Below are 288358 nucleotides of genomic sequence, written 5' to 3' on the forward strand. Positions count from 1 at the left end.
ATATCACTAGTACTGCAGCCGGACAGGTAGATAATATATTTATTAGGTAATGATGACTGATGACGGACCTGCTGGACACTGTCAGCTCAGCAGCACCGCAGACTGCTACAGTAAGCTACTATACTATAGTAGTATGTACAAAGAAGAAAGAAAAAAAAAAACCACGGGTAGGTGGTATACAATTATGGATGGACTGCAGAGTGCCGACACAGAGGTAGCTACAGCCGTGGACTAACGTACTGTGTCTGCTGCTAATATAGACTGGATGATTGATAATGAGATGAAATCAATATATATATGTATGTATATATAATATCACTAGTACTGCAGCCGGACAGGTAGATAATATATTTATTAGGTAATGATGACTGATGACGGACCTGCTGGACACTGTCAGCTCAGCAGCACCGCAGACTGCTACAGTAAGCTACTATACTCTATAGTAGTATGTACAAAGAAGAAAGAAAAGAAAAAAACTAGAGATGAGCGCCGGAAATTTTTCGGGTTTTGTGTTTTGGTTTTGGGTTTGGTTCCGCGGCCGTGTTTTGGGTTCGACCGCGTTTTGGCAAAACCTCACCGAATTTTTTTTGTCGGATTCGGGTGTGTTTTGGATTCGGGTGTTTTTTTCAAAAAACACTAAAAAACAGCTTAAATCATAGAATTTGGGGGTCATTTTGATCCCAAAGTATTATTAACCTCAAAAACCATAATTTACACTCATTTTCAGTCTATTCTGAATACCTCACACCTCACAATATTATTTTTAGTCCTAAAATTTGCACCTAGGTCGCTGGATGACTAAGCTAAGCGACCCTAGTGGCCGACACAAACACCGGGCCCATCTAGGAGTGTCACTGCAGTGTCACGCAGGATGTCCCTTCCAAAAAACCCTCCCCAAACAGCACATGACGCAAAGAAAAAAAGAGGCGCAATGAGGTAGCTGTGTGAGTAAGATAAGCGACCCTAGTGGCCGACACAAACACCGGGCCCATCTAGGAGTGTCACTGCAGTGTCACGCAGGATGTCCCTTCCAAAAAACCCTCCCCAAACAGCACATGACGCAAAGAAAAAAAGAGGCGCAATGAGGTAGCTGTGTGAGTAAGATAAGCGACCCTAGTGGCCGACACAAGCACCGGGCCCATCGAGGAGTGTCACTGCAGTGTCACGCAGGATGTCCCTTCCAAAAAACCCTCCCCAAACAGCACATGACGCAAAGAAAAAAAGAGGCGCAATGAGGTAGCTGTGTGAGTAAGATAAGCGACCCTAGTGGCCGACACAAACACCGGGCCCATCTAGGAGTGGCACTGCAGTGTCACGCAGGATGGCCCTTCCAAAAAACCCTCCCCAAACAGCACATGACGCAAAGAAAAATGAAAGAAAAAAGAGGTGCAAGATGGAATTGTCCTTGGGCCCTCCCACCCACCCTTATGTTGTATAAACAGGACATGCACACTTTAACCAACCCATCATTTCAGTGACAGGGTCTGCCACACGACTGTGACTGAAATGACGGGTTGGTTTGGACCCCCACCAAAAAAGAAGCAATTAATCTCTCCTTGCACAAACTGGCTCTACAGAGGCAAGATGTCCACCTCATCATCATCCTCCGATATATCACCGTGTACATCCCCTCCTCACAGATTATCAATTCGTCCCCACTGGAATCCACCATCTCAGCTCCCTGTGTACTTTGTGGAGGCGATTGCTGCTGGTCAATGTCTCCACGGAGGAATTGATTATAATTCATTTTAATGAACATCATCTTCTCCACATTTTCTGGATGTAACCTCGTACGCCGATTGCTGACAAGGTGAGCGGCGGCACTAAACACTCTTTCGGAGTACACACTTGTGGGAGGGCAACTTAGGTAGAATAAAGCCAGTTTGTGCAAGGGCCTCCAAATTGCCTCTTTTTCCTGCCAGTATAAGTACGGACTGTGTGACGTGCCTACTTGGATGCGGTCACTCATATAATCCTCCACCATTCTTTCAATGGTGAGAGAATCATATGCAGTGACAGTAGACGACATGTCCGTAACCGTTGTCAGGTCCTTCAGTCCGGACCAGATGTCAGCATCAGCAGTCGCTCCAGACTGCCCTGCATCACCGCCAGCGGGTGGGCTCGGAATTCTGAGCCTTTTCCTCGCACCCCCAGTTGCGGGAGAATGTGAAGGAGGAGATGTTGACAGGTCGCGTTCCGCTTGACTTGACAATTTTCTCACCAGCAGGTCTTTCAACCCCAGCAGACTTGTGTCTGCCGGAAAGAGAGATCCAAGGTAGGCTTTAAATCTAGGATCGAGCAAGGTGGCCAAAATGTAGTGCTCTGATTTCAACAGATTGACCACCCGTGAATCCTTGTTAAGCGAATTAAGGGCTCCATCCACAAGTCCCACATGCCTAGCGGAATCGCTCCGTGTTAGCTCCTCCTTCAATGTCTCCAGCTTCTTCTGCAAAAGCCTGATGAGGGGAATGACCTGACTCAGGCTGGCAGTGTCTGAACTGACTTCACGTGTGGCAAGTTCAAAGGGCATCAGAACCTTGCACAACGTTGAAATCATTCTCCACTGCGCTTGAGACAGGTGCATTCCACCTCCTATATCGTGCTCAATTGTATAGGCTTGAATGGCCTTTTGCTGCTCCTCCAACCTCTGAAGCATATAGAGGGTTGAATTCCACCTCGTTACCACTTCTTGCTTCAGATGATGGCAGGGCAGGTTCAGTAGTTTTTGGTGGTGCTCCAGTCTTCTGTACGTGGTGCCTGTACGCCGAAAGTGTCCCGCAATTCTTCTGGCCACCGACAGCATCTCTTGCACGCCCCTGTCGTTTTTTAAAAAATTCTGCACCACCAAATTCAAGGTATGTGCAAAACATGGGACGTGCTGGAATTTGCCCATATTTAATGCACACACAATATTGCTGGCGTTGTCCGATGCCACAAATCCACAGGAGAGTCCAATTGGGGTAAGCCATTCCGCGATGATCTTCCTCAGTTGCCGTAAGAGGTTTTCAGCTGTGTGCGTATTCTGGAAAGCGGTGATACAAAGCGTAGCCTGCCTAGGAAAGAGTTGGCGTTTGCGAGATGCTGCTACTGGTGCCGCCGCTGCTGTTCTTGCGGCGGGAGTCCATACATCTACCCAGTGGGCTGTCACAGTCATATAGTCCTGACCCTGCCCTGCTCCACTTGTCCACATGTCCGTGGTTAAGTGGACATTGGGTACAGCTGCATTTTTTAGGACACTGGTGAGTCTTTTTCTGAGGTCTGTGTACATTTTCGGTATCGCCTGCCTAGAGAAGTGGAACCTAGATGGTATTTGGTAACGGGGGCACACTACCTCAAGAAATTGTGTAGTTCCCTGTGAACTAACGGCGGATACCGGACGCACGTCTAACACCAACATAGTTGTCAAGGCCTCAGTTATCCGCTTTGCAGCAGGATGACTGCTGTGATATTTCATCTTCCTCGCAAAGGACTGTTGGACAGTCAATTGCTTACTGGAAGTAGTACAAGTGGTCTTCCGACTTCCCCTCTGGGATGACCATCGACTCCCAGCAGCAACAACAGCAGCGCCAGCAGCAGTAGGCGTTACACGCAAGGATGCATCGGAGGAATCCCAGGCAGGAGAGGAATCGTCAGAATTGCCAGTGACATGGCCTGCAGGACTATTGGCATTTCTGGGGAAGGAGGAAATTGACACTGAGGGAGTTGGTGGGGTGGTTTGCGTGAGCTTGGTTACAAGAGGAAGGGATTTACTGGTCAGTGGACTGCTTCCGCTGTCACCCAAAGTTTTTGAACTTGTCACTGACTTATTATGAATGCGCTGCAGGTGACGTATAAGGGAGGATGTTCCGAGGTGGTTAACGTCCTTACCCCTACTTATTACAGCTTGACAAAGGCAACACACGGCTTGACACCTGTTGTCCGCTTTTCTGTTGAAATACCTCCACACTGAAGAGCTTATTTTTTTGGTATTTTCACCAGGCATGTCAACGGCCATATTCCTCCCACGGACAACAGGTGTCTCCCCGGGTGCCTGACTTAAACAAACCACCTCACCATCAGAATCCTCCTGGTCAATTTCCTCCCCAGCGCCAGCAACACCCATATCCTCCTCATCCTGGTGTACTTCAACACTGACATCTTCAATCTGACTATCAGGAACTGGACTGCGGGTGCTCCTTCCAGCACTTGCAGGGGGCGTGCAAATGGTGGAAGGCGCATGCTCTTCACGTCCAGTGTTGGGAAGGTCAGGCATCGCAACCGACACAATTGGACTCTCCTTGTGGATTTGGGATTTCGAAGAACGCACAGTTCTTTGCGGTGCTTTTGCCAGCTTGAGTCTTTTCAGTTTTCTAGCGAGAGGCTGAGTGCTTCCATCCTCATGTGAAGCTGAACCACTAGCCATGAACATAGGCCAGGGCCTCAGCCGTTCCTTGCCACTCCGTGTGGTAAATGGCATATTGGCAAGTTTACGCTTCTCCTCCGACAATTTTATTTTAGGTTTTGGAGTCCTTTTTTTACTGATATTTGGTGTTTTGGATTTGACATGCTCTGTACTATGACATTGGGCATCGGCCTTGGCAGACGACATTGCTGGCATTTCATCGTCTCGGCCATGACTAGTGGCAGCAGCTTCAGCACGAGGTGGAAGTGGATCTTGATCTTTCCCTAATTTTGGAACCTCAACATTTTTGTTCTCCATATTTTAATAGGCACAACTAAAAGGCACCTCAGGTAAACAATGGAGATGGATGGATACTAGTATACTTATGGATGGACTGCCGAGTGCCGACACAGAGGTAGCTACAGCCGTGGACTACCGTACTGTGTCTGCTGCTAATATAGACTGGATGATAATGAGATGAAATCAATATATATATATGTATGTATATATAATATCACTAGTACTGCAGCCGGACAGGTAGATAATATATTTATTAGGTAATGATGACTGATGACGGACCTGCTGGACACTGTCAGCTCAGCAGCACCGCAGACTGCTACAGTAAGCTACTATACTATAGTAGTATGTACAAAGAAGAAAGAAAAAAAAAAACACGGGTAGGTGGTATACAATTATGGATGGACTGCCGAGTGCCGACACAGAGGTAGCTACAGCTGTGGACTAACGTACTGTGTCTGCTGCTAATATAGACTGGATGATTGATAATGAGATGAAATCAATATATATATGTATGTATATATAATATCACTAGTACTGCAGCCGGACAGGTAGATAATATATTTATTAGGTAATGATGACTGATGACGGACCTGCTGGACACTGTCAGCTCAGCAGCACCGCAGACTGCTACAGTAAGCTACTATACTATAGTAGTATGTACAAAGAAGAAAAAAAAAAACCACGGGTAGGTGGTATACAATTATGGATGGACTGCCGAGTGCCGACACAGAGGTAGCTACAGCCGTGGACTAACGTACTGTGTCTGCTGCTAATATAGACTGGATGATTGATAATGAGATGAAATCAATATATATATGTATGTATATATAATATCACTAGTACTGCAGCCGGACAGGTAGATAATATATTTATTAGGTAATGATGACTGATGACGGACCTGCTGGACACTGTCAGCTCAGCAGCACCGCAGACTGCTACAGTAAGCTACTATACTCTATAGTAGTATGTACAAAGAAGAAAGAAAAAAAAAAAACACGGGTAGGTGGTATACAATTATGGATGGACTGCCGAGTGCCGACACAGAGGTAGCTACAGCCGTGGACTAACGTACTGTGTCTGCTGCTAATATAGACTGGATGATTGATAATGAGATGAAATCAATATATATATGTATGTATATATAATATCACTAGTACTGCAGCCGGACAGGTAGATAATATATTTATTAGGTAATGATGACTGATGACGGACCTGCTGGACACTGTCAGCTCAGCAGCACCGCAGACTGCTACAGTAAGCTACTATACTATAGTAGTATGTACAAAGAAGAAAGAAAAAAAAAAAACACGGGTAGGTGGTATACAATTATGGATGGACTGCTGAGTGCCGACACAGAGGTAGCTACAGCCGTGGACTAACGTACTGTGTCTGCTGCTAATATAGACTGGATGATTGATAATGAGATGAAATCAATATATATATGTATGTATATATAATATCACTAGTACTGCAGCCGGACAGGTAGATAATATATTTATTAGGTAATGATGACTGATGACGGACCTGCTGGACACTGTCAGCTCAGCAGCACCGCAGACTGCTACAGTAAGCTACTATACTCTATAGTAGTATGTACAAAGAAGAAAGAAAAAAAAAAACCACGGGTAGGTGGTATACAATTATGGATGGACTGCCGAGTGCCGACACAGAGGTAGCTACAGCCGTGGACTAACGTACTGTGTCTGCTGCTAATATAGAGTCTAGACTGGATGATAAATTATTGATAATGAGATGAAATCAATATAATATCACTAGTACTGCAGCCGGACAGGTACTATATATATTTATTATGTAATGACTGATGACGGACCTGCTGGACACTGTCAGGTCAGCACAGCACCGCAGACTGCTACAGTAAGCTACTATAGTAGTATGTATAAAGAAGAATGAAAAAAAAAAAACCACGGGTAGGTGGTATACAATATTATATATATATATATATATATATATATTATATACAATTATATATATATATATATATATATTAAACTGGTGGTGATTGATTATTAAACTGGTGGTCACTTCAGGTCACGTTGCAACTTGCAACTAGTACTCCGAGGCCTAAGCAGACAATCACAAAATATATTATTATACTGGTGGTCAGTGTGGTCACAACAATGGCAGTGTGGCACTGACTCTGGCAGCAAAAGTGTGCACTGTACGTTATATGTACTCCTGAGTCCTGCTCTCAGACTCTAACTGCTCCCCACTGTCAGTGTCTCCCCCACAAGTCAGATAATACACTTACAGTCACACTATCTAATCTATAAATATCACTTCAGCAAGTAGTATAGTAGTATACAGTATAGTAGTACTCCTCCTAATAATGCTCCCCAAAATACTGTGTCTCTCTCTTCTCTAAACGGAGAGGACGCCAGCCACGTCCTCTCCCTATGACTCTCAATGCACGTGTGAAAATGGCGGCGACGCGCGGCTCCTTATATAGAATCCGAGTCTCGCGATAGAATCCGAGCCTCGCGAGAATCCGACAGCGTGATGATGATGTTCGGGCGCGCTCGGGTTAGCCGAGCAAGGCGGGAAGATCCGAGCCTGCTCGGACCCGTGTAAAAAACCTGAAGTTCGGGCGGGTTCGGATTCAGAGGAACCGAACCCGCTCATCTCTAAAAAAAAACACGGGTAGGTGGTATACAATTATGGATGGACTGCCGAGTGCCGACACAGAGGTAGCTACAGCCGTGGACTAACGTACTGTGTCTGCTGCTAATATAGAGTCTAGACTGGATGATAAATTATTGATAATGAGATGAAATCAATATAATATCACTAGTACTGCCGCCGGACAGGTACTATATATATTTATTATGTAATGACTGATGACGGACCTGCTGGACACTGTCAGGTCAGCACAGCACCGCAGGCTGCTACAGTAAGCTACTATAGTAGTATGTATAAAGAAGAATGAAAAAAAAAAAACCACGGGTAGGTGGTATACAATATTATATATATATTATATACAATTATATATATATATATATATATATATATATATATATATTAAACTGGTGGTGATTGATTATTAAACTGGTGGTCACTTCAGGTCACGTTGCAACTTGCAACTAGTACTCCGAGGCCTAAGCAGACAATCACAAAATATATTATTATACTGGTGGTCAGTGTGGTCACAACAATGGCAGTGTGGCACTGACTCTGGCAGCAAAAGTGTGCACTGTACGTTATATGTACTCCTGAGTCCTGCTCTCAGACTCTAACTGCTCCCCACTGTCAGTGTCTCCCCCACAAGTCAGATAATACACTTACAGTCACACTATCTAATCTATAAATATCACTTCAGCAAGTAGTATAGTAGTATACAGTATAGTAGTACTCCTCCTAATAATGCTCCCCAAAATACTGTGTCTCTCTCTTCTCTAAACGGAGAGGACGCCAGCCACGTCCTCTCCCTATGACTCTCAATGCACGTGTGAAAATGGCGGCGACGCGCGGCTCCTTATATAGAATCCGAGTCTCGCGATAGAATCCGAGCCTCGCGAGAATCCGACAGCGTGATGATGACGTTCGGGCGCGCTCGGGTTAGCCGAGCAAGGCGGGAAGATCCGAGCCTGCTCGGACCCGTGTAAAAAACCTGAAGTTCGGGCGGGTTCGGATTCAGAGGAACCGAACCCGCTCATCTCTAAAAAAAAAACACGGGTAGGTGGTATACAATTATGGATGGACTGCCGAGTGCCGACACAGAGGTAGCTACAGCCGTGGACTAACGTACTGTGTCTGCTGCTAATATAGAGTCTAGACTGGATGATAAATTATTGATAATGAGATGAAATCAATATAATATCACTAGTACTGCAGCCGGACAGGTACTATATATATTTATTATGTAATGACTGATGACGGACCTGCTGGACACTGTCAGGTCAGCACAGCACCGCAGACTGCTACAGTAAGCTACTATAGTAGTATGTATAAAGAAGAATGAAAAAAAAAAAACCACGGGTAGGTGGTATACAATATTATATATATATTATATACAATTATATATATATATATATATATATATATATTAAACTGGTGGTGATTGATTATTAAACTGGTGGTCACTTCAGGTCACGTTGCAACTTGCAACTAGTACTCCGAGGCCTAAGCAGACAATCACAAAATATATTATTATACTGGTGGTCAGTGTGGTCACAACAATGGCAGTGTGGCACTGACTCTGGCAGCAAAAGTGTGCACTGTACGTTATATGTACTCCTGAGTCCTGCTCTCAGACTCTAACTGCTCCCCACTGTCAGTGTCTCCCCCACAAGTCAGATAATACACTTACAGTCACACTATCTAATCTATAAATATCACTTCAGCAAGTAGTATAGTAGTATACAGTATAGTAGTACTCCTCCTAATAATGCTCCCCAAAATACTGTGTCTCTCTCTTCTCTAAACGGAGAGGACGCCAGCCACGTCCTCTCCCTATGACTCTCAATGCACGTGTGAAAATGGCGGCGACGCGCGGCTCCTTATATAGAATCCAAGTCTCGCGATAGAATCCGAGCCTCGCGAGAATCTGACAGCGTGATGATGACGTTCGGGCGCGCTCGGGTTAACCGAGCAAGGCGGGAAGATCCGAGTCGCTCGGACCCGTGTAAAAAAACATGAAGTTCGGGCGGGTTCGGTTTCCGAGGAACCGAACCCGCTCATCTCTAGTATAAATCGCAGCATGCTGTGGTTAGAAATCGCAGCAAGTTTGTAGTATAAATCGCAGCATGTTGTGATATAAATCGCAGCATGTTGTGGTATAAATCACAGCATGTTGTGGTATAAATCGGAGCATGCTGTGGTTAGAAATCGCAGCATGTTGTGGTATAAATCGCAGCATGCTGTACAATGAATTCTATCATTCATCTTGTAAGACCTTAAACATCCTAGTGATATTTGGTGGACCCCCTTCTTTAAAGTAAACCTTCATTACCTTCACAACCAGAAATAAAGACACGGAGACTTGAATTTTGGCAGAAAAATTGCTAGCTATTTATTTGTCCCTAACCAATAGCAAACCTGTAAATAGAAATTTTTATTAAGATGCCGATCCAGCCGGCATATGGTGGCAGCAAAAAGAACGGCTCTATTAACCTAAATTAACCTTAAATTACTAAAACTTCGAAACGATCCTAATTTTAATACAACCATCACACACCGGTAATAGGTGACAACTCAACCCCCACAGTGACTACCCACCGCTCCTGGGTGCCCTGCCGCTGCCTTCCCGGACGGGTGGTCAAGCGGCCAATAAGTCGATGGAGGTGAGTGCACCTAAACCATACTAAACTGTAAAACACTACAGTTTACCATACAAATAGAAAACTGCCGTTCTTTTCCACCAATAAATAGCCAACGATAAAACCAGCCAACAACTTAACGCCAAGGCACCACGTGCCAGAATCTCTGACCACAAGGGCGGGAGGGTGGGAAGGCAAAATCTCCACAAGAGAGATCTAAAATGGCCTCACCTTTCTTATATATCACAAACCCTCCCCTTCAAAAAGGGCTGTACTTTCTTCACAGCTAGGTCCACCCCTCACCAGATGTTTAACTCTTTCCTTTCCTATGCAGTCAATTCTCTCTCCTAAACATCCTAGTGATATTTGGTGGACCCCCTTCTTTAAAGTAAACCTTCATTACCTTCACAACCAGAAATAAAGACACGGAGACTTGCATTTTGGCAGAAAAATTGCTAGCTATTTATTTGTCCCTAACCAATAGCAAACCTGTAAATAGAAATTTTTATTAAGATGCCGATCCAGCCGGCATATAGTGGCAGCAAAAAGAATGGCTCTATTAACCTAAATTAACCTTAAATTACTAAAACTTCGAAACGATCCTAATTTTAATACAACCATCACACACCGGTAATAGGTGACAACTCAACCCCCACAGTGACTACCCACCGCTCCTGGGTGCCCTGCCGCTGCCTTCCCGGACGGGTGGTCAAGCGGCCAATAAGTCGATGGAGGTGAGTGCACCTAAACCATACTAAACTGTAAAACACTACAGTTTACCATACAAATAGAAAACTGCCGTTCTTTTCCGCCAACAGCGAAAGACTCATCCCCAAAGTCTTCGCACCGCCACCATAACCTACCCTAACTCCTGCAAAACGAAACCAAGATCCTCCAGGAACAACATCATCCCCTCATTGGATAGATGTACCCCATCAGGCCGGAAAAGGTGGCTGTCTCTGAACCGAATCCTAGGGTGGCGAACCACCCTCCCTCCGTGGGACAGCACCCACTTCGCCACCGCCCCGTTCACCTTTTTCCGGGCCTCATCAATCTGGCGACCATCCGCCACACCCCTCCAACTCAACCTTGGCACCATCAATGAAAAAACCAACACACAATTGGTCCATGCCGCGGCCACACTTGCCAGATCTTGTATCATGGCCCACCGCAGATCCAGGGATGTCCTCTTCCCCAGGTCGTTGCCACCTAGATGGACAACCAAGACCCTAGGGACTCCATGCTTGCTGGCCTGGCTAACTAGCCTACTCTTCAGCTCGCTCCACATCATCCCTCGCCAGCCAAGCCATCTAACACCCTGTGCTCCAGGCAACGCCTGAGCCCCCTCCGATGCCACAAACTTGGCCGCCCAGTACACATAGGAGTGGCCGACCACCCAAATAGCCAAATTGTCTTCAACCCAACCTGAAGGGGAAAAGAGGGGTAAAATTGATTACTAAATCTTCATTAATTGCTTTCACCTGAAGGATCTGCCAAAAGAAAAAACTTATAGATCTCGCTATTGCAGCAGTCACGGCCTAGCCGATCTGCACCATGCTTCCTTGCCAATCTGAAGCAAACATAGACACACAAAGGGGAAGTTCAAAATAAATTCAAACGAAATTAAAAGGGGGGGGGGAGGGGGGGTATAAAATGGGAAACACATGTAATAACTCAGCTGGAGGTGAAAGCGTAAAGACCTGCTGAGGGACTCTGATTAGAACAGATTAGCCGAATTGTATATTAGAATTCAGTCCGTCAAGTCAGGCAAAAAATCGCAAAATAACTCCAGACCCCCGCTGCCGACTCATGCCAGCAACGACGAGTAGCTAATCCCTGAGTAGGATAAAAAGGGGGAAACCAACAGACGCACAATGCCATAACTTACAGAACTGTAACAACATAATACAAACGCAAATAAACAGAGCGCCATGCGCAATCCGCCTTCTCATGCCACGGGGCGAATATATCGTCTGTAACTTGACGACTTCCATCGCCCCACCGCCTGGATTTCAGTTCTGGACAAACCCGCTGCCGCAGCCGACGTCGCAGCGCCTATTCGAAAGGAATGGGTACCGAACGCAGCGGGTGGGAGGCCCAAGCCTGTCAAACAACGCCTCAGCATCCAACGAAACTGGTATTTCGTCACCGGCAGCCCGTCATAATGCAATAGCCATGACCCCCTCCTAGCAGGCCGCACCGCCACATATTGCACAGCCAGACCTACTGGGCAAACGCTCTCCTCCTGTGCCGGAACCAAAGTGACCCAGCGACCTCTCCCCACTTGGTCCGTCTTAGAGCGCCGCAATCTACACAGCAAGGACCTCTCACCCACTACCACGTCTCCGACCAGCATGCGCGAATCTGCTCTCTTGGAAGGCGCTACCAACTCCGATACCCTAAAGGCCTTGTGGTAAGCCATTGAGAACGCCAAACTGAACAAAAGCGTCTCAAACCTGGACGACGCGACTCGCCCCACCGCCGCGATGACGGCCGGCAACAAAGCCGCATCGATGGGCCGCCTCCCATCTGGAGGCGTCGGCGCTACTCGCGCCCACCCTTTCATAGCCTTCCGCAGAACATCGCTTTTTGTCACATCGGGGACGCCCCGCAGCTTGCAGAAAAACGAGACTCCAGCCAAGTACCGGGATACCACCGCACGGGACCTACCGGAAACATACAGCTGCCAAATAAAAGAAAGCATCAGCCGATGCCTGCTCTTACCTTTCTGCTGACGACCTTGGACAAACTCCTCCCATTCGTTCCAAGCTTGTCCGTAAGCCTTGAGCGTGGCTGGCGCGACTGACCGCAACGCTAGACCCTCCAGTCCGGCCCGATCACCTGCCAAACATAACCGGGACAATGAAAACCTTGCTCGTCGGCCTCGGGTGCCAACAACCAAAACCTCTCCCACTGTCCTCGCGACAAAGCGTCGGCAATTCCATTCTCCAAACCGGGCACATGTTGCGCGCGGAACCACAGGTTCCTGCGCAAGCATGTCAAAAGCTATTGCCCTAGCACCCGCAGAACCACCAACGACTTTGCCCTCTGGTTATTAATGGCATGCACCACGCCCAGATTATCGCATCTAAACATTATGCTGCGATTAGCCAGCCGATCGCCCCAGACCTCCAACGCTACCATAATGGGAAAAAGCTCCAGAAGCACCAGATCTTTTGTTAGACCTTCGCTATGCCATTTTGCCGGCCAGGATGCCGCGCACCAAGATCCCTCCAGAAAACAACCGAATCCAGAGGCACCCGCTGCGTCGGTGAACAGCTGCAACCGCTCGCTGTCCACCGCTGGCGCTTGCCATATGCACACCCCGTTGAACTCCTCCAGGAACGAGGCCCATATGGCCAAATCCCTTTTTATTTCGGAGGACAAACGCACAAAGTGATGTGGCCTGGCACACCCCGCCGTCGCCCTTTCCAGCTTCCGGCAGAAAACCCTGCCCATCGGTATTACCCGACAAGCAAAGTTCAACATGCCCAGCAAGGACTGCGCCTGCCGCAGCGTGACTTTACGCGACCCTTCGAACCGGCAAATGGAGTCGCGGAGCTTCGAAACCTTGTCCCGGGGCAGCCGACACTCTCCCGCCACCGTGTCAATCTCAATCCCCAAAAATGACAAGCATGAGGCCGGCCCCTCTGTTTTTTCCACGGCCACGGGCACACCGCAGTGGTAAAATAGAGCTCGGATGCTAAAAAGCAAGTCCCCGCACCGCGTAGCATTAGCCGGACCCGCACACAGAAAGGCATCGAGGTAATGTGCAACCCGGTGACCCCCTGACGAAGACTCCACGCACCAATGAAGAAACGTGCTAAAACGTTCGAAAAATGAGCATGAAACGGAACATCCAATCGGCAAACATTTGTCGATGAAATACTCCGCTCCAATCCGGAAACCCATAAAACGGAATGAGTCCGGATGCAACGGCAATAACCTAAAAGCTGACTCAACATCAATCTTAGCCATAAGGGCCCCGGTCCCGTAGCTGTGGACCATCTCTAGCGCCTCGTCGAATGACTGATACACCACCGAGCAATGAGCCGGCGGTATTGCGTCATTGACCGACGCCCCTAACGGGTAAGAAAGATGCTGGATGAGCCGGAAAGCGCCTGGAGTCTTCTTAGGAACCACCCCGACTGGAGAGATGACCAAATCATCCACCGGGGGTGACATAAACGGTCCCTCCATCCTGCCCAACCTGACCTCCTTATCCACTTTCTCCCGAAGCACTCCCGGCAAGGCTCGGGCAGATTGGAGGTTCCTTTGTGCCCGCACGGACACCTCACTCGCAACAGGCAAGCGAAAACCAAACTTAAAACCGTCAAACAAAAATTTTGCATCCTCTCTATTCGGATACAATTCCAACCACCAGCCCATAGTCCCCAACTTAATTGGTGTTGGAGCTCTGCGGAGCGGACCCGCTCGCGGCCTGCTTGGGGTACGCTTGCTTACCCCGCGCTCCCTGTCTACCGCCTTTGAAACAAGAGGAGGCTGGGTGGGATCCACCACACTGCAAGCAGGAGTGACGAAAACGACACTGCTTGCCAAAGGAAGGAACATGTTCCGCTGTTAAAAGCGAAACACTTTCCTCTCGTGGCGGAACGCCCTCCTGCCCGGCCGGCCGATCCACCTGCCTTGGCAAATCCGCCGTCCACGCCGGACGCCTGGGCTGATGGCCCCGCGCGTCGCCCATCCGTCCCCTGTTTCCGGGGTTCCTCCTCCTGTTGCGAGGCCCGGGTTACTTTGAGCCAGACCTCCACATCCTTAAATCCGAAGTCCATGACCCGCAAGCCATCCTGCTTCTCCCGAAACTCCTGATCATACCGACGCCACTCCGAGCCCGAGGATGTGCGCTGCATGTCGTGTACGAGATGCAGATACCGGATTACATTCATGTGCTCCTCCGGCCTATCCTCCAAGTAGCATGCCGCAAATACGCAGAATCCGGCCAGCCAATTATCGAAGGACCGGAAAGCCTCAGCCCCCATGCCCTTCTTTGCGGCCGCTGCCTTATAATCCTTCTTCATGGCCCTTGTTAAAACGAAAACGTCCACGAAGTCACCCCTACGAATCTTCTTGCGGCAGCTATCCCGCAGCCCCCGCATTACTGCGGTGTAGTCGCAGCGAATGACCCCGGGCAAATCGCGGCGCTTCTTGGCCCTACGAGCTTCCTCGCTATCCCGCTTGCGCCGCTTACGCCTCTTCTGCTGCTTTGCCGCCCGCTTGGCGAATTTCATCGCCCTCTTCCTCGCCCTAGTAGTGCTACTTACTTCGGACGCCTGCGACGACAAGGAAGATGAAGAGGAGGAAGAAGAAGAGCTGCGCGAACTAGAGCTTGCGGAGGACCCCGATACTGACGGCACCACCTCACCTGATGCTGTCGACTGTTCCGACATGGAATCCTCCGGCGCGTCAACCTCGACGTCTTCATCCATGAAGCCTGCCATCCCTTCGTCCTCGTGTTCTACAAAAGACAAAGAAGAGGGGGACCCGGCTCGCACTCGCGGCGCATGCCGAGCCCCACGAGCGGGGGGCCCTGCGCCCACGCGCCCCTGCCCATCCCGTCCTTGCCCTAGCTCCAATTCCGCAGCGGCTGCTCCAAGCTCCCGGCAGGCGCGGGCCACCCGCTGCGCTGCTGAGGCTCCCCGCCTGCCGAACCCGCCTGCCTCCGCAGACGCGTCGGAACTTGCTGCCGCCCTCGGGGAGGCCACCGCGGCAAGCGGCCCCAACGCCTCCACCACTGTGGCCAGGGCCGACGCCAGTGCCCCGGGAGGGTTCCGACCGCCGCGAAAACCGGTAACGGACCCCGAAGGACCCCGAAGGACCCCCGGCCAGCGCCCGGGCGCGATCCCGCGCCCGCCGCCCTACGGTCGTGCTCCCGGCACCCGACGTCCGCCGCCCAGGCGGGAAAGCGGGGGCACCCCTGTCGGAACCCCCACTCTCCCCATCAGAAAACGCCTCCTCCCCATGGAACTCAGAGTTATCCCCCGAACCTGGGGAGGAGCCGCCATCCTGCCACGCAGCGCGTGCTGCGGCCCTCCGGCCGCTGACCCATTCCCTGTCGCCCCTCCTCCCCCGGAAGCCACTGTATTCTGGCTCCGGTGAAGTATTTTGGGTAGACAGGGAGGGCCGCGGTGCTGCTGCGCGCGGTCCCGCGCGTACAGCACCGCCCGCGGTGGGCACGCGCGCACGCCGTGTACGCGCCCCAGCACCGCTCACTGAAAGGACCTCTTGCCCCTGCCTTGGTCTCTCCTGCCCAGCGCTGCCTTCAACTGACATGCGCTGCACCCCCCTGTCCGTCCCCCTCCCCCGGCCCCTGCCAGCCCCCGGCTGCCGGGGAGCTATGAGAGGGGACAGAAGCGCTGGTGATGTCCCTGCGCGCCCCCGTGCACGGTTGCGGCCACTTGCGGTGAGCGCGGGCGCACCTCGTGCGCGCGTCCCACTGCCGCCCGCCGTGAATGTCCCAGCCGCCGCATCCACTGCTGCCGCCGCGCGAGGCTCAGATACAGGCCCTGCGCGGTGGACAGGCGACCTCTGTCCGGCCCTCTCCCCCTGCCCGGCACTTCCACTCGGCCGCGGCAAGGGGGGGGAGATAGAGGCCGGGTCTGCCCGCATCACCTGGCGCCCGCGGGCGCCCGACGCCGACACTGCCTCCGCTGCACCCGGAGGCGAAGGCCGAAGCCCGTCAACCCCCGGGCGGCCTGGACGGACCTCCGGCGCCCCCCGCCGCCCGTAACTAGCCGGCAACGCCTGCCCGGCCCCAAGCGGCGAGGCCGATCCGGCCCGCCGAGTCGCTCTCCTGCCCGCGCCCGTGGAGGCTCTGGGGGACGGAGCCCCGTCCCCCAGGCCAACCACCCCTTCCCCTGGCTCAGCTCCACCGCTAGAACCGCGGTATCGAGCTGGAGGCCCAGCGGAACGGTGAGGGCGGGCAGACATGCTGACACTGAAGGATGGCACTGGCAGGGGGGGGGGGGACACAGCAGAATTGCACCCAAAATTACCACAAAATATGTGTGGACAATATTAATGTCTGCACAGCAGTATGCTGACACTGAAGGATGGCACTGGCAGGGGGGAACACAGCAGAATTGCACCCAAAATTACCACAAAATATGTGTGGACAATATTAATGTCTGCACAGCAGTACTCACCAAGGCAAAATCTCCACAAGAGAGATCTAAAATGGCCTCACCTTTCTTATATATCACAAACCCTCCCCTTCAAAAAGGGCTGTACTTTCTTCACAGCTAGGTCCACCCCTCACCAGATGTTTAACTCTTTCCTTTCCTATGCAGTCAATTCTCTCTCCTTAGCTGGTCAACACTGCAGATAACTTGCAGCAGCTGTATTCTGTATAATAGGTGGTACTGTACACTCATACAAAATATAAAAAAATTCACACTCTTGGCTACAGTACAGTTTGTATTGTCCCTGAATTTTGACCATCAGCATTTTGTAAGCATGAGTGATTAACAATGATCACAGTAACCAGATGTCCGTTACAAAATCAAACAAGTATTTCCTGATGTTACTCCATGGGAGACATAGCGTAAGCCATAGGATGTTATTGAGTGAAATATCTTAATAACTGTATTACTTAAATAAGCAATAAATAAATAATCTTTCATGTGTTCATATGCTATTATCCAGATATTCCGGATGTCTGGAGACATGCTGATGGTGTCTGTGGATAACAAAGGTCATGTGCTGAGGAATGATTAAGGATATTTAAGAAGGGAAATAGCATCAAATGGATCCACCCTACTATTTTGTTCTCATTACTCACCTTTGATCTTAGGGGGTTATTCAGACTCTTCACAATGCGTTTTCATCTCGGCATGATGTGATCACACTGTGATTGACTGGCTTTGGGGGAATACGACGTGGCATTTGTGAGGAGTGGTACAGGAAATGCAGTGCACATGCATACGCAGCCTAGCTGTGCATACAGGGGTCCTACCGCTATTTCCCAATTCCTGCAATGTGATTGTATATGAAATGCAATAGCAACGCAGGGCAGCGCTACACCTGCTGGGAGGCCTTGCCCAGTGCTGTGTGGTCCCCAGCATGACATTTTAAACAGTAGCAGTTTTGCATTTTTAGCAAACCTGCTACTGAGTCTGAATAACGTCCTTAGGGGGTTATTCAGACCTGATCAATCGCCAGCTGTGCGAATTCGCAAACTGGATGATTATCGATTGACTGTGCATGCGTATGGATCGTAGTACGCATGCACGAGGCCAAACAGTGAAAAGATCCAGCGTCTTTTTGATGGCTAGCCATACGCAAGGTGATTGACAGGAAGCCAACATTTGGGGATGGTAACTGGCCGTATTTTGGGAGTGTCAGGAAAAACATAGGCGTGGCCAAGTGTTTTCAGGGAGGGTGTGTGACGTCAGCTCCGGCCCCGATCAGCCTGATTCTATCGCACTGTAGGAGTAGGTTCTGGGCTACGCACACACTGCATAGACTGGAAAATTCATTACATGGTGAGTGAGTTGTGAATGAATTTGTAGCTGACCGGCGATCAGCGAGAATATCGCAAGCCATACGCAGACTTGCACGGGACGGGTTTTCACTCTGTCTGGGCGGCGGCTATCTGATCACGGACCTCTGCAAATTCACAGAGAAGCGATCAGGTCTGAATAACCTCCTTAATCCATAATCGGAAGCTAAGAAACATAAATTACTATGACTAGAATGCGTTTAAGATGCCGGAAGTCGCAATACCGACACCAGAATCCCGACACCTATCAAAATGGCAACGGCGGAATCCGACACCCATCAAAATGACAACGGCGGAATCCCGACAGGGTCGGGAGACCTACGCTGGAACCCTGGGTGCCTACATAGTAAGTATAAAAGGAGGGCTAGGGTTGGGGGGCGTGGGGGGGGGGGGTAGGTTTAGGCTCCACCATGGGTAGGTTAGGGTTAGGCTGCGGGAAGACGGGGTACCTCGTGCCAGTCGGGATTTCTGAGGACGGTATTGTTATCATACTGATCCCCTATGACTGACTTAAAGTTACAGAAAGAGTTCATTGAAAATAATGGTATGGTAAGTTACTTTTGGTCTGGTTCATTAAATATAAATGTTATACTGTAGAAAAGTGGCGTCAGAAGGGCGCATGAATGCCAGTGCTTTTGTAGTTGAATGCAGCATCTTCACATTGCTCCCAACTGATAGTGATGATTTCTCCCTATTCCCTTGCGTGTGTCAGCACAGAGCGAGTTGTGTGCTATGAATACCAGTGCTTTTCTAGCTAGAACAACACTATTGGTTAAGTACCTAACAGCTTACTGAAGCTGCCTGATGCAGCAAAACACATCCGACATACTGCGTGGCTTTACACCTTGTTTATATTGATTTCAACTATTTATTATTCTCAGTTAGTTATACAGTACAGTATCATTTACCAGTCGTAGAAATGGAATTGTTCTGTCACACCTGCATCCTGTTACATGCTGTCATGCAATGTTCCCTTTTATTTCTTAATGTGTGAGCAGGATATAGTTGTCAGCACATCGCGGGAGGTCGGTGTGGAGGTGTGATGCAACACACCTGATGCTGAGATTACAGGTATTGTACAGCGAGGAATTGCTCCATAGCCCGCTGGGGTCCGCTCACTTCACCTGGCTGCGGGAAACTTTCCCACTTTTCCGGGTGGCCGTGAGCACAATCCAATCTTCAGGAGCTACCCGGCAGTTTCGGGAGAATAAGCAAGTATGGAGCAGGAACGCAAAGAGTAACAATAGGAGTAAAATACTGTGTTGTGGGCCTGATTCTGAGTCCCACACGGGTCAATGTTGGAGGCAATTAAGCAATTGTTTTGCTATTATGTGTCTAATTGGCACAGCGCTTGTGTCCCAGTTGTGTCTGTACAGAGTCACAGTTGCGTTTTCAGATGCACACGCGCAGTGTATTGAAAGTGTCCTGTGCGGTGAGAGGGAGGTGGCCTAGCACACACACAGAGTTGGTTCGTCTTGCAGTAGGGGTGTGTCAGTGAAAGTGGCTTAGTTTGTACACACACAGCCAGTCAGTCACACAGGAGGCCAAAGTGCATCTGAAATAGGGCTGATGCAAGTTTTCCTGGTGCGACCTTGCCTTGTCTTAGTTTACCACTGTATTGCCTTCATTCACCACCAAAGTCTAGAAGTACTCCAATGTCTGGTATGCGCAGCTGTTTCTCTGATTGTCTCCAAGAGTCAAAGGGGGAGATGCTCTAAGTCTTGGAGAGTGCTAAAATAGAGCAATATAAAGTACAAGCCAATCAGTTCCTAACTTCCATGTTACAGGCTGTACAGTATTTGAAAAATGACAGAAGCTGATTGGTTGATAGATTATCTCTCTCCACTTTATCATTCTCCAAGGCTTAATACATCTCCCACAAATCTGTCCACTACACACAGGTCCAAACACAGAAGTGGATTTAGAAATCCTAGTATGGTGAAGTCTATATATAAGGTATCGCAGCAGTCACCACTAAAATGTATATTCTGATAAATATTAACATCATGGCTGTATACAGTATATGCACATGGGACACTTTAAAAGCAAAATCAACACAAAATATATATAAATATTAATATAATCAAAATTTACCTGAGGTGACTAAACCTGAAACAGCAGTACACAGGGCTGCAATCAGGAATCGTGGGGCCCAGTAGAAGTGGGCTTCCTACACTATGCTTGCCACTTACATGTGTTCTGGCTATACCGCCTTAAGGGACCCCTAGCAGTAGTAAAACAAATATATAGTTGTTGAATTGGTTCCTCTGGAAATCACTGGGTAGTCCCTATTGATTTATTCAGGGTTGCCATCAGAAATTGTGGGGCCCGGGACTGACAAAATAGACAGGGCCCCTCCCTCCCCCAAAAAAATTCCGCCGCACTGCTCCACCCCTATGTGATGTCATACACTGTGACTTTACATATAGGTGGAGTGTTGCGGACCTACAGGAATGGTTCTCAGAGATCTGATGCACAGGGAAGGCTTGTTTTAAGAAGTCCTCCCTGCGCATCAGGCTGATGTTGATTCACAGACTGGTACAGCTCTACAGGTATTGGCGGTAGGAGCCAGGGGTAGGCCCCCCTCTCTGCAAGGGCCCGGGACACCAGTCCCCACAGTCCCCCCCTGAGGGCTGCCCTGGTTTTATTGGTGGTAATTGCAGTACAGCCATACTTACATTTATACAGTCAGGTGAGCTGACAGCTTTGCGGTGTCCTGGTACAGGGAGGGGTCGTCATCAATGGGGAGGGGTGTGGCCAGATCCAGTCCTTCCAAAAAAAGAAATGTAAGTACATCGGTGGGAGGAGGAATTGCTTTCCCACCCAGGGAGGAAGCTGCCTGTTTCCTCAGCCCAGCACACAGCTGCGTGTGCTGGGGAGAGAGGAAGCTGCAGCAGTCCGTTCTCTCTCTACCGTTCACGGGGTGCGGCACTCTGCAGTGGCGCGGGGGGGGTAGCGGTATTTGGGCCCCTCCGACAGGGCCAGGTAAAGAGTACCCGCCCCACCGCCACCCCCTCTCGGTGCCACTGTATACAGTATGCATTGGTCATGGAGCGGAGATTGTGCAGAGCTGGATGGTATACAGCTCACCACCTGGTGATTGTGTTTGGAATCTGGTAGCGGTAGTGGGTAGCGGTCTTTAGCGATAACCAGTAGCTAGTGGGTAACAGCAGGTAATCACAGTGTCTGCACGCAGCTAAGTAGAAGACATCTGTCATACAGTGTGGCGCTCTAACACAGTGACAAGATGGCGCTGCACATGTACAGTAGTAGGTTGGGCGCACTCTCTCTCTCTCTCTGTAGGAATAAATATGGAGTATGCATAGTAGAGCACTTCTACTCCAATAATTCTTAAATTAATTATAGTCTATTCTTGTGAAATTCAGTAAAACAATGGATTACTTTTATCAACTGACCAGACATTCAGTAATTTAAAAATGGCATTACAGTAATTAGTCTTGGCGAATTTCACATTTTTGGCCCATGAAACTCCACTGACGACTGTTATTCAAGATGCAGTTACTGCTTCAGACTGTCATTAGAACAAAATATATTTAAACACACAAAGCATTATCTCAATTAAACACTAATTTCAATATTTCATGCTTTCCTATTGTCTCTCTTTCTACATGCAAGAACAGATGTCGATTTCCAAATTCCTTATTACGCCTGAACTATACAACATACTTGTAGAATTCATTAGCAATGCACATGGGTAATTCCAGAAACCATTTGTAATGCAGATTGTTCTGAATTTCCCGTGAGGTGTCTGCCTCGCAAAGTCCATTATTTCCAAAGAGAGCTGTTAACGTCATTTGCTGCTTACCAATATTGCCGGCCTGCTGTGCTGAGTAAGGAAAGGGATCAGGAAATCTCATCTATGTGTTCAGGGTGATTCAGTCACTAAATATTCATGCATAGATTTTTATACAAATGCGTTTGTTCTTTATTTATGCAGTTATTATGACCTGACATTTCATTCAGAAATTACCTTTATGTGCTTCGATGTCACACATTTCCTGGCACTTCTCTTTCACTAGCACAATGGGGGTCATTCTGACCTGATAGCACGCTAGCTTATTGTGCAGCGCTGCGATGAGGTCAGAAATCCTGCCACCGGAATGCCAGCGCCACAGGCTTTTCTCCCTCTGTGGGTGTCCACGACCCCCATAGAGGTAGAATATAACCTGTGGTGAGCACAGCAAGAAAACGTGCCCGCAGCGTGCTGAGCACAGCAAACCTGCAAGGGGCTTTCTACCGCTTGCCCCACTGCCTGCATACTGGCGGCTGGGATGCTGCTGTCGGTATTTTGACAGCCGGCATCCCGGCCGCCAGTAAATAGTATGTATTCCCAATATACAGCTGAAATGGTACACCCAGACCATATCCTATTCAGTAACATGAGAAGAAAGTTTCTGCTTAGGGTGTAAGGGTAACGTGATCCATGTGGCCCAGGCCTAACAACCTGCATACAATAATGGATAAGCTAAAGGTCCGGGGGTGTGACATTGTTTATTGCGCTGTACTGTGGCGCACTGTAACTATAAGTCCACATACCTGCAGTGCAATCAGCATTATACCCTACATTACAGCATTACCTCACAGCCACCATATTACAGCTCTGCCACCCCCCATCCCCAATGTCAGCAATACCGTGTTACCACCCACACAAGGCAGAATAGCCACCACCATATGGCAGTAATACAGGGATCGGGTGGCGAGCGCAATGCAGGGGGGCGAGCGCAACAAAGCCCTTTGCGGGCTCAGTGACTCGCTGCGCTCACCACAGGTTCTATTCCCACTTTATAGGTGTTGTGGACACCCTCAAGTGGTAATAGTCCTGGGCCCCCTTCCGGCATTCTGGTGGCTGGGATCCAGGCGTCGGTATGCTGACCGCCAGGATCATAACTACATCCCATACAGCTGTAATAAACTGGTACCCGTGCGGTACTGGGACTTTCACATGTCTAGAATGGGTTGCATAAGCGAATTGTACTCCTCTCAGAGAGGCGAGTCTTTCACTTGTTTGTAAAAGATGAATTAGGTCAAAGCTAATTAGTTACAATTCAGGTAATATATTCAGTATAACCCAGCCACAGGTAGCAAATACAACTTTCTGTAAACAACGAAACCTTTATTTTTGCAGGAACCAACAGTAATCACCGGTGGTAGCTGCTGCCCCTAGGCTGCAGCTCCACCTACACATTGGAAAGGGGAGCCAGTCAGCACATAAAAACATACATATTATGTTGTATGTAATATACAGTATGTGCTTGCTTGCCTTACCCAGGGATCAGCAGCCGCCGCTGTGTGTATCACGACCTGCCACTGCTTGTCTATCATCTTCTATAAGCTTGCCACCCAACTCCCACTGGCTCATAGGAGTCGGGGGACAGGTTTTTAGAACATGATTGACAAGCAGAGTGAGGCTTTCCCTGTTAATCAGCCAATACTCCACCTCCTTTCAGTTGCAGGAGGGACGCCCACCTTTCCTCTCAGCCATTACCGCTTGGATAGTGCTGCTTCTGGTTACCAGGAACAGGACCGTAACTAGGGTGGTGTGGACTGTGCATGGCACTGTATCCACTTTGTATGTGCACGCCACCGCCAGCTGCTGTTCCTCTATCTGTCTGCTCCCTTTTCCCTATTGATAATAAGAATTGCACTCATAAAATACAATATCACCACTTTATCCTTTGGCACTGTAGGACCAATTACAGCCAATTTCAAGATTCCACCTCCTCTGGTACTCTTCCAGCAGCAAATCTCTTAAAGCTTCTTAATGCGCTCAAAAATAAAAAGAGAGGTGTCATAGTGTATCACACCTTCAGTATATTTCACATACAAAGTCGATTGTTTAGTCCCTTACCGGAAATGGTGGTCTACTTTATATGTAGACAATAACACATTCACTGGAGCGGCTAGAGCCTATGATCACACGCCCTCCTTCAATTCGCTTTCAATATTATTCCGTTGTATATGTGGGATAAAGGAAAACTTCCAATAGTGTAATACAATCTTTTTATAAACTTCGTAAAAATAGAACAATGTTTAAAATGGACTCTAACCCGGTCATATGGTCTGCCCAATAAAACAGTAAACCATTGTACATAGGTTTTTTACAGAGTCACAGGCGTCCCCGGAAATCCACTGCACCACCCGACCATGGGGTATATTTACTAAGGTCCCGATTTTGACCGAGATGCCGTTTTTTCATCAAAGTGTCATCTCAGTAATTTACTAAGCAATAATCACGGCAGTGATGAGGGCATTCGTAATTTTTTGGAAGTCCAACAAAAAAAATACGAATGAATACACCATCGGTCAAAACGCGGCTGTTTAAGTATGAATCTCGGTAATTTACTAAGAAGTGCAAAGCAAAAAAAAAAAAAAAACACTGCCGTGAAAAATTACAACTCGTAAAAAAGTGCTAAAAAAAAAACAGACCTGCTTTTTTAATCCGTGATTGTATAGGCATGCAGGGATCCATGAGATCCGTGCATGTATATCAGTGGGAAGGGGTGGGAAAGTGGTTATTTTCTTTAAAAAAATTGCGTGGGGTCCCCCCTCCTAAGCATAACCAGCCTCGGGCTCTTTGAGCCGATCCTGGTTGCAGAAATATGGTGAAAAAATTGACAGGGGTTCCCCCATATTTAAGCAACCAGCATCGGGCTCTGCGCCTGGTCCTGGTTCCAAAAATACGGGGGACAAAAAGAGTAGGGGTCCCCCGTATTTTTAAAACCAGCACCGGGCTCCACTAGCTGGACAGATAATGCCACAGCCGGGGGTCACTTTTATATAGTGCCCTGCGGCCGTGGCATCAAAAATCCAACTAGTCACCCCTGGCCGGGGTACCCTGGGGGAGTGGGGACCCCTTCAATCAAGGGGTCCCCCCCCCGCAGCCACCCAAGGGACAGGGGTGAAGCCCGAGGCTGTCCCCCCCATCCAATTGGCTGCGGATGGGGGGCTGATAGCCTTTTGTGAAAATGAAAAGATATTGTTTTTAGTAGCAGTACTACAAGGCCCAGCAAGCCTCCCCCGCATGCTGGTACTTGGAGAACCACAAGTACCAGCATGCGGCGGAAAAACGGGCACGCTGGTACCTGTAGTACTACTACTAAAATAATACCCAAAAAAAGACAAGACACACACACCTTGAAAGTAAAGATTTATTACATACATCCACACAAACATACATACATACTTACCTTATGTTCACACGAGGATCGGTCCTCTTCTCCAGTAGAATCCAAGGGGTACCTGTTGAATAAATTATACTCACCAGCTCCAGGGTCCCAGGCTCCTCGTAGCATCCATTTGTAATCCACGTACTTGATTAAAAAAAAAAAACGGAGAGCCGAGCCACGCACTGAAAGGGGACCCATGTTTTCACATGGGTCCCCTTTCCCGAATGCCAGAAACCCACTCTGACTGATGTCTAAGTGGGTTTCTTCAGCCAATCAGGGAGCGCCACGTTGTAGCACCCTCCTGATCGGCTGTGTGCTCCTGTACTGTCTGACAGGCGGCACACGGCAGTGTTACAATGTAGCGCCTATGCGCTCCATTGTAACCAATGGTGGGAACTTTGTGGTCAGCGGTGAGGTCACTTTCGGTCAACCGCTGACTACAAAATTCCCACCATTGGTTACAATGGAGCGCATAGGCGCTACATTGTAACACTGCCGTGTGCCGCCTGTCAGACAGTACAGGAGCACACAGCCGATCAGGAGGGTGCTACAACGTGGCGCTCCCTGATTGGCTGAAGAAACCCACTTAGACATCAGTCAGAGTGGGTTTCTGGCATTCGGGGAAAGGGGGCCCATGTGAAAACATGGGTCCCCTTTCAGTGCATGGCTCGGCTCTCCGTTTTTTTTTTTTAATCAAGTACGTGGATTACAAAAGGATTATCCGAGGAGCCTGGTACCCTGGATCTGGTGAGTAGAATTTATTCAACAGGTACCCCATGGATTCTACTGGAGAAGAGGACCGACCCTCGTGTGAACATAAGGTAAGTATGTATGTATGTTTGTGTGGATGCATGTAATAAAACTTTACTTTCAAGGTGTGTGGTGTATTGTCTTTTTTTTGGGTATTTTTTTAGTAGTAGTACTACAGGTACCAGCGGGCCCGTTTTTCCGCCGCATGCTGGTACTTGTGGTTCTCCAAGTACCAGCATGCGGGGGAGGCTTGCTGGGCCTTGTAGTACTGCTACTAAAAACAATATCTTTTCATTTTCACAAAAGGCTATCAGCCCCCCATCCGCAGCCAATTGGATGGGGGGGACAGCCTCGGGCTTCACCCCTGGCCCTTGGGTGGCTGGGGGGGGGGGACCCCTTGATTGAAGGGGTCCCCACTCCCCCAGGGTACCCCGGCCAGGGGTGACTAGTTGGATTTTTGATGCCACGGCCGCAGGGCACTATATAAAAGTGACCCCCGGCTGTGGCATTATCTGTCCAGCTAGTGGAGCCCGGTGCTGGTTTTAGAAATACGGGGGACCCCTACTCTTTTTGTCCCCCGTATTTTTGGAACCAGGACCAGGCGCAGAGCCCGATGCTGGTTGCTTAAATATGGGGGAACCCCTGTCATTTTTTTCCCCATATTTCTGCAACCAGGGTCGGCTCAAAGAGCCCGAGGCTGGTTATGCTTAGGAGGGGGGACCCCACGCATTTTTTTTCTCCGTTTTACAGTGTTTATTTAAAAAAAAAAAAAAAATGAACCCCAGCACGGATCACACAGATCCGGCCGAGATTCATTGTGATAAAGTCGGCAGTGTTTTGCTAATCACTGCCGTAAAAAACGGGGAAAAAACACGAATGACATCGACATCGGAACAAATGAAAAATCCGAATACGACAGCTTAGTAAATTAGGCGTAATAAATTCAAAAAGTTGCAGTTTTACACTTTCGATGTCATTCGTGATTGAACTTTGACCTTTTTCCGAAAATTACGAATGTTAGTAAATATACCCCCATGAGAGAGCTTCTCCAAACAGTCCTCTTCCAACACGTTTCGATACCCAAGTATCTTCCTCAAGGCATAGGGAGAAAATGCCGTAGACTGCTTTTTATACCCAGTCATTTCAGTTAAAAGTAAATCCTATTTCGCTTAAGTCCTAGAGGATGCTGGGGACTCCGTAAGGACCATGGGGAATAGACGGGCTCCACAGGAGACATGGGCACTAAAAAGAACTTTAGGTATGGGTGTGCACTGGCTCCTCCCTCTATGCCCCTCCTCCAGACCTTAGTTTAATACTGTGCCCAGAGGAGACTGGGTGCACTACAGGGAGCTCTCCTGAGCTTCCTGAAAAGAAAGTATTTTGTTAGGTTTTTTATTTTCAGGGAGACCTGCTGGCAACAGGCTCCCTGCATCGTGGGACTGAGGAGAGAGAAGCAGACCTACTTAAATGCTAGGCTCTGCTTCTTAGGCTACTGGACACCATTAGCTCCAGAGGGAGTCAGAACGCAGGTCTTCCCTAGCGGTTCGTCCCGGAGCCGCGCCGCCATCCTCCTCGCAGAGCCGGAAGATAGAAGCCGGGTGAGTATAGGAAGACAGAAGACTTCACAGGCGGCAGAAGACTTCAGAGCTTCAGAGAGGTAACGCCATTGCTCCAACAACACACACACACAGCGCACACTGTGGGGTGCAGGGCGCGGGGTGGGGGGCCCTGGGCTGGAATGTAGACCTCAGCACTGGCTTTTAGGAATATAATTACTCAGTTTGATATTATTTCAGAGCCCCCGCCAGTTTAAAGAAAGAACGGGACCGAAGCCCGCCACTGAGGGGGCAGGGCTTCTCCCTCACCAGCGCCATTTTCTCCTCAAGCACACGCTGAGAAGCTGGCTCCCCGGACTCTCCCCTGCTGATCACCGGTGACAGAGGGTTTTAAAGAAGGGGGGGCACATAATTGGGCGCAGTGAATAGCGCTGTATCTGGGTAATATTTTTTCTTTTTCCCAAGATTATTGGCGCTGGGTGTGTGTTGGCATACTCTCTCTCTGTCTCTCCAAAGGGCCTTGTGGGGGAACTGTCTCCAGATAGAGCTTTCCCTGAGTGTGTGGTGTGTCAGTACGTGCGTGTCGGCATGTCTGAAGCGGAAGGCTCTCCTAGGGAGGAGGTGGAGCGCATGAGTGTGGTGTCGCCGTCGGCAACGCCGACACATGACTGGATGGATATGTGGAATATTTTAAATGCAAATGTGAATTTATTGCACAAACGTTTGGACAAAGCAGAGTCCAGGGACAACACAGAGGGTCATACCCTGCCTTTCCCTATGTCACAGGGACCTTCTGGGTCTCAAAAACGGCCGCTTTCTCAGTTAGTTGACACAGATACCGACACAGAGTCTGACTCTAGTGTCGATTATGATGATGCGAGGTTGCAGCCAAAATTGGCAAAGAGTATTCATTATATGATTATTGCTATAAAGGATGTGCTGCATATTTTAGATGACCCCGCGGTGCCTAATCCTAAGATCCACATGTTTAAAGAAAAGAAGCCTGAGGTTACTTTTCCACCTTCTTTTGAATTAAATTAGTTATTTGAAAGTGCTTGGGAAACTCCAGATAAGAAGCTGCAGATTCCCAAAAGGATTCTTATGGCGTATCCTTTCCCTATCAAGGACAGGATATGGTGGGAATCCTCCCTAAGGGTGGACAAGGCGTTGACGCGCCTTTCCAAAAAGGTGGCGCTGCCGTCTCAGGATACAGCGGCCCTCAGGGATCCTGCTGACCGCAAGCAGGAAACTACCTTGAGGTCAATTTACACACATACCGGTACATTACTCAGACCGGCAATAGCGTCGGCTTGGGTTTGTAGCGCTGTACTAGCGTGGACCGATACCTTATCTGCTGATATGGATACGATGGGTAAGGAAACTATTTTATTGACCCTGGGACATATTAAGGATGCGGTCCTTTATATGAGAGAGGCTCAAAGGGATATAGGCATACTGTGGTCCAGAGCAAACGCTATGGCGATTTCTGCCAGGCGGGCACTGTGAACCCGACAGTGGTCGGGTGATGCCGACTCAAAACGGCATATGGAGGTTTTGCCGTACAAGGGTGAGGAGTTGTTTGGGGAAGGTCTCGCGGACCTAGTTTCCACAGCTACTGCTGGTAAATCAACTTTTTTACCTTATGTTTCCTCACAGCCTAAGAAAGCGCCACATTATCAGATGCAGTCCTTTCGGCCGCATAAATCCAAGAGAGCTCGGGGATCTTCCTTTCTTGCCAGAGGTAAGGGCAAGGGGAAAAAGCTGCCAGCTACAGCTAGTTCCCAGGAACAGAAGTCCTCCCCGGCTTCTACTAAATCCACCGCATGATGCTGGGGCTCCGCTGGGGGAGTCCGCTCCAGTGGGGGCACGTCTTCGTCTTTTCAGCCAAGTCTGGGTTCACTCTCAGGTGGATCCCTGGGCAATAGACATTGTTTTCCAGGGGTACAAGCTGGAATTCGAAGAGGTGCCTCCTCGCCGGTTTTTCAAAATCGGCACTGCCGACTTCTTCCCCAGAGAGGGAGGTAGTTTTGGCAGCAATTCAAAAATTGTGTCTCCAACAAGTGGTGGTCAAGGTTCCCCTGCTGCAGCAGGGGATGAGCTATTACTCAACCCTGTTTGTGGTCCCGAAACCGGACGGTTCGGTCAGACCCATTCTAAATTTAAAATCCTTGAAACCTATACTTAAAGAGGTTCAAGTTCAAGATGGAGTCGCTCAGGGCGGTCATTGCAAGTCTGGAAGAGGGAGATTAGATGGTGTCTCTAGACATAAAGGATGCATACCTTCATGTCCCCATTTATCAACCTCATCAGGCGTTCCTGAGATTTGTGGTGGAGGATTGTCACTACCAATTTCAGACGTTGCCGTTTGGGCTGTCCACGGCCCCGAGAATTTTTACCAAATTAATGGCGGAGATGATGGTGCTCCTGCGCAAGCAGAGGGTCACAATTATCCCATACTTGGACGATCTCCTGATAAAAGCGAGATCGAGAGAACAGTTGCTGGTCAAAGTATAACTCTCCCTGAGGGTGTTACAACAACACGGTTGGATTCTAAACCTGCCAAAGTCACAGTTAGTTCCAACAACCAGATTGCCTTTCTTAGGCATGATTCTGGACACGGAACAAAAGAGGGTCTTTCTCCCGATGGAAAAGGCCCAGGAACTGCGGGACTTGGTCAGGGACCTGTTGAAGCCAGACAGGGTGTCGGTACATTACTGCACGCGAATGCTGGAGAAAATGGTGGCGTCTTACGAGGCCATTCCATTCGGCAGTTTGCATGCCAGAACCTTTCAGTGGGACCTTCTAAACAAGTGGTCCGGGTTCACATCTACAGATTCATCAGATGGTCCGCCTGTCCCCCAAGGCCAGGGTATCTCTCCTGTGGTGGCTGCAGAGTGCTCACCTTCTAGAGGGTCGCAGGTTCGGAATCCAGGACTGGGTTCTGGTGACCACGGACGCGAGTCTCCGAGGATGGGGAACAGTCACACAGGGCAGAAACTTCCAGGGTCTGTGGTCAAGCCAGGAGGCTTGTCTACACATCAACATTCTGGAATTAAGGGCCATATACAACGGCCTTCGTCAGGCGCAGACCTTACTTCAAGGTCTATCGGTTCTGATTCAGTCAGACAACATCACAGCAGTGGCTCATGTAAACCGCCAAGGCGGCACAAGGAGCAGAGTGGCAATGGCAGAAGCCTCAAAGATTCTTCGATGGGCGGTGAGTCATGTAAGCGCTCTGACAGCAGTCTTCATTCCGGGTGTAAACAACTGGGAAGCAGACTTCCTCAGCAGACACGATCTGCATCCAGGAGAGTGGGGACTTCATCAAGAAGTCTTCACAGAGATTGCAAGTCAGTGGGGTCTGCCTCAAATAGACATGATGGCTTCACGCCTCAACAAGAAACTTCCGAGATATTGCACCAGGTCAAGGGACCCTCAGGCGATTGCAGTGGACGCACTGGTGACACCGTGGGTGTTTCAGTCGGTCTATGTGTTCCCTCCTCTTCCTCTCATCTCAAAGATACTGAGAATCATAAGACGAAGAGGGGTTCAGGCGATTCTCATCATTCCAGATTGGCCTCGAAGGGCCTAGTATCCGGATCTACAGGAAATGCTCTCAGAAGATCCGTGGCCTCTTCCTCTCAGGGAAGACCTGTTACAACAAGGGCCCTGTCTGTTCCAGGACTTACCGCGACTGCGTTTGACGGCATGGTGGTTGAACGCAGGATCCTAGCGGAGAAGGGCATTCCGGAGGAGGTCATTCCTACTCTGATAAAGGCTAGGAAGGAGGTGACATCGAAACATTATCACTGTATCTGGAGGAAGTATGTGTCTTGGTGCGAAGCCAAGACTGCTCCTCCGGATGAGTTCCATCTGGGCCGTTTTCTCCACTTCCTGCAAACAGGAGTGAATTTGGGCCTAAAGTTAGGCTCCATTAAGGTTCAGATTTCGGCCTTATGCATTTTCTTTCAAAAGGAATTGGCTTCTCTTCCAGAAGTCCAGACTTTCATGAAAGGGGTGCTGCATATCCAGCCTCCTTTTGTGCCTCCAGTGGCACCATGGGACCTTAACGTGGTGTTACGGTTCCTTAAGTCTCACTGGTTTGAACCGCTTCAAACTGTTGAATTGAAGTATCTTACCTGGAAGGTGGTCATGTTATTGGCCTTGGCTTCGGCACGGCGAGTGTCAGAGTTGGCGGCTTTGTCTCACAAAAGCCCTTATCTGATTTTCCATGTGGATAGAGCTGAGCTGCGGACTCGTCCCCAATTTTTGCCTAAGGTGGTTTCTTCTTTTCATATGAACCAACCTATTGTGGTGCCTGTGGCTACAAGGGACGTGGAGGATTCCGAGTCCCTAGATGTGGTCAGGGCATTAAAAATGTATGTGGCCAGAACGGCTCGGGTTAGGAAAACAGAGGCTCTGTTTATCCTGTATGCAGCCAACAAGGTTGGTGCTCCTGCGTCTAAACAGACTATTGCTCGCTGGATCTGTAACACGATTCAGCAGGCTCATTCTACGGCTGGATTGCCGTTACCGAATTCTGTTAAGGCCCATTCCACTAGGAAGGTGGGCTCTTCTTGGGCGGCTGCCCGGGGCGTCTCGGCATTACAACTTTGCTGAGCCGCGACTTGGTCGGGTTCAAACACTTTTGCTAAATTCTACAAGTTTGATACCCTGGCCGATGAGGACCTAATGTTTGCTCATTCGGTGCTGCAGAGTCGTCCGCACTCTCCCGCCCATTTTGGAGCTTTGGTATAATCCCCATGGTCCTTACGGAGTCCCCAGCATCCTCTAGGACAGGGATGGGGAACCTTCGGCCCTCCAGCTGTTGTTGAACTACACATCCCAGCATGCCCTGCAACAGTTTTAGCATGGCCAAATAGCAAAACTGTAGCAAGGCATGCTGGTATGTGTAGTTCAGCAACAGCTGGAGGGCCAAAGGTTCCCCATCCCTGCTCTAGGACGTAAGAGAAAATAAGATTTTAAACCTACCGGTAAATCTTTTTCTCGTAGTCCGTAGAGGATGCTGGGCGCCCGTCCCTGTGCGGACAACATCCTGCAGGACTTGTATATAGTTGTTGCTTACATAAGGGTTATGTTTCAGTTGGATCAGTTTTGGGCTGATACTGGTTTTGTTTCATACTGTTGACTGGTTCGTATATCCCATGTTATACGGTGTGAATGGTGTGGCTGGTATGAGTCTTGCCCTTGGATTTACAAAATCCTTTCCTCGTACTGTCCGTCTCCTCTGGGCACAGTTTCTCTAACTGAGGTCTGGAGGAGGGGCATAGAGGGAGGAGCCAGTGCACACCCATACCTAAAGTTCTTTTTAGTGCCCATGTCTCCTGTGGAGCCCGTCTATTCCCCATGGTCCTTACGGAGTCCCCAGCATCCTCTACGGACTACGAGAAAAATCTTATTTTCCAGACACACAATAACTATTCATTCTAATTCTATCCTTTTCCCACATAAAATCCATTCCATGTAGTCCACTCCTTCCAATTCCTATTACTCCCTCCAAATGTCACTTCTCCCGCCATTTTTTTTCACGGGCTTGCGCCATTTCCGGTACCATGTCAGTTCCGGAAACCGGAAGTCCACTCATCTTAATGCGCCTCATTCTGTGTTCTGGACAGTGTGCTGGAAGTCAGATAGTAGTATGGCATGTTTCTGCTTCCAGCATACTACTACTGTCCGGCTTCCAGCATACTGTCCAGAACACAAAATGAGGAGCGCTAAGACACGCGGACTTCCGGTTTCCGGTCCGGACGTTACGCAGGAACTAGAAATGGCACAGGCCCGTGAAAAAAACGGTGGGAAAATTGGCATTTGGAGGGAGTAATAGGAAGGAGGAGTGGACTACATGGAATGGATTTTATGTGGGAAAAGGATAGAATTAGAATGGATAGTTATTCCATGTCTGGAAATAGGACTTAGTTTTAATTGAAATTACTGGGTATAAAAAGCAGTCTAAGGCATTTTTTCCTCATGCCCTGAGGAAGATACTTGGGTATCGAAACACGTTGGTGAGGACTGTTTGGAGAAGCTCTCTCATGGTCGGGCGGTGCAGTGTATATCCGGAGATGCCTGTGACACTGCAAAAAACCTATGTGCAATTGTCTACTGTTTTATTGGGTAGACCATATGACCGGGTGAGAGTCCATTTTAAACATTGTTCTATTTTTATGAAGTTTATTAAAAGATTGTTTTACACTATTGGAAGTTTTCCTTTATCCCACATATACAACGGAATAATATTGAAAGCGAATTGAAGGAGGGAGTGTGATCATAACAGGCTCTAGCCGCTCCAGTGAATGTGTTATTGTCTACATATAAAGTAGACCACCATTTCCGGTAGGGAGCTAAACAATCGACTCTGTTTGTGAAATATACTGAAGGTGTGATACACTATGAGACCTCTGTTTTTTTTTATTTTTGAGCGCATTAAGATGCTTTAAGAGATTTGCTGCTGGAAGAGTACCAGAGGAGGTGGAATCTTGAAATTGGCTGTAATTTGTCCTACAGTGCCAAAGGATAAAGTGGTGATATTGTATTTTATGAGTGCAATTCTTATTATCAATAGGGAAAAGGGAGCAGACAGATAGAGGAACAGCAGCTGGCGGTGGCGTGCACACACAAAGGGGATACAGAGCTGTGTACAGTCCACACCACCCTAGTTATGGCCTTGTTCCTGGTAACCAGAAGCAGCACTAACCAATTGGTAATGGCTGAGAGGAAAGGTGGGCATCCCTCCTGCAACTGAAAGGAGGTGGAGTCTTGGCTGATTAACAGGGAAAGCCTCACTCTGCTTGTCTATCATCTTCTATAAACCCACCCCCCGACAACTGCGAGCCAGTGGGAGTTGGGTGACGGGCTTATAGAAGATGATAGACAAGCAACGGCAGGTCGTGATACGCACAGCGGCGACTGCTGATCCCTGGGCAAGCAAGCACATACTGTATATTACATACAACATAATATGTATGTTTTTATGTGCTGACTGGCTCCCCTTTGCAATGTGTAGGTGGAGCTGCAGCCTAGGGGCAGCAGCCGCCACCGGTGATTACTGTTGGTTCCTGCAAATATAAAGTTATTTACAGAAAGTTGTATTTGCGACCTGTAGCTGGGTTATACTGAAAATACCAGAGTACCAGAGGAGGTGGAATCTTGAAATTGGCTGTAATTTGTCCTACAGCGCCAAAGGCTAAAGTGGTGATATTGTATTTTATGTCTGTTTTTAGTAGTTTGGGTTTGACGCTACTTCACTTACTTGTCCAACAGGATGCTTACATGCACATTTGATCTAGTTACACACTATTCGTCTGCAAGAATTGCACTCAGCAGTGCACAGTGACAGGCTCAGCACACTAAGCACCGAGCAGGAGTCACTGTCAGGAGAAGAGGCAGCAAGGCGGCCAAGTGAGGAGGCAAAGGAATAAAGTTAGTAGCACCACAGCTCCCTGGGTGGGGTGGAAGGGGCGGGGGAGCAATAAGGAAGAAGAGAAGGAGGAATGATGATGAGGAGGAATAGTGATGATGAGGAATGTGGAGGAGGAGGAATGATGATGATGATGATGATAAGGAATGTGGAGGAGGAATGAGCATGAAGAGAAGGAGGAATGATGACGAGTGATGATGAGGAATGTGGAGGAGGAATGATGATGGGGAATGTGGAGGAGAAATGATGATGGTGATGATGAGGAATGATGATAATGATGAGAAGAGTTATTAGGAAGAGAGGTGTTCTTTGGCATAATGTTTATAAGGGACTCTACTGTTGCACGATGTGTATAAGGGGCTCTCTGCTGTCTGGCCTAATGTGTATAAGGGGACTACTGTGTGGTGTAATGTGAATATTGGACACTACCGTGTGGTCAGGTTTAACGTGTATAAAGTGTACTACTGTCTGGTGTAATGTGAATAATGGACACTACTGTGCAGTGTAATGTGAACTGGTACTATTTTATGGCTATGCCCCTTCCCCAATAAGTCACACCCCTTTATTTTTGTCATGAGCGCTATCCCTGTTTTGAATATGGAGGGGATCCAATTCTCTTTACAGCACAGGGCACCAAAATGTCTAGTTATGGCACTGACTGGGGATGAGCGTCAGCGGGTCTGTCAGCTCTGTCAGCAGTACAATCTGCACCAACGCCAGTCCAGTAAGAGCCATTTAACTGCTGCTGGCTACCACCAGCTGCCAGTATGCCGGCAGTAGCAGTCCCTCCTGTCCAACTGCCTTGTTCACATACAGTATGCCGTGCATGTCTCTCTGCTCCATTAAGGAGCTGTGTGATTATCCCTAATGGGTATTTATAGTGATACCTTGTGCTGTCCGGGTATCACACAACAACTACATGGCAGCAGTACCACGGCAGCAATGCCACCACAACTCTACAGCAATACCACTGTCAACCACACAATACAGAAATACCAGTCACCCTCACACAACAGCAATACCACCGTCACGCACACAAACACCTCCACAATGCAGCAATTCCACCAGTATCCTCAAATTACAGCAATACCACGTTTATTATCCAGAATACAATAGTTTTCTATTGTAGGTCAAAGGTAAAAATAACTTGCTAAAAGGGTTATGTCCTCCATATTTATAAACATAAGTAAGGTAAGCTTATTGCTGTTTGTCACTGTACTGCTGACTTCTGTGACACCTTTCAGGTTTTGCTGTGTCCCCGCTGGATTGAAGAAAAATGAGCATCAGCAGACGGCTGATGTTATTTTATAGGGGGTCATTCCGAGTTGATCGTAGCCCTGCAGCGTCCATAGACATGCGGGGGGACGCCCAGCATAGGGCTATCCCACCCCGCATGTCAGTGCCGCAAGACACCCCCCCACCCGCAGAAGTGTACCCCGGCCAGTGGTGACTAGTTGGGGGGTAATGCCATGGCTGCACGGACCTATATAAAAGTGTCCCCCGGTTGTGGCATTTTTGAACCAGGACCAGATGCAGAGCCCGGTGCTGGTTGTATAAATATGGGGGGACCCTACGCAATTTTTCCCCTGTATTTTTACAACCAGGTCCGGCACAAAGAGCCCGATGCTGGTTATGCTTAGGAGGGGGGACCCCACGCAATATTTTTTTTTTTTTTAATTTTTAAGGCAAACAGACCCTTTCCCACAGATAAGCATGCACGGATCTCACTGATCCGGCATGACTATCCAAACACGCCAGGAAAAAACAGGTCTATTTTTTTTGCTGCTTTTTTTTACGATTTGCAAAAAAAAAAACGACCGCAATTGATCATTAACTGACAAACACCAAAATACGAATGAATAGTAAATCACCGTGTTGTATGAACAAACAGCCGAGTTTGACCGATGGTCTATTCAGTCGTATTTGTGCCCTCTGAAATAAAAAAATCATTACAAATTGCCCCAACACTGCCGAGATTTGTGCTTAGTAAATTCCCGAGATGACACTTAGTAAAAAAAAAAAAACTCGGACAAAATCGGAACCTAGTAAATATACCCCTCTGTGTGTGTGCCTCTGAACTGAGCACACTCTGGCCCTCATTCAGAGTTGATCGCTCGCTAGCTGCTTTTAGCAGCATTGCACACGCTAGGCCGCCGCCCTCTGGGAGTGTATCTTAGCTTAGCAGAATTGCGAACAAAAGATTAGCAGTTCTGCTATTAAATATTTCCCTGCAGTTTCTGAGTAGCTCCAGACCTACTCCTAGATTGCGATCACCTCAGTCCGTTTAGTTCCTGGTTTGACGTCACAAACACGCCCTGCGTTCGTCCAGCCACTTCCCCGTTTCTCCAGCCACTCCTGCATTTTTACCTGACAGGCCTGCGTTTTTTAGCACACTCCCGGAAAACGCTCAGTTACCTCCCAGAAACACCCACTTCCTGTCAATCACACACCGATCAGCAGAGCGACTGAAAAGCGTCGCTCTGACCTGTGTAAAATTGCTTTGCTTGTTGTGAAATTACTTTGCACATGTGCACTGCGGCCCATGCGCATGCGCAGAAATGCCGATTTTAGCCTTAACGCTGTGCTGCGAAAAAACGACAGCGAGCGATCATCTCGGAATGACCACCTCTGTGTGTATGACTCTGCACTGAGCACACTCTGGGGGTCATTCCAAGTTGATCGCTAGCTGAAAATGTTTGCTGCGCTGCGATGAGGCAAAAAAGGCACTTCTGCGTATGCGGTGCAATGCGCACGCGCGACGTACTTTCACAACAGCCGAAGTAGTTTTACACAAGGTCTAGTGAAGCTTTTCAGTCGCACTGCTGGCCGCAGGGTTATTGACATGGGCCCTCATTCCGAGTTGTTCGCTCGCAAGCTGCTTTTAGCAGCTTTGCGCACGCTAAGCCGCCGCCTACTGGGAGTGAATCTTAGCATAGTAAAATTGCGAACGAAAGATTAGCAGAATTGCGAATAGACACTTCTTAGCAGTTTCTGAGTAGCTCCACACTTACTCGGCATCTGCGATCAGTTCACTCAGTTTCGTTCCTGGTTTGACATCACAAACACACCCAGCGTTCGCCCAGACACTCCCCCGTTTCTTCAGACACTCCCGCGTTTTTCCCAGAAACGGTAGCGTTTTTTCACACACTCCCATAAAACGGCCTGTTTCCGCCCAGAAACACCGACTTCCTGTCAATCACATTACGATCACTAGAATGAAGAAAAAACCTCGTAATGCCGTGAGTAAAATACCTAACTGCATAGCAAATTTACTTGGCGCAGTCGCACTGCGGACATTGCGCATGCGCATTAGCGACTAATCGCTCCGTTGCGGAAAAAAAATAACGAGCGAACAACTCGGAATGACCACCATGAAGTGGGCGTTTCTGGGTGTCAACTGACCGTTTTCAGGGAGTGATCGAAAAAACGCAGGCGTTCCCAGAAAAACGCAGGCATGGCTGGCCGAACGCAGGGCGTGTTTGTGACGTTAAATCCGGAACTGAATGGTCTGAAGTGATTGCAAGCTAGGAGTATATATGAAGCTACTCTGACACTGCAGAAAATTATTTTGCTGCTACTCTGCGATCCTTTCGGTCGCACTTCTGCTAAGCTAAGATACACTCCCAGAGGGCGGCGGCTTAGCAGTTGCACGGCTTCTAAAAACAGCTAGCGATCTACTCGGAATAACCCCCTCTGTGTGTACGCCTCTGCTCTGAGCACACTCTGTGTGTACGCCTCTGCTCTGAGCACACTCTGTGTGTACGCCTCTGCTCTGAGCACACTCTGTGTGTACGCCTCTGCTCTGAGCACACTCTGTGTGTACGCCTCTGCTCTGAGCACACTCTGTGTGTACGCCTCTGCTCTGAGCACACTCTGTGTGTACGCCTCTGCTCTGAGCACACTCTGTGTGTACGCCTCTGCTCTGAGCACTCTCTGTGTGTACACCTCTGCACTGAGCACACTCTGTGTGTACGCCTCTGCTCTGAGCACACTGTGTGTACACCTCTGCACTGAGCACACTCTGTGTGTACACCTCTGCACTGAGCACACTGTGTGTACGCCTCTGCTCTGAGCACACTCTGTGTGTACGCCTCTGCTCTGAGCACACTCTGTGTGTACGCCTCTTCTCTGAGCACACTCTGTGTGTACGCCTCTGCTCTGAGCACACTCTGTGTGTACGCCTCTTCTCTGAGCACACTCTGGGGGTCATTCCAAGTTGATCGCTAGCTGAAAATGTTCGCTGCGCTGCGATGATGCAAAAAAAAGGCACTTCTGCGTATGCGTATGCAGTGCAATGCGCACACGCGACGTACTTTCACAACAGCCGAATTCGTTTTACACAAGGTCTAGTGAAGCTTTTCAGTCGCACTGCTGGCCGCAGGGTTATTGACATGAAGTGGGCGTTTCTGGGTGTCAACTGACCGTTTTCAGGGTGTGATTGAAAAAACGCAGGCGTTCCAAGAAAAACGCAGGCATGGCTGGCCGAACGCAGGGCGTGTTTGTGACGTCAAATCCGGAACTGAATGGTCTGAAGTGATTGCAAGCTAGGAGTATATATGAAGCTACTCTGAAACTGCAGAAAAAAATTTTGCTGCTACTCTGCGATCCTTTCGGACGCACTTCTGCTAAGCTAAGATACACTCCTAGAGGGTGGCGGCTTAGCAGTTGCACGGCTTCTAAAAACAGCTAGCGATCAATTCGGAATGACCCCCTCTGTGTGTACGCCTTTGCACTGAGCACACTCTGTGTGTACGCCTCTGCTCTGAGCACACTCTGTGTGTACGCCTCTGCTCTGAGCACACTCTGTGTGTACGCCTCTGCTCTGAGCACACTCTGTGTGTACGCCTCTGCTCTGAGCACACTCTGTGTGTACGCCTCTGCTCTGAGCACACTCTGTGTGTACGCCTCTGCTCTGAGCACACTCTGTGTGTACGCCTCTGCTCTGAGCACACTCTGTGTGTACGCCTCTGCTCTGAGCACACTCTGTGTGTACGCCTCTGCTCTGAGCACAATCTGTGTGTACGCCTCTGCCCTGAGCACACTCTGTGTGTACGCCTCTGCCCTGAGCACACTCTGTGTGTGCGCCTCTGCCCTGAGCACACTCTGTGTGTGCGCCTCTGCTCTGAGCACACTCTGTGTGTACGCCTCTGCTCTGAGCACACTCTGTGTGTACGCCTCTGCACTGAGCACACTCTGTGTGTGCGCCTCTGCCCTGAGCACACTCTGTGTGTGCGCCTCTGCCCTGAGCACACTCTGTGTGTGCGCCTCTGCTCTGAGCACACTCTGTGTGTACGCCTCTGCACTGAGCACACTGTGCGTACGCCTCTGCTCTGAGCACACTCTGTGTGTACGCCTTTGCACTGAGCATACTCTGTGTGTACGCCTCTGCACTGAGCACACTCTGTGTGTACGCCTCTGCACTGAGCACACTCTGTGTGTGCGCCTCTGCCCTGAGCACACTCTGTGTGTGCGCCTCTGCCCTGAGCACACTCTGTGTGTGCGCCTCTGCTCTGAGCACACTCTGTGTGTACGCCTCTGCACTGAGCACACTCTGTGTGTACGCCTCTGCCCTGAGCACACTCTGTGTGTGCGCCTCTGCCCTGAGCACACTCTGTGTGTGCGCCTCTGCTCTGAGCACACTCTGTGTGTACGCCTCTGCACTGAGCACACTGTGTGTACGCCTCTGCTCTGAGCACACTCTGTGTGTACGCCTTTGCACTGAGCATACTCTGTGTGTACGCCTCTGCACTGAGCACACTCTGTGTGTACGCCTCTGCACTGAGCACACTGTGTGTACGCCTCTGCACTGAGCACACTCTGTGTGTACGCCTCTGCACTGAGCACACTCTGTGTGTACGCCTTTGCACTGAGCACACTCTGTGTGTACGCCTCTGCTCTGAGCACACTCTGTGTGTACGCCTCTGCTCTGAGCACACTCTGTGTGTACGCCTCTGCTCTGAGCACACTCTGTGTGTACGCCTCTGCTCTGAGCACACTCTGTGTGTACGCCTCTGCTCTGAGCACACTCTGTGTGTACGCCTCTGCTCTGAGCACACTCTGTGTGTACGCCTCTGCTCTGAGCACACTCTGTGTGTACGCCTCTGCTCTGAGCACACTCTGTGTGTACGCCTCTGCTCTGAGCACACTCTGTGTGTACGCCTCTGCTCTGAGCACACTCTGTGTGTACGTCTCTGCTCTAATCACACTCTGTGTGTACGCGTCTGCTCTGAGCACACTCTGTGTGTACGCCTCTGCTCTGAGCACACTCTGTGTGTACGCCTCTGCACTGAGCACACTGTGTGTACGCCTCTGCTCTGAGCACACTCTGTGTGTACGCCTTTGCACTGAGCATACTCTGTGTGTACGCCTCTGCACTGAGCACACTCTGTGTGTACGCCTCTGCACTGAGCACACTCTGTGTGTACGCCTCTGCACTGAGCACACTCTGTGTACGCCTCTGCACTGAGCACACTCTGTGTGTACGCCTTTGCACTGAGCACACTCTGTGTGTACGCCTCTGCTCTGAGCACACTCTGTGTGTACGCCTCTGCACTGAGCACACTCTGTGTGTACGCCTCTGCTCTGAGCACACTCTGTGTGTACGCCTCTGCTCTGAGCACACTCTGTGTGTACGCCTCTGCTCTGAGCACACTCTGTGTGTACGCCTCTGCTCTGAGCACACTCTGTGTGTACGCCTCTGCTCTGAGCACACTCTGTGTGTACGCCTCTGCTCTGAGCACACTCTGTGTGTACGCCTCTGCTCTGAGCACACTCTGTGTGTACGCCTCTGCTCTGAGCACACTCTGTGTGTACGCCTCTGCTCTGAGCACACTCTGTGTGTACGCCTCTGCACTGAGCACACTGTGTGTACGCCTCTGCTCTGAGCACACTCTGTGTGTACGCCTTTGCACTGAGCATACTCTGTGTGTACGCCTCTGCTCTGAGCACACTCTGTGTGTACGCCTCTGCACTGAGCACACTCTGTGTGTACGCCTCTGCACTGAGCACACTGTGTGTACGCCTCTGCTCTGAGCACACTCTGTGTGTACGCCTCTGCTCTGAGCACACTCTGTGTGTACGCCTCTGCTCTGAGCACACTCTGTGTGTACGCCTCTGCTCTGAGCACACTCTGTGTGTACGCCTCTGCTCTGAGCACACTCTGTGTGTACGCCTCTGCTCTGAGCACACTCTGTGTGTACGCCTCTGCTCTGAGCACACTCTGTGTGTACGCCTCTGCTCTGAGCACACTCTGTGTGTACGTCTCTGCTCTGATCACACTCTGTGTGTACGCCTCTGCTCTGAGCACACTCTGTGTGTACGCCTCTGCTCTGAGCACACTCTGTGTGTACGCCTTTGCTCTGAACACACTCTGTGTGTACGCTAGAGATGTGCACTTGAAATTTTTCGGGTTTTGTGTTTTGGTTTTGGGTTCGGTTCCGCGGCCGTGTTTTGGGTTCGACCGCGTTTTGGCAAAACCTCACCGAATTTTTTTTGTCGGATTCGGGTGTGTTTTGGATTCGGGTGTTTTATTCAAAAAACACTAAAAAACTGCTTAAATCACAGAATTTGGGGGTCATTTTGATCCCAAAGTATTATTAACCTCAAAAACCATAATTTCCACTCATTTTCAGTCTATTCTGAACACCTCACACCTCACAATATTATTTTTAGTCCTAAAATTTGCACCGAGGTCGCTGGATGACTAAGCTAAGCGACCCTAGTGGCCGACACAAACACCTGGCCCATCTAGGAGTGGCACTGCAGTGTCACGCAGGATGGCCCTTCCAAAAAACACTCCCCAAACAGCACATGACGCAAAGAAAAAAAGAGGCGCAATGAGGTAGCTGTGTGAGTTAGCTAAGCGACCCTAGTGGCCGACACAAACACCTGGCCCATCTAGGAGTGGCACTGCAGTGTCACGCAGGATGGCCCTTCCAAAAAACACTCCCCAAACAGCACATGACGCAAAGAAAAAAAGAGGCGCAATGAGGTAGCTGTGTGAGTAAGATAAGCGACCCTAGTGGCCGACACAAACACCTGGCCCATCTAGGAGTGGCACTGCAGTGTCACGCAGGATGGCCCTTCCAAAAAACACTCCCCAAACAGCACATGACGCAAAGAAAAAAAGAGGCGCAATGAGGTAGCTGTGTGAGTAAGCTAAGCGACCCTAGTGGCCGACACAAACACCTGGCCCATCTAGGAGTGGCACTGCAGTGTCACGCAGGATGGCCCTTCCAAAAAACACTCCCCAAACAGCACATGACGCAAAGAAAAAAAGAGGCGCAATGAGGTAGCTGTGTGAGGAAGATAAGCGACCCTAGTGGCCGACACAAACACCTGGCCCATCTAGGAGTGGCACTGCAGTTTTCTAGTGAGAGGATGAGTGCTTCCATCCTCATGTGAATCTGAACCACTAGCCATGAACATAGGCCAGGGCCTCAGCCTTTCCTTGCCACTCCGTGTGGTAAATGGCATATTGGCAAGTTTACGCTTCTCCTCCGACAATTTTATTTTAGATTTTTGAGTCCTTTTTTTACTGATATTTGGTGTTTTGGATTTTACATGCTCTGTACTATGACATTGGGCATCGGCCTTGGCAGACGACGTTGCTGGCATTTCATCGTCTGGGCCATGACTAGTGGCAGCAGCTTCAGCACGAGGTGGAAGTCGATCTTGATCTTTCCCTATTTTTGGAACCTCAACATTTTTGTTCTCCATATTTTAATAGGCACAACTAAAAGGCACCTCAGGTAAACAATGGAGATGGATGGATACTAGTATACTTATGGATGACGAGCGACTGCCGACACAGAGGTAGCTACAGCCGTGGACTACCGTACTGTGTCTGCTGCTAATATAGACTGGATGATAATGAGATAAAATTAAAATATATATATATATATTGTGACAAGAACACTGGGATAGTGTTTGAGGGCAGGTATATTTGTCCCAGGTTCTTGTCTTACATGTTTTAGAAAATGTTAACTTCTAGGAAAAATGCTTTTTGTTTTGTCTGAACCTTTTCAGTTTGCTGTAAAAGCTGGGTAAAGGCTCTGAGAGAGAGATAAGGCGAGTTCTAGACATTGGGCCCAGTTCGGGTCTTTGGCCTCACAGAGGGCTAATCAGGGTTTCAGCTGTGTAAGTGTGTTATAGTGCTGCTAACCTGATTAGTATGGGCAGACTGCCTGGGAAGGCTGAGGGATCTGTGTGTGAGAGACACGCTTTCTGATGCAAGTGAGCTATACAGTATGTACTGAAGAACTCTGTGTTTTGTTTAGTGACAGTTAGGAATATCTTATGTTTAGTTAGTGCCGGACAGGCAAGGTATTTTTATTTTGGGGTTTGTTTTATTTTCTGTTTCAATAAAACTGGCCGGGGTCAGTTGTACCAGAAACTGGACTTGTGTTGTTCCTCAGCTGCTGCGTGCTACCATATTCCCCAGGAAAAGGCGCCTTGCACCCCTACAGTGTTACAACTTGGTGGAGAATGCGAGCACCCCGTTCTGCGCATAAGTGAAAGCAGCAGCTTTGTGAGGCCTGCAGAAAACGGTGGTTTATGCAGATACAGCCCAGTGTGAAGTTACTGAGACTCACCCCTGAGGGTTTGATATATGTCTTGGGTGAAAGCAGCTACAAAGCCGCCTGAAAAATCTGTCGACATGGAGGATCTGCTTAAAGCCTTGCTGCAAGCTACAGCGGCTCAGCAGGAGGCCAACCGACAGCAGCAGGTGGCAATGGAGGAAAATAGGAGACAGCAGCAGGTGGCTATTGACGAACTTTACCGGCAACAGCGTCAGGATAGAGAGGCCTTAACAGAAGTGGTGCAGAGCCTTGCAGCCCGGATTGGAGATGTGGCCGTCAGTGCTCCGACCAGCTCTAGTTCTATACGGGCCAGTCACTTCTTGCAGAAAATGACAGAGGCTGACGATGTGGAGGCCTACTTGACCACGTTTGAAAGGACTGCAGAGCGTGAGAACTGGCCAAAAGCACAGTGGGCCAGTCTGCTGGCACCTTTTCTGTCAGGTGAGCCCCAAAAAGCGTACTTTGATTTAAGCCCTGCTGAGGCTCGGGACTATGATAAACTAAAGACTGAGATCCTGACCCGCCTGGGAGTCACGCTGTCAGTACGAGCACAACGGGTGCACCGTTGGGTGTACGCCATGGAGAAGCCTCCGCGCTCTCAGATGCACGACCTTATTCAGCTAACAAAAAAATGGCTACAGCCAGAGACATTAACTGGTCCCCAGATTGTTGAAAGAGTCGTCATGGACCGCTACTTGAGATCTTTGCCCATGGTCCTGCGCAAGTGGGTGAGCCATGGAAACCCGGGTACTGCTGACCAATTAGTAGACATGGTAGAGCGGTATTTGGCAGCAGAGGAACTACTGATGACCACCCAGCAACCCATAGATCCTCGACAGCGCCCTTCAGTAAAGACTGGTAAGACTGTTCCGTGGGAAAACGTTGCTGGGCGGTTAAGAGAACGCAAGGCTGGAGAGACTGTAAACACTGGCCCTGGAGACAGGCCAATGGGGCTAGAACGGTCTATGTTGCCCAAACGGGTTGATAATCGTGTGGTTAAATGTTTTAGATGTGGTATGCCAGGTCATGTTGTTGCCAATTGCCCAGTCATGCAAGAACCCATGCAATGTGATGCTGCCTTTGAATGTCGCAGAATGTCTTTCTTTGCTAGGTTAGCCTGTACTGTGGTACCTTCACCTGAGCTGGAAAAACAAATGTGTGATGTGTTCTTAGAGGGTAACCGGGTAGAGGCCTTGCTAGATTCAGGAAGTTTAGTTACCCTCGTGAAAGCTGGGTTAGTGAACCCCTTAAAGGTCCAGCAAATACCTATTGGGGTAACTTGCATACATGGGGATACCCAACATTATGCCACTGCTGAGGTGAATATAGAAACTTGTTGTGGGTCAGCAATGGTTAAAGTGGGACTGGTCCCTACCTTGGTGCATGAGGCCATAATAGGGAGGGATTTTCCTCATTTTTGGAAACTGTGGGAATCACGGTTATCAACAGATGTGAGAAGTAAAAAGCCAGTTGATAATACCGGTGATTTTATGGATGTACGTGGGTCTTCGGAACTTTCTGGCCCTTTGCCTTTTGCTAGTTTGGCTGGGGAAGTGACAGATGGGGAGTCCAGTGAGGACCCTCTTGCCGGGAACAGAGACATAGTAGTTAGAACTGAAAGCGTGCCTGACCTGGAGGTAAAGAAGGATCTGTTTGCGTCTGAACAGTTAAAGGATCCTACCTTAATAAAGGCTAGAGAGAATGTTAAGATTGTTAATGGGGAACCTGTGGTACCAGGTGACAGGGTTACGTATCCCCACATGGCCATCTGTAATGAGCTCTTGTACCACATTGTCAAAAGGGGTGAGGATGTGGTAGAACAGCTGGTAGTTCCCCAGCCTTATCGGAGAACGGTACTAGATTTAGCTCATAGTCACGTTACCGCAGGACATTTAGGGGCAGAAAAAACCACTGAAAGAGTTTTACAAAGGTTCTTTTGGCCAGGGGTTTATAAAGAAGTGTCTGAATATTGTTCTTCCTGTCCTGAATGCCAGTATCATGCCCCTAGACCCCATTTCAGGAGCCCACTAGTTCCCATGCCTATTATAGAGGTCCCGTTTGACAGAATAGCCATGGATCTCGTGGGGCCCTTGTTAAAGTCTGCTCGGGGCCATCAGTATATCCTGGTAATTATGGACTATGCCACTCGATATCCTGAGGCTGTCCCTTTACGCACTATCACAACCAAGGCGATAGCTAAGGAGCTGGTGCAGGTATTTAGTAGAGTGGGAATACCAAAAGAAATTTTGACTGACCAAGGTACTCCATTTATGTCAAGGATCATGAAAGAATTGTGCAAGTTATTTAAGGTCACTCACCTCAGGACGTCCATCTACCATCCCCAAACTGACGGGTTGGTGGAAAGGTTTAATAAAACATTAAAAAGTATGTTAAAAAAGGTTGTTGAGAGAGATGGGAAAAACTGGGATTGTTTGTTGCCCTACTTGTTAATGGCCATCAGAGAAGTTCCTCAGTCCTCTACGGGGTTTTCTCCATTTGATTTGTTGTATGGTAGACACCCCAGAGGGCTGTTGGATATTGCCAAAGAGACGTGGGAAGGACAGCCCACTCCTTATAGAAGCGTTATTGAGCATGTAACACAAATGCAGGATAGGATTGCAGCCGTGGTACCTGTTGTCAGAGAGCACATGGAACAGGCCCAAAGTGCTCAACAGAGGGTCTATAACCGGAGTGCCAAGATACGGGAATTTGCTCCTGGAGATAGAGTTCTTGTTTTGGTACCCACTGTGGAAAGCAAATTCCTAGCTAAATGGCAGGGTCCATTTGAGATTAGGGAAAAAGTGAATGAGGTTAATTACAAAGTATACCAGCCGGGAAAGAGAAAACCCGAACAGATTTACCATGTTAACTTAATCAAACCCTGGAAAGATAGGTTGTCTCTGTCAGCGGAGCCTTGCCCTTCGGTGTCTTCACCCCGGTTGCTTCCCGCAGTGAAGGTGTCAGAGACATTATCAGCTGATCAGAACAATCAGGTTAAAGAATTTCTCATCCAAAATAGGGAGGTATTTTCAGAGCTGCCTGGCCGAACGACCATAATAAAACATGACATTGTCACAGAACCAGGGGTCAGGGTTCATTTAAAGCCATATAGGATTCCTGAAGCTCAGCGAGAAGCTATTTCTAAGGAAGTTAAAACCATGTTAGAACTTGGAGTCATAGAGGAGTCTAACAGTGAGTGGTCCAGTCCCATAGTGCTCATCCCGAAGCCCGACGGTAGCATACGCTTCTGTAATGACTTTCGTAAGTTAAATGAGGTGTCCAAGTTTGACGCATACCCCATGCCCCGTGTGGATGAGCTTGTAGAAAGGCTGGGAACAGCCAGGTTTCTCACCACATTGGACCTGACCAAAGGTTACTGGCAAATACCTTTATCTGATAGCGCCAAAGAAAAAACAGCCTTTTCGGTTCCGGAGGGGCTGTACCAGTATAAGATGTTACCCTTTGGGTTGCATGGGGCTCCAGCAACCTTTCAACGGGCGATGGATAAAATTTTGAGGCCCCATAGAAAATATGCAGCTGCCTATTTGGATGATGTGGTAATTCACAGTACAGACTGGAGGTCCCATTTGGTTAAAGTACAAGCAGTACTGGACTCAATCAGAGAGGCAGGGTTAACTGCTAACCCAAAGAAGTGCTGCCTCGCAATGGAGGAGGTCAAATACTTGGGCTTCACCATAGGCAGAGGTCTGATTAGGCCCCAATTGAATAAAGTTGATGCTATTCAAAACTGGCCTCGTCCAGTGAATAAAAAACAGGTAAGGGCTTTTTTGGGAATTACTGGGTACTATAGACGGTTTATTCCTAATTTTGCGACCACAGCGGTGCCGTTGTCAGACCTTACCAAAGGGAAGCAGTCAAATGTGGTGAAATGGAACCCTGATGCAGAAAAGGCGTTCCAAGCGTTAAAAGTGGCTTTGTGTTCACAACCGGTGTTGATAACACCAGATTTTTCAAAAGAATTTGTGGTACAGACAGATGCCTCAGAGGTAGGGATAGGTGCTGTGCTGTCCCAAACCAGAGATGGGGACGAACACCCTATCATTTATTTGAGTAGGAAACTCAATGAGCATGAAAAAAGGTATGCCATTGTGGAAAAGGAGGCTTTGGCCATTAAGTGGGCACTAGATACCTTGAGATATTACCTCTTGGGTAGACAATTCAGACTAGTGACAGACCATGCCCCTTTAAAATGGATGTATGTAAATAGAGGCAAGAATGCTCGTGTAACTAGATGGTTTCTAGCGTTGCAGGACTTTAAGTTTACTGTCGAACATAGACCGGGAACACAATTGGCCAACGCAGATGCATTGTCTCGCATCTTCTGTTTGGGGGCTACAAGTGTTCCGGCCCCTAGGTCGAAACAGGGGAGGGGGATATGTGACAAGAACACTGGGATAGTGTTTGAGGGCAGGTATATTTGTCCCAGGTTCTTGTCTTACATGTTTTAGAAAATGTTAACTTCTAGGAAAAATGCTTTTTGTTTTGTCTGAACCTTTTCAGTTTGCTGTAAAAGCTGGGTAAAGGCTCTGAGAGAGAGATAAGGCGAGTTCTAGACATTGGGCCCAGTTCGGGTCTTTGGCCTCACAGAGAGCTAATCAGGGTTTCAGCTGTGTAAGTGTGTTATAGTGCTGCTAACCTGATTAGTATGGGCAGACTGCCTGGGAAGGCTGAGGGATCTGTGTGTGAGAGACACGCTTTCTGATGGAAGTGAGCTATACAGTATGTACTGAAGAACTCTGTGTTTTGTTTAGTGACAGTTAGGAATATCTTATGTTTAGTTAGTGCCGGACAGGCAAGGTATTTTTATTTTGGGGTTTGTTTTATTTTCTGTTTCAATAAAACTGGCCGGGGTCAGTTGTACCAGAAACTGGACTTGTGTTGTTCCTCAGCTGCTGCGTGCTACCATATTCCCCAGGAAAAGGCGCCTTGCACCCCTACAGTGTTACAATATATATCACACTAGTACTGCAGCCGGACAGGTATATATTATGTAATGACGGACCTGCTGGACACTGTCTGTCAGCACTGCAGACTCCTAAAGTAAGCTACTAGTATCAAGAAGATAGAAAAAAAAAAACCACGGGTAGGTGGTATACAATTATGGATGGACGAGCGACTGCCGACACAGAGGTAGCTACAGCCGTGGACTACCGTACTGTGTCTGCTGCTAATATAGACTGGATGATAATGAGATAAAATTAAAATATATATATATATCACACTAGTACTGCAGCCGGACAGGTATATATTATGTAATGACGGACCTGCTGGACACTGTCTGCAGAATGCGTTTATAAAAACACCACACGACGAGTGTTTAACTTTTTCAGGCAGACAATCACAATTATACTGGTGGTCAGCAGACAATCACAATACTGTGACAGTCACACTGGCAGTGGCACTCTGGCAGCAAAAGTGTGCACTGTACTTAAAATATGTACTCCTGCTATAACTGCTCCCCAGTCTCCCCCACAATTAAGCTGTGTGAGCAGTGAGCACTCAGCACAGTCAGATAATGATATACAGTATTACATATGATGCAGCACACTGGGCTGAGCACAGATATGGTATGTGACTGTGTCACACTGTGTATCGTTTTTTATCAGGCAGAGAACGGATTAATTAAACTGGTGGTCACTGGTCTCACTATCAGCAGCAAGTAGTACTCCTCCTAATAATATGCTCCCCAAAATTTGTGTCTCTCTCTAGTACTCTAGTCTAAACGGAGAGGACGCCAGCTACGTCCTCTCCCTATCAATCTCAATGCACGTGTGAAAATGGCGGCGACGCGCGGCTCCTTATATAGAATTCGAGTCTCGCGATAGAATCCGAGCCTCGCGAGAATCCGACAGCGGGATGATGACGTTCGGGCGCGCTCGGGTTAACCGAGCAAGGCGGGAAGATCCGAGTCGCTCGGCCCCGTGTAAAAAAACCTGAAGTTCGGGCGGGTTCGGATTCCGAGGAACCGAACCCGCTCATCTCTAGTGTACGCCTCTGCTCTGAGCACACTCTGTGTGTACGTCTCTGCTCTGATCACACTCTGTGTGTACGCCTCTGCTCTGAGCACACTCTGTATGTACGCCTCTGCTCTGAGCACACTCTGTGTGTACGCCTCTGCTCTGAGCACACTCTGTGTGTACGCCTCTGCTCTGAGCACACTCTGTGTGTACGCCTCTGCTCTGATCACACTCTGTGTGTACGCCTCTGCTCTGATCACACTCTGTGGGTACGCCTCTGCTCTGATCACACTCTGTGTACACATCTGCTAATATGAATACTTAAACATACAGTTAGGGGTCAACCCAAAGCAAATATTCAGGAAATCTCTTCTTTCGGCATTCTATGCTGGTTGGGAGGCACCCAGGGCAAGCATCCTGTTATGCATTGTACATTTATTACATTTTATATACAAAAATATATAAATGCAATAAGATTTCAGGCTGATTAAGTCAATTATCTTTAAATATAGTTTTATGCGGGGTTTTGTCACATTTAATCGCTCTCGAATGAGGTTAAATTCTGGTATTAAGTATTAAAGAGCTGTCATAAATTGAATTATATGTTAGATGTACAGCATAAAACAGCTGGAAATAGCAATTTATTCTCACACTTATGATTGTTAGACGCACAGAGAAAGTATGGTTCATGCGCAGTTTGGGATAATGTATTTGGCTGCATTGTTTTCCTTCTGTGTTCTGCTCATGGTAATCTTTATTTATGGACACAGAACGCGCTTCCTGCATTCAAAGTGTCTCATTTTGCAATTTATGTTAGAAAATTGGAAGCCAGGAAGATTTGAGTAACGTAGACACATTATCATTCTGCACATATTTACATACAAATGTCTGTATCAATTAGTTAAAAATAAAAACTATTGCAAAGAATCCAATTAGAGTCATAAGACTGTAAACAAGGAGAAAATTATAAAAGACATTTACATTTTAAATTGTGATATTTGTTGTAATTCTGTTGCTTGTGGCTAAATGCATACCTCACAACAAGGGGGTGGGGCTTCTGGTGGAGGGGCAGAGCATCAGGTGGAGGAGTGAGGCACAAACACAATTGGTTGGTGTCAGTGTAGCTGTTCCAGAGCAAGTGCCAGCAGATTGAACAGGTCCTGCTATAGTCCAATGCTGCTGGAACTGTACTGAAATCCCGCTGTAGACAACATCAATGTTTTCCGGCTATTTATGAAATAACTGTGCTCAAAATGTATAATTAGGCTTACCATAGGGACAGATGTACTAATCCTTCGAGAGTGATAACATGTAGAGAGAAAGTACCAACCAATCAGCTCCATTTTTTAAACTGAGCCTTTACCATGGCAGTTAGGAGCTGATAGGTTGATACTTCAGCTCTCTCCACTTTATCACTCTCGAAGGCTTAGTACATTCACCACCTATATATTTAAATCAGGACACTAACGAATTAGATAGATTCTAAGCTGGCTGACTTCAAGCCTGTACTGCATTTCACCTGGCTGTAATCAGCCACAGGGCCGGCAACAGAAATTTTGGGGCCCAGTACCAGGGGTTAAAGTGAGCCGGAACGGGGCGGAACTGCGTTCCATCAGTTCCACTTGGAGACAGAACGCAGTTCCGCCTCCCCCGGCTCACATAACCCGATGTCCCGGCGCTGCAGGGAGATGCCGGGCGCCCGCTGAGATTGCGTTACCAGTGGGCGCCCGTCTCCCTCTCCACAGCGGCAGCCGGAGGCAGGAGCTAAGTACTGAGCTCCTGCTTCCGGCTCTGTCAGTGCGCGCTATGGGAGAGACGTCATGTGTACGGCGCTTCTACTGGGGGATAGTTACTGGGGGGCTTTACTACTGGGGGCAAACTACAGAGGGGCAAACTACTGGGGGGCTTCACTACTGGGGCAAACTACAGAGGGGCAAACTACTGGGGGGCTTTACTACTGGGGGGCAAACTACTGGGGGGCTTTACTACTGGGGCAAACTACAGAGGGGAAAATTACTGGGGGGCTTTACTACTGGGGCAAACTACTGGGGGCTTTAGTACTGGAGGCAAACTACTGGGGGGCTTTACTGCTGGGGCAAACTACAAGGGGGCAAGCTACAAAGGGGCAAACTACTGGGGGCATTACTACAAGGGGGCAAACTACAGGGGGGCTAAACTACTGGCAGCATTACTACTGGGGCTAAACTACAAGGGGCATAATTACAGGAGCTAAACTACTGGGGGAATAACTACAAGGGGGCAAACTACTGGGGGAATTACTAACGGGGCAAACTACATGGGGGCTAAACTACAGGGGCTAAACAACTGAGGGCACAACTGCAGGGGGCATTACCACTGGGGGATAAACTACATGGGGCAAACTACATGAGGGCAAAACTACTGGGGGTATTACCACTGGGAGGCTAAACTAAAGGGGGGGGGGGGTAAATTACTGGGGTCATAACTGCAGGGGCATAACCAGTGGGGGCATGACTACTGGGGCTAAACTACAGGGGGCTAAACAACTGGGGGCATTACTACAGGCAACATTACTACTGGGGGCAATACTACACAGGGGCATTACCATTAAGGGCATTACTGAAGGGGTGCACTGCTAGTGAGGGCATTGTAAAGGGGGCACTTCATAAGGGGCATCACTCCTGGGGACATAAGGGGCACTACTATTGAGGGCATTGCATAAGGGGCACTACTACTGTGGGCATTACTGTATGGGCCGACAAAGAAGCTGAGCTCCCGGTCCGCCCTCCGTCTCCGCCGCACTGGAAGCCCTGGTTCCAGACTCCCAGCTGCAGCGGATCTGGGACCAGGCCAGCTTTATTATCCCTGCTGCTGCATCGAGTTCCTGTGACCGCGGCGCTACTAGTTCAAATCTGTTGCTGATTGGCTGCCGGTACACCGCAGTTTTGAAATATTAGCACCGTGGTCACAGGAGCTCGATGCGGCGGCAGGGATAATAAAGCAAGTCGGGTTCCAGATCCACTGCAGCCACCCTCAGCCTCCTCTGCCGCCCCACCCTCAGACCTCTGCACGCCCACAGCCTCCTCCTCCGCACTATCTCCTATCTCCAAAGCCCTCAGCCTCCTCCACGTCATGCCTACCACAGCCTACTGATCCACAGCACCACAGACCACCGCCACTGCTAAACAGGTAATCTTGCCCTGCTGTCTTTCTCTCTCCCTAGTCCCTACTGTATGCCCTTACTGTCACTCTCCATGTCCCTGCTGTCATTTTCCATGTCCCTGCTGTCACTCTCCCTGTCACTCTGTCACTCTATAATGGGAATTTCGGCTCATACCGTGTGCTATAATGTGAATTTCGGCTCATACCGTATGCTATAATGTGAATTTCGGCTCATATTGTGTGGTATAATGTGAATTTCGGCTCATACTGTGTGGCATAATGTGAATTTCGGATCATTCTGTGTGCTATAATGTGAATTTCGGCTCATACTGTGTGCTATAATGGGAATTTCGGCTCATTCTGTGTGCTATAGTGTGAATTTCGTCTCTAACCGTGTGCTATAATGTGAATTTCGGCTCATACCGTGTGCTATAATGTGAATTTCGGCTTATACCGTGTGCTATAATGTGAATTTCGGCTCATACTGTGTGGTGTAATGTGAATTTGGCTCATACTGTGTGGTATAATATGAATGTGGTTCATACTGTGTGGTATAATGTGAATTTCGGCTCATACTGTGTGGTATAATGTGAATTTCGGCTCATACTGTGAGGTATAATGTGAAAGGGGTCCTACTATTGCGGTGCATAATGTGTATAAGGGGTATATGGTGTGGTAAACTACACTGAAGGGCATGCCCCCTTTTGTGTGGCCACGCCCCTTTTCAGGAGCGCGCGCACCTTCGGCGCGCACATAATTACAACCTTCACTTTTCCATACCCCCACTTCAAAATTTCCACTTGGGTGCTACTACTGTGGGCATTATTATTATTGTGTGACCACGCCCCTTTCTTTTTGAGACCACACCCCCTTTTGCGGCAATACCTTTATTACATGGGCACCGTGGGGAGGGGGGTGAGTTCCACCACCTCTCTAGGACCACTTTAAGCACTGCCCAGTACAATCATATCTGTAGGGCCCCCTTCTCTAACATACATATATAGATCATGTCCCGGAGAACAGTAGGGGAAGGGATTGTGCAAAAGTTTTATTGCAAATAGAATCCAAGTGGATTCATGAATTAAATACGATGCAACCTCTGGGTTTCAAGGAATTATTACCTTTAGCCTGCTTTTTATGAACATTGAGCTTTGTGCATTAAGAACATATATACTTTTTTAGTAATGCAGTGGGACATAGCTTTCCGCTGTATAATATCAAAAGTTATTTTTATCTCTTAGCTCTGTGCTATTTAAAAACATTGTCATTGCACCATCGATATAAGTAGCATCATGCTGTATTCTCTGGGTGGTTGTGCAGTTTGGATACATTTAGTATGGATACAGTCAAAGTGATACTAGTGTTTTACACTTTTTTGGCTGCAATCTCTATGCTTATATGTACAGACGTGGATTTTTTATCTTCATTGTTTATCATGTCGCTATAGTAATCTGGCCAGAGGGAACTGGTGTCACAATTGCGATGACCTTATACGCCAATCGGACAGGCAGCTGCATTGGCATCCTGTGGTATTCATTTTTACATTTTGACTGTATAAAGGTAAGCTAATGTACTACAGGTTGAGTATCCCATATCCAAATATTCCAAAATACAGAATATTCCGAAATACAGATTTTTTTGAGTGAGATAGTGAAATCTTTGTTTTCTGATGGCACAATGTAAACAAACTTTGTTTAATACACAAAGTTATTAAAAATATTGTATTAAATTACTTTCAGGCTGTGTGTATAAGGTGTATATGAAACATAAATGAATTGTGTGAATGTGCACACACTTTGTTTAATGCACAAAGTTATTAAAAATATTGGCTAAAATTACCTTCAGACTGTGTGTATAAGGTGTATATGAAACATAAATGTTTTCTGTGCTTATACTTGGGTACTATAGCCATGATACTGTATCTCATTATGGTATGCAATTATTCCAAATTATGGACATATCCGATATCCAAAATACCTCTGGTCCCAAGCATTTTGGATAAGGGATACTCAACCTGTATTTACTTTTATGCTCTTGGCAAAAGTGGAAACACTGAAACGTTGATAAGTATGTACTGTAGGTATCACGACCCGTTATTTAATTATATTATATGTGAGTGCCGCTGCTGCCTCTTGACTTGTATATTTCTTTGGAGAGCACCCGTCCTGCTGTTGAATTTTGGTGAGTGCCAAGACAGTGGATGTGTGTGTGTGTGGATAGATAGATAGATAGATAGATAGATAGATAGATAGATAGATAGACACATATATATATATATATATATATATATATTTATATATATATATATATATATATATATATATATTCGACATACGGCTGTGAACTAGACACTGACTATCACAGTTGGGAGTGTGCCGGGACTCCAGGAGGGACTCACCACAGCCAGGGTGTTTCTGGTGTCTAGAGGGACAGCAGTGGGGCTGCGGGCGGCTGCTGCTGCTGCTTGTAAAGGCCCCATCAGACCAAGTCTGTAACAGACTTGAGATAAGTGATGGAGGGAGGCTATGAGCACACCTGCTGGGCTGGTTCAGGTCTGCTGCTCCTTGGCATGGAAGGGGCCAGCGTGCAGCGCAACATCAGCATCTTGACCGGCACCACCTTATGTCAGGACTCAGGTCCAACAAACCTCCATTTAGGCACCAGAAATGTGCAAGCATGCATAAAATATCAGGAGCTCTACATATTACATGTTACATACCATTCATCACGCAGGACTGGTAGCACAGCAAATCATGGTCAAGGTATGCAAAGTTATAGCATGAAAAAGGCCCATGTATTATAGCAGCCTTGTGACCCCAGCAGTTGCAGTGCTCATATTGCTCACACTCATCCTCTGCAGGCAGATCTGCCACATCTACAATCATGGAATTTGGAAAGCATCATGTTGACTGTACTGAGAGCTGTCACAACAAGGCAGACAAGCCAAGGTACAGTGGGGGTAATTCACTGTAGTGCGCATGTGCATGCCAGAGATACGATCAGAATCTCAGCCCAGCGATCGCCTCTGCCTGATTGACAGGCAGAGCCGTTTGCTGGGCGGGAGAGGGTGGGCTGGCGTTGTTCATCCGCCATTTTGGGGGCATGGTCCGGGAAATGCAGGCGTGCCCAGACCGTGCTGGGGCGGGTTGTGGCGGCTACGCTATGTCCCACGCAGCCACTGCGACCTGGGACGCGGTGAAAAGTTGCCTTGCGGCGGGGGGAGGGCCAGACATGCAAAGCGGACAAGCCCTGTATTGGGCGTCCCTTCGCATGTCAGGGTGGCCGCTACGATCAGGTCTGAATTAGGCCCAGTGTCAGAGTAATGTTACTAGAAGGAGTGAGGAGACTGATGATAAAAGGAGCATGACAGGGCTCTCAGTCTAATAGCATGTAAAGTGGCAAAGGCATGTAGAGAAGAGGTTATGACGTGTTGGGTATGCTTTACCGGTGGCCGCAATCCCAGCGGTCAGCATACCGATGCCAGGATTCCGATCTCCAGAATGCTGGCAGGGGGGTGAGCGCAACAAAGCCCCTTGTGGGCTCGCTGTGCTTGCCACGCTGAGGGCTTGGTCGTGGACACCCAAGAGTGGGACTACCCCTCAGCCTCCTGTCGCCATTCTGGTGGGCAGGATCCCTGCATTGGTATGCTGACCGCCTGGATCCCGAGCGCCGGTCTCATAACTACATCTAGTTATGACATATATAGGGCATGAAGGGGCTGTGGTATATAAAGGGGAATATGGAGCAGATGGCATATATAGGGACTCTATGATGTCATATAAAGTGGCATGTGGAGGAAGTGTCTAATGGCATTTAAAGGGGCAGTTAGATGACATATAAGGGGTAACCATGTATTTGATATGGATAAGCAGGAATTACAGCTATGAATCTGATGTCAAAAATTAATTCATTAGAGCCGTGAGAAAATAGCCTGAAATCGGAGAAATAAAATGATTGTAACCCCACTGCTGTTATGGCCTCTGTCCAGGAATCTGATAATAAAGAGGTGATAACCCAGGACAGGACAATGTAAAATATCTGCTATGGGAGGAGTCAAATCACTATGTAACCATGGAACATAAGTGGTAGGAGTCAAAGTGTAAACTATGGAACATAAGTTATTTTCTGCAGTCGCTTAGTGCATTCTAGCATTGGTTACATTACAGTATGTGGATGCAAATTTAAATGAGATATATGTTTGTTATATTAATCATTCCTTTTGCAATTGCATACTCATTTTAGTGCACATACATTCATGAGGCCGAGCTGTGGCACCCCCTGCCCAAACACACATAATACTGTAGGTAGAACTGAAAATGGGTTAAAATATTATAGCAAGTTCCAAGTACAGTATATCATAGTAAATATGCCTCAACAGGGGCACAACTACCACAGGTACAAGGAGGCCCACAGCCAAGGGGACCCATCTTCCCTGTTAAAGCTCCATGTGTTATATAGATTTTTCAACACTGGGTGGTACATAACGGACCTGACGAATATTAGTTACACCCTTGTCTCCGGTGATACAGCTAATGAGAATTTAAAAAAATAAAAAAAATGAAAACCTGGACAATGTGTGTACTGTACTAAACTGGGCCAACTCCATTTATCAAAGTTAATCCTAGTAAAAGTCTACTGTACTGTGTTTTGCTGTTGCTGCTTTGTTATTACTACACAGAAAGGTTGTGTTAGTAAAATAATATTACAGGTTGAGTCTCCCTTATCCAAAATGCTTGGGACCAGAGGTGTATTGGATATCGGATTTTTCCGTATTTTGGAATAATTACATACCATAATGAGATATCATGGTGATGGGACCTAAATCTAAGCACAGAATGCATTTATGTTTCATATACACCTTATACACACAGCCTGAAGGTCATTTTAGCCAATATTTTTTATAACTTTGTGCATTAAACAAAATGTGTGTACATTCACACAATTCATTTATGTTTCATATACACCTTATACACACAGCCTGCAGGTCATTTAATACAATATTTTTAACAACTTTGTGTATTAAACAAAGTTTGTGTTCATTGAGCCATCAAAAAACAAAGGTTTCACTATCTCACTCTCACTCAAATAATTCCGTATTTCGGAATATTCCGTATTTCGGAATATTTGGATATGGGATACTCAACCTGTATATTGAAATGAAATACTGTGTTCTAGTGAGCTGGGCTCTAGCATCTTGGTCACTGCTCCATATGGTGAAGGGTCTTCAGTTTCCGATAATTGCTTTTATACTGCTCTACCTTTATCTTATTTTTCCACAGTACAGAGAGATTCAGACAACAGATTAAGTGAATTATTTGTAAAATGTACCGGCTATCAGTGGCTGGTATAAATCTCCTGTGGCTGCGTTCTGTTTGGCTAATCCCCATGCCCAAGCAGGGGAATAAATAGACTGGCTTGGCAGCAATGTGATTCTGTTAAATGCTCACTAATATGTTATCTTGTTTTTGCTGACACTAGAGCAGAGTGTTCTCGGTTATCAATTGTTTGGAAGTTGCTGCAGCCAGTGCAATTAACTGTAAACATAGCGGATTGCTGTATACAGTCACAAGACACATCAGACCTCACCCCTGCATCCTCTATGCTCAGTTGATTTGCGTCCAGACTCCCAATGATATTCTCAGAACAGAAGCTATTGTGTTTAACATTTAATACAAATAATAGTAGACTAACTGTATAGGGCTTCTTTATCAGTGACTGCCACATTGCTGTAAAAAGATTGTTTATTGCTACTACAAACCACCCACCCTAAAGTACCAAAAACTGATGGCTGAGATGGCTGTTCATTTCTCAGCTACAGCCCCCCCCCCCCCCACAAGAGTGATGAGTTATTTTAAATTCTAAAAATCTAAGAACTGAAAAATTTTAGAATACTTTGATTCCTGTGCTCTTACATGAACTGTGGAAGAACATTGATTATAGCAGAAGATCAAACAGAAAAATACAATAAAGACTTAGAATTGATCTATATTAGCTCCAGGCTATCATGGTACTAATGAATGATTTTTTTTTTCTTACTGTATATGATTTATGGTCTTCATGGACACAACAGGCAAAAGTAGTGAAATGAAAATAAGGAAGAGCCTAATTGCCTTACTCTGTTGGGTAATTCATAATAAAGCTCCATTCTTTCTGCGGTTTCATACTTTAGATTATGATATGAATGTGTTCTGTGCGGATGTAGCATTGTTCCATGGGTGAGGGCAACAGGAAAGAGATATGTACTTTATGGGTAATGCATTGTGTTAAGAATACTTAATGTTTGTGTAACATATATTGTAGAAAGGGATTAAGAAAAAATAGCCATAATTGCCTACTCTTAGTACAGGAAAAGGGAGCAAGGATAAATAGACACTTCTTAAGAAGTCCGTAACCTATGGTGCGCATATTGATGTGAGATAAGGCTAGGGCTTCTTTTGGTCTAAGGTTCGGTACACATGGTAAGATTTTGGCTATTTTAAGATATCCTACACTATTTCCCTTGAAATTCCCTGAGCTCCTGAACAAACAAAATAGTGCATACACACGGTAAGATATAGCATAAGATTTAGCGCAATAGATTTAACATAAAATATAGCATAAGATTTAGCGCAATAGATTTAACATAGGATATGGCTTCTCACTTTATTTACATAATGGGCAGGGATTAAGGGGGTGGGCAGGACTTTAGGGTGAACTGAGTGACTGTGATGACGCAAATCGGATACAATATAGTACGTTACGTACACACAGTACAATGGGGGTAATTCAGACCTGATAATAGCAGCAAATTTGTTAGCAGTTGGGCATAACCATGTGCACTGCAGGGGAGGCAGATATAACATGTGCAGAGAGAGTTAGATTTGGGTGGGGTGTTTTCAAACTGAAATCTAAATTGCAGTATAAAAATAAAGCAGCCAGTATTTACCCTGCACAGAAACAAAATAACCCCCCCAAATCTAACTCTCTCTGCAAATGTTATATATGCCCCCCTCCCCTGCAGTGCACATGGTTTTGCCCAACTGCTAACAAGTTTGCTGCTACAATCAGGTCTGAATTACCCCCTATATGCACTAGATAGTGTACTATTTAGCCAAAATTGAGCTGCATGTTCATCCGACATAGAACATTGGATACGACCCATGGGAGTGCGCACTACAATATAGTGCATACACATGGCATGATATAGTGCACTGTATCACACCCTACCAGATAGTGTGCGATATAGTCAAAATATCGCACCGTGGGTATGCAGTTTACAACAATTCTTGTTCTCTTATTTTTGTGTATGTTATTTAATGTACAGTATCATTGCCTACTTGTGTTTGTCTCTTAACAAACTCCCTATACTCCAGATTATTTATTGTGAGTGGACCAGTGGTTAGCATTGCTCCATCACAGCACTGGGCCCTGGATTTCATTCTGACCAGAGCACTTTCTGTACAGCGTTTGCATGTTCTTGCCATATAATCTATAGATGCTTTAGTATCCATAAGCTGTCTAAAAACGTAGATGTGTGTGCAAATTTACTAATCCCTTGAATAACAAGTTATGTCGCTTATCAAGACAGTGAAGAAGTGCTATACACTCACCCTCTTTCTGTGCTCTCCATCCGTGCAAGGTCACACAGAAATGAACTCACTATGGACTTTTAACTTTCACAAAGCAGAGGAGGAGTCTCCAATAAGAATTTCAAATATTGGACAATTCTGGTAAAGGTAGTAAGGACGGGCTGGGACAGCAGGACTTTCAATGTTGTATCTATATTCAATTAAAATAAATGTAAGAGTTATACCGTAAAGGTAAATATATCCATTATACAACATTGCTCCACTTAACTGTTACAGGAAGCACAATCATACATATGTTAATTTCTAATAAACGTATTGCATTTTGGATTCATTAGCTTCAGAATTGCAACTACTGGATGTTTAGGGAGAAATCCTTGATAATTTCATTATTTTGGACCTTTTAATGGGGTTCCAGCCCATGCATAGACAGTGTCTAGTTAGACAGTCAATAGGTCAACTCCATATGGTTGACATACAATAGGTCAACACGGTCAGAAGTATAACTAAAAGCTTAACACAGTCCGAATTGTGCTAATTAAAAATAAAGAAAAAGACAAAGTAGGATAAAAGTTGGTATTCCTTATGCCTTGTCAACAAACGCTACATGGATTCCTATATTTTTCTCCTTGGTATGCTGTCCTTCTGATGTCCATTCTTACTCAATTCCAAGATGCAGAGATCAAATATAAGTAAAAACAAAATAGTGTAATACGTCCAGGGGCTGAATATAGTACACCTATGGTGCTTGTAGGAATCTAAATATATCAGTGGCTACTGGTGAATACGTCCTCCACCAGGCTCTATAGATATTGGGGTGGCGTAACGTACTCAAACAGCAGTGGAGTCCACTCATAACGTTTTCTTTTGATAAGAATTCTAACTGTCAAACCACACCATGTACTGTATATAGGGTGACACCCAAAAGTGAAATGAAACAAATGGACGTACCCCACTCGCAGCGACTCACATAAATGTTTCTTTAGGGTGCTTCTTTAGATTCTCAACCTCCAATATACCCCCAATGGCCGTGGGGAGTATAATATATGTGGATAAAGGACTGTCCCGCTAAAATCAGGACACTTGGGAGGTATGACTTATATGTTAGACTAGAGCAAATTAAGAAAGTAACTGAAATACAAGAATACGTTAAGAAATACCAATCTATAACATTGGAAATAAAATCCCCTCACATCTTTGGCAAGATTCAGATATATATTTCATTCTAAAGTAGAAGGATTAGTATCTGTAGGGAAATCATGCCCAGTATGGTCTCATAACAGTTTAGCGCTATAATAATTGTTGTGGTGCATTCAGTGTGAACACAAGTACTGTCAGAGGGTGACAAATTCCCATTTTTACTAATTTCACAATTGTTTACGGTCAAAAAATGTACTGACATTTCACAATCATGGCTATACACATTAATTTGTGGCTAGTTTTCTCATGTACAAGGCTTCCCAAGGTTATGTATATATCCCAGCATAGAGAACATACTGTATATTTGAATATCTTGCATCATTGCTGGGTTCCATACCAGAATAATAATAATAATAATAATAATAATAATAATTATTATTATTATGATAATGATTATCAGCTGCTGCTGATACAGATTGTGCTGTGGCTATACTGTATGGCCACGCTCACCTCTGTTCAATGTATTCTACAGTATGCAGGCCATCCTAAACTCTGTAATATGTACAGTACTATTTGGAGTTGGGTGTTAATAGAAATGAAAGGGAGGAAAGGAAAACCAAGTGCCAGAAATTGGTTTATACAATTGTGACACATGCATAATTCATCCTAGAGATGAGAGTAATATGGAAAGTAATAGAGTGAGTTAGTGTAAATAATCTGTCCATGGAATTATCAACATAATAGAGAGATTAAGAAAAGTAAAAACAATAATTGGATTTTCCCCAAATAAATTTTTCGACAGATCATAAACACCTCTTAGGTGAAAAAAGTTTCTTTCATGTGGATTACATTCCTTAGCATTATAAATTAGGCTATTCAGAAACAAAGAATTCATCATATTGGAGCCAATTTCAAATTTCTCATGTGGTGGTTAGAGTTATTACCGATTGCTGAGAGAGTGACATACATTGCAGCCAATCCACTGCTACGAGCCAGTTTCTCCAGTATTTGCAGTCAGAACAATGCTGGGCCTGGTGCATATTTGCAGAGTGTATATGGCAGCACACTGTGCATGCTCTGTAACTGGAAGCTTACAGGTACTATGCTGTGTCTCCATTTGTGACCGAGGAGGCGCAGCTGTGCTAGAATCCCTCGTCAGAAAAGGGACATGATTTCGAGGTGATGGACCTGTGGGTTTTTACACAGTTGGGCAGAAGCATAAAATAGGATTTTAATACCTACCGGTAAATCCTTTTCTCTTAGTCCGTAGAGGATGCTGGGGACTCCGTAAGGACCATGGGGGGTATAGACGGGATCCGCAGGAGACATGGGCACACTATAAAACTTTGAATGGGTGTGAACTGGCTCCTCCCTCTATGCCCCTCCTCCAGACTCCAGTTAGAGAACTGTGCCCAGGGAGACGGACATTTCGAGGAAAGAATTTATTGTTTAAACACGGTGAGTGTCATACCAGATCATACCTCGAACACGCCGCAGAACGTGGCATTCAATAGAACACCAGCCAACGGCATGAAAAATAAGAATTTACTTACCGATAATTCTATTTCTCGTAGTCCGTAGTGGATGCTGGGGACTCCGTAAGGACCATGGGGGATAGCGGCTCCGCAGGAGACTGGGCACAAAAGTAAAGCTTTAGAACTACCTGGTGTGCACTGGCTCCTCCCCCTATGACCCTCCTCCAAGCCTCAGTTAGGATACTGTGCCCGGACGAGCGTACACAATAAGGAAGGATTTTGAATCCCGGGTAAGACTCATACCAGCCACACCAATCACACCATATAACTTGTGATCTAAACCCAGTTAACAGCATGATAACAGACGAGCCTCTAGAAAAGATGGCTCACTACAGCAATAACCCGATTTTTTGGTAACAATAACTATGTACCAGTATTGCAGACAATCCGCACTTGGGATGGGCGCCCAGCATCCACTACGGACTACGAGAAATAGAATTATCGGTAAGTAAATTCTTATTTTCTCTGACGTCCTAGTGGATGCTGGGGACTCCGTAAGGACCATGGGGATTATACCAAAGCTCCCAAACGGGCGGGAGAGTGCGGATGACTCTGCAGCACCAAATGAGAGAACTCCAGGTCCTCCTCAGCCAGGGTATCAAATTTGTAGAATTTTGCAAACGTATTTGCTCCTGACCAAGTAGCTACTCGGCAAAGTTGTAAAGCCGAGACCCCTCGGGCAGCCGCCCAAGATGAGCCCACCTTCCTTGTAGAATGGGCTTTTACAGATTTTGGCTGTGGCAGGCCTGCCACAGAATGTGCAAGCTGAATTGTACTACAAATCCAACGAGCAATAGTCTGCTTAGAAGCAGGAGCACCCAGCTTGTTGGGTGCATACAGAATAAACAACGAGTCAGATTTTCTGACTCCAGCCGTCCTGGAAACCTATATTTCCAGGGCCCTGACAACGTCTAGCAACTTGGAGTCCTCCAAGTCCCTAGTAGCCGCAGGCACCACAATAGGTTGATTCAGGTGAAACGCTGAAAACCACCTTAGGGAGAAACTGAGGACAAGTCCTCAATTCCGCCCTGTCCGAATGGAAAATCAGATGAGGGCTTTTACAGGATAAAGCCGCCAATTCTGACACGCACCTGGCCCAGGCCAGGACCAACAGCATGACCACTTTCCATGTGAGATATTTTAACTCCACATATTTAAGTGGTTCAAACCAATGTGACTTTTGGAACCCAAAAACTACATTTAGATCCCAAGGTGCCACTGGAGGCACAAAGGGAGGCTGTATATACAGTACCCCTTTCACAAACGTCTGAACTTCAGGGACTGAAGCTAGTTCTTTTTGGAAGAAAATTGACAGGGCCGAAATTTGAACCTTAATGGACCCCCATTTCAGGCCCATAGACACTCCTGTTTGCAGGAAATGTAGGAATCGACCTAGTTGAAAATTCCTCCGTCGGGGCCTTACTGGCCTCGCACCACGCACATATTTTCGCCAAATGCGGTGATAATGTTTTGCGGTTATATCTTTCCTGGCTTTGATCAGGATAGGAATGACTTCATCCGGAATGCCTTTCTCCTTCAGGATCCGGCGTTCAACCGCCATGCCGTCAAACGCAGCCGCGGTAAGTCTTGGAACAGACAGGGTCCTTGCTGGAGCAGGTCCCTTCTTAGAGGTAGAGGCCACGGATCCTCCGTGAGCATCTCTTGAAGTTCCGGTTACCAAGTCCTTCTTGGCCAATCCGGAGCCACGAATATAGTGCTTACTCCTCTCCATCTTATAATTCTCAGTACCTTGGGTATGAGAGGCAGAGGAGGGAACACATACACTGACTGGTACACCCACTGTGTTACCAGAGCGTCTACAGCTATTGCCTGAGGGTCCCTTGACCTGGCGCAATACTTGTCGAGTTTTATAAACATGTGGAAGACTTCTGGGTGAAGTCCCCACTCTCCCGGGTGGGGGTCGTGTCTGCTGAGGAAGTCTGCTTCCCAGTTGTCCACTCCCGGAATGAATACTGCTGACAGTGCTATCACATGATTTTCCGCCCAGCGAAGAATCCTTGCAGCTTCTGCCTTGCCCTCCTGCTTCTTGTGTCACCCTGTCTATTTACGTGGGTGACTGCCGTGATGTTGTCCGAATGGATCAACTCCGGGTGACCTTGAAGCAGAGGTCTTGCTGAGCTTAGAGCATTGTAAATGGCCCTTAGCTTCAGGATATTTATGTGAAGTGATGTCTCCAGGCTTGACCATAAGCTCTGGAAATTCCTTCCCTGTGTGACTGCTCCCCAGCCTCGCAGGCTGGCATCCGTGGTCACCAGGACCCAGTCCTGAATGTCGAATCTGCGGCCCTCTAGAAGATGAGCACTCTGCAACCACCACAGGAGAGACACCCTTGTGCTTGGTGACAGGGTTATCCGCTGATGCATCTGAAGATGCGACCCGGACCATTTGTCCAGCAGGTCCCACTGGAAAGTTCTTGCGTGGAATCTGCCGAATGGGATTGCTTCGTAGGAAGCCACCATTTTTCCCAGAACCCTTTCATTGATGTACTGAGACTTGGCTCGGTTATAGGAGGTTCCCGACTAGCTCGGATAACTCCCTGACTTTCTCCTCCGGGAGAAACACCTTTTTCTGGACTGTGTCCAGGATCATCCCTAGGAACAGAAGACGAGTCGTCGGAATCAGCTGCGATTTTGGAATATTGAGAATCCAATCGTGCTGCCGCAACACTACCTGAGATAGTGCTACACCGACCTCCAACTGTTCCCTGGATCTTACCCTTATCAGGGAATCGTCCAAGTAAGGGATAACTAAAATTCCCTTCCTTCGAAAGAGTATCATCATTTCGGCCATTACCTTGGTAAAGACCCGGGGTGCCGTGGACCATCCATACGGCAGCGTCTGAAACTGATAGTGACAGTTTTGTACCACAAACCTGAGGTACCCTTGGTGAGAAGGGTAAATTGGGACATGAAGGTAAGCATCCTTGATGTCCCGAGACATCATGTAGTCCCCTTCTTCCAGGTTCGCAATCACTGCTCTGAGTGACTCAATCTTGAATTTGAACCTCCGTATGTAAGTGTTCAAGATTTTAGATTTAGAATCGGTCTCACCGAGCCGTCCGGCTTCGGTACCACAACAGTGTGGAATAATACCCCGTTCCCTGTTGCAGGAGGGGTACCTTGATTATCACCTGCTGGGAATACAGCTTGTGAATGGCTTCCAAAACTGCCTCCCTGTCAGAGGGAGACATCGGTAAAGCCGACTTTAGGAAACGGCGAGGGGGAGACGTCTCGAATTCCAATTTGTACCCCTGAGATATCACCTGAAGGATCCAGGGGTCTAATTGCGAGTGAGCCCACTGCGCGCTGAAATTCATTGAGACGGGCCCCCACCGTGCCTGATTCTGCTTGTAAAGCCCCAGCGTCATACTGAGGGCTTGGCAGAGGCGGGAGAGGGCTTCTGTTCCTGGGAACTGGCTGATTTCTGCAGCCTTTTTCCTCTCCCTCTGTCACGGGGTAGAAATGAGGAACCTTTTGCCCGCTTGCCCACGAAAGGACTGCGCCTGATAATACGGCGTCTTCTTATGTTGAGAGGCGACCTGGGGTACAAACGTGGATTTCCCAGCTGTTGCCGTGGCCACCAGGTCTGAAAGACCGACCCCAAATAACTCCTCCCCTTAATAAGGCAATACTTCCAAATGCCGTTTGGAATCCGCATCACCTGACCACTGTCGTGTCCATAACCCTCTACTGGCAGAAATGGACAACGCACTTAGACTTGATGCCAGTCGGCAAATATTCCGCTGTGCATCACGCATATATAGAAATGCATCTTTTAAATGCTCTATAGGCAATAATATACTGTCCCTATCTAGGGTATCAATATTTTCAGTCAGGGAATCCGACCACGCCAACCCAGCACTGCACATCCAGGCTGAGGCGATTGCTGGTCGCAGTATAACACCAGTATGTGTGTAAATACATTTTAGGATACCCTCCTGCTTTCTATCAGCAGGATCCTTAAGGGCGGCCATCTCAGGAGAGGGTAGAGCCCTTGTTCTTACAAGCGTGTGAGCGCTTTATCCACCCTAGGGGGTGTTTCCCAACGCACCCTAACCTCTGGCGGGAAAGGATATAATGCCAATAACATTTTAGAAATTATCAGTTGTTATCGGGGGAAACCCACGCATCATCACACACCTCATTTAATTTCTCAGATTCAGGAAAACTACAGGTAGTTTTTCCTCACCGAACATAATACCCCTTTTTGGTGGTACTCGTATTATCAGAAATGTGTAAAACATTTTTCATTGCCTCAATCATGTAACGTGTGGCCCTACTGGAAGTCACATTTGTCTCTTCACCGTCGACACTGGAGTCAGTATCCGTGTCGGCGTCTATATCTGCCATCTGAGGTAACGGGCGCTTTAGAGCCCCTGACGGCTTATGAGACGTCTGGACAGGCACAAGCTGAGTAGCCGGCTGTCTCATGTCAACCACTGTCTTTTATACAGAGCTGACACTGTCACGTAATTCCTTCCAACAGTTCATCCACTAGGGGGTGACATCACTATTACAGGCAATCTGCTCCGTCTCCACATCATTTTTCTCCTCATACATGTCGACACAAACGTACAGACACACAGCACACACACAGGGAATGCTCTGATAGAGGACAGGACCCCACTAGCCCTTTGGGGAGACAGAGGGAGAGTTTGCCAGCACACACCAGAGCGCTATATATATACAGGGATAACCTTATATAAGTGTTTTTCCCCTTATAGCTGCTGTATTTTTAATACTGCGCGTAATTAGTGCCCCCCTCTCTTTTTTAACCCTTTCTGTAGTGTAGTGACTGCAGGGGAGAGCCAGGGAGCTTCCCTCCAACGGAGCTGTGAGGGAAAATGGCGCCAGTGTGCTGAGGAGACAGGCTCTGCCCCCTTCTCGGCGGCCTTATCTCCCGTTTTTCTGTGTATTCTGGCAGGGGTTAAATTCATCCATATAGCCCAGGAGCTATATGTGATGCATTTTTTGCCATCCAAGGTGTTTTTATTGCGTCTCAGGGCGCCCCCCCCAGCGCCCTGCACCCTCAGTGACCGGAGTGTGAAGTGTGCTGAGAGCAATGGCGCACAGCTGCAGTGCTGTGCGCTACCTTGTTGAAGACAGGACGTCTTCTGCCGCCGATTTTCCGGACCTCTTCTGTCTTCTGGCTCTGTAAGGGGGCCGGCGGCGCGGCTCTGGGACCTATCCATGGCTGGGCCTGTGATCGGTCCCTCTGGAGCTAATGTCCAGTAGCCTAAGAAGCCCAATCCACTCTGCACGCAGGTGAGTTCGCTTCTTCTTCCCTTAGTCCCTCGATGCAGTGAGCCTGTTGCCAGCAGGTCTCACTGAACATAAAAAACCTAAAACTAAACTTTTCACTAAGCAGCTCAGGAGAGCCACCTAGTGTGCACCCTTCTCGTTCGGGCACAAAAATCTAACTGAGGCTTGGAGGAGGGTCATAGGGGGAGGAGCCAGTGCACACCAGGTAGTTCTAAAGCTTTACTTTTGTGCCCAGTCTCCTGCGGAGCCGCTATCCCCCATGGTCCTTACGGAGTCCCCAGCATCCACTAGGACGTCAGAGAAAATACACAGCCATATGCTGCGATAATATGTAACACAACCTGTGTGTCAACACAACCAATAACAAGATACCACATGCCATGGCATGAACAACGTCAGCAACAGTCTGACTGAAAAGAAACACCACAAGAGTGCAACCATAATCAATAACTGCAGATACAGTACGCACTACGGACTAAGAGAAAAGGATTTACTGGTAGGTATTAAAATCCTATTTTCTCATACGTCCTAGAGGATGCTGGGGACTCCGCAAGGACCATGGGGCTTATACCAAAGCTCCAGACCGGGTGGGAAAGTGCGGACGACTCTGCAGCACCGATTGAGCAAACATGAGGTCCCCATCAGCCAGGGTATCAAACTTGTAGAACTTAAGCAAAAGTGTTTGAACCCAACCAAGTAGCCACTCGGCAAAAATGAACCGCCGAGACTCCTCGGGCATCCGCCCAAGAAGAGCCCATCTTCCTAGTAGAATGGGTCTCCACTGACTTCGGTAACGGCAATCCGGCCGTAGAACGAGCAAGCCGAATCGTATCACAGATCCAGCGTGTAACAGACTGCATAGAATCAGGTGCCCCAATTTTGCTGGGAGCATACAGGATAAACAGAGCCTCTGTTTCCCCAATCTGAGCCGATCTGGCGACCTAAAAATTCAAAGCCCTGACTACCTCGAGAGACTTTGAAACAGCCAATGCTTAAGTAATCACAGGCATCAAAATAGGCAGGTTTTCTGTGAAACACAGAAACCACTTTTGGCAGAATTATTTTCTGAGTTCTCAATTCCGCTCTATCCACATGGAAGATCAAATAGGGGCTCTTGTGAGACAAAGCCGCTACTTCCAACACCCGCCATGCTGACGCCAAGGCCAATAGCATGACCACTTTCCAAGAGAGAAATTTTTAACACAACCTTTCATAAAGGTTCCAACCAGTGTGACATCAGAAACTGCAACACCACGTTAAGGTCCCACGGTGCCAGTAGTGGCACAAATGGAGGTTGAATGTGCAGCACACCTTTCACAAAAGTCTGAACTTCCGGAAAGGTGGCCAATTCAGTTTTGAAAGAAAATTTATAAGGCCGAAAACTGCACTGAAATGGAGCCTAACTTTAGGCCCGCATCCACCTCTGCTTGCAAAGAATGGAGACAACCGACCCAGCTGAAATTCTTCCGTACAAGCCTTCTAGGATTCACACCAAGACGCATTCTTCCTCCAAATATGGAGGTAAAGCTTCACCGTTACTCCTTTCCTAGCTTGAAGCAAAGGGGAAATGACTTCACCGGAAATACCCTTTCGGGCTAGGATATGGCGTACAAATGAACTGAGACCTAGCGCTTTATGAACAGAGCAACCAGCACATGAGAAGGAATACTTTTACTTCAGCATTCATTAGAAATCGTATTATGAATATACATATTGTAATACACATATACACACATAGCCTATATATATATATATATAAATATATATATACATATCTATATATATATCATACATATAAGCAGTTTGTCCGGAACCGCCGGGTCCCTAGTGACATCAATGTGTTCTGAATGTGTGTCACAGTCCAGCGGGAGACTGTGCAGAGGAGCCGGCTCTTACCTGTCCGGTCCCTTTGGAGAGGTCCAGCTGGTGGAGGTGCGGGCTGCTGGCGTCGGGCAGGGTGTGCTGGGAGGACAGGCAGGGGCAGCTCAGCAGACTGGCAGCATGTTACTCCGGCAGGGGTTAGCAGTGCTGCTGTGGAGCCAGGGCTTCTGTGAACAGGCTGGGCTGTGTTCCCGGTGGCCATCTTGGATGTGGGCAAAAAGCCTGTCTTGCCCACACTTCACCAATTTATCACTTCCCTGTGGGCAATTAGCTCTGAGCAGCTGCTATAAGACAGGAAGGCCTGGCGGAGGGAACTTGCCAGTGCAACGTCTTTCACAGTATCTGTGAAGCTAGTTCTCTGTGCTCCCGCAGCATCTCCAGTGTCAGCTTCTTGTTACAGCAAATTACCCAAGCCTCCTGATATAGCCTTACGCAGACTGCCGACTCTGTTCCCATGTCCTACCCAGCTACCTGTTCTGGACGCCGCAGTAACCAGCCTTCGGAGTTTCTCCTTAAAGTACTGGGTCACGGTTCCGGTATCCTCAGCCACCCGCTAACCTACAGTAGTATCTCTATTCAACTGTCTTTGGCGAACTCTGTTAAACTATTCCAAGTAATAAATGCGCAAGACCTTCATCCGTCCCGCTCGTTTGTTATTCAGAGATCCAAGTGCATCAGAATCATCTTCCCCAAATCCGGATCCACAAGAATCCTCAGACGTGACAATGTGTTTGACCATGTACTGAATGCCCCAGTTGTGGATCTAACCAGGAAACCTTATGGTCGACATAAAACATAGTATTCGTCGACAGCAGGGAGTAGTACCAGGCAAAATAACATTCTTGCGACCCCGAGGGGTCCGAGGGAAGTATACATATATCATTTTAATATCACTCCCCCACAAATACTACCATGTCTGTGCTCGAGCTACAGGGCCATGGAACCATACCATACATATACATATAAATATATATACAGGTATAAGTTAGTTACAGCATGTTAATTTACTCCCAGTATTAACAGTCGGTGCCGACAGGGTCACCCACATATTACTGTGTCTCCCATACCGTGTGTAATTTTTTAAAAAGCATACAACTACTGACCTGCTGACACTTCATCTACTGAATCATGTACCACAGGAGTGGGCGATGCCGACAGAGATTCCCATAACTGTTTGCGACAGAGCACTCACACACGTCGACACATGTGTACTAAAAAGCTATAGTGGGTATCTGACAGGGAAAACACAGACACTTATGCACAACTCACTGACTACACGCCCATTATCTAATATAGGGGGTAATTCCAAGTTGATCGCAGCAGGAAATTTTTTAGCAGTTGGGCAAAACCATGTGCACTGCAGGGGGGGGGGGGGGGAGATATAACATGTGCAGAGAGAGATAGATTTGGGTGTGGTGAGTTCAATCTGCAATCTAAATTGCAGTGTAAAAATAAAGCAGCCAGTATTTACCCTGCACAGAAACAATATATCCCACCCAAATCTAACTCTGCAAATGTTAAATCTGCCCCCCTTGCAGTGCACATGGTTTTGCCCAACTGCTAAAAAATTTCCTGCTACGATCAACTTGGAATTACCCCCATAGTGCCATATTTTATTCTATATTGCACTAACCACTGTGCCCCCCTTTGGTTTACACTGCTACTGTACACAGTGCTTTGGCGGGGACTGTGGAGAAAATGGCGCTGTATCATGTTGTGAGGGCTAAGCCACACACCCTTCATTTTAGCATTTCATGCTGGCGGGGGTCCGTATACAGTGTCCATGCATTGTATACATGTTTAGCCAGGCTCCTTATAGAGGTATATTGCTGCCCAGGGCGCCCCCCCCCCCCCTGCGCCCTGCACCCTTGTAGTGCCGTTGGTGTGTGGGAGCAATGGCGCGCAGTGCGACTGCTGCGCGGTACCTCTGCGACTCTGAAGTCTTCTGCCGTCACTGAAGTCTTCTGTTCTTCTAATACTCACCCGGCTTCTTTCTTCTGGCATCTGTGAGGGGGGTGACGGCGTGGCTCCGGTAACAAGCAGCTAGGCGCACCAAGTGATCGAACCCTCTGGAGCTAATGGTGTCCAGTAGCCTAAGAAGCAGAGCCCTTAACTCAGAAGAAGTAAGTCCTGCTTCTCTCCCCTCACTCCCACGATGCAGGGAGCCTGTAGCCAGCAGGTCTCCCTGAAAATAAAAAACCTAACATAAAGTCTTTCAGAGAAACTCAGGAGAGCTCCCCTAGTGTGTGTCCAGTCTCTCCTGGGCACAGAATCTAACTGGAGTCTGGAGGAGGGGCATAGAGGGAGGAGCCAGTTCACACCCATTCAAAGTATTATAGTGTGCCCATGTCTCCTGCGGATCCAGTCTATACCCCCCATGGTCCTTACGGAGTCCCCAGCATCCTCTAGCACGTATGAGAAATAATAATTATTTCCAGGTGTGTGATTCTAAATATAGGCTGGTGCGAGTTCCCACTGAGGTTGACGTATTGTATAGTAGTAAGGCAAGCATTCGGAAACAGGTCAGGTCCAGCATAAAGATGAATTTGAGTTCAGCTCCACTTCAGGCCTGTTGTGTGCCCTATAGTGATTACAAAGTAGCTTTTGTTGGATCTGTAGTCTGAATAGAGATTTGTTACTTCTCATACTGAGAAAATGAAAGTATATCGAGACCTGGCAACAGAACCGGCCACTAATAAGTACATTTACTGTTATGTTCCTATAGCCTTACCAGGACCTTTCTAGCCTTGTAGCATTATCGTCCAGAAAAGCTCATGTATTGATGAGTACAGTGCTCCCATGACAGGATGCACCTGATATGTAATGTAGATCCGATATACTATGACATTAAAATGTTGGAATTACTAAGTGAGCAGCAGTTATGCTGCTAGAATACACGTTTGGCAGCACCTTTGGCCTGAGCTATTTGTTGAGTGCAGCCCATCTGTTACGTTAATCATGTCAGCACTTAACGGGCTGCTTCTGACCATGGAGTGCTGCAGGCTGGATTATTTTATGGTAGAGCTATTCAGACACTGGTTGTATGGAGTCAGCATCTACACATCATGATGCAAATCATATATACCCAACTCTTTCATCTAAAGTAACTTTTCCTCATTTACAGCTGACACATTAATGGATCATTTTGTACAACAATTCCACCACCTTTTCTGAGCGTTAAATAATGTAAAACAAAAACGTTTTACCCTCTACTGCACCCACATGGATCTTCTTTTACAGATATCAATGACGTACAGTACATCTAGATTTTTAAAGGGCTAAAGCTAAAACACTAACTGGTTACTAAATACAAAGTTAATTTGTTTTTGTTTTTCAGGTTTTTTTTTTTATTCAATTATTGAAATAGATTTCAAAATGGACTGTAAATTTGTATATAAATAATCCATGTTTGTAGGTGAATTATCCATGTTTGTACTGTATGTGAATAATCCATGCTTGTATGTGAATAATCCATGCTTGTACTGTATGTGAATAAACCATGTTTGTATGTGAATAATCCATGCTTATATTGTATGTGAATAATCCATGCTTGTACTGTATGTGAATAATCCATGCTTATATTGTATGTGAATAATCCATGCTTGTACTGTATGTGAAGAATCCATGCATGTATGTGAATAAGCCATGCATGTACTGTATGTGAATAAACCATGCATGTATGTGAATAAACCATGCATGTACTGTATGTGAATAATCCATGCATGTATGTGAATAATTCATGCTTGTGTTGTATGTGAATAATCCATGCATGTACTGTATGTGTATAATCATGCTTGTACTGTATGTGAATAATCCATGCATGTACTGTATGTGTATAATCATGCTTGTACTGTATGTGAATAATCCATGTTTGTAGGTGAATAATCCATGCTTGTACTGTATGTGAATAATCCGTGTTTGTATGTGAATAATCCATTCTTATATTGTATGTGAATAATACATGCTTGTACTGTATGTTAATAATCCATGCATGTATTGTATGTGAATAATCCGTGTTTGTATGTGAATAATCCGTGTTTGTATGTGAATAATCCATGCTTGTACTGTATTTGAATAATCCATGTTTGTATGTGAATAATCCATGCTTGTACTGTATGTGAATAATACATGCTTGTATGTGAATAATACATGCTTGTACTGTATATGAATAATCCATGCTTGTACTGTATGTGTATAATCATGCTTGTACTGTATGTGAATAATCCATGCATGTATGTGAATAAACCATGTTTATTAAAGAGGCAGCCAGCTCCATCCCCACCCAAGCGGTTTCTAGCATTTGTCTGACAAGATTTGTTCCTGATCCTACAGGTCCGTATTCACGGGCCGATGTGGGAGAGATGTGTGCTGAGCGAACCGCTCAGCACACATCTCTCCCTCTGCTCAACACAGCGCTGAGTGTGCGGGGGAAGACGTGTGAGGGGGCGCTCATTTCACCCAGCGGGTGAAACAAGTGACCTGCTAGATTGGCCTGCATGCAGGCCAATCTAGCACCAGCGATAGCGATGCGCGGGGCTGCGCATCGCTATCGCTGTGAGGGCTACACACGGAGCGATCATGCTTAAAATCTAAGCAATATAGTCAGATTGCTTAGATTATCGCTCCGTGAGTACCCCCCTTCCAACTCCTCCTCATTTTCACACTCACAGATAGTTGAAGTGAAAATGAGCAAGGTGGCAGGTGGAATTTAGCCAGGGGATCTTGAAATTTCTGCTTCCTTACAGGTTAGCTGGACAAAAAAAAAAAGGTCAGCGGAAATAGGAAATTTACATCCAGTTCAATATATAATATATAAGTAAAGATAAAAGGTAAATTAAAGATACCTCTCCCAAGTATATTAAATGTTTGCAGCCTTGCAGATTATATTATAGATATTTTATGTAAATATTAAGTAACAACCAAATAACCAGTTACATGTAACATTTTCATGAATGAAGACTAAATTCTCATACTCTTAAAAATACACAAATTGTGTTTATTTACAGAGAACCGTCATTGCAATTACATGAACACAAACTGTACTCTCATACATGCGATTTAAAAATATTCTTATATTGTGAGATTTAAAGTACAGAATTGTTAAATATAGAAAGAGAACCTCCCCAGTCAGTCACTTTTCATTCAAGATTGTTCAGTCCTGTAGTCTACCTGTAGTTTGTGGCATTACAAGCCCCAATATTTAACTGCAAACTAGCTGGAAACCCACGCTGTGCTAAAAGTCTAATGGCACCACAATAATTTGTAATAACGTTCCCTTCTGCCGTGTACTAGAAATTGTTTGAGGGCCTCACACTACAGACAGCCCTGCGGTTTGGTAGAATTTGGTAGCACCCATCTGGTGCTCCAGTTGCTGGATCCTACTGACAACAGTATTCTGAGGGACATATCCAATTACGTACAGGTTTTAGCGTGCTGGGAAAGCTCTGAGGTTAGCGTCCGGAGCTATTCAATAAAACCCGAGGGGAACTAATGTTAATCCATAAATTCTGCATAAAGTAGTAAGAATCTATGTGTTTTTGCAGCGCGTTAAAAGGCAGAAGGTGCATTTACTGCTGATTGTTCCTCACAGCTCCTGAGGCTGCGAGTAAAAATCCTTACTATGGGTGGCGCTACTGGACCTAATTGAATAGGTCCGAGCCAACAATTAGTCACAGGATAACCACCTGTGTCTAATTACATAGTGCTTAGAGTGTGCACCTGCATTTTCTTTTTCCCTACTATCGACAGTTAGATAGGGTAGTGTTAAGTTTATAAGGTAATTCGGTTCATGCCAGGTCACAGTCCAAACAGATAATGATTTAGAAGCTAACAAAAGCCCAGTTTGCATTTCAATTATTCATGGGTAGCTGGGACAAACATTATTGTATCTGAATTGCAGGTGTCAGTGACAAACAGCACTGTTCTGTAGTTAGGGATATGTCATACAATTAAAATCGTTATGGTGGAATTAGCCTCTAAAATCACTTTATATGTACATTCATTGTTTGCTTTGTATGGTAACATCTTATACATAATACAAAAAGCACCAGAATGACTGTAAAAAAAAAACATTACATGCAATAAATGTATTAATAAATGAAAACTGCTGTATACTGCATTATGTTGTTCTTACTGACATCAAAACCAGTGGGGGGTGGGGGTGGGGGGAACGTACAGCTCCGAATTCAGCCAATTGCATATTCTATACACAACATGCAGGATAAGCAGCAGCCAATCACACCAAACACAAAATGACAGCTGAAGTAATGAACCTTTTTTTTTTTTCTCAAAGTATATCAAAGTTAATCCTTGGATGTGGTGATGTAGCAGTAATTTAAGGGGCCCATATGTCTACGATTAATTGCGGTAATTCCCCGTTTTGCCAATGCCTGAACCAGGTCATCGGCAAAATCAAACATGCTAGAAATCCTCAATTCGCCGGTTCTGACCAAAAAATAATCGGAATCGGCGAGTGGGAGATATTTAACATGAAAGATTTTGATAGTCACCCGACAAATCAACGTTCAGCGGATCGCCATAACGGGTAATCAGCCAGTAGATTTATGTCCACACATAAGAGACAAGACTTCTTCTCTATATACAGTTACATACTACCATTTACAGCACAAAATGCAATGAAACTGATTGCAAATTGAGATGATCATTCATTGTTTTTGTGGCTCTTTACTTATTTCTTTCGCTTTAATCATGTTCAGTCATGTGAAAGCCATACACTTAAATAAACATAAACCTCAAATACTTTCTTAACTTTACTCTGCTTAACACCAGGATACAGTATGTATATGACAGGAGAGCTTGGGAGGAGATCAAAGCAAAATCTGTAAGAGTTAGGATGGTGAGCTCAGCAAAGACTTACAAGTACCGTAGAAACTAGGCAAATACTTGTAATAGGAACATTTTACACATTCAACTTTTAATATTTACATTATGAAAATACAATGGGAAGAAAATCAGGTTAAATCAGCTTTAAAACAGATTCACCTAATATACTATGTAACCTGTTCTGTATACAGGGATGGGAAGAAGTAAAAAATATATCCACCCCCCTTACATACACCAATTTATGATTAGAAAATTCATTCCAGAAAACAATGTGTATTTTTTTCTTTCAGCTCATAAATCCATTCAGATCCAATATAATATTCATGACAGTACAGTCTGAAAGTAGTTACATTCTTTACAATATGTTAATTCAAGAAAAGGCACCGATTGGGCCATCACAAGACTTTGCTGAGAGACAATGAGCTAAGCTATTTACAGTACATGTGCTTAGTTAGGTACAACGTAGACTCAAAGGTCAACGGAACATAGCAGCATGGTGCCCCACTTCTCTGGGCACCCTTAGGCACAAGCCTCATCTATTCTTTGTTATATACAAGGATTCCTTACTTTCTTTCAAGTCTAGCTTTGTTCTCAATGCTTTCTCTGATAATTCCATACAACAATGCATAGGCTATCTCTGGTATTAGTACCCTGATACCAGACTGTATTCAATGTGTTGTATAAGTGTACAATTTGTAGTGTTTTGTAATTTCTGTATACTTAGCATTTCTTGGGGCTGTAGATGTACATTATACAGTAAGCAAGGCCTGATTGATCAGGCAGGAATGATGGTCAAGCCAGTCAGAAGCCACATATAATGCTCTCCCCTTTACAGGAACATTCGTCGGACCTTGTCTTTGTTTGAAAGCCCCTTCAGTAATGTTGCATGTATGTTTGATTTAGATAAAAAAGGTATTTTTATTACTAATATCTGAAATAAGCTGGCCGGTTTAAACTGTTTTAGTGACCACGCTCACAAATGATAATTATTCATTCTATCAACTAATGTAGTCTAGTTCAATATATAACACTACTGTAGGAAATCATCAATAGGTATCGTTTAAACTAAACATATTTATTCACCATTATATACAGAATATGGGCCCTCATTCCGAGTTGATCGGTCGCAAGGCGAATTTAGCAGAGTTACACACGCTAAGCCGCCGCCTACTGGGAGTGAATCTTAGCTTCTTAAAATTGCGACCGATGCATTCGCAATATTGCGATTACTAACTACTTAGCAGTTTCAGAGTAGCTTCAGACTTACTCTGCATGTGCGATCAGTTCAGTGCTTGTCGTTCCTGGTTGACGTCACAAACACACCCAGCGTTCGCCCAGGCACTCCCACCGTTTCTCCGGCCACTCCTGCGTTTTTTCCGGAAACGGTAGCGTTTTCAGCCACACGCCCCTGAAACGCCGTGTTTCCGCCCAGTAACACCCATTTCCTGTCAATCACATTACGATCGCCGGAGCGATGAAAAAGCCGTGAGTAAAATTACTTTCTACATAGCAAAGTTACTTGGCGCAGTCGCAGTGCGAACATTGCGCATGCGTACTAAGCGGATTTTCATTGCGATGCGATGAAAAATACCGAGCGAACAACTCGGAATGAGGGCCATGGATTTGTTATATTATCAAAGCACACAATAATGTGCAATGTGCATGTGTGCTTTCTTTCTGCTTCAGTAACAAGGTATAAGGGGGATATTTATCAAAGCTTGGCAAGAGAGAAAGTCAGTATGTCAGTATCTGTCATTTTCTAGCACAGCCTGTAAAATAACAGATAAAAGCTGAATGGTTGGTACTTTATCTCTCTCCAAGATTTGATAACTCTCCCCCTATGTCACAGTAAATATATAGGGGTATATTTACTAAGGTCCCGATTTTGACCGAGATGATGTTTTTTCTTCAAAGTGTCATCTCGGGAATTTACTAAACTCAAATCACGGCAGTGATGAGGGCATTCGTATTTTTTTGGAAGTCCAAGAAAAAAAATACGAATGAATACACCATCGGTCAAATACGCCTGTAATTTGGTAAAACTCGGTCATTTACTAAAAAGTGTAATTCACAAACACTGCCGACAATAGCCAAACACTGCCGTGAAAAAATTCCACTCGTGAAAAAGTGCTAAAATAAAACAGACCTGCTTTTTTTTTACCGTGTTCTGATAGGCATGCACGGATCCATGAGATCCGTGCATGTTTATCAGTGGGAAGGGTTGGGAAAGTGTTAAATTTGCCCCCCAAAAAAATGCGTAGGGTCCCCCCTCCTAAGCAAAACCAGCCCCGTGCTCTTTGAGCCGGTCCTGGTTGAAAAAATATGTGAAAAAAATTGACCGGGGTTCCCCATATTTAATCAACCAGCACCGGGCTCTGCGCCTATGCGCTCCATTGTAACCAATGGTGGGAACTTTGTGGTCAGCGGTGAGGTTACTTTCGGTCAACCGCTGACCACAAAGTTCCCACCATTGGTTACAATGGAGCGCATAGGCGCTACATTGTATCACTGCCGTGTGCTGCCTGACAGACACTACAGGAGCACACAGCCAATCAGGAGGGTGCCACGACGTGGCGCTCCCTGATTGGCAGAAGGAACCCTCTTAGACAGAAGTAAGGGGGGGTTCCTGGCAGTCGGGGAAGGGGTCCCATGTGAAAACATGGGGCCCCTTTCAGTGCGTGGTCGGGTGTCCGTTTTTTTATTTTGCAAAGTACGTGGATTACAAATAGAACAGAAGAGGACCGATCTACACTGGATTATGTGAGTATAATTTTTCCAACAGGTACCCCATGGATTCTACATGGAGAAGAGGACCGACCCTCGTGTGAACATAGGTAAGTATGTATGTTTGGAGGTGTGGATGTATGAATTAAACTTTTACTTTCAAGGTGTTTGTCTTCTGTTTTTATTGGGGTATTTTTTTAGTAGTAGTACTACAGGTACCAGCGGGCCCGGTTTTCCACCGCATGCTGGTACTTGTGGTTCTCCAAGTACCAGCTTGCGGGGGAGGCTTGCTGGGACTTGTAGTACTGCTACTAAAAACAATATTCAAATTTTGGCAAAAAGGCTATCAGCCCCCCATCCGCCGCCCTTGGATGGGGGGGACAGCCTCGGGCTTCACCCCTGGCCCTTGGGTGGCTGGAGTGGGGGGACCCCTTGATTGAAGGGGCCCCCACTCCTCCAGGGTACCCCGGCCAGAGGTGACTAGTTGGGTATGTAATGCCAGGGCCGCAGGGACCAATATAAAAGTGTCCCCCGGCTGTGGCATTATGTATCTGGCTAGTGGAGCCCGGTGCTGGTTTCAGAAATACGGGGGACCCCTACGCTTTTTGTCCCCCGTATTTTTGGAACCAGGACCAGGCGCAGAGCCCGGTGCTGGTTGATTAAGTATGGGGGAACCCCGGTCAATTTTTTTCACATATTTTTTCAACCAGGACCGGCTCAAAGAGCCCGAGGCTGGTTTTGCTTAGGAGGGGGGACCCCACGCATTTTTTTTTTTTAATTTTAACAATGTTTTATTTTTTACGAAATGTGCACAATGAAGCCCAGCACGGATCTCACAGATCCGGCCGAGATTCATTGTGTTAAAGTCGGCAGTGTTTTACAATTCACTCACGTAAAACACTGCCAAAAAATACGAATGACATCGACATCGGTAAATACGAAAATGCAGAATACGACAGCTTAGTAAATTAGTCGTAATAAATTCAAAAAGTTGCAATTTTACACTTTCGATGTCATTCGTGATTGAACTTTAACCTCATTCGGAAAAATACGAATTTTAGTAAATATACCCCATAGTGTATATTGAAGAAAGTGCATTTTGGCAAAATACCATATTTTAACTACAGATGTAACCATGCTTATTGTTGCTGCATTGCGTTCACATGGATTACCGCAAAGATTACACGTGCCCAGGTGTGATTAGTCGCACCCACAATCGCATAGTGCATTTCCTATGGATCGCAGTTGTGACTATTTGCACATGTACGTAAATGGGCACGCTAGTCATGCCTAGCTAATCACGGGTGCAAATAGTCACAGCCCCGATTAGCGTGGCTACATCTGCATAGCTAATTCTTCTACATTATGAAGCTTATATGGAGTGAACATGGGTAGACCAGACTATTACGTGTACTCTTCCAATACAACCATTGAAGACATGACCCAGATCTTGGGTAGAGCAGTACATCACTGGGAGCACAGCACGATTTGGGTGGCATCTGAGCATGTGCCAGTCTGGCTCCTGCTCACGGGAGGCTTCAGCACTGGGGCTCGGTGTGCAGCAGGTGGCCAGAGATATAGGAGAGACCAGGCATTACCACTTGTGACAGATTTGTCTACCACCTTTCCTGCAGTTTGCCAGCCGGAAATGTTCTGCTTTTGCATAAAAGGGACCACTTACTGTATAGCCTTTCTTTGCTTCACAATAGGGCAAAAGTCACAAAGCAGTTTTATGATTATAAAATATCACTTGGCCATAATGTGGAGCAAAACATGTACTTACTGACTTAAGGTACTCTAGGGTGATATTATGTCAATATTGTTTTTAATTTGTTTGAAGGAAATTATTATTATATATGCATTTTAATTGACTATTCCGATGTAAGTGCGTTAGTGCAAATTGACAATTTCTGCGCTCATTGCTGGTGATACATTACATACATCACAGCTCTTTAGTTACATAACACATATAGTGTTACAATGTACATTATGATAGTCCTTTTTAGAATAAGACTGAGACAACATCTTAGAGATGCAATGCTCCTCTGTGTCAGCATTGCCCTTCTGTCACATAGAACATCTGATGATTCATGTATGGGATTAGAGAGTTCTAAGGGGAAAGGTAAACACTGCCTGTAGAATGCTAAGCAGATCCCTCTAGTACTATGTGGATAATACTATTATCCTCTTTATACCTGAGATGCTATCAGTGCGTAAGGACTCTGTGCAATGACGAAGTCCTGTAATGGCCCATACTGATAAATAGGAGCTGATCTTTATCAAACCGTAACGTCATTGGTTAGTAACTATTTTACACTAGGTCTTTGTGTGCTCTCCGAGGTTTCCATTGTTTATGTGACACAGAAGGGATCTGGGCCTCTCTCTCTTTGCCCCTCGCAGGGGTCTGTATGGCAATGGTTCATGTACGTGCTTGGTTATTGCCAAGTTGCAAAATTTGTTTAATGAACAGGTCTGCTTGATCTTCATCACAAAGGACCTTGCTGTACAGATCTGACAGTTTCCCCATCAGCAACAGCTGATACTCTTCATTCCCAAATTCAATAGCAGCTGCCAGGGCCAGGCAGAAGTAAGCAGCTGCATCTTCAGCATCCTGTAAAACATGCAGAACTGTTACTGTACATCAGCTACTGTACCCTGTCCTGCAGGAAGAACTATTATCCATTATTTTAAATTAAAGAGGAGGTATAATCTAACACAATGAAAGCAGGCATTCTAAATGTGCTAGAATTATGTATTCAGATTTGTTTTTGCATGCTTTGCTATTTTCTTTGTTGTTAACAACTGATTTTTCCACCTTTTATGCATATGAAATATAACAGATGCCTCTTTATTGTAATCTTCCTACCTATGTTTCTTAGTCCAAACCCCAAAATTAAAATTTACAGATATAATCCATGAAGGTAAAATAATTAGTTCAGTGTTAAGTAGATATACCACTGTTAGGAAGTGCAGTATTTCCTTCCCACAGCTAAACTTTGTGGGACTTCCTTTCATGCCATGTCGAAACTCTCTCTGCAAATGTTATATCTGCCCCCCTTGCAGTGCACATGGTTTTGCCCAACTGCTAACAAATTTGCTGCTGCGATCAGATCTGAATTGCCCCCAAAGTTGCAACCACTTGCCAATTTCTACAGCAGTGAAGAGAGAGGTCATGACTGGGATGGGTATAATGTGTTACCTTTCTTCTATGCAGTGCGATATCCCCCAGACGCCAGTACACCTTTACGTAATAGCCAGCCTCCGCTGTGTGTTGTATTGGTGAGGAACATATAGATAGTGCCTTAAGGTAACAGTACTCAGAGACCTCATAAATCTGCAAGGAATAATAAACTCCTGCCAACCGATGGAATGCAACCAGCTCATGTAGTGGATCCTCTAAATAGAGAAATACATTTGATTAAACATCAGGGAGGGAGAATTTCCTGCACTGTGGTCAGTTAGAAGATGAAGAGCAATGCTTTATAGTTACTCCGATACGTTCAAGCAAAGATTCCTAACATTCCATTTCTAAGTAAGAGCATGTCTCCATTATTATATACTGACTGCCTCCTCCGTAGCGGGTTTACATTTAATTCATTAAATAGCTATACTATGGTAAACGTGGCCATTGCCTTAACACACTTATTAAGTATTATATTTCATAAGACTGGTTTAAGTCGTGCAGAACTCACAAGAGGCTGACAGTGCATTACATTATATTACAGTTCTTCTGCTTGGGAACGTAACAGTACTGGAGCCTATTACTGATAATTTACAGAAAACAATCCAAATGTTAATATTTCATGTTTATGTTTGAATGTAAATATTTATGTGACTGCCCCATACAATAAATAAGCTATTTTTATGTAAACTAATTAATTAAGGTCTTAACCGTTTTCACTTTTTAATTATCCAATATCAGAGACTTACAATGGAACTGTCGTTTTTCATGGCTAATACTCTAAGCAGGAACCGCACTTTTTCTGGGTTCCCATAAACAGGACATATTTTACACCTAGAAGACTGCAGCCAAAAGCTGAGTGCTCACTAGTACTGCAAAGTTCTTCAGCCCGTTAAGAATGACAGAATTACCCAGGGAGGCAGTAGTGGGAGTCTCATAAACTGTGGGATCCCAGTCATGGGAACATTACATTTATGCTAGCAGAAGGGAGGGGATTGATTTCTAAAAAAAAAAAAAATGTCTGGAGAGCTTTTATTGTGCACTCTTGGTTCGCAGTGAATTCATACCCCCAGATACAACTACAGCAGAAGAACTGTAGCACGGAGTCCTGATCCTAGTCTACCTAGAGCAGGGGTGGGCAAATTGTGGCCCACCAGCTGCTGTAGACGTATGCTGTACGGTTATACCATTCCCAATACTCACCCACAAGTGTGCTGAGTCGGACAGCCATGGTAGCAAATTCCAGTGACGCTTTATGATCCCCTTGACTTATTAGCAGATGAGAGAGTTTGTGGAAAATCCGTAGCTGTGATTGGGTGTCCTGAAGCTTCTTTGCTAGTGGGAGAGCACCTTCCTGAAAACAGAATAAAAATACCAATTAACTGTATGTCAAGCGACTTGTCATGACTTGCTTGCAAAACACTGCAAACTGAATTCAGCCAATCAGAAGAATGGTTCTTATTGCTGAAATATACCAATTAAGCTTACATGTACTAAATCAGGATATCTGCAACACCATACAGACCTGTGACACTAGCAATGTCTACTGCATGCTGTTGTGCCATTACATATTGTCACTATTCAAATACATTGACAATCATAGTGCAGGTTCCTTGGGAAAAGAGACTGATGAAAGGCTGGTTAAACAGTAGGTATGCCAATCTGTACTGTATTGTACTGAGTGTCACGTTATTACTGTGTCATCTATAAGTGCTGGTCACCTTGTAAAAAGGAAGAGCCCTCTCCTTCTTCTGGAGCCCATAGAAGAATATATCTCCCGCAGCTTCATACACCTGCAATGTTACAGTAAAGTGCTCTGACTTCATGGAAGCCTGGATGCCTGCCTGTAACCAAATCACAGAATAAATCAGCAATCACTCGGTTATTCCTTTTGTAGTGTCAGACATTAACATTACTATTAAATTAATGGTGTCCATTAAAACGGCACTCCTCATTGTTAGATGAAAGTTCTAGGGGCACAACACAAACTACAAATGATATGTTCCCGGTAAGTCACTGTAATTGTCTTTTGGATACTGTCCTCCCTCCACACGACCAGTACTAAGCTTATCTGTAGAATCTGTACTTGCTGGATGTTTGCTTCTGTTCACATTGTGTATTAGATTAGTATCTAATTAAGTGACACTATTCTCGGGGCACAGATTTCTAATTACTGTATGGTGTTATATTGTGTTACACTGTGGTGATGTCCTGTAGTATCACTGACCTGCAGATAAATCTCCACCAGTTCGTGCTCTTGCAGTAGATAATACAGTTTTCCCGCTTGGATCCACCGCTCAGCTGATTTCTCATGCTGTCCAAGATCAATGGAAATCCTCAGACTCTGCTTGGTGTAATCAAGTGCTTTGCGTAGGGACCTGCAATAAATACAAGCAATTATATCCGGATTCTTCATATACTATACAGCAGTTTCCCAAAGACTACTGTCACAGAACACGGATACGCTACAGCATTCTGTTTTACACAACCATACATTAAACGTGGCTTCCTACACAAGTGACATCAAAAGAATAACATTTTAACAGCAAAAAGGTTCCCAGCCTATATATTATATTATCCATGATAGGAAATAATAAAAAAGATGATTTGCAAACATACTGTAACCCTTGTTATTGCTCAGAAAATCCAGCTGCAGTATGTCATGAATTAAAAGAATATATTAATCTCAAGAGCAAGAGGAGTTAGTGAATTCTATGGGGTAATTAGTTCGGTAGAGGTGTGTATTAGGTGCAGCATTTAGTTCTAGAACATAGGTCTGCAAACTCGGACCTCATTACCCCACACAGTGCATGTTTTGCAGGTCTCCTCACAGAATCACAAATTAAGTAATTAACTCCACCTGAGGACCTTTTAAAATGTGTCTGTGAGTAATTAATACACATGTGCACCTGCTGGGTTACCTGTAAAACATGCACTGTGTGGGGGTAATGAGGACCGAGTTTGCAGACCTATGTTCTAGAATGAGGGTCCACACAGCTTTTTCAAGTAAATAAATGAATAGTACTTTACCGTCAGCATAACTCAGGAAACAAAATAATAGACACCTAGCCCATATTCAGGGCACTGACTCACTGTTTCGCCCCTGACTATAATTGGGCGGCTAGTCTTAAACACAAAAGTCTCTCAAAGCCTTTCCAGACCTGTGTATAGTTTAGACAGGTCCATGTTGGTCTTTTTCCTGTTTTAATACATTTTGATACACAGTGAGATGCAGAGTTGTAATAAATTTGAGCCCTAATTGAGTGCCATACTGATCATATGATTAAGAATTTTACAGCACCTGGGTTAGGGCTGGGTATAGGTGACCGGCGGTTGGGATACCACTGGTCACCATACCGACGCCGGGATCCCGGTGTTTAGATTGCCGCCGGGGGGGCTGGCAGTGGCCGAGCGCAATGAATTCCCTTACGGGCTCGCCACAGGTTCTATTCCCACTCCACGAGTGGGAATAGTCCCACTCTGGTCACATAACCGCATCACCCTGGATTACACAATGCAATCATGGTCTTCATGTTAACAAATCATTTTAATTTATGGTCTAGGATGTAACCTTTGTTATCATACATAAAAATATAATAAGTGGGCAGACAGTGAGCACTGACTAGCTGTTGTGATGAATGTGCCCTGTATTTGTATAAAACATACTTGCCTACCTGACCCTCTCCATGAGGGAGAAAAATGCTCTGTTCCTGGACTTTCCTGGTAATGTATGATTGCCATCACCTGTGGTGAGCTAGTTAATTGATAAGAAAGGGGTTTCACCACAGGTGATGGCAATCATACATTACCAGGAAAGTCCAGGAAAGGAGCATTTTCTCCCTCATGGAGAGGGTCAGGTAGGCAAGTATGGTATAAAACTATAGAACAGGCCTCCAGCTTTTACCTAGTACTTAATGCAGATACCTCCAGTATAACTTTGAAATTGTATCCGGATGGTAGGTCAACAGTACTTAGGTCGACAGTCAATAGGTGGACTACTATTCATCGACATGGACAAGGTTCACATGGGAAAAGGTTGACACAGTAAAAAGATCGACACGGGACAGGTCAACACACTTTTTTACTATTTTTTTTATTTTTTACTTTTTCATACTTTACAATCCATGTGGACTACAATTGGGAATAGTAATCTTAGCCATGCAAGGGGATGCGGGGCATTAATTGAGGTTCTTGGTCATGTTATGCAAAAAGGGACACCAAAAATATTGAAAACCTTTTCATGTGTCGAACTTTCTCCTATGTCAACCATGCCCATATCGACTAATAGTGGTCGACCTATTGACTGTCGACTTTATCCAGTTCGACCCAGTGATCCATAACCCTTTGCAATAGACTGCTGCAATCAACAAAAGATTTATATGTCAAAGAAAAGTTATCAATATATCTCCCCAGAAAGCTGGCAGTGTGCACAACAAGACAGAAGAAGTAAAAAGTGGAGCAGAGTTTAGAGACAGGTGGTTAACAACAAAGTATAATCCAATCAAATGGTCCAGCAGTAATGACGGCAAGAGGGCATAGTCAATAAACAATATAGATCAGGACATTGGGGGTCATTCAGAGTTTTTCGGTCGTTAGTTTTTTTCGCAACGGAGCGATTTGACGCAAACTGCGCATGCGCAATGTTCGCAGTGCGCCTGCGCCAAGTAAATTAGCACAAAAGTTAGGTATTTTACTCACGGCTTAACGAAGATTTTTCATCGTTCTGGTGTTCGTAGTGTGATTGACAGGAAGTGGGTGTTTCTGGGCGGAAACTGGCCGTTTTATAGGAGTGTGCGGAAAAACGCTGACGTTTCTGGGAAAAACGCGGGAGTGGCTGGAGAAACGGGGGAGTGTCTGGGCGAACGCTGGGTGTGTTTGTGACCAGGAACGAAACTGACTGAACTGATCGCAGTGTAGGAGTAAGTCTGGAGCTACTCAGAAACTGCTAAGAAATTTCTATTCGCAATTGTGCTAATCTTTCGTTCGCAATTCTGCTAAGCTAAGATACACTCCCAGAGGGCGGCGGCTTAGTGTGTGCAATGCTGCTAAAAGCAGCTAGCGAGCGAACAACTCGGAATGAGGGCCATTGAGAGAAAGAGTAATCACAAATAATCAAGGAATTTAGGGAATAACAGGAAATATATTAAAAAATCAGGAGCACGCTTTCAGACCCATTTGCTGTGTCCAATGGCACACGACAGGGATGCCCCCTGTCGCCACTTATATTTGCTTTAATTATTGAACCTCTTTCCTGCCGTATTTGACTTAATTTGGACATTGATGGCTTCACTATAGGGTTCCTAATACAAACTCTACCTTTTCGCAGATGATGTTCTCCTCATTCTCACCAACCTGCTTATCTACCTGCCCAATCTTTTCAAGCAATTGACTCTCTACGGAGACCTCTCTGGCTATAAAATCCCACATTCAGTCAAACACATTGGACCTTCTTAATTTTAATTTTTCTTTTACCTGGTGACACACATCTATTAAATATTTTGGTGTCAATATCACTAAATCTTATCATTTCTTTTATGAAGCTAATTTTACTCCCCTATTTAAAGAAATTACGAAAAATATGCAGTGTTGAAATTTTTTTAAATCTCCTGGACAGGCAGAATCAACGCCATTAAGATGAATGTCTTACCCAAACTGTTATATCTCTCACGTTGCCCGTGCTGGTTCCTCTCCGGGTCCTCACATCTCTTCAGGCACAATATGGTAAATTTATCTGGAACGATAAAAAGCCTCATCTGCGCAGGGACACTCTTCAGAGGAGTTCCATTAGAGGTGTCCTGGGTCTCCCTTCATTGTCAAGATATTATGCCTCCAAAGTTAGGGGGTAATTCAGACAGCAGCAGCGATCACAGTCTGAAGACCTTTCCTGGAGTGTGCTCGCGCACCCCGGGAGGCCCAGTGAGAAGCTAACAGCATCTCAGGGCTGCGATCGCCTCTGCCTGATTGACAGGCAGAGGCGGTCGCAGGGCGGGAGGGAGCGTGCCAACGGCATTATCTACGTTCCTCCCTTAGTCAATTGGTTGACTGGCACTCCCCAAGGAACGTAAGGAGATGGGTCGACCTGGTGAGGTAGATTCGATCTCCCACCTTCCATGGCTCTCCCGCCCTCATAGACCGAAAACAATTTCTTCTCTCCCAACAGTCTCCATTACACTTTCGATATGGGATTCAGTAAATTCTAAACTTTCCCTCTGCACCTATCCTTCTCTACTAACACCCTTATGGAACCACACCTCTTTTCCCCTGGCCAATCCTATGGCTGATACATGGTCAGCAGCGGGCGTCACTTGTTTTCATCATATCATTCATGACAACATCCCATACTCTTTCGCGGAACTTCAAGCGAAACATTCTCTTCAAGCGTCCTATTTTTACCAATATCTTCAAATCAGAAACTTCGTCATGACCTCTACCAGACTGGTCCTTCGCATATACCGTAGGATATTGAGCGTCTTTGTATTTACCATTCTATGGAGAGAGGCATCATCTCCCTATTGTATTATTCCATTTTATCACCGGACTCTCCTCTCAAAGTGGCACATGAGATAACCTGGGAAGAGGATTTGGGAATCTCTCTTAACGTAGAGCCTTTGGACACTATTTGCTCAAACATCTCAAAATGCTCGATCAGCGTCTCCGTTAAAGAAAATCCCTATAATGTATACACACGTTGGTATCTAGTTTCGGAACGTCTACATCAAATTTACCAAACCACTTTGAATCTTTGTTGGCGACAGTGCAGCCAAGTAGGTTCTTTTTTTCATATCTGGTGGAGCTGTCCTAAGATTGCCCCCTTTTGGTCCTTGGTTCAAACTCTCATACATTTAGTTGTATCTGATTGCCCCACTCTCACCCCGGCGATGCTTCTTCTGTGTGGCCCTGGCCAGGTATCTAAATCTGACAACAAAATTATACTACATATAGTCTGTGCAACTAAATTTCAAATTGCTAGATCGTGGAAACACATAAACCCTCCTTCCAGTCCTGAACTTGTGAACCGCATCTGGTTTATGGAATACCTGTATTCTTTAGGGAACAACACAGTGGGCAAGTTTCATAGCACTTGGATGTCCTGGTATGCAAAATACAACACGGCTCTTCCTGGACTTCACTAAAGCAATTTCTTTGGTCCTTCTTTTTCTCTCTTTCTCCTTCTCGCTCCCTCCCTCACTCTGGGCGGGATGTACTAAAGCAAAAATGCGGTAAAACCCCCGAAAACGGGGGTTTTACCGCATTTTCATATTTACTAAGACCCTACCGCAGCGTTTTCGGCGTCCAGGGTTTCGCCATCTCTGGATGGCGAAACCCTATAGAAGCCTATGGGCTTCTTTTCGCCGACCGCTGCAACCCGCCGACACCGTCGACCCCCGCCGCAGACGCCGACCCCCCTTCCCCCTGGCTTACCTTCCTCCAGGCTGCCCTGGACCCGGAAGGTAGTGTCCTCCTCCCCCTAGCAACGCAGCCGGACGTCCTTCCGGCTGCAGGGGGGAGGAGGAGGTGCCGGGGGCAGCCTGCTGCTGCTTCCCGGCATCTAGCCAGTGTGGGGACCCCGGGGAGGTGACAGAGACCCCCCGCAGACCACCTAACAGGTATCGCGGGGGGCCTCCGTCACCGCATCGCGATGTTGATCGCATATGTTAGTACATATGCGATCAACATCGCTGCGGTAACCGGCGAGGGGCGGCGATGTATGTTAATACATCCCGCCCTCTATCTCTCTCTGGGCGGGATGTATTAACATACATCGCCGCCCCTCGCCGGTTACCGCAGCGATGTTGATCGCATATGTACTAACATATGCGATCAACATCGCGATGCGGTGACGGAGGCCCCCCGCGATACCTGTTAGGTGGTCTGCGGGGGGTCTCCGTCACCTCCCCGGGGTCCCCACACTGGCTAGATGCCGGGAAGCAGCAGCAGGCTGCCCCCGGCACCTCCTCCTCCCCCCTGCAGCCGGAAGGACGTCCGGCTGCGTTGCTAGGGGGAGGAGGACACTACCTTCCGGGTCCAGGGCAGCCTGGAGGAAGGTAAGCCAGGGGGAAGGGGGGTCGGCGTCTGCGGCGGGGGTCGACGGTGTCGGCGGGTTGCGGCGGTCGGCGAAAAGAAGCCCATAGGCTTCTATAGGGTTTCGCCATCCAGAGATGGCGAAACCCTGGACGCCGAAAACGCTGCGGTAGGGTCTTAGTAAATATGAAAATGCGGTAAAACCCCCGTTTTCGGGGGTTTTACCGCATTTTTGCTTTAGTACATCCCGCCCTCTTTCTCTTCTGGCTCCCCCTTCCATCCTTCTCCTTTTTTCTTTGCCTCTCTTCTGAATCTCTCTTCTTCCTCATTATCAAATCCTTTTTTCAACCCTATATACTGTTCTAATACACTTTCCTCCCTGATAAAGTTTGCAGTCCTCCATAATCTTTCCCAAGGAACCACTGGTTGGCCCTCAGAAAGTCACCCTGCCTTCTAATACAGGATGCTTTTGCAAGTTTTCCTCATTTATTTATTATTCCCTACTATCCTTTAATCCTTTAGATTAAAAAAAAACACCAAAAAAAAGGTTGTTGTTCTTTGTAACCCCATCAATGCAGATCTGGATTGTTCCTATTGTGACTTTGTTTTAACAAAACATCTGTATTTGTTACCGATTATTTTTTGCTCTTTAGCAGATGATCTGAGTCTGATAATTTTCCATAATTGCGTAACTGTAATTCTTACCAACATATCATACTGAACCACTGCTTTATTAAAGAGTTGGATATATAGGTAGAGAATAAATCAATCCAAAAGTGAACACTCTGAAAAGTTTACTTTACTGTAGTCCAGCATTCAGGATATCCTGAATGTTACCCAATGTCCTGCACTTCCTAGCTGAGGCTCTTTTTGCGTGCTATTTACTATTTACAGTAGTCTCTATAGGTTGGAGGTCATCATTCCTTAGCACGAAACATATGAATCATTATGTTGAAAACAATTATCTGCCATTTTTCTAAATGCTGGAGTTTATTCTGGCAGCCCTATTAATTTGCTAGCGTTATACAGTATGTAAAAACCCAGCTGCTTTCTATCTCCAGATTCTATCTCCGGAATGTAACTAACATGCTTGTGTTACAACGTCTTGGCTAGATTACATACAGAGAGTGTACAGTATATAATCTTCATTAATGACTATAGCCCTGGGCATGCAATTTATATATATATATATAGATATATATATATTTTTATATATATATATATATATATATATATACTCTCTATAGGTGATGTGAGCTGGGGGCTGTTCTGTAAAATGTAAGCAAGAAAAAATAAGATTTTACTTACCGATAAATCTATTTCTCGTAGTCCGTAGTGGATGCTGGGACTCCGTAAGGACCATGGGGAATAGCGGCTCCGCAGGAGACAGGGCACAAAATAAAAGCTTAAGGATCAGGTGGTGTGCACTGGCTCCTCCCCCTATGACCCTCCTCCAAGCCTCAGTTAGGATACTGTGCCCGGACGAGCGTACATAATAAGGAAGGATATTGAATCCCGGGTAAGACTCATACCAGCCACACCAATCACACCGTACAACTTGTGATCTGAACCCAGTTAACAGTATAATAAACGCAAAGGAGCCTCTGAAAAGATGGCTCACAACAATAATAACCCGAATCTTTGTAACAATAACTATATACAAGTATTGCAGACAATCCGCACTAGGGATGGGCGCCCAGCATCCACTACGGACTACGAGAAATAGATTTATCGGTAAGTAAAATCTTATTTTCTCTGACGTCCTAGTGGATGCTGGGACTCCGTAAGGACCATGGGGATTATACCAAAGCTCCCAAACGGGCGGGAGAGTGCGGATGACTCTGCAGCACCGAATGAGAGAACTCCAGGTCCTCCTCAGCCAGGGTATCAAATTTGTAGAATTTAGCAAACGTGTTTGCCCCTGACCAAGTAGCTGCTCGGCAAAGTTGTAAAGCCGAGACCCCTCGGGCAGCCGCCCAAGATGAACCCACTTTCCTTGTGGAATGGGCTTTTACTGATTTTGGCTGTGGCAATCCTGCCACAGAATGTGCAAGCTGAATTGTACTACAAATCCAACGAGCAATCGTCTGCTTAGAAGCAGGAGCACCCAGCTTGTTGGGTGCATACAGGATAAACAGCGAGTCAGATTTTCTGACTCCAGCCGTCCTGGAAACATATATTTTCAAGGCCCTGACAACGTCAAGCAACTTAGAGTCCTCTAAGTCCCTGGTAGCCGCAGGTACCACAATAGGTTGGTTCATGTGAAATGCAGAAACCACCTTAGGTAGAAATTGAGGACGAGTCCTCAATTCCGCCCTGTCAGAATGAAAAATTAAGTAAGGGCTTTTATATGATAAAGCCGCCAATTCTGACACACGCCTGGCTGAAGCCAAGGCTAACAGCATCGACACCTTCCATGTGAGATATTTTAAGTCCACAGTGGAAAGTGGTTCAAACCAATGTGACTTTAGAAAACTCAACACCACATTGAGATCCCAAGGTGCCACTGGAGGCACAAAAGGAGGCTGTATGTGCAGCACCCCTTTTACAAATGTCTGAACTTCAGGTACTGAAGCCAGTTCTTTCTGGAAGAAAATCGACAGGGCCGAAATTTGAACCTTAATGGACCCTAATTTTAGGCCCATAGACAGTCCTGTTTGCAGGAAATGAAGGAAACGACCCAGTTGAAATTCCTCTGTAGGGGCCTTCTTGGCCTCACACCACGCAACATATTTACGCCAAATGCGGTGATAATGTTTTGCGGTTACGTCCTTCCTGGCTTTGACCAGAGTAGGGATGACTTCTTCTGGAATGCCTTTTTCCCTCAGGATCCGGCGTTCAACCGCCATGCCGTCAAACGCAGCCGCGGTAAGTCCTGGAACAGACAAGGCCCCTGCAGTAGCAGGTCCTTTCTTAGAGGTAGAGGCCACGGTTCGTCCGTGAGCATCTCTTGAAGTTCCGGGTACCAAGTCCGTCTTGGCCAATCCGGAACCACGAGTATAGTTCTTACTCCTCTCCTTCTTATGATTCTCAGTACTTTTGGTATGAGAGGCAGAGGAGGGAACACATACACTGACTGGTACACCCACGGCGTTACCAGAGCGTCCACTGCTATTGCCTGAGGGTCCCTTGACCTGGCGCAATATCTGTCCAGTTTTTTGTTTAGACGTGACGCCATCATGTCCACCTTTGGTTTTTCCCAACGGTTTACAATCAGGTGGAAGACTTCTGGGTGAAGTCCCCACTCTCCCGGGTGAAGGTCGTGTCTGCTGAGGAAGTCTGCTTCCCAGTTGTCCACTCCCGGAATGAATACTGCTGACAGTGCTATCACATGATTTTCCGCCCAGCGAAGAATCCTTGCAGCTTCTGCCATTGCCCTCCTGCTTCTCGTGCCGCCCTGTCTGTTTACGTGGGCGACTGACGTGATGTTGTCCGATTGGATCAACACCGCCTGACCCTGAAGCAGAGGTTTTGCTTGACTTAGGGCATTGTAAATGGCCCTTAGTTCCAGAATGTTTATATGAAGAGACGTTTCCAAGCTTGACCACAGGCCCTGGAAATTCCTTCCCTGTGTGACTGCTCCCCAGCCTCTCAGGCTGGCATCCGTGGTTACCAGGAACCAATCCTGAATGCCAAATCTGCGGCCCTCTAGTAGATGAGCACTCTGCAGCCACCACAGGAGAGACACCCTTGTCCTTGGCGACAGGGTTATCCGCTGATGCATCTGCAGATGCGATCCGGACCATTTTTCCAGTAGATCCCACTGAAATGTTCTTGCATGGAATCTTCCGAATGGAATCGCTTCGTAAGAAGCCACCATTTTCCCCAGGACCCTCGTGCACTGATGCACTGAGACCTGTCCTGGTTTTAGGAGGTTCCTGACTAGCTCGGATAACTCCCTGGCCTTCTCCTCCGGGAGAAACACCTTCTTCTGGACTGTGTCCAGAATCATTCCTAGGAACAGTAGACGTGTCGTTGGAATCAGCTGCGATTTTGGAATATTTAGAATCCACCCGTGCTGACGTAACACTACCTGAGATAGTGCTACTCCGACTTCTAACTGTTCCCTGGATCTTGCCCTTATCAGGAGATCGTCCAAGTAAGGGATAATTAAAATGCCTTTTCTTCGTAGAAGAATCATCATTTCGGCCATTACCTTGGTAAAGACCCGAGGTGCCGTGGACAATCCAAACGGCAGCGTCTGAAACTGATAATGACAGTTTTGTACTACAAACCTGAGGTACCCTTGGTGAGAAGGGTATATCGGGACGTGGAGATAAGCATCTTTGATGTCCAGAGACACCATATAGTCCCCTTCTTCCAGGTTTGCTATCACTGCTCTGAGTGACTCCATCTTGAATTTGAACCTTTTTATGTAAGTGTTCAAGGATTTCAGATTTAAAATTGGTCTCACCGAGCCGTCCGGCTTCGGTACCACAAACAGCGTGGAATAATACCCCTTTCCTTGTTGCAGGAGGGGTACCTTGATTATCACCTGCTGGGAATACAGCTTGTGAATGGCTTCCAAAACTGCCTCCCTGTCGGAGGGAGACTTTGGTAAAGCAGACTTCAGGAAACGACGAGGGGGAAACGCCTCGAATTCCAGTTTGTACCCCTGCGATACTACCTGTAGAATCCAGGGATCCACTTGCGAGTGAGCCCACTGCGCGTTGAAATTCTTGAGACGGGCCCCGCCCCCCACCATATCTGAGTCTGCTTGTAAAGCCCCAGCGTCATGCTGAAGACTTGGCAGAAGCAGGGGAGGGCTTCTGCTCCTGTGAAGCGGCTGCATGGTGCAGTCTTTTTCCTCTTCCTCTGCCCCGGGGCAGAAAAGAATGGCCTTTTGCTCGCTTGTACTTATGGGAACGAAAGGACTGAGTTTGAAAAGACGGTGTCTTTTTCTGCTGATGTGGAGTGACCTGGGGTAAAAAGGTGGATTTTCCAGCCGTTGCCGTGGCCACCAGGTCCGATAGACCAGCCCCAAATAACTCCTCCCCTTTATACGGCAATACTTCCATGTGCCGTTTGGAATCCGCATCCCCTGACCACTGTCGCGTCCATAACGCTCTTCTGGCAGAGATGGACATAGCACTTACTCTTGATGCCAGGGTGCAAATATCCCTCTGTGCATCACGCATATATAGTAATGCATCCTTTAAATGTTCTATAGTTAACAAAATATTGTCCCTATCCAGGGTATCAATATTCTCGGTCAGGGAATCCGACCATGCGACTCCAGCACTGCACATCCAGGCTGAGGCGATTGCTGGTCGCAGTATAACACCAGTATGTGTGTATATACTTTTTAGGATATTTTCCAGCCTTCTATCAGCTGGTTCTTTGAGGGTAGCCGTATCAGGAGACGGTAACGCTACTTGTTTTGATAAACGTGTGAGCGCCTTATCTACCCTAGGGGGTGTTTCCCAACGCGCCCTAACCTCTGGCGGGAAAGGATATAATGCTAATAATTTTTTAGAAATTAGCTGTTTTTTATCGGGGGAAACCCACGCTTTTTCACACACCTCATTTATTTCCTCTGACTCAGGAAAAAATATTGGTAGTTTTTTCTCACCCCACATAATACCCTTCTTTGTGGTACTTGTAGTGTCAGAAAGGTTCAATGCCTCTTTCATTGCCGTGATCATGTAACGTGTGGCCCTACTGGACATTACGTTTGTCTCGTCACCGTCGACACTAGACTCAGTATCTGTGTCAGGGTCTGTGTCGACCCACTGAGGTAACGGGCGTTTTAGCGCCCCTGACGGTGTTTGAGACGCCTGGACAGGCACTAATTGATTTGCCGGCTGTCTCATGTCGTCAACAGTTTTTTGCAAATTGCTGACATTATCACTTAATTGTTTAAATACAATCATCCAGTCAGGTGTCGACTCCCTAGGGGGTGACATCACCAACACAGGCAACTGCTCCGCCTCCACATCATTTTCCTCCTCATACATGTCGACACACGCGTACCGACACACAGCACACACACCGGGAATGCTCTGATAGAGGACAGGACCCCACTTAGCCCTTTGGAGAGACAGAGGGAGAGTCTGCCAGCACACACCCAGCGCTATATATATATACAGGGATAACCTTATATAAGTGTTACTCCCTTATAGCTGCTGTTAATATATTTATTTGCTGCCAAACGTGCCCCCCCTTCTCTTTTTTACCCTGATTCTGAAGCAGGACTGCAGGGGAGAGTCAGGGAGCCGTCCTTCCAGCGGAGCTGTGAGGGAAAATGGCGCTTGTGTGCTGAGGAGATAGGCTCCGTCCCTTCACGACGTCCTTATCTCCTGCTTTTTTGTGTAAAATGGCAGGGGATTAAAATACATCCATATAGCCCAGGAGCTATATGTGATGTATTCTGTTTTGCCACCTAAGGTATTCTGTTATATTGCGTCTCAGGGCGCTCCCCCCCCAGCGCCCTGCACCCTCAGTGACCGGAGTGTGAAGTGTGCTGAGAGCAATGGCGCACAGCTGCGGTGCTGTGCGCTACCTTAGTCTGAAGACAGGATGTCTTCTGCCGCCGATTTCACCGGACCTCTTCGTCTCTTCTGGCTCTGTAAGGGGGACGGCGGCGCGGCTCCGGTGACCCATCCAGGCTGAACCTGTGATCGTCCCTCTGGAGCTAGTGTCCAGTAGCCTAAGAAACCCGATCCACTCTGCACTCAGGTGAGTCCGTTTCTTCTCCCCTTAGTCCCACGATGCAGTGAGCCTGTTGCCAGCAGGACTCACTGAAAATAAAAAAACCTAACTAAACTTTTATTCTAAGCAGCTCAGGAGAGCCACCTAGATTGCACCCTTCTCGGCCGGGCACAAAAATCTAACTGAGGCTTGGAGGAGGGTCATAGGGGGAGGAGCCAGTGCACACCACCTGATCCTTAAGCTTTTATTTTGTGCCCTGTCTCCTGCGGAGCCGCTATTCCCCATGGTCCTTACGGAGTCCCAGCATCCACTAGGACGTCAGAGAAACACATTTCTTGCTTAGAAATACCCCTCCCTTTCAAGCACCTGAATGATATCACTAAGCTAATTGAGCATCCACCACTATATTTGCTTGCTGTAAAAATTAAGCAAAGATTCTTTTCAGTCCTGTGCTGGATAGTGTACCAACAAAAGAATAAGGAATAAAACACTGTAAAGGTAAAAACTGAATGTACACAACCATTCCCCCGCAATTTAGACTATTCACCTACCTAACACGTAAAGCACAGTTGCACTCACCTACCCCCCCCCCCCCCCCCCCGCTGCCCATCTAAAAGCCGGGATCCCACCGTCAGTATGGTGACCGGCGGTATCACAAAGGACCCAACACGAAAGGAAGCACTAGTACCCCATGCTGCTAACTCTGCACACGGACATACAATATGTGTGCATGTGAGCGTAAGCAATGCAAATTAGTATGTTTTACACTAATCAAACCGACGTAAGACCAACATAGCATCATTGTGCCTAATGTATAGAAGAGGATTGAAACACATCAAATCCAAATTGTGATTAAGGCAGTCCTACTGTCTCCTCATTCTATTAATACAAGCTAAACTAAGTAGCACAGATGTAGCCACACTCATCCATCCTGTGGCATTGCCGCACTTGCTGCGGGTGCGACATAGTAGACTGAGCTGCAGCTAGTCGCACCCACGATCATCTCCATAGAAAGTCTATGGTCGCGGGTGTGAATTAACCGCAGCTGAGCACACTAAGTAATTAGACAGGTGTGTATTATCACACACACTATTAACAGGATGAGTTCAGCAGACTGGCTGTTGGGATTCCGGTGGTCAAGTGACAGGCGGCGGACTCCTGACAGCACTCAGGAGACCAGCGCCGGATCACCAACAGCCTGGATGCCGAAGGTGAGTACCTAGGTTCGGGTCAGGGTTAGGGTCTGGGGGAGGGGGGGGGGGGGGGTTAAGGTTAGGCATTAGCCCTAGCCGCCATCCACTGAGGATTAGGGTTATGGTAGGGGATGGGGGCAGACAGGGGCGGATTGTAGAAATACTTACCCCCTTCGATGTTGGGAGCTTCACAGTCGGGATGCCTCTGTCAGTCAAGTGACCGTCGGCATCCTGACTGCTGGGATTTCGTATATGTATTCCCTATTAACTTGCCAGTATGGTTTTGAACTATAGGAAAACCTGGAGCACTGAGAGAAATCTAAGGGCATATTTAACAATAATGTGCATTTTCCCCCATTAAATATACATTTTTATCCTGGCAAAAAGAAATAAGAATATGGAATTTAACAAATGTCTCTAGCCGGGACACAGGCCGGTAACAGCCCATCCCGGAGTACAGTAAGAAGCAAAGTACGGGGTCCACACCTTGCACGGTTAATGCACATATGCACTCACTGGGCTGCGCATGCGTGAGTACATGCTAACAGAGAGGGATTGTGCACTATAGTTACCTCTGAAGATGCTGTTAGCTACCGGGGTCAAGATCCAAAAAGCACAGTTTTCTGGGATCTTAGAAAATTGGCTATGATCGCAGACACTATAGACAGCTATATGGACTGCTTTTGCTGAAGATAGCAGAGACCCCAGCCAATATCATCAATATCTGATATGGAACCTTCATAATAATTGGCATCTGCTTTCATAGGATATATTCCTGCACCCTGTTCTAGTTAATATTTACATATATGAGAGCTGCCATTCTCAGGTCATTAATTACACAGCGGCGGCTACTTCTAGGCGGCTTGGACATTTGCATTCAGTGTAAAGCATGGCGAGCTTCATAACTGATTCCTGCAGCAAACAAATACATATGCCTTGGGAGATTTTTCTGCCTGCAGTCTTCATTGTAAAGATATTGATGACATAATTGTATCCCTTACACTCTCTTTTCTTTACACTGTGTATTAGTTTGTGGATACTTGTATCAATGGCTCAGCTTAATGGTTTAGTACACTGGTATGGTATCCGGTCTATAGTTCTACGCTAAAAAGGTCTACAGTCAATAGATCTACCACTAATGGTAGACATGCATTAGGTCGACATGGTCAAAAGGTCGACATGACAATGGTCGACACACATATGATAGACAAAGGTTTTTTATTTATTCTTCTTTCTTTTTTTACTTTTTCATACTTTACCATCCACGTGGACTACGACTGAGAATAGTAACCTGTGCCGAGCGCAGCGGCAAGGGAGCGAGGCACCTTGCACGTAGTACACTAATGGGGCTTGTTTGTGACAGAAAGTGACAAAACACCCAAAAAACACAAAAAAAAGTCGTGTCTACCTTTTTTCTGTCGATCATTTTCATGTCTACCTTTAGACCCTGTCGACCTTTTGATACTGTCTACATAATGCATGTCGACCATTAGTGGTAAACCTACTGACTGTAGACCTTTTTAGTGTAGAGCTAATAATCCGCACCCCACTGCTATAGCCTCCCGAACTATGCATTTAATCTTACTATGGGGGTCATTCCAGGTTGATCGCTCGCTGCCGTATTTCGCAGCATAGCGATCAGGCTAAAAATCGTCTGTTCTGCGCATGCGTATGGGCCGCAGGGCGCACACGTCAAGTTATTTCACACAAAACTAAGCAATTTTACACAGGGGCGCTTTTCAGTCGCTCTGCTGATTGGTGAGTGATTGACAGGAAGTGGGTGTTTCTGGCCGGAAACTGACCGTTTTCCAGGAGTGTGCTAAAAACCGCAGGCGTGTCAGGCTCAAATGCAGGAGTGGCTGGAGAAACGGGGGAGTGGCTGGCCGAACGCAGGGCGTGTTTGTGACGTCAAACCAGGAACTAAACAGTCTGCAGTGATCGGAATTTAGGAGTAGGTCTGTAGCTACTCAGAAACTGCAGGAAAAGATTTTCAAGCAATTCTGCTAATCTTTCGTTCGCACTTCTGCTAAGCTAAGATACACTCCCAGAGGGCGGCGGCTTAGCGTTTGCACTGCTGCTAAAAGCAGCTAGCGAGCGAACAACTCGGAATGAGGGCCTATATACAGGCCAGTGTTCTCAATCCCAAATGATTTATACTAGCAAATGCAAAAATATCTATTATGATATTTCATTACTTAATACTGAATAAGTTAATTACAGGTATTAGCAAGTATATTTTTCGTAATCTACAGTATTTTAAGACTTTTGCATAGATATTTGATTGGGCATTAATGTTGCCTTTAGGAATTATAGGGGGTCATTCCGAGTTGATCCCTCGCTAGCTGTTTTTAGCAACCGTGCGAACGCATAGTCGCCGCCCACAAGGGACTGTATTTTAGCTTTGCAAGTGTGCGAACGCCTGTGCAGCTGAGCAGTACAAAAACAGTTTGTGCAGTCTCTGAGTAGCCCAGGATTTACTCAGCCGCTGCGATCACTTCAGCCTGTCCGGTCCCGGAATTGACGTCAGACACCCACCCTGCAAACACTTGGACACGCCTGCGTTTTTCCAACCGCTCCCTGAAAACGGTCAGTTGACACCCATAAATGCCTTCTTCCTGTCAATCTTCTTGCGATCGGCTGTGCGAATGGATTCTTTATTAAATCCATCGCCCAGTAACGATTCGCTGTGTACCCGTACTTTGCGCCTGCGCACTGCGGCGCATACGTATGTGCAGTAGTGACCTGATCGCTGTGCTGCGAAAAACGGCAGCGTGCAATCAGGTCGGAATGACCCCCCATAGATCCTAATATAGCCTTATATTGTATTTGGCTGGACGGTGCAATACAAATACAGTGAGCTACACTGGTTCCTTCCAATACTAATCCACCCAGGGTTTTATTCAGCTTTTGTTTTGATGTTTTGTATTCTTACATTTAAAGCTGCGCATACACTATACAACTATCTGCCAGATCTAGCTAGCTACAAATCTGGAAATGGATGAGAGCAAATGACAACCAACCATTTGCAACCAAACACTGGAAAAAGGACAAAACCTGTCGATCAGATAGGTTAAATCAACGACAGTTTTAATAATTTGTTTACACAGAATAATAAAGCTACCGTATTTTTCGGACCATAAGACGCACTTTTTCTCCCCAAAAATGTGGGGGGAAAAGTATGTGCGTCTTATGAAGCGAATAAGACGTGTTTGCAGGTAGCACCGGCGCCCGGCGGGTAGCGGCGGGTCTTGGATGCTGCTGCTGCACCGTCATCAGCAGAGCGCCCGCATCTCAGAGCCCATCTCAGCAGCAGAGCCGGCATCATGTGACTCCCCCGCTCCCCCCCACCTCCTCCCTCCTCAGGAGTGCACCGCGGGCTGCGTTAGCTGAGAGCCTGGACACGGGGAACCACTGGTACTGTCAGTATGTGTGTGTGTGTGTGTGTCTATGTGTATGCTGGCTGTGATGTGTGTGTGTGTCTCTGTATGCTGGCTCTGACAGAAGGCTGCACTGTACAGAATCCTTGTAGGAGTCTGAGAAATCACACAGAAATATCTCTTAGAGGTTGGTGAAAACTAGGGAGGCAGCGCAAGGATGATAAAGCAGAAATGGTTCAGATTTTTTTTTCCAGTTTTCCTACTCTAAAAACTAGGTGCGTCTTATGGTCAGGTGCGTCTTATGGTCCGAAAAATATGTCCCCTGTGGCGTTGCCATGGCTTACGCCGATTTCTCAACGTCTCCCTGTACCTAAGATTTTGGATGAGACATGATTGTTATGTATTGGAACGGTTGCTGTACTGTATTCCGACAATGACCTGGGGGGATAGTTTATGCTCTTCTTTGGAGTCAGGATAATTCTTTTAAAGGACTATGAAATTGTAATTGCCTCATTTTTTTTTTTTTATCTTAGAGTGAATCTTTAGAGGTTAGAGGTTTTTCAAGGAAATACAGGGAGAAAAAGAACAGAAAAAATGTTTCACATAAACATGGTTGAAAGGCACAGAACCATATACATTGTAAACCAGCAAGTGATTGAGAATGCACATTTAACAAAGCTATGGGAAAGTTAAAGAGGAGGGCAAGGCAGTGATGTGCCTTATAGAGAAGAAAGATGGTGGTGGGTCATGGAACTGGAAGAGATGGTCGAGAAAGTTTATTCAAAAATGAAACCGTTTGTAAGTAGTGTTCGGCTTCAAAGAACAAGGTCCATGTAGTAGAGATGAGCGGGTTCGGTTTCTCTGAATCCGAACCCGCCCGAACTTCATGTTTTTTTTCACGGGTCCGAGCGACTCGGATCTTCCCGCCTTGCTCGGTTAACCCGAGCGCGCCCGAACGTCATCATGACGCTGTCGGATTCTCGCGAGGCTCGGATTCTATCGCGAGACTCGGATTCTATATAAGGAGCCGCGCGTCGCCGCCATTTTCACACGTGCATTGAGATTGATAGGGAGAGGACGTGGCTGGCGTCCTCTCCATTTAGATTAGGGTTGAGAGAGAGAGAGAGAGATTGACCTGAGGCTGTGATACTGTAGAAGAGAGTGCAGAGTTTAGTGACTGACGATCACAGTGACCACCAGACAGTGCAGTTGTTTGTTTTATTTAATATATCCGTTCTCTGCCTGAAAAAAACGATACACACAGTGACTCAGTCACATACCATATCTGTGTGCACTGCTCAGCCCAGTGTGCTGCATCAATGTATATATATATCTGACTGTGCTCAGCTCACACAGCTTATAATTGTGGGGGAGACTGGGGAGCACTGCAGTGCCAGTTATAGGTTATAGCAGGAGCCAGGAGTACATAATATTATATTAAAATTAAACAGTGCACACTTTTGCTGCAGGAGTGCCACTGCCAGTGTGACTAGTGACCAGTGACCTGACCACCAGTATATATAATATTAGTAGTATACTATCTCTTTATCAACCAGTCTATATTAGCAGCAGACACAGTACAGTGCGGTAGTTCACGGCTGTGGCTACCTCTGTGTCGGCACTCGGCAGCCCGTCCATAATTGTATATACCACCTAACCGTGTTTTTTTTTTCTTTCTTTATACATACATACTAGTTACGAGTATACTATCTCTTTATCAACCAGTCTATATTAGCAGCAGACACAGTACAGTGCGGTAGTTCACGGCTGTGGCTACCTCTGTGTCGGCACTCGGCAGCCCGTCCATAATTGTATATACCACCTAACCGTGGTTTTTTTTTCTTTCTTTATACATACATACTAGTTACGAGTATACTATCTCTTTATCAACCAGTCTATATTAGCAGCAGACACAGTACAGTGCGGTAGTTCACGGCTGTGGCTACCTCTGTGTCGGCACTCGGCAGCCCGTCCATAATTGTATATACCACCTAACCGTGGTTTTTTTTTCTTTCTTTATACATACATACTAGTTATGAGTATACTATCTCTTTATCAACCAGTCTATATATTAGCAGCAGACACAGTACAGTGCGGTAGTTCACGGCTGTGGCTACCTCTGTGTCAGCACTCGGCAGCCCGTCCATAATTGTATATACCACCTAACCGTGGTTTTTTTTTCTTTCTTTATACATACATACTAGTTACGAGTATACTATCTCTTTATCAACCAGTCTATATATTAGCAGCAGACACAGTACAGTGCGGTAGTTCACGGCTGTGGCTACCTCTGTGTCGGCACTCGGCAGCCCGTCCATAATTGTATATACCACCTAACCGTGGTTTTTTTTTCTTTCTTTATAGTCATACTAGTTACGAGTATACTATCTCTTTATCAACCAGTCTATATTAGCAGCAGACACAGTACAGTGCGGTAGTTCACGGCTGTGGCTACCTCTGTGTCGGCACTCGGCAGCCCGTCCATAATTGTATATACCACCTAACCGTGGTTTTTTTTTCTTTCTTTATACATACATACTAGTTACGAGTATACTATCTCTTTATCAACCAGTCTATATTAGCAGCAGACACAGTACAGTGCGGTAGTTCACGGCTGTGGCTACCTCTGTGTCGGCACTCGGCAGCCCGTCCATAATTGTATATACCACCTAACCGTGGTTTTTTTTTCTTTCTTTATAGTCATACTAGTTACGAGTATACTATCTCTTTATCAACCAGTCTATATTAGCAGCAGACACAGTACAGTGCGGTAGTTCACGGCTGTGGCTACCTCTGTGTCGGCACTCGGCAGCCCGTCCATAATTGTATATACCACCTAACCGTGGTTTTTTTTTCTTTCTTTATACATACATACTAGTTACGAGTATACTATCTCTTTATCAACCAGTCTATATTAGCAGCAGACACAGTACAGTGCGGTAGTTCACGGCTGTGGCTACCTCTGTGTCGGCACTCGGCAGCCCGTCCATAATTGTATATACCACCTAACCGTGGTTTTTTTTTCTTTCTTTATACATACATACTAGTTACGAGTATACTATCTCTTTATCAACCAGTCTATATTAGCAGCAGACACAGTACAGTGCGGTAGTTCACGGCTGTGGCTACCTCTGTGTCGGCACTCGGCAGCCCGTCCATAATTGTATATACCACCTAACCGTGGTTTTTTTTTCTTTCTTTATACATACATACTAGTTACGAGTATACTATCTCTTTATCAACCAGTCTATATATTAGCAGCAGACACAGTACAGTGCGGTAGTTCACGGCTGTGGCTACCTCTGTGTCGGCACTCGGCAGCCCGTCCATAATTGTATATACCACCTAACCGTGGTTTTTTTTTCTTTCTTTATACATACATACTAGTTACGAGTATACTATCTCTTTATCAACCAGTCTATATATTAGCAGCAGACACAGTACAGTGCGGTAGTTCACGGCTGTGGCTACCTCTGTGTCGGCACTCGGCAGCCCGTCCATAATTGTATATACCACCTAACCGTGGTTTTTTTTTTCTTTCTTTATACATACATACTAGTTACGAGTATACTATCTCTTTATCAACCAGTCTATATATTAGCAGCAGACACAGTACAGTGCGGTAGTTCACGGCTGTGGCTACCTCTGTGTCGGCACTCGGCAGCCCGTCCATAATTGTATACTAGTATCCAATCCATCCATCTCCATTGTTTACCTGAGGTGCCTTTTAGTTGTGCCTATTAAAATATGGAGAACAAAAATGTTGAGGTTCCAAAATTAGGGAAAGATCAAGATCCACTTCCACCTCGTGCTGAAGCTGCTGCCACTAGTCATGGCCGAGACGATGAAATGCCAGCAACGTCGTCTGCCAAGGCCGATGCCCAATGTCATAGTACAGAGCATGTCAAATCCAAAACACCAAATATCAGTAAAAAAAGGACTCCAAAACCTAAAATAAAATTGTCGGAGGAGAAGCGTAAACTTGCCAATATGCCATTTACCACACGGAGTGGCAAGGAACGGCTGAGGCCCTGGCCTATGTTCATGGCTAGTGGTTCAGCTTCACATGAGGATGGAAGCACTCAGCCTCTCGCTAGAAAAATGAAAAGACTAAAGCTGGCAAAAGCAGTAGCACCGCAAAGAACTGTGCGTTCTTCGAAATCCCAAATCCACAAGGAGAGTCCGACTCCAATTGTGTCGGTTGCGATGCCTGACCTTCCCAACACTGGACGTGAAGAGCATGCGCCTTCCACCATTTGCACGCCCCCTGCAAGTGATGGAAGGAGCACCCGCAGTCCAGTTCCTGATAGTCAGATTGAAGATGTCAGTGTTGAAGTACACCAGGATGAGGAGGATATGGGTGTTGCTGGCGCTGGGGAGGAAATTGACCAGGAGGATTCTGATGGTGAGGTGGTTTGTTTAAGTCAGGCACCCGGGGAGACACCTGTTGTCCGTGGTAGGAATATGGCCGTTGACATGCCTGGTGAAAATACCAAAAAAATCAGCTCTTCGGTGTGGAAGTATTTCACCAGAAATGCGGACAACAGGTGTCAAGCCGTGTGTTCCCTTTGTCAAGCTGTAATAAGTAGGGGTAAGGACGTTAACCACCTCGGAACATCCTCCCTTATACGTCACCTGCAGCGCATTCATAATAAGTCAGTGACAAGTTCAAAAACTTGGGCCGACAGCGGAAGCAGTCCACTGACCAGTAAATCCCTTCCTCTTGTAACCAAGCTCACGCAAACCACCCCACCAACTCCCTCAGTGTCAATTTCCTCCTTCCCCAGGAATGCCAATAGTCCTGCAGGCCATGTCACTGGCAATTCTGACGAGTCCTCTCCTGCCTGGGATTCCTCCGATGCATCCTTGCGTGTAACGCCTACTGCTGCTGGCGCTGCTGTTGTTGCTGCTGGGAGTCGATGGTCATCCCAGAGGGGAAGTCGTAAGACCACTTTTACTACTTCCACCAAGCAATTGACAGTCCAACAGTCCTTTGCGAGGAAGATGAAATATCACAGCAGTCATCCTACTGCAAAGCGGATAACTGAGGCCTTGACATCCTGGGTGGTGAGAAACGTGGTTCCGGTATCCATCATTACTGCAGAGCCAACTAGAGACTTGTTGGAGGTACTGTGTCCCCGGTACCAAATACCATCTAGGTTCCATTTCTCTAGGCAGGCGATACCGAAAATGTACACAGACCTCAGAAAAAGAGTCACCAGTGTCCTAAAAAATGCAGCTGTACCCAATGTCCACTTAACCACGGACATGTGGACAAGTGGAGCAGGGCAGGGTCAGGACTATATGACTGTGACAGCCCACTGGGTAGATGTATGGACTCCCGCCGCAAGAACAGCAGCGGCGGCACCAGTAGCAGCATCTCGCAAACGCCAACTCTTTCCTAGGCAGGCTACGCTTTGTATCACCGGTTTCCAGAATACGCACACAGCTGAAAACCTCTTACGGCAACTGAGGAAGATCATCGCGGAATGGCTTACCCCAATTGGACTCTCCTGTGGATTTGTGGCATCGGACAACGCCAGCAATATTGTGTGTGCATTAAATATGGGCAAATTCCAGCACGTCCCATGTTTTGCACATACCTTGAATTTGGTGGTGCAGAATTTTTTTAAAAACGACAGGGGCGTGCAAGAGATGCTGTCGGTGGCCAGAAGAATTGCGGGACACTTTCGGCGTACAGGCACCACGTACAGAAGACTGGAGCACCACCAAAAACTACTGAACCTGCCCTGCCATCATCTGAAGCAAGAAGTGGTAACGAGGTGGAATTCAACCCTCTATATGCTTCAGAGGTTGGAGGAGCAGCAAAAGGCCATTCAAGCCTATACAATTGAGCACGATATAGTAGGTGGAATGCACCTGTCTCAGGCGCAGTGGAGAATGATTTCAACGTTGTGCAAGGTTCTGATGCCCTTTGAACTTGCCACACGTGAAGTCAGTTCAGACACTGCCAGCCTGAGTCAGGTCATTCCCCTCATCAGGCTTTTGCAGAAGAAGCTGGAGACATTGAAGGAGGAGCTAACACGGAGCGATTCCGCTAGGCATGTGGGACTTGTGGATGGAGCCCTTAATTCGCTTAACAAGGATTCACGGGTGGTCAATCTGTTGAAATCAGAGCACTACATTTTGGCCACCGTGCTCGATCCTAGATTTAAAGCCTACCTTGGATCTCTCTTTCCGGCAGACACAAGTCTGCTGGGGTTGAAAGACCTGCTGGTGACAAAATTGTCAAGTCAAGCGGAACGCGACCTGTCAACATCTCCTCCTTCACATTCTCCCGCAACTGGGGGTGCGAGGAAAAGGCTCAGAATTCCGAGCCCACCCGCTGGCGGTGATGCAGGGCAGTCTGGAGCGACTGCTGGTGCTGACATCTGGTCCGGACTGAAGGACCTGACAACGATTACAGACATGTCGTCTACTGTCACTGCATATGATTCTCTCAACATTGATAGAATGGTGGAGGATTATATGAGTGACCGCATCCAAGTAGGCACGTCACACAGTCCGTACTTATACTGGCAGGAAAAAGAGGCAATTTGGAGGCCCTTGCACAAACTGGCTTTATTCTACCTAAGTTGCCCTCCCACAAGTGTGTACTCCGAAAGAGTGTTTAGTGCCGCCGCTCACCTTGTCAGCAATCGGCGTACGAGGTTACATCCAGAAAATGTGGAGAAGATGATGTTCATTAAAATGAATTATAATCAATTCCTCCGCGGAGACATTGACCAGCAGCAATTGCCTCCACAAAGTACACAGGGAGCTGAGATGGTGGATTCCAGTGGGGACGAATTGATAATCTGTGAGGAGGGGGATGTACACGGTGATATATCGGAGGGTGATGATGAGGTGGACATCTTGCCTCTGTAGAGCCAGTTTGTGCAAGGAGAGATTAATTGCTTCTTTTTTGGGGGGGGTCCAAACCAACCCGTCATATCAGTCACAGTCGTGTGGCAGACCCTGTCACTGAAATGATGGGTTGGTTAAAGTGTGCATGTCCTGTTTTGTTTATACAACATAAGGGTGGGTGGGAGGGCCCAAGGACAATTCCATCTTGCACCTCTTTTTTCTTTTCTTTTTCTTTGCATCATGTGCTGATTGGGGAGGGTTTTTTGGAAGGGACATCCTGCGTGACACTGCAGTGCCACTCCTAAATGGGCCCGGTGTTTGTGTCGGCCACTAGGGTCGCTAATCTTACTCACACAGTCAGCTACCTCATTGCGCCTCTTTTTTTCTTTGCGTCATGTGCTGTTTGGGGAGGGTTTTTTGGAAGGGACATCCTGCGTGACACTGCAGTGACACTCCTAGATGGGCCCGGTGTTTGTGTCGGCCACTAGGGTCGCTAATCTTACTCACACAGCTACCTCATTGCGCCTCTTTTTTTCTTTGCGTCATGTGCTGTTTGGGGAGGGTTTTTTGGAAGGGACATCCTGCGTGACACTGCAGTGCCACTCCTAGATGGGCCCGGTGTTTGTGTCGGCCACTAGGGTCGCTAATCTTACTCACACAGCTACCTCATTGCGCCTCTTTTTTTCTTTGCGTCATGTGCTGTTTGGGGAGGGTTTTTTGGAAGGGCCATCCTGCGTGACACTGCAGTGCCACTCCTAGATGGGCCCGGTGTTTGTGTCGGCCACTAGGGTCGCTAATCTTACTCACACAGCTACCTCATTGCGCCTCTTTTTTTCTTTGCGTCATGTGCTGTTTGGGGAGGGTTTTTTGGAAGGGCCATCCTGCGTGACACTGCAGTGCCACTCCTAGATGGGCCCGGTGTTTGTGTCGGCCACTAGGGTCGCTAATCTTACTCACACAGCTACCTCATTGCGCCTCTTTTTTTCTTTGCGTCATGTGCTGTTTGGGGAGGGTTTTTTGGAAGGGACATCCTGCGTGACACTGCAGTGCCACTCCTAGATGGGCCCGGTGTTTGTGTCGGCCACTAGGGTCGCTTATCTTACTCACACAGCGACCTCGGTGCAAATTTTAGGACTAAAAATAATATTGTGAGGTGTGAGGTATTCAGAATAGACTGAAAATGAGTGTAAATTATGGTTTTTGAGGTTAATAATACTTTGGGATCAAAATGACCCCCAAATTCTATGATTTAAGCTGTTTTTTAGTGTTTTTTGAAAAAAACACCCGAATCCGACAAAAAAAATTCGGTGAGGTTTTGCCAAAACGCGTTCGAACCCAAAGCACGGCCGCGGAACCGAACCCAAAACCAAAACACAAAACCCGAAAAATTTCAGGCGCTCATCTCTACCATGTAGTCGAAATTTTAAGAAAGTGATCCTGAGAGTCATGCAGGGTGGCAGGAATGTGCTCCAACTGGTATACCAATCTTATAGCGTTATTAATAGTGTGTGAGATAGAGGGGGGCATGATCTATTTCCAATTTGACATTTCCCATTTGCTTTATACAGTAACTATTAGTACGTTTCATAAATATGCTCTGGTTTTGGAGCATGAAAAAGCTAATGATACTTTAGATTATGCATGTCAGATTTCCTGTTAGAAGACCTACTGACCGACACATGGGCCCTCATTCCGACTTGGTCGCTCGCTAGCTGCTTTTAGCAGCATTGCACACGCTAGGCCGCCGCCCTCTGGGAGTGTATCTTAGCATAGCAGAAAAGCAAACGAAAAATTAGCAAAACTGCTACTAAATAATTCTTAGCAGTTTCTGAGTAGCTCCGGACCTACTCACAGATTGCGATCAGCTCAGTCCGTTTAGTTCCTGGTTTGACGTCACAAACACGCCCTGCGTTCGGCCAGCCATTCCCCCGTTTCTCCAGACACTCCCGCGTTTTTCCCTGACACGCCTCCGTTTTTTAGCAAACGCCGTGAAAACGCTGAGTTGCCGCCCAGAAACACCCACTTCCTGTCAATCATTCACCGATCAGCAGTGCGACTGAAAAGCGCCGCAGAAGCCACAGCAAAACTGCTAAGTTTTGTGTTAAATAACTAAGCGCATGTGCCCTGCGTGCCTTGCGCATGCGCAATTTGCAACAAATCGCAGCATAGCGAAAATCGTCAACGAGCGAACAACTCAGAATGACCCCCTATATCTTGCAGGGAGGCAAATAAAGAGGTTACAGAGAAGTTAAACATCCTATCTCCATGAGATAGGGAGTTTTGCATATAGATTTGTCTGCTACTTGATGCCATTACATAATAGTAATTAGATTATTTTAGATTTTAAAGGAGACCTGACATGTCTAATGCTAATTTATGTAATAAGCTAACTGTGGTGTGAAGAATATCTGCATAATATTTTATTTGGGGGTTTCATTTTCAGTTCCGGATTAACAACAAGGCGACACGGGGGTACCTGCACACAAAGCTATATCCCAAGCATTGAGTACTGTGGCAAATGTGAACTGGGGGTTCTGTCCTACATAATGTGACCTGGGGGCACTACAAAGTACTCAACACATTTCTGGTGCTTGGAGTATACATTTTAATAATATTGCAATTGCAACCATACCATATTGACAATTGTATTATATTGGGAGGGGCCCCCACAAGGTAGTTCCCAGGTACAATATGTAAAAATGGCAACACAAGGTTTATAGTTAGGGACATACAGTATTTACTGCCGCAACCGCAGACGGTTAGTGACAACATATTTATCAGTGTCGACGTGCAAAATGTCTACATGGCCAGTGCCAACATGATAAACATGTCTACATGTTACAAATCGATATTATAACCGTGTTGACATGATGAATGACGTCATTCTAACCACTGACAAAATAAACAGAATCCTGTATGGGAGTATCTTAATGTACATACAAAATACCATTCGCCATTAAGGTTACAAATGATACTCAACACATGCAACTATTAGATAGTGCCCAACTTTCCCTAAATATCAGGATTTCTTCCAGGACATTTCCAGAATTTAATATTGGCCAACTTCACAATGAATGCTAGATGCAAAAGCACTAAATCAGTGGTAAATATGGTACACTTATTCTTACTAAATTTGCTTGCTGATACATCTGTCGTCTAATTCTACAAGGATTAATTACTGGGTCTAACCAATTTCCTATAAACTGCGTAGTTTACACAGTCAACAGGAGATGTACTAAGCCTTGGAGTGAAAAAGTACCAACCAATCAGCTCCTAACTCCCTTGTTACAGGGTGTGTTTGAAAAATGACAGTAGGAGATGGATGGTAGTTTCTCTCTCTCCACGGCTAAGTACATCTGCCCCTCAACAAGAAAAATAACCTCTTTACTAGAAAGTGGACTAAAATCTAAACATATTTACTACATGGATATTAAACACAGTCAATTCAGTCTACTAATTAGAGATGAAAAAAAGTTTCAACATTGTCCAGCAAAATTTGTGCCTTATTCAGCATTTGGCCACTACACTTTCAGTGTCACATAGAGGGAGTTTGATCTCGAGTAATACCCCCAACCTCATCACATAGGAGCAGGCGTTAACAGGAATCCTCCTGAGTCCCCTTATAAACTGTAAGTTCACATTTTGAGTAATTTAAGGATACGTCACTCAGAGTTAGGAGCAATAAGAAAGGAGTAAAACAAGAGTAATTTGTACCTGGACAAACCATGTTGCAATGCAAGGGGTGTATATACAGTACATTTATGTTTTTGTATGCAGGTAAATACGGTCTGATTTTAGATGTAGCAAACAAAAAATGGGCAGCTTTTATTACACTGAAATTTAGAATTAAGCTACAACACACCCCTACTCAACTATAAATATTGCCACAATTAAATCTGCCCACATTCAGTGTGGTTTTACTAAAGGTGCAAACTGACCCTTTTTTTTTTTGTTCCTTTTATTTACAGTATTTGCTCCCAACTCTGAAACAGAGCTACAGTGTGGAAAAACAAAGCAAAAAAACTACTGAAATCATGCCACAATTATGCCCATCGCTTCAGCTAATCAATCAGGTTGAACAAGCACAAAATATAGAGTACAGGTTGAGTATCCCTTATCCAAAATGCTTGGGACCAGAGGTATTTTGGATATGGGATTTTTCCGTATTTTGGAATAATTGCATACCATAATGAGATATTATGGCGTTGGGACCTAAATCTAAGCACAGAATGCATTTATGTTACATATACACCTTATACACACAGCCTGAAGGTCATTTTAGCCAATATTTTACTAACTTTGTGCATTAAACAAAGTGTGTCTACATTCACACAATTCATTTATGTTTCATATACACCTTATACACACAGCCTGAAGGTCATTTAATACAATATTTTTAATAACTTTGTGTATTAAACAAAGTTTGTGTACACTGAGCCATCAGAAAACAAAGGTTTCACTATCTCACTCTCACTCAAATAATTCCGTATTTCAGAATATTCCGTATTTTGGAATATTTGGATATGGGATACTCAACCTGTAATAACTGTATTAGTAATAGTTGACAGTGCTTACTTGGCAGTGTTTAGAGTCTGATAGAGCTGACTCAGAGTGCTCAGCACATCCCCTTCCTTTGGCCTGTCCCTCAGCCGTTGCACCAGGTTAACCCAGTGTTCACAGTAGATTATTTGGACTCCAGTGGTAGGACACACTTCACTGTAGTAGTGGGATAGTTCTTCAATGATGCTGAGCTGACCTGCATAACGGATGTATAATATAATCACTGTTCTATTAACCCCCACTACCATCAGAAAGAATGAAAAGAGTGTGTGCGTGTGTGTGTATGTATGTGTGTGTGTGTATATATATATATATATATATATATATATATACATACAATATAGCTGGGTCTGGCACTCCACCTGTATATCTTGGATACTTTGCCTGGGTGCCTTCTGTGAGAGGACAGCACTTCTCCAGCATACACAACAGAAGCAGCGGCACCCCAGGACAGCCAATATGTTCAAAATATCTGTGTCGGTTTATTGCATATTATCAATGTTTCGGGGTGTTACCATCCTGAAGACGGGGGTAACACCCCGAAACGTTGATGATATGCAATAAACAGACACAGATATTTTGAACATATTGGCTGTCCTGGAGTGCCACTGCTTCTGTTGTGTGTGTATATATATATATATATATATATATATATATATATATACTAGCTGGAGTACCCGGCGTTGCCCAGAATTTTAAGAATGTCTGTTTACAAAAGTAAATGTACACATTAAACACACAGTATAAATAACATTGTAGATAGCTGAATACACGTGCTTTGCTACGGGATGAGGATGGTAAATTAGAATGATAGTTGTTCGTTAATTAACGTTGGTTGGAGATCTAGTATATAGGCATATCTTGCTTCCTTGACGCACTTTGTGTAGTGGCCGGACCCCTTTTTGGTCCCCCAAGGGACCCTGCTCTTCCCACTATACACTCAGTCTGTGGCTTCCTGCTGCCTCCATTCCCCTCCTCACATCATGTCACTGTCCCTGTCACATGCAGCCCTGTCATCACTGAGATATCATGCATGTCCTAATATAGTGTAAGTCATTTGTTTAGCAAGTTTGCTGTAAATTGCTCCAGGCATTCCAGAGTTATGCTGTCTGCTGAAATACTCAGTGCTACTGCCTCACCCCTATGGGTGCTAGGGGTGTTTTACCCCTACACTGTTTGTTCCCAGCTTGTAAGACATATGTGTACCAAGATTGATGTAAATAGGTCCAGGCATTCGGGAGTTATGCTGTCTCCTGAAATACTGTGTCCTGCTGTCCCACCCTAGGGGTGTCTAACCCCCACAGAGTTTGTTCCCAGATTGTAAGTCAGATGTGTACCAAGTTTGGTGTAAATTGCTCCAGCCCTTCCACAGTTTTGCTGTCTGCTGACATACTCTGTGCTGCTGTCCCAACCCTAGGGGTGCTAGGGGTGTCTGACCCCCACAGTGTTTGTTTCCAGAGTGTAAGTCATATGTGTACCAAGGTTATTGTAAATTGCTGCAGGCATTCCAGAGTTAAGCTGTCTGCTGAAATACTCAGTGCTGCTGCCTCACCCCTAGGGGTGCTAGGGGTGTCTTCCCCCCACAGTGTTTGTTTCCAGATTGTAAGGCAAATGTGTACCAATTTTTGAGTACATTGCTCCAGCAATTCTGGAGTTATGCTGTCTCCTGCTATACTCTGTGCTGCTGCCTCCCCTCCAAGGGGTGCTAGGGAATTGTAATTGTTTTAGTTGCGTCCGTCGTGTTTTAATACGCTCGTATGTAAAATTTCACGATCTTTGCTAGTAAACTGTGGATTTGTATAGAAAGACAGAAGGCCAGACTTTCGCTTTTATACAGTAGAATATATGGGGGTAATTCCAAGTTGATCGCAGCAGGAAATTTGTTAGCAGTTGGGCAAAACCATGTGCACTGCAGGGGAGGCAGATTTAACATGTGCAGAGAGAGTTAGATTTGGGTGGGTTATTTTATTTAAGTGCAGGGTAAATACTGGCTGCTTTATTTTTACACTGCAAATTAGATTGCAGATTGAACACACCACACCCAAATCTAACTCTCTCTGCACATGTTATATCTGCCTCCCCTGCAGTGCACATGGTTTTGCCCAATTGCTAACAGAATTCCTGCTGCGATCAACTTGGAATTACCCCCTATATATATATATATATATATATGTATATGTATATATATATGTATATATAATATACACTGCTCAAAAAAATAAAGGGAACACTTAAACAACACAATGTAACTCCAAGTCAATCACACTTCTGTGAAATCAAACTGTCCACTTAGGAAGCAACACTGATTGACAATCAATTTCACATGCTGTTGTGCAAATGGAATAGACAACAGGTGGAAATTATAGGCAATTAGCAAGACACCCCCAATAAAGGAGTTGTTCTGCAGGTGGTGACCACAGACCACTTCTCAGCTCCTATGCTTTCTGGCTGATGTTTTGGTTACTTTTGAAAGCTGGCGGTGCTTTCACTCTAGTGGTAGCATGAGACGGAGTCTACAACCCACACAAGTGGCTCAGGTAGTGCAGCTCATCCAGGATGGCACATCAATGCGAGCTGTGGCAAGAAGGTTTGTTGTGTCTGTCAGCGTAGCGTCCAGAGCATGGAGGCGCTACCAGGAGACAGGCCAGTACATCAGGAGATGTGGAGGAGGCCATAGGAGGGCAACAACCCAGCAGCAGGACCGCTACCTCCGCCTTTGTGCAAGGAGGAACAGGAGAAGCACTCCAGAGCCCTGCAAAATGACCTCCAGCAAGCCACAAATGTGCATGTGTCTACTCAAACGATCAGAAACAGACTCCATGAGGGTGGTATGAGGGCCCGACGTCCACAGGTGGGGGTTGTGCTTACAGCCCAACACCGTGCAGGACGTTTGGCATTTACCAGAGAACACCAAGATTGGCAAATTCGCCACTGGCGCCCTGTGCTCTTCACAGATGAAAGCAGGTTCTCACTGAGCACATGTGACAGAGTTTGGAGACACCAAGGAGAACGTTCTGCTGCCTGCAACATCCTCCAGCATGACCGGTTTAGCAGTGGGTCAGTAATGGTGTGGGGTGGCATTTCTTTGGGGGGCCGCACAGCCCTCCATGTGCTCGCCAGAGGTAGCCTGACTGCCATTAGGTACCGAGATGAGATCCTCAGACCCCTTGTGAGACCATATGCTGGTGCGGTTGGCCCTGGGTTCCTCCTAATGCAAGACAATGCTGGACCTCATGTGGCTGGAGTGTGTCAGCAGTTCCTGCAAGATGAAGGCATTGATGCTATGGACTGGCCCGCCCGTTCCCCAGACCTGAATCCAATTGAGCACATCTGGGACATCATGTCTCGCTCCATCCATATTGCACCACAGACTGTCCAGGAGTTGGCGGATGCTTTAGTCCAGGTCTGGGAGGAGATCCCTCAGGAGACCATCCGCCACCTCATCAGGAGCATGCCCAGGCATTGTAGGGAGGTCATACAGGCACGTGGAGGCCACACACACTACTGAGCCTCATTTTGACTTGTTTTAAGGACATTACATCAAAGTTGGATCAGCCTGTAGTGTGTTTTTCCACTTTAATTTTGAGTGTGACTCCAAATCCAGACCTCCATGGGTTAATAAATTTGATTTCCGTTGATAATTTTTGTGTGATTTTGTTGTCAGCACATTCAACTATGTAAAGAACAAAGTATTTAATAAGAATATTTCATTCATTCAGATCTAGGATGTGTTATTTTAGTGTTCCCTTTATTTCTTTATTTTTTTGAGCAGTGTATAGATATATATATATATATATATATATATATCACAAAAAATAGAGAGTAGCGCCTATGAAAATCCTAGTTTAGACACCCAAATAGGTGAGTTTAGAAGTATTCTGTTTCTCTATCTATAAACATACGACATTCCCCGTCTATCAATGGGTGGCAGCTCCTGCCACATGGATAGGTATGATATAGAACAAATGAAGTGCACGAGAGCGCCTGCTAGTGTCTAACATATAAAGTTTTAGTGTGACCATTCACCCTGTAAATCGTGTGGACACAGCAAGGATAAAGATAAATAGCAACAACTTCGCTTCTTTAAAACGCCTTCAGTCTGATGACTATTAGGAGCATGTGAATTAAAGAGAAATGAACATAGTGTGTACTGTTTCAAAGAATATTTGTATATGTGCTCTTACTTAGGAAGTTCTGGGTGAGCAGCAAGTCCCTGTCCCAGAACTTCCCATAGCGGACAGATAAGCCGTTTTTATATTTTTATCTTGTACGTTTGTTACCTGAATTTGCTACTGGATTGTGTATTAAAAAACTGTTTCTTTTTATCCAAGTTTGCTCTTTTACTATGCTATTGGGACCATTAGTGTTCCTAAGAGCACATATACAAATATTCTTTGAAATATTGACAAAAGCGACGTTTCGGGGCAGAGCCCCTTCCTCAAGGCATACCAATACAAAAGTGAAAAACAGACACTTACCCACTAAAATACCCCTCAGGGCCGAGTGCACCGTCCTCCACGTCTCCCGCCGCGTCTCCGTCTCCGCTCACCGCCGCTTGTTACTTCCGGGTCCCTGCTTGACCTGGTTACCGCGGCAACCCAGGCAGCATGCGTTCCACAACAGAAGGAACTGCATGCGGTTCACGTACCGTAGCGCTGGCCAGGGGGGGGCGGAGAGGACCCGCATCTCAATTAAGCCCTGTAAAGACAATCGACATATGTAAAAACACAGTGATACAGATAAAGCATGTAACGAGCATATTTGACAGCACAATTCCACATATGACATACAGAATTAACAATACTATTGTGTCACTTGAAAAATATAGCATTACCACAGGTAAAGCGTTAGCACAGGTATGGCATAAACTTCATAACACTACATTATACTATTCCAATTGATCTTATCATTTAATCCTAATGGGGACATTGTATTGAGGCGAAAAATCCATCTGGATTCTGCCAGAAGAAGTGCTTTATGGCGATCTCCACCCCTAAGTGACAATGGGATGTGGTCTATCATAAAATATCGAAGCATGGACAATGAGTGGCCCTTCTCTCTAAAGTGGCGAGCCACCGGTTGTTCCAGGTTTCTACCCGAAAGGTGAATAGCAGACCGGTGTAGGGCCATGCGATCCCTAAATGATCTGGAGGTTTGTCCTACGTAATACAACCCGCAAGGGCAGCATATAATATATACTACAAATTCTGACCTACATGTTAAGATATGTCTAATCTCATACATTTTGTCAGAGTGTGGATGTTTAAACTTGCGGCAGGGTTGCATGTATTTGCAAGTAGTACAGTTGTGACAACTATAACAACCAGGGGGTTTATAGTATACATTAGGGATCACACTTTTACCCATGCCAGAGATGTCAGCTTTCACAAGCCTATCACGAAGATTACGACCTCGTTTAAAGGCCGCTAGAGGTCTGGTATCCTTAAGGGATGGCAATTCACTGTCTGATTTGATAATGGGCCACAAAGCTATTGACGCCTGTTTGATAATTGGACTAGCAGTCGTAAACTGACTTACCCACGGGATACAGTTATCATAAGCTCTTATTTTAGGTTGTAGAAGGCAGGCACGTGACATTTGTAGTACTTGCTCTTTTTGTAGATACAAGTTTTGGGGGTCATAACCACGGGCTCTAAACTTCAAGATCAAATCATCCAATCTGCCTGGTAATACAGTCGGGTCACTCACTATCCTAGCGATTCGCATCATTTGGGATAGTGGTAATCCTTTCTTAAGGGCTATAGGGTGATGGCTCTCCACTCTAAGGAAAGTGTTACGGTCCACATCCTTCTGGTAAATATCTGTACTGATGGTACCCTCCTTAATCATCACTTTCACATCTAGAAAGTGCATCACCGTGGCACTACAAGAATATGTATATTTAATGGGCGAATCAGTTTGATTAACCTTCGACATCAGTTCATCAAAACTGTCTCGACCCCCGGTCCACAGAATGAAAATATCATCTATGTACCGGGAGTAGAGTAACAGATACTGACTCACTTCAGGGCAATTCAGGAACAGATGTTCTTCCTGAGCAAACATAAATACATTTGCATATGAGGGGGCCACAGCCGACCCCATGGCACATCCCCTCAGTTGCAAAAAGAACTGACTGTCATACAGGAAGTAATTTCTGTAGAGAGTCAGCTCCAAAAGACGGATGAACAAATCATGATCAAAAATATCTGGGTCTAGGTGATCGCGTAAAAACTTCTGCATAGCCGCCACACCATCCACATGTTTAATGGAGGTGTATAGGCTACACACATCCAAGCAACACATGATGGTACCCTCAGGTACAACCTGTAAATCAAGTAGAAGATTAATAAAGCTAGTAGTGTCCTTCAAAAAAGATTTTTTTAGTGGAAGTAAAGGCTGCAACAGAAAATCAAGCATCTGGGCTATGGTTTGTAGTAATGAGTTCCGGGCGGATATAATGGGCCGACCAGGCGGAGTTATACTGTCCTTGTGGAGTTTTGGTAGCGTATATAACACCGGAACTACCGGATGCTCGTTGATAAGTATCTTCTGTAAAGCAGGAGTCAGCAAACCATCCTGTACCGCTTTATCCAATATGGTGCGGACCTCACGTTGATATTCTTTAGTGGGATCACCCTGTAACTTTTTGTAGACACCTGGTTCACGTAATTGTCTTTCGATCTCACTGCGGTAGTCCGTGATATTTTGCACCACAATAGCCCCGCCCTTATCTGCCGGCCTGATGATAATATCATCATAGCCGGCCAGATTCTTCAATGCAATAGTCTCGATGTATGATAGATTTTTACGTATACGACCAGGTGCTGCAACAAATCTGGAAACCGAGTCATCAAGCAGTCTATTGAAAGTTTTCAAAGAAGAGTTCGTAGATATAGGATCAAAGTTAGATCTGGAGTGAGTTTGTAGAAAGCCATCTAGTTGCGATTGTCCAACCTGAGTGGGGCGTGCATGGAAGAATTCTTTAAGACGTAGTTTACGTGCTAATTTGTGGTGATCGCATTGCCACTCAAAGCCATCATGTATATTAGTGGGTACGAATGATAACCCTTTCTGTAGAACACTTAGTTCATCCTCTGATAGATTCCTATTAGATAGGTTAAATACTAGCGTGTCTTCTTTTTCTCTGTACTTTTGACGCCTCTGGTTTTGGCCCCCCCGGCGGGTGGAAGATCGTTTACACGCTGGGGGCCCTGACCTAAAGGGGCACTAGTGCTAGGGGCACAATCGTCAGAGTCCGAGATCAGGAAATCACTGTCGCTTGGGCTGTTAGTAGTGGCTTGGTTGGGCTGTTTCTTTTGCCAGGGTCTCCTTTTTTGAAAGCGTGGTCTACTCCGGGACTCCCCATCATTACCCGACAGCCAACGGTAGACCTTGTTCTCCTCATAATCGGCCTTTAAACGAGGTCGTAATCTTCGTGATAGGCTTGTGAAAGCTGACATCTCTGGCATGGGTAAAAGTGTGATCCCTAATGTATACTATAAACCCCCTGGTTGTTATAGTTGTCACAACTGTACTACTTGCAAATACATGCAACCCTGCCGCAAGTTTAAACATCCACACTCTGACAAAATGTATGAGATTAGACATATCTTAACATGTAGGTCAGAATTTGTAGTATATATTATATGCTGCCCTTGCGGATTGTATTACGTAGGACAAACCTCCAGATCATTTAGGGATCGCATGGCCCTACACCGGTCTGCTATTCACCTTTCGGGTAGAAACCTGGAACAACCGGTGGCTCGCCACTTTAGAGAGAAGGGCCACTCATTGTCCATGCTTCGATATTTTATGATAGACCACATCCCATTGTCACTTAGGGGTGGAGATCGCCATAAAGCACTTCTTCTGGCAGAATCCAGATGGATTTTTCGCCTCAATACAATGTCCCCATTAGGATTAAATGATAAGATCAATTGGAATAGTATAATGTAGTGTTATGAAGTTTATGCCATACCTGTGCTAACGCTTTACCTGTGGTAATGCTATATTTTTCAAGTGACACAATAGTATTGTTAATTCTGTATGTCATATGTGGAATTGTGCTGTCAAATATGCTCGTTACATGCTTTATCTGTATCACTGTGTTTTTACATATGTCGATTGTCTTTACAGGGCTTAATTGAGATGCGGGTCCTCTCCGCCCCCCCCTGGCCAGCGCTACGGTACGTGAACCGCATGCAGTTCCTTCTGTTGTGGAACGCATGCTGCCTGGGTTGCCGCGGTAACCAGGTCAAGCAGGGACCCGGAAGTAACAAGCGGCGGTGAGCGGAAACGGAGACGCGGCGGGAGACGTGGAGGACGGTGCACTCGGCCCTGAGGGGTATTTTAGTGGGTAAGTGTCTGTTTTTCACTTTTGTATTGGTATGCCTTGAGGAAGGGGCTCTGCCCCGAAACGTCGCTTTTGTCAATACATTGTTGCCGTTTACAGTGAGCCTCTGGAGTGCCTTATTGTCCGCCATTGGAATTGTATATATATATATATATATACAAACAAATATGATATAGCGCTGATTAATACGTGACAGAGAAAATATATGATGTGTATATATAAATACACTTAGCAGAGGACCCTGACGAAGTCTATGACGAAACGCGTTGGGGCGGAGCCTGGTGACGTACACGATCGTTGGCATTGCTGAGCGAGGAGTCGGGGACGTGTGTGATTCCTGCCCGAGAGTCTGGGGAGACCAGCCGTCGGCGGGTGGAGGTATCCGGTATGATCGCCTGACACTTGTTTCTGCCTTTCCAATTGATCATTTTGATTTGAATCACGTGGTAACCAGCCCACACTGGTTGCCTTCTGGTACGAATACTTACAGTTGGTTTTAAATACCTTGTGTATAATTTTAAAAATAAAAAGTTTTTATGCACTATGGAGCGCCCCCTATATATGTTCTATATATATATATATATATATATATATATATATATAACATTTATAGTAAGGGAAAATGCAGATTTAAAGCAAGATATGATTATTTTTAACTAAGAATCAAGTGCATTAATTAAATTACCGCAGCTACTGGATCCTCATGTGCTATCCAATTAACCCTGACTGCCGGCATTTATCAGGGATTAGCCAGAATCTCCAATAAACCGGCCTCAGAGACACATTTTCCAGCAATAATACATGGGAACATATTCTGGATCTCATGAGTTATCACCCAAAAACGGGTCATTTAACGCACAAAAAAAATGGGCTATAATTGGATAGCATTGCGCCTCTTTTTGTCATGCGGTAAATTATCCCCGGCATTTGAATATAACTGTAGGGCAAAGATTATGTGATTATGGGTCGCACGCAAAAGCGAATGCAGCAGTGTGTACTTTTGTGGGGAAGAATGTGCAAGGATGGTGACGACCTCTGTAATACCGATTGGTGTTCTTATACCTCATAAAATTGAACCAGCCAGGTGCAGTTTCTCCATCTGACCATGGCCTTCTTCTATGCTTACGGCTGTGTGTCTGTGAGCGCTGTGCACATTGACACACCTGGCCCACTCCCTCAGTACGCACTGTGTAATGCATGTGTCGTAGGGGTTTTCAGAAATACTTGCGCACTTGCAAATAATCGTTTGACTACGTTAAAATCAGCAGTGTATGTAGGTCAGGCCCTATAATGGGATTGTAGGACAGTGTACACTGTAAATGCAGCCTACCAACACAGGACAAGTATAAACATTTCAGTGAGAAGGATTATAATACAAACAAAACAGGAAGAACTTCAAACATTGTCATATTTTACAACTTGTAAATGTGATGGAATGTATTATCACAGGATGTCTAATGGACCAGTTTATGCAAGGGAGTTTTACCCAAGACATGGCCTCTCCCTATATGTAGCAAAGGATACCGTCATGCTATTTCTGGTGATAGTCGTCCAAGTATTAAATATGCACCCCCCCTCGACCCTTTTCTCATCTGCCAACCATGATAAATTAAAAGTATTTTTTTATTTCAGAATGTCATTACTTTTTACAAGTGGAATAGCAAGCCCAAGTCTAAGTCAGGGCATCCTATTCCACTAAGCATATATGAATCGGCAAAGGCTGGCCGGCAGGGGCATAACTGGGGCACAAGTCACTCGGCCTGCCTCCCCTGCCACTGATTATTGCTCCCGTGTGAGGCTGCTGGTGGGGCACAGGGGGAGGCTGCTGTGATGGGTACCCTTCTATTTTGTCAGTCCCAGGTCCCACAATTTCTGATGGCAGCCATGGCTGCCAGCACTGTCAAGAACTCACTAAGGAACTCTGCCTTCCAGTGTACCTACAGAGTGTAATAAGGGGCTTTACTGTGTGGCATAAGGTGTATAAGGGGTACTACTGTGTGGCATAATGTATAGAAGGGGTGCTACTGTGTGGCATAACATGAATAAGGGACTCTAGTGTGTGGCAAAATGTGCTATCGCCTGTGCTAGATTGGCCTGCATGCAGGCACAATCTAGCAGGTCGCTCCTTTCACCGCTGGGTGAAATGAGCGCCCCTTCCCCGTCCCTCAGCGGGGGAGAGATGTGTGCTGAGCGTTCATGCTACACATCTCTGGGGAAATCTCCCCCGCGTGTGCGGCCCTTACATCTCTGCAGATTTAAAATCTGCCCCACCTGCAGTGTAACATGGTTTTGCACATTTTCCTCCTTTTGCTGTGCTCCCAATATTGTATAAGCCCCATCATTTTCAGCGGGGTGTACATTACTACACATCACTACATATCTGTATCTTATTTTTTTATTTATTTAACTAATAAGTCTCACATTTTATATATTTTGGTTTATTCTCTACTGGGTCAAAGGTGTAACTGAAATTGAGATTTTTCTTTACATTACAGTAAATCTTTCTTGGTATTTGAGTCAGTTACTGATCTGCAGTCACTACATATTTAGGGGCTATCACTTACTCCTCTACTTATAGGTTAAATAAAGAGTGTGCAGTACGGATGGTGTAGTGGTTAGCATTACTGCCTCACAGCACCGAGGTCATGGGTTTGATTTCCACCATGGCCCTAACTATGTGGAGTTTGTATATTCTCCCCCCTTGCTTGTGTGGGTTTCCTCCGGGTAATCCGGTTTCCTCCCACAATCCAAAAATATACTGGTAGGTTCCCAACGAAAAAAAAGTTAACCCTAGTGTGAATATGTGTGCTTGCATACTGTATGTGGTAGGGAATATAGCCTGTAAACTCCACTGAGGCAGGGACTGATATGAATGTGCAAATATTCTCTATAAAGCGCTGTGGAATATGTGTGCGCTATATAATTAACTGCTAGTAAATAAATAAATACATACATCATATTCAGAAAACATATAACATACGTTTGTATAATCCCCATCTATTTTAAATATTCTAACACTGAAGGGGAATTAATAATAATAAAAATATTCTAGGGGTAAAGTTTGTTTAAGTAAATGCTGTATTTTTAGATTAATGCATGCATCCCACCTAACTCACTATTTATTAATGTAAAACAATTGGGAGCTACAGCACCACAGAAACAAATATATAACTGGCTTACTCACTTTTCAGGTTGCTGGACTTTATGGCAAACAGTAAGGCCAACTCATAACAAACTCTGCCATCATCGAGCTTCTGTTTTTCAATCAGAAGTTTTCCTAACCATTGCAGAACTTGGGCCAGTTCTCTCTCTGCGTCACCACAGCTCTGCACATCCATGAAAAGCTGGACAGACTTTAGGAAATATCTCTCTGCCATTATAAGGGCTTGGCAGAACATCGCCAATCTCCCAAAGTTTGCCAGGGCTATGGCTTGGTTCCTTCTGTTACCAGTTTCAGTGGCCATTTTAAGTGCATGGGAATAGCCTCTCGATGAATCAAGTATCTTTCTGTCCATCATCTTGGCATTTGCAAGGAGATTATGTACAACACCGCACTGAGTGGTGCTGTCCGTTTCTTGCATTGAGTCTAGCAGAGGCATCAGAATTTGACAAGCTTGCTCGTAATTGACATCTAAGATATACAGCCAACCCAAAAACAAGGACGATTCAAAGGTTTCTTCTTCACTTGTCCATCGACCCAACTCAACAGCTCTTTTAGTGTAACCAATGGCACCTGACAGCAGATGGTGCTGGAGATAAAGCTTGGCTAAGATAAGACATAGTGTCCTCTGAGCTTTTACATCTCCACTCTCATATGAGGAGGACAGGGTTTGCTTTAGGTAAGGAGTAGCTTGAGCGGGAATATGATTACCTTTTAATGGACAACCCATGATTTTGGATATGTTCTGCATAACTACCACAACTCTCCACAAAGGAGACGGTGCCGTTTTCATGCCAGGTGATTTGCACAGCCTGGCTGATGCCAAAGCAACATGAGGCAGATATTTCTTGTCATACAAGTAACATAAAATGGGCATAACGCTTGTATTGGAGGTTAAGGTCTGAGAGCATGAGGTGATGAGAAGAAACTGCAAGCGTTCCAGAAAAGGTAAAGCTTCATCATTTCTTCCAAGCTGATGGAGCAGCCGGAACATGAGGAAGCAAATGCGGGATTCTAAGGAGGCATTGTTAACAATTACAGCTTTCCTGAAAACATATTTGAGCACCTCAAGCTCATTCTCTGAGCTAAACGCGTGCTGAGGTAAGCAGGTTAGGAGACTGGCCGCCTTTTCCAGCAGCAGCTCTTGCTTAGATTTCAAATTTTGCTTCAAGTAAATAGCTGATAAATTCCCATACAAGGCAGCCAAGAGGTGCAAATCAAGAAATCCATGGTTAATGGCACTTAAGGCTTCTTCAAGATAAACCCTCGCCTGGGATAGTTTCATCCGTTTGGCGCAAATCCGTCCCAGAAGAAAACAACAACGGATGTGAGCCCAAGACATGTTGTTCCTCTTGGCCCAGTTTCGAGATGTTTCCAGGTACATCACCAAGTCTTCCTCTTCAGAAAACCCATAAAATGTGGAGCTGAGAAAAGACATAGATAGATCATACAAGGGCTGGAAGTGAGAATCATAGCCCTCTTTATTGAGAAATGTCAAAATTGGGTCAAAAACTTCGGAGTCTTCTATGTCACTAGCATTTAAATCAACAAAGAACTTTGGGTCATCAATGTCCTCCTGCCCATGCACATGGAAGCCCTCCTCCCCATATCTCCACTCCGAATCTGGACTGGACTTCTCAGAGACACTGCATTTTGAGGAATCACTGACAGCTTCAATCTCCTCCCAGCTGTCAGATGTCTGCATTTCACCATACTCTTCTCTTGTGCCTAGAAGATAAATACAATGTCAATTAAAATAAAATAGAAATATATATTAGCTGTACGAGGTTGGTTCAATAAGTAAGGTAACAAGACCTCTCACGAGTGCAATGTTCTCTATTTCAGTCTAATTTCCCACCACGCCAGAGCATGTAGACCACTGCTTTCCCTCACGGCCATCATAATGTCAGGACTGGCAGAACCATGGCCAAACATTGAGGTGTGTAGTGTGATAAGATTTCTGCGTATGAAGGGCACATCAACAGCTGAAATTCATTGTCAACTTTTGAGGTGTACAGTGATAACATCATGTCACGGAGACAGGTTCGGTTTGGTACGTGCTTGGCGGGCCAGGTCACTACTCATCTTGAACGTCTGTCCTACAGTTATCAAAGGCAGTGCACCAAACCCAAACCTGTTTCTGTGACATGGCGTTATCACCATACACCTCGACAAGTTGGCGAGTTATATAGATCTTCATTTAAAAGCAGTGGGCTAAAATGCAGAAAATCTATCATATTTTATGGTGTAAGGGAGAAGCAAGTGATTGGATGGTAGAGGATCATGCGATAAATTTTCAAGCTCTAATTGGTAGACAACCCTGGTCCTGAAGAGCTACCAACAGTTCACGTTTTCCAGCTCACCTGGCAGGTGCACATGTGCAGTTATTACTAACTGTCACATTTTAAAAGATCCACAGGTGGACTGTGAGGAGACCTGGAAAACGTGCACTGTTGGTAGCTCTCGAGGACCAGGGTTGGCTACCCCTGCTTCTAATCCAATCATTACATTCTTTATGACACAGGACACGCTCTGCTGTTTTCAGTCTTTGCAGTATGTCACATAGGGGTGTATTTACTAAGCTCCCGATTTTGACCGATTTGGTGTTTTTTCTTCAAAGTGTCATCTCGGGAGTTTACTAAACCAAAATCTCGGCAATGATGAGGGCATTCGTATTTTTTTTTGCAAGTCAAAGAAAAAAATTACAAATGAATACACCATTGGTCAAATACGCCTGTTATTTTATACAACTCAGTAATTTACTAAAAATTCCAAATCACAAACACTGCCGGCAATAGCCAAACACTGCCGTGAAAAAATACAATTCGTAAAAAAAAGCAGTTTTAAAATAGACCTGCTTTTTTTTACCGTGTTCTGATAGGCATGCACGGATCCATGGGATCCGTGCATGTTTATCAGTGGGAAGGGGTGGGAAAGTGTTAAAATTCACACAAAAAAAATGCGTGGGGTCCCCCCTCCTAAGCATAACCAGCCTCGGGCTCTTTGAGCCGGTCCTGGTTGTAAAAATATGGGGGGGAAATTGACAGGGGTTCCCCCATATTTGAACAACCAGCACCGGGCTCTACACCTGGTCCTGGTGCCAAAAATACGGAGGACAAAAAGCGTAGGGGTACTACAAGTCCCAGCAAGCCTCCCCCGCAAGCTGGTACTTGGAGAACCACAAGTACCAGCATGCGGTGGAAAAACGGGCCCGCTGGTACCTGTAGTACTACTACAAAAAAAATACCCAAGAAAAAACAGGACACACACACCGTGACAGTAAAACTTTATTACATACATGCACACCTACATACACACATACTTACCTATGTTCACACGAGGCTCGGTCCACTTCTCCATGTAGAATCCACTGGGTACCTGTGAATAAAATTATGGCCCTCATTCCGAGTTGTTCGCTCGGTAAAAATCTTCGCATCGCAATGTCCGCACTGCGACTGCGCCAAGTAAATTTGCTATGCACTTAGTAATTTTACTCACGGCATTTTCATCGTTCTGGCGATCGTAATGTGATTGACAGGAAATGGGTGTTACTGGGCGGAAACAGGCCGTTTTATGGGCGTGTGGGAAAAAACGCTACCGTTTCCGGAAAAAACGCAGGAGTGGCTGGAGAAACGGAGGAGTGTCTTGGCGAACGCTGGGTGTGTTTGTGACGTCAAACCAGGAACGACAAGCACTGAACTGATCGCAGATGCCGAGTAAGTCTGAAGCTACTCAGAAACTGCTACGAGGTGTGTAATCGCAATATTGCGAATACATCGTTCGCAATTTTAAGATGCTAAGATTCACTCCCAGTAGGCGGCGGCTTAGCATGAGCAAATCTGCTAAAATTCACTTGCGAGCGAACAACTCGGAATGAGGGCAAATACTCACACAATCCAGTGTAGCTTGTGTCCTCTTTGTAATCCACGTACTTGGCAAAAAAAGAAAACTGGAAAACCCAAACCACGCACTGAAAGGGGTCCCATGTTTACACATGGGACCCCTTTCCCCGACTGCCGGGACCCCACGTGACTCCTGTCAAAGAGGGTCCCTTCAGCCAATCAGGGAGCGCCACGTCTTGGCACTCTCCTGACTGGCTGTGCGCTCCTGATCTGACAGTCAGGCTGCGCACTGAAGATACAATGTAGCGCATAGGCGCTCCATTGTATCCAATGGTGGGAACTTTGCGGTCAGCGGTTGACCGCGAGTAACCTCAACCGCTGATCGCAAAGTTTCCACCATTGGATACAATGTAGCGCTTATGCGCTACATTGTATCTCTGCCGTGCGCTGCCTGACTGAAAGAGCCCGAGGCTGGTTTTGCTTAGGAGGGGGGACCCCACGCAAATTTTTTCTTGATTTTTAAAAATTTTTCTCACAGATCCGGCCGAGATTCATTGTGTTAATGTCGGCAGTGTTTTACTATTCACTCCCGTAAAACACTGGCCGAAAATACGAATGACATCGACATCGGAAAACTCGAAAATGCAGAATACGACAGCATAGTAAGTGAGGCGTAAAAAATTCAAAAAGTTGCAATTTCACACATTCGATGTCATTCGTGTTTGAACTTTAACATCATTCAGAAAAATACGATTTTTAGTAAATATACCCCATAGTGTCACATTTTCGCTCTGTGCCTCTTTTATTACAGTATGCCAGTTAATTTTATTGTGTTTTTGCAAAAAAAAAATTCCATAATTTATTTTTTTGTGATTTAGCATCTGAAGCATCCAAAACCTATTTTAAAGCATTACAAAATCTATTGTAATACTAGGGGCTTGAGAAAGAAACATTGGTACTTGTAAGACAGGATCTCTCCTAGCAGCTGAGGGTTTATAGCAGGCAAAATCTGACATAACATCTGTCTATAGGGCATATACATCTGAGCAAACCTTAATTTCGTGTTGCTACGATATGAAGAGATAAGAGATTATGGGGGGAATTCAATTAGATGCTACAACTTCCCGCAGGCTAATTGCAGCATCAGTGATGTGCGGTGAGGTCAGTGGCTGGGGAGGCACTGGCTAGTATTAGAGCCAGATTTACACACATATATATGAACCCGAGGGTTCATGTGGGCATTATGCAAAGGTGCAGCAGTATAACCTGTGTTAGATCCATTTATAAATATCATCTTTGTATTATTCTTATCATTTTTATAGTCAATACTCTGGAGTATACCGAGCATGATAGGTGAGGCTGTGCCTCCCCAGCCTACACTGACCACACGACCCTGCTACTTATTCATACCCATGTGAAAACTCCCTTACTCTTCAGTTTACACTTGCTCGCCCACTTTATCTCTCCAAGTGTAAGGGGATGCAGGCCACGAATATGCAAAAAATCTAGATAAGGATGTACACATTTTTGGTAGAAATGTGCAGTAGGGATATGCATACAGTAGGTTACATAAAAAGAAATCGGGTATGTCCAACTTTAAGGAAGCCCCACTGTGTGCATCAGAACAATGCAATACGTGTTTAAAATTGACAAAAGCACAACAATGACCATAGTAAAAGTAATAATCTTGTAAAGAAACCAATCAGCACTTTCTGTCATGTTACAAGAAAAGCTAGCTGCAGAAAAGAATATGGATATGTTTTTATTAATTCATGGTTTAACTTACTCAGAGAGGATTTAAGATATATTTCGACTGGATCCAGGCCATCTGTAAATTGTGGAAGAGAGATACCGTCACTGCAATGCAAACTAGTTCTTTCCAAGCATATAAAACCACTTATATTTCCTCTTTCATATTAATACATATGTTGTTTGTAAATGGTGTAGGTTACTATCCTGACCAATATACAGCTGTATTGTTTGTCTGTTGTCAGTTGGTACAGCACATACTTCTTATGCTACTCAGGATTTATAATGTGCGCAATTCTCAGTCCCAGGAATCTGGATCAAGATGATGATAAAATTGCCCCATTAACAGTGACTTTACAGACCCCATATCTTAAGTGCCCCAGGCACCCCTAAGGTTATTTGGATATTAGATTGTGCAGAATTCTCAACATGACCATTCTAGGAGGGACAAAATGCTCTCTATCTTGAATTCCCTCTTATATATGATTGATGTCCCCTGTGTTGAACTATTTAATTGATAAGAAAGGTATTTCAACACAGGTGATACAATCATAACTTAAGAAGGAAGTCCAGGTAGAGAACTTTCTGTCCCTCCTGGAATGGCTCATGTTGGGATGAATGGAATGTGTATAATTAATTTAAACCAATGGTACAGTATATTAAAGCTGGGATCCCTGTGCCACTTACAGCTCTCTCCACCCTCCTATCTCTCCTCTGGATGGAAAGCTCTGTCGGTATCTCATGAAACCTGAGTCTCTGCCTGCACTACAAACTGTTTACCCGCATTCTAGCTGCATGGTTCTGGTGCTGCGTAAGAGTGAAAGCTAGTGATGTCAGTGTGCTCCAGCTGGGGGGCCTCCTGACAAAGGGGGGCCCGGGTTACAGTATGCCCTGCACCCCTCCTTAATCTGATTATACTGTTAGTGCATGCATGATAATGTACCATATTATGAAGAGGAATGCATTGTAGAAATTGAACCATAGTCCTGTGCAGTATTATGTAACATGTATAATGTATAATTCAAATGCACAGTTTGGATCCTGATCCCTAGAGGAAGGTGTGGGCCCTCGAGCAGTAAAACCAAAGACTCTAGCACTGTGCCAGAGCCTTTGCGATTTTCCTGTGCACATGCACCTTTTTCCAGAATATCCAGAATACAGATAGATAGATAGATAGATAGATAGATAGATAGATAGATAGATAGATAGATAGATAGATAGATAGATAGATGGCATGCACAGTAGTTGGCATACTGGTGGTCAGAATGTGGGCGCAGGAATCCTGACAGCTGTCAGAATGCCGATGCCAGAATGTAAGTATGCCGGGGAGTCTTAGGGTTATGTTGTGGGTAAGGTTTAGGTTGCGGGAAGGGAGGGTTAGGGTTAGAATTGGAGTTACCTTCCTCCAGCACCTCTGTCAGGATTTTAAACAGACGGTATCCCGTACCCAACATAGATAGATAGATAGATAGATAGATAGATAGATAGATAGATAGATAGATAGTGTTCTGGAAGAAAGTTAGCACCAAAACTGTTCCTTCCTCTGAGTCTGCTGCCTCTAGACATTCTTTACAATTGCACACTATAAATAAGGAATTGCGGAGAGCCATTCTGTGGGCGAAAGTATGTAGGACACTCTGATATTTGCACATTCAGCTACAGTACATAAAGAAATGAATAGGGGGATTGTCTTCATTCATACCTAACAAACAAGTGAAAATGCCTGTAATTGGAATTAGTAATCACCCTTAGCGGATCTTAAAAACCAGTAAGCTACGCACAGTTGTAACACACACTACGCTAGCATACACACTGATAGGCCATCACTGTGAGACCACTACATCTAGCCATGACAGGTAACCCTTAAGTGTAGAATGAATCAGGTGAATGCGGAAGGCGATGTTGGAATTGGGCTAAATACACCATAATGGAGTAATTATAGCTCTATAGATGCAGCACACAAAAACACTTCACTGAACCACTTAAACTGACAATTATTGAAAATCCAAGAGCATCTCATTAGTTACAGACTGTTTCCACAGATTAACACTTAATTTATGAAGTGAGTGACTTTGTATTCACAAGCTAGTACATATTGATCCAATACCATTTGAACTGAAGGAAAAATCTGTTCAAGTGCAATCATCTATCAGCCACTCTTTAAATAAGGTTATCAGGGGTCAAGCTTGCAACCAGCGCTCTGTTTAGATCGGTTTCTGATATTTCATAAAAGAAAAGAAATGCACAAACAGGCTACGTTATCCTTCCTACTCCTAGCGACTCCCGGATCCCTGGCATCATCCTCATTTACTTGCCACTGAGCAATATGCAAATATTCTACAATTTTTGTGCATACTCAATTGTGTAAATGTTGTGTGACGATCAAGGATATAGTAAAAAGCGGGACAGTATATTTATTTCTTTATTACCAGTTATTTGTATAGCTCACACTTATTTCACAGTGCCAGGATGGGAATCGAACCCATGACCTCAACGCTATGAGGCAGTAATGTGGAGACATTCTCTCTGCATACGTTATATCTGCCCCCCCCCCCCCCCCCCCCACAGTGCACATGGTTTTGCCCAACTGCTAACAAATTTGCTGCTCCGATCAGGTCTGAATTACCCCCTAAATGCACAACCAACCTCAAGTACAGATATATAGCAGAAAGTGGGCCAGTGTATAGCTCACAACTATTCCACAGTGCATTAGAGAATACGTATTTGCAGATTCACATCAGTCCCTGCCCCAGTGGAGCTTAAGGGGGGTACTCACGGAGCGATATTCTAAGCCAGGGCTGGCCAAACCAGTCCTCAAGATCTACCAACAGTTCACATTTTCCGGACCACCTAGCTAGTGCACAGGTGTAGTCATTACTAATTAAGATGTGCTGCATTAATTCCTAACTGACAATTCTACAGATCTCCAGGAGGCCTGGAAAACATGAACTGTTGGTAGATCTCGAGGACCGGTTTGGCCAGCCCTGTTCTAAGCAATCTGACTAGATTGCTTAGAATTTAAGCATTATCGCTCCGTGTGTACCCGTGTGTACCCCCTACAGCGATAGCGATGCGCAGCCCCGCGCATCGCTATCGCTGCTGCTAGATTGGCCTGCATGCAGGCCTATCTAGCGGGTCGCTCACTTCACCCGATGGGTGAAGTGAGCGCCCCCCCGTCTCCCCCCGCACGCTCAGCACACATCGCGTTGTGCTGAGCGGCGGGAGGGATGTGTGCTGAGCGGTTCGCTCAGCACACATCTCTAACACATCGGCCAGTGAGCACTGGCCTTTACAGTCTACATTCCCTTCCACATGTGCACACACATTCACGCTAGGGCTAATTTTATGCTGGGAGCCAATTAACCTACAAGTATATTTTTAAAGTGTGGGAGGAAACTGGAGTAACCAGATGAAACCCACAGAAGAACGGGTAGAATATACAAACTCCACACTTAGGGCTGTATTGGGAATCGAAGCCAAGACCACAGTGCTGCCCATAGCATATACTTTTATATGGGTAATTTTAAGGTATATTTGACCAGCGTAAGAGCACCGTTCAGGCAATGAGTGTCAGGCTCTCCTGTATAATAATGTTATTGAGAAAAAGGCTGCACTGGACAGGGGGTATGTAAGCGTAGTTGCAAGGAAGATCAAGGTGTCTCTGTGTGAAACATAATTTGTTCACCCCCACTGTGACCTTGCAGCTCACCAAAGCTACTAAATCCGGAGTCTACATGTACTCACCCAGTCTGTACACTGAAGTGACGTCTGTCTGAGCCAGGCTTCTCAGAAGCTCCGCAGATCCTCTCTGAGCATCTTCATCAAGGGAGTTAAGGGAACTCTTCTCATCTTCGCTTAGAAATAATAAATCTTTACACCTGAGGGAAAACATCAAAATATGCTGATGGCGTACTTTCCACCCAAAATGCAGAATAAGGCCAGTGTTACCAAGGGCATAGCCAAACCTATGTGTGCCCCACTTTTGTGAGGGTCTCCATGTACCGCCTGAGGGAGTAAAAACATATACACATGGAGTTGTACAAAGGAGGTGGTCTCCCCAGCTGAGGGATCTGTTACAGCTTCCACCACCCCCTCCTCCTTTACAGATACACTATACTAGATTAAGGGGTTATTACTTATCAAATTATATTTACAGGGATATACTCTGAAATTGCAGCAATATCAATCCTTACTATCATGGACTGGCCACATAAATGAATAAATATGCTCCTACAAGAGTTTGCTCTCTGCCTAGGCCAGGCATTCCCAACCACGGTCCTCAAGGCACACTAACAGTGCAGATTTTAGTGATATCCAGGCTGCAGCACAGGTGACTTAATTAGTAGCTCAGTTATTTTGATTTAATCATCTGTGCAGCAGCCTGGATATCCCTAAAACCTGCACTGTTGGTGTGCCTTGAGGACCGTGGTTGGGAATGCCTGGCCTAGGAGATTTGTATAGACATATACTGCGGACCTCCCAATACATTCGCATTCCATTTATCAGCAGGTAATCTGATCTGGTGACTACACTGTTTAATCTCATGCATATACAGTATAAAGCTATTTAAATATTCTATAAATACTACAGAAACACTGGAATTCACAAGCAGCAATTGTCCAACGCACAATTTATGTGAATAGTCAATAAATTAGTCTTTCAAGATCTTTATATAATCTAGCGAAGGTCTCATTGCTTGCTGTCATGGCAAACAATCTAGAGCATACTTGCCTACCGGACCCTCTCCATGAGGGAGAAAATGCTCTGTTCCTGGACTTTCCTGGTAATGTATGATTGCCATCACCTGTGGTGAAACACCTTTCTTATCAATTAACTAGCTCACCACAGGTGATGGCAATCATACATTACCAGGAAAGTCCAGGAACAGAACATTTTCTCCCTCATGGAGAGGGTCAGGTAGGCAAGTATGATCTAGAGCAGTGGTTCTCAAACTCGGTCCTCAGGACCCCACACAGTGCATGTTTTGCAGGTAACCCAGCAAGTGCACAGGTGTATTCATTATTCACTGACATATTTTAAAAGGTCCACAGGTGGAGCAAATTATTTCACTTGCGATTCTGTGAGGAGACCTGCAAAACATGCACTGTGTGGGGTCCTGAGGACCGAGTTTGAGAACCTGTGATCTAGAGTAAAGCGTCACAGAGGGAAATCTGTTTTTGACGATCAAACAAGGCACTGCATTGATAATGGTAAAATGATCCTTTTTTGGTGCTAGACCACAGTTTAGGAGGATCAGGCTGTGGTTTTGGTGTATCAGCAGAATGGACTAATTTGTCCCAATCTTTCAATTTGTAAACAATCTCATTTTCATCTAACTGTGAATCAGGCAAACCAGCTGTAAAAGTCGATTAATGATGTTGGTTACATTTATGAACTTTGCCTATTTAGCCTTAGAGGGGAATTCAATTAGCCGCGCCAATTTACCACAGGCTAATTGAAGCAGCAAAGCTGTTTAGTTGGAACCGGAGGAAGCCTGCAGGCTACAGTTGACCAGGATATCTTTTCGAGCCTGAGTAGGAAAAGAAATCTGCGTTAAATGCATACCTCCCAACATGACCCTCTCCAGGAGGGACACAATGCTCTGCTTCTGGACCTTTCTCTTAATCTATGATTGCAGGCACCTGTTTTGAACAGGTAAATGGATACGAAAAAGGTGTTTAAGCACAGGTGACGGCAATCACAAATTAAGAGGGAAGCCCAGGAGCAGAGCATTCTGACCCTCCTGGAGAGGGTCATGCTGGGAGGTATGTAAATGGCCTGTTTGTGGGAGCCGCAAAAGTGTTAACAAATAGGTCCAGGGACTGTTTCCGTATTCTGTGTGTTAACAGGGTAATTACCGGGTGAGAAAAAGGTGCTGTAATTGGGTAGCCCTGGACGTTAAAGCCAACGGCTACCACCCTTTTCCCCAAGCGGTAAATTACCACCACTAATTTAATTCCCTCCTTAACGTCTTAACGTCTGGGTGAAAATGAAGGGGTTTTACTAAAAACTAAAAAGTTAGAATTTATTCAGTCAAAGACCATTTTGACTGTGAGAGCACCTATTCTAAAAATCTGTATGTCTAATAGAAAACAATGTTAAATATAAATATAAGGGTTAATAACAACACATGCATAATTGTTGTTTGTACCTAAAATCAACACATATTATGTGTATTACCATAGTTCAGTGGTCCTCAAACTCGGTCCTCAGGACCCCACACAGTTCATGTTTTCCAGATCACCAGTAGGTGCACAGGTGTAGTCATTACTCACTGATACATTTTAAAAGAGCCACAGGTGGAGCGAATTATTTAACTTGCAATTCTGTGAAGGGACCTGGAAAATGTGATCTGTTTGGGGTCCTAAGGACTGAGTTTGAGAACTTGTGCCATAGTTCATTTAAAACATAAACCCAATGTCAATAGTTACAATTTTAAACGAGGTATAAACATGTTGATCAGGAACATGCAGTGGCTTTGGAGCATGAGTGACACCATGTGGCCTAAATTAGTATTACAGAATTGTTGATAAACAAAATTTACAGTATGAAGAATTTATTATTGTATAATATAGACCTGAAGCATATAGATATTTTCACATGATTATAGAAAATGTCCCACATAGTACATAACAGATTGTCTAGAGAAGGTACTATAATACAGAAGGACAAAGTGACAAGTGGATAGATTAAGTCCTGGGCAAACTAAAATACTATAGAAAAAAGCTAAATCATAAAGAAAAGAAATTGATGGTGGGGCATACTTATAGACTGGTTCTATAAGTACAGCCCCTGTGCATGCGCACTGCGCCGGGACCCGGGGGAATGCGTCTGCTGCTGAATGAGGTCCTTTGTAACAGCAACTTTAGACCATGTTGCATGCCACAAGATGCCCATCTGAGCAATAAGGTACTAACACCTGGTAGACTGGAGCATGGGCAGACACACAGGCAGAAGATTAAACCATGATTAAACCTTTAGTATGCAAGCTCTCACGAGCAGGGCCCTCAACACTCCTGTGCTTATCCTTCTCTTACTTAAATAATTTTCGATGGCATCAAATCCTGCGGTTTTCTGACACCCTGATACTTATGTCAGTGTCATCTGCTGCTGATACTTATGTCAGTGTCGTCTTCAACCGTAAGTCAATATTTTCTTGTTTTAATTATCTTGTTTATGCACTCTAATTGGGCGCTGCGGAACCCTTGTGGTGCCATATAAATAGAGGATGATAATAATAATAATAATAATAATGATTACACGGTGCAATGGAAATGGGGACATCTAGTGGCACCGAGCAGTATTACACCAGAATAGGACAGTAGTTGCAACGTGTCTCTGCCCTCAGCTTATAGAGTTTCCATCTGGATAACAGCTGCATAGAACACCATTCTCTGCTCGGTGCTCTGTATAGCTGCATGGCTAGACTATCTGCTGGGCCAGCCCTGTGCATACCAATGAGCAGCATCAGAAAAAAAGCACTAACTGTATATATGCAGGTGTTTACAGCTTAACAATAGCAACAACAATATATAGGGATACTTACAGAGCTTTTAAACAGTTTGGGTCCACATGTTTAGTCTGGACAAAACCAGTGACACCAGTGGAAGAACATTTTCCAACAAACCACTTGAGTCCGGGAACAAAGAATCCAACAACCTCAATGGCATCTCCCCTGCAGTAGCTGAGCTCATCCCATTCTGTCGCGGTGTGGTTTTCTCTGGCAGTGCACTGGCCTGATCCTGGTACATCAGATAAGACAATCAACCTTACATTACATATATAATGATTAACAAAAAGGACACCATGATTACACACTGTGCCACTGTGAGCTATGATGCTTTCTGTCACTAATATATAGTGTGTCTACCATGAGGAATTGATATCAGATAGCTGCAGTGATTGGAAGACAGCTTCAGAACGGGCTCCTTATTTGCCTCAGACAAAATCTGGGGCAGAACTGAGGTCTGAATATGCTTGTCAGTTTGCTCAGTGTAACATATGTAAAATTGTTCCGCGCATGCTCAATAAAGAGGCCAAGCGTATATGCAGATCTGTGTGGATGTGACATTTGCTCCAGGAAACGTAGGGGGACCTGACATAGGCCTAGCACAGTAAGGGTGTGTTCTTGTACAGATGCAGACCAACGACAGAGAGATGCATACACACCTGCCCTAACAGCAGGGCCGGATTAAGAGTCACATGGGCCGGGGACAGAAAATGATCAAGTGAGAAGACGAGGGGGAGTGACCAGTGCTTTGTGGGTGTGGCCAGCGCCATGTGGGTGTGCACACATCTAGACTATTAGCCTTAATGTTTCCCTAAATAATGAATAAATGTGTTCCCTTTTAATTCTATTTTAGGCTATTTAGTGTGAATATTTATAGACATAAGGTTATCACAATTTAAAAGAAACACCCTAATTTTTCTGAAAAGGGCGGCAGTATATACTCGCCAAACATTTTTTTTTTTGCATTTGGATTACAAGTAATTGGTGTTTCACTTGAGTAGTGGAGATAGAGGCTGCATATTTTCTGTTTACTGCGCATCAAAATAATTCACACTCTGCATTTCCCAAGGCTGGTATTGGAAAATAGAGGTAAATGTAGCATGGGCTTCTCCCTATTTTCCAATAACCAGCACCAGGCTGAACCAGACAGGGGGGGAGGAGATGGTGACACTATAGCAGGAGGACACAGAGGGTGGAGTCATCCCTGACATAACGGCAACAAGCCCCAAACTGACCAGCCCAGGGCTGGAATCTCTAGGGAAGTGGGGACACCCTCCCCAAGCACATGTGCTTTAATGCTGAAACTCGCCGTTTCCGTCCGTGCACAGAATCAGCCCCTGAGATAGTTGAACAGAAACATCAGAACAAAATGGTAATCAACCTTTTTTTTAAGTGCAGTAATACATTTGTTAATACAAATACTCTTCATTCATTGCACTGCTAGACATGAAATCCTGCAGTACAAAGGGAAAGTGTACTGCTTGTAATTAATATACACAATGACAACATTAGCAGGTCTGTGTCACAGAAAGGAACGTTACCTATGGGCTGAGATGTAATGTTCCGGCAGTTCTGCTCCGTCACGTTACAGGGTATTGGATACGTTTTCAGAAACCATCTAAGTAAATATACAAAATGTCATTAGCGTTCAAGTTTTTATGAAGAAACAAATTCTACTATGTCCTTAATAATGAGCAAATCTGAATATAGAGTCAAAGAATATGGTAATCAGTATATTCAATCTGACTAGTTTATTACAATGTAGAGATTTGCCCATTGGTGCTACAGAGATTTCTTCTCATGACCTTTCCTCTTCCAATCTATTACTTAGCATTGATACCCATAAGGCCTTCAATGCCGTCCTTTGGTCGAAACCTTACTAAATATTCTCTCACAGATCATATAGGCAAAAGTTTATTGGTCCGCTACTTCTATAACTCTCCATATACTGTACGTCTCTACTACTGAATGGACTGCGGGGAGGGGAAGGGGGTGAGGATGTATAGGCACATTCGGCAGGGATGTTCTTTGTTCCGCTTCTTTTTAAATTATCCTTGGACCCATTTCTCCGATTGACCCAACAAGCCCCCAACATTCACAGCATTTGAGCAGGTTAAAGGGAAATTAAGATTCCGGCGTTTGCAGACGATGTGTAGCTCTACTTGGCTGAACCCACAGCCTCCATACAACAACTGATGTCCTTACTTTGGGGATATTTCCAGACTTTATATTAATCCAGAAAAGTCTGTTGTTTTATACTTGTGGCCAGGTTTTGCTGCCCATATTGGCATGGTAGCATACCTTTTATTTTACTTATTTATGTGTCCAGATTACTAAAACCACTCCTCTCTTTATCATATGAACATTTCTACGACTATAACAGCTTTGGTTTGGGATCTGGATTAGTGGTGTTGTCTCCAGATCTCTTATTTGGGTAAGGCCAGTTTGTGTAAAATTATTATGTTCCGAAGATTGTTTTATTTGCTCCAATCACTACCTTTAATGCTCTCGATGGAAGACTCTAAAAAGCTTAATTCGGTCTTTGTTAAGTTTCTGTAGAACCACAAACGTCATAAAATAGGCCTATTTCGACTTCAATAGGAATTAATTTTTCTAACCTCACATATTATAACCATGCAGCACTTTTCCATAATCTCTGTGATTGGCTCCAAGGTACTTGTATTTATACTTATTCCTTACTAATGTAGAGGAGAAATTTTTAACAGATTATATCTTATGTCTCTTTCTACATCTCCATGACCAGGAGATACCTCCAGGACTGCGGGAGAATCTTCTCCTCTGGAACACTCGCCAGCTATGGCATATATTACCCCATAAAACAAGCTTGAATGCACATAAAAATCTTTTTCTTCTACTATTACGTAACCCAGAGTTCCAACGTGGCTTAGCTGCAAATCCTTCCTATCATGGTCACTAGGGGTATACACTCTATTGATTGGTGAATAGAACTCTTAGGAAGCCCCTCACATTCCACCATGCAGTTGAGAAGCATGATTTTTTTTTTGTCCCCTTTTCCTTTTCGCCTATTATCCGGCTCAACATTACATGGGCCAAACTATTCAAGATTGGGACAGTACCCCGTATACACTTTTGTCTTATCCTCCTCTGGTATATAAGGCAATTTCCAACCACTACATATGCACCAATTTGGATTACGGTACACTCCAAACTGGCTTGCCCAGGTGGCCGCACCACATTCCTGATCTCACCATTGACATATTCCTTATAAACCTGTTTAACTCTTGTTGTATTATTCCTGCTAGTTAATACAGAGAACAATTCTAGACTATATATCACAGAACGAACATTACTCCACACTGTGGCTTTTTTATGTTTCTGCTCCTCGTATATGTGTCCTCAATGTCAGGAGAACAATGCTGATCTCTATCATTGTTTGTGGTCTTGTCCTCTGGTCAGACTCTTCTGGCTCCAGGTTCATATATATGCCCCGGACCATTTAGTTAATTTTATGTCCTTTGATTTGGCCTGGGCCATACTAGGAATTTTGTCACGGAGTCAACGGATGTCAAGTACTCCATACAGACACAACAATTGCTTACTCAATGTTTCTCATCCATCTCGTGGTACTTAAGTAGGCTTGTAGACAATGATCCCCCTATTTCTTAGTGAGATACCCTCTGGTTTCGCACAGCATATCCTTCACTTTTAATTTATTGCAATTGTGTTTTGAAGGTTAAATATACGCTTCATCTTAGTTTTATTTTATTTATGACATTTTTTTTACATTATATGCTTTTACTTCTGCTTACATGCATATTGTTACTACATTTGTTATTTACATTCAATTTGCCTGGTGAATAATTACCGATTATCTACAATTGTTATCGCATTGCTTGATGTATCTTTTGATTTGCTTCAGAATTAATTTAAAAAAAATAAACATTTTATGAAAATTTTTTAGAGGTTTAAATATACTATGGCTACTTGAATAAATCCATTAAATAGCTGTGTCTTTTGCAACATATTTTAAATGCAAATTGATTATTAAACCCTTAAAAGGACCTGATAATGGGGCCGATTCAGGCCTGATCGATGCTGTGCGTTTTCTCACAGGCTGCGCATGCATAATGCACCGCAATGTGCAGGTGCGATGGACCGCAGCAACGGGGATCGCCGGTCAGCGACAGGATGGTGCGAAACTTACGAACGCACCGGCCATCGCACAGAGATTGACAGGAAGAGGGCGTTTGTGGGTGGCAACTGATCATTTCTAGGGAGTGTCCAGAAAAACACAGGAGGAACCCAGCGTTTTGTGGGAGAATTTCTGACGTCAGCTCCAGCCCTGATCATCATAGCAGCTGAGTAAGTCCTGGGCTGAGCACAAACTGCACAAACTGATGTTTGTGCAGTTCTGCTACACATGCAATTGCACACCTGCACACACTCCATACCCTCCCCCTGTAAGCGGCGATTCCCTGATCGTAGGGATGTAAAACGCACCCTAGCGATCAGGTCTGAATTACCCTCAATGTTTATGTATTTGCGTTGCAGGAAAGAAAATGTGAATATTCTGTCTGTTTTATATTCTAGCACTGGGTAAATACATTTGAGTGCGATATGTGATCTCGAGTGGTGTACATGGAGGTTTGGGTTATATGGAGTTTATAAAAGGTAGTATATGAAAACACAACAAGAACAATGGTGGTGCATCAAATGGTCTGTTTAACTGTTGCTTGTACAGCTACTGTTGCAGAATGTGCGATTCAGTTTAATTCATTCATTCACTCATTATAAAGGACAAAAAAAAGATTGCTATTAAGTAACCATGCCAGTAGAGGGAGCAATGGAGCAACCTTGGTGGTGCTTTATTCATACATTATTCTAGTACACAGGTTTTATGAACTAATAGTGTACATTATTTCTCTTTTAACTATACCATGGTTTTTAGACCTAGCTCATCACATGGGTCAGTAATAGTCCAAGAGGGTAATTCAGACGTGATCGTAGCAGTAAATTTGTTAGCAGTTGGGCAAAACCATGTGCACTGCAGGGGGGGCAGATATAACATGTGCAGAGAGAGTTAGATTTGGGTGGGGTGAGTTCAAACTGAAATCTAAATTGCAGCATAAAAATAAAGCAGCCAGTGTTTACTCTGCACAGAAACAAAATAACCCACCCAAATCTAACTCTCTCTGCACATGTTACATCTGCCACACCTGCGCTGCACATGGTTTTGCTCAACTGTTAACAAATTTGCTGCAAGGTCAGGTATGAGTTACCCCCCAAGGACAGATAGATAGGAAGGAGTGGTAAGAAGGAATTTGCTGCTTAAATTTTAATTTAGCATTAATAAAATGTGTTTTCTGGCAATGCCTAAAAATATAAATCAAATGAAGAAGTCACCAAGAAAAAAACCCATCCTTCAAGTTCCCTATTTGATCAGTAAATTTGTATTATTTTGGTTTTGCATGTCTAAGACTGGTTACACTATGAAATGCCCCCTCTCTGCTTTGCTACAGATTTACCAATTCGTGGAAGATGCAGGATATTATGAGAGGAATCCTAGGACCTATAAATGGCCGTAGTGTTGCTGTATATAGGCCCTCTTTCCGAGTTGATCGCTCGCTAGCTGCTTTTAGCAGCAGTGCACACACTAAGCCCCGCCCTCTGGGAGTGTATCTTAGCCAAGCAGAAGTGCGAACGAAAGGATCGCAGAACAGTGCAGACATTTTTCCATGCAGTTTCTCAGTAGCTCCAGGCCTACTCCTACCTTGCGATCACTTCAGACTATTTAGTTCCTGTTTTGACGTCACAAACACGCCCTGCGTTCGGCCAGCCACTCCCCCGTTTCCCCCGGCACGCCTGCGTTTTTACCTGACACGCCTGCGTTTTTTAGCACACTCCCGGAAAACGGTCAGATACGCCCCATTCCTGTCAAACACTCACCGATCAACAGAGCGATGGAAAAGAGTCGCTCGACCTTGTGTGAAACTGCATAGTTTTTTGTGAAAGTACGTCGCGTGTGCGCACTGCGGCCCGTGCGCATGCGCAGAAGTGCCGTTTTTTAGCCTGATCGCTGCGCTGTGAACAACGGCAGCTAGCGATCAACTCGGAATGACCCCCATGGAGCACTAAGTGATGTTTTAATGAGGCTCTCAGAAATTAAATAGGTATTTTAATGATTTAGTTCACCCAATATGTAAGAATGAATCAGTATGTATATATGAAGAAAGGAGGTGATGTGTTTTAATTTTATCAGTTAATGTTTTCCTTAACATTATAGTGGCTTTATTATGACTACATAGGAAGTGCAGGTATTCTGCAGTCACTTGCCAGAGAGTATATTGCTAAGGGGAGCCCCATCTTCCCAGCATGAAGCCTGGTCGTGGTGTCCGGCAATAAGGCTTCAGGACACTTGAAAACTGTTGTAAGTGACAGCTCAGCAAAAGGCTGCATATTACTAGACCAAAGCTATGGCTAGTCTATCCTGTGTTATTTTCCCCATAGATAGATATTATCCCTTTCAAACCCTTCAGAGCCCAGTATTTGTAATAGGCTTTACCAGCCCCGTGCCAATAACGCTTTCATGAGCGCATGATGTCATGCTGAGGGGGTGGGGCTGCCGGGTGTGGTATGTTAGGTAGATTAGACTTAGGTCGACAGTGTCTAGGTAGACCACTATTGGTCAGCAGTAAGTAGGTCGACATGGTTTCTAGGTCGACAGGGACTCTAGGTCGATATGTACTAGGTCGACATGAGAAAAGGTTGACATGAGTGTTTTTACTTTTTTTGGTGTCGTTTTCTCCGTACAGTGACCAGGAACCCCAATTAGTGCACCGTGTCCCCTCACTTCGGGCAGGTTACTGTTCCCAATTGTAGTCCACGTGGATCGTAAAGTATGAAAAAGTAAAAAAAATGAAGAAGAAAAAAATGTGAAAACTCATGTCGACGTTTTGTCACTTCGACCTAGAGTCCCTGTCGACCTAGAAACCAAGTCGACCTATACAGTGTCGACCTACTTACTGTCGTCCTAAAGACCGGATCCCGGGCTGCCAGCCCCCAGGAAGAACAGTGCTGCCCGTAGCAGGCGCTGCAGCAACACTACTGGCAATCAGTTCCAGGCACCCTGCTAGTCAGATGTAGGGATCGTGTGGCAGCAATGGTGCCATCCCCAGAGCCCTGCATTCTGTGTAACAGCACCGATTGCACCTCTAGTTACTGCCCTGCTTGTGAACTACCTTATAGCAATATTGCTTTATACGTGGTGGTTTGAGAGAAATAACAAGGAAACAACAACTTGAACTGTGTGGCATTTACTTTACATGACAGTCTTTTGTTTTTCTTCCAGTGTCTTAATTTGAAAATATTGCACCTCTATGAGCACTTACTGGTAGAAGGGATGAGGTAGAGGCTCCACGGTTATGATGGACAATAAACCACGCTCTCCTGTACTCAGCGACTGGCCTTCCCATGACGATTCATCACCAATATCTTTCACATAAACCACATCATTGACGGACACAGCTAGGAATTCTGGTTTCCCTTCATCCGCTTGTGCACCAGCATCATGTACCACGGCTCTTGCATAGAAGCACCCTACAAGATTTACAGACATTACAGGCTGTGCTGCAACATGACACATGGGTGAAGTCCTATGGTTCTTTGTTTCATATATGCTTGGAATTATTAATAAGAACCTGATTAAACGCAATTTTACGCTTAACAGACTGACTCCCCTGTGCTCCTTTATAGTTAGATTCTATGCAGTTTACAACTATTTACACGGGTGTGGTATGTTAGATAGACTAGACTTAGGTCGACAGTGTCTAGGTTGATCACTACTGGACGACAGTAAGTAAGTCGACATGGTTTCTAGGTCGACAGTGACTCTAGGTCGACATGTACTAGGTCGACATGAAAAAAGGTCGACATTAAGTTTTTTTACATTTTGGTGTCGTTTTCTTCGTACAGTGACCGGGATCCCCAATTAGTGCACTCGCTTCGCTCGCCATGCTTCGGGCAAGGTGTCTCGCTGCGCTCAGTACAGGTTACCATTCCCAATTGTAGTCCACATGGATCGTAAAGTATGAAAAAGTTCCAAAAATGGAAAAAAATGTGAATGACTCATGTCGACCTTTTCTCATGTCGACCCAGTACATGTCGATCTAGAGTCCCCGTCGACCTAGAAACCATGTCGACCTACTAACTGTCGACCAATAGTGGTCGACCTAGACATTGTCGAACTAAGTCTTGTCCACCTAGAGTCGGATCCCATTTACACAACTATTACAACGTCACCTATTCCCACGACTCAATACTAACGGCTTACTCACCCTCCTGCAGCAGCAAACCAAGATACAGTGTTGCCAGCTCATCTTGATTTACAGATACTTCTATTTCTGTGTCTTCCACCAGAGCGGAGTTCAGCCAGTACCTCTCATCAAATAGCAGGTGTTCTAGAGTGCAGGCCACAAAGCCTAGAGATAAACACACACCAAAATGATGCAGCCATCCTCTTACTACTGAAGAGAAGCCAACAGAAACTGGAAATGCTCATTATATATATGATTTGGTCATGGCCAAACTGGTCGTCTGGCAAATGCCGGAAGGGCAGATGGCCTGATGGGCCAGTTCAGGCCCTTGGCACCTGGAGAGACGGGGGCTGGCTGAGCAGCTCTGCCTCCTGGCTCTCTGCTCAGCCACCCTGCACTCAGAGAGACAATGCATGCAGCAAGGCCAGGCACCTGTGACTTGTGGCACGCCCCCTTTAGATGTGGCCATGTCCCCTTGTCGAGCTTGTGTAAATACTGTAATTCCCAGGATGATTTACACCGCTAGTCTGTCCCTGGATTTGGTATGGGGTGGTGGGTATGGGATGCCAGTAGCCAGGAAACCGGCGGTTAGCATACCGACGCCGGGATCATGGCCGCTACAATGTCGGCAGGGAAGCAAGCGCAACCAATTTCCTTGCGGGCTCTCTGCGATCACCATGTTGTGCTCGCCACAGGTTCTATTGCCACTCTATGGGTGTCGTGGACACTCACGAGTAGGAATAGCCCCTGTTAGCCGGGATTCCGGCTGGCGGCATTGTCAGTGGTCAGGATTCCAGCGTCGGTATCCTGACCGCCATGATCCTGATTGCTGGCAATGTAACTACATCCCGGTATGGGTCATTTGAAGGGAGAAAAACAGCAAGGAAATTAATAATTAAAAAATGTATAGAGCAATATAAATGCAGTGATTTATTTTACAACATGACCAGAACCCAAAATCATTAGTATGTCTATGCAAAGAAGCTATGCAAAGGAATACTAATTGTACCATGTCACAACAGAGAGCTACTGTACCAGAACAGCAGGATACTTAGCACAGAGAACTAGGCATTTACATTTCACACGCACACACTGCTATTATTATTTATAATCAGGGGTTAAAGTGAGCCGGAACGGGCCGGAACTGCGTTCCGTCAGTTCCACCAGGAGACGGAACGCAGTTCCGCCTCCCCCGGCTCACCTAACCCTATGTCCCGGGCGGCGCTGCAGGGAGATGCCGGGCGCCCGCTGAGATCGCGTTACCAGCGGGCGCCCGTCTCCCTCTCCGCAGCGGCAGCCGGAGGCAGGAGCTCATCACTGAGCTCCTGCTTCCGGCTCTGTCAGTGCGCGCTATGGTAGAGACGTCATGACGTCTCTCCCATAGTGCCGAGGAGCGGGCGGCGAGAGAGGATTGCGGCGGGAGCGGGGCTTGGTAAGTATGGTGCTTCCCCCCCCCCCCTCCCACCTATATGTGTACCACCAGCGGCGTTTCTACTGGGGGGCCTTTACTACTGGGGCAAACTACAGAGGGGCAAACTACTGGGGGGCTTTACTACTGGGGCAAACTACAGAGGGGCAAACTACTGGGGGGCTTTACTACTGGGGCAAACTACTGGGGGGCTCTAGTACTGGGGGTAAACTACTGGGGGGCTTTACTGCTGGGGCAAACTACAAGGGGCAAACTACTGGGGGCATTACTACAAGGGGGCAAGCTACAAAGGGGCAAACTACTGGCAGCATTACTACTGGGGGCTAAACTACAAGGGGGCATAATTTCAGGAGCTAAACTACTGGGGGTATAACTACAAGGGGGCAAACTACTGGGGACATTACTAACTTTGGCAAACTACATGGGGGCTAAACTACAGGGGCTAAACAACTGGGGGCACAACTGCAGGGGGCATTACCACTGGGGGCTAAACTACATGGGGCAAACTACATGAGGGCAAAACTACTGGGGGCATTACCACTCAGAGGCTAAACTAAAGGGGGGGGGGGAGTAAATTGCTTGGGTCATAACTGCAGGGGCATTACCAGTATGGGCATGACTACTGGGGCTAAGCTACAGGGGCTAAACGACTAGGGGCAATACTACACAGGGGCATTACCATTAAGGGCATTACTGATGGGGTACACAGCTAATGAGGGCATTGTAAAGGGGGCACTTCATAAGGGGCACTACTGTTGGGGGCATTGCATAAGGGGCACTACTACTGTGGGCATTGTATAAGGGGTGCTACTGCTGGGGCCATTACTGTATGGGCTGACAAAGAAGCTGCGTTCCCGGTCCGCCCTCCGTCGCTCCGCCCCTACCATCGCCGCCGCACTGGAAGCCCAGGTTCCAGACTCCCAGCTGCAGCGGATCTGGGACCAGGCTGGCTTTATTATCCCTGCCGCTGCATCGAGCTCCTGTGACTGCGGCGCTACTAGTTCAAATCTGTCGCTGATTGGCTGCCGGTCCGCAGCAGTTTTGAAATATTAGCGCCGTGGTCACAGGAGCTCGATGTGGCGGCAGGGATAATAAAGCCAGCCTGGTTCCAGATCCACTGCAGCCGTCCTCAGCCTCTTCTGCCGCCCCGCCCTCGGACCTCTGCGCACCCACAGCCTCCTCCTCCGCACTATCTCCGAGGCCCACAGCCTCCTCCACGTCACGCCTACCACAGCCTACTCATCCACAGCACCGCAGACCACCGCCGCTGCTAAACAGGTAATCTAACCTGCTGCCTTTCTCTCTCCCTAGTCCCTACTGTATTCCCCTGCTGTCACTTTCCATGTCCCTGCTGTCACTCTCCCTGTCACTCTGTCACTCTATAATGTGAATTTCGGCTCATTCTCTGTGTTATAATGTGAATTTTGGCTCATTCTGTGTGCTATAATGTGAATTTCGGCTCATACCGTGTGCTATAATGTGAATTTCGGCTCATACTGTGTGGTGTAATGTGAATTTCGGCTCATACTGTGTGGTGTAATGTGAATTTGGCTCATACTGTGTGGTGTAATGTGAATTTCGGCTCATACTGTGTGGTGTAATGTGAATGTGGCTCATACTGTGTGGTATAAATGTGAATTTCGGCTCATACTGTGTGGTATAAATGTGAATTTCGGCTCATACTGTGAGGTATAATGTGAAAGGGGTCCTACTATTGTGGTGCATAATGTGTATAAGGGGTATATGGTGTGGTAAACTACACTGAAGGGCACGCCCCCTTTTGCGTGGCCACGCCCCCTTGTCAGGAGTGCGCGCGCCTTCGGCGCGCACATAATTGCACCCTTCACTTTCCCATACCCCCCACTTCAAAATTTCCACTTGGGTACTACTACTGTGGGCATTATTACTATTGTGTGACCACGCCCCTTTCTTTTTGAGACCACACCCCCTTTTTGCTGCGCGCGCCGTAGGCGCGCGCAATACCTTTATTGCATGGGCGCCGTGGGGAGGGGGGTGAGTTCCACCACCTCTCTAGGACCACTTTAAGCACTGTTTATAATGCATGCCAACATCTTCTGTAGTGTAGTACAGAATAAATATATAACATACTGTATAGTGCCCTTACACAACTGCATTACTTTATCATTTACACACATACTGTAGGCTTGATCTCTGATATATGTTATTATGATTATACTGTAGGTTACTGGAAAGTAAAAAAGCTAATGGAAGAATACCTTGTTTATAGCATGCAGTTCCCGTATATCATTGGTACTACTGTGCAGTCTTAGGCTGAGCACACACTAGATGATGTGGCTGTCGGCCGAAGGGATGACCGTGCAATATATCATTCAGTGGCCACATCCAGAAGCATAGTGTCTTCCAAAATATGTTCTAACCGGACTGCAGTGCAGGCAGATCAGAAGCCGTGAAGAATGACCAAAGGAACCACACAATCTGTACACACTAGACAATATGCACAACATACGCTGGATCGGACGACCTGTCACCTAGTGTGTACCCTGCTTAGGATTTGTATTTAACTTAAATAGAAATTATTTTCCACAAGCACTTGAAGAAGCATGCAATTAGTTACAGTGGTCCTGACTATAGGAGTTTCTATAACGGGTGTAGTGTGTGTGCGGTGCACACGGGCCCCTAGGTTCGGGGGGTCCCACACTGCACACATAAATATACTTACACCTCTGGTGTCCCGCGGTGGCATTTTCTGAGTGATTTGTGCATGCAAACTGGAGATATCTCCGGGAAAAAGGCGCAGACGCCATGTTCCCGGAGACCTGCGCATGCGCAGTAGACTATACTAGCATCCGGAGAAAAGGGGGCCCGCTCCTGGTTCTGACGTGTCACTTCATAAAATCAAACATCGGTAATATAACCAAATCACTGCAGATGGAAACATATGCATCATTTATCACACATTTCACAATGACTGATATTTTATGGAATACAAATATATAGGTTTCCTTATTTCTGCCCAAATTGATCATTTAGGGGGACAATTACTAAGCAGTGATAAGAGTGGAGAAGTGAGCCAGTGGAGAAGTGCCCATGGCAACCAATCAGCACTGAAGTAACATCTATAATTTGCATACTATAAAATTATACAGAGCTGCTGATTGGCTGATGGGGCAACTTCTCCAATGGTTCACTTCTCCGCTCTTATCACTGCTTAGTAAATGTTCCCCTTAATATGTATAATACAGGAGTACTGTGGTTCAAAAGGAGTACGTCTACAATCAAACCATAGCAACTAATGATACGTTTATTTTATCTGTCTACTTCAAGTGAAGCAGTGAAAGGCAGTATCTGATTCGTTGCTTATGATTTAGCACAAATTTGCTCCGTTGAGCATAGTCAATAAATAATTCTGTTTTGAGATCTAATAAGATTAATGGGACTTCTACCTACTGAAAAGACCTTGGCTGGCTACACCTTTATCAACAACTTCTCCGCCTATTTAAGAAGTCTCAACACAGAATATTACAGCTACAATCCTCCTGGTGCTACTGCCATCCCAAAATGGCATTAGCAGAAGACTCCAGCTATCTCAGTGATAAGAGTACATACTGTATTCTCTACTTTATTCAGTTTTCTTTTTAAATAGAAGAGCAACTATAAGAACAAGTTCAGACCCAAGCTTCCAGGGCCCTGCATACGTGAGCAAGAAAAGCCATGTAATGCATGTGCAGAGGTAAGAATAACAAAGGTTATATTTACTAAGGTGCGGGTTTAGAGAAGTGGGGATGTTGGGGGTCATTCCAAGTTGTTCGCTCTGTGCCGATTTTCGCTAAACTGCGATTAGTCATTTACTGCGCATGCGCAAGGTTCGCAGAGCGCATGCGCTTAGTTATTTTACACAAAAGTTAGGTATTTTACTCATGGCATAACAAAGCTTTTTCATCGCTGTGGTGATCGTAGTGTGATTGACAGGAAGTGGGTGTTTATGGGCGGAAACTGGACGTTTTATGGGAGTGTTCGGAAAAACGCAGGCGTTCGAGTTGCAAAACGCAGGAGTGGCTGGAGAAACGGGGGAGTAGTTGGGCGAACGCTGGGTGTGTTTGTGACTTCAAACAAGGAACGAAAAGGACTGAGCTGGTTGCAATGGCTGAGTAAGTCTGGAGCTATTCAGAAACTGCGGGATAATCGTTACGAGAAAATTAGCGAAGCTTTCGTTAGCAATTCTGCTAAGCTAAGATACACTCCCAGTAGGCGGCGGCTTAGCGCGTGCAATGCTGCTAAAAGCAGCTAGCGAGCGAACAACTCGGAATGACCCCCCTTGTCCATAGCAACCAATCCAATTACAGCTATTATCTTCTAGAAGGTGCTAGATAAATGATAAATAGAATCTGATTGTTTCTAAAGGCAACATCTCCACTTGTATCAACCTGCACTTTAGTAAATATACTCCCAAGTATCACTGCGGAGATGAGTATCACTCAGCTGCCTCTGCAAAATTTTAGCAGTAAATCCTAGTGAAAAAAGATTTCCTATAGCTGCAACAAGCCGTGATAGACAATAGTTATTGATAGAAAATAATTAATAGACACAGTAGCAGTGCACATAATGCCCACAGTAGCGCCGCATATACACATAATGCCCACAGTAGCGCTGCTTACACAAATAATGCCTCCAGTAGCACCCCTTACACACATAATGCCCACAGTAGCGCCACATACACACATACTGCCCCCGTAGCATCACTTATAAACATAATGCTCACAGTAGTTCCACATATACACATAATGCCCACAGTAGCGCCATATATATACATAAAATCAACAGTAGTACCGCTTACACATGCGGTGCTACTGTAGGCATTATATATACATATGGGGCCCAATTCTGAGTTGTTCGCAGCAGCAATTTTGTTAGCAGTTGGGCAAAACCATGTGCACTGCAGGAGGGGCAGATGTAACATGTGCAGAGAGAGTTAGATTTGGGTGTGGTGTGTTCAATCTGCAATCTAATTTGCAGTGTAAAAATAAAGCAGCCAGTATTTACCCTGAACAGAAACAAAATAACCCACCCAAATCTAACTCTCTGTGCACATGTTACATCTGCCCCACCTGCAATGCACATGGTTTTGCCCAATTGCTAACAAACTTGCTGCTGCGATCAACTCAGAATTACCCCCATAATGCCTACAGTAGCGCCACATACACACACAATACCCCCAGTAGCGCCGCTTATACACATAATGCCCACAGTAGCACCACATATAAACATAATGCGCACAGTAATAGTGTCACACATACATACACACACACCTCTCACTCACTCACTCTCTTTCCCTCCACTTACGTTAACAGCAGCTCATCCTGTGACATACAGTACAGCAGCAGCCCTGGCCTGGTCCCATGTAGCTCCGTCCCCCTTTCATGCCCTGATTGAGTGGGTGCTTCAAGCTGCCGGCTGCTGCCTATCATACAATGTGACAGGTGCAGCGGCAGCAACAACAGACAGAAGAGGGCTGCAGAGCAGGAAGAGCGACTCTCCAGCCTGCTCTGCATCCCTTTGCTGAGCAGGTTACGCCGGCACTGGCTACAGTGTTTTTCTAAAAAGCACTGTAACATACCATTTCGTATACAGATACAATTGCACACAAAATATAGGCATGCAGCATATAATTTTAATCAGCAGAGTCTGCTTGTCCGTCTTATTCATGATGTGAATAAATCCATTTTCTGCAAAAACGACACCTGGCAACGGAGTTGCATGAGTCCTGTCAGCTCACTCATCTCCTGCTGTGTGGCGTATTGAGGCAAGATGTATGAGGACAAATCTGCATTAGGCTTTCTTAGTGTGTGTCTTCAAAATTATGTTGGCCTTGTGATATGCAATTAAAGTTATGGATGCAATTAACTGTATGTGAGTCAGATGATCAGAATACTGTAACTGAAGCACACTGTGATTTTGTCGAACATTCATATAATAAAAATGCTTGTGCTTTACTGCCAAGACAATGTGCAATAAAACACTTTATATAGCTCATTGATTTGTAACTAATGGTTTAGATGAGACGTGTGACATGTGCGACTTTAGAGGAAGTAAAAGATGATTATTTGAAGATGCAGTGTGCTGCTGGGTAATCTGATTGAACCATTCACAAATTATGCCAATCGCATGTATTATGTTCCTGCTGCATTGCATAAAAGACAAAAATAAGATTTTAAACCTACCGGTAAATCTTTTTCTCGTAGTCCGTAGAGGATGCTGGGGACTCCGTAAGGACCATGGGGATAGACGGGCTTCGCAGGAGACATGGGCACTTTAAGGAAGACTTTAGGTATGGGTGTGCACTGGCTCCTCCCTCTATGCCCCTCCTCCAGACCTCAGTTAGAGAAACTGTGCCCAGAGGAGACGGACAGTACGAGGAAAGGATTTTTGTTAATCCAAGGGCAAGATTTATACCAGCCACACCAATCACACCGTATAACTTGTGATATACTAACCAGTTAACAGTATGAAAACAACATAGCATCAGTCCAAGACCGATGAAAACTATAACATAACCCTTATGTAAGCAAAACTATATACAAGTCTTGCAGAAGTAGTCCGCACTTGGGACGGGCGCCCAGCATCCTCTACGGACTACGAGAAAAAGATTTACCGGTAGGTTTAAAATCTTATTTTCTCTTACGTCCTAGAGGATGCTCGGGACTCCGTAAGGACCATGGGGATTATACCAAAGCTCCCAAACGGGCGGGAGAGTGCGGATGACTCTGCAGCACCGATTGAGCAAACAGGAGGTCCTCCTCAGCCAGGGTATCAAACTTATAGTGTTTGAACCCGACCAAGTAGCAGCTCGGCATAGTTGTAGTGCCGAGACCCCTCGGGCAGCCGCCCAAGACGAGCCCACCTTCCTAGTGGAATGGGCCTTGACCGATTTTGGTAACGGTAATCCAGCCGTAGAATGCGCCTGCTGAACCGTGTTACAGATCCAGCGAGCAATAGTCTGCTTTGAAGCAGGGGTGCCAACCTTGTTGGCTGCATATAGGACAAACAGTGCTTCTGTTTTTCTGACTCTAGCCGTTCTGGCCACGTAAATTTTCAAAGCCCTGACTACATCAAGGGACTCGGAATCCTCCAAGTCTCGCGTAGCCACAGGCACCACAATAGGTTGGTTTATATGAAAAGATGACACCACCTTAGGCAAGAATTGAGGACGGGTCCGCAATTCCGCTCTATCCATATGGAAAACCAGATAGGGGCTTTTATGAGACAAAGCCGCCAATTCCGACACCCGCCTAGCCGAAGCCAAGACTACCTTCCAAGTGAGATATTTTAACTCCACCGTTTGAAGTGGCTCAAACCAGTGCGACTTAAGGAAACTCAACACCACGTTAAGGTCCCAAGGCGCCACCGGAGGTATAAAAGGAGGCTGAATATGCAGCACTCCCTTCACAAAAGTCTGTACTTCTGGGAGAGAAGCCAATTCTTTTTGAAAGAAAATGAATAAGGCCGAAATCTGAACCTTAATGAAGCCTAATTTTAGGCCCAAATTCACTCCAGTCTGAAGGAAGTGAAGGAAACGGCCCAGATGGAATTCTTCCGTAGGAGCATTCCTGGCCTCACACCAAGAAACATATTTTCGCCATATACGGTGATAATGTTTAAACGCAGCCACGGTAAGTCTTGGAACAGACAGGGCCCCTGTTGCAACAGGTCCTGTCGTAGAGGAAGAGGCCACGGATCTTCTGTGAGCATTTCCAGCAGATCCGGATACCATGTCCTTCGTGGCCAATCTGGAACAATGAGAATTGTTCTCACTCCTCTTTTTCTTATTATTCTCAACACCTTGGGTATGAGAGGAAGAGGAGGAAACACATAGACCGACTGGAACACCCACGGTGTCACTAGGGCGTCTACAGCTACCGCCTGAGGGTCTTTTGATCTGGCGCAATACCTCTGTAGCTTTTTGTTGACGCCATCATGTCTATCTGGGGCAGTTCCCACTGACTTGCAATCTGTGCGAAGACTTCCTGATGAAGTCCCCACTCTCCTGGATGCAGGTTGTGTCTGCTGAGAAAGTCTGCTTCCCAGTTGTCCACTCCAGGAATGAACACTGCTGACAGTGCGCTTACATGATTTTCCGCCCAGCGAAGAATCCTGGTGGCTTCCGCCATTGCCACTCTGCTCCTTGTGCCACCTTGGTGGTTTACATGAGCCACTGCGGTGATGTTGTCTGACTGGATCAGAACTGGTTGGTCGCGAAGTAAGGTCTCCGCTTGACGTAGGGCGTTGTATATGGCCCTCAGTTCCAGGATGTTGATGTGAAGACAAGTCTCTTGACTTGACCAAAGACCTTGGAAGTTTCTTCCATGTGTGACTGCTCCCCAACCTCGGAGGCTTGCGTCCGTGGTCACCAGGATCCAGTCCCGAATGCCGAACCTGCGGCCTTCTAAAAGGTGAGCATTCTGCAGCCACCACAGGAGAGATACCCTGGCTCTGGGGGACAGGGTGATCAACTGATGAATTTGTAGATGTGACCCGAACCACTTGTCCAGTAGGTCCCATTGGAAAGTCCTCGCATGGAACCTGCCGAAGGGAATGGCTTCGTATGATGCCACCATCTTTCCCAGGACACGAGTGCAGTGATGCACTGACACTTGTTTTGGCTTCAATAGGTTCCTGACCAGAGTCATGAGTTCCTGAGCTTTTTCTATCGGAAGATACAGATGTGTCCACATACATCTTTGCTATATCCCGCCATGTAAGGCACAGTTTTGCATGCCATAGACTAAGAGATTTAGCCATGCCTTGTGATTTTTCTTAATTTGCTTCTTTAATATGTTACTTTATACATATTCTATTATGGCAAACTAAAATGTAAAAATTCATCCACTCACTACTCGTGAAAAACAGCTTAGCCGTGTTTTGCATGTTGTGCCAAATTTGTAAAAAAGTCAAAGATGTAAGTGGACACATCTGTAAACCCTTTTCTGGTCTGTATCCAGAATCATGCCCAAGAAGGTCAGACGAGTCGTAGGAACCAACTGCGACTTCGGGATATTGAGAATCCAGCCGTGTTGCTGTAACACCTTCAGTGAAAGAAAGAAGCTGTTCCGCAACTGCTCTCTTGATCTCGCTTTTATGAGGAGATCGTCCAAGTACGGGATAATTGTGACACCTTGCTTGCGCAGGAGCACCATCATTTCCGCCATTACCTTGGTGAAAATCCTCAGGGCCGTGGAAAGCCCAAACGGCAACGTCTGAAATTGGTAATGACAATCCTGTACCGCAAATCTCAGGTACGCCTGATGAGGTGGATAAATGGGAACATGAAGGTATGCATCCTTTATGTCCAGAGATACCATAAAATCCCCCCCATCCAGGCTGGCGATGACCGCTCTTAGCGATTCCATCTTGAACTTGAACCTTTTCAAGTATAGGTTATGGGATTTTAAATTTAAAATGGGTCTGACCGAACCGTCCGGTTTCGGGACTAGAAACAGGGTTGAGTAATATCCCCTCCCTTGTTGAAGCAGGGGAACCTTGACCACCACCTGCTGAAGATACAATTTGTAAATTGCATTTAACACTATCTCCCTTTCCGGGGGAGAAGCTGGTAGGGCCGATTTGAAAAAATGGCGAGGAGGCACCTCTTCGAATTCCAGCTTGTAACCCTGAGAAACAATTTCTATTGCCCAGGGATCCACCTGTGAGTGAACCCAGATGTGGCTGAAAACTCGAAGACGTGCCCCCACTGGGGCGGACTCCTTTAGCGGAGCCCCAGCGTCATGCGGAGGATTTTGTAGAGGCCGGGGAGGACTTCTGTTCCTGGGAACTAGCTGTGTTGTGCAGCTTTTTCCCTCTGCCCTTACCTCTGGCAAGAAAGGACGCACCTCGTACTTTCTTGTTTCTTTGTGATCGAAAGGACTGCATTTGATAATGTGGCGCTTTCTTAGGCTGTGAGGGAATATAAGGCAAAAAATTTGATTTACCAGCTGTAGCTGTGGAGACCAGGTCCGAGAGACCTTCCCCAAACAATTCCTCTCCCTTGTAAGGTAAAACCTCCATATGCCTCTTTGAGTCGGCATCACCTGTCTATTGCCGGGTCCATAGGACTCGTCTAGCAGAAATCGACATAGCGCTTATTCTAGAACCCAGTAGACTAATGTCTCATTGAGCATCTCTCATATATAAGACGGCATCTTTTATATGCCCTAGGGTCAATAAAATTGTATCCTTATCTAGGGTCTCAATTTCCGCTGATAAGGTATCTGTCCATGCTGCTACAGCGCTACAAACCCAGGCCGACGCAATCGCCGGTCTGAGTAAGGTACCAGAATGTGTGTAAATGGACTTCAAGGTAACCTCCTGCTTGCGGTCAGCAGGATCCCTGAGGGTAGCCGTATCTTGGGATGGTAGCGCTACCTTTTTGGATAAGCGTGTCAATGCTTTGTCCACCCTAGGGGAGGATTCCCACCGTATCCTGTCCGTTGGCGGGAAAGGATACGCCATAAGAATCCTTTTGGGAATCTGCAGTTTTTTGTCTGGAGATTCCCAAGCTTTTTCACATAATTCGTTCAACTCATGTGAGGGGGGAAAGGTTACCTCAGGTTTCTTTTCCTTATACATGTGTACCCTCGTGTCAGGGACAGGGGGTTCCTCTGTGATATGCAAAACATCTTTTATTGCAATAATCATATATCGAATACATTTAGCCAATTTTGGCTGTAACTTTGCATCATCGTAGTCGACACTGGAGTCAGAATCCGTGTCGGTATCTGTGTCTACTATTTGGGATAGTGGGCGCTTTTGACACCCCGAAGGTCCCTGCGACATAGGGGCAGACATGGGTTGATTACCTGGCTGTTCCCTAGCTTCAGCTTTGTCTAATCTTTTGTGCAATAAATTTACATTAGCACTTAAAACTTTCCACATATCCATCCAGTCAGGTGTCGGCGTTGTCGACGGAGACACCACATTCATTTTCTCCTCCTCCTCCCCCTGAAAGCCTTCTACCTCAGACATGTCGACACACGCGTACCGACACACCACACACTCAGGGAATCCTCTTATCTGAAGACAGTTCCCCCACAAGGCCCTTTGGAGAGACAGAGAGAGAGTATGCCAACACTCCCCCAGCGCTATATGACCCAGGAAAAAACACTATATAAATATATGTTTACACAGTAGCGCTGTTTGTACATACATATATGCGCCAAATGATGTGCCCCCCCCCCCTCTTCTTCAAAACCCTCTTTCACCGTGGAATAAGCAGGGGAGAGTCCGGGGAGCTTCCTCTCAGCGCTGTGCTGTGGAGAAAATGGCGCTGGTGAGTGCTGAGGGAGAAGCCCCGCCCCCTCGGCGGCGGGCTTCTGTTCCGCTCAAATATACTAAAAACTGTCGGGGGCTCTTTATGTATACAGTGCCCAGCTGTATATAGATATATTTTTGCCAAATAGAGGTTTATATGCTGCCCAGGGTGCCCGCCCTGCGCCCTGCACCCTTACAGTGACTGCTGTGTGTGAGGTGTATGGGAGCAATGGCGCACAGCTTCACCGCTGTGCGTTACCTCAGTGAAGATCATGAAGTCTTCTGCCGCCTCTGAAGTCTTCTTTTCTTCTCATACTCACCCGGCTTCTATCTTCCGGCTCTGCGAGGAGGACGGCGGCGCGGCTCTGGGACGGACGGCGAGGGTGAGACCTGCGTACCAATCCCTCTGGAGCTAATGGTGTCCAGTAGCCTAAGAAGCAGAGCCTTGAAACTCACAGAAGTAGGTTCTGCTTCTCTCCCCTCAGTCCCTTGATGCAGGGAGTCTGTTGCCAGCAGGCTCCCTGAAAATAAAAAACCTAACAAATATACTTTCTGACAGGAAACTCAGGAGAGCTCCCTGTAATGCACCCAGTCTCCTCTGGGCACAGTAGTAAACTGAGGTCTGGAGGAGGGGCATAGAGGGAGGAGCCAGTGCACACCCATACCTAAAGTCTTTCTTAAAGTGCCCATGTCTCCTGCGGAGCCCGTCTATCCCCATGGTCCTTACGGAGTCCCCAGCATCCTCTAGGACGTTGCAATTGAATGTGTTTCTCTAGAATATCATTGCTCTCGTTTCCTGGCCATTCCTTTGCATAAATGAAAGTAGCTTTGTTCTGGCCCTCATTCAGCTTGAATTGCTACAGTATATTGCAAAAAAATGCAAATCAGATGATTATAGGAAGACTGTGCATTCACTGCGAATGCTGCACTGCGATCGCAGCCTCAACAAAATGCGACTGCAGAGTGATTGGGCATTCTCGGGGCTTGTATCTGACGTCAGTTGTGATCACTTGCAAATAAAAACATGGCACCCTTTGTGATTGAATTTGCATTATTATGAGTAGGCATGGGTCTACCACAACTATCGACGGTACTCGGTTTCTGCGTCTGGATCGCAACTCTATGAATGCATACGCGATCGCATCAGTGGGCGTCTTAACATTTCTGAGTGGCTCTTCACATGCGATTTTTAGCCCTAGCAGTTTTGAGACAATTGCAATTTCAGTCTCAATAGCGATCCATGCTGAATAACCCCCTCTGTCCCTTATCACCTGTCATTCATCCAGTCACCAAATAACAAAAGTTCACTAACAGTATTGTAGCAGGCACTAAAACATTGAGAATACCTAACAAGGCCAACACTCAGCTGTCCCAATTACCTAGTGAGAGGTAAGTTGTAAACTTCCAGATTTCTTCTATTGTCTTGAAGGTGATAATGAAAACATCATTCTGCGCCTGGATGGAGACTAACCGGGCGGACAGCTCCTGCAATGCAGCAAGGTGTAAAATGTGAGTGGATTTTATCAGGAACAACATGCCGAACAGCCACGACTTTCAATGGTGTAACAGTGGTTTCCAAATGTAACTGTAGGTACTGTATACACAGATATACAGTACAATAGGATTATTCACCTTGTACAGTGTTTTTGCATTTTTATTTGTGTTTATTTATGGATTTTGTGATTGATGGCCCTCATTCCGAGTTGATCGGTCGCAAGGCGAATTTAGCAGAGTTACACACGCTTAGTCTACGCCTACTGGGAGTGTATCTTAGCATCTTAAAAGTGCGAACGAAGTTTACGCAATATTGCGAACAAAAAAAACTTAGCAGTTTTAGAGTAGCTCCAGACTTACTCTGCCTGTGCGATCAGTTCAGTGCTTGTCGTTCCTGGTTTGACGTCACAAACACTCCCAGCGTTCGCCCAGACACTCCCCCGTTTCTCCGGCCACTCCTGCGTTTTTTCCGGAAACGGTAGCGTTTTCAGCCACACGCCCATAAAACGCCGTGTTTCCGCCCAGTAACACCCATTTCCTGTCAATCACACTACGTTCGCCGGTGCGAACAAAAAGCCGTGAGTAAAAATCCTTTCTTCATAGCAGAATTACTTAGCGCAGTCGCAGTGCGAACATTGCGCATGCGCTCTAAGCTGATTTTCACTGCGATGCGAAAAAAAAGAACGAGCGAACGACTCGGAATGAGGGCCGATGTTTATTACATTAACAATAACCATTTCTATGAATTTAAAAGGAGTTTCTAAAGCAGAAATTAATGATTTTCAAGCTTTTATCACTTTTTTTTCTACAAATGGCAGAAAATGAAATAACCCAGTGAGAAAAGATCCAAATTGTATCTTACAGAGCAACAAAATTCTATCCTGAAACCATTTACAATAATTGGATTAATACTATGAATCAATTAACCCATCTTTCGGGCTATATCTGCTGTCGCACTACCATATGTTGTATGACCCAAAGAGGGTGCTATTATCATGTAGCAAAGGACCACCCAAACAGAGATGCCTTGGTGTAGTTGGTAGTTTACCATATGTTTGCAAATACATGTAACTAATAGCTCTGTATTGCTTTTATCAGGTTGGGTAGGAAATCCCAGCAGTGAGAATCCCGACGGTCAGGATGGCAACAGTCAAAATCCCAATGGATCTCATTAAGTATTTTAACCCTACCCCTATTCCTACCCCTAACCCACCCCTCTCGCAGCCCAACCCTAACCATCACCTCTTGCAATCTAACCCTAACTGTAACCACCCACAGCCTAACCCTAACTGTCCCTACTCACAACCTAATCCCTTCCCCACCCCTGCACCTTAACTCTCTAGTGCCTAACCCTAACTCAGTAAATACCACCAGGATCTGTCAGGATTCTAACCATCGAGATCCCGCTTTCAGTATTCTGACTGTCTAGATCTTGACTGCATCTCCTATTATCATCTAGGATAAAAAATCTTATCAGCTGTGACCTTTACAGTCTGCTGGGGCTAATTTGTGTTGTTTTTTCTTGTCTAGATTAGCCCCTCCCTTTCATTTGCCTGTGATGGACCAATAAACTAATTGAGCAACTGCCATTCTGTGCATTACTATCGCAATACCATATATTTTAAGAAAGCTATCCAAACCAAACTAATTATTGCATGTTTATGAATACTTTGTTATAGTTCACTTCAAAACCGGACATCTACTTCAATCTATAAAGAATGATTGGGAGGAAAATCAAAGCAGAGACATTGCAGGTGAAGTATGCATGAGTGCATGAGTGCCTTGGCTACTACACAATCAACTTCAAGGACCTTCATGATATATGAAACATACTTGGCAGTTGTCCTGTGGACTCTGGCCAATTTTTTGGGAAAGTTGCCCACACTTGTTGACCTTTGCATTATACAACATATTACAAATAGGTGCCTCTGCTACAGACGTTGCTGTGGTACCGATGCTCATAGAGAATGCTTGGGGTAATGAGGACATTCCTAAGTAGCTTAAGGCATTTCAACATTATCTTTTAAAGAGATAGCGTACAACTAGCATTTCAGTGTTCAACAATCTATGATGGGCAAACACACAGACACACACACACACACACACACACACACACTCTCTTCACTCACTCTGGGGCAGATGTACTTAGACTTGGAGAATGATAAATTGGAGAGAGATAAACTACCAACCAATCAGCTGCTGTCATTTTCAAACACAGACTGTGACATGGCAGTTAGAAGCTGATTGGCTGGTACTTAATCTCCTTTCACTTTATCTCCATCCGAGGCTTAGCAAACAAACCCATCAGTCTATAACATGACACGAGCTGATTGGCTGGCATTTCTCACTACACTTTATCACTCTCCAAGGCTTACTACATCTGCACCCAAGGCTCTTGAGATCCCACACACATCTGTTCCAAAGCTCCTGCTGTTCTCACTGTGTAAAGATACAAGAAACCTAGTAGTGCGAATGGTTAGACAATATATATATATATATATATATATATATATGTGGATAGATCTATCGTTAAACAATTCTTTATTGGTTCAATTGCGACAGACCCCAGAAACTTCATCTACACAAGTTTCAGATAGAAAGACAAACTAGACATATACTGTATCAAGGGTCGCGCTAGAGAACCAATTTCATCACAATAATGGCCAGTGGTTAAAAAGTCAATGACAATTTCTATAGTTACATATATATACACATCTCTTTAAAAAACAGAAATACTAAAACGCAGACAGTACCAGAAGATACATATGCATGTATCAATCGAAGATGTATGTAGCAATTAAGGCTGTAATAGCTATATGTACTTCTTATTTTGCAATTCAGTTCATGCATGTATCTAAATTCCTCAGTGGGGAAAAAAAGGTGATTGTAAATATTACAGTCCAGAGGTATACAAATAAAGTATCTAGGTTTGAGGCAGATAATTACAAATCCGGCTAGCGTTGGGGTCCAGTTAGAAAAATAAAGTCATTATATACATGTATATCCAAGCTATAACTTTTTGATTAACTAGCTCACAGGTGATCCTTTGGTAAATGCTAGTATGTGCCGTATGATGGAGGGCCGTTACCAACACCGTTATTCACTCTATCCCTGTGATGTGGGACCTATTTGAAGGTGAGAGGAGGCGGTCTCCAAGGTGATGCAGCTGGATGCTGGCGGTGGCCGGATTCAGCTGGTGGCGGCTGTGTACGGGATCAGCGGCTGTGATACTATGTAGCATCCCCAGATAGTGTGGCTGAATCCTAGCAGCGGCTGCATTCAGCTGGCGATGGCCATGTATGTGATCAAATTGCTCAGGACAGGATCCCCATTACTCTCCGGTAGTACAAGGAGTCCTAGACACGTTTCGTTACTTCCTGTGACTTTTTCGATAGGTGATGGTGATGGTGATCATACGGCACATACTAGCATTTACCAAGGGATCACCTGTGAGCTAATTAATCAAAAAGTCATAGCTTGGATATACATGTATATAATGACTTTATTTTTCGAATGGACCCCAAACTCTAGCCGGAGTTGTAATTATCTGTCTCAAACCTAGATACTTTATTTGTATACCTCTGGACTGTAATATGTACAATCACCTTTTTATCCCCACTGAGGAATTTAGGGGGTAATTCAGACCTGATCGTAGCAGCAAATTTGTTAGCCGTTGGACAAAACCATGTGCACTGCAGGGGGGGCATATATAACATGTGCAGAGAGAGTTAGATTTGGGTGGGGTGTGTTCAAACTGAAATCTAAATTGCAGTGTAAAAATAAAGCAGCCAGTATTTACCCTGCACAGAAACAATATAACCCACCCAAATCTAACTCTCTATGCAAATGTTAGATCAGCCCCACCTGCAGTGCACATGGCGTGTCATTCCGACCTGATCGTAGCTGTGCTAAATTTAGCACAGCTACGATCACTGACACAGACATGTGGGGGGACGCCCAGCACATGGCTAGTCCGCCCCGCATGTCTGGCCCGGCACCACCGCACAAGTACAAAAGCATCGCCGCTGCTTTTGTACTTGTAGAGTAACTCCCAGTCAGAGCAGCTCCTGCGGCTGGCCGGGAGTTACTCGTCGCTGCCAGGGTCATAGCGGCTGCGTGTGATGTCACGCAGCTGCTGTGGCCCGCTTTCCCCCCCGCCCCTGCACGGTCTGGCCATGCCTGCGTTGGCCGGACCGTGCCCCGGAAATGGCGGGCAAACACTGCCGTGCTGCCCCCTCCCGCCCAGCGACCGCGTCTGCCTGTCAATCAGGCAGAGACGATTGCTAGGCAAATGACAGCCGTCGGCCATCTGGAATGCGCCGGCGCACAGTGGCGCCAGCGCATGTGCAGTTCTGACCCGATCGCACCGCTGCGAAAAACTGCAGCATGCGCTTAGGTCGGAATGACCCCCTTGGTTATTCCCAACTGCTAACAAATTTGCTGCTATGATCAGGTCTGAATTACCCCCCGTCGGGCAGCTTGGCGGCATATCGCCGAATGTGTAGGGGGCATTAGATACATGCATGAACTGAATTGCAACATAAATAGCACAAATAGCTATTACAGCCTTGATTGCTACATACATCTTCGATTGATACATGCATATGTATCTTCAGGTGCTGTCTGCTTTTTAGTATTTATGTTTTTTAAGAGATGTGTATATGTATATATATATAATAAATTGTCATTAACTTTTTAACCACTGGCTATTATTGTGATGAATTGGTTCTCTAGTGCGACCCTTCATATATATCTAGTTTGTTCTCACCATGGAGGTCATTCCGAGTTTTTCGCTCGTTGCCAATTTTCGCTATGCTGCGATTTGTTGCTAAATGCGCATGGTACGCAGCGCGCATGCGCTTAGTTATTTAACTAAAAACTTAGCAGTTTTGCTGTTGTCTGTGCGGTGCTTTTCAGTCGCACTGCTGATCGGTGAGTGATTGACAGGAAAGGGGCGTTCCTGGGTGGTAACTGAGCGTTTTCTGAGATTGTGCTAAAAAACGCAGGCGTGTCAGGGAAAAACGTGGGAGTGTCTGGAGAAACGGGGGAGTGGCTGGCCGAACGCAGGGCGTGTTTGTGACGTCAAACCAGGAACTAAACGGACTGAGCTGATCGCAATCTAGGAGAAGGTCTGGAGCTACTCAGAAACTACAAGAAAATATTTAGTAGCAGTTCTGCTAATCTTTCGTTCGCTATTCTGCTAAGTTAAGATACACTCCCAGAGGGCGGCGGCCTGGAGTTTGCAATGCTGCTAAAAGCAGCTAGCGAGCGAACAACTATGTACATTTCTCTTGGTGAACTAATGAGCTCATTCGGCCTCCGGCACCACCTTCACACCAATTGCCTCTCGGCATGTGCATGTACTGTGCAAAAGTTTTAGGCAGATGTGGAAAAAATGCAGCAAATTAAGAGAGAATGATTTAAAACAGAGGTTCTCAAACTCGGTCCTCGGGGGCCCACACAGTGCATGTTTTGCAGGTCTCCTCACAGAATCGCAAGTGAAATAATTAGCTCCACCTGTGGACCTTTTAAAATGTGTCAGTGAGTAATTAATACACCTGTGCACCTGCTGGGTTACCTGCAAAACATGCACTGTGTGGGCTCCCGAGGACCGAGTTTGAGAACCTCTGATTTAAAAACTAGAAGTGCTAATAGTTTATTTTTATCAATTAAAATACAAAGTGAATGAAGAGAAGATAACTCTACATCAAATCAATATTTGGTGTGATCACCCCTTTCCTTCAAAACAGCATTAGTTCTTCTAGGTACATTTGCACAGTTTTTGAGCTTGTCAGAGAGGTTGTTCCAAACATCTTGGAGAACTAAGCACAGAAAATCTCTTCTGTGGATGTAGGCTTGCTCAAATCCTTCTTTCTCTTCATGTTATCCCAGACAAACTCGGTGATGTTGAGATCAGGGCTCTGTGGGGGCCATATCATCACTTTCAGGACTCCTTGTTCTTCTTTATGCTGAAGATAGTGCTTACAGACGTTGGCTGTATGTTTGGGGTCGTTGTCCTGCTGCAGAATAAATTTGGAGCCAATCAGACACCTCCCTGATGGTATTGCATGATGGATAAGTAAGTACAGTACCTATCTGTATTTCTCAGCATTGAAGCACAAAGAAACAGGCCACGTTGAGGACCCTCCACCATTTTTCACTGTTGCCTGCAGATGCTCATTATTGTACTGCTCTCCAGCCCTTTGGCAAACAAACTGCCTTATGTTGCAGCCAAATATTTAAAATTTTGACTTATCAGTCCAGCGCACCACTTCTGGACAGAATTCTCCAAACAGTAGATGGGTGTACCTGGGTCCCACTGGTTTCTGCCAGTTCTGAGCTGATGGCACTGGTGGACATCTTCCAATTTCGAAAGGAAGTAAGCATGATGTGTCTTTCACCTGACGTACCAAGTTTCATTGGCCGACCACTGAGTCTATGGTCCTCATCTTTACCAATTTTGTGGCCTAAGTGGAAGAATTGCAGCCAAAAACGCATACCTTCGATGTGGAAACAAGGCCAATCGACTCAACTATGCACAAAACATAGGAACTGGTGTGCAGAAAAATGGCAGCAGGTGCTCTGGACTGATGAGTTTACATTTGGCTGTAGCAGAAGGCAGTTTGTTCGCCAAAGGGCTGGAGAGTGGTACAATAATGAGTGACTGCAGGCAACAGCAGAGCCGGTCTTAGGTATAGGCAAACTAGGCAAATGCCTAGGGTATTTGGTATGCTTAGGGGCACCAGCAGCTTCTGCTGATTAAAATGATATGCGGCATGCCTATATTCTGTGTGTGACTGCGGCTGTATCTGCATACGAAATGCTACGTTGCAGTGTATTCCTGGAAATCACTGCAATGTAGCATTTCGTATGCAGATACAGACGCAGTCGCACACAGAATATAGGCATGCTGCATATCATTTTAATCAGCAAAAGCTACTTGTGCATCCTAGCCACATAGTAATGCAAATAAGATGCATTTTCATAAACAAAAGGCGCCCGATGTTAGCAGAGCTGCCAGCTGACTCATGCCGGGCATCTCCTGCAGAACTAGCAGCGGTGCTAGGGGGCACCAGCCAAAATCTTGCCTAGGGCATCATATTGGTTAGGGCCGGCACTGGGCAACAGTGAATCATGGTGGAGGTTCCTTGCAAGTTTGGGGCTGCATTTCAGCAAATGGAGTTTGAGATTTGGTCAGGGTTAACGGTGTCCCCCCAATACTGAGAAATACAGGCAGGTACTTATCCATCATGCAGTGCCATCAGAGTGGCAGAGTGGCATTTGTTTGGCTCCAAATATATTCTGCAGCAGAACAACACCCCCACATGTACAGCCAATGTCAGTAAGAATTATCTTCAGTGTAAAGAAGAATAAGGAGTATTGGAAGTGATGACATGGCCCCCACAGAGCCCTGATCTCAACATCATCGAGTCTGTCTGGGATTACACGAAGAGACAAAAGGATTTGAGCAAGCCTACATCCACAGAAAATATGTGGTGAGTTCTCCAAGATGTTTGGAACAACCTCCCTGCCGAGGTCCTTCAAAAACTGTGTGCAAGTGTACCTAGAAGAATTCATGCTGTTTTGAAGGCAAAAGGTGGTCACACAAAATATTGATTTGATTTGGATTTCTCTTCTGTTCATGTACATTGCATTATGTTAATTGATACAAATTAATTTAACACTTCTATTTTTATAAGCATTCTCCTCAGTGTCCCAATCCCGCTGTTTATTTGTCGTAACTGAGTACACAATCTGCTATACACTATTCACAGTCAGTCCTCTAGAAGTCCTTTCACCTCCAGCTTTAAAATATTACTAGAATTTGCCACTGTCTTATATAATATAGAAAATAAGCTTTTTTTGGGACCGCACTAGTCTTACAATAAATTTCTAATGCCCTCTGAAAGACTGATTTATGACGCTAAATTGCGTTATGGATACAGCAACCTTGTGCATGTGGAAAAAATCCTTTTGCAAATATTTGTTGCTATCAGTGGTGCTCCCTAGAGTCAATAGGAGTATCAGCTAAGAAAACCCAACAAAAGAGAGTTGGAAAGTAGACTCTTGTGTGGGAGCACTCAATTCAGAGGATTGGGTGTGTATTAATCAATTCTGATAAAACATAATTTTATTTATTCATTATTAAAAGATGATTATAGGAGTAAATTGTACGTAAATAGTATAGCTACGCGAAAATATAACACTGTGTTGTATGTAATTCATGTGGTTTTCAATACCACAATGAGAACCGGAAATCCAAATCTTTGGGCTAGTGGTTTTACGGAGATCACAGTAACACCTTTGTATAATATATGACCATCATTTATTCTACAGCAATCCTATTCAGGATTATTTAGTCGTAGAGAATTAAATCATAAGTCATACAGAACCGAATGCCAATTGGTATTATTGGGGATCACTCTAGATCGGGCAGAAGAATTTTTTGCAGTACCAGGGTGTTCCAGGGTGGTCTCCCATCCGAGTACTGACCCGGCCCTCCACTGCTTGTACAACACAGTGTTATATTTTCGCGTAGCTATACTATTTACGTACAATTTACTCCTATAATCATCTTTTAATAATGAATAAATAAAATTATGTTTTATCAGAATTGATTAATACACACCCAATCCTCTGAATTGAGTGCTCCCACACAAGAGTCTACTTTCCAACTCTCTTTTGGTGGGTTTTCTTAGCTGATTGTCTTATATAATATGCAGGGCCAGCCAGAGCCTACTTTTTTTATTGGTAAGCATACTGTATATAAATTTTGGCTCCCCTTAGTGGACCTCCATCTCAGCTCACTCATTGTTCCTCCCCCCGCAGCACATAGAGCCCCTCACAGTATTCACCCAGTTACTGCCCTCCTTACAGCACCACCTACTGCCCCCTCACAGCACCACCTACTGCCCCTTTACCATACCTCCTAACTTTCAGGAGGAATGAAGCTGGCGTTATCTCAATAAAAGGATTGTGGCTTCACAGTAATGCTGCAATCGCGAGCCACGCTCCTGTTTTCCGTCACTGTGGCGGCATGGCTAGCGCTCTGTGAGCTGCTGGCCATGCCTCCAGTCCCTCTGGTCTCCGTGAATAGAAGCTGTGCTGTGCTAATAAGCTGCAATTTATAAACCCCATAAACACAAAAAAAAAATTTTTAACTGAAGCAAAATAATGAATTTAAAATCTAGATATTGGTATCACAAATTCAATACCAATGCTTTTTAATATCACATTAGTACAATATAGGCCTACCTTAAAAAGCAACAAGGTTTCTTTGTTATCATTTTCAAGAGCCCATAGAGTCTTCCTGGCTGTCTCCTGCAGAGAGACATTAGGGCCCAGGGTGGAGCGTTTCAGGATGGAATAGGACAGGGAGATTTCTGTAGAAAACAGGAAGGGCAGAAACAGGAGAGGAAACCAGCAGTGTTTACTTGGTAACTGTGACAGACAGAATACCTGCAGAGCTAACAGTACACAGGAATAGGAATACTAACTATAGAATTACTCTACAACTGTACAGAGGGCATACTGTACCTACAGCAGCCTGTGGAGCTTGCAATCTATTCTGCAAACTTACTGTACATCTCTTAGCCCAGTGTTTTGTACATATCCTGTGAGTCTCATGCATTTGCTGCTCATGGATAATTGTGTGAGCTGCATCCTGTCATTGTTACAAATGTAATTGAAAATCCACATAAATGTAACAGGAACTGCTTCTTTTGGGCCCCCAAGTTACTGCACATGTGATGTAGCCCGAGTTCATAAAAAGGTTAATTTGCATACATACATTTATGTGTTTGGGGTTTTACACTTACAGTATGTGCATGTTTGCATTAGCAATTGAGAACTTTCTACAACAGAGCTGGCCAAACCGGTCCTCAAGATCTACCAACAGTTCATGTTTTCCAGGCCTCCTGGAGATCTGTAGAATTGTCAGGAATGAATGCAGCACATCTCAATTAGTAATGACTACACCTGTGCACCAGCTAGGTGGTCTGGAAAATGCGAACTGTTGGCAGATCTCGAGGACTGGTTTTGCCAGCTCTGTTCTACAACATTGTCAATAGACAGTGACACCTAGTGGTCAAATTATCATAAATAATTAGTTGTCTGATTTTTGTTTTTTTTTTGTATAAAACTCCATTTTATTAGTTGCTATAAAAAAAAGATTTTAAGTCTTTAGATATGAACACCAATCATCCCTATAAGATATATACATACAGCCAGGTGTCTGTCCAATGTAATAGATCTTCTTTGTTATATTAAACACTTGAGTTTTAATTAACTTGTGACATGATTAAAATAGTATGAGAGGCCACCACAACCTGTCAGCCTGATAGATCTGACTATGACTATGATTATTATTATTATTATTATTATTATTATTATGTACTACTCACCCTGTACATTGTAAGGGGCCTATTGATCAATAACTAACTCAGGAATAAACTGCAGTTTTTACCAGAAAAAAGGTAATTTTAAGATTGTGGCTGTTTATTAAACCTCTAATGCTGGACAAAGCAATAATTTACATAGTTAAAGAGGGATTCTCCCATCTCCATGGTTATGGTAAAATACCCAATTTATCAAGCTTGCCCTCTGATAGCTAATGTCATCCTCAGATATCGACAACTCCGACTTCCCACTGGTAAGGCTCAGGTGACAGTGAGATTTACCATTTGCGGATGCACCAGGCACGCGCTGTAGTGTCTATGCATATAAAAAGTGATTTCTTTCTCCGCCACGTTAAGACAGCAGCGAGAGACATTTGAATGGGAATTTGCTTAGTTGTGACGACCTTCTTTCGGAAGCGCTGTCCTATCAAGAAGATACTGTTATTAGCTCCAATAAATGAGAGCTAAACAAAACAAACTCACTATTTATTCGGGAAAGGCCCTGATATACAACAAATAGCATCTAAATCCCTAGGTTTACAGAATTAGGGCCTGAATCAAAAGTAATGCAAACGCAAATCTGAATGGCTGAAGCCAACGGACTACCAGGTGTTTCCCTGTACCCATGTGGGTTGGTCTGACCCTGATAAGGGCTGCAACCTAAGACTCTGAAAAAAATCATTGTAATAGACAAAGAGAGACACGAGTTGATGACCAACCTACAAACTCATCTCTGTATATTAGAATAGCGTATAAGTTTGCAAACACGCGTGTAGCTGGAAAGCACAATCCATTGTTAACAATCGCTAAAGGTGGCCGAATTCTGACTTATGTACGACTCCGAATCAGGCCCTTAGTTACATAAAACAATAGATTTAAAAAAAGGGGAAGAAAAAAAAAGGTTAACTATTTAGTGTAAAGTTAGAAGAGTCATTAATATGTAATATACAGATATTGCTGTTACGGTAAAGAAGCCTCCTGCATTATTTTAAGATGTATTTGAACATATGTATGAAGTTATCATTTCACTGTTGTTTATTGGCTTACCTGTAGTCCATGCACAGATGAGATGTTACATAAAACTGAAGGCAATTTAATTGTTATGTCCGATATCTACACATGATCAGTTTTCACGTATAAAACATATTTAAATCAGTTTACACCTATTTCCGAAATTTGGAGGTTACCGTGATGATCTTCCGTCCACCTTAACTTCCTACTGTAGGTTTAGAACATTGTTGTTTGTGAAAGCAACATAGAGCTTTTAAAGACAAAGCTCTGTTGAGCACTATAGTTTGCTTCTACACCAGCTATTACCAGTGATATATCCTTCTCCCACTCCAAGGGAGACAGAGTCAGCCCCCAGTGGGGTCTCACCAGCCGCAGAGACCAGCTCTGAATCCTCCGGGTCATCTATGGAGACACAAAGCATGGAGACTCCTCATGCATACAGAAATAAACATGGCACGACTATCTGTATAGAAACTATACAACGTGGATATTAAATCATTATAATTGGAGATCTGTCACTACAGATTGGCATATACAGGTTCAATACCTATGCTGTAACCTAATGTTGTATTTATACTTTGTTATTGTTATAGATGTCACACCTTCCCTCTCTCTTTTGCAGTCACGGTCAGTTCTTGTCATTGAGGGAAGAGACTGGATCAGCAGGAAATGAGATCGTTTATAACAAAACATACTATTGGTATTTTATGATTGATGTCACTTGTCTGGCGGTATTTGGAGGTGATAGGTCCACCTGAAGGCCCATTGCACACGTGCTGCAATTTACAAAGTATAATGTGCAAAAATGGATCTGAAAATGAAAGCCAGTATTTCAAAACTCCCCATAACCCCCTGCAAAGTCAATGGCGTTCAGAATAATTGCATAGTGTTGTACTTTTAGGAGCGTTTCCTACTTCATTCAACACATCTCACTAACTACACAAAGGTCAGTGACCCACAGAATGCTGCATACTTACAACACTAATTAACTGCCACATGTTTAAGCGCAATACAAGTGTCAGTGGGTACGCAGCCTAAGCAGAATACGACGCCCCCACTGGTAACATTGAGAAACACATAATGACAAGTCAAAATAGTATACTCTCTCATGCAAGAACAATTTGTGTTTGAGCTTTACATTGGTTTCCTCGACATGGTTCATAAAGTACAGGAACTTTCAAGTCCTGGAAAAAACTGTTCCGTTTTCTATTGACACAGTGCATTTCCTCCCTGCCCATATGTCATCTCTACAAAAATAAACTATTTAAAGTGGAATATTCAGTTTACATTACAGCCTCCCAGACTCAAAGTGAACAAACAAACAGAAAGTTCCCATTAACTTAGTAGTGTAGCATTATTGTAACCCACTTGTATTCAGTAGCATTTAGAAATGGGTGTGGATTATTAGATCTACACTAAAAAGGTCTACAGTCACTAGGTCTACTACTAAAGGTAGACATGCGGGTCGACACAGACAGAAGGAAAGATCGACAGGGTCAAAAGGTTGACATGTAAATGGTCAACACAAAAGGTAGACACATTGTTTTTGGGGGTGTTTTGTCACTTTTCCGCCACAAACAAGTCCCTTTAGTGTACCACATCCCCTCGCATAGCTCGCTTCGCTCACCATGCTTCTACCAATGCGCTCGGCACAGGTTACTACTCCCAATCGTAGTCCACGTGGATGGTAAAGTATGAAAAGGTTGAAAAAAATGTAAATTAAAAAAAACAAAAAAAAAAACTTGTGTTTACCATATGTGTGTCGACCGTTGTTATGTCAACCTATTGACTTTGTCGACCTTTTGACTCTGCGGACCTTTTGACCCTGTTGACCTTGCATGTCTATCACTAGAGGTAAACCTATTGACTGTAGACCTGGATTGTAGATTCCGGCTTGCAGATGCCCGGCGGGTGTAGGGGGGGGTTGGGGGGCATACAGAACAAACCCTCGCCACAGGTTATATTCCCACTCTATGGGAGTGGGAGTAGCCCCTGTTAGTCGCCATGCCGACTGTCGGGACTGTAAGGGTGCTGGATTCCGGCGTCGGTGTAGATCTATAGCCTGGATACCTTTATAAATAGAGGCTCACATGTCTAAAGTTAGATTTTGGCTAATAATCACTACTATGCCAAGGATCCACACAGATGAATTCCAAAGTCACAGTTCTGTCCAATCAGTAACTGATAGAGGGAGAAATGTACTATGCCTTGGAGAGTGATAAAGTAGAGAGAGACACTGGCGTATCTATAATGGGTGCAGTGTGTGCGATGCACATGGGCCCCTGAGTCGGCCATTTTCCCGGAGATCTGCGCATGCGCAGTAGAGTCTTAGCGCTCAAGTGCTCAGACCCTACAGCGCTCCCGGCAGAGAGGAGGGGGCCCGAACCGAGGAGGCAGCACACGGGCCTCCTTCTTTCTTAAAGTGCCGCTGGAGAGAGATAAAGTACTAACTAATCAGCTCCTAACTTTACCATGGTTGGTACTTCATCTCTTTCCACTTTATCTCTCTCCAAGGCTTAGTACATCTTCCCGCTGAGAACTGTGGAACGCTGCCTTCCGTGTTCCCATGGAACGCAGTGCTTCTTCCAGTATGCACAAACAATATCATGGTGTGTACTGATAGGATTAGCCTCGATCACGTGATTGGAGACGGTGACGTGATTGGAGCTATTGGGAAATGAACTGGTCCTGTTCTGATCACATGATCGGAGATGGTCACGTGATAGGAAATACTGTGAAATGAAATAATCGATTTTGTACTGTTTATAAGAAACAAAACCTCGTTTTAGATATACCAAATGATTGTTGGATAGGTGATTCAATGGGATTGCCTTCTGTATAAAATATTTACTGTTATTTTAAGTCGTATTTTTTTTTTAAACTGAATCGTAAGTGCATCAGGTGTTGTTACTCTTACCCTAATTAAGAGGGTTTATAAACAGACATGGGCAGCATGTGTTATATGCTCCTGAGGAAGCTGGCAGCCATCAGACCAGCGAAACGCGTTGAGCTACACACCACTGATCACAAGTACTGTATCCACCCGTGTTCATCTCTGGCACTAATTGGACTCATCGCTCCCTTTGGATTCTTACAAGTGTTACAATATTTGGACCCGGAATACTCCTCTGCTGCTATTTGGATCTCCATTTGCAACTGAGATACCCTGGGGACAGCACTTCAAAGACTGGGTAATACCAATAACTAACACAAACTAATTGCTATACTGAGGAATGAGCCCTAGCCAGAAATTGGGAACTATGTGCACTTGAGTGGGATATAAGTGGTAATTTCTTCTGACTTTTAACTTAGCATCAGTAGAGAGATGTGACACCACTCTCTTTTATTGAATATTTAATATACTGTATTTTCTAAGTATAGTTACAGGAAAACAAGAACCTCTTCAGTTGTGCACCCTTTTCAACAACGTAAAAAAGTTCTATGGCGAGAGAAGTGTGGGCTGAGCTGTAATACTGCACTGTACCAGTTCATGAGGTGTGGTCATTCCATATAGTGGATGCAGTCACATCAAACAGAGAATTAGATATTCCTCACCACTGCACCATATTTGGCCCTCTTACTTATAAACTAACATTTTCCTACTCACCACTGAAGTATCAGGAAAGTTTGGCAGTGATTAAAAATACAGTGCATATCTTCTGATTTGCTGTCACAATAACCTTACTGGTAAATGAGAAGACTCATTGTGGCCACGGAAGTGGATCCTGGGGAAGTCCATACCACCCAAAAATGGCAGTGGGGGGGAGGGGACGCTGCTGTGTCCCGGGTGCAGCAGCCGTGATACATTGCACATGAACCCGGGAGACAGACAGATAAGTGCAGATATAACAAAAATTATTAAGGGTGCAGTGGCTCTAGCAATCACACTGATTGGCAACCTCCCCCCCCCCCCCCTCCCGTGGTTCTGCCCCTGGTTACAACCAATCAGATTCTAGCTATTATTATTAGCAATCATTTGTCAAGTACATTCCACCAAATGATAGGTAGAAGCTGACTGAATACTATGGGCAACTTCTCCACCTGTCCATTTCTCTCTTAAGAAGGTTTGATACATCTCCCTCTATGAACACTGCTGTACATACTTGCCTACCTGACCATCTCCATGAGGGAGAAAATGCTCTGTTCCTGGACTTTCCTGGTAATGTATAATTGCCATCACCTGTGGTGAAGCACCACAGCCGGCATACTGGGGGTCCACGACCCCCCTGGAGGTAGAATAGATAGCGTGGCGCGCGTAGTGCGCCACCGTGCCCACAGCGTAACGAGCCCACAAGGGGCTCATTTGCGCTCGCCGGTATTTGCACAGGAGGTATTTGCTGCAGCATAATGATGACCTCAGACGCCAGTACCACGCCCGCTCAGCCAATCAGAGAGACCCTGCTGCTCAGCCAATCGTCAGTGCCCTGCCAGCTCAGCCAATAAGCACTGTCAGCATCGACCCGTTTCTAAAATCCCGGGTCGGACCCTTTCAGACAGCCGGCAACCCGTGTAAGAGCCGGGAAAAACCCAGGTAAATTCCTGGGTCGAATTCCCGGGAACTCAGTCCCGTGTTGACCCTTTCAGACAGAAAAAAATCCCGGGTCGACCATTCAGGAGCCGGGAAATTACCGGGTTCTTTTCTCTGTCTAATAGGGGTATTAGTGTGTATGCACTTTGCAATGACTGCTGTGCCACTGGGACCATCTGCTGACGACATCACTGGGTACACACGCCATCTAGGGTGTACCCAGCTTAAGGAGTTATAAGTGTACACAACAGAATCTGCACATAACAGAAGTGCAGGTCTTTTTTGTGCACATGCGCATTATTTTACACAGAAAGACACACACAGACCACTATACATCAGGCCCTATACACAAATAACTCCAACTACCAATGACTAGGCAGTATATTCAAAGTATAGGATATGCTTACCTGGTATCTATATGATTTCAAAGGCATGCTTGAAAGAAGAATAAAGCACTGCATATTAATATTTTTTTTAACCAATCAGGTTTAACAGAAATAAATCAAATGTATAACATTTGTGGTACCTGTATAGATAATATAATATATGTATTTATTTTTTATTATGAGACACACTTATCTAGGAGCTGTTACGTTCCTACAAATATATTTAATTTCTTATATGTTGGTGTTAGAAGCAAACGGTTTTGTTTTAGAGACACAGAGACAATTTTGGGAGACATTTTCCAACTTGCCGACTGGTCTTTGGCCTCTAATTTCATGCTTCTCTCCCCCAGACATAATTAAATACCCCTCCTCCCCACAGCAAGATGTATCTGTCGGGCTTGTAGTAATCAGCAGTCTGAAAGCTGGGCAGCGAAAGGACAGTCTTTAACATGAGGGAAGAGATCACTGTTCACTTACTGCTGCCTGAGGCATTCAATCGGCTCAGACTGTATAATTGACTGAAGAAAGTTGTCAGGTGCTGTGAGAGCTGTAACATTATGGGCTGTAAATCCCTGGGGGCTTTTAGAGCTGCCGCTGTTTATGCAGATGAATTTACCAAACTGGTTACTGGCATGGTGGAAAATGTGAAGAATCTCTTGTAACCTATGGTGTTTACAACGTAATACTAAAAGCATTTTTAAAACAAGTAAATACGCATGTAAAAACCATTATTTGAATGCCATCGTACTTACTACAGGTTTTAGCACTACTTCTGATATTTGGGGCACATCTTGTTCTATTCACATGGCCGCAACTAGGGGGGGCAAAGGGGGCATGTGCCCCGGGTGCAGAATCTGAGATGGCGCAGAGATGGTTACTCTGCCTTCCTTCCTTCCTCTCAGCCCTAAGGGGCTACCTTTTGCCAGGTTCAAGAACCCTCGCTGCAGGTACCCGCTTCCCAGCACAACCAATGTGGACTCCTAGGAAACTCCCCACTCCCCGGCAATTAGAACGCTAAAGAATAGAGCAGGGGACGTGACCATGGACTCTCCAGCTGCCCCCTTTTATTTCCCGAGCGCTGGTCCATGGCCGCTCACACACGCCTGTGCCTGTGTAAGCGATGTCTGCCCCCAGGCCTGTTCCCCAGCACCTACACCTTCCCACAGCTCCACCAGAGGAGGACAGGGCCCTAAGGTGCTATCTACTGCTGGGTCCCAGAACCCTCACTGCAGGTCCCCGCTCCTCAGCACTTATGACCGGGTCGGGGGTGGCCTTTCACATACTCCTGTGCCTGTGTAAACTATGTCTTCCCCTGGCCCTGTTCCTCACCGCCTCCCCCGTCCTGCATGGCAGCTCCACCAGAGGAGGAAAGGGTGAGAGGAAGCAACAGCAGCCGATAATTAGTCTGGGCACTGAGGTGAGGTCTCTATATGCCAGGACAGCTGCTGCGTCCCAAAGAGTGGTCCCAGGTCCCGACTGGTATACAGGGCTATGTAGTCCTACAGCAGTTAGCCATTCAGAGTTCCTCCCCCCCTTTCCCCCCCATATGTGTGATACAGTGACTACATGGCTTATATCCTAGGGACTCCTCTCTGCAGCCAGGATAATTTGCTTTGTGTGTCCCCCCCCCCTCCCCAGAAAGTTGGTAATCCTCCTCTTTAAGTGTCCCTAGGTCCTCACTGGTATGCTGGGCTATGTAGTCCTACAGCAGTTGGCCAGTCAGAGTCCCCCACAATACTAGATCTGAGGTGCATGTTAGTTTTCTTGTGTTCCTATCCATTTTCCCGGGGTATGTGTGCTGGATGCACCCTGACGGTGCTGGTTGTCACTTTGCCAACTGTTTATTACTTTGTTCTTGACACAGTTCCAAAGTGTGTGTGTGTGTGTGTGTGTGTGTGTGTGTGTGTGTGTGTGTGTGTGTGTGTGTGTGTGTGTGTGTGTGTGTCGCCAAATTACTGCCTTGCTCCGGGTGCCAAAAATCCTAGTTTCGGCCCTGCTATTCCCATATGTTTACAGAAGCTAAACAGTCTACAGGACCGAAAAAAATTCTTGTAGCAAACCTATGTCCGACGCAAGCACTGACAGTCACATTCTGCGTGTGCTTTCATATGCGCCCATGCAGATTTGTATGATTCTGTCACGCCTGACTGCACCTACTGATGTAGGACAGAACAGAACTGGGGCTAAGTAATGTATGTAAGAGCATGTTCGGGCAACTTTAAACAGATGCAGACTGGGGAATTGACACCAGAGAAATCCATGTTATATACAGTTGATCAGGGGCAGGTGTAAATAGCAGATAATTACAGTCGCTAGCATCTGCAACTGATTATGATTGGCTTTTTGCGAATGCTCTGTTGACTTCAGGATCTTTCTTTAGCTCAGGCACGTACTGTGCATATGTGTGTTTCATTTCAGTAAAATGTTTGCACCAGCCAGTCCCACTCTCTGTGTGGCCAGACCGGCCTACCCGGTCATCAGCCCGTTTGGTATTTGCCAGAAGTACCAGATGGCCAGTCCCACTTGTTAAACAAGGAAAAATAATAATGTTTCAAATATAGAAGAGATATTAAGAAAGGCCATCTTGAAATCACAGCACCCACTGTTAACTAAAAGTAACTTTCACCAGGAGAATCCCAGCAAATCTGTCTGCCGGCAAGAGATACTGCCAGCGTTAACATGGCGCTACCGCTTGATAGATAGCGAGAATTTTCATAATCTAAAAAGAACCATTAATGATGCGATACAGATATTGCATAGGAAGTGGCAACACAACTGTGCCCTGCCCTTGTACTACTCAGAAGAAACCTTTCTGTAAATGGAATAAGCTATGTTCTATTATAGAAGCATTACCAATTTCAGTTTATTGGTACTGAATGTTGGGTGTGGTAGGGAGGGTCGACAGTAACTAGGTCGACAATTATTGGTCGACAGTAACTAGGTCGACATGGATGCTAGATCGACAGGATCTGTAGGTCGACAGGGTCTAGGTCGACAGGTGAAAAGGTCGACATGAGTTTTTTAAGTTTTTTATGTTTTTTTGGTGTCGTTTTCTGCGTACAGTGGGGTCATTCCGACCCGTTCGCACGCAGCGGTTCTTCGCTGCGGTGTGAACGGGTCGGAACAGCGAATGAGCAGCGGCCGCATTGCGCACGTGGCCAGAACAAGGAAGAAAGTGATCGCTAGCGCAATCGCAAGAAGATTGACAGGGAGGAGGCGTTCCGGGGCGTCTACTCACCATTTTCCAGGCGTGGTGATCCGAACGCAGGCGTGTCCAGGCGTTTGGAGGGCGGATGTCTGACATCAATCCCGAGACCTTCGTCACACAGGGTAAGTAACTTACATTGGTCTTGTTTTGCAGGAAACTTTTTTAGCATAGCAGGGATGCACAAACGATCGCAGCCCTGCTATGCTGAAATACACGCCCCCATAGGCAGCATCAAGTTGATCGCACGAGCAGCAAAAAGTTGCTACGTGCGATCAACTTGGAATGACCACCCATGAGCGGGAACCCCAATTAGTGCACTGTGTCCCCTCGCATGGCTCGCTTCGCTTGCTACGCTCGGCACAGGTTACTATTCCCAATCGTAGTCCGCGTGGATCATTAAGTATGAAAAAGTGTTGTTTTTTTAAGTAAAAAACTCATGTAGACCTTTTGACCTGTCAACGTAGAACATGTCGACCTAGAGACCATGTCGACCTAGAAACCCTGTTGACCTAGTTACTGTTGACCAATAGTGGTCGACCTAGACAGTGTCGACCTAGTTACTGCCGACCTAGAGACCGGATCCCCTGAATGTTAATGGTCAGACCGCAAACAGGTTTACAAAAGTGCAGATACTGTATATACTGTACATCTCATCCAAGCAAATAGTAACCATAACAGTATAACTGTAATACTAACTAACATTATTGCTTCTTTGACCATACCATATATAAATGTAAAAAACAACTTACTGTAAGTACTATAGTTAAAGAAGTTAAGGTTGTTTTATTGTGTATTAGGAAATTAAAATGATAATAATTAAACAGGCATTACTATGGCTAATCACACTATCATGCCCAATGATTTGAATTGAACATGTACAATACAATATACATTAAGCTGTTTTTAATTTACACATCCAGTCCAGCTATAGAGAAGCATTGGACTTTAATGTGTGCAATACAGGCGGCTGTACGGGGATGGTGGCAGAGTATCAGTGTGCCAGTGTAACCATGGCAAAGGGTGTAGAATAGAATACAGCATATTCCTGTCCTTAGTCAGTAGGAGATCAGCAGATGCTACTTTTTGGAGCTCTGCAGTATAAATGGAAGCTCATAATTGTCATTGGGTTTTTTTTTTGAGACATTAATATATGATCAAGCAATGTATATTTTACAGCATATGGTAGCACAGTATATCAACAGAATCTACATATTTGCCAAAGACAACCTGCATAAATGCAGTGCAATTCTGCAGCATTCTTTATTATTAAATATGGTGAAATAAAAATTATATCTTTGTACACGTTTCCAAAATACAGTATGAAAATAAGGGTCATTTATTGTTACTATGGAGACCTAGGAAGAGCTCCTTGAATGATGGTCTATTACACATTACGCTACCATCTAGAACAGTTTCTTCTGCGATACTGTGTACAGAATCTAGTCCACGTTATATCAGATAGGATCATACATGCTCTTGATGTGGTCACAAACATAATGACAATCAGTACAAAAATGCATACATCCCAGATATTTACTTGCCTGATGCCATTGTTTCCACATCGGGACATCGTTCTTGTCGGTGTGGACTGCAGTTCTGCCAATGTGACCAGCTGGCCAGGAATCCGGAGTCTGTGCTGTCCACAGAGCCACTACCTGCAGAGGACACTGAAGATAGTACCAGGAATTACATGGCATCCTTGGGATGAGTCAAGAGGTAGTCACAATACTGCATTATCCCAAAGTTTGAGATAGATAGATAGATAGATAGATAGATAGATAGATAGATAGATAGATAGATAGATAGATAGATAGATAGATAGACAGTTAAACACAAAAATCAGTGATGTCTTTGGAAATGTTGCAATGAGTCTGCAAAAGGGTTAAGTGTTGCTGCAGGAACTGTATTATTGTCATTTTTCTTATCAGCTTGCACTTCTATATCTGTCCCAATCTCCATCTATTTAAGGCTGGTATTTCAAGTAGATGGATTGTGTGTGTGTGTGTGGGGGGGGGCATGTCAGTATCCATGGAGATATCTGTATAGAGAAAAGTTGAGCCTGTTTACTGTACAAACACGTCACTAGAAAAAAAATATTGAATCACACAAGAGATTAAAAAATAACAGAGAGTCAGATTGTTGCGATGAAGGAAGAGGGGCATAAAAATTCCACAACACGACACAGAAATGGGACGAAACTTCACGTGGAATCATCACAGTTCAAAGTCTTAGCAGCCTCTCATAAGAGACAAATGCTAAGCAGAACGTGGGAGGAGAATGATCTAATGACTTGATTCATGCAGGGGAACAATTGTACAGGAAACTGCCAAGTATGGAGCAAACACTCTTGAGATTTGTGTCATTCTTCTAGGATTGTCTGTTAGGTTCCTGTTCCTGTGATAGACACATGAAAGTCAGGATGGAATCTCAATGCTTTCTAAACATACAATATACAAACTCTCAAAGAAAGACCATTGTGAGAGGTCAGAACCCTTAACATCAGTGATTATATTCTACCTGCCAGAGTTCTTTGTACCGTGTTATTTTACTGCACAAGCTGGACATAAACTGGTGAATACACAGCAATAGACAGCATGGCTGACATAAACCGGTGTACACACAGCAAATGACAGTATGGCTGACATAAACTGGTGAATACACAGCAACAGACAGCATATCTAACACACAGCAATAGACAGCATGGCTGACATAAACCGGTGTACACACAGCAATACACAGCATGGCTGACATAAACCGGTGTACACACAGCAATAGACAGCATGGCTGACATAAACTGGTGTACACACAGCAATAGACAGCATGGCTGACATAAACCGGTGTACACACAGCAATAGACAGCATGGCTGACATAAACCGGTGTACACACAGCAATATACAACATGGCTGACATAAACCGGTGTATACACAGCAATAGATAGCATGGCTGGCATAAACCGGTGTACACACAGCAGTAGACAGCATGGCTGACAAAACCGGTGTACACACAGCAACAGACACCATGGCTGACATAAAGCGGTGTACACACAGCAATAGATAGCATGGCTGACATAAACCGGTGTACACACAGCAGTAGACAGCATGGCTGACATAAACCGGTGTACACACAGCAACAGACACCATGGCTGACATAAACCGGTGTACACACAGCAATAGACAGCATGGGGTAAATTTACTAAGATGGGAGTTCTATTTAAGATGGGATGTTGCCCATAGCAACCAATCAGATTGTACTTCTCATTTATCTAGCACCTTCTGCAAGATAATACCTGAAATCTGATTGGTTGCTATGTGCAACATCCCATCTTAAATAGAACTCCCAATTTAGTAAATTTACCCCCATGGCTGGAAACATTACTGTTATGAAAAATCCAATATTTCCGGCATAGTACAGGAGGGAGCTTATGGTTTTAGTCATCAACTAAATCTATTCATGGACATGACTAGCAGAGGTGACACCTTTATCACGCTGACAAGAATTAAAAGGGAACTCCGGATCACTGTTTTCAAATACAACCAATAATAAAAAGGTGTTCTCCGAGTTACTGTTTATAAAGAGCAGCTATAATAGCGAGGAGGGTCATTTTGTGAGCTCTACTAATATTCAATACAGACAGTCCATCAATTTATCAGTAACCAGTTCTTCATGAATATGTAGTGTTCATTCCAGCACCCTGCATCTAATCAGTGAGGACATATTCTAATTTTGAGTGCAAAATTTTATACGTAATGTGGCCCTCATTCCGAGTTGTTCGCTCGCAAGCTGCTTTTAGCAGCTTTGCACACGCTAAGCCGCCGCCTACTGGGAGTGAATCTTAGCATAGTAAAATTGCGAACGAAAGATTCTCAAAATTGCGACTACACACCTCTTAGCAGTTTCTGAGTAGCTCCACACTTACTCGGCATCTGCGATCAGTTCAGTGCTTGTCGTTCCTGGTTTGACGTCACAAACACACCCAGCGTTCGCCCAGACACTCCTCCCTTTCTTCAGCCACTCCCGCGTTTTTCCCAGAAACGGTAGCGTTTTTTCGCACACACCCATAAAACGTCCAGTTTCCGCCCAGAAACACCCACTTCCTGTCAATCACACTCCGATCACCAGAACGAAGAAAAAACCTCGTAATGCCGTGCGTAAAATACCGAACTGCATAGCAAATTTACTTGGCGCAGTCGCAGTGCGGACATTGTGCATGCGCACTAAGCGGAAAATCGCTGCGATGCGAAGAAATTTACCGAGCGAACAACTCGGAATGACCACCCGTATCGCTACAGCTACAATAGCTGTAGTGATACATCAGGTCTAAAATTTTGTGTTTCAAAATTAAAATATGCCCTTCTTACTGATTAGGGGCAGAGTGCTAGAAAGTACACTAAATATGGTACCTCAGTAATGTCAGTGGTTACTGAATTCCTAGGCTATATAAAATATTGGTTTAGCATACACAGTATTGTGTATAGACAATATGTACTTGTTAACTTTTCTATTGTCCTTTGATGGAAAAATAAGTATGTATTTCTAACCTATCAACTTGTTGGCTAAACGTCATCACATGTTTGAAGAAAATTGTCACTGCTCTATATAATAGAATGCGGTGTATACAGTAGGTTTGTTTCTCTTTCTTATACTTTTGTTTTTGCTTTATTTGAAACATTGTTGCGATGAATGCTGCTGCATTCATTTAAATAGATATTACTTAGATTAAAAGGCAAGTTTTTAAGGTCAAATGTTAAGAGCCCTCTAATACCGGTGATTTGTAAACAATATATATAGGTAATAATAGCAAACATCTTATAACTAATTCACATATGGGGCCGTATGTACTAAGCCTTAGAAAGTGGTAAAGTGAATAGTGATAAACTACCAGCCAATCAGCTCCTAGCTGTCATTTTTCAAACACAGCCTGTGACATAGCAGGCAGTAGGCTAATTGGCTAGTACTTTATCACTCTCCACTTTATCATATTTCAAGGCTTAGTACATCTCTCATATGATGTGAATATCCTTACAAGGAATTAAACAAAAAGGGAGGTAATCTGCGCACTGGGGTGGTTTTACTGTATGGGATGTGCTGCTCGTCAAAAGGGTGTCCTTGCCCTTTGGTTCAATATGGATATCTGGTTTTCACCTGACTGCGCTCATCCCCTACAGTTTGAGTACTCGTGAAATGATGCAAATGGATACTTATATAAAGGTGTGTTTTACTTTCACATGTATCAAATATGACACTCAATATAATGAAACAGTGCAGATAATATTGTGGAACATGAAAAAGGTGGTAATCACAATGTGTGCTCCACGAGGAGCACCTGTTTAACTCAGTCCTTTAATCACTCAAATTGGTGATTTTATCCTTTAGGTTCTTGGCGTGTGTGTTCTGACACAAAGGCCAATGGGCTGGAAAAAATATATATGTAATGATTAAATCTGGCTGTGTTGCTTTAAAAGTCAAATATAGATTTTCCAGTGGAAATGTCTCTAGTACTGACCGGACTGTGTGGGCTTTAAAAATCTGTCTTTAGTAATTAGATTCATATAGTTGCAGAGGACGGCGTCCCGTACCTCTGCGTGTGGAAGTCAGGTATTCGTGCACTATCGTTGCGGCCGTACTTGTAAGATGTATAGGTGCGGGGGGCAGCGGGAACCTCCTGGCGGCTCCGGACAGACTCGTCCCTCAGCTCGCGCACCCGCTCTCCGGTTCGTCCTGTTAGGGATCTCCCCGTGTGCCTGCGCCGCTCGCTGGGTTGGTCGAGTTCGCGTGGGGGGGAGCTCAGCCGCAGGATCTAAACAGAGCCTGTGGCAGTGTTGCACCTCCCCACAACGGAGTACTCACCTGTGTGGTCCTCCTGCTGCCCGTCCGTCTGTACTGCTTACCGATGTCTGCGCCGTAGGTCCGAGGGTCTCACAGCACTCTTCTGTCCTCCAATGGTTTGATGTCTCTTAGTCGTCTCCTCCAACGCGTTTCAACTGGATCGGTCTTCCTCTGGGAGTCTTTGCAGTGTTCTGATAGTGGTGGGTGTTAAATTGGCTTGCGGGCGGGACCAGCATCAGTTCCTCCTTTGTTCCACTGATTTGATTGGTCAAATTAACACCCACCACTATCAGAACACTGCAAAGACTCCCAGAGGAAGACCGATCCGGTTGAAACGCGTTGGAGGAGACGACTAAGAGACATCAAACCATTGGAGGACAGGAGAGTGCTGTGAGACCCTCGGACCTACGGCGCAGACATCGGTAAGCAGTACAGATGGACGGGCAGCAGGAGGACCACACAGGTGAGTACTCCGTTGTGGGGAGGTGCAACACTGCCACAGGCTCTGTTTAGATCCTGCAGCTGAGCTCCCCCCACGCGAACACGACCAACCCAGCGAGCGGCGCAGGCACATGGGGAGATCCCTAACAGGATGAACCGGAGAGCGGTTGCGCGAGCTGAGGGACGAGTCTGTCCGGAGCCGCCAGGAGGTTCCCGCTGCCCCCCGCACCTATACATCTTACAAGTACGGACACAACGATAGTGCACGAATACCTGACTTCCACACGCAGAGGTACGGGACGCCGTCCTCTGCAACTATATGAATCTAATTACTAAAGACAGATTTTTAAAGCCCACACAGTCCGGTCAGGACTAGAGACATTTCCACTGGAAAATCTATATTTGACTTTTAAAGCAACACAGCCAGATTTAATCATTACATATATATTTTTTCCAGCCCATTGGCCTTTGTGTCAGAACACACACGCCAAGAACCTAAAGGATTTAATCACCAATTTGAGTGATTAAAGGACTGAGTAAAACAGGTGCTCCCCGTGGAGCACACATTGTGATTACCACCTTTTTCATGTTCCACAATATTATCTGCACTGTTTCATTATATTGAGTGTCATATTTGATACATGTGAAAGTAAAACACACCTTTATATAAGTATCCATTTGCATCATTTCACGAGTACTCAAACTGTAAGGGATGAGCGCAGTCAGGTGAAAACCAGATATCCATTACAAGGAATTAAGGCAGTGGTTCCCAAACTTTTTTGAATCACGGCGCCCTAGAGTATCAGAATTTTTATCACGGCACCCCTAGTCCAAAAGTTTCTAATTGGGAAATTTATAAAAAATATGAAATTAAGTAAATTATGTTTATATGTCATACTTAGGTTCAGTTATGTGGTGAGGGACAAGATTTGTTCTGTTTGTACACATATTTTATGACTGGCAGCCACAAGTACTAGTTTTTCCTATTACATGGATAATAAATATTTTTAATTGGTTCTGGACCACCAACCCGAGGCACCCCTGCAAGTGTCCCGCGGCACCCCAGGGTGCCACGGCACACAGTTTGGGAACCACTGAATTAAGGTTCAAAGAGGGTTGCGATTACCTAAAGGATAGGGCAGACTAGTTGGGCCAAGTGGTTCTTATCTGCCGTCAAATTCTATGTTTCTATGTTTCTATGATGATGATAGGCAATGTAGATTTTTCAATGGCAATGTAGATTTTTCAATAACGGTCCATAAACATATAATATTTCAGTACTTGCCAGACCAAAATAAAAAATAAGCACAGTCAGGGCTAAATGAGTGAATGATGACCATATGAAAGGGCTCTTATTTACCATGAATACAAGGAAAATTACTTCTGTACTTCTTAATGATAAATTGTTTATAAATACAAAACATAACATCTCGAGATCACTTTTAAATTAAATGAATGCAATTAAAAAAGTATGATGCAATTTGAAAGGATTTTTCATATTTTAGAATACATTCTATTGTGAAGATACTACCTTTTTAATGATTTAAGCCATTAACAAATAATACATAATGTATGATACAGCAAGGATAATGACTGATATAAAATGTATTCAAATATTGATATCTTTAAGGTTGAACTTAATTCAGAAAGATCTCTCTCCAGCAATACCCACTAACTGCAAAGTCAGGGGTCCTATTTCTAAAGGTCCCCTATACAGTAGCTGGGGCACTGAATCATTTGGGGAAACAAAAAGTCTAGCTAGGCAACTACTGGGAAGAATCCTAGAGCAGCCTCATCCAATTGTACAATCTAAGGGCAGAGCAGCCCTATGTGGAGTTCTCCTTTAATTGTCTGGTTACTCTGAAAGATTCAGCTTCTAACTTTATAGTAAGGCAAAGGTAATGAAATCATGTTACTTTATTCCAAATGCACCCAAATGCGTGTGCTCTCCTCTGCTGAGAGATGAACAAAGCCGCACAGAGGAGGCTGAATGTTGAACTTAGACCATTAGGCATAATTAAGAACATAGTAATATTAATGGGAAGCAGTTACCTTCCCGACGGAGGGGATGCTGGCGGTCGATATAGCCAAACAATTGTCATATTACATTTCAAATGAACATTTACCTACAAAGGACTCCTGAAATATCTCATAAGAGCACTGTTAGATATCAATATCATAGTAAAAACTCATTGAGATAATAATAAAAGTCATTTGTACATGTATTGGTGAAGTAAATGCAGTAGCGTTATAACTTTGGCTCAGTGTCCAGATGTCCAATATCCGTTCCGTGTAATGTGAAAGGAGGGAATATAGTGAGCTCAGCAGATTAGAGGATGCTCTGCAAGTAAACAGCACTTAACAATCACTTAAAAACTCAAAAGCAAAACTGCAAGGCTTTCAAGTGATTAACTCTGAATACTGACATATAATACTTCTAAACCAGTAAGTGGCCGAAACATAATCTTAAACATTTATAAATATCACACACACCCGAAAAAGTAAAAAAAAATTTATGAAAGGTATGCAAGTATGTTTGGCACTAACTATCCTGTTTTTATTGCTCTTGCTGGACTAACCTGGGCACCTGACGAATTTCTTCAACCAGGGGATCCCCAAACAGCAGCCCATTGGTATGAGGTTCTTTTACAGCAGAGCAAGCACAATACCCTGCGACCAGAGCAGTGTCATGCCATGGCTGTGACAAGGTCCCAGCTTAGTACAATGCATCTTTTGACAGGACTGCACATCTGTGGGATGGAGGCGGAGCTACAGAGGCAGAGAGATGGTGATAGGAGCCTAGATGACTTTGTTCTATGTAGTACGAGTTCTCTGGCAACATAAGACACTACTTTTCGCTCCCACTGCATGCTACTGGATTCCTCGCATTCCCTTACTACTGCTGGTCCATTTTCTATGCACCCACCATACAAATGTAGTGTCCAAAAATGTATCATCGCAGCAGAAATAATTCTGTAAATGGATTTTATTGCACAAACATATCTAATTGGGCATGATGTAAACCCCAATATGTCACCTAGATAACATATCACCTAATTAAAGAATCAATCCAGTTTTTTGCTACAAAGTACCATTTTATTGCCTCTTATGTAGACAGGGAAAACATATTCCAGATTTGTTAGGGAAAAAAATGGGAATGCATCCAATACCAAATGCTTTTATAAAAGATGAAATAACGTTTTCAAAGCTCTGATAAGTGAATATAAAAATTAAGCAGCAGGGACCTAATTTATAAAATTTCATTTGTGATTTCAAGCTACTGGAAGTCATAATGTGCCAGCTCTCAGAGGATAAGAAAATAAGAACTTGGATTCAGCTGGTTGAATCCATCAGATTATTACAAAACATATTGCTATAAGGCACATAGCAGAGATGGAAAATATGACTTATTATCTCCATGACAGAGGTCACATGATCACCCAGGTATGGGCGCCTTGGCTCTTCTGAAGGCACCCTCACCTCTGCTTCCTGCATTTACCTCCTCTGTTTGACCCATGACCATGTAATATATTGACAAAAATCTCCTATGAAGTCTAATTATTCCAAAATGGATTCAGACTTTGGAGCATCCATGATAGACATCCAAGAACCAAAAAATGAACTGCAACCCCGCACCGACAATGAATAATCAAATGATATCACCAATAATAATGTTATATTGCTGCTGCTACTATTACAGTACATTCGGTAATGTATATGAAAGAACTATATACCACAAAGTAATATTTTTATCCAGGAGAGCCTCCAATGGCGTAGCTTTACATCAATATCTCTATGTACACTAATATTATATTAGACAAGGCCATAACAACGGCGGTGCATTGTTGCCTTGTCCTAGGTGGCGATGCTCTGGGGTGGCAGAGTACTGCTCCAGGACATGATAGGGCTACACATGGGCTGGAGCAGTACACAATCTGGCTATGCACTTTAGTAACAGTGCACCCTCCGCTATGAGCACAGTGCACCTAGCTGTCCCCTGTTGCCCTCCTCCAACTTCGGGGTAATGGAGACGTCAGGACACCATGACATCTCATTCTTGGAAGATCTGCAAATGAACATCTGGAAGTCCAGAATATAAAAAAAAAAAAGAGGAAGAAGAAGGTAAAGTGTGGTGGGGGAACATGTAAGTAATAAAAAAAGAGAGCTCAGAGGAGGAGAGAGATAATAGGATTTTAATTACCTACCGGTAAATCCTTTTCTTGTAGTCCATAGGGGATACTGGAAATCCATTTAGTACCATGGGGTATAGACGGGTCCACTAGGAGCCTTGGGCACTTTAAGAATTTGATAGTGTGCGCTGGCTCCTCCCTCTATGCTCCTTCTACCAGACTCAGTCTAGGAAACTGTGCACAAGGAGACAGACATACTTTAAGAGAAGGATATAGAAAAAAGGAAAGTGGGAGATTACGAACCAGCACACACAGAACAATAGGAAAGCCATGCTAACCAAACTTGAAACCAAGAACAGCAACTGCTGAACCAAACAACATTACTGAACCAAGTAACAGCACGGGAAGAACGAAGCACCGGGCGCCAATTTCCCCTTCGGATTACGAGAAGAGGATTTACCGGTAGGTAATTAAAATCCTATTTTCTCTTACGTTCTAGGGGATACTGGGAATCCATTTAGTACCATGGAAAAGTACCAAGTGCTGAGTTTCCTGTAGAACTGATTAACCAAACTGAAGGTCCTCAGAGGCAAAGTGTCAAACATGTAATACTTAGCAAACCTGACCAAGTAGCTGCTCGGCACAGCTGTAAAGCCGAGACACCCTGAGCAGCCGCCCAAGAAGAACCCACTGACCTAGTAAAGTGGGCCTGTACAGATTTTGGAACCGGCAATCCTGCTGTGGAATGAACATGCTGGGTAGTGAGCCTGATCCAGCGTGCAACTGACTGCTTTGAAGCAGGACACCCAATTTTATTTGGATCATAAAGAACGAACAGTGAGTTCGATTTCTTGTGACGAGCTGTCCTCTTTCATACACCTTCAAAGCCCTAACAACATCCAAAGACTTTGAAATGTCAGAGGTGTCAGTAACAACCGGAACCACAATAGGCTGGTTGATGTGAAATGCGGACACCACCTTAGGAAGAAATTGCTGACGAGTCCTGAGTTCAGCTCTATCCTCATGGTAAATTTAGTAGGGGCTCTTGTACGACAATGCCCCCAGCTCTGACACATGTCTTGCTGAAGCCAAGGCCAGCAGTGTGACGGTCTTCCACGTAAGGTACTTTACATCCACCTCCTGTAATGGTTCAACCCAGTCCAACTGGAGGAAGTGGAGGAACCAAATTGAGATCCCAAGGTGCTATGGGAGGAAAAAAGGGAGGTTGGATGTGCAAAACACCTTTCAAGAATGTCTGGACCTCAGGGAGAGAAGCCAATTGTTTCTGAAAGTAAATAGACAAGCCCGAAATCTGGACTTTAATGGATACTAGACGTAGGCCCACATCCACTCCCAACTGCAGAAAAAAGAGGAGACGTCCCAGATGAAACTCCACCGCAAAATATTGTCTGCTTTCACACCAAGAGACATACTTCTTCCATATACGGTGGTAATGTTTAGACGTTACCCCCTTCCTGGCTTGGATCATAGTCGGGATGACCTTGTCAGGAATCCCTCTCCTGGCTAGAATCAGCCGTTCAACTTCCATGTCTGCCGTTAAACGTAGCCGCAGTAAGTCCTGATAGACGAACGGGCCCTGTTGCAGAAGATCCTCGTGAAGAGGTAGAGGCCACGGATCTTCGATCAGCATCTCGAGAAGATCGGCATACCAGGCCCTTTGCGTCCAGTCCAGAGCAATGAGGAGTGCTTGAAACCTTTTCCCTTTTTATTCTTTTTAGAATTCTTGGGATCAGAGGAAGTGGAGGAAACACGTACACCAGCTGGTAGACCCACGGAGATGTCAGAGTGTCTACCGCCACTGCTTGTGAGTCTCTCGACCTGGAACAATATCGCTTGAGTTTCTTGTTGAGTCGAGAGGCCATCATGTCAATCTGTGGATATCCCCACCGACGTGTCAACCACTGGAACACCTCCGGGTGAAGGCTCCACTCCTCCGGGTGCAGGTCATGTCTGCTGAGGAAGTCTGCTTCCCAGTTGTCTACTCCTGGAATGAATACCGTCAACAACGCCACAACGTGTTTTTCCGCCCAAAGGAGAATTCTTGACACCTCTGACATTGCTGCTCTGCTATTCGCTCTGCCCTGTCGGTTTATGTACGTTACCGCCGTTACATTGTCCGACTGGACTTGAATGGCCTGATTCCGAAGTACAGACGAGGCCTGCAGAAGGGAGTTGCAGAAAGCCCTGAGTTCAAGGATGTTTATTGGAAGGACGACTTCACGACTTGACCATCTTCCTTGAAACTGCACCCCCTGGGTAACTGCTCTCCAACCACTGAGGCTTGCATCTATGGTTAGCAGAATCCAATTCTGAATCTCGAACCTGCGACCCCCAATGAGGTGAGAAGTCTGTAGACACCACAGAAGGGAGATCTTGGCTCTTGGCGACAGACGGATCCTCTGATGCATGTGAAGATGCGATCTGGACCATTTGTGCAATAGATCTAGCTGGAAGGGCCTTGCATGAAACCTTCCGTATTGAAGCGCCTCGTAGGAGGCCACCATTTTGCCCTGAAGGCGAATGCACAGATGATCCGGTTTGGCTTCAGGACAGCCCGAACCATCGACTGGATTACCATAGCCTTCTCCAAGGGAAGGAACACTCTCTGAGACTCTGTGTCCAGTATCATTCCCAGGAAAGGAAGCCTCTGCGTCGGTTCCAGGTGAGATTTTGGTAAGTTCAGAATCCACCCGTGATCCAGGAGTAGTCTGGTTGAGAGGTCAATGCTGTCCAACAACCGCTCCCTGGACGGTGCATTTATCAGAAGATGGTCCAGGTACGGAATTATGTTCACTCCCTGTTTGCAGAGTAGAAACATCATCTCTGCCATCACTTTGGTGAACACTCTCAGTGCCATGGAGAGAACAAAGGGCAGATCCTGGAACTTGTAGTGACAGTCCTGCAGTGCAAACCGTAGATAAGCCTAATGAGGCGGTCAGATCGGAATGTGTAGGTACGCATCCTTGATATCCGAAAACACTAGGGATTCCCCCTCCTCCAGACCTGAGATCACCGCTCTCAGAGACTCCATCTTGAATTTGAACACTCGTAAGCACGGGTTCAACGACTTGAGGTTCAAAATCGGTCTTACTGAACCGTCCGGTTTCGGTAATACAAACAAGTTGGAATAATACGCCTTGTTTTGCAGATGAGGTGGAACTGGAACAATGACCTGAGTCTGTAGCAGTTTTGAATGGCGTCCTGTAAAGTTATACTTGCCTCTTGTGAAACTGGTAAGCCTGATCTGAAGAATCTGTGAGGTGGGAGCTCCTAGAACTCCAGTCTTTAGTCCTGGGAAATAAGATCTATGACCCAGGGATCCTGGCACAAACTTGTCCAGATTTGACTGAAGAATTTTAGTCGGGCTCCCACCTGCCAGTCTTTCAGGCATCGCGGTACACAGTCATGCTGAAGGTTTTGAGGAAGCAGAGCTTGAGCTCTGTTCCTGAGAACCGGCAGTTGCTGGTTTGCATGGTTTACTTCTAGCACCGCTTGCGGCGGTAGAAGCAACTCTGGCCTTGTCAATAAACTTGGCAATCCCAAAAGGACTGCAAATTGGGACCTGAGTAAGCCTTCCTGGCTGGGGGAGCTGCAGAAGGAAGATATGTGGACTTACCCGCAATAGCTTTGGAGATCCATTTGTCTAGTTCATCTACAAATAAGGCCTCTTCTGTGAAGGGTTGTACTTCCATGCCTTTCCTTTCTAACCCCTTAATTAGGTTACCCGACCACCCCAACAGCTGTATACAAGGAATTGAGTGTGGTCTCAATTTTACGATCAGCCGTGTATTTCAGGGAGGCTACACCAGGGACAGGCAATACAATTTTTCGCGACAGCCTGGATACTGATGCATCCACTATCGGTGGATTTTCCCATTTTTTCCTATCCTCAGGAGGAAAAGGAAAAGATGATAGCAACCTTTTAGGGATTTGAAATTTCCTATCAGAATTAACCCACGGTTCTTCAAACAGTGGGGTAAATTAACTAAGATGGGAGTTCTATTTAAGATGGCATGTTGCCCATAGCAACCAATCAGATTCTACTTCTCATTTATCTAGCACTTTCTAGAAGATAATACCTGGAATCTGATTGGTTGCTATGGGCAACATCCCATCTCAAATAGAATTCCCTTCTTAGTAAATTTACCCCAAGGTATTTATTTTATTTGACACAGGAAAAGTTGCTGAGGATTTTTTTTATATATTAAAATAAGATTCCTAACTCTCCTCTGTCACCCAAAGTACGTTTTTGCGGACAAATGGCAGGGGACTGAGATGCTGGTTTGGGTACTGAGTCTCTTTTCATAAACTCAGTCTCTTTCTCATTGCGGGACAATTTAGTAGAAATATTGGAAATCATTCCCCTAAAGGAGTCCAGCCATGCTGGCTCTGCCCTATAAGCCTGGGAAGGTACACTACACTGAGTACACACTAGTGAACCCCTTGGAGAAGAGGAACACTGTGCCTTACATGAAACACACTCTTTGCCTAACGTACTGTAACAGTGACCGCACACACACAGGAAAGGTTAAATGCACAATCAACCCACAAAGAGCCCTTCCAGGGAGACACAGAGAAAGTATGGAGCCAGCACACAGTGCCCTTACCGCTAATGCGAAGCTTAGCCGGGTCGCAGACTAAGTACCTAGATTGTGGACTAGTACACTAATAACCGCTCCCCCCCTGCTATGACCCCTGGTACTGCTGAGGTAATCTGGAGTCTCTCTGGAGGAGCTGCGCGTCCCTGTCAGTGAGTGTCTGTGTCAGCTGCAGAGCTCACTGCTGGTGAGCTGCTGGATCCGCTCATAGTGAAGCCCCGCCCCTTCAATGGTGGCATGCTGCAGGAATGTACGCTCGCCGTGGTGGGGCTTGCGAATAGTTCCCTCAGGAGCTAGTATCCTGTCAGCGAGGAATGGGATCATTAACCCTTCAAGAGGTTGAGCCACCCCCCCCCCCCCCCCCCCCCAAGTCCCACGAAGCAGGCAGGCTGGTGCCATCCAGTCCTGACTGAAAATAACAAACATAAAGTAAATGCAGAAAACTCTTCAGGAGCTTCCAGAGACGTGACTGGCTCCTCTGGGCACATTTTCTAAACTGAGTCTGGTAGGAGGGGCACAGAGGGAGGAGCCAGCGCACACTATCAAATTCTTAAAGTGCCCAAGGCTCCTAGTACCATCTATGCCCCATGGTACTAAATGGATTCCCAGTATCCCCTAGGACGTAAGAGAAAATACCTTTCCATTATTTTTCAACTTGGTCTTTACACTTTTATCCCCTATTTACAGTATTCTAGTCAAAATAATGAAGCATGGATCTATTATAGCTCTACCTAAGATTTTATTTTTTTAAGCAAACTCCTGTAGAGTGAGAGGTGTTTTTTTGAAGGTGATGGATAAGAAAGCCATCATACTCTCTATATAATTAACCCACTTAAAACGCCTGAATCCTAAATGGCTTCAACTGTGTTTTTTATCACATAATTGGGAAATGTAAAATATTGTGTGATATAAACAGAATATATTGCTTACAATATTGGGGAAACAGCTTAATATACCCAACAATGGGGGTAATTCAGACCTTATCGCTGCTGTGCGTTTTCGCACAGCGGGCGATCACATCTGAACTGCGCATGCATTTGCACCGCAATGTGCCGGCGCGTCGGATGACTGTACAGGGCATCGGTGCCTAGCGATGGGATGGTGCGAAAAAAGTGATGCACGGGCAATCGCAAGGTGATTGACAGGAAGAGGCAGTTTGTGGGTGGCAACTGACCGTTTTACAGGAGTGTCCGGAAAAACTTTGAGGTAGGGTGTCTGACGTCAGCTCTGGCCCCGATCAGCAGCAAACAATCGCACTGGAAGAGTAAGTCCTGGGCTGAGCAGAGACTGCACAAACTGATGTTCATGAAGTGAACACATACTTGCACAGCATTTTCCCCTCCCCCTGAATATCTGTTCACAGGGCGGCAAAAAATGCAGCCCTGAGATCATGTCTGAATTACCCCCAATGTTGTAAAAAGTAATATTAGGATCATATGACATGGATGGGGAGCTCGGGATCCATCATGTAAAGAATTTGGGTTCCTACCTCACCTTTTTCCCCTCTCCACCTGCCCATTATGTGCCATCAGGCCATTTCACCAACCCTTATGTGCAGGGGAGTATTAAGAGAGAAAGGGTTCCATGTGCAGCTTTTATCTTCTGGGCCCCCTCCTCTGTAACTGGCTGCACTGAGTACTGGTAGACTCTAGCACTGCGATTTTCCTACTGCGCCATTTTTCTGATGATCTTGCAGAGCTGCTGGTGCTGGCATGGGAATCCAAAGAGGTAAGAATTGAAGAATATGGGTGCAGAGTGTGGGCCTCCCTGAACCCAGGTGCATTTTTGCACTGCACACCCTTCTCCCATTATAGATGTGCCACTGCTCCCAGAGCCCACTTCTATTTCATATAAGGGATCATCATGGCCTTGCAACTTGCTATGTGATAATGCAAATTGCTTGCCCTTTGGACTTCTTGGAGATTCCAGAAGGGAGGTCCAAAAATTAGGCATGTATATACAGTATTAAGCCGTACACACTTATATTAAGGCAAAGATACATTATTCTTTAGGAAGACCAGACAACCACCTAGAGCAGGGGTGGTGGCTAAACCACTCCTCGAGATCTACTAACAGTTTACATTTTCCAGACCACCTAGCAATTGCACAGGTGTAGTCATTACTAATTGTCCCATTTTCAAACATGTTGAACATTCATTACTAACCAACACGTTCTACAGATAGGGTGTAGTATGTAATGCCGGCGGTCGGGCTCCCGGCGACCAGCATACCGGCGCCGGGAGCCCGACCGCCGGCTTACCGACAGTGTGGCGAGCACAAATGAGCCCCTTGCGGGCTCGCTGCGCTGTGGACCCCCACGAGGTAGAATAAGTGTCGGTATGCCGGCTGTCGGGATCCCGGCGCCGGTATACTGTGCGCCGAGATCCCGACTGCCGGCATACTGAAGACCACCCCTACAGATACAGGTCTGGAAAACATGAACTGTTGGTAGATCTGGAGGACCGATTTGGCCACCTCTGATCTAGAGTGTATACAGTTGACTGGTCAACATTTATAAGGTTGACAGGCTCTGAATGTAGACAATCAGGTCAACATGGTCATTAGGTTAACAACCAATATGTAGATACAGATGTGTTCTCACACATCTTTGCCCAGGCTGCGAACGCATCGCGGGTTCCTAATCGCGGCATGGCATTCTGTAGTGGGAGCACTTCATTACGGGATAGTGCTTAATGTGGCTGAAGGCAGCAGGGAAAGCGACTACTCAGGGGCGTGCGAAGGCACTTAAGTTATATGGGCAGAGGGGGAGCTGTGTGCCGCAGTCCGTTGTAATACACGGTTTACATTGGTGCAATCGCACGCTCCCGCATATAGTAGCAAAACAATAGCCTGATGGTGTTCCGTTATGCCGTGATGCATATGCATCGTAGCAATACCCCGCCAGCAGGCTATTTAAAGCAAAGATGTGTGAGAACACATCTGTATACTGTACATTTATGTCAACATGGTTAAATGTTGATACATTCAGTATGTTGCAATTTAACATGGCGACACCAAACTGACAACATTTTTTGGTTGATTTTTAGGGTTAGGTATGGGGTTAGAGTTAGGGTTACACTAAAATAACTTAAAAATCATAAGTCAACATTTTGGTGTCAACATGTTATATGTCGATATTCTGAATGTGTCAACATTTTAATCATATCATCCTAAATGCACGTCTACATATTGTCAACCTAATGACCATGTGGACAAGTCAATCCACACCCACCTAAAGCCACCTTCATCAACAATGGCACCCAAGGGGGATCCAATATATAATTTAATTATTCATATTTACTTATATAGCGCCAACATATTTCATTGTACTTTACAATTGGTAACAAAACAGTAATAAAATAAGACTGGGTAACAACAGACAGACAAACATACATTTATAGGCAAATATGATGAAACAGGAGTTTGCTACACAAGGATAAGTGTTACATAGTGCAAACTGGTCCAGACAACTGCAGAGGTTGTTGGTGGGCTACACAATCAAGTCACAAGTCATGCAGCAATATTGTAAGTGTAGATAGAGAACAAATGTGTGAGGGAAGGTAATCAGTACAATAGCTTACAGAGGTTATGCGAGTGGATCTGGAATTTGAGAAGAGGTGAGTTTTCAGAGAACACTTGAAAGATTGGAGACTAAAAGAAAACCATGTTGTACGATTGGAGGGTATTCCATACAGTGGGCGCAGTCAAAAAAACAACAACCCTGTAACCGTGAATGGGATCAAGAGCCTGATTCAGAGATGGACTGAAGTTCAATGCCACATGCAAGTTGCACTGAATTTCCATCCAATTTCTAAGAGGGACATGCAGGAGGTGTCTCAGTAGAAGAGACGTCTCCTGCATGCAACTGCGATCCCAGCACTGCGACCGATGTCGCAAGCTGGGATCCAACATGCGACCTTTGGTTGAGATGTTTCGTGCAGTCGACCAGCTAAGTAAGCCTCAGCTTGTGCAGCTTGTCAATGGAAGCGGGGGTTGCGAGACCACAAAGTCTGCATGGTGACACACAGCCCTTTGACTCTCCCCTTCCAGAAAACAGAGGGCAAAATAGGGACCCCCTATCCACCCCCTTAACACAGCTGCCTGTCAATCAGACAGTGGCAAAGGAGAACTACGGGCATCATTGCATGGAAGATTAGTCTAGCCACTATATTTAATATAGATTGTATAGGTAAAATGAAAATGTTGTTTATGTTTCTTAGATGTATGTAACAGAAGGGGTGAAACTTGCCTTTCTATCCTACAGGGCAAATACTCAACAAAACGCCACCCCTCTACCCTCCTCCCAGCAGATAGTTGTCACCATATACCTATATGACCACCATATACTACAGACAGCATTAGTGACCACCATACTGTATATTGCAGACAGCATTAGTGACCACCATACTGTATATTGCAGACAGCATTAGTGACCTCCATAGAGTGCAAAATGCAGACAGCAATAGTGACCACCATATACTGCAGACAGAATTAGTGACCGCCATATACTGCAAACAGCATTAGTGACTACCATGTACTACAGACAGCATTAGTGAATGCCATATACTACAGACAACATTAGTAACCTTTATATACCACAGATAGCATTAGTTAAGGCCATATACTACACACAGCATTAGTGACTGCCATAACCTGCAGACAGCATTAGTAACCACCATATACTACAGAGAGCATTAGCAACTGCAATAGTGACCACCATGTACCACCGACAGAATTAGCGACTGCAATATCCTACAGACAGCATTAGGGACTGCCATATCATGCAGACAGCATTAGTAAACACCATATACAACTGACAGCATTAGTGACTGCATTATACTACAGACAATATAAGCTACTGCCACATAATAAAGATAGCATTAAACTTCTAATTAGGTCCCTCAGTCTCACAATAAAAACAAAATTCTAATAAACACCATTAAATCATTAACACCTTATTCCCCTTAGTGTTAGTATTGCTTACTATAAATTATAGCCACACCCCCTCCAAATACCCTAACTTACCTGTTGGAGATCAATTTGCTGAATCGGGTTCTCTCTGATTGCAGCCACATAGCAGTGTGCGGGAAGCAGATGCCTGTCAGGCAGGTCCGGAAGAGGCTGCTGCTGTTGGAGGAGGCAGAGTCATGAAGAGACAGAGAGTGGAGCTAGGGGCTCCTAAGTGTATTGCTGCAGAGCACATCCCCTGTGAAGGGATAACTGTAGACTGACCCTGACCCCACCCTGCTCTCCAGTATCACAGGTGAGGTAGCTACATCCCCTGCTGGTGCCTCCCTATTTCTATCGCCATGGGAAAATGCCCTCCTGTCACTCCCTAGCTGCGCCCTTGTATGACAGAATTTGGGTTCAGACTGAATGTGTGAAAAGAAGGACAGTTCAGAGTTAAGGATGACACCTAGACAACAAGGGGGTGGGTTTACTATTGTGTTGTAAACAGGAACAGAGATTTCAGGTCAGTAACTAAAATTGGCTGGTGGAAATGTTTTTCAATCTGTTTTTGAAAGATTGAATTTGAGATGGCAAGGTTACATCCAAGACGAATTGGCAGAAAGAGATACAGTAAGGCAGGCCAACCCAGATGGTAAAAGAACAGGAAAGGATGGATAATTTTGGGTATATGCAGATGAAATTGAAAGCCGAAGGAACACTACTATAAATAGAGAAAAACAGAGGAACTAGGGCTGAGGCTTGTGGTGCTCCAGCTAATACAAGAAGAAATTATACAAAAGATACAAATAATGGGGGTCACTCCGACCTGTTTGCACGCAGCGGTTCTTCGCTGCGGTGCAAATGGGTCGGAACTGCGCATGCGCTGCATGCGCCGTTGCCCGGCGACGGACGTCGCCAGGCTACGGAGCACCAAGCGGAAAAAAAGACGCAGCGCTGGACGGAAGAAGATTGACAGCAGAGAGGCGTACCGGGGCAGATACTCACCGTTGAAGGCCGTTTTCGGGGAGTGGTAAGAAGAACGCAGGCATGTCCAGGTGAACGGAGGGAGGATGTCTGACGTCAGGACCGGGACCGTCATCGCTGGATCCGTCGCACAGGGTAAGTAGCTGCAGGGCTGGTCTTGTTTTGCAGGAAACTTTTTAAGCATAGCAGGGCTGCACAAGCGATCGCAGCCCTGCTATGCTAAAATACACTCCCCCATAGGCGGGGATTAGTTGATCGCAGCAGCAGCAAAAACTTGTTGGCTGGGATCAACTCAGAATGACCCCCACTGAAAGAGTGATTTGCTAAGTAGGGCAGGAACCAAGACAGTACTGTATAGTATACTGCAGGCTTAGGTATTGTAGTGTTTGTATGAGAAGAGAGTGGTCAACAGTGTTATGCAGCAGAGAGATCTTGTAATGCCTTAATGATTGATCCGTAATTAATGGTGGTTGGTCCCTCCCTCAAGACCAGCCACCAAACCCTACATGCCCTAATGCAGTAATTTAAATAGTCATCCCTCCCTTCCGTTACTTCCCCACCTCTTCATTTCTCACCTTGGGGTCTATTCATGAAGCAGTGAAAAGAGTGGAGAAGTGAGGCTGTGGTGTGGAGCTTGTATATTCTCCCCGTGCTTGCGTGGGTTTCCTCTGGGTACTCCGGTTTCCTCCCACAATCCAAAAATATACAGGAAGGTTAATTAGCTCCCAACAAAATTAACCCTAGCATGAATGTGTGTGCGTGTACATGTGGTAGGGAACATAGAGTGTAAGCTCCCCTGGGGCAAGGACTGATGTGAATTGTCAGATATTCTCTGTGAAGCGCTGCGGAATATGTGTGCGCTATATAAATAACTGGTAATAAATAAATAAATAAGTTGCCCATGGCAACCAATCAGCTGCTCCATACAATTGTACAGTATGCAAATTATAAATATTACTTCAATGATGATTGGTTGCCAAAGACAACTTCTCCACAGGCTCACTTCTCCACACTTTTCACTGCTTCATGAATACACCCCTTATCTTCTCTTCTCTAACTTCACATGACATGATCATTTAACCAAGAGTCATAGCACTGTGCTGCTCCTCCTCCTCTGATAGCTTCTCATCAGTGAGTAGTTAGAGCTGACAGAAAACATGGTGCTCAGAAAATGGTGCTCAGATGGAGGACAGGGGCTGCCATCATGCATTAAGGTGATAGTGCCCCACAATGTAGCCCATTACTCTCCATAATTTACATTTTTGTTGTGACTTAGGGGGTAATTCAGACCTGATCATAGATGTGCGGGGAAAAAAAATGCACATTTATGATCAAATTCTTTGACATGTGGGGGAATGTCCAGCACAGGGCAAGTCCACCCCGCATGCTGAATCCAGCCTCCCCCGCACGGTGGCAATGCTTTTGCATGTTTCGAGTAGCCTACATAGCCTAGCTGCGAAGGCAGGCGGCTATCCGCCATGTTTCGGGTTACAGTGGCTGCATGTGATGTCACGCAGCCGCAATGGGCCGCCCCGCAAACGGTCCGGACACGCCAGGGTTGTTCGGGCCGCACTCTCCCAAACACCGAGTCGATGCCCCTTTAACGCATCTGCGACGCCCCCTCCCGCGCAGCGAATGTCTCTGCCTGTCAATCAGGCTGAGGCGATTACACAAGTGAGATATCGTCGCATCTCACTGTGTGCGCACGTGTAGTGCGGCTGCTGCGCATGCGCACACCTCACCAGACTTCAGCCTGCAAACGCAGCCGCAGCAGCATCCAGGTCCAAATTAGGCCCCTGAAAATCTTGGCTGGTTTGCAGTGAGCTGAGGAAACACACCCTCTCCTGTTATCAGCCTGTAACGTCTCACATGAGTTATGTTTATTGGACTCCACTGAACAGGGGAAAGATTGAGGAGATACTTTTACCACCAAAATGTCTATGGTCATATCTTTAAAATTGCTCCCTCACACCCATATGTCACCTATATCTATTATACAATTATAATAAACCCCTCTTATACCCTCACTCCCCAGTATGATCCCATCTCAACCAAGAAATCTTCTTTAGAAAGAAGAGCTTTCTCAGATGCATAACTCGATTTTCGCGGGACAGTCACTTTTTTGGGGACTGTCCCACTGTCGTACCCGCGGGCCGCAGTGACCCACGGTGGGGGCAGTTGGGAGGCTCCTGTACTCGCTGCCCTGCTTAGCAGAGCAGTAGTGACTAGACCGTGACGCTATGTGCATGCTTACAGGGTTTATTCACGATACAGAGGGATTGGGGGCATGGCCAGCAGCTCACAAAGTGCTGGCCATGCCTCCCCTGTGATGAAAACGGGAGGCATGGCAGGCAGTTGCGGTATTACCGCAAAGCCACGTCCCCTTTCCCGAGGCCACGCCCCATTTTCAGGCTCAGAAAGGTCCCCCTTAGAAGATTATAAATGTTGGGAGGTATGCAGATGTACTCCGGCAAGTTCCAAATGTTAGAGAGCAGAAAAGGCCAGTATTATGTATGTGGTATGCAAACGTGTACGATTATTACATATTTATTTATTTATTTATTAACAGTTTCATATATAGTACAGCATATTCCGTTGCACTTTGCAATTAGAAAAACAGTAATAGAACAAAACTGGGTAAAAACAGGCAGACATACTGTATATGTAGACAGTTTTTCAGGGACAAAGGACAGTGGTAGGACCCTGAACCAGAATCTTGCTTAGAGACCCATGTGGCTCTAATCTGGCCCCGATTCTTGGTGGTTTTAAAGGACCCCAACATAGCAAGAATTATTTTGAGACAACTCTCAGGCCATTAACTGTACCTTAAATATCTGAAAGTGTTCCCGATATTGTCTGAGGACATAATCATATGAGCAATTCTCAGTCACTTACATTCATCATCAGTCACCCCTGTTAAAGCAGCTTATTTATTACCTAGAGCATAGAAAAAGCGAATATTCTTTGCGGGAGGTGTGACAGAGAATAGCCATACTGCAACCAAATCATGGGTTTGTGCATTCAGAGTTATCATTGAGAAGATGTATCAAACCTTTGAGAGATAAAGTGGAGAAGTTGAACATAACAACCCATCAGCATCTAGCTGTCATTTATCCAGGAGACAGTCTATGAAGTGACAGCAGCTGATGGGTTTCTATTTTTAATTTCTCCACTTCACCCCTCTCAAAGGTTTGACACATTTCCCCGAGAGTGAGCCATATCACCCCCTGGATATGTAGTCTGTTCGTAGAAAACATTAAAGCTACCAATGATCTGGGGTCTATGGATGGGTCTGAATTATACAGTCACTAAACATCTGGAGTATGAACTGTACACTTGCGTGCCAGAAATACTGAGACACCTGTCCAGTAACGCATAGGTCTGTCCTCCTTTCAACCAGTTTAGAGCAGCAAAATAAAGGGGCATGGACTCCACACACTCTCTGAAGTAACGTAAGATAAGGTACACCATGCCTCCTAGTGGTCCATTATTCCTTAATATTCAACAGTGGTGGAACCATGTCATTGATGGCATGTTGAACTGCATCCTACATGTGTTCTATTGGGTTCAAGTCTGGTATGGGAGTTGGCCAACTCATGATACCAAACTCAGAGGAATGCTCTTCCAGACATAATCTGGTGGTAACACACCTGTGCGGTGGCTCATTGACGTGTTGAAAGAGCCCACTCCTGTCTGAGTGGATACATGACATGAACATGTGCAAATGATTAGCAAGGATGGTTACATAGTGTCCGCCAGTCTGTGATGTCTGTAGTTGTATCAGGGGTTATACCTTGTTGGCATGCATGGGTTTTTCTCTACATGTTCAATCAATCATTGTCTGAAACAGTTGGAATCTCAACTCATGGGACCAGGCTCACTGGCACATCTATAATGGGTTTCAAGAAGTGCGGTGCACATGGACCCCTGGGTCCAGGGGGGACCACAAACCCTGCACCCATTTAATTATACTCACCTCTCCGTCAGTGCGGCGCTGACTGCACAGCAGCAAATACCAATTGGAAAATGGCCTATGCAGCACATGCCATAAGACCCCATAAAGATGTCCCCCGGGAATAGGCGCCATGTTCCCAGAGACCAGTCCACGCGCAGTAGACTCTGTCACAGTGACATAGTCTACTGCAGCACAGGAGAGGCCGCAATCGGAGACTGCACACGGGCCCCCACCTCTCTTAAAACGCCTCTGACCAAGCTACACGTTTCCAGACATCTAACGCACAGTGACTGTGCTCATGAGCCCAGGCCATTGGGTCAGCAATGAGACCTTAGTGGGCTATCTGCTCCTGTACCCATAAAGGGACAATGTCGACATTGTAATTACGCTGATACTGTGAATGTCAACAGTCCCATAGACAACAGTACAGGGTTAGGATGAGGGAAACGATATGTCGATACGCCAAATGTCAACATGTACTATGTCGAGATTATGGGGGAGATTTACCAAGTGAAAAGAGTGGAGAAGTGAGCCAGTGGAGAAGTTACCCATGGCAACCAATCAGCATTGAAGTAACATTTAGATTTTGCATACTATAAAATTATACAGAGCAGCTGATTAGTTGCCATGGGCAACTTCTCCACTCTTTTCACTGCTTAGTACATCTCCCCCTATGACCATAACAGCCATGTCAACATTCTGAATGTCCACATACAGTACTCCACAATTGATGCATAAAACTGAATATTTGGCATGTGCTAAATGATAAAGATTTATATATTTAGTTTGATGTGACACATGACCATGTAAAGGACCCAGCTGTCCAACATATACAACACAATTTATAGTACCTGTATATACACAACACATCCCCAACACAATACCACAATACCCTACCATGTCTGAAAACATGGTCAGCATAAGAGCCCCATACCACCATATACTGTGGGCACAATATGCCTCACCATATCTGATAGCTTAGACAATATAAAAGCCATATGCTGTATCACACCACCATATAGACTCAGAATTCCTTTAAAGATTTTCATATGCTCATAATTCCATCAAATAGCTTAAATATTCCAATATTTAGAGGAGCTTTACAATGCCAACATGCTGCTTTGTAATGAATAGTCTTTAAATGACAATAGGCAACTTAATAACACCATATAGTTCCATAATGACCCCATAATAGCCTCTTAGGGGCTCATTCTTAGTCGTACATTTCTGTCTTTATGGATGCAAAAGGTCCATACAGCATATGCGTAGAAGTGATTTTATGCGTTTTTGTATATAAATTCATCCTAATCTGAATCAGAAGCAAAGTAGCCAGAACTGTTATTATGTGAAATAGGGCGTTTCGGATGTAGTGGGGATGGGAGACACTGTGTGGTGGCAAAGCTATCGCACATAAGCACCTTGACTTATGGAAGTGTCATGGGCGTGTATCAGAGGCTTTGTGTGATAATGTTGAGTATGCATACCTCCCAACATGACCCTCTCCAGGAGGGACAATGTGATCTGCTCCTGAACTTCCCTCTTAATCTATGATTGCCATCACCTGTACTGAAACTCCTCACTTATCCATTAACTTGTCTAAAACAGGTGCCATCAATCATAAATGAAGAGAAAAGTCCAGAAGCTGAGCATTGTGTCCCTTCCGGAGAGGGTCATGTGGGGAGGTATGGTATGGGAAGTGAGGGCGGCTTCTGAGGATCTCTTGCAGCATTTGTGGCGCTAGTGCTGACACTAATGACAATGATAGAGGGGGGCTGGCATAAATAAAATGGGCAGCACTGATTGTGCGCACAATCCCTGACATTGGGGGTCATTCCGAGTTGATCGCTAGCTGCCGTTGTTCGCAGCGCAGCGATCAGGCTAAAAATCGGCACTTCTGCGCATGCAGCTCAATGCGCACGCACAACATACTTTCACAAAAGCCGATGCAGTTTTACACAAGCTCTAGCGACGCTTTTCAGTCGCACTGCTGGCTGCAGAGTGATTGATAGGAAGTGGGTGTTTCTGGGAGGTAACTGAGCGTTTTCGGGGAGTGTGTGTAAAAACGCAGACATGTCAGATAAAAACGCAGGAGTGCTGGAGAAACGTAGGCGTGGCTTGCCGAACGCAGGGCGTGTTCGTGACGTCAAAACAGGAACTAAATAGTCTGCAGTGATCGCAAGCTAGGAGTAGGTCTCGAGCTACTCAGAAACTGCACAATCTTTTTTAGTAGCAGCGCTGCGATCCTTTCGTTCGCAATTCTGCTAAGCTAAGATACACTCCCAGAGGGCAGCGGCTTAGCGTTTGCACGGCTGCTAAAAGCAGCTAGCGAGCGAACAACTCGGAATGAGGGCCATTAGTTGAACAGATATTCGGATTAACAGAAATGAGTAAAACAGACTTCCACTGTTGTCCACAACTAGTACAGCCACTTTGCATGTGACACAGAATCTGCAACTTAATATCATTTAGATGTACTGTACATGCACACTATAAAAGCAAGCAACAGATGGGAAAAAGGGATAACTTATAATAGGTTTTTGTTAACTGTATGGCCAACAATTCATGTAATGAAGCTGTGCAGCAATTCTGTTTCTCCATGTGTAGCGAATATACATGGCTAGTCATTTTCATTTCCACTAGTAACCTTATTAGTTATATTGGAAGGTCCACATTATGCTTTGGAAATTCCTTAGGTTGTCTCTTAGGCAGGTGTCATATGAGCTTCTTATTTTCTGGCAGAACATACACCAGAGTGTACAGTATGTGAAATCACTGAAAACTTCTCACACTTGTAGAGTCATTCTGAGCAGACATTAAAAAAACACAGCATCAGCTCAGAGAAGCCTATTGTTTTCAAAAGGAAATAGTCTAAGAACTTATCCAAGTCAGGCGCTAATATGTAATTATACTTCACAGACTTTAAGCCGTATGGTTACACAGATTTGTGAAGCAGTTTATAATTTTATTTTCCCCTTTCAATACTTTTAATTGTGTACTGTAGTGCTACATTGTGGAAATAGTGAAGGCTCTGTATGACAACATAACAGAGCAGTGAATTACAGGCTATGAATTACAGACCTTCTCACAATTGATAGGTTGCACTACTTTATTTGCACCAACAATATATGTATTGTGGGAGTGCAGCTGCTATGGGGCCCAGAGCTGAGAGGGGCTCACCTTCCCTGTCACAGTTACATGTGTTATATACAGGGTGTAGCTACCATAGGTGCAGGCAGTGCAGCTGCTATGGGGCCCAGAGCTGAGAGGGGCCACCTTCCTTGTCAAAGTCACATGTGTTATATACATTTTTCGCCATTGGGTGGTACTGTACATAGGGGTAATTTCAAACTTTTTCCTTGGGGCCTGCAATATATCTAGGTATGCCCATGGACCTGCTCATTGTAGTGTGGTATAAAATGAACTGGAGGGCATTTTAATGTTATATTATATGAACCGGGGCACTGTAATGAGGCACAATATGAATGGGAAGTACTATATATCATAATATGAATTGGGGGTACTGTGCGGCATAATGTGTACTGGCAGCTCTGAAATGTGACATAGGGTGAACTTAAGCACTACTGCGATTCATAAAAGAATCTAGGGCACTACTATGGGGCATAACATTAAATAAGGCTCTACTATGGTTCAGAAAATGAACTAGGGCACTATTATAGGGCATCAAATTAACAACTGCTGCAGAGAACTGTCTCTCTAGAAGCATTGGGACGGGGGCCCCTTCAAAATGTTGCTATGTTGCCCACAATGTTCTGGCTACTCCCCTGATTATTAGGTTCATGTTTGTGCTTAGTCATTGTAGCTACAATTTATACCATATCAGGATAAGAAAACGCATTTGATGAATATCCTTTTATTGATCAGGGGCTGACTGTGATTGACTGTGATTGATAATCTGTACAGCAAATTAGCATTATATTGCATATAAAACACAAATAATTTTATCATTACAATGATTCTGTAGAATAAGTGTACAGCTCCATGGGGCCTATTTACCAAACCTAAATGCCCTGTTAATCATGTGGAAACAACAGTTTCTGCACACGTAACACTCATTAAAATAAGAAGGTTTATTAATTAAGCCTCTGACACAGGACATATCTCCTGCCTATTGAAAAACCGTATCCAGTCGAATGTCACCATATTGACTTTCATACGGTCAACACCACAATGTCAACATCAGAACGCAGGGCCGGATTAATGCTTCAGGGAGACCGGGAAATTTAAGACAGCACCATTCCCTGGCTGTAACCACTGCATGTGTGTCTCATCCTCAAACACTTCCATGAGGCAGCAGCTGAAATAGGTCCTACCGACATTTTGGTGCGGGAGGGGTTTTGAAATAGGTCCTACCGACATTTTGGTGCAGAAATCAGGGCACTGCAAGATTTCTTGGCACCCTAGTCAAAGCTTTAACATAGCCTTTTCCCTTGCATTTCCACACTGAGGGGTGAATGCTCTAAAGCTTCCAAAACATTGGTGATGTTGCCTATAGCAACCAGATGCTGTCTATCATTTCTCTATTGCCTTTTAGAAAATGATAGCATCGGATTGGCTGCTATAGGCAACATCAATTCTCTGTTTTATACGCTTTAGTAAATTTACCCAGGTGTCAGCAGTTCTAGTCCTTGTCCTTTGTAGAAGGAGGCGGGAGGAAGTGGAGCTTCATAGGCTGACTGGTTGGCAAGGAAGAGGGCTGTCTTTTTGTATGGGCTCAATGGGCAGTTGACTAAGGGTTCCAGGAATGTAGAGGCCCTAGGCTTATAGCTGAGGGTCCCTTTTTACAGGAGTACCAGATTTTTGAAAATCGGTCCTCGGGAAATGGAGATATCCGACTTTAAAGCAGTGGACCCTATTCGAGCCTGTTAATTGCTCTTCCCAGCCAGATATCTCAGGTTCTGTCTGACTTACAGTTTATCTGAGGGTATATTCCAAAAGTGGGGACTCTTCCTTTCAGTGGACACTGGCAGCTTGTATCTACTATGCCCAGAGCCAGAGACTTCAGCCTTACAGCAGCTGGTCCCTTCTCCAGCTCCACACGCCTGGTATGCAGTTTTATATATTTGTAGGTGGATTGCTCTGGCTCCTGAACTCCGATCAACAAGTCACTAGTACCTCCTGCAAGGTGGGGCTCTCTAGTTTTTTTATCCCATTGAAAGCTAAGAAATGTATTTCCAGGAACTGGAGATATCTGCATTCAGGCTAGCTGCCCTCCCACCGGAAAATTATGAATATTAACCCCACTTCCCTATCCACCCTCCCCTGAGTATTAAACACCCCATACCACTCTGGAAATCATGTACCAGGGCCCCTTCATTCAGCCCAATGCCACCTTCTACAGTTTATTGTATTCCATCCCGCCCCATCTCCCACCATCTGTGCAGTAAAGGAGTAAATAGCAGAAATTACTGCTCCAGGTCCTACATGCAGAGCGGAAGACAGAACACCCTCTACCGCCCGCTGGACATCAAAGCTGCCGCTGATAGCACCACCCACCCCTACCGCTGGAGGATGGGTAGAGGCCCCAGTGCATTGCTGTGCCCAGGGGCCTACACTGCTGTTATGCGGCCCTGAGCTGCTGCCTGTCTGACTGGCTTCCTGGTGCTGCACAGTCAGTCAGTTTGTTGCATACCTCTCAACTGTCCTAATTTTGGCAGGACAGTCCCGTTTTTCTGTGTCCCGTGGTGGGGGGGCGCACAGATTTGGGCTGGCCCACAGGGGTACAGGGGAAACACCCGTTGGGCCCCACTGCTTATACATTAAAATGTTACCTTATACTAGACATGACTATGGTGTATTCTGTACAGTGCATTGCCAATATTTATCTGGGACATTATCATGCATGCACTAGCAGTATATGTATATTTATCAAGGGCTCCAGCCCATGCACTCTCTAATGGTTAGGCAGTCCAATGTAGCAGCTGACCTCACCCCCTCTTGTAGACTGGCCACACCCCTAAACATGGGCCCTTACGGTTGTGTCTATGTTGTCTTCGAGCAAAGGACCTGGACGTGACAAAACGAGTGGGCAGGAGAGAACTTCCGCCCTTACAGCTCCTAAATGTTTTCTTCGTTCTCCGTTCGTTTGGGGGAATTTTTTTTTTTCTATGCAGCATTGGACCCTCGCGGGCTTGCTTTGCTCGCCACGCTTCGGGCTCGGTGTCTCGCTTCGCTCGCCACACTTTTCTATTCCAAATAGATTGTGACATGGACCCAGGGGGTTATGGGAAAGGTCCTCTGCACGAAGAGAAACTAGACGCTACCGGGCCCTTACCACTGCATTCCCCGGTGGGCCCTTCATGCCCCAGTCTGAGACTGGGTGGCAGTAGAAAGACCCTCTCTCACCTTCTGCTTTGCTTAGCAGAGCAGCAGTGAATAGATGCTCTGTGCATGTGCACAGCGTCTATTCACTGGAAGAGAGGGGATGCTCACAGGGTGCTAAGCATGCCCCCATACTGATGAAAAAGGGGGCGTGGTTCGCGAATGCAGCATTCCCGCAAAGCCAAGGCCACTTTTCCTGCAGCCACGACCCATTGTCAGAGGCGCTCGGTGCGCAGAAGAGTACAGACATAGGGATGAAGAATGTAGAGAGGGACTGTCATATGACCGCCAGGACCCGGAATAAGACACAGGAGCCGCCGCCGTGAGAAGGTAAGGACTCACTCGACTACCATGGACAGTTCATTATGTTGACATTTCATCCAGGTAGACATTACAAAAATGTTAACGTGGTCACTGTTGACATGTTGAGCATGCCAATATGTCATATGTTGACAGTTTGCCCCCTGTCGACATTCTTATGTCGACCAATCATACCGCACCCTGGTAGAGGACTGCAGTCACCATACAATGTAAAAAAAGCGGAGGACAGCATTAACCAGCTCCAATCAATGGGAAGAGTGACTGGCGTGCTAACAGAGATCCATATGAATTGCTCTGCCTCCCGGCTCCCATAGTGCGCACTCTCCAATGAAAGTCGCTCATGCACAGTGGCACTGCTGGACTGAACCTGGCAGTCCAAACTTTTGTCACTGCCATTAGCGACCAAAGTGATATTGTAGTCTTCTGAGACAGCTGCTCCAATACGCAGGGACATTAGGTTTACGGGCACTTGATATTTGCCCCCATAATTGAATATTTTGCATAGACCTATACAGATACAGTGGTAGGAGGTTGCGGAATAGCTTAATTTCCACTTTACTAATGGTAGCTTAGTCTAAATATAACTTATGTACATCATATAAGGAAAAATGGATAAACAAACTTGTTAATGATTGCTCCTATAGTTATTTTCAGATAACAATAGCACAGGTTAATATGTAATAATAATAGACATCACCTACAATGCTAAAGATTTTGTAGCAGGGCACATAAGCCACTTGCTTCCTGCTGTGTGACATACAAGCCTTCGATTGGATCTTTCTACCCTAAGATTTAACTGGTGTATAAGATGTCTCCACCGAGGCAGGGACTGGCATCAGGTAATAAGGAACATCCAGTGGTATTGATTATTGATTATAGCCACTTCTAATATGGTATACACATCTTTGTGTGACTAAAAAGCTTCATACTCTCCCAAATCATTAACTCTTTAGTAACACATCCACCTCATGCAGCTCATAGTAATATGAAAGAGAAAGAGAGATCCCTGTGGCGCAGAAGAGGAGTTACATGTAGAGCAAAATAAATAAATGGATAAATAAATAGAACCAAATGCAGTCCTTTAGTCTCAAATCCTCCAAGGCAAGTCCTGGTTGTCTTTCGATTTGTTGTACCTCAAACGGGAGAGAGACACTTAGTGTAACACCATTTTAACAGTACACATAACCCATATTGAGGTAAGTATTACACTCACATTCGATAAGATAAATTAGGGCTCATCATCCCCCAGATTGGAAGTGATAACGTGGAATGTCTTCCTCCAATGAGATATATGTAAATATAAGAAGAGGAAATATAGTGCAACACTGTTTTTCATAAAAACATTTAAATTTTAATACCCAGGTAACTCACATTCTTTAAAAACATATAGACATAAAATCTCCAATAGGAGTAGCAGCTCACACTCGGACACAGCTTCCAAACTGGTGAATTCATGATGGAAAAAGTCAAAGTCCTCGTTTAGAAGATGTTCAACAAAGTGCTGGTCCCACGGGAGTCATCCAAAACCACCTGCTTTACGCGTTTCAGACTTTAAAAGTCCTTCATCAGAACCATGGTGGTGAAGTACAATGTTCATCTATTTATACCTTGGATAATTAACCAAAGAATACAGCTGAAAGTATGAGTTAAATCATTTCTTGTAGCTTCTTGCCTTTTATATATTCCTCCATGTATTCTCCCTTGTATTTTTCCATATACCTTAAAATTACGAGTTATGGTTGATAAGTTTTCATATGTGTTTTTCTTTTTTAAGGTTTCCCACCACCTGTGAAACTGGATGCGTCCACAAAGTTATATATTTTATAAAAAATTATAAAAAAATGTTGATATGGCGATGATCTACTACGGCCATCTAATCTGCTTCCGCATTCATGGTGTACAGTGGAACGCATTATGCGGCCCATTCGTCGTACGGAAGTGACGTAACGGGATTTCACGTGTTCGCTCCTTGGGTCATTGTAACGGAGTGGAACGCAAGAGAACGCTTCCTGTAATCAGCGGAAGTGACGTGATGATCGCTAATATGCGATTCGTTGGTTTGAATGTCCGTTTGTGGGCACCCGGAAACACAGAGGGTGGGAGGCCGTTTCAGCTGTATTCTTTGGTTAATTATCCAAGGTATAAATAGATGAACATTGTACTTCACCACCATGCTTCTGATGAAGGACTTTTAAAGTCTGAAACGCGTAAAGCAGGTGGTTTTGGATGACTCCCGTGGGACCAGCACTTTGTTGAACATCTTCTAAACGAGGACTTTGACTTTTTCCATCTTGAATTCACCAGTTTGGAAGCTGTGTCCGAATGTGAGCTGCCACTCCTATTGGAGATTTTATGTCTATATGTTTTTAAAGAATGTGAGTTACCTGGGTATTAAAATTTAAATGTTTTTATGAAAAACAGTGTTGCACTATATTTCCTCTTCTTATATTTACATATATCTCATTGGAGGAAGACATTCCACGTTATCACTTCCAATCTGGGGGATGATGAGCCCTAATTTATCTTATCGAATGTGAGTGTAATACTTACCTCAATATGGGTTATGTGTACTGTTAAAATGGTGTTACACTAAGTGTCTCTCTCCCGTTTGAGGTACAACAAATCGAAAGACAACCAGGACTTGCCTTGGAGGATTTGAGACTAAAGGACTGCATTTGGTTCTATTTATTTATCCATTTATTTATTTTGCTCTACATGTAACTCCTCTTCTGTGCCACAGGGATCTCTCTTTCTCTTTCTTTTTGGCATATGGTTTGGTGGACCTAGAGTAACCTGGGCTGCATTTGGGAGTGTATTGCGCAGTGGTTAAGGTGTTTTCTTTCTATAGCTCATAGTAATATACCATTTAGCAAAACTGAACAATATATTGGTACATCTGTGCATATCTACCGCAGTATTGCAGATACTCCACAAATCATTCTGAAGTCCTTGATGTGGCCAAATCATCCCATTAACCTGGGTAAATATTTATTCATCCCTCAATCAACGCTCACCTACATAGTAATCCATTCACAATCCATAAAACTAGGTGTCATGACCTTATCACCCAGAGCTTAATACAATACATTACAGCGACTGATAGGAGACAGGAATTTACATGAAACCAAAACACAAAGAAGTCCAGGAGCTGGAAGACAGTATCTGGTAAACAGAACAAGAACAAAATGAAATAATAACAAACAGAAGCATTAAATAAATGCCTTGTTCCCCTGAGCTGGGGGAAACAAGTGAGGAAGTAAATGTCTAATTGGCTGCTACATGCTCCAATTAAAGTGCTATTCATCCTGATTATAGGACGCTTACAGGTGTGTTATCTAAAAAGTGTCTACTTGGCAAGAGGTAGGCATAACTGTAATACCAGTAAGGGATTCATCGTCAGCATAGGGTTTAGTTATGGACTGTGTATTTTGGGACAAAATAAGTCAAATATATATTTTATGAATATCACATTACAATAAATCACAGACAAGCAAACAATACTTACAGTAACTGAATGGTAGAAAATAGATTACAATAATACACAATAAATAATATAATATAACTAGTATGCTCAATGTAAGAAAATGAAATTAAATGTATTGGAAACAACACACATCTTGGAAAATATTTGCATAACATTATAAAAACAGTTTGAGACACAATAAAATATGTTAATGATACCAATATTTGTTTTCACCAAAAAGAAGACCTGATATACAGTGCTAGGTGATTACTAAGGTGCTTCTATGTAAACATGAAATTGGATGATCATATTATCTATGCCGGTTTCCAGACGTTTCACCATGATAAAGAACATATTTTTTCAGTATCCAAGAGAACACACAAAGCACAGTAATTCTTACCTATAAATAGTAACAATGTGCTTTCCTGCTAGCACTATAAATATCTATAGTGTATACAGTCCACTTATTGACAGCTACAGAAAGGTGCGTACAGCAAACGTCAGATAGATTGCACTAGCCCTGACTCCCCTCCGTAAATCAGATGATATAATTATTCAAACAGCAATATTGCAGCAGTGTACTTACCAGGCCCCACTCGTGCCCCTGCTCCCTGCTTCTCCTGTAGTACTGACCATGGCAGGAGACAGACTTGACATGATTTAGGTGTGTGTATGTGTAGTTTCTAAGTGTAGCATGCACAGAGTGAGCTGAGAGTGTGCAGCCTAGCCCCTCCTTCCCACACTGACTGGGGAAGGAATGTTCCTTATCTAGCTCGTGCTAGGGACTTCTCCACTCCCCAGATTCATGCTATGATACTGCAGCATCACCCCTACTGTCATGTTCACAATCCATGGGGACTATGCAAGACTGTCTCCCTTCTCTGCAGCATCCATAAGAACACTAAAATGGACACAGATTTATACCTACAAATCAGCATCTTCCATTCTGTCACACAGACCCCATTTTTCATGGCAACAATTGTTCTAAAACTGAAAGGTTACCTGAAAACATTATCCCATTAAAACAAGCAATAGTTCTGTCTGATAAAAAAGCATTTGCCATGCAGTAAGGATGGGTTCTGATGTCTGCTTCACAGATCAGCTGCAGTGGTGAGCCAGTGATACTAGCATTCCCACCAGTGTGCACAAACAGAATGTGATGAGTAATTGAGTACAGATCAGTGTAGCCTCTGCATATGTTGGGGGCTTCTATAACAATGTCACAAATGTAAGCGACTTAAAAGTAGTAAAAATAATAATGCATAGAAAGATCATTACAGTCTGTATAAACGTTACCCTGGAATAGATGACAACTCACTACAAGTTCCTACAAGTGTCTAGTGAATAAAACTGGGAAGATGAGCTGTCTCTGTATCTAGAGGTAATGCAGCGACATAACATCATATAAATGAATGCCACCGCCATGCTATATCATAGCAGAAGTAGTAGTAAATGTTTATGTACAGTGGACAATTTCCCACTGTACTCTGGCACACTAACAACCTGCCACTCCCCATAGTGTACTGACTCCTGTCCACTGTGACATCCTTGAAGGGTGAACTTTAGAATGGAGTTAAATATAAACTTGACAGATACTTCAAAATGAAAGCACAAGGTATTTATCACCTGTACACAGATGGCTATAGGAAAATCCACAGATACAAAAAGCCCACAAATGTGACAATGATGGGATGCGTTCGGTATACCGGCGTTTGGGATGCCGGAAGTCGGAATCACAATGCCGGAATCCCAACACTGGTCAGAAGAACAGCGCCGAAACTCCAACACTGTTCACAGTGCCGACTCCGGAATCCCAACTGTCGGCATCCCGAATGTAAGTATGCCAAGGCTGGTTAGGGTTAGGACACGGGTGGAGGGGTGTGGGGGGGTTAGGTTTAGGCAGTAAAGGGGAGGTTAGGGTTTTGCTGCGGGGGGGGGGGAAATAAGGAACTAAGGGTATATATAGTTAGCGCTAGGCTGCGGGGGAGAGGGTTAGGGTTAGGCAGCAGGTACAAGGGTTGGGGAGTAGGGGAAGAGGCTCAGAATACTTACCTGGCAGATGTCAGGATTCTGCGCATTGGGATGCCACTGTCAGTCTTTTGACCTCCAGCATCCCACATGCCGGCATCCCATACTCAACCTGTCTTATTGGAGGACGAGACCATTTTTCCACAACACTCGCCTCTTCTTCTGATTCTCGCAAAGTTTCTGAAATATTATTGTAGTAATGTTGATTCACTGTTGTACCTTTTGGTATCCAGTCTGACAAAATAGCACACTTGAAAACAACATGGCTTTGGATTTGCTTGACGTGTTTCTTCATTCTTGGTGATGATGGTGTTTTCCATTGTATTGAATTGCGTTTTGTTGCAGGATTATACTGGAAGATCCAGGTTTTATCACAGGTAATAACTTTATCTAAAACAATGTAAATTCCCTTGAATTTGTTACAAAATGTCTTTACAAATTAACTTTCACTTTACTTTCTGCTCATCACTGAACAACCTTGGAACCATCTTACTGTAGCACTAACTTTTGTCATGATATAATCTTGATGCATAACTTGCCTAACAGTTTCTTTGTCGATGTTTACCATTTCTGCTATCATTCAGATGCTGAGTCGATGGTCAATTTGAACAATTTTCTAAATTTTTTCCACATTTTTGTTTGTTTTTGATGTGCAAGGCCTTCTGGGATGTTCATCATCTTTGACATTCTCACAACATCACTAAGGGACCTATTCAGAGATGGGCGCAGCCGCGCATCTGTACGCAGCAACCACATCCATCTGGTCTGCGCACATGCGTGACCCTTCTCCTTGCGGCCGCATCCTGGAAAGATGCGTCCGCCAGGTGATTGACAATGGCGGGTGTTCGGGGAATGGCATTTGGGCAATACGGGGATATGGCAGCCAAAACAGGGGCCTGTCGCAAGCATTTTTTCAGGGCGGTCGGGTGATGTCACACGCAGCAGCTCCAGTAAAAAAAATGGCAGCAGACCACCTGCCAGTGCAGCTAGGCTGTGCAGGCAGGGGTCGGCCTTAAATCAATGCATTCGCAATTAAATGACGGGCGCATCGTGAGGCAGCCCCACACATGCTGGGTGGCCTTGCCCTGTGCTGGGCGGCTCCCAGCATGTGAGGAGATGGACATAGATCTTGCTGCGGGAAGCAAGAACTGCATCCATCTCTGAATAACACCTTAAATCTTTTGTGGCACCCAAACACATGTGCATGTAATATACAATCTGCCCTGTAAGCCTCGGTTAGCATACAGAAAGATTCAGTTGGCACTTAACAAATGTAATTAAGGTGTAGCTCTACTTTTGTAATAAGCATTTTTACGACACACAGGAAAAACACAACTTCTTTGAACGCTGTGTGACGGCAAACTGTGCAAGAGGGGTGAAACTTGCAAAACCGTTTTGGGATAGTTCAAGGTCAATGTCCCCCCATTACCTTTTAACTCAAGCAGTATGGTTTATTTTTCACAAGTACAGTCTTGTTATTCAATCGCCAACCCTATATATATATATATATATATATATATATATATATATATATATGTATATATAGCTATATATATATACGTATACAAATATATAATAATATCTGTATATGATCAGCTGCCCTCAGAATGTACTGTGGTCAGCAAAGGATTTGAAACTGATTCACCGGATTGGCATTCTGGTGCTCCAGAATTAAATTTAGAAGATAGATCAGCAGTTAGGTAAGTGATGGGATGAAAGTGGAGTTGTCATCAAGAAATCTTGAGGGTCATTTGAAAGTTTTGCTGTGGAGTCCCAAATTTTTATAAACACCTGAATAGGATCCGGAAATTCTACAGTGAGGACAATGATGTTCCTTGTGACTAACCTCAAAACTATTTTGAAAGATCATCAAATTGTAGTTTTCTTTAATTTGTCTATGTCAAGCACCAATATGATATGGGCTTATAACCTGTTTCTGAAAGTGTGCGCTCTACATCATTGTTATAATAATATGTACCTCCTCTGCAGAGGGACAGTGACTTCAGCGGACAACTAAAAAGTTGCTTTATATATGAATGCTAAAGAGGTTAACATTGCGAGTTGCTCGCTATGTATGCTCTCTCAATTAAAAGTTTGACAGAAAACTAGGGTAGCTACAGTAGAAATTGTTGGAAGAAAGCATTAGAGGAACCTCAGTATAGAGTGACAAGATGATCATTAGTAATAAGTGGTCACTACATTTCAATACATCACCAATTCCTCATTTTAATTTCCATGGATACATGTGAAACCATCATACTTGGCTACAGTGAAGTTTCATGGTGTCATAGGGCAACAATTGATGGAACTGAAATTATTTAATTGACCTCAGATTGAACATTACAGAGGCTCTTTATGTGTTACACATACAAATTGGTATAGGGTAGCAACTGAATGTTCAAATGCATTTCTTAAAGTAAGAATGATACAGAGGTAGTATCTAAAGTCTAGAATGCATGCCGGGTGCAGGCTTCCACTAACTTTAACTGGTAAGGTGAACCTTATTAAAATGGTTATACAACCTAAGTTGCTATATGACTTTCACAACTCCCCAATTTTCCTTACTCTATGTATATTCCGTCAAATTGATGGCTATGTGTCCTTTCTGATCTGGATGGAATGTCGCCCTCGCATTAAACTACATACAGAACTCTTACAAGGCCCCATACTTCTAGTGGTTTAGCTTTACCTGATTTTAAATTATACTGTTTTGCATCCCAGTTGGCACAACTCTGGGAGTGAGTGCAGGTTGGGGAGTTAGATGATTTACCTTCATTATTGATGCCCAGTCAGGTCCTCTTGGGGGGGTTCATGTTGCGAATCTGGATTTGCCGTTTAACCTTAGACCCTGATACTCCTTTTTGAGGTACAGTCAAATTGAGGGAGTTGCGGAATCTGCAGATGGATTTGTCCTGGGGACGCTGGAGAGTGGTGTCTATAGGGCAACTATATGAAGATAACACTTGAAAATCCTTTTCTTGTCTCAGTTTGGAATTTGAACTACCAAGGAGTAACTTTTTCTGTTATTCGCAGCTACTGTACAACACGCTTTACAAACAGTGGCGTAACTACCATGGGATCAGGGGTGCGGCTGCTATGGGGCCCTGACTGGCTTCAGGGCCAATAGCTCCCTCTGCACCCTGTCACTGTCCCGCAGTAGAAATGATCCAGCGGCGGCAGCTGCAGGCAGGCAATAGGGTCGGGCTGAGGCAGTCACTACTGAGTAATAACTCCCATGAGACTGTGCTGAGGAGTCAGAGGAGCATGTGCTGAGCTCTGATTGGAGGGGCCCATCACATGCTCCTCTGACTCGTGGAAATCAACAGTAGCCTCATGGGTGTGACTTACTCTGAGTCTGTGTGACTGCTCTGCCAGCTGCTGGCTGATGCTGTGGCTTCCTGCTGTGGCTACATGAGTGAGTACTGAATACTGTAATGTGGAGGCACTAGAATTTATAATAATGTGAGGTTTCTGCAGTGTACCTTAGTGTGTGTGTGGACATTACAGTGTGGTATAATGTGTGTGTGGGGTGGGGGTGCTGCAGTATCGTGTACTGTGTGGGCATTACAGTGTGGCGTAATGTGTGGGGACGACAATGTGGCATAATGTGTGGACATTGCAGTGTGGAATACTGTGGGGGGCATTACAGTGTGGTACAATGTGTTGGCACTACAATATGGCATAATGTATGTGGGGGGTGGGGGTGCTGCAGTATGGTGTACTGTGTGGGCATTACACTGTGGCATAATGTGTGGGGACTGCAATGTGGCATAATGTGTGAGGACTGCAATGTGGCATTGCAGTGTGGGCATTGCAGTGTGGCATAATGTGTGGGGACTACAATGTGGCATAATGTGTGGGGACGACAATTTGGCATAATGTGTGGGCATTGCAGTGTGGCACAATGTATGGGGACTACAATATGGCATAATGTGTGGGGACGACAATGTGGCATAATGTGTGGACATTGCAGTGTGGAATACTGTGGGGGGCATTACAGTGTGGTACAATGTGTTGGCACTACAATGTGGCATAATGTATGTGGGGGGTGGGGGTGCTGCAATATGGTGTACTGTGTGGGCATTACACTGTGGCATAATGTGTGGGGACTGCAATGTGGCATAATGTGTGAGGACTACAATGTGGCATTGCAGTGTGGGCATTGCAGTGTGGCATAATGTGTGGGGTCTACAATGTGGCATAATGTGTGGGGACGACAATTTGGCATAATGTGTGGGCATTGCAGTGTGGCACAATGTATGGGGACTACAATATGGCATAATGTGTGGGGACGACAATGTGGCATAATGTGTGGGCATTGCAGTGTGGCACAATGTATGGGGACTACAATATGGCATAATGTGTGGGGACTAAAATGTGACATAATGTGTGGGCATTGCATTGTGGCATACTGTGTGTGGGGGGCATTTCAGTGTGGTATAATGTATTGGCACTGCAGTGTGGCATAATGTGTGGGCACTGCAGTGTGGCATAATGTGTGGGCATTACAGTGTGGCATAATGTGTGGCACTACAGTGTGGTATAAGTTGTTGGCACTACAGTGTGGTATAATATGGATGCACTACAGTGTGGCATACTGTGGGGGACATTGCATTGTGGTATAGCTCACCCCAATGTGGATTGGAGCACTCTTATAGCCACCTACCCCTCCCCCCCCCCCGTCGCCCCCAGTGTGTGACCCCTGGTACCGTCTTACTGCCTCCCATGTGTGACACCCTGTACCCACAGATTCCCCTCCAGTGTGTGAACCCCTGTGTATGACACCCTGTACCCTCCTACCCCCTCAAGTATGACACACTGTACACTCCCTACCCCTGTGTGTTTGTGATGCTTTGTACCCCCACTCTACCTGTGTGTATGTCACCCTGTACTTCCCCTCTCTGTAGAAAGGGGCCCTTTCAAAATTTTGCTATGGGGCCCACAAAGTTGCAGTTACGCCCCTGCTTACAAGTCCAAGTCCCTGAAGCAGCACCTGCTTTTATTGGAGTCTCCCATAAATGTCTATGTACCCTGACCCCTAAGTGACTGATTTCTTTCCTATACTCCAATCTATTGGATTTCCTACACTCTGACCCCACTGACTATGCTCCGGAATCGGTGGGAAGCAGACATAGGCTGTTTAAGTGATACTGATTGTGATTTGGTACTAGATAGTCCTCGAGAGGCCACAATGTCTGTATGTTTCCAGAAGATACAATTATTCATATTGCATCGGACATATCTCACTCCGACATGATTATTTCCATTTGGAGGGAGATATTCCTCTATCTATCCCAAATGCTCAGCAGTGGAGGGTACACTTTGGTATCTCCTCTGGTCCTGCCCACAGGTTTACAATTTCTGGAATAAAGTAACCCAGGCTATATCCTCCACAGGTGTGTCTATGAATCCTGCTGTGTGTCTTCTGGGTACCCTAGATGACCAACAACTTGATAACTTGGTCTAACGATATGTGCTTAATATCCTCGCTATGGCAAAGGTATGCATTGCAAAGGTTTGGATGGCCCCTTACAATAAATGACTGAGTTAGTCTGGTAAATAACACTGTCACCCACAAGAAATTTATATATATCAGTCATTATACTCCTTCACATTTTGAGTGCACTTGGACTCCTTGGTTGAAATCCCCATATAACTCTATTGTGCCAGCAGGCACTTCCTTCATGAATCCACATCCACCAATGGTCCCCTAATATGGCTCTGTCACACTAATACAATTGCTGTTCTTTAAGTAGGACCACCGGGTATTCTAATTTTCCATGTTGCTAATGTAGAAATCTTGTCATGTTTTCACATTTTTTTTATTTGTAAATTGTATCTCCACTCTGTGCCTTGTAACAGTCATTTGTTTTATTTTATTTTAGTGTTTTATTGCTTGTTTTACGTAACTAAAATTCAATAAACATACATTAAAAAACTGGTACGGAGGTACGGAATGATACAGGGCTGGGAAAGGGCCTCTAGGTTATGGCTCGGGGAGGCCAGTGGCGGCCTGAACAACCATGTAGTTCAAGACATTTCAATTGGCCAGTTACAAAGTATCAACCAAATAACTAAGTACAAGGAAAACAAACTGGGTTGCCTCTGTGGGCATACAGACACTCTGTGCCAAATGGGTTTTATGATTTGCCCCTTTTGCAATTAGGAGCAACATTACCAGAAGTAAGGAACTAGGCTGTTTTATTCCTCCTTGACAAGGTGGGAGTGCTTCCTTAGCATGAACGCTATTATACAGTATACCATTGTGTAAAAAGATAGAAACTTATTTGGAGTCAAAAGCAAAAATCATCCATACAGATCGATGTACTAGACTAGACCAAACATAAGCACAACCTGCACAGAGAGATGGGGGTTTCAGTAAATACATAAAATAGAGGCTCCAAAATAATTCCAGCTGATATAAACAATTTATAATTCCAGCACCCTTCTTCCTGACATGGCAGCTGCATAAAGGGTACACCTCCCAATCTCTGGCTCATTGCACAGATTCATCTCTTCACTGACATTATGGGTGGAATTCAAATGTTTGAAAAGTCGGTTGGGTGTCTGTTTTTTCCTGTCTATTAGATAAGTAAAAACAGACGCCCAACTGACTTTTCAAACATTTGAATCTCCCCCTATAAGTCAGGGATTGGTCTGTGAGGAACAGTCTCGTCATTATTGACAAACACAGTGCAATTATTGAGCAGTCAGTTTGGTACGTTTAGCATCCCATCAACATACTTAGGTTGACAGTAAAAAGGTTGACAGTCGATAGGTCAATCACTATTGTTCAGCATGCATGAGGTCGATATGTTGAAAAGTTCGACATGACTATGAGCGACACAGCATATGGTCAACATGAGTTTTTCTAATTTTAATTTTTTTCATTTTTACAACCTTTTCTATCCACGTGGACTACTACTGGGAATGGGAACCTGAGCCATGCAGCGGCAGCGAAACGAGGCACCTTGTCCGAAGCTCATGAGCCATGCGAGGGGACATGGGCCCTCATTCCGAGTTGCTCACTCGCTATCTGCTTTTAGCAGCAGTGCAAACGCTAGGCCGCCGCCCTCTGGGAGTGTATCTTAGCTTAGCAGAAGTGCGAACGAAAGGTTAGCAGCTTTGCTACAAAAAAAGATTGTGCAGTTTCTGGGTAGCTCGAGACTTACTCCTAGCTAGCGATCACTTCAGTCTGTTTAGTTCCTGTTTTGACGTCACAAACACGCCCTGCGTTCGTCCAGCCACTCCCCCGTTTCCCCAGGCACGCCTGCGTTTGTATCTGACACGCCTGCGTTTTTCAGCACACTCCCGGAAAACGGTCAGTTACCCTCCCAGAAACGCCCCATTCCTGTCAATCACTCACCGATCAGCAGTGCGACTGAAAAGCGTCGCTAGACCTTGTGTGAAACTGCATCGGCTTTTGTGAAAGTACGTCGCGTGTGCGCACTGCGCACAATACGCATGCGCAGAAGTGTTGTTTTTTTGCCTGATCGCTGCGCTGCGAACAAAAGCAGCTAGCGATCAACTCGGAATGACCCCCATGGTACACTAAATGGGGCGCTATGTACTAAAAGTAAAAAATTGACAGCCCAAAAACCTAAAAAAACTCATGTCGACCTTTTCATGTGTCAGCCTTTTTTGGCATGTTGACCTAATGAACCATACCTCTTTAGATGAGCTACAAATGCATGTTGGATGGAGATTTTGTTTCTGTGCTGATTAGGTTGGTAGGACAGCAGTTTTTCATTACTGATCAATGTAATAGTGCTGCCAGTCTCTGCCAGTCATTGTTGTACCATTCTGGTTCTCATTTACCAAGCCCTTCACAGTGATGCATCCTGCTACACCTTGGCTCTTGTTCATCACCCAACTGACCTGTGGCTCTTATTCTCTTTTATTGTTTTTATTTTCTGTACTCATTTTTCCAAAGTAAATAATAAATTAGTGGGAATTACACAGAGGTACATGAGCAATTTGAGTTTCACAATTACTATGTTAACAGTGTATTGGGCAATCTAAATGGTGGTCACTTCTTGTAACAGTCATTAACTTAATTTGTTTCTTTTAGGCCCTGCAATTTTAATAGCACAGCAATTAGGCAGCATTAACGGAGACTGTAAAACCCATTGTAACAGTCTACAGCTGGTAAATAGAGCTCACCACTAATCTCCAAATCAAATTCTGAATCATGGTGACCTTATTTCTGCTCTAAAGCACATAGTATTCGGCCTCAGAGTTTAACAGTTGTGAAGTGAAAAAAACACAGCATAGAAAAAATACTAGAACTTCATAAATATAGGGCCTAAGTCAGGTTGGATTGCAGTAAGCGATCAAACCGCAAATATTGACAAAAAGATGTGGGCGCATACGCAGCACCCATCCTGCGCCCGCATTATCTGCTGGGGGGTGCAGAAAATGCGATCGTCTCTGCCTGTCAATCAGGCAGAAGCGGCCGCAGGGCAGGCAGCGCTCCGTTTCCAGGGAGGAGACGGAGCATTGCGGGGTCAGTGCGGCACGAATGGGGGCCAGAGGCGGCCAAACGGCGGCGTGTCGAGGGCGTGATCATGGCGGCTGCAAGACATCACACGCAGTCGCCGCCATCAGGAAGATGGCGGTGGGCCTCCTGCAGGTGCAGCTAAGCTGCACTCACAGGAGCAGGCCCGGCGCTACCCGCTCAGCAAAGGGATGCAGAGCAGGTAGGCGCCAGGCCAGGAGAGGCGCTGTCTCTGCTCTGCATCCCCGCTGCTGCGCCGGCCTGTCCCCCCCTGCTGCTGCTACCGGCTGCTTTGCCTGTCACACTATATGACAGCACAAGCAGCTTGGAGCCTCCTCTCCCCCTCACCTGTGACAGCGGGGTTGGTCCGGGCCGAAAAGGGGCGTGGCTACATGGGAATGGGGCGGAGCTACACGGGACCAGGTTGCTGCTGCTGGTATGGCCAGCCAGACTGTTAGGTAAGTGAAGAGAGAGAGAGAGAGAGAGAGAGAGAGAGAGAGAGAGAGAGAGAGAGAGAGAGAGAGAGTGTGTGTGTGTGTGTGTGTGTGTGTGTGTGTGTGTGTGTGTGTGTGTGTGTGTATATATGGGTGGGTGTGTGTGTTTGTGTGTGTGTGTATATATGTGTCATACATTGTATTTCTCCTCTCCGAAAAGCTCGGACCACGGCCTATCACCCGCAGGGGAATGGATTGTGTGAACGAGCTAACCAGACCCTCATCGGGATGCTCCGGAGCCTGATGGCAGAAGATCGCACCAAGTGGCCGACCGTACTCCCCGAATTAACCTATCTTTACAACAACACTGAACATTGCTCTACCGGCTTCACGCCATACTACCTCATGTTCGGCCAACGCGGCAAATTACCCCAGGACCTGGAATTGGCCCCTGCTGTGGCCCCTCCCATCGACCCAAAGACCGACTGGGTCCGAGAGCACCAGCGGAGGATAGAAGCTGCCCGAGAAATTGTAACAAAAAGAGTGGAGCATGCCCAACAACGCCAAGAGACGAACTACAATGCCCACCTCCGACCGGAGGCATTGAAGACTGGAGACCTCGTCTGGAAGAAACGGAACCACCGCACCAGCAAGCTTGACGCTATGTGGGAGAGTTGCCCGTACGTCGTGGTCGGTGTTCCTGAGGGCGACCGATACACCTACAAGATCCGCGAGGGCCCGGAAGGTCCAGTCAGCGTGGTACCGAGAGACCAACTCAAGCTCTGTACCGTAGAGTTACCAATGAGGAACGCAGATCCACCTGTGGCAGAGGGACGGGAGACCCTGGGGGCATACCCTTACACGATCCCATGGAGCTCTTAGTGTTTATGGGTGGCCTAACACCACCGCACTCAGCCCCACCTGTAGCTCCAGACCCGGTGTTTGACAGGCCTGTTGAAAGCCTGGATCGGTCTAACCTAGTTACCGCTCCTAGCGAGAGCGACTTTCCCATAGTTGGGGCCAGAAGGTCGGGACGTAGCACACAAGGCGTCCCGCCTTTAAGGTATAGAGAGTAAACTGTTAACTGTTTCTTTGTATGTTTATACTTGATTCGTTTGCACCTGTTTAACGTTATTCCTGAATTGAGAGACTCTGGCTTACTGACTTATGCATGAGGACACGCATCCTTCCACCAGGGGCACATGTGGTACCCACATTGGGGATACCACTACTAACCCCATCATGGCCTTAACCGCAGCCAGCGCTGCCCGAGGAGTTCTGTCAGCTGGGCAGGCGCTGACAGTGTTAAAAAAAAATCCCTTCTCCGGTTGCCTAGCAACGGCCCGGATCCTGGGGAGCGGGAAGCCCGGGAGACGGGGATTGGTGGACGAAGGACGCGGGAAGAGAAAGGAGGAGGAGAAACTAAGGGATATAGGAGGGAGCAGTGGTACCGCGCGCGGGAAGAGAGAGCCGCCGCGCTGAGGGAAGGAAGCGACGGTGTCCAGTGGTGGCGGGGAGACGAGACGCTGCGGGGATCAGCGGCAGCAGGAGGACGCGCTGACCATGCGCAAGAGGAGAGAGCCGCTGTGGGGAGCGCCAGAGAGCGAGACGCTGCGGGTGTGACAGCCGTCACCGTACACCCGCGAGCAGAGCCACCAGCCGCCGCACAGAGCAGAGAGGCGGACGCAGGAACTAGGGGGACGGCTGGAGCTGCCCGTACACTACACTGCGGGCAGATCATGGAACCCCAGGACCGGATGGAGAGCCGCAGGGGGTGATCTGACTGGCAGGAGCCAGCAACACACACAGGTACCTTGATCCACAGTACCCCGAATTTGCGACACAATAGTACCTTCCCCTCACCATACTACAAGCCAGGCCGCTCCTACCCATATCCCACCAGTTAACCAGCAACATATAGAAGAGACTACAGTCAGAGTTCTAGAGACGGACAGCGGGAGTCTCTCACGTTGATACAAGCACCCCGTGGCCAGGACATCAGGGTCCACCCATAGGGCACTACATCCAAAGCAACTTGATTTCCCCTGCCTTACCTTTGTTGTGGAATACAAACACGGTTTATACCGTTGACCATTATTGCTGTGTTGTGCTACAAGCAGTCCGATCCGCACACCTCCCTACAGATACTTACCTTGCGTCCACTGACGTCTGCACAGGAGGCCACCGTTAGGATACAAGGGTTCTGTTGAAAGAGACGCTGACCGCAAACGCCCACCGTGGCGCAGGAACTGAACATTAGTGCCCGGCGTACAGCGCCATTATGTGGACAGTTTAGGAGGTGCTCCCACATTACTGCCAGGACATTCCTTACCCTAAGCTAACGTTACCCTCCAAATGATTGTTATTGCATGTGAAATGTTTGATTGTTTGATCCAGTCATAGTTATACTCTAGATAAATCTAAACTGTGCACACTGTTATAGACAGAGAAAGAAGCAGGGTATTGTGTTGATGTTTAACCTATGCAATTGATCTAAAAGAGGATTCAGTTATAGCGGTGACTGATATTTTCAGTGCAATAAATGGTTGTCACCGCCTCCGTGTGTAGTGGTCTTTGAGTACAGTGTGTTTGGGTTGTCCTTCCGGGGTCCTCCTGGTCCTTCTGCCCCAGCCTCACAGGTGACGGGAAGAATAGTCGCTGGCCTCGACATCGTTGAAGAGTGGATACGGCCGACCACGAAAACGACAGAACTTCAGGTACGAACCCACTTTACCGTGATATTACACGGGGGCTACCCCAAAAAACGGGAGCCTCCCGCAGCTTCCGGGAGAGTAGGTAAGTATGATATGTGTGTGTGTGTGTGTGGGGGGGGGTTGTTTGTATAAGTGCCATTTCTATGGGCATTACATATAAGTGTCACTACCGCTATGGGCATTACATATAAGCGTCACTACTGCTATGGGCATTACATATAAGCGTCACTACTGCTATGGGCATTACATATAAGCGTCACTACCACTATGGGCATTACATATAAGCAGGGGTTAAAGTGAGCCGGAACGGGGCGGAACTGCATTCCGTCAGTTCCACCAGGAGACGGAACGCAGTTCCGCCTCCCCCGGCTCACCTAACCCGATGTCCCGGGCGGCGCTGCAGGGAGATGCCGGGCGCCCGCTGAGATCGCGTTACCAGCGGGCGCCCGTCTCCCTCTCCGCAGCGGCAGCCGGAGCTCAGTACTGAGCTCCGGCTTCCGGCTCTGTCAGTGCGCGCTATGGGAGAGACGTCATGACGTCTCTCCCATAGTGCCGATGAGCGGGCGGCGAGAGAGGACTGCGGCGGGAGCGGGGCTTGGTAAGTATGGTGCTCCCCCCCTCCCTCCTATACGTGTACCACTAGCGGCGTTTCTACTGGGGGCTAGTTACTGGGGGGCTTTTACTACTGGGGGGCTTTACTACTGGGGCAAACTACAGAGGGGCAAAACTACTGGGGGGCAAAACTACTGGGGCGAACTACAGAGGGGCAAACTACTGGGGGGCTTTACTACTGGGGCAAACTACAGAGGGGCAAACTACTGGGGGGCTTTAGTACTGGGGGCAAACTACTGGGGGGCTTTACTGCTGGGGCAAACTACAAGGGGCAAACTACTGGGGGCATTACTACAAGGGGGCAAGCTACAAAGGGGCAAACTACTGGCAGCATTACTACTGGGGGCTAAACTACAAGGGGGCATAATTACAGGAGCTAAACTACTGGGGGTATAACTACAAGGGGGCAAACTACTGGGGACATTACTAACTTTGGCAAACTACATGGGGGCTAAACTACTGGGGCTAAACAACTGGGGGCACAACTGCAGGGGGCATTACCACTGGGGGATAAACTACATGGGGCAAACTACAAGAGGGCAAAACTACTGGGGGCATTACCACTCAGAGGCTAAACTAAAGGGGGGGGGGGGGGGGGGGAGTAAATTGCTGGGGTCATAACTGCAGGGGCATTACCAGTATGGGCATGACTACTGGGGCTAAACTACAGGGGCTAAACGACTAGGGGCAATACTACACAGGGGCATTACCATTAAGGGCATTACTGATGGGGTGCACAGCTAATGAGGGCATTGTAAAGGGGGCACTTCATAGGGGGCACTACTGTTGGGGGCATTGCATAAGGGGCACTACTACTGTGGGCATTGTATAAGGGGTGCTACTGCTGGGGGCATTACTGTATGGGCCGACAAAGAAGCTGCGTTCCCGGTCCGCCCTCCGTCGCTCCACCCCTACCATCGCCGCCGCACTGGATGCCCAGGTTCCAGACTCCCAGCTGCAGCGGATCTGGGACCAGGCCGGCTTTATTATCCCTGCCGCTGCATCGAGCTCCTGTGACCGCGGCGCTACTAGTTCAAATCTGTCGCTGATTGGCTGCCGGTCCGCAGCAGTTTTGAAATATTAGCGCCGTGGTCACAGGAGCTCGATGCGGAGGCAGGAATAAAGCCAGCCTGGTTCCAGATCCACTGCAGCCGCCCTCAGCCTCTTCTGCCGCCCCGCCCTCGGACCTCTGCGCACCCACAGCCTCCTCCTCCGCACTATCTCCGAGGCCCACAGCCTCCTCCACGTCACGCCTACCACAGCCTACTCATCCACAGCTCCGCAGACCACCGCCACTGCTAAACAGGTAATCTAACCTGCTGCCTTTCTCTCTCCCTAGTCCCTACTGTATTCCCTTGCTGTCACTTTCCATGTCCCTGCTGTCACTTTCCATGTCCCTGCTGTCACTCTCCCTGTCACTCTGTCACTCTATAATGTGAATTTCGCCTCATACCGTGTGCTATGATGTGAATTTCGGCTCATACCGTGTGCTATAATGTGAATTTCGGCTCATACTGTGTGGTGTAATGTGAATTTCGGCTCATACCGTGTGCTATAATGTGAATTTCGGCTCATACTGTGTGGTGTAATGTGAATTTCGGCTCATACCGTGTGGTGTAATGTGAATTTGGCTCATACTGTGTGGTGTAATGTGAATTTGGCTCATACTGTGTGGTGTAATATGAATGTGGCTCATACTGTGTGGTATAAATGTGAATTTCGGCTCATACTGTGAGGTATAATGTGAAAGGGGTCCTACTATTGTGGTGCATAATGTGTATAAGGGGTATATGGTGTGGTAAACTACACTGAAGGGCACGCCCCCTTTTGCGTGGCCACGCCCCCTTGTCAGGAGTGCGCGCGCCTCCATACCCCCACTTCAAAATTTCCACTTGGGTACTACTACTGTGGTCATTATTACTATTGTGTGACCACGCCCCTTTCTTTTTGAGACCACACCCCCTTTTTGCTGCGTTACGGGCATTACGTATAAGCAGCACTACTAGTATGGGCATTACGTAAAAGCACCACTGCTACTATGTGCATTACGTATAAGCGGCACTACTGCTATGGGCATTACATATAAGCGGCACTACTGCTATGGGCATTACGTATAAGCAGCACTACTAGTATGGGCATTACGTAAAAGCGCCACTGCTACTATGCGCATTACGTATAAGCTGCGCTACTGCCATGGGCATTACATATAAGCGGCACTACTACTATGGACATTACGTAAAAGCGGCACTACTACTATGGACATTACGTAAAAGCAGCACTGCTACTATGGGCATTATGTAAAAGCGGCACTACTATGGGCATTACGTATAAGCGGCACTGCTACTATGGACATTACTTAAAAGCGGCACTACTACTATGGGCATTACATATAAGCATCACTACCACTATGGGCATTACATATAAGCGTCACTACTACTATGGGCATTACATTTAAGCGGCACTACTACTATGTACATTACGTAAAAGCGCCACTGCTACTATGTGCATTACGTATAAGCGGCACTACTGCTATGGGCATTACATATAAGCGGCACTACTGCTATGGGCATTACGTATAAGCAGCACTACTAGTATGGGCATTACGTAAAAGCGCCACTGCTACTATGCGCATTACGTATAAGCTGCGCTACTGCCATGGGCATTACGGGTGGTCTTCAGTATGCCGACTGACGGGATCCCGGCGCACAGTATACCGGCGTCTGGATCCCGACAGCCGGCATACCGACAGCCGGCATACCGACACGTATTCTCCCTCGTGGGGGTCCACGACCCCCCTGGAGGGAGAATAAAATAGTGTGGACCGTGCCCATAGCGTGGCGAGCGCAGCGAGCCCGCAAGGGGCTCATTTGCGCTCGCCACACTGTCGGTAAGCCGGCGGTCGGGCTCCCGGCGCAGGTATGCTGGTCGCCGGGAGCCCGAACGCCGGCATATCGTAGTGAACCCGGGCATTACATATAAGCGGCACTACTACTATGGACATTACGTAAAAGCAGCACTGCTACTATGGGCATTACGTAAAAGCGGCGCTGCTACTATGTGCATTACGTATAAGCGGTGCTACTACTGTGGGCATTATGTTTAAACGGCGCTACTACTATGGACATTACGCATAAGAGGCACTACTACAATGGGCATTACATATAAGGGGCGCTAATACTATCGGTGTTACGTATAAGTGGCGCTACTACTATGGGCATTACGTATAAGGGGCGCTGCTACTATGGACATTACGCATAAGAGGCACTACTACTATGGGTATTACATATAAGGGGCGCTGCTACTATGGCCATTATGTATACAGGGCGCTACTACTATCTATGGGCATTATGTGTATAAGCGGCACTACTACTTGCTGTGTAATGTGAATACGATTGTGCTACTGTGTGGCGTTAATTGAAATGGGGGTACTTTGTGTGGCTACGCCCATTCCTTGTGAGACCACACCCCTTTTCCCAGCGCACGCTGTCCCTTTATAAAGTGTGGGAGGGCGCAAATTTATAGTTTGCAGGAGGGTGCCGAACACCCTAGCACCGGCCCTGCACAGAAGGCTTCCTTAGTTTCTGCTAACAAGCAGAAATTGCGATGGATTCGCAATTTCTGCTTGTTCAACGGGGAGAGGCCCCTGTCATCATGCTGGGCGGCCTTGCCCAGCGATGGGCGGCCCCCAGCATGTGCTCCAAAGGATTGCAAATTCTGCTAATCAGCAGAATTTGCAATCCTTACTGAATTAGGCCCTTAATGCAGTAGCAAATATTTCTAGCATGCAGAAAAACTGTAATCACATGCAAGTGACCTAACAGATATCTTTAACGGTGCTTGATACCCAATAATAAGAGATACTGTAACTATGGGTTAGTGCTTGATTACATTTATACTTTAGCACAACACTGATATAAGTAGCACTGGAAAGGGTGATCAATTTAAATGTGCATATATCCTTAAAAATGTACACTTTTGAAATGAAAGAACTAACCAATCTTAAATATAATTACCAATAAATATAATGGCATAATAATATACATAAATAAAATATAAACCTATAAGAACTTGTAAAAACATCCTACAAAGGACTGTAGACTGGACCCATACCTGAATTGGGATGCTTAAGTACAATTAAATATACATGAAAATCAGATAAAATGCAACACAGCTTGTCTTTACAATATCTGCAAAGCCAGCAGGTCTGTGAATAAGGTAAGCCAAGGCAGCAGCCAAGGCATTTTCTAGACAATATAAGTCCAAGTGCGAACAGTCAAAATGCACCCCCTTCATACCTCCTAACTTTTGGGAAGCAAGGGACGGGACTCTTACGCTCACTGAAGGTGCTAGCCTGGGAAAAGGGGTGTGGACTCATGACAACATGTGTCCTCACAGGAAAACCTTACACTCCAGTTCTGCACCATGCACTCCCCCCCTCCCCCTCCTGTATTTATAGCACCAGCCACCTCCAGCCCTGATATTAGCAGCACTTTGCCACTCACTTTACCAGGCTACCAACCACATTGGCTGTCACAGAAAAAAACAAAAACATTGTCCCTGATTGGAAAAAAAAGCACACACACACACACTGGCCCCCATAGTAAAAAATAAATAAAGCTCCCACAGTAAAAAAACAAAAACCCAAAACAACACAATGGCACCTGACAGGAAAAAAAAATACAAAACAAACAAATATAAAAACATTTGTTGCCCCAGCCCCACACAGAACACTGACCTGTCAGCAGCACTGCAGAGAAGAGCTCCCTGTCCCTCCCTTACCTTCAGCAGCACCGACCCCAGCATCTGTTGTAACAGTGCTGCCTCAGTGATGCAGAGCATTGTGTGAGTGGGATATGTTGCAGTGGCAAACGCAGGATTTGCATGGGGGGGGTTTCCAGAACTGGGTGGAGCCAAGCAGGGGGGTGGGGACTGAGGTGACCCAGTATGTGCTGGGTCCGCAAAACTAGTGTGTGTGTGTGTGTGTGTGTGTGTGTGTGTGTGTATATATCTAACACATATATATATATATATATATATATATATCTACACACATATATATATATCTACACATATATATATATACATACATATACACATAGCATATTAAACAGGCATACATATATATATATATATATATATACATACATACAGTACACGTATATATATACGCATGTATATATATCATGTGTGTATATATATATTATATATACACATGTGTATATATGTATGCACATGGATATATATGTACTATAATTAAAATAAAGTAAACTTTTATTAAGCACTTACAAGTGCCACCAGGAAGACAGCAGGCTGCAGAGGACGCTAGACAACCATTAACAATACTCATGCAACTTTTTTTTTGGTGGAGGGGGGTTTCTGGGTGCTCGGAAACCCCCCCTGGGTGCGCCACTGTGTTGCCATAAGTCCCGGCCCAGGCCATGTCAGAATCGCCTGCAGTGTAGGACTTGGGCATGAAGGCCCACCTGGGGAACACAGTGGTAGGGGCCCATATTTAGGGGTGTGCCCTTTGATAAATATATTTAGTAAATATTGTTAGTGCATACATGATAATGTACCAGATTAATAACAGCAATGCACTGTACACAATAAACCATAGTCCTGTGCAGTAATAGGTAACATATGTACATACCTGCCAACTTTACTCTGATCCAGGAAGGGACATCATCGCACGCCGAAGGCGTGTGCCCGAAAATTAGGGCGCGTGGCCTATCAACTAGGGGGCGTGGGTTCGCGTCAAGTGCCGTGATCGCAAGCCACGCTCCTCATTTTCATCCGTATGGGGGCATGAACACAACACCTATTCACAGCTGATCTGCTCAGAACAGCGAGTGACAGCGGGATCTCCCAACTGCCCCCCTTTCACCGAGGGACACTACAACCCGTGGGTGGGACAGCGGGAAAGACCGTGAAAAACAGGACTGTCCCACCAAAATCGGGACTGTTGGGAGGTATGTATGTATAAAGTATAATCTAAGAACATAGTCTGGAATCTGATCCCTAGAAGAGGAGGTGGGGCCCCCCAGGCAAAACCTGTTCCCCTGTGGGACAGTCAAACGCTGATCGCCTGAAAGAGACCGAAGTTGGGACTGGCATTAACTTGCTGCTGGCGGCTGGCATTGCAGTTTCCGCCAGTACTGATCAGTCCAGGGCCATGGCAGCGGCCGTGATTTGCCCCTGTTAGGGCAGTGGCAGCAGGGTCAGAGCGCCCCATGTGATTGCACAACTCGGGTGCCCCTAGAAATGGCACAGCAGCTGCAGTTTCAGAAATGAAAATGCTTCCAGTCCAGTTAGCTTCTCGTGATGGCGTAATTAAACTTTACGGTTTGTAAATGGAAACAATGTATGTGCTGCAGTAGTCACGGTATTTATATTCTAGAACAGTGGTTCCCAACCTCAGTCCTCAAGTGCCCCCAACAGATTATGTTTTCCAGGTCACCTAGCAGTTGAACAGGTGTATTAATTACTTACTGACACATTTTAAAAGGCCCACAGGTGGAGCAAATTATTTCACTTGCAATCCTGTGAGGAGACCTGGAAAACATGAACTGTTGGGGGTACTTGAGGACCGCGGTTGGGAACCACTGTTCTAGAATAAGATACAATATAAAAATGTTGGAGAAAGGTCTAGAAACATAATAGTGTTTGAGGTGCTACTATGGAATTATCAGTTCCATGTTCCAGTAATAGCTGTTTATTACTGCATCATGCTTGCTGTATGCTCTATATCAGGGATACCTAACCGGGAGTACCTATAACCGGAACCTACGATTATGAAACATTCAAACTGGGGGTATGAGCCTCGCCTCCTCTGCAGTTCCATACACATTGACATTTTTATTTGTACAGTGCTTGTTCAGTTAGTGTTTTCTTCCAGCACTTGCAGCAGTTTTGCGTCCCAAGCAGGGACGTGCAGTCAAGGGAGGCAGGGGAAGCAGTGCCTCCCCTGTCATTAGTGGTTGAAATAATACAAAAAAGATACTTATGACACAGATTCTGTGTCATAAGTATCTGCTCTGTATTATAGCAACCAATTCTCCATTAAAAATAGGTTTGGGAGGCACTGATAGTGGTGCCTCCTATTCATAATAGGAAAGCTGCTGGAGCGGGGGGTGGGCGGGGGCAGGGCCAAGCCATGGGATTGGAAAGCTCATTGGAAATAGAATGAGAAGCGGCACTTTTCTAAGTGCCTCGGTTACAGGGGCGTGCTTTCAATGCACATGAAAGCACGCCCCTGTCAATCACCAAGATGTGATTGGACAGCGGATCTGTCACTGGATACAGCTGTCCAGTGATGGATCTGCTGTCATCACTTGTTGGGCAGCAGGATGTGCGGCGTTAGCGGTGGTGGTGGGACCCGGTTAGCAAGATGGTATGCCTGGATCCTAGAGGATCCAGTCCCTGCCTATCATTTTTGCACAGTTCGGCAGCGGAGCGGAGCGATTCCAATTACAAAAACGCAGCCGTTAGCGTAATTTTTTAAATCTAAGATGGCCACCGCAAGCCAATCATGGCTCGCCGCATCATCGCTCCGCCCCTCGGGGCTGGCTTGTAAAATCCAGCGCGAGGCAGCGGCTGTCAGTCTGCCGGCGGAGAGAGGGAGCGTGCAAGAGCTCCCGAAGACAGAAAATGCCTGGAAGTCCTGGGAGGCGGCGGCCATGCAAAAGAGCTGCCCAAAGGCCGCTGCCCCCCAGGTGAAGACAGAAGACGCATGGAAGTCCTGGGAGGCGGCGGCCATCCAGGGCCGGTGCTAGGGTGTTCGGCGCCCCTCTGCAAACTATAAATTTGCGCCCTCCCATATTTTACAAAGGGACAGTGTGCGGCAAAAAGGGATGTGGTTTCACAAGGAAGGAGCATGGCCACACAATAGTACCCCCATTTCAAATGACACCACATAGAAGCACAATCTTATTCACATTACTCCGGGCATAGTAGTGCTGTTTATACACATAATGGCCCTCATTCCGAGTTGATCGCATGAAGCTGCTTTTTGCAGCCCGTGCGATCAACTATACTTCGCCTATTGGGGGGTGGGGTTTCCCATAGCAAGGCTGCGTTCGCTTGTGCGGCCCTGCTACGGGGAATAAATTTGTGCAGTTTGTAAGTAAGGCTAGATTTACTTACCAGTTACCAGTTGCGACGTTTTCAGCCTGTTCGGTCCTGGCTCTGACGTCAAACACCCACCCTGGACACGCCTGCGTTTCTTCAAACACGCCTGCGATTTTCTTACCACTCCCTGAAAACGGCTCCGGAAGCTGTGTTGCCGACCAGGAACGCCCACCGCCAGTCAATCTTCAAGCGATCGCCGCTTCGATCACTTTCTTCTTTCCCTTCGTCGTTACCTGGCGACGGACAACAACGCACGTGCGCATTACGGTTCCCGTGTGTGCGCAGTAGTGACCCGGCCACAGCTGTGCGAACGAAAGCACGCTGCGATCGAGTCAGAATGACCCCCAATGTCCGCAGTAGTGGCGCCGGTTATATACATAATAGCCCCTGTAGTAGCACTGCTTATATTATTATTATTATTACCAATTATTTATATAGCGCACACATATTCCGTTGCGCTTTACAGAGAATATTTGCTCATTCACATCAGTCCCTGCCCCAGTGGAGCTTACAATCCATATTCCCTATCACATGTACACACAAACACATTCACGCTAGGGTTCATTTTGTTGGGATCCAATTAACCTACCAGTATATTTTTGGATTGTGGGAGGAAACCGGAGCACCCGGAGGAAACACACGCAAGTACGGGGAGAATATACAAACTCCACACAGTTAGGGCCATGGTGGGAGTCGAACCCATGACCTCAGTGCTGTGAGACAGTAATGCTAATCATTATACCATCCGTACTGTTTACACATAATAGCCCCTGTAGCTGTACTGCTTATACACATAATAGCCCCTGTAATAGCGCTGGTTATACACATAATAGCCCCTGTAGTAGCGCCGGTTACATATAATGCCCCAGTGGCCGAAGTGGAAATTTTTAAGTGGGAGTATGGAAAAATGAAGGTTGCAATTCTGCGCGCTCCGGAAAAGGGGGCATCGTCACTCAAAAGGGGTTGTGTCCATAAGTGTAATGTACCACTCCATATACCCCTTATACACATTATGTACCACAATAGTAGGACCCCTTATACTATAGTACTCGTGCCCCTTTCACATTATAGCACACAGAATGAGGCGAAATTCACATTATAGCACACAGAATGAGCCAAAATTCACATTATAGCACACAGAATGAGCCAAAATTCACATTACGGCACACTGAATGAGCCGAAGCTCACATTATACCACACGGTATGAGTCGAAATTCACATTATAGCACCCAGAATGAGCCAAAATTCACATTATAACACACATTATAGCACACAGAATGAGCTGAAATTAACATTATAGCACACAGAATGAGCCGAAATTCAGATTATAGCACATGGAATGAGCCGAAATTCACATTATAGCACACGGTATAGGTATAGCATTATAGCACAGGATGGGAGCAGTAGTTCGGGGCAGTATGGGAGCAGTGGTGCAGAGCAGGGGGGGCAGTATGGGAGCAGTGGTGCGGAGCAGGGGGGGCAGTATGGGAACAGTGGTGCGGAGCAGTGGGGCAACATGGGAGCAGTGGTGCAGAGCAGGGGTGGCAGTATGGGAGCAGTGGTGCGGAGCAGGGGGGGCCGTATGGGAGCAGTGGTGCAGAGCAGGGGGGCAGTATGGAAGCAGTGGTGCGGAGCAGGCCGGGGGCAGTATGGCAGCAGTGGTGCGGAGCAGGGGGGGCAGTATGGTAGCAGTGGTGCGGAGCAGGGGGGGAACAGTATGGCAGCAGTGGTGCTGAGCAGGTAGGGCAGTATGGTAGTGAAAGGTGCTCGCTAAGTTAAACAAGAATGTCACCTGCTCCCTGTAGATCCTGGGTCCCGGCAGCCGTCATTCCCTCCGTGGTCACTGCTCTCCATAGTTCCCATCCGCCGTCGCTCCCTCCATGGACGGTGGCAGCAGCCTCACACAGGAGCCGCGGCACCGTGTCCTGCTCCTCCATCTCCACACTGCACGGCACACGAACGAGACCTGACCTGGCGCCTCAAGGGGGGGGCACATTAATCGGCAGCAGGGGGGGGACATTAATCGGTGGCAAGCGTGTGTGTGAGGGGTGCACACACCTATGGTCTGCACTGCATACTGCTATTGGTTAAAAAAATAAAAACTTTCCGGGTCAGTGGCGAAGTGCCCACTGACCCACATACACATAGACAGATACACACACATACAGTGGCGTAACTAGAAATTTTTCTCCCCCAAGCCAAAAAATCCTTCGGCGGCGCCCCCCCCCCCCCCCCCCCATACCCACCATAATTGGCACTAGTAAAGGGACAAATACGCCAAAAAGGGTGTGTGGCTTCGTTGACATGGGCGTGGCTTCGCGTAAAGGGGCGTGGCAATGCAGGAAAAGACTACCTTATACCCCAGTTTTGCAACCTGCACGCCCAGACGTTAGCCACCACAGGAAAGAAAAATAATCCTGATTCATGCCCCTTACATTATTTGTCATTTTTCCTCCTTATAGTAATGCCTAGTATACATTATTCCACATACTGCAATGGCCCTTAGACATTATTCCACGCACAATAATGCACATGACACAATATGCACACACCATAATGCCCCCGACACATTATACCACACACCGTAATGCCTGTGACACATTATGACAGGAATCGCAATGCCCGTTATACATTATGCTACACACTGCAATGCCCCTGATACATTATAGCACATACAATGTCTGTGACACATTATGACACACACCACAATGATCCTGAGACATTATACCACATACCACAATGCCCGTGATATAGTATACAACACACCGTAATGCCTTACACATTATGACACACACCGCAATGTCCGTGATACATTATGCCAAACACTGCAGTGACCCTGAGACATTATACCACATACCACACAATGCCGTGATATAGTATACCACACCGTAATGCCCATTACACATTAAGTTCTACAGTAAGGCTTCCAATTACTTTTAAATTAGCTGCTCGTTGCCAGGGGTTTCATGCTCTTGGTTCCATGCACGGTGCCAGGGGTTTTCATGCTCAGGGTGTCATGCTCGTTGCCAGGGGTTTCATGCACTGGGTGTCATGCTCGTTGCTAGGGGGTAGTGCTTTTTGCTAGGGCCGTGCTCCCAGTGCCACATATGCTCCCAGTGCCAGATATTCCCCCACAGTGCCAGGTATATGCACCCAGTGCCAGATATTCCCCCACAGTGCCAGGTATATGCCCCCCAGTGCCAGATATTCCCCCACAGTGCCACATATGCCCCCTCAGTGCCTGCTCCCCCCAGTGCCAAATATTCCCCCACAGTGCCAGGTATATGCCCCCAGTGCCAGATATTCCCCCACAGTGCCAGGTATATGCCCCCAGTGCCAGATCTTCCCCCACAGTGCCAGGTATATGCCCCCAGTGCCAGATCTTCCCCCACAGTGCCAGGTATATGCCCCCAGTGCCAGATCTTCCCCCACAGTGCCAGGTATATGCCCCCAGTGCCAGATATTCCCCCCAGTGCCAGGTATATGCCCCCAGTGCCAGATCTTCCCCCACAGTGCCAGGTATATGCCCCCCCCCCCCAGTGCCAGATATTCCCCCACAGTGCCTGCTTCCCCCCCAGTGCCAGATATTCCCCCCCAGTGCCAGGTATATGCCCCCAGTGCCAGATATTCCCCCCCAGTGCCAGGTATATGCCCCCAGTGCCAGGTATATGCCCCCCCAGTGCCGGGTATATGCCCCCCCAGTGCCAGATATTCCCCCCCAGTGCCAGGTATATGCCCCCAGTGCCAGATATTCCCCCACAGTGCCAGGTATATGCCCCCAGTGCCAGGTATATGCCCCCCCAGTGCCAGATATTCCCCCACAGTGCCTGCTTCCCCCCCAGTGCCTGGTATATGCCCCCAGTGCCAGGTATATGCCCCCCCAGTGCCAGGTATATGCCCCCAGTGCCAGGTATATGCCCCCCCCCAGTGCCAGATATTCCCCCACAGTGCCTGCTTCCCCCCCAGTGCCAGGTATATGCCCCCCCAGTGCCAGGTATATGCCCCCAGTGCCAGGTATATGCCCCCCCAGTGCCTGCTTCCCCTCCCCCTCCTTTGTGTTGGAGGGACACGGAGCGCATAGCGCGCCTCTCCAATGTCCCTCCTGGCTCTCCCCCAGCCGGTCTAATAAAGGAAGTGCCGGTTCGTGAGCCAATCAGAGCTCACGAACGGCACTTCCTTTATTAGACCGGCCGGGGGAGAGCCAGGAGGGACACAGGAGAGGCGCGCTATGTGCGCTCCGTGCCCCTCCGTACACAGTAGGCAGCAGCGGAGGGAAGGAGGGAGAGGAGACCGCAGATTGACATGCGGACGCTCGTCCGCATGTCAATCTGTTCTGTCAGTGGCGCCCCCGCAGCCCCTCGCCCCCAAGCCACCGCGAGGGCTGCGGGGGCAGTAGTTACGCCACTGCACACATACATACATACACACAGACACACACACACAAACACTTTCCCTCCACATACCATCTGGCTGGCCACAGTTTCTATCCTCCTCAGGCTCTGCAGCCTGGTCCCGTGTAGCTCCGCCCCTCGGTGCCGTGTAGCCCCGCCCCCTTTTCGGCCAGGATACGGAGGACACTGCAGGAAGGTAAGGGGAGGCTTCAAGCTGCCGGTGCCGCTGCCTGTCAAATGGTGTGACAGGCACAGCAGCCAGCAGTAGCAGCAGGGGGCCCAGGCGCTGCACAGGGATGCAGTGCAGGGACAGCGCCTCTCCCAGCCTGGCGCCTACCTGCACTGCATCCCTTTGCTGAGCGGGTAGCGCCGGCCCTGCGGCCATGCAAAAGAGCTGCCCAAAGGCCGCTGCCCCCCAGGTGAAGACAGAAGACGCATGGAAGTCCTGGGAGGCGGCGGCCATGCAAAAGAGCTGCCCAAAGGCCGCTGCCCCCCAGGTGAAGATAGAAGACGCATGGAAGTCCTGGGAGGTGGCGGCCATGCAAAAGAGCTGCCCAAAGGCCGCCGCCCCCCAGGTGAAGACAGAAGATGCCTGGAAGTCTTGGGAGGCGGCGGCCATGCAAAAGAGCTGCCCAAAGGACGCCGCCACCCCCCAGGTGAAGATGCTGCACAATAAACTTTTTTAAATAAATTGTGTCTTGTATTTATTTTAATATTTTCTTTACAGGCGGACTACAGGTGCCAGCGGGCCCTTAATGTCCAGGTATGCTGGCACTTGTGGTTCTCCAAGTGCCGGCATGCTTGGGCAGGCTTGCTGGGACCTGTGGGCCACCTGTAAAGAACAATATTACTATGTCATGAACCCCGCACCACCAGGGGTGCGGAGCATAGCACTGGCTTTCAGACCAGTGCTGGTTGTTGCTTGGGAGGGGGGACCCAATTTTTTTTTCCTGGGGTCACACGCTTTCCGAGGAATTCCAGCCCTGGGCTGACTGGTTTGGGGAAGTTTAATGCGATGGCAGGGGTGACCCCACACCGAGTGTCCCCCATGCTATGGCATTACCCCCCATGGCTGGTTCAGCCTGGTGCTGGTTTTGTTTAGGTATGGGGAACCCCAGGGACGTGCAGTCAGGGGAGGCAGTGCCTCCCCTGTCATAGAGATTAAAATAATACAAAGAAGCTATTTATAACACAGATTCTGTGTTATAGATTTCTGCTTTGTATTTTTCTGTACTATTTCTGCTGAGAAAACACAATCAAGAGTTGATGGGAGGCAGCGAGAGCCATGCCTCACGCTGATAACAGAAAGCTAGCTAAGGCTGGGGGCGGGCAGGGGGCGGGGCCAAGCTGCAGGCTGGAAAAGCCCATTGAAAAAAAATGAGGCAAAGCGGCACTAGCACATCTGCCTCTCAGTGACAGGGACGTGCCTTCAGCCCACATCAAGGCACGCCCCTGTCAGGGAAGCAGATGTCATTGGGCAGTGCTGAGCTGTGACTGTAGCCAGCTGTCACAGTGTTGATCCTCGGGTTCTCATATATATCTTACACATTGGCCCTCATTCCGAGTTGTTCGCTCGGTATTTTTCATCGCATCGCAGTGAAAATCCGCTTAGTACGCATGCGCAATGTTCGCACTGCGACTGCGCCAAGTAACTTTACTATGTAGAAAGTAATTTTACTCACGGCTTTTTCATCGCTCCGGCGATCGTAATGTGATTGACAGGAAATGGGTGTTACTGGGCGGAAACACGGCGTTTCAGGGGCGTGTGGCTGAAAACGCTACCGTTTCCGGAAAAAACGCAGGAGTGGCTGGAGAAACGGTGGGAGTGCCTGGGCGAACGCTGGGTGTGTTTGTGACGTCAACCAGGAACGACAAGCACTGAACTGATCGCACAGGCAGAGTAAGTCTGGAGCTACTCTGAAACTGCTAAGTAGTTAGTAATCGCAATATTGCGAATACATCGGTCGCAATTTTAAGAAGCTAAGATTCACTCCCAGTAGGCGGCGGCTTAGCGTGTGTAACTCTGCTAAATTCGCCTTGCGACCGATCAACTCGGAATGAGGGCCCTTGTTTCTGCCTGCTATGGTGGGAAGCAGGCCAGCTGCACAGTGCGAGTCCCGGAATGCAGGAGGAGGCTGGGTGTGTGGCAGCAGCCAGTGTGAGAGGAGAGATGAGGGTGCTCACACACCGGCCCCTCCTCTGTGTCACACGCAGAGGGGTGTCTGGCATTTTCATGCTGCATTCCACAGCCGCCATTTAAGCCCCGCCCACTCGACATTAGGCTCCGCCCCTTTCCCTAAAGGCTTGCGGCTTGTGCAGCTCTGTGTCCTGTAGCTGCTGCTCCCTCTGATCTCCACCTCCCCTCCCTCCGCTATCCAAGACTCCCTGCTGCTTCCAGAGATGAATCTCATTCATGGATGCTCAGTTGTCTGACGTCCCTTGCAGCCCACTGTCTTCCTGGATGCACGTGTACAGTAAGTTTTAATTATAGTCTATGTTTATTTATCTAGTTCCCCATCCAGTATGATGTAAATGTAAAAAATATAGGGGGTCATTCAGACCCGGCCGCAATAGCGCTTCGCAGCGCAGTTTGCTCATGGCACAAATTGCACATGCGCAGCGACTGCACAGTGGCTGCTCAGGTATACACAATGCAGTGTGATTAACAGCGGCGGGCGTTTGGAGCAGCAGCGAGGCGAACGGGGGTGGACCGGGACCATTTTCGCCCGGGACGGCTGCGTGACGTCACCCTAGATCTGATGAGTCCACAATTAAATTGCGGACGCATCGGGAGGAGGCCAAACATATGTTGGGCGGCCCTCAGCATGTGCAGAGATGAACGCTGCTGCATGCCCTTGCTGTCTCTCTCTCTGTCACTCTCCCTGTCCCTATGTCCCTGCTGTCACTCTCCCTGAATTTTGTCTCATTCCATGTGGCATAATGTGAATTTCGGCTCATACTGTGTGCTATAATGTGAATTTCGGCTCATACCGTGTGCTATAATGTGAATTTTGGCTCATACCATTTGCTATTATGTGAATTTTGGCTCATTCCGTGTGCTATAATGTGAATTTCGGCTCTTACCATGTGCTATAATGTGAATTTCGGCTCATACTGTGTACTGTAATGTGAATTTCGGCTCATTCTTTGTGCTATATTGTGAATTTTGGCTCATACCATGTGGTATAATGTGAATTTCGGCTCATTCTGTGTGCTATAATGTGAATTTCGGCTCATACCATGTAGTATAATGTGAATTTCGGCTCATTCTGTGTGCTATAATGTGAATTTCGGCTCATACCATGTGGTATAATGTGAATTTCGGCTCATTCTGTGTGCTATAATGTGAATTTCGGCTCATACCATGTGGTATAATGTGAATTTCGGCTCATTCTGTGTGCTATAATGTGAATTTCGGCTCATACCATGTGGTATAAGCTTCCAATAACGGGATTCAGGCCAATGCTTTTATTTAATTCTGGGCAGTGTCTGAGCTGGTACAGCATATGGCTCAGATGCTGCCCAGCTCCCCCTGCCCCCATTTGTGCGCACTGCATAGTGTGATGTGATGTTAGAGGTCACCCGCCACCTGCAGCCCAGACTTGCTGACAGCACTGCCGCCCGAACCTGCTGACAGCACCACCGACCAGACTCGCCGACAGCTGGACCTGAGGAGAGTGAGTATTTCTTATTCCTTTTATTACCCTAGCCAATCCCTGGTATCCCGGGATTGTAAAATACGCCTGGGATTGCCCTCCCTAGCAGGGACGTGCAGTCAGGGGAGGCAGGGAAGGCAGTGCCTCCCCTGTCATTATGATTAAAATAATACAAAGATAATAACACATTATACTTTGTATTATTTATTTATTTTTTAAATTGTTTATTTTAATTTTCAGGGTATAAACTTTACAGGTTACAAACATTACTGCAGCCTTCCCCCTTACATGGGATGGGCTGTTCTGTCTAACATAACATTACCGATAACAGATACATAACCTTAAAATAAGGAACATGTGGTTCCCACAATGCAGAGAAACAGCAAAGCGTTATGTCTCAGGGTAAACAGAGACTATTCAGATGGGTGGGAACTGACATACAGATTCGTAATTATAACTGTAGGAGGGTAGAGACTAAAGAGATAGAACCTGAGAGGCGAGAAAAAGAGACAGGGGGGATGGGGAGGGAATAGAGTAGGAGGAGAGGTGGCAGGGTTAGGGATACGCCGCTGGTACGCCCCCGTTTTGCGTTGGTACGCGCATGGCGCTAGTACTAAATGGAAAGTGCTACTCGGGGAACACGAAAAGGATAAGTTGGGGATATCCTCTGAGCTAGTTGTCGGGCTAGTAGAGTACAGGGGTCATAATAGTATGGCCGTCGAGCTCCCGGGGGGTCGGGCTCCGTGTGCGGGGGCCTGTGAGTTAAACCAGAGTTCCCATACTTGAAGGAACTGAAAAGATCTGTTATGGAGGTATGCAGTGATTTTTTCCATGCTTGCGAAGTACCATATTTTGTTGATGACCTGTTGTATAGGGGGGGACTCCCTCTTTTTCCAGTTTAGGGCAATTGCGCATCTAGCCGCGTTCAAGATCTGTGTCAGTAATTTACCGGAGTTCGGAGGTGCATTGGCAGTGGGGAGGCCTAGTAGAAAGGACCAAGGATCTTTGTATATCCGGGTCTGGAGCACTGTACTCAACAAGTGGGCGACTGAATCCCAGAATAGCTCGATTTTAGGGCATGTCCACCATATATGGAGGAAAGAGCCGTGTCCGCCACATCCTCTCCAGCACAGTGGCTGGGAGGAGGGGAACATTTTGTGAAGTCTAGAGGGGACTAGATACCACCTATATAAGATTTTATATGCGTTTTCCTTAACTAGGGTTGAAATCGAGGCTTTTGCGGCAGCCGCAAAGACGTCTGACCAATCATAGTCATCTGGTATCGGGCCAAGGTCCTGTTCCCACTTGAGTATAAAGGCCGGGGTCGTTTTCCTATCCTCTACCTGGAGAAGGTAATACATTTGTGAGATGATTCCACGAGCGAGCGGTTTGTAATAGCAATAGGACTCCAGGGTGGAGAGAGGTTGGAATGGGGATGTGCTTGTTAAGGACGAGACAAAATGTCTCACCTGTAGATAGGTAAAAGGGTTCGCATCCGGGAAGTCATATTTTGACGCAATTTCCGGTAAGGGTGTACAGGCCCCTTCGGACAATACATCTAGAACGAAGCGGATGTTATGTGTCGACCATGAGTGCGAGCGGGTCACGGAATGGCCTGGGACGAACGAAGGGTTGTCCCACAATGGAGTAAGCGCCGAAGGGGCTGATAGCATGTGGAAATGGCGTGTACAATAGTCCCAGATCTGACAGGTGAATTCCAGAACCGGGTGTAGTTGCAAATGGGGAGATCTAGATTTAGGAGGGGATAGGAGTAGAGATGATAGAGGAGTGCGGCTAAGTGTCCTCTCTAACTGGAGCCAACGTATGGACTGCGTAGGGGCGAACCATGCAACCGCTTGGCTGAGATGGGTGGCCAGCTAGTAAAGGCGTATATCTGGGAATCCTCTCCCCCCTTCTTGTACTGATCTGCGGAGGGTAGAGAACCCTATCCTAGGAGTTTTACTTCTCCACACAAAGCGTAGCAACCACGTATGAATTTGTGCCAGTACCGAGTCCGGTACTTTCACTGGTAGCGTTTGGAATAGATAGAGGAGGCGGGGGATAATATTCATTTTCAGAGCTATGATACGGCCTAACCAAGATATGATTAATGATTGCCATTTATGGAGATCGGCCTTAAGATTTTTAAGCAAAGGCGAGAAATTTTCCTTAAACAAGTCTCCATAGCGGCTCGTAATATAGACCCCCAGGTATCGGATTTTAGAAGTGCACCAGGTGAATTTAAAGTTGTTTTGCATGTTGGCTATTTGGGGAGGGGAGATGTGGAAGGGGAGGGCTTCCGTCTTGGACCAGTTAACTTTGTAGCCCGATAACTGTCCGTATTCAGACAGGAGAGTAAAAAGGTTCGGCAGAGAGGTGTGAGGTGAGGAAAGTGACAGGAGGACGTCGTCTGCGAACAAGGAAATCTTGTAAACGGAGTCCCCTACTCCTAGCCCTCCGATGTCGGGCGAGGCTCGGATTCGGGCTGCTAATGGTTCTATCACTAAGGCAAAAATCAGGGGTGAGAGTGGGCAGCCCTGTCTGGTACCGTTGGAGATGTCCAAAGGGTCAGATTGTACTCCGTTTATAGATACCCTAGCGGAAGGGGTCGAATATAAGGCTTGTATCCCTGTAAGAAATTCCCCCTGAAAGCCCAGATGTGCCAAGGTTTCAAACATAAAGGGCCACCCTATTCTGTCAAATGCTTTCTCCGCGTCCAGAGAAAGCAAGAGAGCAGGGGTGCGTGTAAGGTTGATATAGTGAGTCAGGCTAATAGTTCGTCTCGTGTTGTCTCGAGCTTGACGGCCGGGGATAAATCCTACCTGGTCGTTATGGATAAGGTGGGGTAAGACTCTATTTAGACGGAGAGCCAATATTTTGGCATAAATCTTGATATCTGAGTTAAGTAATGATATTGGCCTATAGTTAGCGCAACTAGATGTGTCCTTACCCTCCTTAGGGATGACTATTATCTTGGCCTCCAGTGCCGTTTTGGAGAAAGAAGCTCCCTGCAAGACAGCATTGAAAAGGGCTGAGAGGTGAGGTGTAAGTTGGGGGAGAAAGGTCTTGTAATATGCGGCCGTAAAGCCGTCTGGGCCAGGAGCTTTGCTAAGCTTTAGGGATTTGACAACAGTGGCAATTTCCTCTTCGGATATCTCCGAATTCAATTCGGCTGAGACCGAAGGGCTTAATCGAGGGAGATGGCATTGGGATAGGAAGGTACGAATAGCCCCAATAAAGTCTGGTTTCGTCTGAGTGGTCTTATGGGCGTTGTATAGTTTCTCGTAGAAGTGAGAGAAAGTTTCAGTGATGCGTTTGGGGTCCCTAGTCTTCACACCAGAGGGATGCTGGATAGACATAACGTTATTCCTTGTGAGTTTAGCCCGGAGCCTGGAGGCTAGCAACCGATCAGCTTTATCCCCTTTTTCGTAAAAGGATTGGTTGAGCCACTTCAAGCTGGTCTCCACCTTCGTCGTCAGAAGCATGTTTAACTCGCCTCTGACCGCAGACAAAGCGGAGAGGTCCGTTTCGGACCCTGTTTTTTTGTGCTTCAGTGAGAGGGAGCCAAGCATGTCCGTGAGTTCCCGGATGCGTTTGGATCTGGCCTTCTTGATACTTTGTATTATTTTAATCATTTTTAACCTGACAATGCTGCTAAATCTCTATGGGAGGCAGCGAGAGCGCTGCCTCCCAGTGACAATGATAAAGTGTCTGTAGAGGGGGCGGGCAGGGGGCGGAGCCAAATCACGGGCTGGAAAAGCCCATTGAAAATTGAATGGAAAGCGGCACCATCACAATTGCCTCATTGACAGGGGCTGTGCCTTGAGCTCACATCAAGGCACACCCCCAGAGCCTGCCCTAACCAATATGATGCCCTAGGCAAGATTTTGGCTGGTGCCCCCTAGCACCACCGCTGGTTCTGCCTCTGACCTTGCACCTCTTTCCCAGCACCATCACCCCTCACCCATAGCAGTCCTTGTATCCCCTATATTTTAAATAGGAACAGTTCGCACATTTGACGCACAGCCCAAAAAGGGGCATCTTCTTGCTGGCAAGGGGCATGGCCACACAATAGTAACCCCAATTCCAATTACGCCACACAGTACTGCAACTTTATTCACATTTGATCATGCAATAGTGTCCATAATTCATATTACATCCCACAGTAGTATTACTTTACCTTATAAATGTTACTCCTCACAGTAGAGCTCCTTATTCACATTACATCATACTGAATTGCTCCTTATTCACATTACACCACACCTTATTGCTCTTTATTCTCATTAGATGACACAGTAGTGCCCTTTCTATATGCAACGCCACATAGTAGAGCACCTTATACACATAATGCCACACATTAGTAATGCATTTATACACAATTCCACACAGTAATGCCCCTTACACATATGAGACACATTAATGTCCTTATAAACATAATGCACCTTACACATTATGACAACCTTTATTAATGCCCTTTTACACATAATGTCCCTTACACATATGCCGCACATTATTAATGCCCTTATACACATAATGACACACATAGTGCCCCTACACATTTGCTGCACATTATTAGTGCCCCTATACACATAATGGCACACATACAGTAGTACCCTGTTACACATATGCCGCACATTATTAATGCCCTTATACACATAATGACACACATAGTGCCCCCTACACATTTGCTGCACATTATTAGTGCCCCTATACACATAATGGCACACATACAATAGTATCCTGTTACACATATGCCGCACATTATTAATGCCCTTATACACATAATGACACACATAGTGGCCCTTTACACATATGTTGCACATTATTAATGCATTTTTACATGACACACATAATGCTCCTTACACATATTCTGAACACTACTGCACAACCAACCCACTCACATGCACACAGCACTCACACTGCCACTAAGACTGTGACCTCTGCCTCTGCTTGGATACGGATGTGTCCTCATAAATCTTGCATCAATGCTAACGTCGGGCACATTTTTTTATGAAAATGCATCTTATTTGCATTGCTATGTGGCTAGGACGCACAAGCAGCTTCTGCTGATTAAACTGATATGCAGCATGCCTATATACTGTGTGAGACTGTGGCTGTATCTGCATATGAAATGCTACATACAGAATATAGGCATGCCGCATATCATTTTAATCAGCAGAAGCTGATGATGCCCCTAGGCATATCAAATGCCCTAGGCAATTGCCTAGTTTGCCTACGCCTATGGCCGGCTCTGCACACCCCTGTCAATCATTGGACAGCAGCAGCGGGTGGGCTGGAACGGATGGGCAGAGTCAGATGCCCCCATTCCTAGTGGCTGCGTCTCCACACTGCTTTCAGTCGCTCCTCCCGTCCCCGGTCCGCTCTTGCAGGACCAGTGGGAGCCGCTGAGTGCTGCGCTGTCTCGCCCCCCCCCCCCTTAACCATACCTCCCAACTTTTGGATTGCTGGAAGACGGCGTCGAAAAGGGGCGTGACCTATCGTGAAGGGGCGTGACCTCGCGGGATGCTGTCTCTCTCTCTCTCCCCCCCCCTTAAAACTCCAGCATACTCAGCTGCGCTCCCGCGCCCCCCTCCCCCCGCTCCCTTAGCCCCCGTGTTTTCGGCCTCGGACCCCCGCTCTGTCCCCCCTGTGCTCAATGGCCTGCCTCCTCTCCTGGACCCCCGTGCTCACTGCTGAGCTCCTGCGCCCCCCCCCCCCCCCCCACTCCCTTTGGCCTGCAGTGCAATGGACAGACCGAGGGAGTGCCGTGTCAGGAGCCTGCAGCCAGAAGCAGAAATCAAGTAAGTGGCTGACACTACACTACACTGCACTACACTACACTGCACCTACACTACACTACACTGCACTGCACCTGCACTACACTGCACTACACGACACTGCACTGCACCTACACTACACTGCACTACACTGCACTGCGCCTACACTACACTGCACTACACTACACTGCACTACACTACACTGCACTGCACCTACACTACACTGCACTACACCTACACTACACTGCACTACACCACACCCTAAGGGTAGAGGGGGAAGGGGGGGTGTAAAGTGCTCTACCTGTCGTAATGTGTACAAAAAAAGAGGGCTGTCTGCTAAAATGTGTAAAAAAGGGGGACACTGTCTGTCGTAATGTGTACAAAGGGGACGCAGTCTACCGTAATGTTTAAAAAGGGGACGCAGTCTGCCGTAATGTCTAAAAAGGGGACGCTGTCCGCCGTAATGTCTAAAAAGGGGACGCAGTCTGCCGTAATGTGTAAAAAGGGAGACGCTGTCCGCCGTAATGTGTAAAAACGGGACGCTGTCTGCCGTAATGTGTAAAAAGGGGACGCTGTCCGCCGTAATATGTAAAAAAAGGGGACGCTGTCTGCTGTAATGTGTAAAAAGGGGACGCTGTCTGCCGTAATGTGTAAAAAGGGGTCGCTGTCGGCCGTAATGTGTAAAAAGGGGGACGTTGTCTGCCGTAATGTGTAAAAGGTGGACACTGTCTGCCGTAATGTGTAAAAAAGGGCAATCTGTTCGCCGTAATGTGTTAAAAGAGGACGCTGTCTGCCGTAATGTGTAAAAAGGTGGACGCTTTCTGCCGTAATGTGTAAAAAGGGGACGCTGTCTGCCGTAACGTGTAAAAAGGTGGACGTTGTCTGCCTAACGTGTGAAAAGGGGACGCTGTCCGCCGTAATGTGTAAAAAGGGGGGACGTTGTCTGCCATAATGTGTAAAAAGGTGGACGTTGTCTGCCGTAACGTGTAAAAAGGTAATCGTTGTCTGCCTAACGTGTAAAAAGGGGAACCTGTCCGCCGTAATGTGTAAAAAGGTGGACGCTGTCTGCCGTAATGTGTAAAAAGGTGGACGTTGTCTGCCGTAATGTGTAAAAAGGGGACGCTGTCCGCCGTAATGTGTAAAAAGGTGGACGCTGTCTGCCGTAATGTGTAAAAAGGGGGACGTTGTCTGCCGTAACGTGTAAAAAGGGGACGCTGTCCGCCGTAATGTGTAAAAAGGTGGACGCTGTCTGCCGTAATGTGTAAAAAGGTGGACATTGTCTGCCGTAACGTGTAAAAAGGGGACGCTGTCCGCCGTAATGTGTAAAAAGGTGGACGTTGCTCCTGTTTTACATAAAGGGGGGGCTCTGATGCCGTTTCCTGCACACAGCGCTAAAATGTCTAGTTACGGCACTGTTGCTAGGTGTCCATTTCCCTGGCCCTGAGCAGTTCTCCCTCACCATATCCTCTCCAGGGGTGAGGGGGTGGACTTGGATGGGATGGGGAAGGGGGTCCAAAGCATTTTGTCGCACCTGGGCCCACCGCTCGCTAGTTCCGCCACTGGCTCTACCTGCTGTAATGTGTAATAGGGGGCTGTACCTGGCATAATTTGAAAAAAGGGATCTCTACCTGCCGTAATGTGTAATAGGAGGCTATACCTGCCGTAATGTGTAAAAGGGAACTCTACCTGCCGTAATGTGTAATAGGAGGCTATACCTGCCGTAATGTGTAAAAGGGAACTCTACCTGCCGTAATGTGTAAAAGGGAGCTCTGGCTGGCGTAATTTGTGTAAGTGGCGCTACTATGCGGCATAATTTGACTAATGGAAGCCCTGGACAACAATATTGCATTCATGTCCTCCTCCCACTCCCTTCCCAGTTCCAAACACTAATTATTATTATTTTTTTCTATAAAAATGTACAATATATCACAAGTATGATGAGCAGGCAGGCAGCGGGCATTGGTGGCATCGGACTGAGATGCAAATTAGTGACGGAGGGCTGGGTCAGTTGATGGTGGGCGAGTTTGTAAGTCATTGGCGGTGGCAGCAGGCATCGGTGCAGGGGCAGTAGTGGGCATTGGCTCGGCGGCGGTAGGGGTCATCGGCAGGATTCGGATGACATTATGGCTGTAGTGCCTCACCAGCCACTGACCTCACCGCACGCCACTGATACACACGGTGCAATGTTTTCTAACGATGTTGACTGTAACGAAGCGAGATGGACTTGGACTGAGAACCTTTATATTCATCACTCGTTTCTCTCAGTATAATGTACTTTTTAATCCTTGGCCCAGTCTAGGTATATACACCAGAGCCTAGGTGTATCATGTATACTGTTATTTCATGTTATTAGGTATTTATTGTCCTTGCTATTACCTGCAATATGGTATGTATTGGAGATATAAAGACAATTGCCATACTGTGTGACTATAGCAGGACAGGCCATAGTGTGTGACATGAGGAGAGCCAGGCAGCTGTGCTAGTTCATTACCATTTGTATCACATATGTGAGTCCATTGTGTGAGGTGTGATAGGTGTTGCTGGTAATGTAATCAGAACAATGACTGAGTGACTGGTAAGATAGCTAGCTGCCAGCCCAAGTTATGTATCTAGGTCATCAGGTCATCTGGGAGGTAATTAGGGTAGAACTCCCAGAGGATGTACAATGGCTCTCCACAGCACTATACTGGCTGAAATAGCCTTGGGATATCCTGACCCAACCTCCTGAGTAGACTGTTTGGCACCAGAGGGGATCTGCCAGTCAGGTATATAAGGAGAGCAGGTCTCAATGGAAGAGAGTCTATTGTGGTGGATCCTGTGAATCAGACATCAGCAGGAAACACTCTGAGCTGGGCATCGTTGTGCCACCAGAGGAAACCCTACCAAGACAGGGTCAGTGTGAGCCAGTACCCCAGGCTGGGGGACACAGGACTGTCTAGCAAGAGGTAGTGGTAAGGATACCGATTACTTCTATTGCTACTTATGGATGCTGACTGCAAGAGGCTGCTGGAGGATATGTGCTACCAATTACCCTGTAACATGTGACTATTTTATGGTGTTGTGCTGTCATAATAAAGACTTATTTTTTAAATATTCTGATCTGCCCGAGTGAATTGAATCCCACAGAGGGTAACCACCATCCCAGTGAAGCGTGGTTTCCTCACATTGACTATATAGTCAAAAATCGTAAAAAAAGTTAGCACATACCGCACCATGTGTACACAACTTGCGATACCGATGCGCGCTCCCACGGGGTCGGTGTCGCAAGAAAAAATAGACTGTGCAGGCAAGGCAATTTTGACTATATTGTGTACAATCTAGTACATAGTATAGTCAAAATTGGCACTTAGTCAAAATCGCAGGTAACGATAGACAATATCGGTGGTTCTTGGCTCCATGGAGTCAAAATTGGCACTCAGTCAATATCTCACCGCGTGTATGCACCTTAAATACTACGTCAACTAATTTCTTCATGAGTCCTAGCAACTGTATGATCAAAATGGAAAGTCCAAAGAGCAATTCCCGCAGTGGCTTGTGATTGCCTCTTAGTCAGCGGAAGTTCTAGGGCTCCCTGGTTTGGTCGCATGCCAACAGCCACTAATAGAATCTTTACTGAATCTCTCCTGGGGGGTACGGTCAGGTTCCCGACGGCCACGATCCCAACAGATTCCAACAGTAAATACTGGGGTTAGTATTAGGCACTAGGGGGATGGTTAAGATGGGGAGTGGGAGATTAGAGTTAGACTGTGGGAGGGCACTGTTAGGGGTATGGTTAAAATACTCACCGGGATTAACCTTATTGGGTGGTTGTGGCGACATGTTTGTAACACACTGATATAACATTACCCAAGATACCATGCCATGATGCTACAGCACAAATATGCAGGTAGTAATAATAATGTGCGTGGATGCATAAAAAAGAAATGTTTTCATTTTAAAATGTGCTTCAAGGTTGCGTTAATAACAAAAGTAGTGTTTTAACATCAGTGGGTAAAGGATATAACATGCAGCCTATTGTGGCTAAATAATATGGGAGCTAATCTGGCTGCATGATATCATAACATGGAATATACGAGTGGTGATATAAATGCATTAACAGTATTATTTTACTTGTTATATTTTATTGTATTATATATATTATGTTTGCATATGAGTTCTTGTAACTGTACACTGAGGACAAGGTACTCCGACCTCATGGGTAGTAAGGAGCCCTATTTATAATTCCTGCACTTACCATTGATCTCTATAGTGAACAGGATGTCTGTACACTCCTGAGTGCATGATGAACCATAAATGCAGCTTTGATGATCCCGCACACGTCCTGGAAGATCCTGATAATTATATTATCTACCCTGTCACTGTGCAAAGTCTTGCTTCTGTTCCCTTCCTCACGTCATGACATTGCCACATTACATACAGATCTGCTTTTAGCGTTATTGTGCTGTCCAATTTGTCCAAAGGATTTAAGCATGGTTGGACAGACATTTCTTTATGCTTTACGTGGTATATTTCTATAGTTTTTAGTAATAACTAAGCAGAGGTGCTCTTACTTAAGATGAATTGCTGTTCTTTTGGCTTTTTTTCCAATTATGTTGCACCTTTTCCTCTTATGCTGCTTTCAGATCGCAAATGCCGGATCCCACCCGGTAAGAGAAACGTGTCCTTACCGGGTGGGATCCGGCATTTGCTCTCCTTTGCTGGCTTTCCGACCCGGCAATATACCGGGTCGGTTGCCATAGCAGCGGAGGCGCAGCAGCAGCAGGGGCGGGGGGGTGGAGGCGGCGCTGGGAGATGAGCTCATCTCCTGCGCCGCTTCTCCCTATGCTGTGAATGGGAACCGCGTCGCATCGAAACGGCTCCCATTCACACTGCACCTGACCCGGTATTCAACCCGGTAATAACCCTTCTTTTTAACCGGGTTGAATTACCGGGTCAGGCGACCCGCTAATTTGGCAAAGGTGCTTTCACATCACACACTGACCTGTTTCGACACGGCAATATGCCGTGTCGATACCGGGTTATTTGTGCGATGTGAAAGGGGTATTACTCTGTTTTTACGTGTTCCCTGATGCATTTAACTGATAGCTATCTTCTAACTTAGTGACAGCAAAATATATAAAATAAAAACTAATTGACACAACTGCCCCTACGGATGACTCAGCAGAGGAATACTGCCATACATTAATGTAATACATACATAAGTGATCCAGTACTCATGATTCAAGCACAGTTATGGAAATGACTAACCACAGCACAGTGTTATAAATAGGCTTTGTGCTTGCAGCTGACTGTTTCCCTGCCAGAGTGTAAGCACATTGCCTCTCACACTGCATTGGGAATGACTGTGTTATAAGAATCCGTAGATCAGTGTGACACTGTCCAGAACACACTAGGTATGGTATGCCGGTGGCCGGGATCCCGGTAGTCAGCACACCAACGCCGGGATCCCAGCCGCCAGAATGCCAGCACGGGGGCGAGCGTAACGAAGCCCCTTGTGGGCTCAGTGGCTCGCCACAGGTTCTATTCCCATTCTGTGGGTGTCGTGGACACCCACGAGTGGGAATAGCCCCTATTAGTGGGATTCCAGCTGTCGGCATTGTCAATAGTCGGGCTTCCTGCGTCGGTATCCTGACTACCGAGATCCCAACTGCCGGCAAAGTAACTGCATCCCGTCCAGAACATAATGCAATGCTGCAGATGGTGGGACTAAAGTCATATTTTGATTATTGCATGCTTTATATCACTCATTGGGCCTGATCCAGACATGCAAGCAGACCTGTCCGTGTCCTTTTCCGTCTCTGTGTCTGCGTCTTCATGCAATTGCTGCAACCGATTCTCAGTCAGCTGAGTTGCTCACTGGCAGCGGTGCTATCCCATTGCAGTGCGTACTAAGATGCACCGTCGTTGCACCATCGGTCGCAATAAGTCCTATGGCAAGTGCAATTTTGCTGTGTAAACATGGCCTCCTGTGTCAGAGCTTCTGCGTTTTTAGATGTAGTTGCTGTCAGTGACACGCCCGCAACACATCTGTATCTTGCTAGCACTCATGTTACCTCCCAGTAGTGCTCAGTGAAAATCAATCTCTCTTCGTGCAATTTCGAAGTGCGTCTCAGAGCAATAACCATTGGGACACATGTGCATGCAATATGGATGAATGCCCAGACTAAATACATACATTGGCCACCTCTGAATCAGGCCCTGTTGTGGCTCCTTATCACAACATTGTTTTAGGCCAAGAAACACCTTATGGTCCCTGCCACCTTAACCTACAACTGACTGCAATATCTACAATAGAAGACCCATGAACCTCACTTTTATTGTTAAGGTGTATATAAAGGAATACTTTATCCTACATTTATGTTCTATAACTTGTACATAAAATCTTATTGCATCTTATCCAAGACACAAGCTTGTTGCAACCTAGTGCAAGCACCTACAAACTCCCTTTTTATATGTATGAGAACCAGTGTTCACAAATGCCCAGCACCAAGCACACTGACATCGTGAACATAGATTTCTCTCTCTCTCTCTCTTTCTCTCTCTCTCCCCCCCCCCTCTCTCTCTCTCTCTCTCTCTCTCTCTCTCTCTATCTATTATTCTACTGAATCTATTGAACATATAATCTTTTATTTGCCCCTGTAAACTGTGAGAAAATGATGTTGCAACAATGGTCATTCAATAACAATTTAAATCATTGCACACTAAGGTGTTAATTGGGTACAGTACTTTTAAATGCTTTCATTGCTGACATAACGCTCATTCACATCAAGCAAGTACCTGCCTTACAGTTACATATACACTGTACTACATGTTTAGAGAAATATTTTTAACTAATATCCAGTATACTAGATGCAAGAGCAGACATATGGGTCTTAAAATCTCCATAAAATGAATGGCCACAGTGCTACCAGATAAATATATTACCTGACAGAGAAAAGGAATTTCCATTTATTAAATGTTTGGGCTTTTTTTGGTCTGTTTGTTTTTTAAAGCATAATGCATATAAAAAATATTTTTCACGCATTAAAATGTTTCTTTGAGCAAATTAACCTTACACTATACTTACCTAAAAGCACACTTACAGTACCTAATGTCTGAAGTTAGGAGTGTTATTTCATCTTGAAAATCTTTATAGTATTGCCAATGGAAATGATTCCACTTACCTAAAGCTGAGGCTGGACTTTGTAGAGCTTTCCAGAAGGCATATGTTTTATGCTTGTGGATGGCGGATACTGTACAGTGATGCTGTGCTGCCGGCATGTCTGTCATTCCTGACTTGTAGAACGTGTCCTACAGCCTGGGCTTTCTGATCTCCATCTGGTGCACAACAGAAATTCCATTACCTAACAATCTCTACAAACTCATGTCAAGGTTTCACTCAAAAGACTGAAAGCATCACAATGTCTGAGAGATATTCCTGTACCCAGAGCTCATTCATTATTAAAGTCAAATCAATAGTAGCAATCCTTGGCACAGGTACACAACTCAGGAGTAGATGTCAATATTAGACATGTCCCACACTTACTGTACACAGGTCCTAATGGACTCAACTCATGCAGAACAATTAAACAGAAAATGCAGACATAACACACCACACAGAAAACCAACAGACAATGGCAATGAGCACAATGGAAAAAATAAAACAGTCCCGTTCTGCTGTCTGGGAGAAGTTATGTTAGTAATCAACTTAAACCATCAGATTGGAATTTACACATTGAAACAAGTCTGTACTGTATACAAGTAGAACACACAGAAATGTGACCTAAAAAGTCAGGTGGTTTCCTTTGTGTAAACAAATGCAGGCCTACCCTTTCTACAGAACAGCATAGAGCTCACTAGTCCAGTCTGACCAGTCTAAACATTCACGATTAGAGATAATATGCCAATATTGAGCAAAAGGCAAAAGGCTGGGGGAAAGCTTGCCAAGTTAGTATGAGTGAAGAAATACCATAACGGAACCTGTTCTGAGATGTCCAACCAATTGTAAACAACAGAGGGAAAGAAAAGCAAATGTAATTATTAGAAAATACCAAATGATGCCATATTGGAGTTTTGTTATAAAAGCATGCATGGTACTAATTGAGGGGATACGGTACTTAGGTTTACCTCACTTAGGTCGACACTCAATCGGTCGACCATTATTGGTCGACGTGCATTAGGTCGACACTTTGAAAAGTTCGACATGAGTATTAGGTTGACATGGCAAATGTTGACACATGAAAATGTCGACATGAGTTTTTCACAATTTTTATAATTTTTTAAAAACGTTTTCATACTTTACGATCCACGTGGCCTACGATTGGGAATAGTAACCTGTGCCGAGCGCAGGTCACTGCGGAGCGAGGCACCGTGCCTGATGCATGGCGATCGAAGCGAGCCAAGTGAGGGGACACAGTGCACTAATTGGGGTTCACTTTACGAAGAAAACAACACCAAAAAAACTATAAAAAAAAACCCTCATGTCAACCTGTTTCTATGTCGACCTTTTCGTTGTCGACCGGTTGTCCATGGCGACCTTTTCTAGGTGTCGATCTACTGCCTGTCGACCAATAGTGGTCGACCTAATGAATGTCGACCTAAATAGGGTCAACTCAACAAACCTATTCCCTAACTGAGATCTTTAAAGGCTCCATTCTGTACACTTTTATCTTATACCCCTAGATACCCACCATTCTTGTACTATTTACTGTGATGCTTAGGTTTATTGGCAAATAAGCAATATAACACATTTTTAATATCATACTTTATGCTAAGTTGCCAGGGGACGTGTATAATGGGAAATCTAATCCTTCATATGCTGCAGATATTTCCAGTAAAGACACTTAGCTGATTTATCATCAAAGGAGTGTAGAATACAGTCAGTAGTATCCCAGGATGAGGAACTAGCTGTCACTGTGTGTGTCTGTGTAACACGCTGCGGGTATGTCTTGCAGTAAATGTTTCCCCCCCGCTTTTAGATTTGATTAGCGATTGGCTTGGCTAAACGGGTTTAGGAAGGTGGCCTATGGCTTATTGTGAGCAGCTCACATCCAATTATATATGATGCCTTTTATAACAGATGCCACTTGAACTGAATGAAGTCCAAAAGTCTTTAAATTACAGTTTTAAGGTAACTCTAGTCATTTTTAGTCTGATGTAGTACAGTATGTCATGTTTGTGTCTTAACACATTATTTTTAGTAATGTGCTCAATATTTTTATAATTTGTGAAATGACTGAATACTTTTTACAAAAAATCCTGCTGAACACTGAACAGAATGCAAGCGTTTATTACACTGAATGCACTATACCACTGTATTCCTTATGTCATTTATCCTAATTCAAGCTGTAGCGAAAAAGAACTATATATTTTAAGCCTAGAATGATTTACAGACAGGAAAGATAATTAAATCCTAAAATGTGACCAGTGCTAATATCAGTGAGAGACTCCTTTAAAAACTCCAAAGAATGCATGCCCACATTGCTCTGTATTTATGTGCATAAAATATTCTCCATCAAGCACATTCACTCTCTCTCTGGTCATTGGAGCTGCTCTTCGTTCCATGCCAGTTCTGAAGATCCACAGAATAATGTAAATGGTGACTAATTTAAAAACACGATTTCATAGTCCAGTCTAATTCCACGTAGGGCCATACCTCACCCTTGATCATATTAACTATTGCCCTGCCCATAATGCCATGAATTGCAGAACTGTACAGTGGGGAATTTAGCCACGTTGATGCCACCAACCCCCCTAAAATTTCACCTGGACCTCTCCTTATGGGATCTCCGGGAAGGAACAATTAAAAAGCTTGGGAGTAGGTGTTATAGCAATCGGGGACACTGTAAGGTCGAGGAAACCGTTATTGGAAGTAAGTATGCTTTAGTTTTGTTCCTTTAAACTCATTTTTCTCTTACGTCCTACCATACTGGGAATCCATTTAGTACCATGGGGTACAGACGGGTCCACTAGGAGCTCTTCCCTCTATGCCCCTCCCACCAGACTCTGGAGGAGCCGGTCACGTCGCTGGAAGCTCCCGAAGAGTTTTCTGCATTTATTTTCTCTGTTTGTTATTTTCAGTCAGGACTGGATGGCACCAGTCTGCCTGCTTCGTGGGACTTAGAGGGGGGAACGGCCCAACCTCTTGAAGGGTTAATGGTCCCGATCCCCGCTGACAGGACACTAGCTCCTGAGGGAACTATTCACACGCCCCACCACGGCAAGCGTACATTACTGCAGCACGCCACCACCCCTAACAGAGCCAGAAGAAAGAAGAGTGGTCAGTACTAAGCCGGCGTCCCGGTTAGCGGGTCGCCGGCCATTATGGCGGGCGGCATGAGGGTACAGAGACATACAGCTTCTACGGGGGGGCGACAGAGTCTCAGGACTCAGTGCACAGTGCGGATGCTCCTCGAAGATCCGTGGCCTCTGCCTCTTTGCGAGGATCTTCTGCAACAGGGCACGTTCGTTAATCAATAATTGCCGCGGCTACGTTTAACGGAATGGAGGTTGAACGGCTAATCCTAGCCAGGAGAGGGATTCCTGACAAAGTCATCCCGACTATGATCCAAGCCAGGAAAGGGGTAACGTCTAAACATTACCACCGTATATGGAGGAAGTATGTCTCTTGGTGTGAGAACAGACAATATTCTGCAGTGGAATTTCATCTGGAATGTCTCCTGCTTTTTCTGTAGTCGGGAGTGAATGTGGGCCTACGCTTAGGTTCCATTAAAGTCCAGATTTCAGCTTTGTCTATTTTCTTTCAGAAACAATTGGCTTCTCTCCCTGAGGTCCAGACGTTCTTGAAGGGTGTTCTGCACATCCAACCTCCCTTTGTGCCTCCCATGGCACCTTGGGATCTCAATTTGCTGCTGCAGTTCCTCCAATGGGACTGGTTTGAACCATTACAGGAGATTGATGTAAATTACCTTATGTGGAAGAACGTCACACTATTAACCTTGGCCTCAGCGAAACGTGTGTCAGAACTAGGGGCGTTGTCTCCCTACTTAATTTTCCATGAAGACAGAGCTGAACTCAGAACTCGTCAGAAATTTATTCCTAAGGTGGTGTCCGCTTTTCACATCAACCAACCTATTGTGGTTCTAGCTGTGATGGACACCTCTGCTACTTCAAAGTCTTTGGATGTTGTGAGGGCTTTGAAGGTGTATGTAAAGAGAACAGCTCGTCACAGAAAATCCGACTCACTGTTTGTTCTCTATGATTTCAATAAAATTGGGTGTCGTGCTTCATAACAGTCTACTGCACGCTGGATCAGGCTCACGATCCAGCATGCTTATTCCACGGCAGGATTGCCGGTTCCAAAATCTGTACAGGCCCACTCTACTAGGTCAGTGGGTTCGTCTTGGGCGGCGCCCAGGGTGTCTCGGCTTTACAGCTCTGCCGAGCAGCTACTTGGTCAGGTTCGAAGTTCGAACACGTTTAAAGTTCTACAAGTTCGATACTTTGGCCTCTGAGGGGCTTCAGTTTGGTCAATCAGTTCTGCAGGAACCTCAGCACTCTCCCACCTGGTTTGGGAGCTTTGGTACTTCCACATGGTACTAAATGGATTCCCAGTATCCTCTAGGACGTAAGAGAAAATAGGATTTTAATTACCTAACGGTAAATCCTTTTCTCGTAGTCCATAGAGGATACTAGGCGCCCGCCCGGTGCTTTGTTTTTCCTGCATTGTTACTTGGTTACGTATTCTGGTTTGTTCAGTCGTTGCTGTTCATGTTTCAAGTTTGGTTAGCATGGCTTTCCTATTGTTCTGTGTGTGCTGGTTCGTAATCTCACCACTTTTATTATCTATTCTTCTCTCAAAGTATGTCCGTCTCCTCTGGCACAGTTTCCTAGACTGAGTCTGGTGGGAGGGGCATAGAGGGAGGAGCCAGGGCACACTATCAAATTCTTAAAGTGCCCAAGGCTCCTATTGACCCGTTTATACCCCATGGTACTAAATGGATTCCCAGTATCCTCTACGGACTACGAGAAAAGGATTTACCGGTAGGTAATTAAAATCCTATTATTTCCACCCAAAACATTTATATTGAGATAAAAGATGAGTACATGGTGAGAGGAGATGGCACATTGGAAGAAGATGGTTGCAGTAAATCTATTTTGCTCTCTGTAAGGTAATATCTTCCATGCATATTGTAGGACCTGTTTCAGAGATGGACGCCTTTGCACAGTAGCTGCGTATTAGGATATAGGGAGCTGTTGTGTAAAAATACAGTATGCTAATGCCCGCAGGAGGCATTTGAAGGATAAAGACGCATCCTGTCATCATCTGCGTTCTGAGTGCTGTGACCAAAGATGCAGCATCAGATCACCATCGTAACCACAGGCTGCGAATGTTGACAGCATCGGTGATCTGAGTAAGCTGAAGCATACTCGGAACGAACGCCGACTCTGCTCAGCTGTGGCCAGGAAGTCTGCGTTGAGACCAGGGTTGCACGATTTAAATCAAACAATTTAAATCAAATTATTAAATCAACTTTTGCTTAGAAAGAGATAGACGTGTAGGTGGGGGCAGTACTATTTTGTTTTTTTAGCTCAGTTGGGGAGAATAATAGATGGTGTATAGGAGATTCTACCAAGTATATACTACTAAGTGACGTACACTGGAATACTATGGCAGACTGTTTGGAGTCCTTTCTGAAAAACTGGTCCGTTCTTGTTAGAGTATGTGATGAAAACAAAGATATCCCACAAGACATTATTAACAAAGTTAATAACTTTGTTATTAAGCGGAATGCTGAAGATTATTTGGCTCGACTGAAACCTGTAGCTGTAGCCCTGGATTGTGCACAAAAACACAACTACACAATCAGTGAGGTCGTACAAGTGTGGAAGAAGCTGTTAGATGATCTTGAAGAGATTGGACACCACAGCAGTGTAGTAAAGATGGCAAAGGCAAGAGCTAAAATTGCACTCACAGATGCCCACTTGCTGGTTAATCTACTTGATCCTAGGTACAGGGGAAAAAAGCTTAGTCCTGCTGAAATTGAGACTGCTATAGAGTTTCCTCATGTCAATAATCGTCAAATTATTCCGGTCATCATCAACTTTCGTGCATCCATGAAACCGTTTACACCATACATGTTTGAAGTGGACACTTTGGGGGTAATTCTGAGTTGATCGCAGCAGCAAATTTGTTAGCAGTTGGGCAAAACCATGTGCCCTGCAGGTGGAGCAGATATAACATTTGCAGAGAGAGTTAGATTTGGGTGGGTTATATTGTTTCTGTGCAGGGTAAATACTGGCTGCTTTATTTTTACACTGCAATTTAGATTTCAGTTTGAACACACCCCACCCAAATCTAATACCCCTTTTCCACTAGCTTTAAAAACACGGGTAAATGCGCGGGGGCGCGCATTTACCCATGTTTTTTCCTAGTGGAAAAGGGTCCCCCTGCAAATTCCTGGATCAAGTGATCCGGGAATCCTACCCGGGTAGCTTGCCGAGTTAAACACGTGTTCAACCCGGTAAGCTGTGTAGTGTGAACGGGAGCCGTGTCGAGGATTTTTTCAACGTTCGGTTTTGTACACTCCAAAGACACGCAACAGATTGGGAAATGAAAAAGCAGCTAAACTGGTTGCATGCTACAGAGCCTTTTCTGTTGAGGACAAACGTGAGGACATGGACAAAGATGTACATGTTTGACTCAGACTCAAACAACTGATTGAGTGAAATTCAGATCCTAATTGTACTTCTTGATGCAACTATTTAGTGTGTATTTATTCTATTACTGTGTTCATTTTGTTACTGTTCTCACTTCAAAAATTGTTTATGTATTACTAAAACAAGGTGTAAACATCTAAAATTAAACAGTTTACTTAAAAAAAGTTAATAAAAAAATCCTATTTAAATTCCAAAAAACTGATTTAAATCAATAAAAACGGATTTAAATCAAATAAATCTGATTTAGTTTTTTTTTTAATGCAAAAATACGATTTTTATGCAAAAACACGATTTTTATGCAACCCTGGTTGGGACACTGACCTCACCACTTCCAGTAAATGTGACAACACACCTTCGTATTCGGGAACGCCGGCAATGACGTGTTCAAGTCATTGGGGTGTAAATAGAGGAGGAATTTAGAGGGCATATATCTTGAAGATACTGAAGGCCCCTGTAATGATGCGTGATAATGACCATCAGTAATGTTAGCTGGTCACTTCTTACTGGCTGAATGTACAGTGCATCCGGAAAGTATTCACAGCGCTTTCACTTTTTCCACATTTTGTTATGTTACAGCCTTATTCCAAAATGGAATAAATATTTTTTTTCCCTCAAAATTTTACACACAATACCGCATAATGGCCCTCATTCCGAGTTGTTCGCTCGCTAGCTGCTTTTAGCAGCATTGCACACGCTAAGCCGCCGCCCTCTGGGAGTGTATCTTAGCATAGCAGAATTGCGAACGAAAGATTAGCAGATTTGCGAATAGAAAATTCTTAGCAGTTTCTGAGTAGCTCCAGACTTACTCAGCCATTGCGATCAGTTCAGTCAGTTTCGTTCCTGGTTTGACATCACAAACACACCCAGCGTTCGCCCAGACACTCCCCCGTTTCCCAGAAACGCCAGCGTTTTTTCGCACACTCCCATAAAATGCCCAGTTTCCGCCCAGAAACACCCACTTCCTGTCAATCACACTCCGATCACCAGAACGATGAAAAATCCTCGTTATGCTGTGAGTAAAATACCTAACTTTTGAGTAAAATAACTAAGCGCATGTGCTCTGCGAACCTTGCGCATGCGCAGTAAGCGACTAATCGCAATATAGCGAAACTCGGCAACGAGCGAACAACTCGGAATGAGGGCCAATGGCAACGTAAAAAAAAGTTTTTTTTAGATTTTTGCAAATTTATTAAAAATAAAGAACTAAGAAATAACATGTACATAAGTATTCACAGCCTTTGCTCAATACTTTGCTGATGCACTTTGGCAGCAATTACAGCCTCAAGTCTTTTTCAATATGATGCCACAAGTTGGCACACCTATCTTTGGGCAGTTTTACCCATTTCTCTTTGCAGCACCTCTCAAGCTCCATCAGGTTGGATGTCGGTGCACAGCCATTTTCAGATCTCTCCAGAAATGTTCAATCGGATTCAAGTATGGGCTCTGGCTGGGCCACTCAAGGACATTCGCAGAGTTGTCCTGAAGCCACTCCTTTGATATCTTGGCTATGTGCTTAGGGTCAAGGTCCTGCTGAAAGATGAACCGTTGCCCCAGTCTGAGGTTAAGAGCGCTCTGGAGCAGGTTTTCATCCAGGATGTCTCTGTACATTGCTGCATTCATCTTTCCCTCTATCCTGACTAGTCTCCCAGTTCCTGCCGCTGAAAACCCTCCCCACAGCATGATGCTGCCACCACCATGCTTCACTGTAGGGATGGTATTGGCCTGGTAATGAGCGGTGCCTGGTTTCCTCCAAACATGACGAAATGCATTCAAGCCAAAGAGTTCAATCCTTGCCTCATCAGACTAGAGAATTTTGTTTCTCATTATCTGTGAGTCCTTCAGGTGCATTTTGGCAAACTCCAGGTGGACTGGTATGTGCTTTTTACTAAGGAGTGGCTTCCGTCTGGCCACTCTACCATACAGGCCTGATTGGTGGATTGCTGCAGAGATGGTTGTCCTTCTGGAAGGTTCTTCTCTCTCCATAGTGGAATGCTGTAGCATCTGACAGAGTGACCATCGGGTTCTTGGTCGCCTCCCTGACTTGGAACCGGCCAGCTATGGTGTTACGAACTTCTTCCATTTACGGATGATAGAGGCCAATGTGCTCATTGGGACCTTCAAAGCAGCAGATATTTTTCTGTACCCTTCCCCAGATTTGTGCCTCGAAACAATCCTGTCTCAGAGGTCTACAGACAATTCCTTTGACTTCATGCTTGGTTTGTGCTCAGACATACACTGTCAAGTGTGGGACCTTATACAGACAGGTGTGTGCCTTTCCAAATCATGTCCAATCAACTGAATTTACCACAGGTGGACTCCAATTAAGCTGTAGAAACATCTCAAGGATGATCAGTGGTAACAGGATGCACCTCAGCTCAATTTTGAGCTTCATGACAAAGGCTGTGTATACTAACGTACATGTGATTTCTTAGTTTTTTATTTTTAATAAATTTGCAAAAATCGGAAAAAAAAAACTTTTTTCACATTGTCATTAAAGGATATTGTGTGTAGAATTTTGAGGGGAAAATTAATTTATTCCATTTTGGAATAAGGCTGTAACATAACAAAATGTGGAAAAAGTGAAGCGCTGTGAATACTTTCCGGATGCACTCTCTATAGATCTCTCCAGCTATCACTTATGTTTTAGCATTGCAGCTACAGTATATTAGATCCAGTATATATACATTTGTACATAGACCTAGTGTGAATGCTACTATTGTTGTTGGCGACACTGAGTTGAATGCAGCTGCATATAATGATTTTTTTACATACTGCATATGCATCTTTGTGAATGTACACATGATTCAGAACTATACGTATCTCAGATGTTTCTCTGTGCCCACTGGGTGGTAACGGGGCAACAATAACACAAAAAGCATGCAAGAAAACTGTCTCATGAGTCTGTCAGGGTGTATCATGGACATGTCGTGTGTATGCATTGTGTATGCCAAAATCAGATGAATGTTCTGCACTTAGGGCTTGATTCAGGGACCGATGCCTTTGGTGCATTGCTCACAAAGTACTGATGTTTGGCACTTTGCACATGCATCGGCCCTATACTGCGCATGTGCAGTTCAGGTCCAGTTTAGGTATATCGATTGCAGCTGTTTCACAAAACAAATGTGTGTTACTGTACATCCATTTTGTTGGAGTGCTAAAGTCAGGATTTTTATCTTCCAACTGAGATTTCCCATCCTCTAGAAAGGAGCTGCGGCGGCAAGCTTGCATGACCCCATAGGTCATTCAACCAGCCATTAGAGTCACAAGTGATCCCATCAGGGGCGTCTTAAGAGAGGAGGGGGCCCATGTGCACACTCCGGGTGGGCTCCCTCCTCTCCACGGCGCCGTAGGCTCTGGCAATATGCCAGAATCTACAGCGCATGCTCAGGTCTCCTGAAACATGTCGCCCACCGTGTTGTGGAGACAAAAGTTGAACTGCACATACGCGGTGGCCATATTTGATGTGGGTTTTTTTGTCACGATGGCTGCTACTGCAGCGACCGGCGGTGGACTTCGAAGAGGTGAGTATGAAAATATGGGTGCAATGTGTGCGGTGTGATCCCCCCTGGACACCGCACAAATTGCACCCATGATAGAAACGCCAGTGGATCCCATGCTGTGTTCTAGGATGCAGTACTGGATCACAAATTATTATTACCCGTTATTTATATTCAGTAGCGCACACATATTCCGCATGCAGGAGGCGTCTACTTTTACCAGATGCTTCCTGCTGCATTATCATATCTGTGCATCGCTGATGCTTCGACGTGCAGCTATGCACTCTCCAAGCAAATCTGAATCAGACCAATAGCATGGAGTAATGCTGATGATAATGAGGACAACTGCTCTCTTAAATATGGGGCACTGAGATCGCATTGATGTGTAAGTATTAGGACTAGAGATGAGCGGGTTCGGTTTCTCTGAATCCGAACCCGCCCGAACTTCATGGTTTTTTTCACGGGTCCGAGCAGACTCGGATCCTCCCGCCTTGCTCGGTTAACCCGAGCGCGCCCGAACGTCATCATGACGCTGTCGGATTCTCGCGAGACTCGGATTCTATATAAGGAGCCGCGCGTCGCCGCCATTTTCACACGTGCATTGAGATTGATAGGGAGAGGACGTGGCTGGCGTCCTCTCCATTTAGATTAGAAGAGAGAGAGAGAGAGATTGACCTGATTTACTGGAGCTTAGGAGTACTGTAGAAGTGTAGAGAGTGCAGAGTTTACTAGTGACTGACCACAGTGACCACCAGACAGTGCAGTTTTATTTAATATATCCGTTCTCTGCCTGAAAAAAACGATACACACAGTGACTCAGTCACATACCATATCTGTGTGCACTGCTCAGCCCAGTGTGCTGCATCATCTATGTATATATATCTGACTGTGCTCAGCTCACACAGCTTATAATTGTGGGGGAGACTGGGGAGCACTGCAGTGCCAGTTATAGGTTATAGCAGGAGCCAGGAGTACATATTATATTAAAATTAAACAGTGCACACTTTTGCTGCAGGAGTGCCACTGCCAGTGTGACTGACCAGTGACCTGACCACACTGACCACCAGTATAGTTAGTAGTATACTATATTGTGATTGCCTGAAAAAGTTAAACACTCGTCGTGTGACTTCACTTGTGTGGTGTTTTTTTTTTTATTCTATAAAAAACTCATTCTGCTGACAGACAGTGTCCAGCAGGTCCGTCATTATATAATATATACCTGTCCGGCTGCAGTAGTGATATATATATATTTTTTATATCATTATTTATCATCCAGTCTATACTAGCAGCAGACACAGTACGGTAGTTCACGGCTGTAGCTACCTCTGTGTCGGCACTCGGCAGTCCATCCATAATTGTATACCACCTACCCGTGGTTTTTTTTTCTTTCTTCTTTATACATACATACTACTACATCTCTTTATCAACCAGTCTATATTAGCAGCAGACACAGTACAGTACGGTAGTCCACGGCTGTAGCTACCTCTGTGTCGGCACTCGGCAGTCCGTCCATAATTGTATACCACCTACCCGTGGTTTTTTTTTCTTTCTTCTTTATACATACATACTACTACATCTCTTTATCAACCAGTCTATATTAGCAGCAGACACAGTACAGTACGGTAGTTCACGGCTGTAGCTACCTCTGTGTCGGCACTCGGCAGTCCGTCCATAATTGTATACCACCTACCCGAGGTTTTTTTTTCTTTCTTCTTTATACATACATACTACTACATCTCTTTATCAACCAGTCTACATTAGCAGCAGACACAGTACGGTAGTTCACGGCTGTAGCTACCTCTGTGTCGGCACTCGGCAGTCCGTCCATAATTGTATACCACCTACCCGTGGTTTTTTTTTCTTTCTTCTTTATACATACATACTACTACATCTCTTTATCAACCAGTCTATATTAGCAGCAGACACAGTACAGTACGGTAGTTCACGGCTGTAGCTACCTCTGTGTCGGCACTCGGCAGTCCGTCCATAATTGTATACCACCTACCCGAGGTTTTTTTTTCTTTCTTCTTTATACATACATACTACTACATCTCTTTATCAACCAGTCTATATTAGCAGCAGACACAGTACGGTAGTTCACGGCTGTAGCTACCTCTGTGTCGGCACTCGGCAGTCCGTCCATAATTGTATACCACCTACCCGTGTTTTTTTTTTCTTTCTTCTTTATACATACATACTACTACATCTCTTTATCAACCAGTCTATATTAGCAGCAGACACAGTACAGTACGGTAGTTCAAGGCTGTAGCTACCTCTGTGTCGGCACTCGGCAGTCCGTCCATAATTGTATACCACCTACCCGAGGTTTTTTTTTCTTTCTTCTTTATACATACATACTACTACATCTCTTTATCAACCAGTCTATATTAGCAGCAGACACAGTACAGTACGGTAGTCCACGGCTGTAGCTACCTCTGTGTCGGCACTCGGCAGTCCGTCCATAATTGTATACCACCTACCCGTGGTTTTTTTTCTTTCTTCTTTATACATACATACTACTACATCTCTTTATCAACCAGTCTATATTAGCAGCAGACACAGTACAGTACGGTAGTCCACGGCTGTAGCTACCTCTGTTTCGGCACTCGGCAGTCCGTCCATAATTGTATACCACCTACCCGTGGTTTTTTTTTCTTTCTTCTTTATACTTATACATACATACTACTACATCTCTTTATCAACCAGTCTATATTAGCAGCAGACACAGTACAGTACGGTAGTTCACGGCTGTAGCTACCTCTGTGTCGGCACTCGGCAGTCCGTCCATAATTGTATACCACCTACCCGTGGTTTTTTTTTCTTTCTTCTTTATACTTATACATACATACTACTACATCTCTTTATCAACCAGTCTATATTAGCAGCAGACACAGTACAGTACGGTAGTTCACGGCTGTAGCTACCTCTGTGTCGGCACTCGGCAGTCCGTCCATAATTGTATACCACCTACCCGAGGTTTTTTTTTCTTTCTTCTTTATACATACATACTACTACATCTCTTTATCAACCAGTCTATATTAGCAGCAGACACAGTACAGTACGGTAGTTCACGGCTGTAGCTACCTCTGTGTCGGCACTCGGCAGTCCGTCCATAATTGTATACTAGTATCCATCCATCTCCATTGTTTACCTGAGGTGCCTTTTAGTTGTGCCTATTAAAATATGGAGAACAAAAATGTTGAGGTTCCAAAATTAGGGAAAGATCAAGATCCACTTCCACCTCGTGCTGAAGCTGCTGCCACTAGTCATGGCCGAGACGATGAAATGCCAGCAACGTCGTCTGCCAAGGCCGATGCCCAATGTCATAGTACAGAGCATGTCAAATCCAAAACACCAAATATCAGTAAAAAAAGGACTCCAAAACCTAAAATAAAATTGTCGGAGGAGAAGCGTAAACTTGCCAATATGCCATTTACCACACGGAGTGGCAAGGAACGGCTGAGGCCCTGGCCTATGTTCATGGCTAGTGGTTCAGCTTCACATGAGGATGGAGGCACTCAGCCTCTCGCTAGAAAAATGAAAAGACTCAAGCTGGCAAAAGCAGTAGCACCGCAAAGAACTGTGCGTTCTTCGAAATCCCAAATCCACAAGGAGAGTCCAATTGTGTCGGTTGCGATGCCTGACCTTCCCAACACTGGACGTGAAGAGCATGCGCCTTCCACCATTTGCACGCCCCCTGCAAGTGCTGGAAGGAGCACCCGCAGTCCAGTTCCTGATAGTCAGATTGAAGATGTCAGTGTTGAAGTACACCAGGATGAGGAGGATATGGGTGTTGCTGGCGCTGGGGAGGAAATTGACCAGGAGGATTCTGATGGTGAGGTGGTTTGTTTAAGTCAGGCACCCGGGGAGACACCTGTTGTCCGTGGGAGGAATATGGCCGTTGACATGCCTGGTGAAAATACCAAAAAAATCAGCTCTTCGGTGTGGAGGTATTTCAACAGAAATGCGGACAACAGGTGTCAAGCCGTGTGTTCCCTTTGTCAAGCTGTAATAAGTAGGGGTAAGGACGTTAACCACCTCGGAACATCCTCCCTTATACGTCACCTGCAGCGCATTCATAATAAGTCAGTGACAAGTTCAAAAACTTTGGGTGACAGCGGAAGCAGTCCACTGACCAGTAAATCCCTTCCTCTTGTAACCAAGCTCACGCAAACCACCCCACCAACTCCCTCAGTGTCAATTTCCTCCTTCCCCAGGAATGCCAATAGTCCTGCAGGCCATGTCACTGGCAATTCTGACGATTCCTCTCCTGCCTGGGATTCCTCCGATGCATCCTTGCGTGTAACGCCTACTGCTGCTGGCGCTGCTGTTGTTGCTGCTGGGAGTCGATGGTCATCCCAGAGGGGAAGTCGTAAGACCACTTTTACTACTTCCACCAAGCAATGGACTGTCCAACAGTCCTTTGCGAGGAAGATGAAATATCACAGCAGTCATCCTACTGCAAAGCGGATAACTGAGGCCTTGGCATCCTGGGTGGTGAGAAACGTGGTTCCGGTATCCATCATTACTGCAGAGCCAACTAGAGACTTGTTGGAGGTACTGTGTCCCCGGTACCAAATACCATCTAAGTTCCATTTCTCTAGGCAGGCGATACCGAAAATGTACACAGACCTCCGAAAAAGAGTCACCAGTGTCCTAAAAAATGCAGCTGTACCCAATGTCCACTTAACCACGGACATGTGGACAAGTGGAGCAGGGCAGGGTCAGGACTATATGACTGTGACAGCCCACTGGGTAGATGTATGGACTCCCGCCGCAAGAACAGCAGCGGCGGCACCAGTAGCAGCATCTCGCAAACGCCAACTCTTTCCTAGGCAGGCTACGCTTTGTATCACCGCTTTCCAGAATACGCACACAGCTGAAAACCTCTTACGGCAACTGAGGAAGATCATCGCGGAATGGCTTACCCCAATTGGACTCTCCTGTGGATTTGTGGCATCGGACAACGCCAGCAATATTGTGTGTGCATTAAATATGGGCAAATTCCAGCACGTCCCATGTTTTGCACATACCTTGAATTTGGTGGTGCAGAATTATTTAAAAAACGACAGGGGCGTGCAAGAGATGCTGTCGGTGGCCAGAAGAATTGCGGGACACTTTCGGCGTACAGGCACCACGTACAGAAGACTGGAGCACCACCAAAAACTACTGAACCTGCCCTGCCATCATCTGAAGCAAGAAGTGGTAACGAGGTGGAATTCAACCCTCTATATGCTTCAGAGGTTGGAGGAGCAGCAAAAGGCCATTCAAGCCTATACAATTGAGCACGATATAGGAGGTGGAATGCACCTGTCTCAAGCGCAGTGGAGAATGATTTCAACGTTGTGCAAGGTTCTGCTGCCCTTTGAACTTGCCACACGTGAAGTCAGTTCAGACACTGCCAGCCTGAGTCAGGTCATTCCCCTCATCAGGCTTTTGCAGAAGAAGCTGGAGACATTGAAGGAGGAGCTAACACGGAGCGATTCCGCTAGGCATGTGGGACTTGTGGATGGAGCCCTTAATTCGCTTAACAAGGATTCACGGGTGGTCAATCTGTTGAAATCAGAGCACTACATTTTGGCCACCATGCTCGATCCTAGATTTAAAGCCTACCTTGGATCTCTCTTTCCGGCAGACACAAGTCTGCTGGGGTTGAAAGACCTGCTGGTGAGAAAATTGTCAAGTCAAGCGGAACGCGACCTGTCTACATCTCCTCCTTCACATTCTCCCGCAACTGGGGGTGCGAGGAAAAGGCTCAGAATTCCGAGCCCACCCGCTGGCGGTGATGCAGGGCAGTCTGGAGCGACTGCTGATGCTGACATCTGGTCCGGACTGAAGGACCTGACAACGATTACGGACATGTCGTCTACTGTCACTGCATATGATTCTCTCACCATTGAAAGAATGGTGGAGGATTATATGAGTGACCGCATCCAAGTAGGCACGTCACACAGTCCATACTTATACTGGCAGGAAAAAGAGGCAATTTGGAGGCCCTTGCACAAACTGGCTTTATTCTACCTAAGTTGCCCTCCCACAAGTGTGTACTCCGAAAGAGTGTTTAGTGCCGCCGCTCACCTTGTCAGCAATCGGCGTACGAGGTTACATCCAGAAAATGTGGAGAAGATGATGTTCATTAAAATGAATTATAATCAATTCCTCCGCGGAGACATTGACCAGCAGCAATTGCCTCCACAAAGTACACAGGGAGCTGAGATGGTGGATTCCAGTGGGGACGAATTGATAATCTGTGAGGAGGGGGATGTACACGGTGATATATCGGAGGATGATGATGAGGTGGACATCTTGCCTCTGTAGAGCCAGTTTGTGCAAGGAGAGATTAATTGCTTCTTTTTTGGGGGGGGTCCAAACCAACCCGTCATATCAGTCACAGTCGTGTGGCAGACCCTGTCACTGAAATGATGGGTTGGTTAAAGTGTGCATGTCCTGTTTTGTTTATACAACATAAGGGTGGGTGGGAGGGCCCAAGGACAATTCCATCTTGCACCTCTTTTTTCTTTTATTTTTCTTTGCGTCATGTGCTGTTTGGGGAGGGTTTTTTGGAAGGGACATCCTGCGTGACACTGCAGTGCCACTCCTAAATGGGCCCGGTGTTTGTGTCGGCCACTAGGGTCGCTTATCTTACTCACACAGTCAGCTACCTCATTGCGCCTCTTTTTTTCTTTGCGTCATGTGCTGTTTGGGGAGGGTTTTTTGGAAGGGCCATCCTGCGTGACACTGCAGTGCCACTCCTAGATGGGCCCGGTGTTTGTGTCGGCCACTAGGGTCGCTAATCTTACTCACACAGCTACCTCATTGCGCCTCTTTTTTTCTTTGCGTCATGTGCTGTTTGGGGAGGGTTTTTTGGAAGGGCCATCCTGCGTGACACTGCAGTGCCACTCCTAGATGGGCCCGGTGTTTGTGTCGGCCACTAGGGTCGCTAATCTTACTCACACAGCTACCTCATTGCGCCTCTTTTTTTCTTTGCGTCATGTGCTGTTTGGGGAGGGTTTTTTGGAAGGGACATCCTGCGTGACACTGCAGTGCCACTCCTAAATGGGCCCGGTGTTTGTGTCGGCCACTAGGGTCGCTTATCTTACTCACACAGTCAGCTACCTCATTGCGCCTCTTTTTTTCTTTGCGTCATGTGCTGTTTGGGGAGTGTTTTTTGGAAGGGCCATCCTGCGTGACACTGCAGTGCCACTCCTAGATGGGCCCGGTGTTTGTGTCGGCCACTAGGGTCGCTAATCTTACTCACACAGCTACCTCATTGCGCCTCTTTTTTTCTTTGCGTCATGTGCTGTTTGGGGAGGTTTTTTTGGAAGGGACATCCTGCGTGACACTGCAGTGCCACTCCTAAATGGGCCCGGTGTTTGTGTCGGCCACTACGGTCGCTAATCTTACTCACACAGCTACCTCATTGCGCCTCTTTTTTTCTTTGCGTCATGTGCTGTTTGGGGAGGGTTTTTTGGAAGGGACATCCTACGTGACACTGCAGTGCCACTCCTAGATGGGCCCGGTGTTTGTGTCGGCCACTTGGGTCGCTAATCTTACTCACACAGCTACCTCATTGCGCCTCTTTTTTTCTTTGCGTCATGTGCTGTTTGGGGAGGGTTTTTTGGAAGGGCCATCCTGCGTGACACTGCAGTGCCACTCCTAGATGGGCCCGGTGTTTGTGTCGGCCACTAGGGTCGCTAATCTTACTCACACAGCTACCTCATTGCGCCTCTTTTTTTCTTTGCGTCATGTGCTGTTTGGGGAGGGTTTTTTGGAAGGGACATCCTGCGTGACACTGCAGTGCCACTCCTAAATGGGCCCGGTGTTTGTGTCGGCCACTAGGGTCGCTAATCTTACTCACACAGCTACCTAATTGCGCCTCTTTTTTTCTTTGCGTCATGTGCTGTTTGGGGAGGGTTTTTTGGAAGGGACATCCTGCGTGACACTGCAGTGCCACTCCTAGATGGGCCAGGTGTTTGTGTCGGCCACTAGGGTCGCTTAGCTTAGTCATCCAGCGACCTCGGTGCAAATTTTAGGACTAAAAATAATATTGTGAGGTGTGAGGTATTCAGAATAGACTGAAAATGAGTGGAAATTATGGTTTTTGAGGTTAATAATAATATGGGATCAAAATGACCCCCAAATTCTATGATTTAAGCTGTTTTTTAGGGTTTTTTGAAAAAAACACCCGAATCCAAAACACACCCGAATCCGACAAAAAAAATTTGGTGAGGTTTTTCCAAAACGCGGTCGAACCCAAAACACGGCCGCGGAACCGAACCCAAAACCAAAACACAAAACCCGAAAAATTTCAGGCGCTCATCACTAATTAGGACATGCATAAAGTTGCATTATCATTCCATTTTCAGTTCATTCCCATTCCATACACAGCAGGCGACCAGGGATGTGTTCACATTACGTACGACTCAGGCCCAATATGTCTCATACTCTCAGTAGTTTTGCTCAGGGTTATAATAAATTGTCACATGGGAATTCTATGGATTGAATTAATACTACATAGTTTCTTGTGCTCTGTGTGTATATATACAGTATATATAACACCACACAATTGTGTGAATGGCAACAATTGCTTGAAAACAAAATAACAGGGATAGGCGAAGGTAATAATTAGACGTAACTACATATCTTCCCTGCAACCTGGCTATTATGTTGGCCTATACATGTCAATTTCTTTATTCTTAGAGTACGCAACAAAATGATATAGGAGAAAGGACAAGGTGGAGAGAAAATGTAATTGCAATGTATGATAAATGCACGTCAGCTACTGTACCTGTACTCCCGGCGTTACTGCATATACTGCAATTAAGTCATACTTGCCTACTTTTGAAAAAACATTTCAGGGAGATTTCGGCAGTAACACCTATCAGCGCAGACGTGTACTGCTACATCTGAGAGGCGTGTCATGAACATGACTTATATCGAAATGTAGATGAGTCCAAAAGTTTGTAAGATCTACTTGTTGAAGAAAACACATTGAGATTTTTCAGGAATTGTTTGTGTATTGTGTTTTACAAGAGATTCCATATACTGTAAGTGACCACGAGAAACCTTATTTAAAATGCATGTATTCATAGGGATCATTGTGCCTTATAACCAATGCAGGGAAATTGCATTGATGATCCCATTTAAATGTATGTATCTCTGATTTATCCCCCCCCCCCAAAGAATGAAATAGCTTCATAGTGGGCATAATGTAAAATCAGGGAGATTGCTGGTCTATTCAGGGAGTCAGGGAGATTGCTATTATTTCAGGGAGTCTCCTGCAGAATGAGGGAGGGTAGGCAACTGTGAATTAAGTTGTTTTACCATTTTCTGCTAAATGCATGTCTATTTTACACTCTCTGCTAAGCTAGCCCTTATAAAGTGATTACATTATTACATTTGTTACAAATCCAGTTTAATGAACACTACTTGTAGCTGTGTTGCTTTTATGTTTCATACAAATAAAGCTGTACAATCGTCAATTGTATAGGTGTGTACTCCGCCTCAGGATAAAACGCGATCGCGGAGATGCCGATACAGAGAACTGTGATCAGAGTAAAGCCCTGATTCAACTACAACTCACTACACTATCATGCGGGGGGACGCCCAGCACAGGATAAGTCCGCCCCGCATGCCGGGTCCCCTTCCCCCCCACCCCGCTAAAATGCAAACGCTTCACTCAGCAGCGAAGCGCTCGCATGATAAGGGTAGCCCTTTGTCTGCACAGCCTAGCTGTGAAAGCAGACGGATACCCTCCATCTTTAGGCTCACAGTGGCTGCGTGTGATGTCACATATCTGCCGTGGCCAACCCCACAAACTGTCTGGACAGTGGACACCCCTTCCATTGTCTGGACCGCCCCCCCCCCCAAAAAAAAAAAAAACCTGTGCGTCGATGCCGCGTCACCGCTCCCACCCCCTCCCCCCTCCGCTGCGACTTAGACTGCATACTGAAGAAAATGCCATTTAGGACCTTGCACATGTGCGCACAGGTATACGTGCATGCCACATGTGCTGAAATCACTTCATAGCGATTTCAGCACAATAGTGATCAGTGCTGAATCGGCGCCTAAATCCTGTGTTTGCCTCTATACGGGGGACACGGAGTGTTAATCTGATCAGACGTGTGATTGGCATAGTGTGTACCCAGCACTAATGATAGTTTGTATGAAAGAATTATAGGACTTGACAAGTCATCTATTATATTCTCTTTGTATCTTATCTGTCCTACATTAGTCATTGTTAGTAAATTATTTGCAAAAAAATAAAATCTAGTCCAAAATGAAGAACAACACAAGAAGACTTCATGTTTCTTTACTTCTGATTATTCATAACTCCATATGATCATCCTGGACATTAGTCACCAGGAATGAAGGCGAGCTGTGCCCCCGCACTGTTACTCAGTACAGTCTGGATGCATTGGGATGCCCAGAATGTATCATCAATTGACACATGTGCACTCCTACAAATCCACCTACTATCAAATTACACGCTTTACTTCATTTCAGGAAAATGAAAATATATATATATTTCAATCTAAATCCACGCACAATAAAATTAGCTCAAAGGTTTCATAATTTGTGTACCATATCATATGCTATTAATGAGAAAATGTTTACACCATACTAGGCAATGTTGATTGCATTAAGATGTGCAATATTCCATATAACTAAAATGGATTGAAATTATTTATTTTGTGTAAAAAATAAATAATAGAATAACAAATGTAAAAAATTATTTTAATACATTTAAAATGGGAGAAAATGAAAACCTTCACTATAATCACCCCTGAGATGGAGACAGTGGGCCTGATTCTTTACCAATTGCAAATGTAAGATTGCATGCAGTGAGCGATTATCGGCAGACTGTGCATGCGCTGTGAATGCATTACGTGTGCGCGAAGGGTAAAATGCGACTGCACTGCTTATGTAGCCTAATTGTAAAGAGAACGCATTTTGATTGAAAGTTAGTGACCATTTGTGGGTGGTAACATGGCGTTTTTGGGGAGTGGTTGGGAAAATGCAGGCGTGTCATGGTCGTGTTCGGGGCGTGTATCTGACGTCATCTGCGAATGCTGCGTTCAAAACATGGCTCCCAGTGCGACTGCATTCTCATTGATTGAGTATGCTGGGGTCAGCCTCAACTGTCGATGGTGTTAATTTTGCTAATACCTACGCAGATTTGCGAATGCATCGGTGGGCGTGTTTTCATATGCGAATTTTAGCAATAGCAGATTTGTGAACATCGCTTTCTCAGCTTCAATAGTGATCCGTAATGAATCGACCCAGTGATAAAAGGACTGCTGCGGTGTATATGTACTGCAGTGATCCTTCCTAAGTCTGCTAGAGACCTAGTAAAAGTAATCCCCAACTTCAGAGGAAACTATCAAAACCCTTGCACCTATCAGAGACTTCAGTGAGCCACTGATATACAGATAGAATCACAGCACTGCACTTCGTTACTCGGTGGATCTGAGCTTACATGTCCAGGCAGACCAGGGGCAGAGTCAATTTAATGCCTGGAGCTACAGTAGTTGTCATTTTCTATGAACTACCCCATTTGGTAAGCCCCACAGGGTGTGTTTATCGTGTTTCTTTCCTCGCAGCTCCTGCAGTTGAGAGGAAGCACCAACTGCTGCTTACCGCGCAGGGTTATTGACACAAATGAATAGCACGGGGCTGAGTCTAATTCCATCTGTCATACAGACTGGCATAAATCCTAATAAATACCTAAGGGGTCCTCCCATGTTTTCCAAACTTGTAAACATAGGCGCTAGAACAGGGGGTCAAGCAGGAGGCTCATCCCCTTCCTCTCTGAATATTTGAGATACGCCAGTCAAAGTACTGGGTTGTGGGAGGCAGTGCAGCTGCCATCTACAGTTAATATGGGTAGAGTCAGGATGGAGATAATACCCAGTGGTTAAAGTGGTCCGGAACGGGGCGGAACTGTGTTCCGTCACCTCTAATTGCAGGCGGAACCAGTTCTGCCTCCGCCCGGCCACAGCATCATGTCCCTGTTCCATTGTAAAGGTGGCAGCGGCCGCCAGCCAATCACGGCTCACGGACCGACTGCAGCACCAATCAGAAGAAGGGAAGGCTTTTTTAAAATCTGGCGTGAGCCATTCACGGCTCGCAGACCGCCAGTCAATGAGAAGCTGCCAAGTGGCAGCTTCTCATTAGCTGGCGGTCCAGGAGCCGTGAATGGCGCACAGTCGGCGCCAGATTCAAAGTGCCCTCCCCCCCCCCTCCCTCTGCCGCTGCCGCAGCCTCCAGAGTGTGTGCCGCGGGCTGTAATGCCCAATCCCCCCCACAGCCGGAGTTTACTGTGAGGCTGCGCGGCGGGCAGTAATGCCCGTGCCCACTCCCCATCTCCCTGCCAGCGCAGCAGCTTAAAGTCCACCCCACCCCTAGGCTTAGTGACCCGCGGCCTGTAATGCCCTCCCCACCTCCACCGGAGCGCTGTCTGCAAGTGATTGTGCATTACAGTCCGAGGCCCTAACCATGGCACACCCCATGGCGTCTGGCAGGAGAGACAACTCGCCCTCCACATGAAGACCTCCAGGTAACTGTTGCTACATTTCACAGCTCTGGGTGCCCAGTCTTTCTGCTGCTGGTGGTGATATTCTCTCTCTCTCTCGCCATATCACCCTTTTTGTCTGTTTTTGCACTTTTTCAAAACTCTGAGTGCCTATATATATATATATATATATATATATATACCTATATCTATCTGGAAAACCCCCTCATAAAATCCTGCGTTTGCCCTTGGAGGGGGCTCTACCTGCCGTACTGTGTAAAATGGGGCTCTGCCTGCCGTAATGTATAAAAGGGGGCTCTGCTGGCGTACTGTGTAAAAGGGGGCTCTGTCTGCCGTATTGTGTAAAAGGGGGCTCTGTCTGCCGTACTGTGTAAAAGGGGGCTCTGTCTGCCGTATTGTGTAAAAGGGGGACTCTGCTATTGTGGGCATTGTGTGTGTAAAGGGCACTAGTATGTGGGGCGGAAAATGTGAATAAGATTGTGCTACTGTAAAGCATTATTTTGAATTGGTGGTACTTTTGTGTGGCCACGCCCCTTCCTTGTGAGGCCACACACCTTTCTGCGGCGTTGCGGGCGAGGTGAGTTCCCCCACCTCCACAGGACCACTTTAAGCCCTGATAATACCCTTTCCAACTGCTTCACCTCCTCCCTACCACAGAACTTCTCTGCCTGCCTCCAGGGCCCTCCTGTCCCCTGCACCCAGCTCCAGCCCTTACAGTTTATGGCTATTTACTGTGGGCTGGCCCCTCATCTGAGACCAGCCCTGTTCCATTCTTACCTCTCTCATCATATGTTCCTCATCTCTTCCCCCTGAGCTGCCCTTTGTCCTCCCATCCCCTTCTCTCGTGGCACCCCATGTCCTCTACCCATTTCCAACCAGGTTCAACTGAAAATGTACCCTATAAAGTCTCATTACCTTTCATGGACTTCTAGCCTCAGCCAGGGTATGAGCTATGAGGGGATTCTGTCTCTTCATCGTCTACATTTTTTTTTTTTTTATTTATGAAAAGTTTCTTATATAGTGTAGCAAATTCCACTGCGGTTTACAACTGGACACAATTATAAGTCAAAACTGGGTAATAACAAACTAACTGTCAGAGGTAGGAAGGCCCTGCTCACAAGCTTACAATCTATGGGGGAAAAGGCATTGATATACAAGGATAGGTACTATCTATTGCATAGTTGTCCACCAGATTTTAAAGGTTCTTGGTGGGCTGCATGATATCACATCACAGCAATGATGAACCAGGGTCAGGAGGAAGGGAAAGTGAAGAAAGAGAAAATATGTGGAGGATATGTGTGGATTGTACAGAGGCGATATAATTGGATAGGAAAGCTTATGAAGGTAACTGGAATTTGATAGGCTCGTCTGAATAGGTGAGTTTTCAGGGAACACTTGAAGGTTTGGAGACTAGAGGAGAGTCTTATTGTACGTGGTATAGTATTCCACAGAGTGGGTGCAGCCTGCAGAAAGTCCTGTTATTGTGCATGGGAGCAAGTAATGAGTGTGAATGAGAGACGTAGATCTTGTGAAGAGCAAAGGGGCCGTGTTGGGAGATATTTTGAGATAAGAGAAGAGATGTATGTTGGTATAGTATGGTTAATAGCCTTGTGTGTAAGTAACAGTATTTTATATTGAATACTGTAGAGTACAGGTAACCAGTGGAGGGACTAACATAGTGGGTCTGCAGACGATGAACATCTAGTGAGGAAGATTAGCCTCGCAGCTGCATTCAGAATGGATTGTTATGGTGAGAGTCTCTTCTTGGTAAGACCAGTATGAAGACTATTGCAATAATCAATGTGGCAGATAATGAGAGCATGGATTAGAGTTTTAGCAGTGTCTTGTGTAAGGTATGATCGTATTTTGGATATGTTTTTTAGATGAATGTAACATGATTTTGAGACAGATTGAATGTGTGGAACAAATGACAGTTCAGAGTCAAGTATGACACCTAGGCAGCGAGCTTGTGATGTAGGGTTGAGTGTCGAGTTCTCAACAGTGATAGAAATATAAGATTGGTGGTTACAACGGGGAGATCGCCCCACAGTGCCCTACCTGATTGCCATGCTGCCTCCCGCTGGTGTCCCGCTCGGAGGGGGGTCTTTCCTGCCGTTCGGTCCTCCGCACAGCCTTGCTAGGTGCCCGGAAGCCACGGCCGCTGTTAGTGTGTGAGAGCCAGAAGAGAGGCACTAGCCGGAGACCGACCACACTCTGAACCCCTGTCTGCCCGTTTAGTCTTGGAGCCTTGTGATAGTTGTGGGAGAAGCCCTCCCGGTTCCTGGCGCATCTGCCCGCGGCCTCTGTGAGGGGAGAGGAGGTTCTGTCAGCCTCTCCCGCTCCCCTCTCTCCTTCACCGCTGAACCTACCTGACGACATCTGCTATTAGGGGCATTCCCCCTCACTCGTGTTCTGGCCCCCTCGTGTTCTGTCTGTTGGCTGGCCCAAGTCAGAGGTCCCCTTGCTGAATCGTTGCTGAGGGCCGCCCAAGGTATCCCTGGAAAAGACCCTGTGATCCCCCATCTGGAGGTGCCATTGGAGACCTGAAGCTCTGGTGCCACAGTTGACGACTAGCTCCAGCTGCAGAAGTGTCCAGACTGTCGGCCTGGCGCACCCAACGCAGTGATTCTTGTGAAGCAGATCTGACTCACCTACCTGCTCCCTGCATATCCAGGTTAGTGGACACCAACCCCTGCTCTCTGCCGTCCATACCGCCTGGCTGCTGAGGGCGCTGTGGGGTTGGGCCATCTCAGCCCCTCGAACTTACTATACCACCCTGCTGAGGTAGAGAGTCCTCCCTGTATGCCTGCCAGCATCCTGGCTGTACAACAACCTACACTTCTCCCACACTCTGGCAGATCAGTGGTGCACTTCTCAGGATCCCCCACCACACTGTTTATTTCACTACGGCCTCGGCTGTCAGGGCTCCTCTGAACCCCGGGATTACACCATACCCACATAGTGCCCGTGGGCCTCTTAAAGAGACTCTCTACCCCCTTTTTTCTTGTGTGTCTCTTTGACCCATTGACACCTTCTACACCATGCTTAATTCTGTGGCCACCCTAATGCTCGCCTGAAGTCGGACAGAGTGGTTGTTCTTATTTCTCATCCTCCCAATTCCTTACTTCGCTGAGCTTCCTATTTCCCCAGAAGGTTCATACATAATATAAAAATATTTTACACTGGTTTGGTCCACATGCAGAAATCTTCGACCAAGGCTCCTAAACAAGGGGGTGCTGATATCTCTCAACACTTTACTAGGGGCACCAAAACTACCCAACAGAGGGGTCAACCCTCCCCTCCTCACATTCCTATGGATAACTCTGCCAAATCGCCTTCAGCTCTTTCCACTAAAGAAAACATTTTAGCTCTCCGTTCTCTTGTCGCAGACTTTAAGGAGTCTCTGGAGTCCAAATTGGATACATCAGTGGCCTCCATTAAGACGGATATCTCCTCTCTCGACTCTAGAGCCACCAAATATGGAAGGTCGTCAGGACAACTTCCAGAAAACTTTAAATGACACAAGCCATAACCTGGACCAAATAGTCTCGGAATTGTCTGAACTTCGCAATAAAAATTAGAATCTTGAAAACCGTGAGCGCAGATGTAATCTCCACATCCGCAACATTCTGGAATCCGTTAGCGCGGATGATATAGAACCCTACCTCCATACTCTATTCTCCTTTCTGATACCTGATCTGGGGGACACACAGCTTCCACTGGAAAGGGCCCACCGCCCCCTTCGTCCTAAACCTAGGAATGGCGCCCCCCTGAGATGTGGTCCTATGTTTTTTCAAGTTTAAAGATAAAGAAAGGATCCTATTTTCTACTTGTGGCAAAACTCATGTTCTTTTCAATTCAACTAAACTCCCAAGATCTGGCCCCTCTCACCATTGCTAAACGGAGGGAACTCCGTGACCTCACCAAGGCCCTACGGGATAGAAACATCTGATATCGATGGGGATTCCCCTTCAAGCTGATCGTAGACCTTCAGGGAAAAAATGTCATCATAAGAGATCTCCGTGAAAGCAAAGACCTGTTGTCGCATATAGAAGAATCTGGACCCCCCTGATGCTGATCACTCAGCTTAACAACTCACTTCTTCATTGGGAAGGATGTTCTTTTGCCACCCCGTTTTTTTTTTTTTACCTCTTTGTAAGTTTTTTCACGGATGCCGCCTGTGATTACAATCTCCTCGTATATTCATAACTGATTGTTTATTATATGTGATCTCTAACTTATTGCGATAATGAGTGAATTTCAGATTTCATTTATTTTTTCCTGATTCGCCGTGTACCGGTTTCCACCAGTGGCCCCTACTGATATGCATTTATTGTTGCCTAGTTTGGTGTCAGCGCTACTTAACAATGCACCTTCATTCACATTATCACTCTCCTCCCAGCGCGGGAGATTATTGCCATTGTTTGGTTTCTATTGCTGTGCTCACTGATACTTGTATTGTTGAGGTTTTTCTGTGGATGTACCTTTTTAATTGTCATACAGGTTTCATGTTATAAACAATTGAGTCCATAAGGTCTCTGCGGCTTTTGCGTGGGGCTCCCTCCCAATCGTACTATTTCCTCAACCGGGGCAATGCAGTCCCTGGTCCTTACCCTCTGTGCTTATCAGCCATACTTTTCCCCAATATGTTTGTACTCCTACGCTCTGCATGACTCATAGACTTTCCCAGTGTTTATTATGCCTTTTTTTCCCCCTCTCCCTCCACCTCACTCACCCAAGGGGGCCCATCCCCTCTCTTGTCTTCTGTATATTTGTGCCCAATTTATTTAACACACCATTTTTCCTCCTGCTCTCTCCCCCACATGTGAAATTACTCAAGTAACTGCTCTCACCTCCCCCTCCCCCACCTTCACACTTATTTCCTTGTTTCCCTCGCCCATTTAGACGTCTACGTCCTAATTGTCGAGTACCTGCATCTTTTCTGTGTTGAGTAACTTATTCTTTTTCTCACTAATCTCCTTTATCTTGCTCAACCAAGGTTGAGTACTCTACCCCTTTTCCTCTCTCTTTAACTCTCTGCATTGAGCGAGTCAGCTTCTTTATCTCTTTCTGTTTCCCCCTTACTCTTCCCTCCATTAGACACATGCCATTTACTATTGCCTCTATGAATGTCCGAGGCCTTAACACACCCCACAAACGCTCTCACCTGTTCCGCACGATTCACACCTTACGGGCAGATATAGTCCTGCTTCAGGAAACACACTTCAGGGACCCAGGCACCCTACTCTGTCTTCCAAACGTTTCTCCACTGTGTTGTACTCCTCATGCAAATCCAAGCATAATGGAGTTGCTATCTTGATCAGTAACAAACTCCCCTTCGCCCAAACCTTGGTTCATACTGGTGTGGATGGGAGGTATATTATTTTGGTTGGCAGGCTGGGGCACCTGGAGGTGACTATAGCTAATATCTATGCACCCAACACGGCCAACAGCGCTTCTTTACGTCCTTCTTCACCGCTCTCCAAAAATATAGAATGGGATATATATTCTTGGGAGGTGACTTTAACGCAGTATTGGATCCCCTCCTGGTTAGATCCGCTTCCCAGAAAACTTCCCGTACTTTTCCTGTATCCACTGCTTTTTCTAAACAGATTAAAGTTGCATCTCTTTTTGACACATGGCGCGCCCTCAATCCGTTCTCTAAGGGTTACACTTTTTTTCCACTCCCCATCATTCTTACTCCAGAATCGACTACCTGTTTTGCGGCCCTCCGGCCTCTAAACACATTCTATCTTCATCTATCATCCCTATTGTTTGGTCGGATCACTCCTCAGTCATGTCCACATTTAATGTCCTAGATGTGCCAAATG

At 45.8% G+C, this 288358-nt stretch overlaps 1 protein-coding gene and 1 long non-coding RNA gene across 3 annotated transcripts; one reads left to right on the plus strand and one right to left on the minus strand.

Annotated features, from left to right (window-relative positions):
* Positions 1 to 81823: 81823 nt before the first annotated feature.
* Positions 81824 to 190507, minus strand: SH3TC2 (SH3 domain and tetratricopeptide repeats 2). 2 transcript variants are annotated; one of them, XM_063928084.1, is made up of 18 exons: positions 190419 to 190507; positions 183113 to 183238; positions 173756 to 173851; positions 171297 to 171424; positions 161927 to 162032; positions 147857 to 148000; positions 146912 to 147119; positions 141083 to 141159; positions 139578 to 139773; positions 135776 to 135909; positions 132069 to 132110; positions 126465 to 128168; positions 114940 to 115120; positions 86482 to 86632; positions 85976 to 86098; positions 85458 to 85608; positions 84273 to 84469; positions 81824 to 83684 (listed from the first exon to the last, which is right to left on the minus strand). In XM_063928084.1, the coding sequence occupies exons 1-18, from the start codon at positions 190468 to 190470 to the stop codon at positions 83493 to 83495; spliced, it is 4008 nt and encodes a 1335-aa protein (XP_063784154.1). In that variant the 5' UTR covers positions 190471 to 190507; the 3' UTR covers positions 81824 to 83492. The 2 variants fall into 2 exon arrangements, with proteins under 2 accessions (XP_063784154.1, XP_063784155.1); XM_063928085.1 differs by lacking the exon at positions 173756 to 173851.
* LOC134933122 (uncharacterized) lies at positions 136452 to 147246 on the plus strand. Its single transcript, XR_010179617.1, has 2 exons — positions 136452 to 136540; positions 146872 to 147246. It is a non-coding gene; the product is annotated as an uncharacterized LOC134933122 (long non-coding RNA).
* Positions 190508 to 288358: the final 97851 nt, after the last annotated feature.

This window comes from Pseudophryne corroboree, chromosome 6 (genome assembly GCF_028390025.1).
Source record: "Pseudophryne corroboree isolate aPseCor3 chromosome 6, aPseCor3.hap2, whole genome shotgun sequence".
Classification (NCBI taxonomy): Eukaryota; Metazoa; Chordata; class Amphibia; order Anura; family Myobatrachidae; genus Pseudophryne; species Pseudophryne corroboree.

Excerpts from the sequence above, each read along its gene's own strand:
- SH3TC2 (XM_063928084.1), bottom strand. The coding sequence starts at position 190,470 with ATGGGCTGCTGTTTGGGGATCCCCTGGTTGAAGAAATTCGTCAGGTGC. Across the intron at positions 135,910-139,577 it reads CCAAACTGTTTAAAAGCTCT|GTGTAAAGATTTATTATTTC; the intron begins GTAAGTATCCCT and ends GTTTTCCCTCAG. Across the intron at positions 85,609-85,975 it reads GGGCTCTTCCTTTTTACAAG|GAAGGTGCTCTCCCACTAGC; the intron begins GTGACCAGCACT and ends TTCTGTTTTCAG.